General features: G+C 42.0%; 3 protein-coding genes across 3 annotated transcripts; all 3 read right to left on the bottom strand.

The window, feature by feature from the left end:
* Positions 1–15,947: 15,947 nt before the first annotated feature.
* kiss1 (KiSS-1 metastasis suppressor) lies at positions 15,948–18,339 on the bottom strand. Its single transcript, XM_067244033.1, has 3 exons — positions 18,291–18,339; positions 16,502–16,635; positions 15,948–16,378 (listed from the first exon to the last, which is right to left on the bottom strand). Exons 2-3 carry the CDS (start codon positions 16,608–16,610, stop codon positions 16,134–16,136), a joined length of 354 nt encoding a protein of 117 aa, XP_067100134.1. The 5' UTR covers positions 16,611–16,635; positions 18,291–18,339; the 3' UTR covers positions 15,948–16,133.
* Positions 18,340–22,379: 4,040 nt separating this feature from the next.
* Positions 22,380–43,165, bottom strand: golt1a (golgi transport 1A). The gene is made up of 5 exons (XM_067241625.1): positions 43,109–43,165; positions 42,253–42,344; positions 39,120–39,298; positions 23,015–23,078; positions 22,380–22,687 (listed from the first exon to the last, which is right to left on the bottom strand). The coding sequence occupies exons 1-5, from the start codon at positions 43,131–43,133 to the stop codon at positions 22,646–22,648; spliced, it is 402 nt and encodes a 133-aa protein (XP_067097726.1). The 5' UTR covers positions 43,134–43,165; the 3' UTR covers positions 22,380–22,645.
* A 24,581-nt stretch (positions 43,166–67,746) lies between these two features.
* On the bottom strand, positions 67,747–270,701 carry plekha6 (pleckstrin homology domain containing, family A member 6). Its single transcript, XM_067241637.1, has 25 exons — positions 270,467–270,701; positions 197,605–197,688; positions 195,090–195,216; positions 194,621–194,725; positions 164,305–164,377; positions 132,633–132,733; positions 101,702–101,880; positions 95,670–96,227; positions 95,027–95,531; positions 94,391–94,477; positions 93,995–94,048; positions 85,532–85,600; positions 85,282–85,362; positions 84,999–85,148; positions 84,267–84,362; positions 83,920–84,031; positions 83,441–83,580; positions 79,447–79,546; positions 78,648–78,733; positions 75,329–75,487; positions 74,996–75,148; positions 74,778–74,911; positions 74,432–74,580; positions 70,794–70,901; positions 67,747–69,318 (listed from the first exon to the last, which is right to left on the bottom strand). The coding sequence occupies exons 1-24, from the start codon at positions 270,613–270,615 to the stop codon at positions 70,804–70,806; spliced, it is 3,549 nt and encodes a 1,182-aa protein (XP_067097738.1). The 5' UTR covers positions 270,616–270,701; the 3' UTR covers positions 67,747–69,318; positions 70,794–70,803.
* Positions 270,702–288,358: the final 17,657 nt, after the last annotated feature.

Genomic DNA, 288,358 nt, shown 5'->3' with positions numbered 1-288,358 from the left:
AGCTTGCCTCTAGCAAACTTCTTTTGAATTAGCCATGTCCCCCTAAATTAATGTCAACCTTGTTTACGTTTTGGGGGGCATATTTTCAGTTAGCAGACGGTACTGTTTGAATCGCAATTCCATCTGAAGTACTGCCAGTGACAACGTTGTTACAGCAGCTTGTTTCAAATGGGGTTCGCTTGTTTCAAAGGGGGTTCGCTTGTTTCAAAGGGGGTTCGCTTGTTTCAAAGGGGGTTCGCTTGTTTCAAAGGGGGTTCGCTTGTTTCAAAGGGGGTTCGCTTGTTTCAAAGGGGGTTCGCTTGTTTCAAAGGGTGTTCTTAATGAATTATGCAATATGAGTAGGCTAAATGCTTGAAAATATCACTAGAAGGGAAAACGGACCCACCTGCAACCGACGCAAGCAAGCACACCTACAATTTCCCCAGAAATTGTACCCTCTCTAGTTTAGGTAATGATACCAAAAAGATAAACCAATTCAAGGTTGCAAAATCAATGCAGTAAATTGAACCCTAGCATGGCTAATTTCCATTAGCTGTGGATCTTTTAACAGATAGATATATACAGTAAGGTTACACATGAGGCTTGTCACAATGTTCCAATGAATGACTCTTAGAACTCATCCGAGGAATGTCTTGTTCATGGCCTTCCTTGGCATGCCAAGATCCATCCCACTGACTAGCATTCTCTAATCCAGTTATCTTGCTAAAGCAATACCCAATACACTGAGATCCTTATAAAATAGCCAGAGTCCTCTGATTCAATTATATTTTTGTTCAACAGTCTATTTGTCTGTGTTACTTAACGATGTCTTTTATCCACGTGTTCAAGATTAACCCCATCTATAAGTCAATGCTTTCCTAGAGACTAAGTAACTCAGTGAAAGGAGTAATGAGCTCCTCCTCCCGGTGTGTGTGTGTGTGTGTGTGGTGGTGGGGGGGGGGGGGGGGTCTTCTTTAGGACTTGATATGCCAGAGATCTTTAAATCTTATTGGGTGTGCTCAAGCCTTCGGCGAGAGCACAACCTTTGTTCTCTCACATATATATTATTACTATTTTTATTTATTTTTGCCCCCCTAAAACTCAGTCAATATTTGGCCTACATAGACAACGTAGGTGTCAAAAGTTTCGTCTTGGTAGCGATTGAGTTGCTTCTATTGGAATTTACGTTCCGTTGCATGGTTTAGGCTTCAGTTAAGTTTTTGTGGCGAAAAGTGAAGCTAACGGTGGCTAATTTGCTAGCCACAGTCACTTACGTTACTAACGTCACTACGTCACTAACATCACGAAAACACGCGTGACTACCTTTGGCAGAACATTCGTTTCGCATCTGTTAACTTGGGGGATAGCTAGGCTAACTATAGCTTTACTGCAAGGCAGCTGCAGAAACGCCACAAGCAAAGAGGCTAGGGTGATAACTATTTACTCATTTTACTTTGTGATATGACACACAATTGTGATGTGTAATGTACAGTATAAGCTGATATTATTAAGGAAGTACATCTACTTTCGGAAACAGTAGTCTACTATTTCACTGAAGTATTAGCATCATGACATTAGCCTGTGTTGCCCGGGCAACACATACTACAGTGGTCTATGATGTAGCGTTATCTGTTTTCAATCGTTAAAATAAACATTCCTCACATATACATTTTCGTTGTAGGATTTATTCTGACATTAGTAAACGAATTGTTGGTGAAATTAACATTACCTGTGGTTTCAAACCAGTGTAGCTCACTGCAACACTGTAGCTTACGCGAGACACACTACAAAAACATCTACAGTACACAGCTGTTAAGGAAGTCACACACTCCCTATACTTAAATCAAAAGTCTATCTAACTACTAACCTGAACTTCATTGCCACAGCCTAAATGTTGTCAATCTGTTCATGAAAATAATTAATTTCAGCCTAAACCGTACAACGGAACGTTAAATCCAATTCAACCAACGCAATTGCTACCAAGATGAACACAGCAGTAGTCTACTGTACTGTAGTAGTACAATTTACCGGGGCAGCTTCTCCACACAGGGCTATATCGCATTTTGCGTTGTTACTGACAATGATCGCTACCAGTGAGCTTTTTATGAATGAGCAATTTTCCACTAAATAAATGTCAAGCTTATTTACGTTTTGGGGGGCATATTTTCAGTTAGCAGATGGTACTGTTTGAATCGCGATTCCATCTTCTACTGCCAGGTAACGTAGAATAATCTTCAAAGGGGGTTCTTTATTAATGAATGAATGCAATGAGTAGGCTACATGCCTGAAAATATCACGAGAAGGGAAAAACTTAAAATGACGTTTAAGTCATAGAGATTAGGTAAATTTTTACACCGGTCTGACGAAATTTATTCGTTTTGATTCAACGATGAGGCTGCCTCTTGCAGGGGAAATGAGAAGACATCTATTTCATTCTACACTTCACTCGTATTTTCAGTTGTAAATGAGCAGCAAAGAAAAAATGCTTTTAAATCTATTTAATCTTTACAAATAATAAGTATGCATTTTCATATAAAATATACAGAAATCAGTTGTAAAAATGTCATTCAAAAACGGACCCCTGTGCAACCGACGCAAGCAAGCACACCCTACAATTTCCCCAGAAATTGTACCCTCTCTAGTTTCTCATTACTCTCTCATTAAACTGTGGCAGGATGGATTAACACAGCACACAGACTAGCATTTATTCTGAAGCTGAAATATATTAGACTTAAAACGTTGGCACAACATTGACTTAAAACCACTAACCATCCTCTGAGACTCCTCCAACACTTTACATTCATTGGGTGTGCTTGCCTTTGGCAAGGCTAAACCTATATTCTCTGTCATGGGCCTATATATTTATTATTGGGTGTGTTTGCACTTGTCAAGGCACAACCTATATTATATTTTCTTTTTTACCACCCTTAAAACTCAAAAAAAAATTGCATACCTACATTTTACATTTAGTCATTTAGCAGACTCTTATCCAGAGCGACTTACAGTAAGTACAGGGACATTCCCCTGAGGCAAGTAGGGTGAAGTGCAGTGTGCGAAATACGGGGGGGGTCTGACCCCCCCGATTAAGGCTCGGACCCCCCCAAAAGAGGTAAAAACCACAGGTCGGGGGGGTCGATACATTTATATATTGTTCTTACCTGTAATCGTAAATATCACAATATAGTTACCATATTCATTCAATAACAGGTTGGCGATACACAGAAATGTTGACTTTATGGCAGTGAATATCACACACTATTACACTGACTGCCATAGTCAAAATTCACTCAATGGGGGTGGCACTGAGTTGACCCCCACAATTGTCATTGTATAATTCACACACTGGTGAAGTGCCTTGCCCACACAACGTCATTTAGCACGGCCTGGAATCGAACCAACAACCTTCTGATTACTAGCCCAATTCCCTAACCGCTCAGCCACCTGACTCCCTGTCCTACCTAGACATACCTAGACAATGTCAGCGTAAAAATGTTCTCCTTGGTCCCGATTACGTTGCTTGTATCTCCGTGAACTTTCCGTTTGACGGTTTAGGCATAATTTAAGTTTTTGTAGCGAAAAGTGAAGCTAACGGTAGCTAACTAGCTAGCCACAGTCACAAACGTCACTATCCCGCGTGCGGTTACCTACAGTTGCCAGGTCCGTGGTTTTCCCGCGGAATTGGGCTACTTTTGAAGTGTTGCCGCGGGTTTAATTTTTTGTCCGCTGGTTCGGGTAGACCTATTTTGCATGCAAATTACATGAATATCTTTAAATAAAAATCCATATTTTAAATGAAATAATTTATTTATACCCAAATCCTACCAAACTGACTCCAGATCAGCACGTACACACATGGACATGGGACACGCCCACATACACACACGCCCTGTTCGTGTGCACACGTGCCTAATGCTCTCAGTCTCCTGAGAAAACCTCCTGAAAACTGCTTTTAATGCTGGCATACTAAACATTTGGTGTTACTTTGTAGATATTACAACATTTGGCAATGATAGCAATCCAGTTGGACTTTAAAAGCAGTGTATATGGTTTGGCAGGGGCATATTTTGAGTTCTGATATTGGGCTGGCTTTTGGGCTGGTTTTATTGGCCATTGGGCTGGTTTTGGGCTGGTTTTGATCACAGACCTGGCAACCCTGTAGCTAGCTACCAAAGCTGCAAGACAGCTGCAGAAATGTCACAGGCAAAGGGCCAGGGTGATAACATGTAGCTAACTATGTGATATCAACACCCTGTATTTTTGTATGACTTTCGTACTGGTTAGCTCCTGCAATCCCACACAGCGCCATAAGTCAAAGTCATAATATAAATTAGGATCATTTTTACACAGCATTGTCCAATTTCTTTGTTTTCATCCAACTGTTTCAAGTATGTGAGGCTGCCAGAAAGCCTATCACCATTACCTCTTATAACGGTGCGTGTCCACTACAGCGTCACGAATCGCTTACCATCGCTTGCCTTCCCACAGTGCACCATGCTCGGGGGAGTGTCAGACAGATGAATGCAGAGTTGTAGTTCTCTAAAGTCACTGTTGTAGTTCGTATAACGTCATGGCAAAGTGTGCAGACTTGGGTTTACGTACTCGCAATATCGATCAAAATACAACTTTTACACACATTAAGCAAAAATACGATATGCTGGCTAGATGTAGCATGATGTTATCTACTACTCACAAAACATGTGAGTAGCATGTTACTGTATGCCACCGGGCACTCAGGGTAACCAGTCGTGTACCACCGACGGGGCTAGCTAGCTAGCACAGTTACATTTTGTAATGTGACAGAATTTAAAAGTACAAAAACCCCACCAGGAGCACCAACAACATCGGCGACCCTGCGCCATGGGTATGGAGCCACTGTGAAAGCAAAAAATGTTTACCATGATCAACGGTTGCTACGTTACAAGTAACACAACAACAAGCTGATTGGCCATCGCTCGCAAAAATCGCTCTTCATCTACATAAAGTTGAGAATCTCAACTCAAATCGCTTGGATCGCGTCGTATCGCTACCCACAACGCACCACGCAAGCAATTAGCGTGGCTCCATTGAAAATTAATTGAAAGCGTTACGTCGCTCGTAGTGGACACGCACCGTAAGGGAAATGAGATGTGGAAGTGAAGTGTGGAATGTTTCATTCCACACTTCACTCAGTCACTCTTAGTATTTTGAAGTATAAATGACCAGCAACAAATGTATGCTTTTTAAGCTATGCAATCTTCATAAATAAGTATGCATACATATTTAAAATATACAGAAATATAAGTTGTAAAATGTAAGTAAAAAACTGACCCATCTGCAACCGACGCAAGCACACCTCCAGAACTTCCCCAGAAATTGTACCCTCTCTAGTTATTATTTCCCCACCCTTAGGCTACTAATCCCTAAATGTTTGTACTACATAGACAGTCCCTGTGTCAAAATGTCTTGGTCCCAAGTGTTGCTGTACCTCTGCAAAGGTTACGTTTTACGGTTTAGCCACAGTCACAAACATCACCATCGTCACAAACATGCACGTGATTACCTACAGTAGAACATCAGTTCAGTAGCTCGTTTCTGGGAGAAGCTTCGCTTCTGGGACATAGCTAGTTAGCTAAAACAGCTCCAGAAACGCTATAGGCACAGGCCAGGGTGATAACATCTTATGTACCTAGCTATGTTTCCAGGCTGTGATATCAACACCATGTATTTTCGCCCATTGTATTGGTTAGCTCTAGCAATCCCACATAGCAGCAGTAGAGCTAGAGCTAGTTAGCTCAGCTGTACAAGTTACCAGAGAATGTCTAATAATGGGAGAACTGCCACTCTCTGGAAACTTCCGGCTTCTGAACTGGTTGCAGTTCCACTCAAGGTTCCATATGAGGGCGCTCACAGGCGAGTGCAGAATGAATGGAGGTCTATGGAGCTATACCCCTCAAAATCCAGTTTTCTCAGGATATAATTTTTTGTCTAGTAATTTGAATGTTGCATTCGAAAGGGGAGGCAGAGAAAATACACACTGCTGGGTGCTTTTTTGTTCTAAAAATACTTTTAAAATATCAATGATGTCATACAATCAGCATTCATTAGCAGAATGCTAGCGTGTTATGGGCAACAATGACTCGCCCAAATCGACGTAAGTACTCGTTCATTCAACTTTTGACCTATAATCGATGTTGCAAAATACAATAAAATCTGAGATTTCTCAACGACAATCAGGCAAAAGAGACACATTTAGCCGTCTAGCTCCATAGACTCCCATTCATTTTGCACCCGCCCACAATCACCTTCAGTGGAACTCTGGTGGAACTGCAACCAAATTCAGTAAAATGGGGCTTAATAGGGAGTGGAGAGGCTCTCCGTAGACGGGCTCTGAAGTTACCTGGACTTACCGGTCCGTTGGTCAGGTCTGAAGCTAGCTAGTTCGACATCGGCTGCGGCTGGATAGACCGATCTGCAAGAGTTGCCGCTTGCAAGTCGGGAGAGGAGTTGAAAACGGAGTCGACAAGTCGGACGTTTTCTGCTTCCCGTGGTTTGCTGTGTTTACGTCAGTCATCATGGCCAATCAAGCGCACAAACTGGACGCGATAGAAGAAGAAAAAATCACTAAATCAGAATATGTAATTAAATTGCAGTGTTTGGTATGGTGGCCCTGAAGTGCAAAACACACCCACTAATACGAGTACATCCCCCAAATGAAAACACTCCCCCCAAATACTAGCACCCAAATGAATTGCTTACCCCCCCCCCGAATACAATTGACGCGTAAATATAGACAGTGCAGACACTGGGGCCCGTTTGGTCCGAGGGCCCTTCGAGAGCGGGCCCTCCAGCTGGTAGTTGGGAGAAGAGCAGCGGTCTCACCTTCGCTTGAATTGTCTGCTTTGGAAATATGCCGAGATAAACGTGATATTCGCAAAGTGCCACATGCCACTCAATCCCGTCAGAGGCTCAGAGCTAGAAGTAATGCAGCTCATGTCAAAGTGACGGCGCACTTCGGAGTCAGACTTTTCACCTGGTGATAGCAAAGCAATTAACTAGCTAACTACTGCTGTGGCTGGTAGGTAATCTTGTGTAGTCGATGACAAAATTAGACAGGAGAAAGTTTACTAAGGAATTTGTGTTTATTACAAAAGGGAGTAGTAGGGATGTACGTATTACTCTACCGTCAGTTGCCTCTCACTGGGAAGGAAAGATTAGCAGTTTTATTCATATGTTCTAGGTAGCTAACATTTTCTTAGTGCAATACTTATTTCAAATAGCATAGCAGTGTAACTTAATTAGCTGTATGACTTGTATTGGCCCAATACAAGTCATACTCCCCACCTGCTTCAAGAGGACCACCATTGTCCCTGTGCCCAAGAACACCAAGGTCACCTGCATGAACGACTATTGCCCGATAGCACTGACCTCTGTCATCATGAAGTGCTTCGAGTGGCTAGTCAAGTCATTCATCTGCTCCTCGCTGCCTCCCACCCTGGACCCTATGCAGTTTGCATACCGTCCGGCAGGTCTTCAGACGATGCCATCGCCCTGACAAAGGGAATACGTATGTGAGGATGCTGTTCATTGACAACAGCTCAGCATTCAATACCATCATCCCCTCCGGACTCGTCTCCAAGCTTGTGGACCTGGGACTAAGCACCTCCCTATGCAAGTGGTTCTTCAACTTCCTGACGGGGAGGCCACAGGTCACAGAATCGGTGACCGCACTTCATCCACACTGATCACCAACACTGGCACCCCCCAGGGTTGTGTGCTCAGCCCTCTCCTGTTCTCCTTGTTCACTCATGACTGTGGCAATGCACAGTTCCAACCTCCTTGTTAAATTTGCTGATGACACAACCATTGTGGGCCTCATCTCTGACAGTGACGAGTCAGCCTACAGAGAGGAGGTTGATACCCTGATATCATGGTGTCGGGACAATAACCTCTCTAAACGTCAGCAAGACTAAGGAGATGATTGTGGACTATAGGAGGCGGCAGGAGGAGGAGCATGCACCCCTACACATCAACAGATCCAAAGTGGAAAAGGTCAGCTGCTTCAGGTTCCTCGGGGTGAACATCAGCAATGACTTCATCTGGTCTGCTCACACGGACAAGGTGGTCAAAGCGTCCCGAAAACGCCTCTTCTTCCTGAGGAGACTGAAGAAGTTTGGCATGGACTCAGTCATCCTCACTAACTTTTGCAGATGCACTATAGAGAGCATACTCACTGGTTGGATCACAGTGTGGTATGGGAGCTGCACAGACAGGGACCGCAAGGCCCTACGTATTGTGGTCAGGTCTGCTGAGTTCATCATTGGCAGGAAGCTCCCAGCCCTACAAGACACCAACCACACACGATGCCTCAGGAAAGCTGGCAGAATTTTAAGAGACTGTTACCACCCATCCTTCAGTGTTTTTATCCCGTTGCCTTCTGGCAGGCGATACCGAAGCAATCGGTCTCGCACATGCAGACTGGACAACAGTTTCTTTCCAAGGGCTGTCAGGCTTCTGAATGGACATTTATATGTAAATTGATACACTACTCACTAGCCACTTTACACACTGTCACTTTCAGCTACTGGTTGCACTATCAGCAATATTGCACTAATGGTACCTAGGGATGGGTATCGAGAACCGGTTCTTGTTTAGAACCGGTTCCCAGTGAATCGATTCCTTGGAATCGTTAGCAAAATTCCTTAACGATTCTGTTAACGATTCTCTGTGCCGTTGTGCATGCGCGAACTTTTATAGTTTATTCAGACAGACTGCAGCAAACATGGCAACTAGGAAGAAGCGTTCTAAAGTTTGGTTGTATTTCACACGACAAAATGACAACAACGCCACTTGTAACGCGTGTAAAAAGTCTGTTTCCTTGAAGGGAGGAAATACTACAAATATAAGAAGCATTTGAACACACAGCATGGAATAAGGTTACTGGAACGTCATGTGTTCAATGCATGCAGCAGCGCAGCTAACGTTCGCGCTTCATCTCTAACTATCCAGGTAGAGCTAAACTCCTCAAAAGTGATCACAACCACTTGTCACTGTGTGAAGCAATTTGCCTTTATTGTGTATAGTCGATCAAGTTATCTTCTGTCCCGTCGTTTGAAGCATACATTTTAGCTCTGGCATTCGTCTCCCATTATTGATCACTTCACGTTAATTATCGGAGGGCGTATGTTATCAGCAAACGTTCGCGTTGTCGTGTTAACCCATTATTAAACTGAGCATATCGATTTTTAATCCATTATTAAACTTCGCATTTTAATTGTTTAACAGAATGGCCGATGTTTGACACTGTCATATTATATGATTTGACCTTGGCTGAAAATGGAAGATTCTATAGCTAAGCTAGTGTAGCTAATAGAAGTGTAGAAGAAGAGCAACGGAAACATTTGGATGTATACATACTGTATGGTGTGCAGCATTATAGAAAATTATATAAAAGAAAATTAATGTAAATAAACCCGTTTGTGAAGCAGGAATTGATAAGGAATCGGAATTGTTAAAATCTTTTCAATACTCATCCCTAGTCGTAGCTAATTTTTTCATTGGTGGCCCAAATTCTCTGTGCGGGCAAAGCAGAGAAAGGGGAGGTAAACATATTACACTTCGAAGAGGTACAGACGGTATATTTTCCTTAATTTTTCTTTGTGTGTTATGTTGCTGACTGGAGATCAGTACTGACATCTATATTTATTAATAATAAATCATATAATAATTGCATATTAAATCACAATTTCAATATTAGTTAGCCCTATAGCTAACGGTAGACTACAGAGAAAGTGTGATATTTTTATGTCTGTTTCGGAGCGACAGAGGAAAAATATTTCAGTCAACACATTAAGTGGAACCGAAATGAGGAACCAAATGTGCGTTCTAATCCGGTCCGATTCCTACCGGTTGTATAGGAACCGGTTCCATAGTGGAACCGGGTTCCGGTACCCAACCGTATCTACCACTGACAGAGAAAGCGTCAGTGTCCGATTGGTAATGACCATAACGTTACATAAACTACACTACCCAGAGGGCACTAGCACTACGTGACTTACTTCAGATCACGTAAAGGCAAGCAGTCGGCCCACCCTATCAGAAGTTCACTTCTCCACGGACGCTAGTTTGAAAAAGCTGTCTGATGCCTGCGTAAGTGTGTTAAAAGATTTTTCACTGCTGAAAACCTAGAAACTAAAAACTTAAATGTATATACGCATACCAGTCAACACTGTGGAGTCCTTCCACTTCCTGGGCACTATCCTCTCCCAGGACCTCAAGTGGGAACTGAACATCAGCTCCCTCATCAAGAAAGCACAACAGAGGATGTACTTCCTTCGGCAGCTGAAGAAGTTCAACCTGCCAAAGACAATGATGGTGCACTTCTACTGAAGTGCACCACTCAATGATGGTGCCATCATTGAGTCCATCCTCACCTCCATCACCGTCTGGTACGCTGCTCCCACTGCCAAGGACAAGAGCAGACTGCAGCGTATCATCCGCACTGCTGAGAAGGTGATTGGCTGCAATCTGCCTACCCTCGAGGACCTGCACACCTCGAGGACCCTGAGGCGAGCGAGGAAGATTGTGGCCGACTCCTCCCACCCTGGACACTCCTTGTTTCAGTCACTCCCCTCCGGCAGAAGGCTGCAGTCCATTAGGACCAATACCTCACGCCACAAAAACAGTTTCTTCCCTTCCGCTGTTGGCCTCTTCAACAAGGCCAAGGGACCACACTGACTCTAATGACTTCCTGCTTAAAACACACTGCTTTTTGCACTGCATTACAAAATTGTATCTTGTACATTTGTATTTTTTGTAATATTTGTATTTTTGTATTGTAATTTACGGCAACTTATATTTTATTTTATTGTATATTTAATTCTATTCTAATCCCACTTAGTACTGCTAGTTTATGTACCCTTAGTATAGATAGTCCACATATTAAAATTTTAGGTCCCTATATGTTTATTGTATGCACCTTCCTGCCAAAGCAAATTCCTTGTCTGTGCAAACTTTCATGGCGAATAAATCCCATTCTGATTCTGATTCTGATAATGGTGCATGTGTGTGTGTTTCATAACTAACTAACAATTTATATATATATAAATATTAATATATTAGGGCCCGTCATAATGACGTGCACTGGGGCCCATGGAAACAAGCTTACGCCTCTGACAAGCTCCCCCAAATGAGAAATTACATTAACTCAACGGAAAAGGTAGGAACAACACTTTCGTTGCTGATAGGATGCACAGTAGCTAACAGGAAATGAGAAATTGATCGACAGAAGTACGTCAATATGATATGCAATAAGCTTTCATTTAAAATTGTATTGAAAATAATTCAAACTGAATCAAGGATTGCATTGTCGTTTGCACTTTTAATTGCCATTTGAAAAATGCATTGCCATTTGAAGAAAGAGTCAAATAAACTTCCATAGTTAGTTAGCCTAATACTTCATCAGCTTTGTTTCCCCTGTATTTGCTCTGTTGAGCTAGTATTGTGGTGGGACAGATAGATTATCAAGCAAACCAGAAGAGATGTGTAGCGCCCCTCATGCCTCGCTTTTGGGCATATCTTAAATTAACTAAATACTTGTTAGGGCGCCCTGAGTTCTTTTTTTCTTAGCCTACTATTTTGTATAAAAACAGTGCCTTTGATTAAACGAAAATAAACTTTGTTTAATACAAGCATATTACACTTTAGTAAACATGATCACATTATCAATACCCCAAGGTTATTCCTTTCTGCCTACCACAGTTACTTGAAATTAAAGTAGGGAGTCAGATGGCTGAGCGGTTAGGGAATCAGGCTATTAATCAGAAGGTTGCCGGTTCGATTCCGTCTGTTCCAAATAACGTTCACCTTACTTGGCACTTCACCCTACTTGCCTTAGGGAATGTCCCTGTACTTACTGTAAGTCACTCTGGATAAGACCATCTGCTAAATGACTAAATGTAATGTAAATGTAAAGTGAAATAAAAGTCTGTCGATTGCCGCAACGTTGCTCGTGTACGTTGGACCACGCCGTGAGATGGCTAGTTCTACCTCAGTCGATTGGCAACTTGTGGCGCACCAGCCACCTCGTGGCGTGAAGATGTTAAAGTTCCTTGAGTAGTTCAGTGTCCAGAAGAAAGAAAGTTTCCTTGAATTAGACTATCCGTCAAATTCGGTTCCTTTCCAATCCGCTGAAGTCCCGTATGCACGTACAACCTGCTGCTGAGTGACAGCCCGCAGATTACATGTTCATTCAGTCAATGGTCCCCTAATTGGCAACTCATTTGCGTCCCTTCCTTCTAATATCCTACAGATGAGGAAGATATCACTGAGACATTCTATTCTACTCAATACACTCGAACTCTCGACCCGCTCTCCACCATCTTCTCTCCCTTCTCCTTCCGTTCATTGGGACAACAGTTCTATGTCTGGATAGCGGGTTATGCAAGAGCAGGAGCGCATATGTGTGTAAAACGAAAGTTGCATTTGATAGTAGGCGGTCTATCTACAACAACTACAGGACTAATCTCGGGCAGGGCCGGTCCGGCCCGGCCCAACCCAATAAACAAACTAAACATTTGTTTAGGGCCCTGTGATTGGTTGTGATTTACCACCACTGGCATGTCATCGGGCCTCAGTAGTGTTGTTTACTTTTATTTCATACGATAAAATACATTATTGTAATACTTTAATTTGGCATATGGTTGTGCTCGCAGCAGCTCCCTGCCACACCCAACCGAGACACCGTCTCCTGAGACACCGTCTCGACATCCGGGCAGAGAGCAGCGAACGCATTCCGACTGAGAAAGAAGAAAAAAAAAGAACACAGACAAATAGTGGAGGCCGGGGAGGCAGAGGCCGCAGGAGACCGAGAGCGTCTGTGTCGCACTAGCAATGCAAGTGCCTGGATCCCTGCTTTATACCCCGTCCTATTAGGAAGGTGTGCCCTGACGCGTGATGACGAGTTGCTAGTGACGCGCTAGGCCATGATAGTCTATGTGTTCATCAAACTGTACTAAACCAGAAGACAAAGAAGAATCCTTCATTTCAGACCAATTACCGGTAGTTAATTACCGAACCCCTACCTCACACACACACACACACTTCACTGCCACATTAAGAATGTGCATTAGTAACAACGTGTGATATAAGTGCTTTAGACAGCATAATCTCTGGAGACAACACAACCTAAACTGAGCTTCTTAGACAAACCAGGTTCTGACAGGTCTTAGGTTTAAACAAGCCTCAGCCTCATGTCACAAGACCATCATCAGACCATAGAGAGACCTTGGTTTGTCGATGATCATGGATGCACAGCCACTTCTCATGGTTTTAGTAATATAACATATTTTGGGGGCTAGAAAGAAGCGCCCCATGCTATATGCTATATGGAATATGTGGACCGAAAGATAATTCCTCTGCACTATATCTCCACTATATGAAGGGTATGTGAAGTATTGACGTCCTCTACTCCATTTCTCTACTCCTGTCTTTTTCAGCTGCTTTTGTCTGTTCTTATAAACATGCTTGACTATAGTTTACAGATTTTCTAGGAATTGAACATGAACACATACATGCATTTGATGTTTCTAGAAATCAGCCTTGCATCTTGCAAAGTTTACAGGTCGTTTACGGTCATTCTAGCACAGTTTACAATAATTCTAGCTCAGGACAAAAAGCCGTCATTGCGCTCTGGAATGTTTCGTGCTGGAATGAATTGCGCTATGGAATGTTCTGTCATATTTGGTATGGAATGTTTTCTAGATCAGAAAACAGGTTGATCTCCAGCTGTACATCCATCTTAATTCATTGTTTCCAGTATACTTTAAATCTCAATTAAGCTGTTTCCTATGTTCTGGCTTTAGGTGTTCTCAGAAAACAACTGTGATCAGGGCTAGCCTAGTCTGCTGTCCTCCACTCAGCACTGTGAAACACAGTCACAGAGCAGCTGTACTAGTCATGAACAGTAGACGCATATACAGTACATTACATATTTTACATATGTTATGTGGATGATACCTGCATTATCATTTTGTTGGGATGGACCAAAAAAACTCTCTTTGCTTGTAATATAAGATTCCCAACATTAATTTCTACCAAGTCTCATATATGAGAACTGTTTGAGAACACCCTAAACAAATGAATATCTATCAATCTACCAAAATTGTGAAATGTGAAAATGTGCAAAAGACAAAGAAAGACAACTAATGAATATGCCAATATACACTTAAAGTTATGTACATAGCATCCTGTGTGAATTAGTAATCTTAACACTAATGGAATAACACTTTTAGGGACATTGTGATTAATGACTGAGAAGGCCAACCAAACATGTCGTATGTCCTTACGTTTTGATTCAGGGTTAGGTTAGGTTCCATTTTCTTTTGAACTTCCCATTGAGGTGGATTTCGCTTGTGGACTGTTTATGTACATGGCTCACACGCTAACATATCCCCAGCAATATGATTCAAGAAAATAAAGCGGAAATGGCTCCCCCAAGTATGACTCATGGACACCTGATGGACAGAGTGGTGGACCAAATTCTGATCAACTGCCAAATAGCTCAGGATCAAATGGATCCTCCCATGGAAAGCCAACATGAGTTCAAAACTGTTACCAAGGAGGTGGAGGTCACTGTTAGTGTAGCCTCAGCTACACAGCATGGAACCGAATCGATCTGTTTTTGATAGTCCTAGGTCAGTCCCACGTGTTTCTGTTTTGTGTCATCATCGATGATATAACCTCAACTTGCATCAGCTGCTGAGCGTATAAGATGAGATGCTTCATCATCTTCCAGTAAGATCAAATGCCAAGTGTTAATGTGGACCCACCTGCCTGCTCTTTGCATACAGTCATCTCATCTGAATAAGGATAATCAATACCAATTGTGCCTTTAGGTTCCTAACTTTAAATTGTGCTTTTTAACCCTTGTTCTGCCTCCGAAGGTTCACAACGAACCATCGTTGTGTTGTGATAATTTTACCCAATACATAAACAAATAAAAAGCATTTTCTTTTAACCTTCGCGATGTGGGGGGTCTGAGACAGCCCGACGGTTAAAAGAAAATGCTTCACTTTGTTTTTGTATGCGGTAAAGTTGTTGCAATACGACGGTGGGTCACAATGACTGATGGGTCAGAATGACCCGAAGTTAACACAAGGGTTAAACCAGTTTTTCCATAAAGAATGACATGGAACAGATATATCATGACGGACACAAATTATGGTCTTTTTATATGACCTAAAAAATACTGTATGTATACTGTCTACTTTATACTGTATGTGTTACAGTCTCTATACCCCTAAAGGTATTTTCGTTCTGGCAACAAACTATAAATAAAGGTTGGTTTCTGAGAAGGCATTATGAAGAAAGAAACTATTCATGTATGGTTTCAAATGATTTATGTCTGAAACTGATTAACTACATTTAGTCTGTGTATCAAGTACCTCAGAACTACGGCAACAACCATGTTACTAGAGAATCTACAAACACACAACAGCCCTGACAGTCCTACCCCCAGACCTGGCCACCCTGGAACCTGGAATGCAGGGGAGGCTATTTGGTGATAAAAGCCAGCATACCAACAAGTATATTGGATTAGGCTATTTGGGTTCAAACAATAACATGAAGATGTTCCAGATTTGCAACCAGACCTTTTGTTTAAAGGCATTTTTGGAGTAACCGTAGGCACTAAATCTTTCTGTGCTACTTTATCTACAATGTATCAAGTGTCTGTACTCATCTGCATCTGTTATCAATACAATTTTCATGTCTGTCTCTCTGTCTAACTGTCATTTGTCTGTCAGTCCTTATGTTCGCCCATCTAAACCATATTCAGTTTGTGAAATTATTAAATGTTTTAAGCTTTGAGATGCTTCAACAAATATGGTAAGTTAAGTTTTTTTAATGATCATTATTATGCTATTTACATCAATGACTGCAATCAAGCAAAGCATGATTGTGGACTAGCCATAGACATTCAAATAAAGAGGTAAATCAGTTACAAGAAAAAGGTGGACAACAGTGAGTAAACACAACTAAAAACTATGTTAGTCATACATTAATAAATTATAATAGTGTGTAGTAAATCTTACTTTCATAGCTTCATGACATATAGTTGGTATCAACCTGAACAAGATCAATGCATTGTTAACATCATGGCAGTTCAACACCTGTGTAAATCACTTTCCATAGCGCAGACCAAAAGAGTTCAGGTTGTATGAGGACAGATTTTGCAGTTTCTTATTTTGTGAGTTGGTCTTATCTAAGTACCAATCCCATTTCCCCCTGGGTGGCACCACCTCTATCAGTGGACTGGACACGCCCATGTGGGAGGGGTTGAGGAGCAGGACAGGTAAGGGCTGCTCTGTTGATAAACTGGCCAAATCTCTCAGAACTTGCATCAGAGCCCGGTCTGGTCTCTCCACTGTTGAATTGAAAAGAGACAGCTCATAAATCAAAAGAGTATTTGAAAGTTAAAACTTCTAAATATTGTCTTTGGTTTACAATTGCAGTTCTTGATCTTTAGTGTTTTTATCTGTGTTTTCACCTTCAGAGAACTGGGGATTTGTGAAGTCGCTGGCAGGGAACGCCGCTGTGAAAGACCCAGCTAGCATCAGAACCTGGATCAGCAACCGCATGGTGATGGTATTGGCCATGCAAAATCTGGATTCAGCTGAGTATCTGTTCAAGGAAGGCATTAATAGTCATTTACAGACCAGCACGGTGTTCACTTAGAATTTTGTGAATTGGCAAAGCAGCCTCAGTACAAAAACCCTGCTTCCCAGTTTGACTTGACTTTTGTGCTTAAGCCTTGTTTTTAAACCACACATGATGGTCATGTTGATGATGTTCAGTTTCCTTGGGGGGAGGGGGGAAATGCTCACATTTTGTTGCTGGGCAACTTGCCAAATTGACCTGAGAGCTAACCCAGATCACATGGTCTCTGTGGATGAAAGACTGGCAGCCAGAACAGCAGGAGGCAGAGGAAAGGTGAGACCTCCAACTGTAGTAGTCACTGATGGGTGCTTCAGTACTCCAGCTGCCTACACATTCTGAACATAGTCACTTTCCCTTAACATCTACTCTCCCCTTCTGCGCACACACACATACAATGCACTTGTTCTTTGCCACTCATTCTTTACATTATTAGGAACTCTCTAACACAGACCGTCTGTCTATCTATTTACCTCTCACTATCCTTCATACAAACACAGATTTACACACATGGACACACACAAACATGCATATAGACACACAAACACACATATGCACAAACAAATACACACCCAAACACATTTACACACAAACACACGCACCCAAAAACACGTAAGTACACACAATCACACACATGGCATTCTTAATTTTTAAACAGGGGCAGCAAAGGCTATGGCTTCCACATCTGCTCATGCAGGATGATGAAGAGGACATTTTTCCTTATTTCCAGTGTACTTGATGAAGAATAATTCAAGACGTTTGACGTGTGCACAGACAACTAAGTAGAAGGCAAACATCTGTTTACAGTTTACAGTAATAGAATGAAAGTACACAGATATTACATTTGCTATCCACAGATTTCTTTTTTTTGTGTAGATATTTTGACAACTATGTTATTGAGCCTGAGAATTCTTTACCCTAAAAAAACACATTTATAAAGTCCATCTGTCACTTTATTGCACACTGCAACAGCCAAATCTTATCTTATTCTATATTTTATATTTTACATTGTACAGTCTTGTTTAGAATTATTTGGAACTTGTTGTACATTTTCTACATTTTCTATTCTTATATGTTGATTGTTTTCACCTGCTTGCCATAGTAAATGTGTTGTTTGTGTACACTTACTTGGCGAATAAAACTGATTCTGATGGTGACCCTAAAGCTTGTGATGGCCATGTTACTTTACAGAAATTAGCTTTGGAGCCTAGTAGCCACTTGTTCTGCTATCTTCGCGTTTCATTGGAGTCACAAATTCTTTAACACAGCTGGGAAAAAACTGACCACTAAATGCGCATTGGCCGGTTAAATCTCAAGTTTTGTCTGAAGGTTTTGCCAGGACGAAGTACTAAAGACTAGTGTTCTATGTACATCCATGTGCACACAGACCACATCATCTAGGTCCTAGACCTCTAGGTCTTACATCACAGCCATGTCTGTCCAAGCTAACTGATGGTAACAAGCTCGTATCCCACAAATTTACATTATACTGATGACAATTGTGACATTGTGAAATTCACTGCAGTTTAAAACAATGAAGGGTTCAAGGTAAAATATGTATAATACAGTAATCACAAGCACAGACCACTAGTGGAGTTGACAAACTGATATTGTGGACTTACCTGTCACCCTTGAAGTCACAATCAGATCCAGTTTCTCCTTCCCACACTGTTAACCTTTATAAGGGATGACACCCGTTACGTCACCACATCCTGGTGTAGTGGGGGTCATGGTTGTACCTCCAACCCCCTCTACCTGTCACACGCTCTTCTCTATAGGTCTCCAACTTGAGTCTGGTATGATTGGTCGAATTCTCTAAGCATGACTCAGCAGAATAGGCACTTGTAGTGTTCTGCCCCTGAGGATCCCAGACAATAGGTGGGTAATTGAGTTTTATTACTGGACCAGGATATGACATAGGCACAATGTAGAACATTTTGAGTGGAACAAGTGGTTTGAGGAACATGTTATTTTATACAAAGTCTGCCTCCTGATGATTTACTGTAACATCACAAAAGTGGATTTGAATGTAGGCAGTATTAAGAAGGCTTCAAATATGATAAGGTTCAAGGATGGAAATATTAACTGACTGTCTAGCTGATGACAAGCTAAAGGATGTTGTTCAGTTATTAATGACAGACTATGCTTCGAGAACAGTGTTGATGCAATTTGTAAGAAAGGTCATTGACTTCTGTAAAAAAATAATTCAGTATCTGCATTGAAACCATAACTGTGATGACACATTATTGAATAGCCTGAGCCTTTTATGGTAATCTGGTTTCTCGGTCTCAATGAAAAACAGACTGACATACAGTTTTTTGGACATGCCCATGTAGGAAGTGTCTGATGATATGTCTAGGCAACCAGCATTCATTGCGTACAGTAGGAATCAGCTGAAGTTGGTCTAATTGTTTTGATAATATTTTTTTGGGGTGAATTTTTCAAGCTGTTGGAGCAACCTGTATGAAGATTTTTGAAAATGTAACCTTAGTATTGGAAAGGAGTTTGACATTTTCAATAATGTGATTATGGTATATCATTGGCTACTTCCTATCGGAAGCAGAGAAACGATTGGTCACCAGATGTGTTCATCCCTGTCACTGGATGACAATCGAGTAACTGATTCAAGTTCAAGTCTTTTATTGTCAGATGCACAGAACAACACAAGGTCAGACTGGGCACTGAAATTCTTAGGACAAGACAACGCAAAGCAACCTGGCATATGAGTCAGGTGGCTGAGCGGTGAGGGAATTGGGCTAGTAATCCGAAGGTTGCCAGTACGATTCCCGGTCATGCCAACTGACGTTGTGTCCTTGGGCAAGGCACTTCACCCTACTTGCCTCGGGGGAATGTCCCTGTACTTACTGTAAGTCGCTCTGGATAAGAGCGTCTGCTAAATGACTAAAATGTACTTCAAAATGAGTACTCAAAACATAGACTACACCTATGATAAGCTAAACTATAATAAACCTCCAAAGTAATATAAAATATGGTATACTAAACCTCTAATACACATAACCTATACTAACCTAGGACAAGTGGGGTAAATTAGTGCAATATTGCTGATGCAACCAGTAGCTGAAAGTGCAACCAGGGGCTGAAAGTGACAGTGGGCCCGATCTTGCACCCAGCGCAATTGACTTTGTCAACGACGCAAGTATCATTCCTAGTTTTCACTCGACGCAAAGCGGACTTTTCCCTCCACAGACGCACGTCGAAATGACCTTGCGCTCCCGTGGGCGGTTCAGCGAAAAAGGAGGCGTGTTCCGGCGCAAACGTTCCCTGGTGCTATTTTGCAGTTTCCGAAAAACAATTCCGCCACTGACCAGGAAAAACGTGGTCTAAAGTCAATGGCGCATTATTCAGATGCTATTTTAAGGGCTCAAGCTTGGTCCGTGCACACTGCTGGCAGGGCCAGGGTCTTCTTTCTGCGAAGCTACGTTACATTGTTTGGATTTATGGCGTGTTACATTTCTTCAATGTTTATAAAAAGATTTTCATGAGAAATCTCTATGTATGTGAACATGATTTGTAACAATTGTGGCAATTTTCTCCCACGCCTGTTTAACCGAAGCTAATTTGGGTGGGTTTCTTCTCCCATCTCCATCAGAATCAGAATCAGAATTCGGTTTATCCGCCATGTAGCCTATGTTACACAAACACGGAATTTACTGTGGCAGGAAGGTGCAAACAATAAACATATACGGGTCTTAAATTAAGTAAAAAAGTACAATAGTTAAACTAATTCCAAGAACTAAACAATTAAAAAAATTAAATATAGGGTAGGCTATATAAAAATAAGAATAAGAATTTGAATGAGCAGCATGAGCGGGCAATTTAGTGCAATGAGAAAACTGCTCTGCCTTTCCCATACAATACTATCTGTTAAGGCCCTGACTAGAACGTCGGTCTCCTTGGCTGTGAACCGCTCCTGGCGTGCGCCTGGCAAATCCGCCGTTATAATAGCAATCCGCCATGAAACAAGCGCTGCTCTTAAAGGGAATGTGAGATGACGCTCTGATTGGTTTACTGCACGTTACGCCCAAACCACACCCATTAGTAATGTAGCTACTTCGGACCTACTCATTTTAGATTTGCGCCAGGTGCAAAGTCATTTATCCCGCCAGCAAAATAGCAACCGAGCCGGACTCCCGCCCACAAAGTTACTTGCGCTTTGCGTTTTGATACTTGCGTTTCAGATCATCAAAATAGGGGGGAGTGTGTAAAGTGGCTAGTGAGAAGTGTCGACAGTGTATCAGTGTCCATATCAATGTTCATTCAAAAGCCTGATGGCCCTTGGAAAGAAACTGTAGTCCAGTCCTCGTGTGCGAGACCAAATGCTTCGGTTTTATCTGCCAGAAGGTAACGGAGTCAAAAGACTGAAGGATGGGTAGTAACAGTCTCTTAGAATCCTGCCAGCTTTCCTGAGGCATCGGTGTGGTAAGTGTCCTGTAGGGCTGGGAGCTTCCTGCCAATGATGAACTCAGCAGACCTGACCACACGACGTAGGGCCATGCCAAACTTCTTCAGTCTTCTCAGGAAGAAGAGGCATTTCCGGGCCGCTTTGACCACCTTGTCCATGTGAGCAGACCAGGTGAGATCATCGCTGATGTTTACTCCTAGGAACCTGAAGCAGCCGACCTTTTCTACTTCGGATCCGTTGATGTATAGGGGTGCATGCTCCTCCTCCTGCCGCCTCCTATAGTCCACAATCATCTCCTTAGTCTTACTGACATTGAGAAAGAGGTTTTTGACCTGACACCATGATGTCAGGGTATCAACCTATCAGAGATGAAGCCCACAATGGTTGGTGATCAGAGTGGATGAGGTGCGGTCACCGATTCTCCCCACATCTAGCCTCCCCGTCAGGAAGTTGAAGATCCACTTGCTTAGGGAGGTGCTTAGTCCCAGGTCCACAAGCTTGGAGATGAGTCTGGAGGGGATGATGGTATTGAATGCTGAGCTGTAGTCAATGAACAGCATCCTCACATACATATTCCCTTTGTCCCGGTGGGAGAGAGCAGTGTGCATTGTCAGAGCGATGGCATCGTCTGTAGACCTATTGGACCGGTATGCAAACTGCATAGGGTCCAGGGTGGGAGGCAGCGAGGAGCAGATGAATGATTTGACTAGCCACTCGCAGCACTTTGATGACAGAGGTCAGTGTTATCGGGCGATAGTCGTTCATGAGGGAGAGGTTGAAGATGTCACTGAAGACCTGATTGGATGGTTGATGAATGAGTGTTATTGTTGATCTTCCTACCATCCCTGAAGTTACAGTGAAATCTTGTGTTTCTACCCTCCTCCCCCCCCCCCCCCCCCGACACACACACACACAACCAGAGCACAGAATTGTGATTCAAAAGTGGTGCTGTCGTCTCTCTCCGACATCAGTAGGCGTCCTGCTGCATCTAACTCAGCTGACACTTGGTTGTTTATGAAACGCTGCCTCACATCACATGACCAAATAGCATAATGTTTCTCTAGAAAGAGACCTCCATGGTGGGTTGCACGCTGCTCAGACTAGTACTACTATGTCACAAAATAGAACACAAAAAGTCAGTTGGTCGTTGGACTGGAGCAACACACATCCTTGTGAGTGAAGAGGGATATTTAACAGATTATACTGTACAGGTCTACAGCTTATTGCTTTTGTTTGATAGAGACAATCATACAAAACATGTTGCTATTTTACAGTTTTTTTACTAAGAAGTATTGTTTTTTCATAAATACAGTTGGTGATGGACAGCAATAACCCCTCTGGTAGACATTGTGTATTCATAACAATCCAGCCAAAAACAAAATGATAAAAGATCCAAGTGTCATTAATTCTTGCTGGATAGACTTTCATTCTTTCCATTTCTGTTATTCTTTGTCAAAAGGCAGTGTATTTAGAGCCAGACTGAGCGTGCACCCTCTCCTCTTCCTCCTCCTCTTCCTCCTGGTCTATCTTGTTATTTTTCTGCATCTTTTCTTGTTAGACCATTGAAGGACTGCCTCCAACAAAATTACTAAATAACTGGTGCATGAAAAAGGAGAGAGAGAACAAGTCAGCAAGACCAGAAGATTTATTTTTTATATTAAGCAGCACAGTAAAGAGCTGCATAATTAAACATTTGCAACAAAACCAACTGTTTTGTTGCAATGTTTGCAAAGTTTAAACCACGCCATTTGGAGTACTAACATTAACTGTTTATTTCATGACTTGCCAAGAAACCCCCATCATTTTATCATGTTATAACAATTACAATATCAAGCAAATTAATGGCATATTGAGGATGTTTCAATTAATTACAATCTTGAAAAGATTAATTCATACTAATCAATACCACCATAAATAACTTACCATATTTAGGAATGGAATATTCACCAGCGACAGCATAAATCCACAAGCCATGGGAAAGAAGGACCTGGCAGTAGAGAAACAGACATGACGGTGAAATGAGACAATAAAAGCAGCCACTCTCTGTTCTGATCTCTGTCTCTCGATAGAGAGACAGTTTATTTCCAGTTTGACCCATTTCTCCAGTTCCTCAGCCGCTGGGAAGTGGAGCTGCGAGACAAACATGGATTTGAGATTTTCCACAGGTATTGACTCCGACTTCAAAATATCTGCCATAAATGTCAGATCCAGAGCTATACTAAAGCCATACCCATCTTATTACTCTCAAAGCTCCTCACATCAGGTTAAAGTATTGGAAAATAGGTTGTTTCTTCCAATTCAAACTATTATTTAATGTAGTCATTTGGGTGTGGCTCAGTGGTCGAGCGTTTGACTGCAGATCAAGAGGTCACTGATTCCTCCCCTTAGAGGTCCCATGACATGAACATTTCACTTTAGGAGGTTATTTAACATTAGTATGAGTTCCCCTAGCCTGCCTTTGGTCCCCCAGTGGCTAGAAATGTTTATAGGTGTAAACCAAGCCTTGGGTATTCTTCTCCGCCTTTGAGAAAATAAAAGCTCAAACGCTCGTTTTGAAAATCCTCTCCTTATGTCGTCATAAGGAGGAAGGTTACCTCCCCTTTCTCTGGCCCACCCATGAGAATCTGAGCTACGACTATGCGAGTGCAATATCGTTTTTTCCTCGAGAGACATCATGGCTTGCAAACGAACGAAGCATAACAGTTGCTCAGTGTTTGGATGTACAAATGAAAACCAAAGTCTTTTTTTAGTTCCTTCATCTGAGCCTCTGAAGAACCAGTGTCTAAATTTTATTTTCTCTGGAAATGCACCGAAACAACTTCCCCAAGTTTTGTATGTCTGCGCCAAACATTTCAGCAACGACTGTTTCCTCAACTTGGGCCAATACAAAGCTGGCCTTGCTGACCGTCTAAAATTAAATTCTGGATCAGTACCAACTCTCCTTGGGCCGGCTACAAACCTCAGATAAGTAAGTAAACTAACGCTATATAATTGTGTTACTTTGTTACTACTTTGTTACTGTATATGGTTACCTAGCTTGCTACCCTTCATCATGTCAGAATGTCACCTTCAGAATGTGGCTGTAACATTAGCTCTGCAGCTAACAGCTCAGTTACTGTCGCCTCCTAACATCAAGTATGTCTGTGAATACACACACTGTAACGCGAGTGTTGTACACTTCTTTGTTATTTGGATAACCGTTCTGCTGTTGGTGTTATGGCGTGCGCGATTCCCCTCATTGAAATGACTATGAGAATTGATGAGAATTGGCAAATTCAAGGCATCTTACAGCAACGGGGCTACGATCCATTGCGATACATCCACTGTAAACATTAACGCATGGTGCCGCCTCTCTCCTCCTCATTAGCATTTAAAGCAACAGACACCGAAACGGCTCGTTCTGAGGAAAGCTCATTTTGGGACTGCTCGTAGTGGCTGTAATTCTGCACCAAGGCTGAATTTCAGGAAAGAGACTTCAGATACAGTATTAGGGGACCACTAAGGCCTATATAAAAGCATCCAAAAACAGCATGTCATGGGACCTTTAAACTGTGTCGTTTTGGACAATAGCACATTCTAAAGACTACATTATTATCTACACCAAAAGTTTAAGATCACCCAAATATTTGTTCTTTGATCTCACAAACTGGGCAGCATTAGATTTTTGGGAAAGTACCCCTGGAATAAAATGAATGTGTTTCATAACCATGTGCATGGGATTTAACAGGCTCTAACTTTCCTAGTAAAATGAAAAGGCTTGAACTCTTTCATCCCCAAAGAGGTGGATGTGGAATGATTTGAGACTTTAATCCACTTTTTTTTGTTACAGTAATAGTTGTGCTTGATTGTGTTACATTTTCCAGTTTTTGTGATATTGTCAGAGGCAGAAGCAAAAGTTTTAAAGTCGTATTATGACCACTTTGAAGCATACGTAATACCGAAGTCGAATGTGATTTTTGCACGTTACAAATTACATGAGAAGATACAGGGAGCTACCGAGACTTTTGAACAGTTTGTTACAGAATTGAGACTGCTTGCAAAGGACTGTGGATATGCTAACAGCGAAGAAATTATAAGGGAGGTGTTCGGAGTACATTTACATAAAGTTTGTGAGAAGCTGCTTACAGTAATGTCGGATCTGATTTGACCCTTGACAAAGCAACAGACATTGAGAGACAAGAGACTGAGCAGGCTTTTGCAGATTTGCAAGTGGGGCCAAATCGAAACACGGTCAAATTCAAGTTGGACACTGGGTCCTCAGCCAACGTCATTCCCTCACGTGTTTTCAAGGGATTAGGAATTCAAAATGCACTTCAGCCCTCTACACTCCCACTTTATGGCTGTGGCGGAGAACAGCTAGCAGTTAGAGGCAAATACCACATGACATGCCGATACAAGAGCATTCAGTCAACGCTGAAATTCCATATTGTGGACACACATGCACCGCCAGTGCTTGGATTAAAAGCATGCCTAGATTTTGGACTGATCAAGCTCGTCCTTTCTGTGTCCACTCCACAAGAAGTGTCTGTAATGGAGGAGTTTGCAGACGTTTTCAAGGGGATAGGACTGTTGGTGAGTGCACCATTCACATTGACCCCAATGCAGTGCCTGTTATTCACCCACCAAGACGTGTCCCCATTGCTTTGCGGGATCACCTGCAGGATGAGCTACAGAGCATGGAGAAACAACAGATCATTGTGAAAGTCACTGAACTAACTTAATGGGTCAAACCAATGGTGGCAGCTGAAAAACAACGCACAGGCAAGCTAAGAATATGCCTCGATCCTAAAGACTTGAACAAGGTAATCAAACGACCGCACTACCCCTTACCAACCCTCGATGACATCACATCCAGGTTAGCTGGAGCATGCTACTTTAGTGTGATGGATGCCAAGTCAGGTTACTGGGCTATAAAGCTCACAGAGGAGTCTTCCAAATTGACCACCTTCAACACAGTGTTCAGATGGTACAGATTCCTGCGCTTACCTTTCGGAGTGAAATCCGCACAGGACGAGTTCCAGCGGAAAGTGAACGAGACCTATGAAGATCTACAAGGAGCCATGGCAATTGTGGATGACATCCTCATACATGGCAAGAGTAAACAGGAGCATGATGAAAACCTCTGTGCCATGCTGCAACGCTCCAGAGAGAGAGGAGTGAAACTCAACCCAGAAAAAAGTGTCATCAGAATCAGAATCAGAATCAGAAAGGGATTTATTCGCCATGAAAGTTTGCACAGACAAGGAATTTGCTTTGGCAGGAAATTCCTTGTGCGCCACCGAGGTCAGCTACTTTGGCCACCTCATCACCAAAGACGGGATCAAGCCAGATCCAGCCAAAATTGCAGCCATCAAGGAGATGAAATCGCCAAAAGACAAAGGTGAGCTAGTAACAATCTTAGGCATGGTGAACTATGTCAAAGTTTGCCCCAGATCTTGCAAGCATCAATGCGCCTATGCGCCACCTGTTGAAAGAGACAAGTGAGTTCATATGGGATACGCAGCATGAAGATGCTTTTCAGAGGGTTAAAGAGCTCATCACACAGGAACCGGGTCCTGTCCTAGCATACAGTTAGGTCCATAAGTATTTGGACATTGACACAATTTTCATCATTTTGGCTCTGTATACCACCACAATGGATTTGAAATGAAACAATCAAGATGTGCTTTAAGTGCAGACTTTCAGCATTAATTTCAGGGTATTTACATCCAAATCAGGTGAACGGTGTAGGAATTACAATAAATTTTATATGTGCCCCCCCCCCCCCCCCTTTTTAAGGGACCAAAAGTAATTGGACAATTGGCTGCTCAGCTGTTCCATGGCCAGGTGTATGTTATTCCCTCATAAAGGGAGTTCGTTATTTCATTGACAAGGAGCAGACAAAAGGTCTAGAGTTCATTTCAAGTATGGTATTTGTGTTTGGAATCTGTTGCTGTCAACTCTCAATATGAAGTCCAAAGAGCTGTCACCATCAGTGAAGCAAGCCATCGTTAGGCTGAAAAATCAAAACAAACCTATCAGAGAGATAGCAAAAACATTAGGTGTGGCCAAATCAACTGTTTGGTACATTCTTAAAAAGAAAGAACGCACTGGTGAGCTCAGCAACACCAAAAGACCCGGAAGACCACGGAAAACAACTGTGGTGGATGACAGAAGAATTCTTTCCCTGGTGAAGAAAAACCCCTTCACAACAGTTGGCCAGATCAAGAACACTCTCCAGGAGGTAGGCGTGGCTGAGCGGTGAGGGAATCGGGCTAGTAATCTGAAGGTTGCCAGTTCGATTCCCGGTCCTGCCAACTGACGTTGTGCCCTTGGGCAAGGCACTTCACCCTACTTGCCTCGGGGGAATGTCCCTGTACTTACTGTAAGTCGCTCTGGATAAGAGCGTCTGCTAAATGACTAAATGTAATGTAATGTATCTGTGTCAAAGTCAACAATTAAGAGAAGACTTCACCAGAGTAAATACAGAGGGTTCACCACAAGATGTAAACCATTGGTGAGTCTCAAAAACAGGAAGACCAGATTAGAGTTTGCCAAAAAACATCTAAAAGAGCCAAAAAGATGTTTTTGCTATCTCTCTGATAGGTTTGTTTTGATTTTTCAGCCTAACGATGGCTTGCTTCACTGATGGTGACAACTCTTTGGACTTCATATTAAGAGTTGACAGCAACAGATTCCAAACACAAATACCATACTTGAAATGAACTCTAGACCTTTTATCTGCTCCTTGTCAATGAAATAACGAACTCCCTTTATGAGGGAATAACATACACCTGGCCATGGAACAGCTGAGCAGCCAATTGTCCAATTACTTTTGGTCCCTTAAAAAGGGGGGGGCCACATATCAAATGTGTTGTAATTCCTACACCGTTCACCTGATTTGGATATAAATACCCTGAAATTAAAGCTGAAAGTCTGCACTTAAAGCACATCTTGATTGTTTCATTTCACATCCATTGTGGTGGTATACAGAGCCAAAATGATGAAAATTGTGTCTATGTCCAAATACTTATGGACCTAACTGTATTTCGACCCCAGCAAAGACCTCACACTACAAGTCGATGCCAGTAAATATGGACTGGGTGTAGTTTTATTACAAGAGGGCAGACCAATTGGATATGCATCAAAAGCACTCACAGACTGTGAAGTCAATTATGCGCAATTGAAAAAGAGCTTTATGCCATTCTGTTCGGATGCAAACGCTTCCACCAGTATGTCTATGGACATCACGTCACAGTAGAAAGTGACCACAAACTGCTTGAGTCTATCATCCGCAAGCCTCTCGCAGCAGCACCCCCCAGGCTGCAACGCATGTTCCTTCAGCTGCAAAGGTATGACTTTACCATCATTCACAGACCAGGCAAGGACATCCCTGTGGCAGACGCTTTATCCAGGAAGTCTCTGTCTGACCAGGATAAGAGCCTCAGAGAGGGCATAGACATGCAGGTACACATGCTGTACAGTACACACAGCTACAACAACTACAAATAACAATCAAGGAAGGATGGCCTGAGGAGAGGAAACTATGCCCACAAAGCATTGCAGAGTATTGGAATTACAGTGACAAACTCTCCCAGATGAACAACATCATATTCAAGGGTGAGAGACTTGTGATCCCAACTTCACGAGATGTTGTCACGGATACACACTGGTCACATGGGCATCGAAAAGTGCAAGCAGAGAGCAAGGGACATTCTCTTTTTGCCAGGTATGAACAAGCACATTGAGGAAACAGTTGGAAAGTGCTCCACATGCCTTCAACACAGACCATGCAACAGCAAAGAACCCATGATCAGCCATAAGATCCCTGATCGAGCATGGCAGACTGTTGGTACGGATTTGTTCACCTGGAACAATGAACAATACGTACATCATCAACAGACTATTACAGCAGGTATTTTGAGCTTGACAAACTGCACAGCACGACAGCCTCCGCTGTGATTCACAAGCTTAAAGCAGCCTTCGCCAGACATGGCATACCTGAAACTGTTATATCAGATAACGGCCCTCAATACAAATGCAGAGAATTCGAAGCCTTTGCTGACAAATGGGAGTTTACCCACATAACTTCCAGTCCGCATTATCCTCAAAGCAATGGCCTCGCAGAGAAATACGTGCAGATTGCAAAATTGCTGATGGAAAAGGCCAAAATTGACAAAAGAGATCCTCACCTTAGTCTCCTTGAGTATCGTAACTGTTATGGCAGTTTTTGACATAGTTACAATATCTATGTTTCTTTAAGCGGTAAAAAGTAAGTTCCTTTGTTATAGACAGACGAATGTTAGAAACTGAGGCTCTGTGGTGTGGTTTCCCCTGTAGAATGGACACTTAGATTGTCTTAAGGTATTTATGGTGTTGTTTTATGATACCTAACTAAGAGCCAGAGGGTCTTAGTTAGGTCTGGGGGTTGGGGGAGATTGTTATCTCAGTTGAGCGAGCTGACCTAACCTTTTGGCCAAGGAGATTGTGTCCTGTGTCCTGTTTGTGTATCATTAACCATCTCCTTCTTTAGAGAGGGAGCTGGGGCATCAAAGAACTGTGGGACACTTGGTATGGAGTCAAACTGTCACTGAGCAGTGCTGACCAATCACAGAGTTTGCTACATTGATAGATTGACCATCAGAAGAACCATTTGATCTAAAGTTTATATAAGGCAGGGTTTTATGGTTGTTCTTCATCACTCTTGCGAACGACCTGTGGCTAGCACCTCCTTCGTAATGACTGATCAGCAAAGCTTTGTTTAATATTACGTAATTGTATAATCTAAATAAATTGTATTAAAACCACATCTCTTGACTACTCAGATCTACACAGTGCCACTTGGATTTCCACCATTACATAACACTCCTGTTGACAGCTTCAGATCACCTGCTCACCTGCTCATGAGTCGACGGTTGCGCTCAGTCTTACCCAATACCCACCAGCAGCTTCATCCAAAGGTCGTCAGTCAGACAGAAGTTCATGCTAGGCGAGACCACCAGCAGCAACAGCAGAGAAGATACTACAACAGGTCAGCGAGACCTCTGCCGCCACTGCAGGAAGGTCAACACATTCGTTTTCAAGAGCAAGGTCAGTGGAAGCCTGCAGTAGTCATCAGACAAGCTGAAACTGACTGTTCCTACCACATACGTTCAGCAGAAGGACCGGAATACAGGAGAAACAGACGCCACCTGCTTTCCACCAACGAGGGGCATCACACATACATTGACAAGAGTCCTGAGGACAATACACCACAGACTCCACACAACAGCACACTAACTACTTCACAGATGGCAGATGAAATTCTCCCTCATACCAACCTTTCCCTTACAAAATAGAAGTATACTTCAAGTTTATTTTGTAAGTACACTTAGTATAAAAAGTATACTATTATCATGTTACTTTAACGGCCGGTTTCGGAGACAAGGCTTAAGCCTAGTCCCAGACTAAAATGCTGTTTGAGCTGGCTTAACTGAAATTCACTTGCACAGACGTAGTTTAAAATAGTCGTGGATTAAGCCTGTTCTGGATTAAACAAAGCCGATTGCAAAATTGAGCATTAGAGCTACTCAAGGACTAAATTGGACTGAATTGAAGCTTAAACTAATCTGCCAAGGAGGCAGGTTTAACTCCCGCTTAGTAGGCTAGGCTACTGTTTGTGAAACTGAGCTTGGATTGTTTGGGAGCATGGACTATTTGGAATATCTAAATGAGGACCAACATGCACGACAAAGGCCAGCCAGACGAATACTGCTGGATAGGAGTGATCCATTGAATCAGTTTGATGAAATAACTTTTCGAGACCGCTTTCGTATGCACAAGGAAAATGCTTTGGAGATAATTACTTTGCTTGAGCCTAGACTTTCCTCTCTGTCTCAAAGAGGAAGGCCTGTGTCCAATCAATTGCAAGTTCTGATCACTTTGAGGTTCTTGGCATGTGGAATCTTTCATAGTGAAACTGGTGATTTGTGTGGTGTCAGTGAACCAACTGTATGTAGAATAGTTCACAAAGTCTGCAGTGCCATTTGTGAACTGAGGAGTCTTTACATTTTACATTTACATTTAGTCATTTAGCAGACGCTCTTATCCAGAGCGACTTACAGTAAGTACAGGGACATTCCCCCGAGGCAAGTAGGGTGAAGTGCCTTGCCCAAGGACACAACGTCATTTGACACGGCTGGGAATCGAACTGGCAACCTTCAGATTACTAGCCCGACTCCCTCACCACTCAGCCATCAAGTTCCCTGATGCTGCTGTGCAAGCCAACTATAAAGTGCAATTCTATGAATATGGGCACTTCCCAGGAGTGATTGGCTGTATAGACGGATGTCATGTTCCCATCAAGTGTCCATCAACTCCTGATGCAGAGGAATACAGGAATCGTAAGAACTGTTTTTCAATCAATGTTCAGGGTGTATGCACTCCTAAGTTGGAGTTTTCAAACATTGTTGCCCATTGGAAAGGTGCAACCCATGATTCAAGGATTTTTCTCAACTCTTCATTGTGTGCACAATTTGAGAGAGGACAACATAGTAGTAGTCCACTATGTTGTCCTCTCTCAAATTGTGCACACAATGAAGAGTTGAGAAAAATCCTTGAATCATAGCAGACTCTGACCATATCCACTATCACCAAGTAGTAACTTGGTGATAGTGGATATGGTCAGAGTAACTATTTATTCACACCACAACAGCTGAGCAGCAAAGGTACAACAGAGCTCATATCCGTACTAGAGGGATGATCGAGCGTATGTTTGGAGTATGGAAAACTCGATTCCAGTGCTTACGAAATACGCTTCGTTTCAAGCCAAGAAGATGCTGCAAAGTGATCATTGCTACAGCTGTGCTGCACAACTACCTGAAGCAGCATGGCTGTCCTGATCTGCCAATGGAAGATCAGGATGATGCAGATGTGCCCATGGTGGCAGAGGCAGCCAATGACCAGCGAGGACTTGCACACAGAGCTGCTTTCACAGTGCAGCACTTCAGCATTTAAATATGGAATGTATTCATTATGGTATAGTTTTGCTTGCATACTGTTTCTGTACAAAATTACAATAATGTAGCAAAATTAAACGAGTGAACTGGTTAAAATGTAGTTTGTGATGATTAATACTCACTCACACGCCAAATGACAATACATTTATTTTTATTTTTCACAATTCCTCATATTCACCATGGCTACTGGTATGCAGAATTCTTTTTTGGAGCATAGCCCTCTCTCCCAATTTCATATCCAGTTCAACCTCTAGAATTCTCATTTTCATTTCATGTTCTTCTGCGCATCCTCAGTGTGTGTTTAGAGTGAGACGTGACGCAGCTAGGTCACATATGATGTTACTCCCGCACCAGTACTAATAAAATACAGTTTATAGCACGTCGGTGTGCTCCTGATTTTGTACATACAGTACGAAACAAGACAGGGTGTTGGTCTTCGTCACCACCGTCGTTTGTTGCGGGTTTGCAGGTGCTTCCATTTCTGCTTCCATCATGAAATCAGTCATCGTAGAGTGGAATTCTACTCATGTAGTCGCTCGCTAGCTAACATCAACGTCGATTAAGGAAAAGCAAGACTTATTTCGCCAAGTCTCACTTACTTTAGAGAGAGTTCCGTTCCATTAAGGTGGCTTATTTTAGTTCTAGCTACGTAACCAAGGTAACTTATACTTCGGAACTAGCCTGATCCGTGTCAGGCTAAAAGTCAAGCTAAACTAAAATGTGTTGCAAATAATTTCAAACAGGCGGAAACAGAATCTCAAAAGACAGTTCCATAGAGTAAATTCCTGCGCGCAAAGCACTTTAGTCCTAGCCTGGCTCTGCCCTCCTACGTACTTCTGCTCAATTTTGATTTTGCTTCTGTACTTGGTCTGGCCATGAGGTAAGTAAGTCAGATGTCTCAGGTTAATTTTCTACCGGCCAATCAGCGAACAGAGGGAGTGGCTGAGAACGATGACGTTGATGTTGTGCGCTTTTGTGTTGTAGTTCCGTCATGGCGGCAGAGAAAGATGCGAGTGAAGCCATTTGGTCCATTGTGGCAACGCTGCCGAATATCCATAAGCTAAAGCCGGAGCAAGAACAAGTTTTGCTGAGTTTTGTTGGTGGCCATGATGTTGTGGCCCTCCTCCACATTGGGTTCGGGAACAGTTTGATTTTCCTGCTACGGCAGCTAGCTCTGTTACAGTAATGGTGAAGGAATTTCCTAAGGCGAACGCTAGCGATTGGTTAGGGCAGATCAGAGTGGCTCTAGGCAGATCCAATAGTTTTAAACTTCAACAGAGTACCCGCCTCCAAGGAAGTCAACGCTTGTCAATGGAGCGAGCCCAGACTCTCTATACAAATGCAATGTACGAGAGTCTGGTTAGGACCAGGCTACTTTAGTCCATGTTCGGAAACGTAAATTCAGACTTTTTGAAGTGCAGACATGAATGATTTATGTGTTTACTTCATCTCCAAAAAATATATTAATTTCAATAAACAAGTTAAGAAATAATGTCACTTTAACTGTTTTCAAAAGCCATTGGTTAATTGACATAAAATAAGGCCTTAGAAACTAAGCATAGCGTCTAGACAAGTTACAATCAATTATGGCGTATCCGTTCTTTGACAACCCTGTGGTGGATGAAGGTGCTCAGATTATACAAAGAGCGTTTATCCCACCAGCCCCAAGGGTCTTCAGAGACAGAAGTAATGCTTCCCTGACCAGTATCTGTGGAAGAAGTATAGGTTCAGCAGGCCCAGCATAGTTTATCTAGATAGATTTAATTGTCATTCTTAAAAAAATAAATACATAAATATATATATAAAATAACACTTTAGCAACTCTTAAGGATGGCAATGAACAGATAAGAGCAGCCTACCATCCTTTGTAGAAAGTAATAGAAAGGAGAGTAGTAGACTATAATAGTAGAAAGGAGGGTAGTAGACTGCAGTCTATGTAGGTAGGCCTAGATTATGTAGTCTGCTGGAATCACACACAAGGAAGCAAACTCACTGTAGCCAAGCCTTGACACTGTTCAGTCTGTCTGCATCTCTGTGTGTCTTTGCATGTGGGACATTCTTGAACGGGCAACTATGCCAGGAAATATGAAGGGTATACCTTGCTCCAAAGCAGTATCTGAATATTATCATCAGTTTTCAGGTCATCTTGAAACACAAAGAATCAAGGAGACTTTTTATTAAATTGTATAAAGTATTTTCATTGTTTAAAGTAGCCTATATGTTGACAAGCCTCTATATTACCTCTCCTTCTGGCTTCCCCAATATTATAGGTGCAATATACTGTCCCCATGGGTGTATCCAGGCCCACTGGAAGACTCAGGGGGTTACTGCCTGGTGCCCCCATGGTTGGAAAAGTGTTTCTAAAATGCCCTTTAGAGTGGCAAAATTAGACCAAGTGACCTACTGTCTGCCATTCACATTGTGAAATATGCTTGAGTGCACAGGATGCCCCATGCAATAAATGACAGTGTGCCCTCTATAAATGTAAAAACATGTCTTCATGAGTCCCTTTATAGTAGAGAAAATGTGATGCAGTGCCCTTACAATGGTCTAAATTGGACTGTTCCCATGCCCTTACTTCCAATGGAAAAGGGTGCTGTTATGAGGTGCCCTTTATGCTGCCCCTACATGACTGTGTCCCAAATGTTGCCCTTTCCAAAGAAGACGATTAGATGCTGTGCCCAACAGTCTCCCTTAATGTTCCCACTAGGGCATGCTTTCCCAAAGTGAGGCTGTGACAACCCTTGGCACAGCCACAGTCTGTCACTGTCCAAGCCCCCTTTGGATCTGTGGAGGCAGACTATATTAATTGGAAATATGGGGCAGCTGTCCATACACTGTCAGCCAGAATAGTAATAATTAGGGATGAGTATTGATAAGATTTTAACAATTCCGATTCCTTATCAATTCCTGCTTATCGATTCGATTCCTTATCGATTCTCTTATCGATTCTTATTGGGCAAGGGGGGGCAAGGGGGGGGGAAGAGCACAAACGGGTTTATTTACATACATTTTCTTTTATATAATTTTGTATAATGCTGCACACCATATACAGTATACATACACATTTACATTTTTCCGTTGCTCTTCTTCTACACTTCTATTAGCTACGCTAGCTTAGCTATAGAATCTTCCATTTTCAGCCAAGGTCAAATCATATAATATGACAGTGTCAAACATCGGCCATTCTGTTAAACAATTAAAATGCTCAGTTTGATAATGGATTAAAAATCGATATGCTCAGTTTAATAATGGGTTAACACGACAACGCGAACGTTTGCTGATAACACACGCCCTCCGATAATTAACGTGAAGTGACAATAATGGGAGACGAATTCCGGAGCAAAAATGTATGCTTCAAACGACGGGACATAAGATAACTTGATCGACTATACACAATAAAGGCAAATTGCTTCACACAGTGACAAGTGGTTGTAATCACTTTTGAGGAGTTTAGCTCTACCGTGGATAGTTAGAGATGAAGCGCAAACGTTAGCTGCGCTGCTGCATGCATCGAACACAACCGAACTTTAGAATGCTTCTGCCTAGTTGTCATGTTTGCTGCAGTCTGAATAAACTATAAAGTTTGTGCATGCCCAGGGGCGTCTTAATAGCACTTGAGGCCCCTGGGCTATGGACTTTTTTTAGGCCCCTCACACGCTAATCGCACGAGTTGCTTGTATTGTTATATACATTCCGTTGCACGGTTTAGGCTGAAATTCAGTTTTTGTGGCAAAAAGTGCCTTGTGTCAACGAAGGGAACTCAGTGCTAGCCTACGTCACAACGTCAGCACACGTTATCAATGACGCATGGATACAACGTGCATTGCTGTTGCACAGCAAGTATCGTATCGTGCCGTGGTGTACTAGCAGCATTATACATTTAAGCAATTCAAGACTTGCATGTACAGTAAGTAATGTCACAATAAATTATGTATTTAAACTCAAGCTTGTGTTGTGCGTCGCTGTATTCAATGCCACAGCCTAAACTTTATGTCAAAAGAAACGATTTCTGGCGCATTCAAACAATCCCCTCAGTGAAGTTTGGCTGGCAACAGCCGCTCCGCTAGCTTGCTCGTAGCACAATTCAACTTCTCCACGCAGGGCTCTAGACTGAGACCAAAAAGTCGCGTTTGAGGGCATATTTTCAGTTAGCAGATGGTACCGTTTGAATCGCGATTCCATCTGAAAAATACTGCCGGTGACAACGTTGTTAGAATAGCTTGTCTCAAAGGGGGTTCAGCTTGTTTCATATTAAATGGACCCATCTGCAACCTACGCAAGCAAGCACACCCTACAAATTGTACCCTCTCTAGTTTTTGTTACATTTTGTTTAGATAACAAACACCACCAGATGCCACTGTAGAGCAGAGTAATGACACCGCGAATACGGACGTTTATCATCATTATTATTTTGTATTATTATTAAGAGGCCCCTGATTGGTCGAGGCCCCGGGCTTAAGCCCAGGTAAGCCTGTGCATTAAGGCGCCACTGCGCATGCCCAACGACACAGAGAACCGTACGCAGAATCGTTAAAGAATTTGGCTGACGATTCCAAGGAATCGGTTCACTGGGAACCGGTTCTAAACAAGAACCGGTTCTCGATACCCATCCCTAGTAATAATTAGATTTGGATTAAATATGCACGCGTAATATAATAATGATATATTCTTAGTCATGCTGATACATTTTAAATGACTGTTCTGCCAAGCAAAGTGTGCTACAGTTTTGGTCACCTTCTGATCTGAAGTCGGTGCTGGATCTGTGCAATACTAGTTATTTCAGTGAATCCCCATTTTAGTCATGGTTATCTTTCCCTTTTATCTTAAAGCTCAGCATTTAGCCTATCAGTTAATAAATGCGTGTGGCAAAGTTATTTTGAAGTAATTTATTAATTTTGTTCAAGATGTGAAGACAAAAACATTATTAGCCCACATCAAGTGCAATTAACCATGGCCTTCTTCAGTGTTTTGAATTTTATCCTACAATTTTCAATTGCTGCCACGTTCTTTTTTGGGCTATTATTCTCAATCTCCTGTTGAGAATATCGGCCCTATATAGGCTAGCCTACTGTCAGAACGGTTTCAGACAGCTCATCAAATTACGCTAATTATCAGTTGGCATAAATGCATATATATATGTTAAGTAGATTTGGTAGGTCTACAATTTACGCATTTAAGTTGTCTCCCTTGCCATGTTAACTGCGGCAACATTGCCCTTTTTGGGGACAACTAAAAAAACCCTCAAAAAATCAATTTACTCTGCTGAAACAACACCACTCTGCTGGTTTACGCTTTGCTTTTTGCGAAATAACTCCTCTTTTCGACTATCGCCTGATCTGGGCTGCACAGTCTAAGCTTATTGAGGTCTAGCTTGAATTAGCGTTGCCTGTTAGTGGAACGTAACTTTAGTGGAACGGCTTGAGGCTTAAGTCTAAGTTGACGTTTACCCAAGTGAGACTTGAGGCCGAATTATACTTCTCCGACTCTGTTACGGACAGACGGACGGACGGAGTCGGACGGATTGGTTGAATTTATAGTTCTCCGAAGGCTGTGGGTGCTGAAAACAATTCACCGCCAGAAGAGTAGGTGGCGCAACGGTTTTTTGTAAGTCGTCGTCAAGTGTTTATTTACCTAGGTTATCGAGAAGTCGGAGCAAATGTACAAATTAGCCGTTTCATCAATAAAATACGCACATTTTCAGCAACTACACTGCCCATTTCTCGTCACATTTTAATTCAGATGCTGATTTACATGTACTGTTTAGCTGAAATATGAATTGTAAAAATTTACAGCAATGGCGGTCAAAGGATTCTGTTTGACCTGTTTGCATTTACATTTAGTCATTTAGCAGACGCTCTTATCCAGAGAGACTTACAGTAAGTAAAGGGACATTCCCCCCAAGGCAAGTAGGGTGAAGTGCCTTGCCCAAGGACACAACGTCATTTGACACGGCCGGGAATCGAACTGGCAACCTTCAGATTACTAGCCCGATTCCCTAACCGCTCAGCCACCTGACTCTGTTTATCACGGCAACCCCGCCCCTGACGCAAGCGGTTCTTAATACGGACCAATCACAGCCAAGGGGTATCCGTAAAATGACGGACGGACAGACGGATAGTCAGGAAAATCAGGAGGTACACGTAGAGCTCTCCGAGGGTCTCGGAGAGGGCACGGAGAGGGAATTCCTCGTCGGAGAGGGCGTTCCCTGTGTCCGTCTCCGTAAAAACGGAAAAGTATAAATCGGCCTTTAAGGCCGAATTATACTTCTCCGACTCCGTTACGGACAGACGGACGGACGGAGTCGGACGGATTGGTTGAATTTATAGTACTCTGAAGGCTGTGGGTGCTGAAAACACTTCACTGCCAGAAGAGTAGGTGGCGCTGCACTGTGATGCTAGCTAGGTTATCGAAAAGTCGGAGCAAATTTACAAATGAGCTGTTTCATCAATACAATAAGCACATTTTCAGCAACTACACTGCCCATTTCTCGTCACATTTTAATTCAGATGCTGATTTACATGTACTGTTTAGCTGAAATAGGAATTGTAAACTTACAGCAATGGCGGTCAAAGGATTCTGTTCCGTCTTGTTGGTCACGGCAACCCCGCCCCTGACGCAAGCGGTTCTTAATACGGACCAAGCACTGAGTTTGCAAATGCGCATTAACGTGATTAACCAATGATTCAACTTGCAAGCTAGGACCACTGATTTGCCAAACCTGCTTGCAGGTTGTGTTTTACCACAGTCCCCGACGTTGGTCTCATGATTCTTTGTTTTTCTAAAGATAGATTTGATTTTGTAGCGAGTAATGAAGGTTTCAGGGGAAATCGGATTCAAAGTATCAGTTTTCTTAGCAAAATGTAGTGAAGTAAAAGTGAAAGTAAACAGAAATATAAATAGTAAAGTACAGATATAAAAAAAAAACTACTTAAGTTCACCACTGCGTAGTATGTAGACAAATGGAGAAAAAAAATACTTTATATGAATCAAAATGTGGCCAACTACAATATGTTACAGACTACTGTTTCTTTCTTTGCCTTTAAACTTACCGGAATAGAATAACAAAACCGTAGCCCTCCACCGCCATGCCAATGACTGGCCAACGGCAAAGTACCAGAGCCACTCCCCCTAGGAAGAAGGTTGAGCCCCGGAGCTTGTGTCTCTGGAAGAAGAAGTGAGCGGTCCTCCGAAGGCCGATGATGAGCGCTAGCCCGGCTAGAAACAGGACCTGAGATGCACGGGGGAGACATGGAACATCAGTTAAGAAAGTACAAATTAATTACATATACAAACCTCAGCTGAAGATCATAATGAAACAGTTAAGTGCATTCGGAAAAATAGGTATTTTAAACAGAAGTTTGGATTACAAAGCAAAAATATCCTTGCTAACACAACCAACATCTGGTTTAAGAATGACAAACTCGACATGATGGGATATTACAGATATTTAACTAAAGATCCAGGAGAAAAGCAAACAGTCACGAGACAACTTTAGAGTATACTGTCATTCTGACACTGCCAAGGGTCTCTGGTATGGAGCTAGAGAGCTGACAAAAGTATCTGAATTTGAATATGAAAGATCTGAAATATTTGTATGTCGAATTTCATAAAACTGAAATATTTTGCTGTTGAATAGACCTATATAATATCTGAATTATTTTTATGCCTAATTTAATTAAACTGAATTATTTTGATCCAGAAATACACATTTCTAAAATTCAGATTGCGGGAATTGAGATTATTGAAATTCAGATTGCTGAAATTTAGGCTGCGGAAATTCAGATTTTGTTTGAACTAGGCCAAAGGTGAAACAGCTTGCTTTCACAGGGAAAAGTAGACGATTTCAGAACGACCGAACTTTACCTCAGAACAAACTAAGAGTTGCTCGTTGGAGGAAGACCCAGATAGCACACATACGTCGTGCCGACGTCGGCCCGATGTGTAGAAGATACGTCGGCAAGATGTAGTATGGAGACCGTTGGCATTTGATCGAAACTGACTTCCAGACGATGTGTAGACGATTTATAAAAGCTGCACCACCCGGCCGCACTACAGTGATCCCTCGCCACTTCGCGGTTCACTTATCGCGGATTCGCTATTTCGCGGATTTTCATAATGCATTTTTTTTTTTTTTTGGTGCATTGTGCTCTGCATTCTGATTCGCTAAAAACTCACTCCCGCTTCTTGTATCAAAACATGCTACGAATTGTGCTATCATTTTGTCGTCTCGTGCAGTTATGTGTACGTACATAAAACAGCTTGGCAAATTTACATTAAGTTGGCCAAATTATCTTGTAATTTCGAACATCTCCTAAACCCATAATGTCGACGAAACGCGCAGTCAGGATGCAGCGGCCCAGTCTGAAGAGCAGTGAAACGGCCTACACGTGAGTCACTGTATTTGTATACATGTAATAGTTGCTAATTGTAAAAAAAAAAAAAAATTCTATTTCGCGGATTTCACTTATCGCGGGTCATTTTCGGAACGTAACCCCCGCGATAAACGAGGGATTACTGTATATATATGATATATCCTGTTAACTACTACATTTATATTAGTGGTGGGCCGTTATCGGCGTTAACGTTCTGCGTTAACGTGAGACTCTTATCGGGCGATAAAAAAAATATCGCCGTTAATCTATTCTCAAAGTTGGGTTGGGAGCTGGGTCTATACTACGCAAGCTATGATGACTTTCACCTTGATATTTTAGCGCGGATGTATACCTAGCCGTATTGCACTGTAGGGGGCGAGAACGAGTCTTCGAACCTGTGTGTATGCCTTGTGTATGAAATTATCACATCAAACCTGACGTGCTAACATGGATGCAGCTATGAAGCCGCCTGGTTTGCTTCAGGGAAAATGTATTTTTAAGAAGCTTCCCAATGGAAACCTCGACAAGACTCGACAAGACGACAGCTCTATCAGCCAAGCTAACTAATCTAATAAACAGTTAATAAACACAAGTACATCTTATTGAACATAATTTATTTTCATCACCAATTATCATAGTAGAACAGCTTTCTCAAGCAGTTTGTGATGCATTTTGGAGATGAGCCCCTGTCCTAATGCGCCACCTGGCTTGAGAAACCCGTTCTCAAAGACTTACTTTTAGTCATTATTTGGGTAGCACACATATTCTGAATGCCTTCGGCGGAATTCAAATGAGACATTTTAATCTAGATTAATCTAGATTAACGCCAAGATTACAGTGAGATTAATCTATATAAAAAAATATAGATTATAGATGTATGTACTGTATTTAGTTCGGATCTCTCAGACAGCAATTCACTATCCATAACCGATCTGAAATGTCACTTAGCAAATTGACTTCGATAGGAATATAAGGAGTCAATGAAAAACAATATGCTTGACCACCCAAAATGGGCTATTAGCAATACCTAGCTACTTGATTCAACCTTGATTTTCTGTGTGGGTATTATAATGAAGAGACACAATTCAAGTTAATGATTTTATATCAGGCTGGATGTTGATGCCATCAAGCACTTAAAAGAACTCCCAACAAAGAAAAGAGAACAATGGAACATAAACAAATATGTAGGCTACAGCTTTGCCAGTTCTGCGTCTTCCATCGGTCTCCGCTGCCCTCTGACTCTGTCTCTACTCCCTTGGTTACAGTAACTGCTGATTTTGGCAGAGGAGAAGACACAGGTTTTTACAAGTTTCATAAGCACTTATACCTCATTAGGCTTCATCCTCTTCCTCCAACGAGAAACTCTTAGTTTTTTTCTGAGGTAAAGTTCAGTCGTTCTGAAATCGTCTACTTTTCCCTGTGAAAGCAAGATGTTTCACCTTTGGCCTAGTTCAGACAAAATCTCAATTTCCGCAGTCTGAATTTCAGCAATCTGAATTTCAATAATCTGAATTCTCGCAATCTGAATTTTAGAAATGTGTATTTCTGGATCAAAATAATTCTGTTTTGTTAAATTCGGCATACAAATAATTCAGATATTATATATTCAACAGCTAAATATTTCAGTTTTATGAAATTTGACATACAAATATTTCAGATCTTTCATATTCAAATTCAGATACTTTTGTCAGCTTTCTAGCTCCATACTCTGGGACCTATACCGGATGTCCACAGCTAAACAGGGGGAAGATGACATGAGGAGAACAGGGAGGGTTGTGGATTATCGCATGTGATCACGGTTTGTACTCACATTGCCAAACGCCAGCAAGACAGAATCGAAATACAACAGCACACCAAAGAGAAGGAAAAACAGGCCAAAGCCTGTGAGACCAATGCCAATCCCTGAAGAAACACACAACAAACCATAAGTTAGTTTTTTTCAACTGCTTACACAAAATCTGTACTTATCACACTCTGTTTCTGAAACCTGTCACTCAAATACCAGAACCACACATCAAATCTGCAAAACCATACACCCATTTTTGGCCTTTGGCCTCAGTTTTCAATTTCATAAAACACTTTTTGCAAAACACAACACACAATTCTCCACGTAACACACACAATTCTAACAGGAAGCATCTTGATTTCCTTTTTCAAACACAACCAATCAAAATGCCACACAAATTCATCAGTGCCTCACACTAACTCCTCACATGTGCAAACAGTCATTGCTTTACTCAACACCAACCAATCATGGCTTTAAATAGGCCTATCACGTTTTCAAAACTCTTCACACAGTGAGCACAACAGAAGTATATGTGGGCTAAACTGTGGATCATTTATCACTGCTTTGGCACGAAATGCATTCAATGACTACATCTTTCAAATTACATTAATTATTTTCTCACTTCGACACAACTGCCAAAACTATGTACCTACAGGCCAATTTGCACGTGTGCTGGTAAAAACTTGATTGACTTATTGACAGAGTAGCGTTCTTTCTCCACCTTAAACATAAAAAATCTACTTAGGCCTAAATAAATGATTACAGATGTTTATGTTCCCCAGCAATTACTCATGGCTGTAATATTAGCAAGAAAACACTTTAATACTCTATTGCGTAATGGGATTCAAGGATACATTTAGGTGTTGGAAAGATCGCTTACTTTGAAATTCTGTGATTGCGACCATAATGAGCTGTCCTCCCTCCAGTCCTTTCTTCTCTTGTTCTCTTATTTCCGAAAGATCTTCATGGAGATCTGTGTTTGCTACTCACCACTGTGACCTTTAAACCTTGCTGTCACCCTGGCTGATAAACATTAACCAGAGTAGCAGGATTAGATTAGGAGAACGCCCCCCACACACACAATCACACACACAATCACACACACATACATACTCATACACACGCATGTATACATATACTCACACACACTCTCTCTCACACACACACACTCACACACAGCGTCACATACACAGCCACACACTCACAAACACACACACACTTCTCTCTCACACACACACACACACATGCATACACACTCACATACAAAGAGGGCACCACTCGCTTCTTGCTGATCTCTCAACATTATGTCATCAACCCTCAAGTAATTGATGAAGCCTCCAGAGCAATCTGTATTCACACACATTACAGTTTTTTTCTGATTGGTTAGATACATTGTTCAAATCTGAAGCCAAGTTTTCAAAACGCTTCACACAGTCAGCAAAACAGAAGTGTACGTGTACCAAACTGTGAATAATTTTTCATTGCTTTCATACAAAATGCATTCAATTAACACATTTTCCAAAATCCATGAACTATTTTCTCATTCATACTCCACCACCTGCACCACACTATGTATTTGCAGCAATTTTTTTCAATACTAACACACTTTAACCAAAACTGTTAAAAACACATCCAAAACCAAATTATGTTGTGCGTTTCTGCAGAAACCAGATTTAAATACATATTCAACTTTATTGTTTTAGCAGAATATATAATCATTTCAAACAAAGCTGATTGGAATTTTGGCTATTAATTTGCATTTTTTAGTCTTGTAACCAAACAGACAAAATGATTTGGAAGTTTGGAAACATGGATCAAGGAAGACAGGTTGGTGGAGAAAGAAGAAAGGCAGGGAAAGAAATAACTCATAGAGGACAAGAGAGCGAAAGACCAAGAAGAGGTCTCTGATGAGATCAGGGCCACAATTAAGGCCAAAAGCAGGGGAGGGGGGGAACTAGAACCATCATAGTAGCCTACTGTACCGCATGAGTGATTACACTATACTTGTTGTTTTTTGTACTTACTTGCAATTGAAATATCATTGATCATTTGGGTGTGGGTTTCAACTTTGTAATTTTCATATGTATATGATGTATATGAGTAGGGGAGAGTGAGTGTGAGTTGTGCTAGTTTTTACTTAGTTTTTGCCTATTGCCTACACACGTTTTGCTAAATTTGGCTCATTGTGTCAAAACTCTACACACAAGCAAATAAGACACAACACTGGGAAATAAACCATTCGCATCTATGTCAAATTGAAACTCTGCTATCAAAACCTAACAATCCTTTGTCAAAATGTCACTCTGATGACAAAATGATACCCACTTGCATCATATTAATACACTTTCAGATCAGCAGCAACACACTAGTCTACTTTAAATAAAAAACTGCAGTCTTTTGTTTTCAATGTTTTTATTCAGTTCCATTGAGGGCATGTTTTCACAACAACCAAAAAAATGAAATACTGAATTCAAAATCATTACATTAGTATATTTTACAGTACGGGTAAATTCAGTTAAATAAAAAATAAAAAAAACAATACACTACTGTAAACACAGAAAAACACAATTGTGCGCAAGTGGGCTTATGGATCCTGCCGTCTGTTGGGGTCTGGCCACAGGATCTCATCAACATCACAAGCAATGTCTTCTCTCGCTAAGCATCGGGGAAAATATCCCCTTGTGTGCCGAATCCATCCCTGGATTGACCTCACCTCAATGTCTCCGCAGGCCTGTTCCATGCAGAAGAGGCATACGGGCATGTGGTTGGCGGTCATATACACGCCATCTCCAAGCGGAAACAAATTCCTCTATAGGATTTAGAAATGGCGAGTAAGGGGGCAAGTACAGAACTTCAAATTGATCATGGTTGGTGAACCAGTTCTGGACCAGAGCAGCCCGATGGAAACTAACATTATTCCAGACAACAACAAACCTGGGCTGGTCTGGTCCATCCTGTACAACTGCATCATGAAGTCCATCTAGAAATGTGATTATGTGTTGCGCATTATAGGGACCCAGTTTGGCATGATGGTGCAGTAGCCCTCAAAGACTTATAGCAGCACACAATGTGATATTTCCCCCGCGCTGCCCCGGGACGTGCAAAATTGCCCTTTGGCCAATTAAATTACGTCCCCGTCGTCTGTTTTTGCTAAGGTTGAATCCAGCCTCGTCAATGTAAATACATTCATGTGGCTGGGCAGCTCCATCCATGTCCAAGATCCTCTGTAACAAAAAATACATATTGTGGATGGCTTTACTCAAAGCACACACTTACACTACTACATATACAGAACCGACCCACCCCACTGTAATGGAAAAATTCGAATAGCACTGTGTAGATTTGAACAGTCAAGAGATGGCGGTTTCAATACAATTTATTTAGCTTGTACATTAGCATAACATTTAACAAAGTACTTTGTGATCAGTCATAACGAAGGACGTGCTAGTCACAGATCGTTCGCAAGAGTGATAGCGAACATCCATAAACGCTACCTTATATAAACTTTAGATCAAATGGCATTCTATAAGGTCAATCAATCAATGTAGCAAACTCTGATTGGCTAACTCAACTCAGTGACTGTTTGAAACAATACATTTCCATACCAATTGTCCCAGTTCTTTGATGTGGCATCTCTCCCCAAACCAGTAGATACTAAAGCCACAGGAGTTGACCAGTCAGATGGTCAACTGTCCTTTGTGTGGACATCTTCAAACAGGTATTTAATTAACACCACCCATGCAATAGGAAGGGTCAGAGCAGCTTGATCAGTTAATCTATCTTAAACTACTCCCTCAGATCACAATACAGTACAAAACAATACAGTTGAATCCACATTGTCTCCAGACCAACTGTCTCTTCCTCCCCAGGTGACAAGAACTCTCCCAGGTCACCCAGACTTCCCGTCTCTAGACTTCACGTCTCCTAGTTAGGTGTCATAAACTGCAAATGGCATATCTACCAAATGGAGTTGAATCAACATTCATTGTATCAAGCTTCTTAACCAACTTTAAACTTCTCTTAAAACACATTCCTTATACATACAGTCAGGTCCATAAATATTTGGACATTGACACAATTTTCATCATTTTGGCTCTGTATACCACCACAATGGATTTGAAATGAAACAATCAAGATGTGCTTTAAGTGCAGACTTTCAGCTTTAATTTCATGGTATTTACATCCAAATCAGTTGAACGGTGTAGGAATGACAACACATTTTATATGTGGCCCCCCCCCTTTTTAAGGGACCAAAAATAATTGGACAAACTAACATAATCATAAATCTAATTGTCACTTTTAATACTAGGTTGCAAATCCTTTGCAGTCAATGACAGCCTGAAGTCTGGAACCCATAGACATCACCAGACGCTGGGTTTCGTCCCTGGTGATGCTCTGCCAGGCCTCTACTGCAACTGTCTTCAGTTCCTGCTTGTTCTTGGGGCATTTTCCCTTCAGTTTTGTCTTTAGCAAGTGAAATGCATGCTCAATTGGATTTAGGTCAGGTGATTGACTTGGCCATTGCAGAACATTCCACTTCTTTGCCTTAAAAAACTCTTTGGTTGCTTTCGCAGTATGCTTCGGGTCATTGTCCATCTGCACTGTGAAGCGCCGTCCTATGAGTTCTGAAGCATTTGGCTGAATCTGAGCAGATAATATTGCCCGAAACACTTCAGAATTCATCCTACTGCTTTTGTCAGCAGTCACATCATCGATAAATACAAGGGAACCAGTTCCATTGGCAGCCATACATGCCCACGCCATAACACTACCTCCACCATGCTTCACTGATGAGGTGGTATGCTTTGGATCATGAGCAGTTCCTTCCCTTCTCCATACTCTTCTCTTCCCATCATTCTGGTACAAGTTGATCTTGGTCTCATCTGTACATAGGATGTTGTTCCAGAACTGTACAGGCTCTTTTAGATGTTTTTTGGCAAACTCTAATCTGTGGTTTACATCTTGTGGTGAACCCTCTGTATTTACTCTGGTGAAGTCTTCTCTTAATTGTTGACTTTGACACAGATACGCCTACCTCCTGGAGAGTGTTCTTGATCTGGCCAACTGTTGTGAAGGGGTTTTTCTTCACCAGGGAAAGAATTCTTCTGTCATCCACCACAGTTGTTTTCCGTGGTCTTCCGGGTCTTTTGGTGTTGCTGAGCTCACCAGTGCGTTCTTTCTTTTTAAGAATGTACCAAACAGTTGATTTGGCCACACTTAAAGTATTTTACAACATCTGAAGTGGAAGAATATGTACTACGTTTTATCAATTTCTCAACGTTTGAAATGATGTAAATACTTTTGTAAGTTCCCTTGTATTGTGAAATATACTACAGTTTTTTACAGTCGCTAGGACACATTTCTCAATACTTAAGTCACGTTTTCAAAACTCTTCACACAGTGAGCACAACAGAAGTATATGTGGGCTAAACTGTGGATCGTTTATCATTGTTTTGGCACAAAATGCATTCAATGACTACATCTTTCAAATTACATTAATTATTTTCTCACTTCGACACAACTGCCTGTACCTACAGGCCAATTTGCACATGCTTACATACTGTTTTTAAAACTTTAAAACTTCAGTTCAAAACAATAACATAATACAAAACTGAATAAGAAAGAAATTTGCTACATTTCTACAGTAATATTGTATCCATCCATCCATCCATCATCTTCCGCTTGTCCGGGGGTCGGGTCGCGGGGGCAGCAACCTAAGCAGGGAGGCCCAGACTTTCCTCTCCCCGGCCACTTCCACCAGCTCTTCCTGGGGGACCCCGAGGCGTTCCCAGGCCAGCCGAGAGACATAGTCCCTCCAGCGTGTCCTGGGTCTTCCCCGGGGCCTCTTCCCAGTGGGACGTGCCCAGAACACCTCACCAGGGAGGCGTCCAGGAGGCATCCTTATCAGATGCCCGAGCCACCTCAACTGGCCCCTCTCGACGCGGAGGAGCAGCGGTTCTACTCTGAGCCCCTCCCGGATGACCGAGCTTCTCACCCTATCTCTAAGGGAGAGCCCGGACACCCTGCGGAGAAAACTCATTTCAGCCGCTTGTATTCGCGATCTCGTTCTTTCGGTCACTACCCACAGTTCGTGACCATAGGTGAGGGTAGGAACGTAGATCGACTGGTAAATAGAGAGCTTCGCCTTTCGACTCAGCTCCTTCTTTACCACAACGGACCGATGCAGAGCCCGCATCACTGCGGACGCCGCACCGATCCGCCTGTCGATCTCGCGCTCCATCCTTCCCTCACTCGTGAACAAGACCCCGAGATACTTGAACTCCTCCGCTTGGGACAAGATCTCCTCCCCGACCCGGAGATTGCACTCCACCTTTTTCCGGTCGATAACCATGGCCTCAGATTTGGAGGTGTTGATTCCCATCCCAGCCGCTTCGCATTCGGTTGCGAACCGCTCCAGTGAGAGCTGGAGGTCACGGCCCGATGAAGCCAACAGGACCACATCATCTGCAAAAAGCAGCGACCCGATCCTGAGGTCCCCAAACCGGACCCCCTCAACGCCCTGGCTGCGCCTAGAAATTCTGTCCATATAAGTTATGAACAGAATCGGTGACAAAGGGCAGCCCTGGCGGAGTCCAACCCTCACCGGGAACAAGTTCGACTTACTACCGGCAATGCGGACCAAACTCTGGCACCGGTCGTACAGGGACCGAACAGCCCCGATCAGGGAGTCCGGTACCCCGTACTCCCGGAGCACCCCCCACATGAGCCCCCGAGGGACACGGTCGAACGCCTTTTCCAAATCCACAAAACATGTGTAGACTGGTTGGGCGAACTCCCATGCACCCTCCAGAACCCTGCCGAGGGTATAGAGCTGGTCCACAGTTCCACGGCCAGGACGAAAACCATATTGCTCCTCCTGAATCCAAGGTTCGACAATCCGACGGACCCTCCTCTCCAGCACCCCTGAATAGACTTTCCCAGGGAGGCTGAGGAGTGTGATCCCCCTAAAGTTGGAGCACATCCTCCGGTCTCCCTTTTTAAAGAGGGGAACCACCACCCTGGTCTGCCAGTCCAGAGGCACTGTCCCGGATGTCCACGCGATGTTGCAGAGTCGTGCCAACCAAGACAGCCCTACAACATCCAGAGCCTTAAGGAACTCCGGGCGGACCTCATCCACCCCAGGGGCCTTGCCACCGCGGAGCTTTTCAACCACCTCGGCGACCTCAGCCCCCCCCAATGTCCCCAGACTCTGCCTCCACGTCGGAACGCTTGTTGGTGGGATTAAGGAGGTCTTCAAAGTATTCCTTCCACCGATCCAGGACGTCCCCCATCGAGGTCAGCAGCGCACCATCCCCACCATACAGTAATATTGTAATTAAATATATTTCGAATCAAAAAATTAAATGCTATAAAATGATCTCTACGGAAGGGTTGTGCTAGGTGAGGAAAGGGATGCAGAGAGAATAAATCAGCCAACATTTGTATGGGACAATGTGGCATTTCACCACCCCCGTGCAGTCACCGAGTGGTTTGCAGCCTATCCCAGAATGATGTCACTTTTCTTCCTCAACCCCATAGAATAAATATTATTATCCTTGTAGTTTTCTATGGAAGAAGTATATACTCACAGTCTTCTCTCGCCCTCAGCCTCTAAATATCCAGATTTGCACTTTGGGCTTACAGTTTTTCTTGATTGGTTACACACATTTTCTGAATGCATACCTCATACTCTCAGAACTCTACACACAAATCAAAAAAACACACACACAATGGGCAAAACCCCTCACTTCTCCTGGAAAATTAAACTTAACATTCAAAACAATGTTATTTCATCTCAAAATTGTATTTTGTTTTCAAATGACAAACACAAACCATCATATGAATATACATTTATAAGAACCATTTGAACACTAATGTGCTCAATGTAAAACACTATGATGAATGGAAAACACTTCTTCTTCATTCATCAAAGTGAGTTAGGCCTTTTTTTGTTCAGTGTTACATTTACTACAGACAGTACATACATAAGTGTGTTGTAAAATATTTGAGAATATTGTTTTTATACTCAGAACACAGAAATACACGGTAACAAATATATTTTACATATATGTACACAGTGTACATCCCAACCAACACAAAGTTGCACATACAGTGGTTTACATACAAAACAACAGAATCATTTACTGTATAATGTATACAGTTACATTATTATTATTTTTCTTTGTATTTGCCGTAATGTTATGGCGTTATTTTCTAGGACCATGTTCATGATTTCAGTTTCCTGTTCAGGAGACAGAAGACAGAAGACGTTCCCGACCACCATGTGTTGGTAATCTTTCAGTTCTGCCAAACATATAGTAAAATACTGTAAATACATTGGGAGTCAGGTGGCTGAGCGGTGAGGGAGTCGGGCTAGTAATCCGAAGGTCGCCAGTTCGATTCCCGGTCATGCCAACTGACGTTGTGTCCTTGGGCAAGGCACTTCACCCTACTTGCCTCGGGGGAATGTCCCTGTACTTACTGTAAGTCGCTCTGGATAAGAGTGTCTGCTAAATGACTAAATGTAAAATGTATATGTAAATACTGTGTAGGAATACAAAGTAGGAATACATTTTCCAAATACTTGAAACATACTTTATTTTTACAGTCCTACAGAACAGTCCACAGGCAATACTTTACTACTGTACTCATTAAGTACTGTATTGATATGCAGTAGGCCTACTGCAATTTTGTAGTGAGAGTAGATTTCTTACCTATTCTCATTTCGGAAAGTCCCGATGATGGATGCTACAGTGTACCTGCTCAAATTTGGCTGTACTCTTTGCCCAGCCTCCCTCATTGTTAGACCATGGTTGACTACATGGTCAACCAAAGCGGCTCGGATCTCATCAGAGATTATGGTCCTTTGCCTTCCTCATCCTCGTCCTCCCTGTCCTCCTCCTCTTACTCTCACTCCTCTGCCTCTGTTTCCAATGTTGGCATCCATTGCTCAAAAACAGAAAAGGTCACCTGTTGCCCTTTTATTCTAAAGCTCTGATTGCTAATTGTAAAACTGTGTGACAGGTGTTTGTCCATGCGATGAATCAGTGTGCGTATTTGAATGGCAGTGTGTTCTTTGTGAAAACAAAAGATTTTCTTCATGAAAATTGTGCCAAATGCAGAGAATTGTGTGTAGTGTTTTAAAAAAAGTGTGTGTTAGAACTGCAATTTGAGTGTAAAGCGGGAATTGTGCTTGTAGTTTAGCACAATTGGTTCATGGGGTTGGTGCATGAGTTACATGTTGTGGTCATTGTGTCTCAAGTACCAGTATTTGTGTGTAAACAATTGAGAAAAACTGTAATATCTTCTACATATTAGTGGCAATACTACAGTTTTTCTCAGTCCTTTTGGTACATTTCTCAGATCAGAATTGAAATTCTCAAAACTACATGTTCAATCTTCACATCATTGTGTCACTTGTGCACATCAAAAAAGCAGTTTTTCATTTCTTTGAACAAGTTGCAAATGCTTTGGTACATCCATGCAAATGATTATGTACAATTCTCTGCTGTTTCCTACATTATCAATTGCTTTTGTCATGTTGATCAAAATGTATTATAATGGGTCTCTGTTGAATAGTCCCACCCCCCACCACATTTAGGCATTATTTCATAGAATAAGTCTTTAATTGCAAAATGGTTGGAACAAGTCGTCATAATATGTCAAGCATATTTCTATACATTTCCATTAGACTTTTATCTAAATCAATCGTATGATTGCCAGCCACATACGCAGATGACCCTTCTGGCTGCCATGGATGCAGCGTGTGATGACATCACAGCAGATGCCTGCAGAGAAGAGAAGAGAAGATGTACGATGTGATGTGGATGAGAATTTGTGGCCCAACAGACAGGAACGTCAGGAGGTGTAGGAAGACTGCTCTTTAATTCCTACAACACTACAGTTTTTCCGAAAGAGATTGTCCTATGTTTACATTTCTTTTCCTTTCGCTATGACATGGTCTGTCAACAGAGTACAGTACAAACAATAAAAGCGTAAATGTGAATCTTGTCCAGTCTCTTGCAATCAAACTCTTACATACACTAAGGTGTAACCTACAATTTACAATAACTGTCATCAAAACTTAAGCCATAGTTTACATCAGAACATCCCTCCAGAGTACACTGTTTTATTGACAACATGACTAAGCAATTTGAATGTCTTATCCATACACAATGACACAAGGACTTGTCCTTCTGATGGCACTGACATGTTCGTTGACACAGATATTTAGATACTTTTGAGAGATGAACTAAGGATTTTGAGCAAGAGACTGGCTTTTGCAGGTAATCCATGGTGTTTTGCTATTTGTACGAATTGTTTTGAGAAATGCGCTTACTGTTTTTAAAACTTCAATTCTGATCTGACAAATGTACCAAAGCGACTGAGAAAAACTGTAATCAGTCAACAGCTTTCCATCTGGTTTTCAGTAATATAGCATATAAAAGTAAAAAAGGTGATTAAGATGTTCATTTTCAATCATATAATCCATAATCATTCTCCATCTTCATAATTACAACAGTGTGATGTTTTTCTACACACATCAAAGGCCGATTTTCTACAAGCCTATTGCACCACATGAGCACATCAAAGGTCAATTTTCTTAAACAAGTACCATGTACCATGTACCAAAGCGACTGAGAAAAACTGTAAAGGTAATTTACATGACCACATGTTCAGAACAAAATGAAATTCAAATGAAGACCAAATTGACAGCAATTCTCTTCACAGATCTAGCACATCTTAACCCAGGCCCTTTGGCACAAATCATCCCAATCCCACGTTTTTGGAAAAAATGCATCATCCAGCAGTTTTTAGCTAAAATCATGCTAGCTATATAGACTCATTGTGTAGCTTACCAAAGCACTAAAACATGTGTGAAATGTTTTCAACTTGTCTATAACTGTTCAGACACAACAATCCTTGATCATAGAAATGTTACTTTGGAAGGCAAAAAACTGTTTTTTGAATTTATATGTGCTTACCTTTCATGCAATGAGGCTCTCTTCTTTGCAGGATGAGTAAAATGTGTGGTCACATGACCAATTTCTTCTATGGCTCCCTAGAAACAGGGGATGGCACAACTTCCCCGCTGGCACAATCACCCCACTCTCCCCTACTATATACAAAGAATGGAAAACACATGTAAGGATACTGAAGCAAATGCTCCATTTCTATTTCATTCTTGTATAGACTTTAGGAGTCAATGTGAAATCGTTTTTTTTTTTTTTATCATGACATTTTTTTCTATCATGAAATGTCGATTCATGTGTAAAATAATGTAAACTGGCAAGATAAAAGTTCAACATTTTTGTAATACTCTCTGTTGTTAGTGGTTTTTTTGGGGTCAGTGTGTTGTGAGTGACAATGTATGCTTTCTGAGAGAGAACTGTGGCCAGTGTTAAGGTCAAACAAGCTTCTTTTGAGACATGCACATTTATGAAGTGAGTTTGGAGGAGAGATTACAGTTTTTCACAATTGCTATAATACATTTCACGTCACCCATTTTCTCAAAACTGTAAACTGTACAGTCCATCTCTCTTTCTTTCTCTCTCTATCTCTCTCTCTCTATCTCTCTTGCTCTCTTTCTCTATCTATCTATCTCACTTTCTCTGTCTCTCTTTCTCTCTATATATATCAATCTACATCTTTCCATCTCTCAATCTCTTTCTCTCTCTTCATTCTATCTATCTTTCTCTCTCTCTCTTTCACTCTCTGTCTCTATCTATATCACAAAACCTTGCTGACACAACTTTTTCACATTCTCATGTGCCATGGCACTTGTTGACACTGCTCCAGTTACAGTTTTTCTCAATTGTTTACACACAAATACTGGTACTTGAGACACAATGACCACAACATGTAACTCATGCACCAACCCCATGAACCAATTCTGCTAAACTACAAGCACAATTCCTGCTTTACACTCAAATTGCAGTTCTAAAACACACTTTTTTCAAAACACTACACACAATTCTCTGCATTTGGCACAATTTTCATGAAGAAAATCTTTTGTTTTCACAAGGAACACACTGCCATTCAAATACGCACACTGACTCATCGCTTGGACAAACACCTGTCACACAGTTTTACAATTACATTTACATTTTACATTTAGTCATTTAGCAGACGCTCTTATCCAGAGCGACTTACAGTAAGTACAGGGACATTCCCCCGAGGCAAGTAGGGTGAAGTGCCTTGCCCAAGGACACAACGTCAGTTGGCATGACCGGGAATCAAACCCTCACCGCTCAGCCACCTGACTCCCTGCAATTAGCAATCAGAGCTTTAGCATAAAAGGGCAACAGGTGACCTCTTCTGTTTTTGAGCAATGGATGCCAACATTGGAAACAGAGGCAGAGGAGTGAGAGTAAGAGGAGGAGGACGGGGAGGACGAGGATGAGGAAGGCCAAGGACCATAATCTCTGAGGAGATCCGAGCCGCTTTGGTTGACCATGTAGTCAACCATGGTCTAACAATGAGGGAGGCTGGGCAAAGAGTACAGCCACATTTGAGCAGGTACACTGTAGCATCCATCATCGGGACTTTCCGAAATGAGAATAGGTAAGAAATCTACTCTCACTACAAAATTGCAGTAGGCCTACTGCATATCAATACAGTACTCAATGAGTACAGTAGTACAGTATTGCCTGTGGACTGTTCTGTAGGACTGTAAAAATAAAGTATGTTTCAAGTATTTGGAAAATGTATTCCTACTTTGTATTCCTACACAGTATTTACAGTATTTTACTATTTGTTTGGCAGAACTGAAAGATTACCAACACAAGGTGGTCGGGAACGTCTTCTGTCTCCTGAACAGGAAACTGAAATCATGAACATGGTCCTAGAAAATAATGCCATAACATTACGGCAAATACAAAGAAAAATAATAATAATAATGTAACTGTATACACTATACAGTAAATTATTCTGCTGTTTTGTATGTAGACCACTGTATGTGAAACTTTGTTTTGGTTGGGATGTACGCTGTGTACATTGTTTTTCTGGGAAAAATACGTAAAATATATTTGTTACCGTGTATTTCTGTGTTCTGAGTATAAAAACAATATTCTCAAATATTTTACAACACACTTATGTATGTACTGTCTGTAGTAAATGTAACACTGAACAAAAAAAGGCCTAACTCACTATGAGGAATGAAGAAGTGTTTTCCATTTCTCATAGTGTTTTACATTGAGTACATCAGTGTTCAAATGGTTCTTATAAATGTCTATTCATATGATGGTTTGTGTTTGTCATTTGAAAACTAAATACCATTTTGAGATTAAATAACATTGTTTTGAATGTTAAGTTTAATTTTGCAGGAGAAGTGAGGGGTTTTGCCCATTGTGTGTGTGTTTTTTTGATTTGTGTGTAGAGTTCTGAGAGTATGAGGTATGCTTTCAGAAAATGTGTGTAACCAATCGAGAAAAACTGTAAACATGGAACAAACATGTATGCAAGGGAACAAACTTATGCTAATGAACAAGGCCTGTGTTCAGCATTCCAAAAACTAGGAGCCGGTGTGGCACACAGCCTGCCTACCTGAGGGTGCTGCACTACGTGGTAGAACCTGGCATGATAGGGATGATAACTATAGTTTTTTTCAAATGCTTACACACAAATTCCTTACTTTTCACACAATTTCTGAAACCTGACACTCAAACACGAGAACCACATCTCAAATCTGCAAAATCATACGCACATTTTGGGCCTTTGACTCAGTTTTCAATTTCATAAAACACTTTTTGCAAAACACAACACACAATTCTCCACGTAACACACACAATTCTAACAGGAAGCATCTTGATTTCCTTTTTTAAACACAACCAATCAAAATGCCACACTAATTCATCAGTGCCTTACACAAACTCCTCACATGTGCAAACACTCATTGCTTTACTCAACACCAACCAATCATGGCTTTAGAATAGGCCTATAAATAGCCTAATTTGAGTTGATTTACAGTGGTGGGTATAATTTGAACCTTTACTTTAGAAAAGATAACAGGTATGTAACAATATACTGTAATATACACATGTTCTAATGTACACATAATAGCTGTTTCAGCACAACACATGGTATACAATACACAAACATATATTTAGCACCCATGCATCCATTGACTGCAGTGCACTGCATGATTGGTCACAGTCTGGTGGATTACTGTATCGTACCGTGCAACAGTACAGTGACTGTAATAAGACATTCTGACAATATTGTAGAAAATAGTATATATTACTGTATTCTACAGTTCATGGCACACACAGACACACCATTCCATAATCACCTTTTTCAAAATTAGGTTTGGTTTCTGTCCTACGACACTCTTTCTTTTGTATTGTGTAATACTGTATTCACAACCACAAATGCTTAAAGTACAGTTTTTTACGATTGGATAAACACTAAAATCAAAAGTATTACACAATTATCAAAACCTTCAGTCAAGGAGCAAAACAACGGCTCAGATTTGCACCACTATAAGCACATGTCAAAATGTTTTGTGAAACAATACACACAAGTGATTTGCAAAACACTAAACACACTTGTATGCATTAGACACAGAAGTATATCAAGATGTCACTTCCTTGCAATTCCAAAGCACTGACAGTCAAATTACCATACCTATGTGGCAATTGGTTAAATACAGCCATCAGGTGCGCAAACACATGATTGCTTAATTGTAGACACACCAATCAGGTTTAAGCACTATAAAAATGCAATAGGTGAGTTCACCTATCTTCAACGAAAATGGAAGGAATCAGAGGGAGAGGAGTGAGGGTGAGAGGGGGAATCCACGGAGGAGGAGGAGAAGCAGAAGCAGAAGGAGGAAGAGGCAGAGGCCGTGCCAGAGGTAGAGGTAGAGGCCGAGGTGGAGGTGGAGGAAGACCTGAAGCAGGAGAGGCTCAAAGAAGAGGACCAAATTTGTCGGATGAAATGCGCGCCACACTTGTTGACCATGTAGTAAACCATGGGTTGACGCTGAGGGAGGCTGGACTACAAGTTCAGCCAAATCTTAGCAGATTCACAGTGGCATCTGTCATTAGGACCTTTTGATGAGAAAACAGGTACAAAATAATCTGTTTACAGCTGCTTATTGTATGCACCATATCAGCACTTTTGATACCCCTTCCTGTGACATTTTACAGTAGGTTACATGTATTTTGTTCTACGTAGGATTGAGGGTCGAGCACGACAAAGAGGAAGGGCGCCCATATTCAACCAAGAGCAAGAAAGAGAGATCGTTAACATGGTTCTGGCCAATAATGCAATAAGTCCATTTTCCATGATGTCAATCAGGTCTCTCTTTCTACACTGGCACGCATCCTGACCAAAAATCAGGTTATGATGAAACAGATTTATAGAGTGCCTTTTGAGCGTAACTCAGAGAGGGTCAAACGGCTGCGGCATGAGTATGTGGAGGTATGTATTGTTCACTTTAGCATTCTAATGTTGCATACCTTTTTACATGTAAATGTACTGTATACTAAATCGATGCTGAACTACACAATCTTATCTTTCACTGTATTTCAGAGAGTTTTACAGATGGATGCTGAGGCAATCCCTCAGTAAGTAAGTAAGTAAGTAAGACTTTATTTATATAGCACATTTCATACAAGAATTGTAGCTCAAGGTGCTTTACATAAAATCAATAAAAACAATAATACAAGTGATAAATAATTCAAACAATAATAAAAATCCCAATAAGATCTCTGTTCAAGAGAGAAAACAACTTTAAAAAGTAGGAAAACCCTTTTGAGATAAAATTACTTAAATGCTTCGGTAAAAAGGTAGGTTTTAAGCTGTCTTTTAAAAATGTCTAGAGTGTTAGCTTCCCTAATATTTATGGGTAATTTGTTCCATAGTTTTGGGGCATAATTGACAAAGGCCGAATCACCAATCTTCTTATGACTGCTTCTGGTGACCTCTAATAGGCCTGCATTTGATGATCGCAGTGTTCTAGCTGGTGTGTAGTTTATAAAGGAGTTAGCAATGTAGCTAGGTCCTTGTCCGTGTAGAGCTTTGTATGAGAGGAAAAGGACCTTAAAGTCAATTCTGAAGGTAACAGGGAGCCAGTGTAAAGTAGCTAGGACAGGACTAATGTGTTCTCTCCTTTTAGTTTTGGTTAATAATCTAGCTGCAGAATTTTGAATGAGCTGTAGTCTTTCAGTGGTTTTCTTGGGAAGACCAGTGAAAAGTGCTTTACAGTAGTCCAGCCGGCTGGATATAAAAGCATGAATTAACTTCTCTGCATCATTTTGGTTTATGAAAGGTCGTACCTTTGCTATATTCCTCAGGTGAAAGAAAGCTGTTTTGGTCACTTTATTAATGTGAGAGTTGAAATTCAAATCTGAGTCCAGGATTACGCCGAGACTCGTCACCTCTGGTTTAAGACAGGGGGTTAAGCCTCCAAGATTCTTAATAAGCATCTCTCTTTTGGATTTGGGGCCACATAGTAGGACTTCGGTTTTGTCTTCATTTAATTTAAGAAAGTTATCATTCATCCATTTGTTTATTGCCAACAGGCAGTTTGTAATGGAATTGATGGCCGTTGCATCGTTGGGTTCAGTGGATATATATAGTTGTGTGTCATCCGCATAGCTATGGAAATCTATGTTATGTTCTCTGATTATGTCGCCGAGTGGTAACATATAAAGAGAAAAAAGTAATGGACCTAAGCAGCTTCCTTGAGCAACCCCGTAGCAGTTCTCATGTTTCTTGGACCTATGGTCACCTAAACTAACATAAAACTTCCTTCCTGTGAAATATGAGTTCAGCCAGTTCAATACACTATCTGTGAACCCAATAAGCTTTTCCAGTCTATTGATTAGGATGTCGTGATCAATTGTATCAAATGCTGCACTGAGATCTAACAGGATAAGGATAGAGACTTTATTTGCATCAGAGTTTAGTCTGAGGTCGCTAATTATTTTGGTGAGAGCAGTTTCAGTACTGTGATATTTCCTGAAACCTGACTGCGAGACTTCCAGGATGTTATTTTCTTCAAGAAAAGAATTTAATTGGACTAAAACTATCTTTTCCAGTATTTTACTAATAAATGGGAGGTTTGATATTGGTCTGTAATTTGCAAGTAGACTGTTATCCAATTTGGGTTTCTTTAATAGGGGCTTTACAACAGCTGTTTTGAAGGCATCTGGGAAGTTCTAAGGGATGTGTTTATAATCTCTAGCACCGGACCTGAGACACTATCAAACACTCGCTTAAAGAATGTTGTGGGTATAGGATCAATATCTGAGGTTGTGGAGTTAGATTCGCTGACAATTTTGGAAAGTTCACTAAGTGTGATACAGGTAAATGTGCTCATGGTTATGTTGCAGAATCTACTGATGTCAGTTTCGACCCCACTATTAATAATACTCGCTCTAATCAAAGTTATTTTGTTCTTGAAGAACAAAGCAAGCTCTTCACATCAATTCCTCAGGAATTTATATATATAGATGAGGCAGGGTTCAACCTCACAAAAGTTAGAAGGAGAGGCAGAAATATAATTGGCCAGAGGGCTATCATTAATGTCCCAGGGCAACGTGGGGGTAACATCACCCAGAATGGGGTCCTCCTCTGTCATGCCAATATGGGCCCTTATAACACAGCTCACATCCTCACATTTTTGGACCGATTGCAAAACATCATCACTGCAGTAAACCACATGCACCATATGCAATACATTGTCATCTGGGACAATGTGTCATTCCACCGCTCTGCTCTGGTCCAGAACTGGTTTCAACACCATCCACAGTTCACAAATATTTACCTTCCACCATACTCTCCGTTTCTTAACCCAATCGAAGAGTTTTTCTCGGCATGGCGGTGGAAGGTGTACGATCTCCGGCCCCAGGCTCAGGTACCCCTCATTCAGGCCATGGAGGAGGCCTGTGACCAAATTGACGCTGCGGCAGTACAAGGATGGATTCGACATTCCAGACGGTTCTTCCCACGTTGCCTTGCCAATGAGGATATTGCCTGCAAGGGCGTAAGTTTGCATAGGGTCGATAGGGACTTGGATAGTAATATGGCTGTCCCTGTAATCTCGACCAATGTCAGCAGTCAACTAAGCATGGTTAGTGTCTGTATGAAATTGATGAATTACTGTGCAGGAAAAACAGCACCCTGAAGCTAAAGATGTAAAGCAGGTTGGTGATGAATCAACATCAGGGTTCAGGTGAGAAGATGAATTGTCCATTTTGGTAAAGATTGCATTAAATTGCTGTTTTTTAAGGGATGTTTACATTTACTCATTTAGCAGACGCTCTTATCCAGAGCGACTTACAGTAAGTACAGGGACATTCCCCCGAGGCAAGTAGGGTGAAGTGCCTTGCCCAAGGACACAACATCAGTTGGCATGACCGGGAATCGAACTGGCAACCTTCGGATTACTAGTCCGACTCCCTTACCGCTCAGCCACCTGACTCCCTGATGTTTACACAATGTTATCCATGAATGTTATCATTCACACATATACTTGTAGGTAGTAAAAAGGTGCTATAAATTGGGATTCCCAAATGTATGCATCATATAATTCATTAATACATTATTTCATTGCTCAGAAGTCCAGTACAGATAATGTAGGCCTAGTACAGGTCCATAAAACCTGAACCAATTACCTACATAAAAAAAAAAAAATTCTGAACGAACACACTTTTTTCAAAACACTACACACAATTCTCTGCATTTGGCACAATTTTCATGAAGAAAATCTTTTGTTTTCACAAAGAACACACTGCCATTCAAATACGCACACTGACTCATCGCATGGACAAACACCTGTCACACAGTTTTACAATTAGCAATCAGAGCTTTAGAATAAAAGGGCAACAGGTGACCTTTTCTGTTTTTGAGCAATGGATGCCAACATTGGAAACAGAGGCAGAGGAGTGAGAGTAAGAGGAGGAGGACAGGGAGGACGAGGATGAGGAAGGCCAAGGACCATAATCTCTGATGAAATCCGAGCCGCTTTGGTTGACCATGTAGTCAACCATGGTCTAACAATGAGGGAGGCTGGGCAAAGAGTACAGCCAAATTTGAGCAGGTACACTGTAGCATCCATCATTGGGACTTTCCGAAATGAGAATAGGTAAGAAATCTACTCTCATTACAAAATTGCAGTAGGCCTACAGCATATCAATACAGTACTCAATGAGTACAGTAGTAAAGTATTGCCTGTGGACTGTTCTGTAGGACTGTAAAAATAAAGTATGTTTCAAGTATTTGGAAAATGTATTCCTACTTTGTATTCCTACACAGTATTTACAGTATTTTACTATATGTTTGGCAGAACTGAAAGATTACCAACACAAGGTGGTCGGGAACGTCTTCTGTCTCCTGAACAGGAAACTGAAATCATGAACATGGTCCTCGAAAATAACGCCATAACATTACGGCAAATACAAAGAAAAATAATAATGTAACTGTATACACTATACAGTAAATTATTCAGTTATTTTGTATGTAAACCACTGTATGTTCAACTTTGTGTTGGTTGGGATGTACACTGTGTACATATATGTACAATATATTTGTTACCGTGTATTTCTGTGTTCTGAGTATGAAAACAATATTCTCAAATATTTTACAACACACTTATGTATGTACTGTCTGTAGTAAATGTAACACTGAACAAAAAAAGGCCTAACTCACTTTGATGAATGAAGAAGAAGTGTTTTCCATTTCTCATAGTGTTTTACATTGAGCACATCAGTGTTCAAATGGTTCTTATAAATGTCTATTCATATGATGGTTTGTGTTTGTCATTTGAAAACAAAATACAATTTTGAGATGAAATAACATTGTTTTGAATGTTAAGTTTAATTTTGCAGGACAAGTGAGGGGTTTTGCCCATTGTGTTTGTGTTTTTTTGATTTGTGTGTAGAGTTCTGAGAGTATGAGGTATGCATTCAGAAAATGTGTGTAACCAATCGAGAAAAACTGTAAATTAGTGTATAGTTTTTATATTTTTTTGTTTTTTTGTGTGAGGTGTTTTGAAAAACAAAACAATCAAAATCGTGCTTAAGCAATCGAGAAAAACTGCAAAAGAATAAGTTTGGTTTCAATCTTGTATTCGTGTTTACCATGAATTTTTCATCATCTCTGCCATTTACTTTCAATCTTGAACAGAAATGTACAAAGGAGCTCATGAAAGAAGAGCTTTAGGTTTTGAATAACTGTGTATATGATATATCCAAAAATGTAATATAATGGCAAAAGTGTTTGCAACATGAGACAAATGTGTGCTTTTGAGACATGTTTGTGATATTTTGAATGCAATGCTTCATTTTGCAAGAGAAGCGAGGCATTTTGCATTTTGTGTGTGCAGTTGTTGGATTTGTGTGTTAAGTTTTGAAAAAAAGAGGACAAGTAAAAAAAATGTGTGTAAGCATTTGAAAAAAACTGTAAATCAAAGAGAGAGGGCTATCTTACTCTGTGTGTAAGTCACACAAATATTGTCTCTCTTTCACACACAAACTCAACCTCCCCCCTATCAACATAACTTGGAGCAGGCACATGGAACATAAAATATGAGCTCCCTGAACTCTGGATGCAATTCTTTCCCAATATTTACCTTTACCCAGGAAAATGAAGGACCCATGTGGACTCCTTGATTAAATGAAAGGCCTTGTTTCATATCCCAATCACTCACTCAGTGGGACTTGGAAATGTTGTAATCCAAATAGGGTTTCCTGTGTGAGATGATAGATAGAGAAAGAGAGATAGCTAAAGAGAGATAGCTAGAGAAAGAGATTGATATATATATAGAGAGAGAAAGAGCGAGAGATAGATGAGAGAGATAGAGTGAAAGAGAGAGAAAGAGAGAGAAAGAGAGAGAAAGAAAGAGATAGAGAGATTGATATATGTATATATATTGATATAGCTAAAGGGCACAGCACACTGCAAAGAAAGAACAGAAAGAACAGAACAACAGCTGGAACAAATACATGAAATGAAATGTGATCATGTTGCAGGATGAAACATCTTGGGCCACAATGGGGTGTGGTGGATTAGTGTTGTATCACAGGATGTTGTTTGGCCCCATGGAGAGTGCAGGTGTGATAATGTGAAACTAAAATCTTACAGCAGGAACATATTCTACAAACAGAAAAGGATTTAAAAGTTCCAAGAACAAAATTAAAACTAGCACAATGCCTCTATATATCACACTGTTGCCAAGTTCCAAACAAGTCGAGTAAGAACATTTATGAGCCATAAACCTTTTGAAAAACCCTGCCCCTTCCATTCCACGTAAACACAAGTTTCTTCCAGACCAACCAAAACTCAGAGCCACTGCTATGCTGTTGGACTGTCTGCTGCAATGCTTCTAAACTGACCGTGACGTTACAGTATTTTACAATCACTATGAGCATTTTTTCAATACTTTTACAAGTTTCCTAAACTCTTGACACAGTTAGCACAACATCCGTCTGTGTTAGCTATACAATTAACACATTTATTTTTGCTTTGACACAAAATGCATAGAGTAAACACAGATTTTAAATGCTTAAACTTCTTTTACACACAAGCTCAACCAAGACCAAAACAATCGATTTTAACTGTCCAATTTACCAATGCTTTCACACTGTACAGAACAGATAACATCATGTTCAAAACCTAACTTATTGTCTAAAGTCAAAGTGAACAGCTGTTCATATCGTGAATTGAAACACAAATATATCCCCTGTATTTTATTCCATTGCTACTGAGGAACAGCTGGTTGAAGTTATGCAAACAAATCACAGCTGATTCCCAACTAGGAAACACTCAGGTGTTGAGGCTCTTTCAATGCATGACCATATGGTATATAAAGAGGACCTCTTTGGGCTGATCTTGTCTGGAAAAAGAACAATATAGAGCAACACAAAGAAAATAAAAATACAGTAATGCCTGCTTGAGGGAGAGGAATACAAGTACCAGGACAAGGGAGAGGAGTGGGACAAGGGCAAGGGAGAGCAGTTAGAATGTGTGGTGGCGCTCAGAGAAGGGCCAGAGCTAGGGTAACTGATGAAATACTGTAAATGGCAGTTATATTGCATATTTCTTGCATTAATGTCTGGTTGCAAATGAAGCCTTTACTGCAGCAATTATGTTTCTGTCTTCTTTTTTTCAATACAGTAAACGTACATTCTATAAAGCTACTCTGAGATGGGTCATTCATTTTTTGTTCTGAATTTCTGCAGCAAAAGAAACTAAATGTATGCATTTACGAAACCCAACAAAACAAAAATGTAGAGGCTTGAAAAGAAACTGCATTGCAAAACACAATCTATGATGCATATACTGTGAGACCTGACACATATACAGTTTCCCATGGGAAAATGTGTCCAAACCTTTGACTGGTACTGTACAAAAGAATGCAGTTTCTGTAATTCCATCTGATGTTAGTGTTTTTTTATGACATTGTGCTATGATTGACTAAATGTTCCTGTTGAAAGAGAACATGTGTTAGTGTTTTGGTAGACATGGTGTATTATTTTGTGTATTTTTGTGTTATAAAAAATAAATAATAATAATAAATTAGTGTTTGAGTTTAGTTTATAATGTGTGATTTTGAGCATGAAATGAACTGTTTTGCCAATTGTGTGTGGTAGGTGTGTTAGTGCATTAAGAGTTTTGGAAACTTGTTAGAAGTATTGAAAAAATTGTAATAGCGATTGTAAAAAAACTGTAATGTGACCTGGTGACAGGAAGCAGTGCGTCAAGCTGGGAAGTCACTGACTCCCGGTCCATCAGCACCGGATCACCTCAGGGCTGTGTCCTTTCCCCTCTGCTCTTCTCCCTGTACACCAACAGCTGCACCTCCAGAATCCATCCGTCAAACTCAACAAAAACAAAGTTTGCGGACGACACCACCTTCATTGGGCTCGTCTCTGGAGGGGATGAGTATGATTATAGGTGGGAAGCTGACCACCTGGTGTAGCCAGAACAATCAAGCGGAGCTGGTTCATGCAGGGGGACGTGAGACATAGCGCGTCAGTAGCTAGCAGCGCGTCACTAGCAGCGCGTCACTAGCAGCGCGTCACTAGCAGCGCGTCACTAGCAGCGCGTCACTAGCAGCGCGTCACTAGCAGCGCTACTAGCAGCGCTTAGCATCAGGATATCACTGCACTCTGCATTGCTTAGTGCGACACAGGTTGCTTCTGTTTAATCTGCTACCTCCGCCTCCCCGGCCTCCACCCTTGGTTCTGTTTCCTGTCGTAGGGGGAATGCATCGCTGCTCTCTGCTCGGAGGTCGAGACGGTGTCTCCGTTGGGTGCGGCAGGGAGCCGATGCAAGCAGAACCATAATGCCAAACCAAGTCTTACAATCATGTGTTGTACCGTGTGAAATAAAGTATCAGTACATACTATACTGAGTCCTCCTGCCTGAACCTAGAGCTCAATGCTCTTAAGACAGTGGAGATGGTTGTGGACTTCAGAAAGAATACAGCCCCACTCACCCCCATCACCCTGTGCGACTCCCCAGTCAACACTGTAGTCATTCCGCTTCCTGGGCATTATCCTCTCCCAGGCCCTCAAGTGGGAACTGAACATCATCTCCCTCAACAAGAAAGCACAACAGAGGATGTACTTCCTACGGCAGCTGAAGAATTTCAACCTGCCAAAGACAATGATGTACACTTCTACACAGCCATCATTGAGTCCATCCTCACCTCCTCCATCACCATCTGGTACATTGCTGCCACTGCCAAGGACAAGAGCAGACTGCAGCGTATCATCCGCACTGCTGAGAAGGTGATTGGCTGCAATCTGCCTACCCTCGAGGGTAGTATTTCTAGAACTAACAAATAGTCGCTTAACTCTTGAAGAAAAAAAATAAACAAGACACAAAGCATTAACCAACCAATGTGTCCTAATAAAAGTGGTGCCAAATGCACCACTTCATCCCCCAAAAAATACATAATGTCTTGTTTACCAAAAGAGACACATACATTGAAGAAATATTAGGTGAGTTTTTTTTTTTTTTACTTTATTTATCCAGACATACACATGGTAGGACAAAAGTTATTCTTGTCAATGAGCATATGGAGCGAAGGTCCTCAGTAGTATAATTATTTTTGGCAGTGATACTCAATATCAATAACAAGATAAAAATAAAACTGTAACAATATGATCATTCAAGAGAGTGAGACAGTTTTTAAGATGCTTTTACAAACTCTGATGGGTAATTCTGAAACCATCTACAGTTGAGAGAAACGCATATAATGTGTTTACATTCACTTTATTGCAAGAAGGTATTCCTAAAGCAAGCATACCATTTTTTTATATATATATATTTGCATAGTTCAAGCAGTTGTGTATTTTTCCAAAGAAGCAAGATGTTAACTGTAAGATGTTGTTGAAATTAGTATATGTACATTGACCAATGTGCTAAATCTCATTATCATTAATGCTACATTAGTATCAAATATCGAACAATCCTTTTTTTGGCTGTTTTGCATTTCTTAACGCATTCAATACCAATTGTTCAAAACTACCTTTATATTGTAAATCCCCATAAACCTAGGCCTTCAAGACAATGCTCAAAAGCAATACATTAAAAAAATATCAGCGATACTTATTTTTCTCCCCTATTGTGGAGAACGCATTCCTGATGTGTTAAAAATGTATATTTTTCACTGAAAACATAATTAGTTTGACATAACATACCCATGCTACTAAAAAAATATTTACTGCATCTTTTGACCTTAGGATTCCCTAAACTAACAAAAAAAACTAAATAAAACAAAAACTTTTAAAGATATTATATACTGTATAAGCTGTATTCTTTAAACTGTATTTTATGCTTTGTTAAATCCTTTAACTGCTTTGTAAAAACAAATTCCTTCCCATTCATTCTCCATATTTTTTTAAAACTTGTTTATGAGTCAACCTTTTTTTTATACTAAAAAGCTTGTGTGCCAGTTTGGCAAATGGGAGGGAAAGACATGACTAATAAAGTGAGGAACTACAGTAGGGGGTGACAAATTTAGAGGTTTACCAGCAGAAGAGTTCACTTTTACAGACGCCAGGATGGAACATGACAGAGAAAATGATTTTCCTTACCAAGAGACAAAACATGAAAGTTCAGAGGGAGGAATCAGCTACTTTAATGTTTGGGAATGAAGTCTGGAGGAAACTGAAATTCTCCATGGCTTACTTTCTACTGAAAAAAGGGGTCATAGAATGTTGATTTAAACATTTGAGTCTTTCTGTCCAATCACCAGTCCCTCCAGATGCCTGATCCTGAGAAGACAACATACGTTTTCTTTATACCGAAGTTTACAAAGCTTAGTGGGTGTTCCCATAAAATAAATCTAACTGAATAGAAAAATACTGTTTTTACAAAGTTACTAAAAACTCCAACTTGAGCTTACACTTGACATAGTAAAAATGCATTAGGATGGAATAAACTCAGGAGATGTTTCCAGTCCAATTTATAGAATCGCAAAATAATACCCTTTGAAACGTCATGATTTTATGAATATCTTTCCAAAACATTACACCTAAAAACAACAACAATACAACAATATGAAAAGTTAACTTTATCATATGACAATGATGACAAACTTAGACCCAAATACAATTATATTGTTGATATCAGATTTTTGTGAAACATTGGTTTTGATAACGTATTTAGGGTCTCACCAATTCAATAGGATTTATATTGCAAATCTTAATGCAGGAAAGGTTAAATTACATTACCACTTGGAATTGCATGTATCTGCACTACAAAATTGAGAATACACCCAACCATGGATCAAAACATATGGCACACTATTTTAGGATAATGTAGGATATGATATGTTCGCTGATATACACTATAGGCTCTTGTCAACTGGTAAAATGCAAATTGCTAGCCCATTCAACTAAAATGTTTTTAACTAACAGACTTACAATTCTAAGGTCACTTTATTCACTGATGTATTCCCACATACTATAAAAACATTAATAAATCTAAATGTATTTTACCCACATTAAGATTTTTACGTACTGTTAGTGGTAACAGTGAGAGGATTGTAAGAAGTCCAATGGCTTTGATGTTAAATGTTAGAGGGAGCACTTATGATGTTGATGTTAAACAGTCACAACCAGGCCGGATCTGACAACACAGAAGAGAGTGGTGTGTGACTGGGGGTTGTAGGGAGGCATCACAGTGATCCAGATGTTACAAGGGTGGGTTGGGATGGGGGGAGGAGGTCTTGGACCTGGGGGACTCTGTTTCTGTCAGTTTGGAGTAAGTTCAGCAGATCAAAGTTCATGGGCTGTTTCTAAGCGTTTGTATAGATGAGGCTATTTCACCACACAGCCTCCCCTTGTGCTTGTATTTTCCTCAAACCCCTATTGGTACAGCATCTATACTGTTCTTCAGCCTATTCATCCAGCATCTGCACTGTCCTTCAGCCCTTTGCAGACAACCTCTGATTGATCTGATCACTTTCCTTATACCAATTTCTAGCTCTCTCTTTCCTTATCCCATCCTCTCTGGAGGATCAGCTTCTACATAAGTTCGTGGACTCCTTACCCAAGAACCTTGCACAACATACAGAACATTCCCTCCTGGAACATTTAGTCCAAAATAAAGTCAAATTTCAACTCAAATGGGGTTTTAATCTCTCTTCAGCAGATTCACCCACTGAGCTGGGTGACAAAGAAGAATAGTTTCACTGACCAGGGTTCTATGGAGCACTACATCGTAGCACGCAAGAGCTTCCTCAACTTTCTGGATTAGTCCTTCCTGTGTCTCGTGTACCTGAAATGTTGTTGTTGGAATTGCTGTTCTCTATTCATAGAAACTCCTTTGTGACAGGCTGAGACTGAGTAGAACAAGCATTTGAGTGCAGTGAATGACCAAATGAAAGGTGAAGCACACAGTTACAGTGGCCTCCAGAGTTGGGAGGAGTGAACTTTCAGTCTTGCCACACATTTTGGGTTGCCGTCTCCTTCTCATAGCTTCCTGGTACATCTTCTTGGTATTTTGTCATTGGACCTTTGCACTGTTACACTGGTCTGGTGATACAAAGCAGTTTCTTTGGGGTTGTCTGTTGCCTACTGATTTCTCAAAAGGATGCTCCGTCAAACTTGACTGCTGCTAGGGCTTGAGCTAGACATTTAAAAAGAAAGAAAAATATTTTCATTTATTTCAAAAACCTGAGGCTACCTGGTCTTAGACTACGTGGTTCCTATTCAGCAATGAGCATATCCCAAAAATAGCAGCATGCAATTTCACAAGCATCTGATGATGGACTGACACCACAAATGAACTATTGAACTACTCAATAAATAAAACACTCTAGAATATTATAATTGTTAGGCTTTTGTTTTTGATTGATTCATTTGCAAAAATATGTTTGAAATTGTAAGCAATTGAAAATGCAGAATAATTTTACAGAACAAAGTTCTGTAAAAGAAAGTTGACAGAACAGACGCATGTAACAGAAGCATGTATGCGACAAAATTGTTGCTGAAAAATACAGAGATTAGATAGTTAGATTTTGGAAGTACTACTCCAGGACCTCATACAAGAGGTATTGTTATCTGCATTCAATTTGGGTTGTCCGTGTTTTGGAATGGCCATGACCAGAACGGATTGAAACGGCAGTGGTTCCATGTGTGTCTCTGCCAGTGCTGGAAGTTGGGGTTGAAGGCTGGATTTGTTTTTGCCAAATACTTGTTGCAGGAAAATAAATCCTTCGGGTAGCTAGCATGTTTGTGTGCGTGCAAGACTTGTGCATGTTTACTCTTTTTTCTAGAAGCCGTAGTTAGTGAATTAGGGTCCTATTTAGTGGTGATACCTCAAACCCATATTAGACTTGACAATTAAATCATTTAGGTGGCAGTGTATTCCCAACCCACTTAAATGGTGCCCCATTCAGCTCGTAAAACTGCTAATATTCACCCTGCAAGAACATCATGAAGATTCACATCCTTGCTGGCAGCCTGTAGGGAATCAAAATCAAATAATTTTTGGTTTATTCATAAAAAGCACAATGAAGACAGCACAGTTGACTGTTGTCAGAAATGACTGCTTTGCCCAGTGCTGATGTTGTGAGCTGCAGATGGATGAAGTTTGTTTGAACTGCAGCACTCCTTTCATTTAACAAGATTGCTTCCTCCTTAAACAGTTCTGACTGCTGGACAAATCAAGTTAATGGCTAGACACTGTGGCACCGTTGTTTCATCCTGCTGTTTAAAAAAAAAAAAATAAGTAATTGCAAATCCAATATGAGATGCGTGGCACCAGATCATGTCAGCTAATATAATGCTTCCAGAAAGTATAGCGACAGGCAACTGAGCATTAAACATGGATAGTCCCAATATGAGTTTCAAATGTTACCTTAGGATAATAAAAGATTCTGTTCTTGACCTACATTGTGAGTGGGATTGAAATGTTTCTGTTCTACATAAAAAAATAAGCAAATGCATACAATATGAAAACAAACTATAATGTGACAGAGAGGGAGAAGGTGGAGGTGAGTTTCTTTACTTTACTTTCATCTTGGACTTTAAGAAGACGGAGGGGTAGAATGGGGGGTAGGTTTGGTCGATGGAAGCTGTGTGGTGGACGGGGAGACTCACCTTCACACAGTCACACCTTCATGATGTGGGCGGAGTCAGAGAAGTCAGCGGAGGAAGGGAGAGGGGCCAGGCTGGTCGGGGAGGTGGGGGGACTGGGGGCACACTGGGCTGGAATGGAATGTGGGAAGGGGGTGGGGGGAGCAGTGAATACAAAAGAGAGAAAGAAAACTAGGACCAAGCAAAGGAAAGGGGCAGCAGTGGAGGAGAGAGGGGTGGGGGGTGACTGGAGGTGGGAGTGACTGAAGACCACATCTCAAATCATAGTTTTCACGTGACATCACGTTCCAAGGGGCACGCCCTCTTGGAGGGCAAAAAAGACTTGTGTTGTGTTGCCAAAATGCCGGATAGTTGTTGTTCTATCGGATGCAGTAATCGAAGAGGAGACAAGCCTGGGCTGTGTTCCTTTAGAATTTCGTCCGATAAAGAAAACCCAGAGAGGAGGAGATTGTGGATTTGTACCATTAAACCTAACGTTACCTCCGGGGTAACGTTAGGTTTCCGGGGAGGGCAAACAATGCCAGCCATCCAAATATACACGTATTTGCAGCTAACACTTCATCAAGCTCAAGTAAAGTTAAACACAAGAATATACAGGTATATTAATTATGGTATTTTTTTCCATAAAACACATCTTTATGTAATCGGACGGTTTGACATAGTTTGCTGTGTATCGAGGCGACCAACTGCAGTGGTCATAGTGAGTTAAAGTTAGTTAGTTAGCTAAATAGTTGGGTTGTTGTGTTAGACACAACTAAACTCAAAATGCATTTGGAATTAAATGATTTGGAAATCCCTTTACACCGATATTCAACTGAATGTAAAACAAAGACAATGTGTGAGGCTTGTGTTAAGACTGATTGGTTTTTCATATTAATTTGTCCCTTTGTTTTTATTTACGTTTTTCAGAGCATGCTAACTTTTTGGGAATTGAGGTTGTAATAAGTAAAAATTTAATGAAAAGTTGACTTTCCGTTTGAATAGTTAGCAGTTGTTTAAAGATCCTGTAAAGTAAATTCCATGTTTTGCTTCTAAGTACATTATATACGTGTGAAATGAGTTCCTGAAAGCATGTGCAAAGCGCTAAAACTTTGTCACACTGAAATGTGGAGTTAAACCGAAGAACAGTTTCTCTTCCGTTTTCAGATCAGGTTTTAATGGGCGGAGCCAAAAAATGCCCTATCTACGTCATTTCGCCCTATCTACGTCAGATCACTGAATGGCTCCTCCTGCTGTACTGTTATTGTAGCCTACATCAGCTAGCTAGCTAGCTTCAGGATGTCTCCCACCACCCGCAACTGGATGCAAGAACTCCAGCTGCGCTGCAACGCCATTTAAGTTCCCTATTGATAATGAAAGGAAAAATAGGTGGATAGCTTTTGTGAAGAGCCACGCTCATGGAAAGCTTCGGATAAACTCCAACAGCCGCCTCTGCACTGACCATTTAACGGCGGACAGTTTTAACATGGACCAGAGACAGACGGGGTTCACCAACACACAGCTTTTCTTGCAGCGCTGAGCCGTACCGAACATCGCCCCTCCGGCCGTTCATCCTCCGGTCGCACCTGGACCATCTACCGCCGCCAGCAGTTCATCACTCAGTTCTGTGTGCTTGTTATAATTATACTAGATAACTTTTCCAGAGGTATCTCTGCTATGAGTGCAAACCGCTAAATTGATATTAGGCTACTCGGTGTAGAATGATGGTATTTTGGTGAAATGGTAACTAATGTGTTAGAAGTAGCCTAGTTGGAGAGCTCACTGTCTGCTGTATCTGGTGTCCATTTTTACTGTTACATGCATCTGTATGTTTCACTCATTGAACAAATAAATTCAAATTCTATACGGTTTTGTTCGGCTTGACATAGCGTCCATTATCTGGGTCGGAGGTAGGCACTAGGCAGCAGCAAGGGGCGGCGCTTCAGCTCCTTCAGGCGACATGCCCCCCCAGTCTCAAGCAGAGAAGACTGCTGATTTTTTCACAATTTCAAAGCCTAATTTAACATACTTGTCGGTGTTATTTTTTCATTCGAATTTGGATGGGTAGTTAATAACACATTATTCTGTGGTGTGGCGAACTTAAAACTCGTTTCCAGGTCCACTTTACAGGATCTTTAAGAGAGAGAGGGGTTAGCTAGTTTACAGTAGCTAATGATATCACAGTCATCACATATAAAACCTTGCGGTTTTTAGGGGCAGAAATACGTGCCCAACACTTGCAGTTTGTGTCCATATCTTTTCTTTAGCTAAGAGGCGATCCAAAGAAACGTGGGAAGGTAAATTTGCCGGCTTTTGCTGCGTCTCAACGGTGTGAGCCGCCATCGCCAGAAGCTTTCTGCCCTCCAGGTCACCGCGGATGTCACGTGACTGAAAACTATGAATAGAAGAGATGTGACCCTGAGCTTGAGGCTCAGCGCTGCATCAGCAAGCAGGACAAGAAAGGTCCCATTTTAACACACGCAATCCTACATAGGGCCTACATATATTCCCTAAATATGGATAATAAGGTTGGAAAATAGGTTCTCTAACTTTAATTGTGTGAGAACAAATGAGTGAAATATCTATGCCAACCCAGTCAAGGGATGCTTCATAAGGCTTTAAAATCTGAAAGCCATTTTAAACCATACTCACTAATAACATTTGACCTGGATATTAAATTTGTATCATAGATACACACCAACGCATGTCCATGACCAACCAAAACCTTGTTTTGTCAATACAAAACGTGCTTGTATAGTATAGTTATTAAACAGCATGGCGTGAGTCATGAAGAAACTGTAAATATATGCAAGAAAATGTTGTTAAGATATGCTACATATTTTTCATAGGTGATAATGTTTAGAGAGATTGTGGTGACAATGTTCAACTGTAGACTGCACATGTCAAACTCCTATCCATCGTCATCTCACCCTGCTCTACCCAAAACATTCTATTTATAAAGATTTTCTAAAGTTTGGATGGCCTTGCCATTATAAAATTAATTAATTTGACACAAACGGTTTAGGTTATTTGATAAAAATCTGAAAGGCCTGGAAGAATTCAAGAGCTGGAGCCATATTAGTGGGTTCATCAACTCATCTTCAAGGAGGGATTGAGCATCTTCAGAGCAAGCATGTCCTTACAAACTGAAGGTACTGTTAGTGTGAAAGATTTAGGGTAACTGCATTAGAAATAAGCACATGAGGGTCAGGTTGTTTGGAACGAGTTGACAGTGATATCGGCATTACTGGGTAGACTGAGACACATTATTCCATTTGGATTTGAGTGTTAAAGAGTTTCTATTCGATTAGGCTCAGACTTGATATTGGTAGACAGTTTTAGACAGTGAAAGAGAGCCAAATCCTCATTTGAGATTGTATGTGAATCTTGATGCAAATCTCTCCTCAACAGAATTGCAAAAAGAATCTCAAGTTAGGATTTAACCCTGAACAAGTGATGTAATTTGTGTTTGATTTAACACAATGATATGTGTATATTTTTTGTGTGGTGGAGAGGGGCTAAGGAAAAAGAAAGGGACAGTCATGCCATAATCTTTTTTTTCATTGAGGGGGCCTCACAACAGCAGGGTGTTGATGATGTTGGGGGTCTGTAACCTTGACAATGGGGTAGGGGTGGGGGGGTGTAGGAAACGGTGTCCTCACCAGAGAGGAGGCGACTGCGTCGAGAGGCCTCAGCGGCTAGGGCGCAGGAGATCTCGATGCGCTTCTCCTGCTCCTGTAGCTGCTGCTCTGGGTGGCTCTGGCTCCTCCTCTCAGCCGGACCATCCAATAAGGGCACCACGTTCTGGAGACTGGCAGAGGAAAGACAGAGAAATAAATTATAAAGAAGAGAGGTTGGGGAGAGTGAGGGATGAGGATGGGAGAGGTGTGCAGAAAGAGAGAGACCAGGAGGTTCACCCCGACCCTATTTCACATTCCAGATAAGTGGTGTTCAGGGTCTTGTTCTCTATGCGTGTGTGCATGGGGAAGACAGCAGTGGGACTCATACTTTGACTTAGCAATGAGTGTCTTGATCCTTTCCACCTTCTTCTGTTTCTCCCTCTGCTCCTCTGGGCTCAGAGGGGCATACTCCTCTACGTCCAGGTACCGTTCTGGGATCAAAACCTTGTCTGGGGCCAACAGCTGCAAACACAATCACAAAAATCAAGGTTTGGCACCAGGAGCTGAGTGACTGGGGTGCCAAGGTATTATGTTGCTCCGACTCACTTCGTTATTAATATCCAGATCGTTGTGGTCTGGTTCAATCTGCGATCGCCTCAGCCTGGCGATTTCCTCCCTGGGGGACTCCACTCCCTCACCACGCACCGCTGCCTCTAAATCCTTTATGTCCACCTCGTGGGCCGTCAGCCGCCGACGCACCTAACCAGCAACATCACAGAGACCATCAATGAGCTTCAGGTCAGGAAACCAGGCCCAAAAGCCAGCCAACTACCTGTCAGGAACTGGCACTGGCAGTCAGGAAACTCACTTGAATCAGGTCCAGAGATCAGAAGAAAAGCACACCCACCAATGGTAGGAGAGTGTCTGTCAACAACGTACCACTCTGTAGCTGGAAGTGGACTGGCCCCCTGACAGGTTCAGGCTGCGTCTCTTGTCCCTCACAGAGCCGCTCTGGTTCCTGCGGATACGCTCATTCTGCTCCTGTACGCTCATCTTGGACTTTACCTCCGCAGGAAAAACTGCACTTTTAGGACGCTCCTAAGACAATGAAGGATTAACACCAAAAGGAGTAGATGTCACAAATTATCCAAACACCCGCCCTCACATAGAAAGTGCTTTCCAGCATAGAGGATCTATCCCAAGATGACCTGAAGCTGTCCAGGCAGCATATGTTAGGCTAGACTTAACACCTTGCTAACATACTAGCAAGGTGTGTACCAATATACTAACATGTGTGTCCTGTAATTCATCACTTATCTACATACGCATGTGTATGTTATATTGCACATTTAAATGACGATGACTCTAACAAGAACACTAATGTATAGTAGTACAAAATGGAGGGTTCCCTAAAGCAAAGCCCAACTTTTCTTGCAAGGTACTTTTCGATCATTTTGCTGAGCAGCATGGTTTGTAGAAGTAGGATTTAAGTAAACTACAATGATCCCGTAAGTAGTCTTTGGGGTTATTTTAAAATTATCTTTGTGACTGTGATAGACATGCTTCTGTTGTGAAATATACATCTGTTGAAGGAAAAGTCTGGCAAGGTTCTCAGGCAATTGAACACTATAAATTAGACAGAGACGTATTAAGCCATGGTAAGGTTTAACAGTGCTGTTTGTCTCTCATTGAGCCCTGGCAGATAAAAGGTCGGGGTTGACCAGGAAATCTAATTTTCGTTTGAAGAAGACTTCTCAAAAACATCTGAGCCCATCTAATCTGGTTATTTATTAAATCTTTGTCAGGCTCCAACATTTCCTCAGCCCTCCGAGATAATCTGGTCAGGGATTTTGAAGAAGAAGTCAAGAACAAGGTTGATATTGTTGAGATTTTTAACAAGACTGTATTTTAAAAGGTTTTCAATTCCCACACTCCTAATGTAAACCCTGTTACGGCTCAGAACGTTTTTACTATTTTATCTCTGAATGTAGTCTGTATGCTTATGGCTTTAAAGCTTTAAAATAGACAAATGTATATCCTAACAAGACTTCGGATAACTGACATGTTCTAAATACAACTGCTGAGATTTGTTCTGGGTCAATAACTCACGTTCTTCATTTGAGCCTTGAGTCAAACAATATGTACTATATTATATTGTTAATATTGATTTAGCTAATATTATGATATTATTATACATGTTATGTGCATTTTTCTGAGAACCTACTAGGCCAGGGGCCTGTACTACGAATCAAGAACAACATGATCTGGATTACTTTCAGTTACCCGGCTTCACAAACCCTAACAACAGCAATCACGATAAGCGGTATCACGACGGTGGTTATCAACTGTCTAACTCAACACAGATCTTTCCAATCTAGAGACGTGTGCGTTCACATGAAAGGGGCGGTGTTTGCACCGTATGTCCAATCGCAAATATGGATAAAACAAGAGCCGCATATTTCACACAGGAGGAGCAGACAATAATCTTACAAACTTTGTCTGCTCCTCCTGTGTGAAATATTGTAATACAAACATATCAGGAATACAGACATATAATACAGGCAAAAAGCAACACAGCTGCCAAACTGGCAGAAAATAGCAGATGCTGTAAATGCATAAGCTACATGACTTATTGATATCACTGCCCCAGGCACAAGATGTGACCATAATTACACTTGTGCATTACATAACGTTAAACTTTTGTTGCTGTATTATTTTAGTTGCATCCCTGGCAGTGGCAAACGATCGTGGGAGCAAATAAAAAATGTATATAAAAACATAATTCAAACCGGTAAGTAGCAGTAGGATGGCTTACATATTTTAAGGCCAACAAGTACAAGGCTGAATTGCCTGAATCAGTCCCTTTTGTAGGAGATTGGTATACAAAGGGCCTATAGAACAATGAAATTGCTTGCAGCCAACAGGAAGAACAATTAGGCAAAGAAAACTGTAGGGGGCCCTCCTCCACAGGACTTCACTCTGCTAAATGACTAAATGTACAGGGTACGTTTTCAAGTACATTGAGTCTTTTGTGGTGGTTTTCACCATTTCTTTCTTTCAATGTCTTATTTATTGTAAAATACTATAAAAGTGAATGAAACATCCAAATTCAATGAAAGTTGTGAAATTATCATTTATTTAACTTGTGAAGAGCATTGTACGGTACCATACACATTATTCTTTTTGGTTTGAAATGTTTTGGTTGAAGGAAACCCAAATTTCTGATATGGAAGTAATTAGATGGATCAAAGCAACCCAAGGACAACAGAAGGGGTTAGGGAGACACCCCAGTGAATAGGGATAACATATCAACATGACACTACATAAAAGTACCCGTAGTGAAATAATGCAAAGCTATGCATACAGTCTGTGGGACTGTGAGCGCACGGCTTCGATGTGTCGCATTGGCAACATACGACTCAATAAGTTGGCAAAAATAAGTAATTCCCTCTGCTGAGAATCTATATCTTTCATAAAGATGGTCATCAGGGAATGCCAAAGGGTTTAGTCGGTCTCTAAATGTTCTGGCTCTTTTGAGCACACCTCTCACTATCCGCGCACCAAGCTCCACAGGATCTTCTATGAACGGTGACGCCATTATCCTCAAGAATGAGTTAGTGGGCGGGGTTTTATACCGGTTGATCTCTGATCTCCAACTTAACCTGCTCCTGACCAGGTTAGGCGTTCAGCATGTGTTACCATGGCGATCTACCCCGGTAAAAAGTGATCCACCGTCGTGATACAGAAAACCCTGGGTTGAACCTGAAGTTACCTCGTTAACGCCAAATCTTGATTTGCAGTACAGGCCCCAGGTTTTCCTTGAGACAGAGACTTCGTTTTTAACTATTTTAATTCCTTTAACATGAGATCTGTATATCAGTTGTAGCTAAAAAAATTAGCTCAATATTCAAAACCTTAAGCTTTTCCAGCTTTAAATTTGTCAATGCAAGTGTAGCATTACATGTGTTCAGGTAATTGGATTTTAACCTTTAACCTTCTATTTAAATAACTACAAAATGAATAAACAATTGCTCCAATACTAATGTGGACATGGGATTGCTCTGTGACAAGATTATGGCCTCTCTACAACATGATTAGTTGAAAAGGTAAATGGACCAGTGATTAATTACTGTGGTTGCTGTGCAGAACTTAAAGCTTCTGAAATAAGTATGCATTGAGTGTGCTCCACATTCATCTCATCTATTGCTTAATCATGAGAAAGCCATGTGGCATAGCCTGGTGGGTTCTGTAAGCCTACCCTGGAGACACCGTTTGGCACCCTGCCATTCCGTCTGGACACATCCACCTCCACTGGAGACTTGGTCCTTGGAGGGACAATCCCAACTGCAAACAGACAAAATCAGCAGGAAACATGAAGACCATTTGAACTCTGAGTAAGCAAGCCCCTCCATCAGGATTCAATCAATCTCAGTGTCTTTAACCCAAGCTACGTGTTGGGCTGTGGTAACACTTGTTAGTTTACATTATCTCAGTTGTACACAACATTCATCACTAATAATACAGCATGGAAACAGCTGTAGCATCACTAGGTGTTCCTGGAAAATACTCCTGGTAATGATGCTACTAATAAAACTACTGGTCTGAACATAAATAAGGGAAGGGGTCTACCTCTAGGGATACTGGTACTCTGAGGGGGTTAGGGCTGTAGGAAGAGAACTGGACCTCTGTAGGGTTTTGGCTAGTACCACATGTTTAAATCTCCATGTTCAGGTTACGGTTGGTACCACACTGTCTACATTTTCATTTTACTAACTCTGCTTTCATCAAAAACGACTGGAGGTAATACACAGACAGACAGTGCACCCCTGTCTTCATCATTAGTGCAACCTTGTACGAACAAGAAACATCAGTTTTCACAGTACTAGATCATGTATGTGATACATGAAGTGAGGAATAGAGATTTACCTACAGGAGAAAACTTTAAATAAATTGGATGTTTGCATGTCTGGTTGCTTAAGGCAGAAAATGCTATGTCTTTGGCTCTGAGCTCGTGACAATAAAGTTGAATCTAATCTAATATGGACATTGTACTTAACCTTTATTAATACTGGATTGCCTGTCTTGATCGACTTCGTGAACATTGCTGCTACTGGTCCGTTCCTCAGGCAACTGGTCCTGGCGGTGGCCAAACTTGTGCTGCAAAACAGAGCGGCATCGCCGTTATCAAAACAAACTCAAGATATTTACATACTAGTAAGCTCCGTCTACCCTTTCAAAGCTTTCAGCCACTTTGTTATCCAAATAATTAATGCATCAGATACGCATTAATGTGGATATTTTAGGTGAGATTATGTTTAGATCGTCCATTGCCGGATATACCTGGAAGCCAACACTTGGAGATCCAGCATAAGTTGAAGGGAAAGGTCTACACAGCACAGACACATGCAAGCAGAGACTAGCACAACCACATCACTAAACCAACTGGCACTAGAGGGAAAATGGTAAAGAGACTACTGTGATGACTTCTTCCTCCTATGCAGATCTATTTGTTCCTTAAAAATGTGAAATTGCCTCAGACTATAGCATGAACTTCCAGAAGCACCAAACTAATCAGAATCATGGTCCTTTCTAGATACATAGTAATCAGTTAGGAGTAAAACATATTTCAATGGATATTTGTGATTTATACTATTCCAACTTCCACCCCCAAAAAAGAGATCTAGTTATTGTGTGATTGAGTAGCCAAAGCTAAAAGTATTTGCAAAATCACTATTGACAAGATGCTTTAGGAAAGTGAACCCAGATTGAGTTTGAGTAAGAAAATAAATATGGAGATAAAGAGAAATAAAAAGGAGAAGTGAAAGAAAGGTATGAGTGTGAGATGAGTGTGATGGAAATTGAGTTTGTCTGTGTGTGTGTGGACTGAAGGCTATGAGTTAGTGGTGTACCTATCTGTGATGGTTGGAGGGTGGGGAATGAGCCTATGGTTTCTAAGGACAGATATTTTCCTGTTCACAGTAAGGGCAGGGAATCTTCTTTTTCCTGTGCCCCACTGTCACCAAATACCTTTCTGCTGCGGGACCTTTCATCATCAGGATAACCGTCTTCCAGGCCCAAGCTGCGTAGCCAGGTGGCGCTGTCGTAGGGCAGAGGGGGGATGGAGGGGGGGAGGGCGGAGGGAGACTCCAGGGGGTAGTAGGATTTAGGGAGGGGTGGCCTTGGGGGACCAATCTCCTAAAGAGATAGGGGAAAGAGATAAGGATAGAAAGGAGAGAGAGGAAGAGAGAGTGCTGTGCATAAGCAGAAGTGATAGAAAGCCAGGTGGAAGTGCGGAGCAGAGAGGATAATGAGACAATCGGAGGAATGGAAATCTGACCTCCCTGGTGAGGTGAGGTCAGGGAGTGATAGGTCAAAGTCGTCCAATGAGTGCACACATTTTTCAGTCCCATCAATCAGTATATATATATATATAAAAATAAAAAAAACGTCAACAAAAGCATTAGGCTCTTCCCTTTCCAAGCATAGACACTTGAATCATCAAACAATAATTATAGAACGCATATTGCAGAATGCTATGAATGGTAGCCTGAACTCTGTAATCCTATGTGAGTGTCTTGGTTCAAAGTGACATTTTCCATCAGACAAGGAAGGGACAACTTGTTTAGAGACATGGTCTCTTGATCAGCTCCAACAAGGTTTCCCAGATGCACCCGCTACAATGGTTTCAACGAGTCATACATTGACATTTCAAGACATGTTAGCAGGTATTATGGACTGACTTCTGGTTAGATCATAAGGTCTCATTACGTCTATAGGGATCTAATTAGGTTCACTTAAGACAGCCAACTAAAATAGTCCTCAGAAATAGTGTAGAAAGGTTCAAACTATCATCCCCCCATGGACCTCATCAACATTTACATTTACATTTACATTTATTCATTTAGCAGACGCTTTTATCCAAAGCGACTTCCAAGAGAGAGCTTTACAAAGTGCATAGGTCACTGATCATAACAACAAGATAGCCAAAAAACATCGCGAGTAGCCAAAACATGAAGCACACATTGTGAACAACCAAAGTAAGTGCCAAAGGGAAGAACCATAAGAGCATGTAGTTAAACAAGTCACAACCAAACAACATGAACAGCTATAAGTGCAAGTGTACCTGTGGGAAAAACCAAGCAACAGTAATAAAACAATATATCACAGCGAGAACCAAAAATTTAAATCAGTTACCACTAACCACAAGAGCAACAAGTCTCTAAGCAAGAGTCATTGTGATCCTTGAGGAAACTAACATCGGGTCAAGCGAACCGTTCCTAAGTACCGTTGTACTCCCGGAACAAGTGCGTCTTGAGCCTTATATAACCAACCCTAACCAAATCATGCCAAAGTTGATCAGCTGCAGATAAAAGAGCTACTGTTGGCTCGTGGAGACAGACAGACAAGCCTGTCTGGGGAACAACAAGCCCCTCTCCTTGGACCAGCAGCAGCAAGGGTGGCCCGCCCGAGCGCAAAAGGATCATAGCACAATTAGCATATATCAAAATAAGAATATTTCAGATGACAAGAAAGGCTTTTGGCTTTTTAAGGATTGGCGTCATGAGTTCTGATGCATGCAATTACATTTTTGGTTTATTTTTGAAATGGCGTCCATTTGAATTACTTTAAACAACCTTGCACTGTTGCTTTGAGAATACATGTTCACTAAGTACAAAAAACTTGAGTTCCCATAAATCCCGGTGCTTGAGGAATGTTGTTTTGCATCAACGTTCCACAAGAAATTACACTTATATTAATTGATTTGGAGCCAAGTAAAGGATTTCCCATGTGTTCAAGGGCATATCATTGGTGTCACTGGGTTTAAAGATGAGTTTGCCTGTTAACTTCGATGGAAGACTAATTGTGCCTAGAGATGTTTCTTTCTGGATAAGACATAGCAGTAGCGTTGAAGCTAACCTCTAAATTGTTGTTTGGGTAGGTAAGCAGACGCTTGTTGGTGGAAATGCTGGTGGATTCTCTAGTTTGAGATAAGTAGAGATAGTACTGTTAGCCACCCTGGACCTGCGGTGAGGTAGGGAGTGAGTACAATGTGGGTACCTGTAAAACTCTAGCTGGTTATTCTGGTTAGTATTGTGAGAAAGGAATAAGCATTGTGACTCAGGGACATATAGTCGTCTGCTGTGAAATGGGTACCTGTGGCACTCGTAGTTTATAAGAGAGTAGGAAACTGGGTGAGGGTCTGGAAAAACATATTTTCTGTAGCCACCTTAAAAGTTAGTGGATGGTCTACCAGTGTTTGGGGGGTCTGCTTAAGGTCTGAAGACCTATACTGATTGGTGTCTTTGGCAGAGTGGGTGGAGGTCCTTGTATCTATTTGACAGAGTCTATTCTGTACCCCAGCACTGGCTTGGTTGGGATTAACACTGTTTCTAGGGGACAGCTGATTACTTGGATTCAAGCCGTGGGTAGCGCTAAGGTCAAAGCTTGGGTTTGTATCTTTCATGTCACTAGAGCCTTGGTGGTGGGTTTCAGGGGGAGGGTGTTGCTGTGTTTCTGTATTCTCTACAGGGTCCCGCTGACTGCTTTGAACATTACCAGGTTGGAGTTTTGGGTCAGATGTGAGGTTAATGTTTTGGTCATTGCCTTGTTGGGCCAGTATGATTAGGTCTTTGACTAGACCTGAGATGGCTGTCCGGATCACCCAACTGCATCCCAGGGCTGAACCTTACATTTACATTTAGTCATTTACATTTAGTCATGGAGGCTGTGGCTGGAGCCCAGGGGAGAGTCACCCAGGTCAGTGTTTGAGTCTCTTAGGTTGGAGATGGGCTTTGCAAAGGGACTGGGACTAGATCTGTGGCGGATACTGGGACTAAACCCCAAGGATGGGATGGTATCCAGTCCCATGGGAGTGTGTGAGTCCCATGGGTTAGGGTTAGGGCTGGAAGTAGACCTCAGGTGAGGGACGGCACTAGACCTCATGTGGGAACTAGGATGACACCTTGGGTGGGTGTGGGGGCTGGACCCTGGGAAGACGGCGGGGTGGCGGCCCAGGTAGGGGCATGGGTGGGAAGGGGGGCCGGTGCTTACCTCCGGGCCCAGCTGTTTGGATGGGGATGCCTGGGAGCCAGGCACCGGGGAGAAGGGGCTGAGAGGGCTGGTGAGGCTGATGGAGCTGAGGGGACTGGCAGGACTACTGGTGCTAAAGGAGCCAGACACCCCGCTGGCCACTGTGGGGAGAGAGGGGAGGGTCAGGAGGTCAGGACACAGAGTAGAGAATAACAGAGACAGAGAGGTAAGGGAATGAGGGAGAAAGTAACAGGAAATTATAGTCAGGAGAAGCTAAATGAACGTGAGTCATACATGGTCAACATAAATAGCTATGAGGGTCAGTCAAAGAGGGCAGTGAGAGAAAAGTAAAGGGTAAAGAAAGAACGGCAGAGAGATAGAGACGATAGACAGAAAAACAGTAAAACCTCTACTTTTTAGAAAATCTACTTGTATTTTCCATTTAGTGTCAGTACCACTGCAACATGACGTGGTGTCACAGTGTGGTTGTGGTGTCTCACCTCGGTGCTTGGCAGTGTCCGTGCCTCTGGACGGGTTAGTCTTATGCAGTCCCTCCAGCACATCCTGAACCCTCCAAAACTCTTTCTGGATGTGTCTGTGAACCAACTCACTCTGGACACACAGGGAGAGAGAATGACAGATAAGTGAGGGAAGCACAGCCACCCTTTTACCTGATAAGAGCAGCCTACTGTTTTTTTTATTGCTGCACACGAATGACTAAATAACAGTAATGGAAAATGATGTGATATTTTTTACCTCATAATTGTGAAACCTACATTTCCTCTGACTGAATATATTCAGACATTTGAATGGATAGCAGATCTAGGTGGATGTGCTCTGTGTTCACCTGTCCTCCTGCATTGAGCTGCTCCCATAAGTCTCCGTGGATGGCGTTAGCTTCATCCTCCATGGCCTCAAACTCCATACGTGCGGTTGTCATAGCCTGGGAGCAACAACAACAACAACAACACACGCCTTCAGACTTCAACCCACAACCTTGTACGTTCATAGTTAACAAATACTCCATTCTACACCAAAGGTCATTGTAGACGATGCATCTAATATGATTAAAGCCTTGAGTCCCACACAAGATCACAAGTAATCTAATCTATACTTTACATAGTAACAGCATAGCTGGTATTCGTAGTTTAAAGATTAGACAACAGGGGATCCTTATATGTTATTCCAAAAGTGCCTGCTAAATCAATTGTTGTAGTTAAAGATGAATTTGTTACCACACGGAGTAGAGGCCTAGGTTTAGATAACAGATCTATATTTGAGAAAACACCATGCAAGACTTTGGTCCAAAAAGAATAAGCTGGAAGACCAAAACAAAATAAAATAAAAAACAGGATCCATTAAGGTGCCGTGTCTCCCCAGCTTTACTTAACAGCAGGGGTTATTCAGCTTGAAAAAACAAAAATAAACAAAAGATCATATTGAACAAATACTATATTACAATATAATATCTTCAAAAGTAAAACCCACAGTGGTGTTTCTCTACAAGTATTTAGTTTCTTTTCTTTTTTGGGGACTGAGAATGCATGTCAGTGTAAATAAATGGGTTTCTGTTACGTACACTGGAGGCCTGTGAGAGCTCTCCTCTGATGTTAATGAGCTGGTTCTGAAGGGATTCCTTCTTCAGCAGCAGCTTCTCCCTGGCTAGAGGCTGCGCCGGGTACATCTCCATTTCCTGATGTGTGGCCACTAGCGCCCCCTCCAGACAGTCCTGGGAACCGCAGGTCACAAACCACACGGAGAGATAGAATTTCTTTTGATCAAAGATGTAAAAAACTGGATGTATCGGTAGCTACCCAACCAAAACCCAACTATTGAATTTATCTAGTGCTATCTGTACTTACTTTGTCCATTCTCAATCTGTGGACCACAGCTTCCTGGTCCTTCAGAAGTCTGTTTTGCTCACACAGACGACCCAGAAGTTTCTGTGCAGAAAGAGAGAAATAAAGATGGAGTTTAAAAAGAAAGAGGAAGACAGAGTATGTTTGTGTGTTCTGGGGACTGTTGTGTGAACAGGAGGGACACAGTGTGGTGAGTTGTGGAGCATGTGGATGTTGGCTGAAGAGAGTGGGGCCTGGGGGGTTGTGGTCATACACTGGTTTCAATCTCGTTGAACTTCAACATTGGATGAAGGTCCCTGTAGACATTGTGGAACGGAGGCACCTGGAAACACAGAGATCACATACACTAAGAAACCACACCAATCACCATGGAAACCTGTTGCCACACATGGGATCATTCCTCCAGGATTCATATAGTCACACAACAAGAACAGCTGCCTCCCCAATCCACATGACTCCACATGACCGCCAAAATCACTTTCAGTGAACACCTGAAATAATCTAAATACCACAACCATCTTAATAATATAATATGTTTGGATAAAAGCATCACTAAATAAAAATGTTACAATTATGGTTAGGTTATCATATAAACAACAAATAACATATATATATGTTTTTTGCTATGTATATGTTTTGTTGTTAACAGACTGCTGCATCATCAGCCAATGGGGTGAGCAACTGAAGTTAAAACCCTCCCCCTGAGAAAAGGTCATATCCTTGTCATTTATGACCTTACGAGTGACATGATTTGATAGGATGTGACAGGGGGATGAGGAATCACAGTGAAGACAGAAATAGAGACGCCAAGCAACTACAGACAACAAACTCAGTACAGCACAGAAATGAACACAGACAGAAAAGTCACACTGTGGTGATGGGTAAAACAGTCCAGCACTGTAAAGGAACATAATAGCTTGAAAAAAAAGAAAATATTTATATAACAAATATAATTGTTGGAAAGCACCCAATAAAACATGCATGAGAAGAACACTGGAAAGAGGAGAGAGAGGCAGGCTTGGGTTGGTGACACTCAGGGGCGGTTTTAGGCACGGGCGGACCGGGCAGCCGCCCGGGGCGGCATTTTTTCATGCACGAGCATAAAATAAATAAATAAAATCTCTGCGCCGCGAAGCGGTTTTCTCTTTTCTATCATTTTACTGTGTGGGGAATTGGCAAATTGGCGCCCCCTTCAGGCAGCTGCAGGCACCCCTGCTTGCTGAGAAGGTGCTGTGCACAGAAGCTGTGTGAAAAAAGGGGAGGGGGACAGACAGCTCACCTGGCTGGGTCTCCCAAATGGAACGGACAAGGGGGGGGGGGGGGGGGGGGGGGGGGGGGGGGGGGGAAGGGGGGTCCACTGTATAGTGCAATACTCTAAATTAGTGGGCTAAAGTCAGTTGCACCTCGACTTTCTTCCAAATAACACACATTTCATTCATAATATTATAAATATAGGCCTAAAGTTCCTGCACATTTTTGTTTTTTTTAATTGTGTGAAATGGCTAATAAAAATATGTAACACAAAACTATTGTGGTCACCAAGGTGAATTGGTTTAGTCTTGACTTCTGGTCGTGAGTGACAGTGTAGGGGGGATGGGAAATCTGTTGACTGCCAAAGAAGATGGACAGGAAAAGGTCAAGTAAGCCATCAGGTGCCCAATTTCGAAAAAAAAGAAAAGAAGAAGAGGAGAAACGAGAAAAAGATAAAGGTATGCAAATATGTCTCTGTATGATTATTACGGTATCCATGTCATGAATGAAGGGCTAATGTTAATTGGTGGGTATAGGCTAACTCTTACGTTTGTTAGCCTTTTTGCTATGATGCTTGCTATGCAACAACAATATTTCAGTTTTAACTCAACAAACACGAGATAACATTTCACCATAATAGTGTGCTTTGCAACAAAACTGTTACAAGTTCAGTTATTATTTATTTTCATTATTTAGGTTAGGCCCTGTAATTAGCCAACTGAATTTTCAAATCTGTAGGTAGTTTCAAAGACGAACATTTGCTATTTGCTACAACTATATTTTGTGACAAAGTATAGTTTAACGTCATAACTAAAAGTGTTCCTCCCTAAAAGTTATATTAATATAGCATGTAATAACAGACATTTAGCGTGTAAGGGCATGTTTATGTGTAGCCTGTGCACCAGGCTAGGACTGGGTTCCTTTAGTCTCTCTCTTTCTCTCTCTCCTCTGTGCGCTCTTTTCCAGTGCCAATGACGTCACTAATTGGGAGTGGAGTGGGCGTCTAGTGGGCCATTTAATTGCCGTAGAGGTAGGCGTATATAAATAGACACCTGGGGTCCTTACACCGGTAGGGTGTCACTCTGCTGCTGGCACTGGTGTGATGTAAGCCATGATCTGGGTGCTGTCTTAAAGTACGAAGTGTGTGTGTGGAGGTGCAGACGCTGACCAAACCGTGGTGTACCAGTGTTTGCGTGACTTTCCGTAGACAAGCACCCGCTGGGTATTGTGGCTGCCAAACGCTACAAACGTAACGCTCCTCGCAAATTGTGACGTGGGCGGCAGACTTGTTCAACTGCAGCCGGCATTGTTGGTTGCTGTTCTCTACACGCATGATTGTGGTGTTGCTCATAGCCTAACTAGTGTATTGATTTGCTTTATTTGTTTTACCTGTTGATCAACCAAACCAACACCTCTATACTAATAAAGACTGTATTTTTATACTTTTCTAAGAACCTGTGTCTGTACAGATTATTAGTTCAGAGTTCCCCTTGCTCTGGCATGAGCACAGACAAGTTCAGCTCAAGGGGTGGGGGTGGGGGGGCGCGAAGGGCGTCTCACCCTGGGTGTAATTCAATGTAGAACCGCCACTGGTGTCACTGGCCTGGTAAGGCTTGGTAACACTGGCCCACATATATCCTTTTTTACTTATAAGAAAACATTAGCATGTAACCACTTTTCCAGTGAAGAGTGTGGATGTACAGGATGTGTGTACATGAATGAATAATTCCATAAATGATGCAACATCTAGTGGATCAGGGCTGAAAACACTACAGTATATTTACAAAATGAGAAGATCCAGATCAAGCCTTCGGTACATTGTAGATATCTTATAAATAAGACAAGTGAAAGTATCATTATGTATGTACCGTATTTTACGGAAAATAAGCCGCGGCTTATAGTCCGGTTTTAGAACAAAAAAGTGGCTTCTCTCAAGATCTCTACTGACCGTGCAGCTAATTTAATGCTCAACACTTGAACGGTGGCTTATTACTTACATTTACATTTACATTTAGTCATTTAGCAGACGCTCTTATCCAGAGCGACTTACAGTAAGTAGGGTGAAGTGCCTTGCCCAAGGACACAACGTCAGTTGGCATGACCGAGAATCGAACTGGCAACCTTCGGATTACTAGCCCGATTCCCTCACCGCTCAGCCACCTGACTCCCCTTGAAAGAGGAATTGTTTACTGTTTTCTCAGTTACACTATCATGGCTGGGAAATACAGTGACTTGCTAAAGTAGGCAAATGGCTAGTAGAACATAACATTTCATAATAATTTCAGTTAATCAAACAGCTGCAAACCCAGTGAAATGTTCTAGGCTAGGCTAGCTAGCAAAATAACGCTAGCATCGCTAACAACATTACTAATTTAACTTTGGTAGTCTAACCGAGCTCTTTTAAGTTTGTTTTAGATATAATTGTATATGATAGTGTGGACAATAAGACACGGACGCGGTCTCTTTTCATAGCTTGTATTTTACCACTGCTCTTCTTGACATCGCCATTCGAACTGATTTCACGTAATGCCAGAGCCTGTTTAAGGAGAGCCTGGCCACTCCCTTTTAAGCCCCATTGTACCGAATTTTGTTGCAGTTCCACCACTAAACGAGCTAAACGGCTAAATTTGTCTCTTTCACCTGATTGTCGTTGAGAAATCTCAGATTTGATTGTAGTTTTTGCATGTTCAACATGGATTACAGGTCGAAAGTTGAATGAACGAGTACTTATGTCCTTTCGATTTCTTACAGGGTAAGTCGTTGTTGCCCATAACACGCTAGCATTCTGCTAACGAATGCTGATTGGTTAGTGAAGGACTGACTACGACCAGAGATCCCACTTGATGGCATACGAAGCAGAACCAGAATGTCAGAGCATTAGCAACATTAGCAACAACATTTGCAAACCAAAACTCTTTCTAGCATGTGTATTGACAGGGAGAACCTGTCAGCTGTGTGAGAAAAGTGGAAGTAACCAGAGCTTGCCGTCAAGCAGTATCTCAGGCCGTACAATGTGTATGACGTCAATGACATTTTAAAAGGCTTTTTAGAACAGAAAGGCGACTTTTAAAAAATCTATCACCCAGCGGTGTGTATTTTTTCTGCCTCCCCTTTCGAATTCAGAATTAAAATTACTAGACAAAAAATTATATCCTGAGAAAAGTTATTAAAACCCGGAAGTTTCCCGAGAGTGGCAGTTCTCTGGCTGTGTCTACTACCTCGCACTTTACTAAGTACACTGCAATACAGTGCACTGCAATACAGTGCACTTACATCTATAGTGCACTCCGTCGCTGAGTAGTGCTGTCTCAACTGGAACACTTAAGTTAACCACTTGGCGGGAAGTGACGGACGCAAATCTGATTGTGACACCCGCGAATCGAAGGCGAATCTGCTCGCGAGTCATTTCGTCCGCCATTATTTTAGAAATGAAATGAAAAGCTGCCGAAAGGGCTCCTCCTCTTCCGCTACGTAGCCAATATGGTGCCCGTTTAGGGCGAGTAGTGTCCATCGTTGTACACTGCATTTTTTGACCGTTTGCAGTGCGTCTTCCGGGTACTTTCAGTGCACTGAATTCTGCTGGTTCTGTCAGTGTAAGCGCCCTAAGCACTGAAAGTCAGTGCTCGAAGTGCACAAGTGCGCGGTAGTAGACACAGCCTTTCAGTGCACTGAATTCTGCTGGTTCTGTCAGTGTAAGCGCCCTAAGCACTGAAAGTCAGTGCTCGAAGTGCACACTTGTGCCCATCTCTCAAAAAAAAGTGATTTGTTTTTGTATACAATATCTTTATTGTTCCAGATAAGGTACCTGTGTGGTGAGAAATTGTGCTTGTATATCAGAGACCATGCTAAAAGGACCTGCTTATGGAACACCGATAACTTAACAGGAAGTTTGTCCACATTGTAATTACAATTCAAAATAAAAGTCAAACCACCAAAACGAGAAAAAATATAATGGGGAATAAAATTCCAGATTGAGACAGGGTTTTTCAAAAAATTCCTAGCCCATTTAATTTTGAAAATATTATATAGCGTAGTTAAGTCCAAAAAGTTCTGCCCACCGAATTCGTAAGTATTCATAACAACACTCTTCCTGATATAGTGTGTGCGATTTTTCCAAATAAAGTTAAAAAGCATGCGATCGATGTCTTTACTAGTTTTATTGTCAACGTGTAAGGAAAGAGCTGCGTATGTAATCTGAGATAACCCTTCGGCCTTGGTAAGTAACACCCTGCCTTTGAGAGATAAATCCCTTTGCAACCATTGATTCAGCTTATTTTTATTTTTTTTAATGATTGGAGAGAAATTAAAGTCGGACATTCCAGCTTCTCGTGGTTTGCTGCGTTGACGTCAGTCATGGCCGATCAAGCGCTGTTTGCTTACTTTACTTTATTTATAATTAAACTTAGACTTTCCGTTAGTGAAGAGGCGGACTAAAACCCTTTCTTCAACACATTTTTCATTCAATTAAACAGTTTGGTCCGGATTTGAGCGTTTGTGACACTGAAGGTGTCAGAATAATTACAAGCGTCAAAGTTGTCGTGTGTGAGTCTGGCCAATCATGAAATAGCTGTGTCGTCATTAGAACCCTTGCAGTTGCTCTTGAGAAAATGCGCTCGGCTACACAGCCGGCAGTTCTCGAGTCAATCTCACGGTACTTTGATGCCTACGTCACAGTTACCTAGCCTCGGCGCCGTCTCAAGTCGGACAAAAAGTCTAACCAGAATTCACTGTTTCAAGTCAGCCGCCTGCAGCCGCCTGCAGCCGGCTGCAGCGCTGCATGAAGTCAGTTCATGTCGAACGCACCTTTTCTACATTTACATTTACATTTAGTCATTTAGCAGACGCTCTTATCCAGAGCGACTTACAGTAAGTACAGGGACATTCCCCCGAGGCAAGTAGGGTGAAGTGCCTTGCCCAAGGACACAACGTCAGTTGGCATGACCGGGAATCGAACTGGCAACCTTCGGATTACTAGTCCGACTCCCTCACCGCTCAGCCACCTGACTCCCCTTTTCTCTGGTAATGCTTTCAGCATCAAGCCTACGGCAACTCCCGAGGGACAAAACACTAGGGATGGGATGTATGGCACTGACGCATCGATGCTTGTGTCGCAAAACCAATACGCACACGTTTCGAAAAAGTGTTTTGGAGCTTGTATCAAATTACGAAACCACGTGATAGATGACGTTCAATGCTTCAAACGTCACAAGCTTTGTTTGTGACGTTTTGCCGCTCTTCTGAACCAGAGCCATAGAAGGAAAGAAGCCACCGCTTCTTGTTAAAGACAAATCTCACATTGCCAGAGAAGCAGCACCAGGCATCGCTCGAGTTTCTTCCATCAGTCATTATTATTTAGCCAAATCCGTATTGTAATAATTATAAATCCGTGCACTTGAGTGTTGTTATTTTATTGAAATGAAACGTAACATGATAGGACTAGGTAGGTCTATACAGGGCCCAGAAAACAAATGTTGATGATTCGTCAACATTGTCCACAGTAATACTTAGTAAAAATAAAGTCCCCCCAGTTCACAATAGGCCTACATATCACAAATGTTAAGAATAAGAAAAGATCAATGTAATCTAGTTTAATTGATAGAAAGACCGTATCGTATAAACTCTGTCCACCCGCATCGACAAGTCACTGCTTTTTCGGTGGTGTAGCTGGTTAAAGCGTTGTACGACAACGTATATTGTTAATGTGAGTATGGTTACCCGAGTTTGCGCCCCAGTGCAGGGAACTTCAGAAGATATTCTTTAACTTTTACTGTGAGAAAATGACATAATTCTAACGGCCTACAGATGTATCACAACAGTTTAATGTGTGAGCACTAATATCAGATCAAAATGAACACATGTAGCCTTAATTAAAATATTAAATAACGTGGGGTAGGCTACCGTTAGAGACAACCACTACGCCTCTTTCAGCCAGTTTAAACGGCTGCTAGATGACGCTGTTCATTTTCAATGCGCCGATAGTTCGGCTCTTTGGGCCGGCACATTCCGGAAGAAACCATCAAAGCTTCACAAGGCATCGTTCGCCCATCCCTACAAAACACCCTTGTCCATTGTCACATAGAAAGGTCTGCTACAGTAGGCTATCCTCAGGATTTGCAAGCTAGTTAAACTTATAATATATCTAAATAATTTTGTAGATCAGAGTAGCTTTTTAGAACAAAAAGGCGACTTTAAAAAATCTATCACCCAGCGGTGTGTATTTTTTTTGCTTCCCCTTTCGAATTCAGAATTCAAATTACTAAACAAAAAATGATATCCTGAGAAAAGTGGATTTTGAGGGGTATAGCTCCATAGACCTCTATTCATTCTGCACTCGACCGTAGTGCCCTCATATGGAACTAGAGTGGAACTGCAACCAGTTCAGAACCCGGAAGTTTCCCGAGAGTGGCAGTTCTCTCAATATTAGACATTCTCTGCCTATACTCGTGCATTGCTTTTGGTACCCAGAATGCCCTGCGGCAAGCTGAAAAGCTAATAAGTTAAGGGCATTAGCTTAGTTAAATAAGCATTGTTTGGAGTTATATTGTTGTGTTCGTTCTGTTTTGATATGTGTAATGCTATGGTCTAGTTTGGATAATTTGAGTGTTCACCCTGATTGGCATTGTTGTCTAGTTAGATCGCTATCCAAGCTGTCCGCAGCTTTAGCATGCACATTCAAACGATCATAAGTCAGCATTGGGTCACGCCACGGAAACTTTGTTTGCTTATGAAATGCGGATTGTTTAAGTGCTGCTTATACTCTGATTTACTAACATAAAGTGCTCATTCTGGGAAGATGTGACTTGTACACGATGTGGCTTATAGTGGGAGATATGAGGTGAAGGTACAGCTCAGTGTTAGAGCACTTGACTGCTGATCAAAAATGTGCAAAGGTAAAATCTGCGACTGTGCCTTTGGATAAAAGTGCCTGCTGAATGATCCAACTGTTTCTGATGATCTAGCTGAAGCCTGCCTCTCAGGGCTCACCCTCGCCTCTCTTACTTGTGAGAAGAGCTTTGCTCTAGGGGAAGAATGCTCCACCATGTGTGTGACCATGTTGATGAAGTGATCCTGGCTGTTCCCCTGAAGAACCACCACGAATGTAGAATACATCAACTTGAAAAATGCCTATCCTCAATGTGATATTGGTGATACCAAAATTGCCATCAAAATGTCTTCAGCTTTACAAATGAAATGTAACATGACAGACAGGTTGGTAGCTACTGATTGTTGGACGGTGTAAGTGGTCAGACACTGAGACAGGGCTGTGGGAGACTAGGAAGCAAGGATAGAAAAATAAGGAAGGATGGAAGGAAGGAATAAAGGAGTATGGGGGAGGGGAGGGAGGAGCGCCCTCTCTAGAGGTAAGCAGTTGGAAGACACACATCTGTGGATCTTTTTTATAGTGCTGTGTCAGAATGGAACGTGTTGCAACAAAAGGCATTTTATGCCCCCCCCAGAAGCCTACCTGTTGGTCTAGATATTCCAGCTTTCTCTGGAGTTGCAGGTCTAATATGTCCTCCTACGCCACATAGCGGTAACAGCAAGAACAAGAGCAGAAACAATGACGAAAGAGCAATTAAGTGCAAGAGGTGTGGAATAGCATGGAAGAGAGGAGAGCAGAGAAGAGGGGAGGGAAATGTACAAAGAAAGACAGATACCGACAGTGGACATAGGGTTATAGACATGCACACTGTGGCAACAGTGGAAACAGTAGCAAAGCATGTTACAAGAGCAGGTAGCTAGCTGCAGACGCCAATGACAGTTGTGTGTGGTTGCATATGTACACTGAATGTGTGTATAACTGTCACCTTAACATAATTAGTTTCATATTTTTCAACAGTTTGACACAAGTGGCACACACCATTTTGCTGTGTAGAGAGGGGGAGGCGGGGTAGTTATAGTGGTATGGTCCTTGGCTGAGAGACATCCTGTCCCCAGGGTAGTCATACTGAAAGAAAATAAATTGTCATGATGAGAAAACAAAAAATGAAAATAAAAAGCACTCTCATCATTGACAGGAAGGACACACAAAATAACAAGTTTAAATAATCACACTTACATATGCCTACATACACACACTTTTTAACAAATGTTTTGTTATCTCTAACCACTAACCCTAAGCCCTAACCTTAAACCTAACTCTCAACTTAAAAAGAGAAGGTTACCATTGGGTCAGCAAAAGAGCCCCACAAGGTAAACCTTTTGACGCTTTATACTTGTGAGGACATTGGTCCAAGGGTAGTTAAACAACACACACTCCTACACAAACCTAAACACATACGCGATTCTAGGTTTTAAAACTGGGGGTGCAAAGGGTAGTGGTTTTTAAAAATTAATACTAGATAATCATACAACAGACCATGACAGAACATACAACTCTGACATCACTTTAATGTTATGTTAACAGTAGGGGGTGCAAATGCACCCCTGGTAAAATCACCTATGCCTAAACACATACATCTACATGCACACACACACTCCTATACTCCCCCCTCACCTTGGGGGAGCTGAGAGACCTCCTCAAGCCATAGACAGAGGGGTCTGCATAGATCCCCTCCTCCCTCATCCTGCTAGGTAGCTGATCCAGCCTGGCCGAGGGGGACCTGGCGGGGGATGCAAAGCTGTGGGGGCCTGGTGAGTAGGGCCCCCCCGAGGACGAAGATGGGGACCGGGGCACCGAACGGGAACGGGGCTGGATAGACAGACGTCTCAGGGAGGTCTGTGCCGCGTCCATGGGTCCCCGGTAGTAGCCGGGCTGGGCCCAGGGTGACTGTGGTGCCAGGCCGTAGAGGGCAGGGCCGTCCCGGAGTGAGCGCTGCTTCTCTGCCTCGGCCCAGCGGGGGGGCAGGTGGTCGTAGCTCACAGCGGACACGGAGCAGATGCTGTCGGGGCGGACCCCTGGAGGGTAGAGGGGGTACTCCTCCACATAGGGAGGCCCCCCGCCGTAGACACCGTAACAGTCAGAAGGCACGCCACGGTTCACTGTGTAGTACCGTGCGGGGCTGGAGAAGGGGGAAAGTGAGAGAGTGTTCTCATAATTACTCCAATAACTGTCTGCCTGTCTGACTATCTATATATTTATCTATCTATCTCTTCATCCCACTGCATTGTCTAAAAGTAGGAGCTGATTGGAGGAGCACCTGTTCATGTCTTCGTGTGCGGCCAGGCCTCTGCGCTGGTTCACCCACTGCTGCAGCTGGGTCATGGAGCTCTTCCTCTGGGCCATCCTCTCAGGAGCGGTCCTGGGCACAAAGCCCCGTCTCAACACCACATTCTCTGGTTGCTCTCCACCCCTCAGCCCAGCACCCTCCGCCGGACACTGCGGGGGGCAGACATTGCCATGGCTACCCGGCGGAGGGGCGTTGGCATGGTTGGGGTCGGTATGTGCTCTGTAGTTGCTCCAGCCATTGGCTTGGTGATGAGGTAGAGGAAGTGGACACGACCCAGGGGAAGGTCCACCTCTTCCTCTGTCTCCAACCTTGTCTTTTTCTCCACAAATGTCTTGCTCAGAGTGGGGGGTGGAAGGGGGCGGGGTTTCCATGTCATCAATCCCGTTGATTTGTGGATGTGTAGGGGTGTGGAGGTTATCTTCTTTGCTGGTGTGTGAGTGTGTGTCGGGGTGCTGTGAGTGTGTGTCGGGTCCTCTGGTCCCCATGGTATGGCTGAGCTCTGCTGTGGGCGTGGTCTCAGAGTTTGTCCTGTCAGGAAGGAGGAGGGATCAGAAGGCAATGTACATGTGTGTTTGTCCATGTGTGTGCATGTAAGTGCGTGTGTGTGCAGATGTGTATGGGGCATATTCCGTGCCTGGGACAACTGCACACAGTGCATTCAGAGTACCTGTTATAGTGAAGTATGTGTACTTTGGCGAGTTGTAGGAAACCCCACATGAACACTACACCTTATAGTTTGGAAATATCTACGTATTAACAACTTGGTTAAGATATTAAGATGTTTTTTCAGAACAGCAATCCCTTGTTGTAAGCTAGCCTAAATAACTGACACGTCTAGGCGCAAAGGTGTGTGTAGATGTTACTGTGATGAAAAATAGTATGCAAAGCACAAATAACACCTGCCTGTACGCACGCCTTTGTGGTGTATGTCAGATGTAGTGTACACTACACACACGTGCAGGCGTCTTATAAATACGCGTGCACATCACCAGCACGATAAGTGTAATACGCATCACCGGTTAATATGCAAAGCGCACAAAAGCGCCTGCACATGTAACGGAGTTGAAAAATCTGTTTAACTGTATGATGAGTTTCGCCATAATTCTACAGTTGTTAATAATGTTGGTGTTTTGGAGCCCCCTTTGGAGCTGTGGCGTACTGACTGCAGTACGCCAAAGACTGCAGTCTATGTAGGTAGGCCTAGACTATGTAGTCTGCTGGAATCACACACAAGGAAGCAAACCCACTGTAGCCAAGCCTTGACACTGTTCAGTCTGTCTGCATCTGTCTATGTCTTTGCATGTGGGACATTCTTGAACGGGCAACTATGCCAGGAAATATGAAGGGTATACCTTGCTCCAAAGCAGTACCTGAATATTATCATCAGTTTTTCAGGTAATCTTGAAACACAAAGAATCAAGGAGGACTTTTTATTCAATTGTATAAAGTATTTTCATTGTTTAAAGTAGCCTATATGTTGACAAGCCTGTATATTACCTCTCCTCTGGCTTCCCCAATATTATAGGTGCAATATACTGTCCCCATGGGTGTATCCAGGCCCATTGGAAGACTCAGGGGGTGACTGCCTGGTGCCCCCATGGTTGAAAGCGTTTCTAAAATGCCCAGAGTGGCAAAAATTAGACCAAGTGCCCTACTGTCTGCCATTCACATTGTGAAATATGCTTGAGTGCACAGGATGCCCCATGCAATAAATGACAGTGTGCCCTCTATAAATGTAAAAAGAGTTCCTTTATAGTATAGAACATGTGATGCAGTACCCTATAAGGTGCCCTTACAATGGCCTAAATTGGACTGTTCCCATGCCCTTACTTCCAATGGAAAAAGGTGCTGTTATGAAGTGCCCTTTATGCTGCCCCTACATGACAGTGTCCCAAATGTTGCCCTTTCCAAAGAAGACAATTAGATTCTGTGCCCAACAGTCTCCCCTAATGTTCCCAGTAGGGCATGCTTTCCCAAAGTGAGGCTGTGACAACACTTGGCACAGCCACAGTCTGTCACTGTCCAAGCCCCCTCTGGATCTGTGGAGGCAGACTATGTTAATTGGAAATACTCGTAATATAATAATGATAGTCATGCTGAGCAATTTTAAATGACTGTTCTGCCAAACAAAGTGTGCAGTTTGGGTCACCTTCTGATCTAAAAAGTCAGTGCTGGATCTGTGCAATACTAGTCATTTCAGTGAATCCCCATTTAAGTCATGGTTAACTTTCCCTTTTATCTTAAAGCTCAGCATTTAGCCTATCAGTTAATAAATGTGTGTGGCAAAGTTATTTTGAAGTAATTTTTGATTTTGTTCAAGATGTGAAGACAAAAACATTAGTAGCCCACATCAAGTGCAATCAACCATGGCCTTCTTCAGTGTTTTGAATTTTATCCTACAATTTTCAATTGCTGCCATGTTCTTTTTTGGGCTATTATTCTCAATCTCCTGTTGAGAATATCGACCATAGGCTAGCCTGTCAGAACGGTTTCAGACAGCTCATCAAATTACGCTAATTATCAGTAGGCCTAAATGCATATATATATATATGTTAAGTAGATTTGGTAGGTCTACAATTTACGCATTTTAACGGTCGTAATGGTTTGACAAGTTGTCTCCCTTGCCATGTTAATTGCGGCAACATTGCCCTTTTTGGGAACAAAAAAACTCAAAAAATCAATTTACGCTGCTGAAACAACACATCTCTGCTGCTTTACGTTATACTTTTTGCGACATAACTCCTCTTTTCGACGATCGCCTGATCTGGGCTGCACAGTCTAAGCTTATTGAGGTCTAGCTTGAATTAGCGTTGCCTGTTAGTGGAACGGAACGTTAGTGGAACGGCTTGAGGCTTAAGTCTAAGTTGACGTTTACCCAAGTGAGACTTATTCGTGTTAGCGCGACTTGCGTTAGCGACGTTGATGGAACACCCCCCAGGAATTAAAGAACCAAGCAATTCGTCAAAAGTGTTTGTCAGTCCCCTGTTTGACCACCTATACACACACGCCTGCGCAATTATATAAAACCTCTGAACGCACGCAAGAACTTAACATTGATTTACAATGGACACATGCATTCACACACACGTTACGTAGGCATCACGCTGGCGTTGTGCACACTTACTGTATGTATTTTATTGACGTGTGAACAACGTGTACGTGACATGTACAGTATATGGGGGGTGACAAGTGCCCTTGCACGCTCAAAAAGCATACAATGTAGACAAGCGTTGCAAAGTTGTTGACCTGGGGGGATGGGGGCCATTAGTATGAAATTAAGACATGTCACAAATTGGTATCCAGAGTCTCAACGCAAAAAAGTAAAATATCTGGACTAGCACCTTTTCAGCAAGGTTAGCTAGCCAAAACCATAGATATATATAAAGACAAGATGTCTTACGGAGTCTAGAACGTCCGCACATGGCGGCCATCTTGCTACATTGTGTTGATGCTACATGTACTTTTTAAATGACCATAACTTGCTCAATTTTCTACCGATTTTGAAACGGTATGGTTTGTTGACAATGTCAGAGATGTCGTTATGCCACTGCATACTTCTATTCTATAAAAAAAACATAATTATTCATAAGTATGCATTGTACTGAATGTTGTTGCAGTTCCACCAAAGTGATCGCGAGTCAGTGCAAAATGAATGGGAGTCTATGGAGCTAAACAGCTAAATTGGTCTCTTTCGCCTGATCGTCGTTGAGAAATCTCAGATTTGATTGTAGTTTTTGCATGTTCAACATGGATTATAGGTCAAAATTTGAATGAACAAGTACTTATGTCCTTTCGATTTCAGACATAGCTGCCAACTCTCCCGTTTTTCCCGGGTTTCTCCCATTTTCTGATCCATCTCCCGCCGCCCTCCCGTTTTGTCATTTCTCCCGGTAATCTCCCGTATTTTACGAGGTACAAATTTATTTTTATTAATAATCAAATCAAAATGTGTGTCCAATGTTCTAAAGTTGCGACAGCACAGGCTCTACCCAATCAGATCACGTTTATGGTCACGTCTCAACAAGGCCGGATTAACCATTAGGGCAACTGGGCACTTGCCCAGGGGCACATGACATCTAAGGAGCCCTGGACAATGTCAACTAAAATGTTATATCACTTTGTGAACGCAGTCCTAACTTTCCTTAATGTGAGTACTTTATTGCAACTCGTTCGATCAAAATATTATGTTAAATCACGTCAAAAACAGTGTTTGTGTAGTCTAGTAGCCAGTGTCGCCGCTCCCATAACGCGCGCTACGCGCTGTGCGTAGGGCACCAACTCCTGAGGGGGAACCAAAAATTGGCCAACTGAAAAATCATATTATTATTTTAGTATAGAAATATTAGGCACGTATATTACAAAACAGGCAGAACAAGAGATATAGCCTATTTAGCTCCCCCCCCCCCAAGGTTTCCATTGGGAAGCTTCTTAAAAATAAATTTTCCCTGAAGCAAACCAGGCGGCTTCATAGCTGCATCCATGTTAGCACGTCACGTTTGATGTGATAATTTCATACACAAGGCATACACACAGGTTCGAAGACTCGTTCTCGTCCCCTACAGTGCAATTCGGCTAGGTATACATCCGCGCTAAAATATCAAAAGTGAAAGTCATCATAGCTTGCGTAGTATAGACCCAGCTCCCAACCCAACTTTGAGAATAGATTAACGGGGATATTTTTTTTATCGCCGATAAGAGTCGCAGCGCGTTAACGCGCATTAACGCCGATAACGGCCCACCACTAGTATTTTTTTTAAATTATATTACTCGAAGTCTCTGCTAATCTGTCGATACGACTAGGGAGTCCCAGTCGGGCTAGCTAGCTAGTTACCATAGAACGAAGTTACGTAATGTGAATTCGTACAAGACTGGATATGCAGCCACATAGGCGATTAGTTTCTCCTCCATCTTGAAACTGAAAGCTAGAAATGTTTACCATGGTTGCTACGTTATGAAAAACAAGAAAACACTCCGATTGGCCATTGCTAGCAAAAATCGCTCCTCATTTGCATAAAGTTGAGAAAATCTCAACTCGAATCGCTTGGATTGTGTCGCGGTGCTACCCACAATGTACCACGCAAGCGATTCGCCTGGCTCCATTGAAAATTAATGTGAAAATGTTGTCGCGTCGCTCACGTCGCTGCAGTGTAAACGCACCTTAAGTCTTACAGTTTCGATTGATATCTTAGCGTGCACACAGGCAGGTGACGTGTGCTTCGCATACTGAAACGCCTCCGCACACCTGTATGGAACGCTCAGTGGGCAATAAGTAAACCGCCGACTTGAGGCAAAGTCACCGTCTTTTTCGCCTCGAATTGAACAGTGTCACGTGACACGGTGCCATTTACACATGTAAATGTTGTCTCAGTTTTTGAGACGTGTCCAGCAAACAAAGGTGGTTTTGCTGGCGGTATTATTGGTTGCATTGGACGAGAAAACTTCAGTAATAAGTACAGCTTGGTTCGCAAGCTAGCAATGCTATTGTTATATGATGCAATGTGTTGTGTAGCCTAACCGGTCAGTTGGGGATAGTTTAAAGATGCAAATCTATCTGTGCCTCTGTCAATCAGTGTATTATAGCGTCAAATGTCTCCTCTCTATAACCCACGGATATCAATAAAAAAGGTGTTCTCTGAACCCCCCAATATTAGCCTAATGGTGTCCCCATGGACAGAATAGGGGTTCCTACACCCAGTTTGAGAAGTAGCTGCCGTGGATTGTAGCCTGAACTTTGCTTCCATTTTTCTTTTGGAAGGTTATGTTTTGTCCATTTTGTTGAGTGAACCTGCAACCCATATACAGCTTTTGCGTTTGTATTGTGGCTTTTGCGTTTGTGTTGTGGCTTTTGCATTTGTGTTGCGGCTTTTGTGTTTGTGTTGTGGCTCTTGCAAAGCGTTGACACATCTCGACCAACGTACTAGTGAGCCCTTTGCATATAAACCGTATTGTGCCCCATAAGTGTGTGTGAATGCGTGGGTGGGTGTATGTATGCGTGCGTGTACCTCTGTGTCGGCTGTGGCTGGACCCACGTGGCCTCGCTCATGGCCGCCACCCACTGCTCCTGCTCCTCCTGGCTCTCAGCGCTGAAGTAGTACGTACGCGTGCCTGCGTGCTCTGCCTGCACACAGAACACAATGGCACCCTTCAAGTCTCCTTCCTCCTCCTCCTCCTCGTACCACACCTGGGGAAAGGACAGACACAGAGAGGGAGGTAGATGGGTAGAGACAGAGAGGGAGATAGAAAGATATAGAAGTAGAGCGAGAGAGACAGAGATAGAGGGAGAAAAAGAAACAGAGAGGGAGAGAGAGAGACAGAGAAGGAAAGAGTGACAGAGAGGGAGAAGGAGAGAGACAGTGTGTGAGAGGTAGAGGAAAGGTGACGTAGAGACAGAGAGGGAGAGAGAAAAAATGACACACATTAGACTAGAGCATTCATCAAAATCTAGATTTCTGTCTTATGTTCTTTGTCGGGTGCCTCTGCGTTATCTTCATCATCATTGTCATCATCCCCCAAGTCATGCAGGTAGACAAAACACAAACTCATGCACGACAGCCACAAAATATAAGTCAAATTCCTCCTGTTGTGTTAGTATCTGCAGCAGTGGCTCACACCAGCCATCTCAGCGTGTTTCGATACCTGCTAGGCAGAACAATTCATGCAAAGTATCAATTAAGGTAAACATTATGAACCAAGGAAAAGAAAAGCATATCACAAACCATGTGTGTGTGATAGTGTGTGTGTCCAGCATGCAGACCACCACAACACCCATGCAGCTATCAATATCTACGAGAGGTTGAGGAAAGAGTGATTGAATGCTACCTACTTCACACACATCTCCTCTGTGGAGTTTAACAGAGGCAAAAAGAGAGGATGGCTATGTTCAGGGGTCCTCGCAAAGATGGTGGAGGGAAGGAGACGGAGAGACTGGTTATAATGAGGTTGTAATGCGAAGGGTCAAAGTTCAGAGGTCAGAATGTTGATTGGTCAACATTAGGGTTCAGAGTTTAAAAGATTACTTTTAGAAACGATCCTGAAAGATAGAAATGGGGGAAGATATCCAAATTCCAAATGACATGTCATTTATTGTTCAGGTTCCAGTTCGACATGTGTGTCAAATGCTCTGACCAACCACTGGGGGACATCAGAGACAGACCCATCTTGGAGAAAGGCATATTAGAACTAGAGAGGGTAGAGTGGGCTGTGCTCCTTTATTTTTGTACGCCCTTCGACTTGGTTAGCTGCTGCGATTCCCACACAACAGAAATGTAGTAGTTAGCTAGCTCTACCATTTACCGGGGCTAGGTCTGAATCTAGGAGCAAAACGGAGCAAAGCTCAGGTGGCTGAGTGGTGAGGGAATCGGGCTGGTAATCCGAAGGTTGCCAGTTCGATTCCCGGTCATGCCAACTGACGTTGTGTCCTTGGGCAAGGCACTTCACCCTACTTGCCTCGGGGGAATGTCCCTGTACTTACTGTAAGTCGCTCTGGATAAGAGCGTCTGCTAAATGACTAAATGAAATGAAATGAAAGCTGCCAGCTGTAAGTATATGCAGGTAGCAACGCTAGTGCTAAATAAGTAAGTAAGTAGGGCTTGTGAGACTGCTCACCAAAAAAAACGAAGGGGAACCAAGTAGCCTCAACTTTCCTAGACTTTTAGCTACGGTACTAATTCTGAGGTTTCGCTGATATCGCTGTCTGTCTTACTAGAACATCGTATCAATAGGTTCGTTCGACATGGACTGACTTCATGCAGCGCCGCAGCCGGCTGCAGGCGGCTGACTTTAAACTGTGAATTCTGGTTAGACTTTTTGTCCGACTTGAGACGGCGCCAAGGCTAGGTCACTGTGACGTAGCCATCAAAGTACCGTGAGATCGATTCGAGAACTGCCGGCTGTGTAGCCGAGCGTATTTTCTCAAGAGCAACTGCACGGGTTCTAATGACGACACAGCTATTTCATGATTGGCCGGACTCACACACAACAACTTTGATGCGTGTTTTGTAATTATTCTGTCACCTTCAGTTTCGCCAATGCTCAAATCCGGACCAAACTGTTTAATTGAATAAAAAATTTGTTGAAGAAAGGGTTTTAGTCCGCCTCTTTATTACCGAAAAGACTAAGTTTAATTATAAATAAAGTAGGCAAACAGCACTTGATCTAGCCTGGGTGCCAGCCAAACTTAGCCCCGCCCACAGAAATGTTTTGGTCGGGAAGTTGGGTCTGGGGTCGCTCGGTTGGGGAAAAACTATGTCCGAACAAGAGCTGTTCGGACCAATCAAATTGTCAGGGCGGGCTTTATGCGATGATGGACAGATGATCAACAGTAACGTAATCAACCACGTCACCAAAGAGCGCTTGGGTTGAATTCGTTTTCAACAAACATTGCTGCCGCTGGAGAGCTGAGATGTGTACATTCTGACATCGAGTCTGTTTTAGAAGACATCTGGATAAGAGCGTCTGCTAAATTACTAAAAAAACATCGACAGCGCATTAATTTTGAAAGAGAACAGAGATACGCGATCAAGGCATTTGTCGATGGAAAATATGTTTTTGCCGTCCTTCCTACGGGATTCCGTAAAAGTTAACATACTACGTTGCTCTGATTGGTTGTAGGTCTAGCCAACGGAGCGGTATCAGACTCATATTCTGACTAAAATTATGAGTATGACAGTATGTCAGGCTAGGAATGTCCGACTTCACAGAGCCATTTTTAACTCCTCCCCGACTGCAAGCTGCTACTCTCGCCGGTCGTTCCATGCAGCCGCAGTCCATTTCGAATGCACTTTTTTTTACTAGGAGCAACCTGGGATAGCCTGGCTCTGCCCTCCTACGTACTTCCGCTCAATTTTGATATTGCTTCTGTACTAGGTCTGGCCATGAGGTAAGGAAGTCAGATGTCTCCAGTTAATTTTCTACCGGCCAATCAGCGAACAGAGGGAGTGGCTGTCGTGCGCTAGTTTGTGTTGTAGTTCCGTAATGGCGGCGGAGAAAGATGCGAGCGAAGCCATTCGGTCCGTTGTGGCAACGCTGCCGAATATCCATAAGCTAAAGCCAGTTTTGCTCCGAGTTTTGTTGGTGGCCATGATGTTGTGGCCCTCCTCCCCACGGGGTTCGGGAACAGTTTGATTTTCCAGCTACGGCAGCTAGCTCTGTTACAAACTAAATGTACGAGAGTCTGGTTAGGACCAGGCTAAACCTGGGCTACCCCTGACTGAAAATTTTAGGAGCGCAAGCAGAACATTTTGGGGCACACTTTAAATCGACATGCAATGCAATTATTAATGTAACTAGAGAGGGTACAATTTCTGGGGACATTTTTTACAACTGATATACAGCGATGCACCACAAAAGCTTGAGTTTAAATAAAATATTTAATGTGACATTGCGTACTGTACATGCAAATCTTAGCTAAATGCCTTAAATGTATGATGCATCCATCAGTCCTCCTACACCACGACACGATACTTGCTGAGCAACAGCGCAAACACAGGCAGGGATACAGTAGCTAACAACGCTAGTGCTAAATAACGGTGTGTGTCCTATACAGAGGTTTTTTTTAAATATCTGTACTTTACTATTTATATTTCTGTTTACTTTCACTTTTACTTCACTACATTTTGCAAAGAAAACTGATACTTTGACTCTGATACATTTCCCCTGAAACTTGCCCCTTACTCGCTACAAAATCAAATCTATGTTTAGAAGAAAAAAAAGAATCATAAGACCAACGTCGGGGACTGTGGTGGAACACAGACTGCAAGCAAGCATGTTTGGCGAATCAGTGGTCGTAGCTTGCAAGTTAAATAATTGGTTAATCACGTTAATGCGCAATTGCAAGCAAGTGCTCTCAAAGCCGCGGTTTGCTTCTTCGTACCGGATGAAGTGCCTCTTATGCTTACCCAAAGCTACTGAAATATTGGCATTCAAAAACTCCACATCCAACCTCAGGAAACACATTGAGGTAAATTAAGATGAATCCCATGAGCCGCAACGTTAATGTTTAGTTATCATAATTAGCATAAACATAAATGTTTTCAACCCAACTCCTTATCCTTGGTCATGGTGGCCACAGCACTTAAAAGAATAAACTTCATAATTCCCAAAATTCTGACCCTTTGCTTTTTTATTAACAGCATTTCCTTATACTTTTACTTTCAATACTTAAGTACATTTAATATCAGAAAATTGGACTATAAGTCACACTTTTTTTCATAGTTTGGCTGGTCCTGCGACTTATAGTCAGGTGCGACTTATATCTCAAAATATAATTTAACATGTTTTTAAATGTTAATTCATACTGACTGACATGAACCAAAGAGTTCAACGGATTCAGTGATGTGGAATGAGATCGGGAGCTTGGTGAACTAGTTTACCCGTAACTTGCTTGTTGGACTCGCTAGCTTGTTATGTTAATTTAGCCTATTCAGCCTCCCAGGTATGTTCTTTATGCTATTGTGTAGCTGTGTAAAACACTGGACACCTATTCAGCCTGTTGTTCTGTGTGCTATTGTGTAGTTGAATAACTTGCCTTTCCAGATTAAATGTCTGTTCTTGGTCTTGGATTTTGTGAAATATATGCGATTTATGTCAGTGCGATTTATATATGTTTTTTTCCCCTTCATGACGCATTTTGTGACTGATGCGACTTATACTCCGGAGCGACTTATAGTCTGAAATACGGTACTTTAAAGGGGTGATTGACTGTTGTTTGGGGGTTATTTCAAAACCAACCGTTTTACAGCTAAATTTTTTTATTGTGAGATTTGCATAGGAATCAAGTCAAGTCAATGGACTTTGAGGTTCACTGTATGTCCATTTTACCCACTGAACTGTCGTTATTCAACTGTGACAAGGTAAATTTGTTTCTGCAATCAATGACCCCTTTAAGACTTTTACTCATGTAGTATTCTAATAGGTGACTTTTTACTTTTACTGGAGTCATTTTCCAGTAAGGTATCTTTACTTTGACTCAAGTATGGCTTTTGGGTACTTTATACACCACTGGGGCTTGATTGTTATGTGGAATAAATCAGTGTTTGTGTGTGCATGGGTGTGTGTGTGGGTGGTGTGTTTGAGTGTGTGTGCGCGCAGTTCAGCGTGACGTGATGGTTAAAATTATCCCAGATGAACAGAACACTCATCATTGACTAGTGCCAAGTGATGGACAGTGCAGATATCTTGTGGTGTGTGTTTGTGTGTGTGTGTTTTTTTTGTGCGTGTGTGTTTGTGGTCCTCCTTTCCGTCTTCACCTCTTCCTCCCTATCTCTCTCTTCTCACTCTTTCTCTCTCTCCATCTTTCTCCAGGGTTTCCCGCAGAAAATGTGTTAGTTAAGGTGGTAGGATGGGGTTTGCCGTCAGACCGGGGAGGGGGGGGGGGACTAGTTTGTGTGATAGACTAATGCGGGGGGGGGGGGGGGGGATAGTTGTGCGATAGACTAATGCGGTCTGCAGAGGAGGCTGGCGTTTTGGAATGGAAGGGAGAAAACAGGACAGAGTAACACGGCGGATATCGTTTTTTGAATTTTTACGATGTAGTTAAGGCGGCAGGCATGTGTTGCTTAGGCGGCCGCCTTAACTGAAAAGTGCTGCGGGAAACCCTGTTTCTCTCTGACTCTATCTACATCTTTTTTTTTCTGACTCTCCCTCTAAAGTTCTCTAGCACCTGCACCATATCTTTCTCTCTCTTACAAACGGACCAAATGGGACCAAATCTCTCAATTGTTTTTTTTCACTCACCCTTTCCCTATCTTACTATCACTCTCACACACTCACATCAAATTTGAATCCAACATGAAGCAATGCTTCTATTTTTTCCATTACTGGCTACTATATTGTCAATGTATGCTTTCGGAGAATCAGATTACAAATCCCTGTGCGCTTCTGTGGCCATTGTAGGAGAAATAAAAGCGTAATGCATAGAGAGGCTCGTAGAGAGAGGGCTGATGCAATTGAATGAAAAACCCCCATGGTAACAGTAGCAGTATGGGAGGGGACAGAGAGAGAGAGGGAGGAGGAGGGATAGAGAGGGAAAGGATGGATGAAAAATGTATGCTAAACCTCCTGTCCCTAGAGACCTAACAGAGGGAGAAAAGGAGGGAGACAGAGAAGGAGGGAGACAGACAGATGTATGGAGGGAGGAAGAGAGATTGAGAGGGAGAAGGGAGGGAGGGATAAGCGTGTTAGTGATGGACAATGTGAAAAGTGAGTGGGGTGAGGTGAAGGAGAGAAGAAAAGAGGGATAAGGAGTAGAAAGAGGGGTCTAGTGAGTAGATACTATAAACATGATCAAAAGCAGATCATGCTTCAGTTTTATTGATGACTGTCCCAGTGGTACAGGCAGGTGTGACTGATGCATGCCGGTATTTAGAACTAGTGACCACTGACATGGATGTGGTGAGGGGGTGTTGGACTGGGTTAGGGTTAGGTAGTACAGGTGATGTCAAGCCTTCAAAACAACAGTCCTGACTCCTCCTTCTCTCTCCATCCCCCCTCCAGGCCCCCCAGCTCTCTACAAACCACATGTGCTCTGTCCTCTCTCTCCCCCCTCTTCCTCTTTTCCTCTGCCTGGTACAGAGCTCCAGGAAATGTCAGTAAAAGTTACACCAATAACTGTCATGTGTTCCTAACAGTGCTAATAGTACTAGACTCTATGACACAGATACTGTAGCCTTTGAGCTTGTGGGCCCTATCTTGCACCCAGTGCAATTGACTTTGTACACCGACACATGTATCATTCCTATTTTGTACCCGACGCACAGCGGACTTTTCGCTCCACAGACGCACGTCGGTAAGTTAGGGAATGAACTTCCCTAATTTACCTTGTCACAGTTGAATAACAACAGTTCAGTGGGTAAAATGGACATACAGTGAACCTCAAAGTCCATTGACACCTCTTTCCTATGTAAATCTCACAATTAAAAAATGTAGCTGTAAAACAGTCGGTTTTGAAAAATCCACCTGTTTTGGCTCTGGTCTGTACCTTTGTCACGCCCCAAAATTTGCTGCGCGCTGCTCTGTGTACTTCCACAGAATTACAAAGAAGAACTTTTTTTTAGCATATTGAAAATGGACTACGGTGGTAAATGCAATGTTCCAGGCAGTGTGCAAATTATACAATGACAATCGGGGGGTCAACTCAGCCAAGGGGTATCCGTAAAATGACAGACGGACAGACGGATAGTCAGGAAAATCAGGAGGTGCAAGTAGAGCTCTCCGAAGGGCTCGGAGTGGGCGTTCCATGTCGGAGAGGGCGTTCCCTGTGTCCGTGAAAACGGAGTAGTATAAATCGGCCTTTAGCCTATTAGCAATGCTAACATCTCCTGTATCTAGCATAGGTAGAATGCTAAATACATTTCTAAACATCAACATACCTTACTTGGCAAATTACTCTAGCTAGACTAGCTGTAGTCGGCATTAGAAGGGAAGCTTCCGAAAAAATAGCCAGAAAACGAATAGCAGTCTAGCCTATTGCTAACGCCTGTCTAGATTATCTATTTGAAAGAACTGGAGAAAGGCAGGTGCTAGATACAGGATACGTTAGCATTGCTAATAACTGTTACCGACAAAATCATACTACAGCTTGCGGTTGTGGTGAACCTAAGGTCGGAACGCGCCTCTTTTCAGCAACAGCTTCATAGCAAATCCTGCTTTACATTGTCCCTGGTTTTCAAAACCGTCCTTGGTGAAATAGTTCGTGCAAATGTGTCGAAGGTCGAACTGTACTGGGATCTATTTGCTAAGCTGTAGTGCTAACGTTACCCACCTAAGGCGGTCCTTTTTGCTTCGACAACAGAAGTGGAAACAACTAACGTAATAATTTAAAATTATATCTATTCATTCTATTTTCCAAGATTAAAAAGATTTTCATGACAAATGTCTTTGTATGTGAACTTGATTTGTAACAATTGTGGCAATTTCCTCCCACGCCTGTTTAACCAAAGCTAATTTGGGTGGGTTTCTTCTCCCATCCCCATACAATGTCACTTCTCTGTCTTTTACGGCCCTGAGGAGAACGTCGGTCTCTTGTGCGTGTGTGTGTATGCATGCGTGTTTGTACATGTTTGTGTGTGTGTAACACCAGTTGATACATAGGTACAGTACACACAGTGGTGTAGTCTATTTTTTGTAGTGAGTATACTGTGATTTTCCCCTCCCAGCCTCATACTCGCCTGTCCCAGAGCGACACCCCATACACTAAGCACTGTGACGTTTCCATACACAAACTGTACATGGACAACTGACGTTTCAGTATTGATGGCATTTATTTAAAGACCTGGAAAAACAACACTTAAAGTTGAGAACAGATGAGCTGATTTAACTTTTTGAGAAACGCAACCTAACCTGAACACAACAAAACCTCACACAAATGAGCCATTTAATCGACACCCCTTCACTGACGCAGTACCCTGCAGAAAATCGGCAGATCCTCTTTTGGCTATTTTAACGTAGCCAGAGTCTCTACAGAGATGGGTGGGCAGCCTGGTAGTCTACAATGCTTTCCAAATATGTTTGTGTGCATTTCCTCCTTGGTTGTGTGGCGGAGCAATGGTTTCTTGTCCATTTTGTCACATACTTTCTTGGCCCAAAAAGTCTTACAGGGGGCCCATTGATGCTGATCATTAGGGCTGCAACTAACGATTATTTTAATAATCGATTAATCTGTCGATTCTTTTTTCCGATTAATCGATGAATCGGATAAAAAAACAAAAACAAAAAAGCATTAATTTCCAACCCTTTATTCAAAAACAGAACTGACAGTGCAAATTCACAGTGCAAAAAATCTTCAGAATGTGCACAAAAAGGCACACAATTTTGAAAAAGTCATTAATATTAGCGTGGATTTAATGCTATTTTCCAAGATGAGCAATTTATTTGAGTTTTGTTTAAAACGTTAATGAAAATTGAAAGGTTGTGGAAGTAGGCCAGACTTTATTAGAATAATCTGGTGTATATTTAAGATTTTTTGACACAATTTTGAAAACAGTTAATATTTGCGAGGATTAAGCTATTTTCAAAGATTAGTGATTTTCTATCATTTTATTTGAAACTTCATTGAAAAATTAAAGGCTGTGGAAGTATACCAGACATTGTTAAGATACTCTGTTTGAGGTTTTATATTCCAAAAAATATTATATAAGTCTACATTTTTCAAAATGGTATAGGTTGTTTTCACCCGGTCCCTAACGCGACGCGAGCGTCTTCCGAATGTGAGACGAATGTCGAATATGAAACTAACTTCACCTCGGTCAATTAACACACTGTTTCGATGTATTTAGTCTGAAATGCTCCCACACCTTGGATGACTTGGGTCGTACTGATTTCTCTGCCTCCGCCATGTGTTTCAGAACAACGTTACTCAACAACGTCTCTCCGATGGCCTTTCCTCTACCTCCGCTGCGCTCCGCGCTCAACTAAACTTTTTTTTTTAATACTCAAACATCTCCGCGACATATTGAGTGGCGTAATAATCGCGCGACACAACGAATCGATAATGAAATTCGTTGCCAACACTTTTAATAATCGATTTTAATCGATTCGTTGTTGCAGCCCTACTGATCATCATCAAATTGCTCACATTGGACAACAACAGTCTAGATATCTTGTCTGTGCAAACATTGTTCATGAGACTGAAGCCCCTTTCACACTCAGCAATGCTGCAAGGGATGGTCTGCATGCATCTTATGAGAGGTTTTAGGCTTTCAGGCTCACTGTCTGGGTGCTCAAGGAAATCTCATACCATTTACTGCTTGCTCTTCACAAAGATCGAACCGCCTGCTACCCGTCTTTTTACTTGTGCCTCCCCATGCCGTATGCCAGATGTTGATGGCCAGTTGCTTATATCCAGAATGCTGAGATTATGAAGCATTTCACCTTCAAATGAGAGGCGCTTCTCCATGTTGTTAATCAGACTTTGTAGGAACTGCTTTGCATTGATTGGCGTGAGCTTTGCATTTGACTCGAGTGGAACTGATCTAAATTGTCCCAAAGCCTGTGCCGTCAGTGCCTCCTTTGATTTCTCTCCTGGGGTGTCTTTGAATGATGCCAGCACTCTGATGGTGCGCTTCAGAAGCTTCATAGGATCTCCACACAGCCTTTACAGAACGGAAGCTGCTGGCCATCCATCGCAATTTTCAGGACTTCTACTTCTACTTAACTGTCTAGACAGTTAAGTAGAGCTTCTTCTATACCCTCTGTCCTTTGGCTCTCCAGCTCAACTAGCTCTAGGAACAGAAATTCAGGAGTAGCTCCATCTACTGAGGCTTTAACGTTTACAATCATGGCAGATTTGTGGCTGAGAGATGTAGCCTAACTATTTTGTTCTGCATCTCTTTTGCTACTGTACCTCGAGTGGAGACTAGTGCCCATGTTAACACAATTTTGTTCCTGAAGCTCAATAAGATTGTCATGGTCAGTGAAAGGTCGGTTCATCTTTGCAAGGTAGTATGCCGTTCTAAATACAGCATCTGTCTCAGCCAACACAGTCTCTGACATAGTTTTCATCAAAGTTCCAAGTACATCCTGCCTACCCCTTTCAGTGAGCTCCTGGGCTATTTCATGTGCCCTCGATGTCTCATTTCTTTTAATTTTGTTACGCAAAGAAGAAAGAGCTGTGGATCTGTTTGTACTGGATGACTGGATCTTAAAGTACACCCATTCCTCAGATATGGATATTATTTTTTCAGTAAGGATGGTGGTGATTTTGTTGAGCTGCAGAACGCACAACCTGGAAGTATACAAAACCATGACTAATATCAGCATTCACGTTTTGTATCTATTAGCAATAACATTTGCTTAACAGGGCCCAAATGTACTCAAAAGTAATCTGTATTTGTCTGTATTACTCTGAGGAAGATGATGTGGCATCAAAACTTCAGTAGTTTTTAATTAATAAACATGTCCTAGAGCTTCATTTTTGGCATTGTTTCAGTCTGTGAGTGCTCCAACTATTCCTTGATTTTTATTACCATATAGTAATTCAATTGTGTAATGTAATGCACATTTTAGATGACCATGAATTTACTCTCATTTGCATTGTAATTGACCTAATGAATTTCCATTGCTTATATCAATTTTGCATGTGTGCTGATATCTGCCTAACTTTCTGTCCCTCCACTCTAACCAAGGATGCCTGTTTTTAAACTCCCTAGCCTGACTTTCAGTCCACAATGCTGGCCAGGAGTTCTCACCATCTCTCTCATCATCTGAAACAAGTAAATATAAACGTTGTATTCTGTTTACTGCTGTACTCAGGCACACGCACAGACACACAATATCATATGTAAGTTACTGACACTTACAAGGTAACAGTAACGTTGCGGTAGAATTTTCTGGCTGGTTTTCTGTGGTAACGTTTACGATCAGGTCATCATGATCTGAGACTGTGGGAGCTGCAGTGTCACCCGACCCGACAGACTTTTGAAAACACTGAAGTAGTGTTATTTGGGTCTGTTTACGTTTCATATCTCGTTATTTTAAAACGTAGTTCAAACTTTACGCAGTTGCGAGAAATGAAAGACCGCGCAAAGAATGACAGCCAAACAACGTCTTTTTTTTTTTAAGGCAACTTGTTGCTTAGTAACTTTAAGTGACGTCACGTCAGATCCAGGGCACGGTAACGGAAGCCCCAAAGATCCAATTGTCACTGATTCACAATACGGGGAGAATTTATGAATAAAAGCGAGAACGTTCTGTCACAAAACAATGTTGTTACGTATCATCGCGCCTTTGTAAGTGGGTATACGGAAATCCTTGGCTTTTTCTAGTGGGTATACGGCGTATACCTGCGTATCACGTAGACTACACCAATGAGTACACAAGCTGGGAAAGTAGAGAAAGTGAGAGAAAGAGGGAGTAACACCGTGTCCTAACTGGATGCGATCGTACGACAGTCGCGTAGCATCGGACGCTCTCTGTCCACACTGAATCCGTCAAATTAACTTCTGTTACGTCATGTACACTAACCACGTTACTATGACTTCATGTGCTACAGAGCTTTCAACGCGAGCAACAAAAAATAAATAGAAACAGGGCGTCCGACAAAAAGTGTGTTGTTCGCGTCCAGTTAGGACATTCCAACAGAAAACAAGGCAATCTAACTGCTTTTAGTCACGCTGCTGGCGTCCCGTCGCGAGCAACGCATCCAGTTAGGACACGGTGTTAGTGTTGAACTAGGGAGTGTTAAATGTTGTATTTACATGTTGTAAGAAAGTTACGTTTCTGCAAAGTCTTTTAGTCATTTATTCAGGTACATTACAAATTTATCACATTAAGATTCAGGGTCAACAAGCGTTGCAGTTTATTTTTGTTTTGTGTGATATTTCTTCCATGTGTGATGCACTTTAATTTAGTTGTATTGTTGTGTTCTTCTGTTCTACAACTGCTACATTATACTGTACTTGTCTTCATCTCTTTCTCTTTTTCTGTTCTCTTCGTATCTACTGTAGGTCTTGCCAGAGAATGTCTAATAAGGGGAGAACTGCCACTCTCGGGAAACGCTCACAGGCGAGTGCAGAATTAATGGAGGTCTATGGAGCTATACCCCTCAAAATCCACTTTTCTCAGGATATAATTTGTCTTGTAATTTGTTGCATTCGAAATAAGAGGCAAAGAAAATACATACTGTTGGGTGTTAGATTTTTTTAAAGTCGCTTTTTTGTTCTAAAAAGCCTTTTAAAATGTAAACAACGTCATACAATCAGCATTCATTAGCAGAATGCTAGCGTGTTATGGGCAACAACGACTCACCCTGTAAGAAATCAAAAGGACATAAGTACTCGTTCATTAAACTTTCGACCTATAATCCATGTGGAACTTGCAAAAGCTACAATCAAATCTGAGATTTCTCAACGACAATCAGGCGAAAGAGACAAATTTAGCCATCCAGCTCCATAGACTCCCATTCATGTTGCCCTCACCCACGAGGGCAAAATGTTTCAGTGTTGCAACATGTGCAACAGTGTTGCAATGTTGCAGTTCCCCTCTGGTGGAACTGCAACAATGGGGCTTAATAGGGAGTGGACAGGCTCTCCGTAGACGGGCTCTGGTCTTGCTAAGACAATAGCTAAGTCTAGTTAACTCTCTCATGCCCCTGATGCAGGTCCTGCTGGCTCTGACACACACACAAACACAGAGACACACACACACACACACGTACTCTGGGGAGTGGGGACAAAGACAGTTTCAAGGAGTCGAAGAACAGGTTTAGCAAGGCGGTGAGGGAGGCTAAACGACTGTACTCAGAGAGGCTAAAACACCAATTCTCTGCAAACGACTCTGCTTCTGTCTGGAGAGGGCTCAGGCAAATTACCAACTACAAGCCCAGAGCCCCCCACTCCACTAACGACTCCCGCCTGGCCAACGACCTGAATGAGTTCTACTGCAGATTTGAAAGACAATGCAGTCTTGAACTACCCCTTCCCACCCAGGAGGCCTCCCACCTCCCCCCCTCTACAGTGACGACTCTCTCCATTCAGGAGGGTGAAGTTAACAGACTTTTCAAGAGGCAGAATCCCCGCAAAGCAGCTGGGCCGGACTCTGTCTCTCCAGCCACCCTCAAGCACTGCGCTGACCAGCTGTCTCAGGTGTTTACCTACATCTTTAACACCTCCCTTGAGACATGCCATGTGCCAGCCTGTCTCAAGTCCTCCACCATCATCCCTGTGCCCAAAAAGCCAAGGCCAACAGGACATAATGACTACAGACCCGTCGCCCTGACCTCTGTGGTAATGAAGTCTTTCGAGCGCCTGGTGCTGGCACACCTGAAATCCATCACTGACCCTCTACTGGACCCCCTGCAGTTTGCCTACAGAGCCAACAGGTCTGTGGACGATGCAGTTAACATGGCCCTCCACTTCACCCTACAGCACCTGGACTCCCCAGCATCCTATGCCAGGATCCTGTTTGTGGACTTCAGCTCTGCCTTCAATACCATCATCCCCGCCCTGCTTCAGGACAAGCTCTCCCAGCTGAACGTGCCTGATTCCACCTGCAGGTGGATCACAGACTTCCTGTCTGACAGGAAGCAGTGCGTTAAGCTGGGAACACAAGTCTCTGACTCCCGGTCCATCAGCACCGGATCACCTCAGGGCTGCGTCCTTTCTCCTCTGCTCTTCTCCCTGTACACCAACAGTTGCACCTCCAGTCATCCGTCCGTCAAACTCCTGAAGTTTGCGGACGACACCACCCTTATTGGGCTCATCTCTGGTGGAGACGAGTCTGATTATAGGTGGGAAGCGGCCAACCTGGTGACCTGGTGCAGCCAGAACAACTTAGAGCTCAATGCTCTTAAGACAGTGGAGATGGTTGTGGACTTCAGGAGGAACACAGCCCCACTCACCCCCATCACCCTGTGTGACTCCCCAGTCAACACTGTGGAGTCCTTCCGCTTCCTGGGCACTATCCTCTCCCAGGACCTCAAGTGGGAACTGAACATCAGCTCCCTCATCAAGAAAGCACAACAGAGGATGTACTTCCTTCGCAGCTGAAGAAGTTCAACCTGCCAAAGACAATGATGGTGCACTTCTACTCAGCCATCATTGAGTCCATCCTCACCTCCTCCATCACCGTCTGGTACGCTGCTGCCACTGCCAAGGACAAGAGCAGACTGCAGCGTATCATCCGTACTGCTGAGAAGGTGATTGGCTGCAATCTGCCTACCCTCGAGGACCTGCACACCTCGAGGACCCTGAGGCGAGCGAGGAAGATTGTGGCCGACTCCTCCCACCCTGGACACTCCCTGTTTCAGTCACTCCCCTCCGGCAGAAGGCTGCGGTCTATCAGGACCAATACCTCACGCCACAAAAACAGTTTCTTCCCTTCTGCTGTTGGCCTCTTCAACAAGGCCAAGGGACCACACTGACTCAAATGACTTCTTGCTTAAAACACTCTGCTTTTGCACTGCACCACAACATGGTATCTTGTACATTTGTATTTTTTGTAATATTTGTATTTTTGTATTTTTATATTGTAATTTACGGCAACTTATATTTTATTGTATATTTAATTCTATTCTAATCCCACTTAGTACCGCTAGTTTATGTACCCTTAGTATAGTTAGTCCACATATTTAAATTTTAGGTATATGTTTATTGTATGCACCTTCCTGCCAAAGCAAATTCCTTGTCTGTGCAAACTTTCATGGCGAATAAATCCCTTTCTGATTCTGATTCTAAGGGTTGGCATCAGCACCTTTAAACACAGCTTTAAGCCAAGATTTTATATTATTATCTATAAAGTAGTTTTGGGTCCTATATTCAATATCAGCTATCTGTAAATGAGTGCATGAAAAACAAAAACCACATATGGAAAAAAACCTTGGTGGTTGTCCTGACACACAAAGATACACAAACCCAAATACACACACACACACACACACAGATAACAGAGAAGGCCAAGGTAAACACAAACATAACTAGTGACCCTGAATAAGGAAGCTGGGAAAACAGAGAAAGAGTGAGAGAGGGAGTAAGTGCTGAAACATGTAGTGAGAAAGAAGGAGATAATTAGTGTTGAAACAAGGAGAGAGAGAACGTTGAAAAGGGAGCATGATATTTTAAAAAGGGAGGAAAATAACTAATGGTCTCATAACATGGTCTCAACACACACAAAGTCCAAGCAACCTAAGCTGTCCTCTCAGCCATCTTCTTCCCATCTTCATGTTGCCCATCTACAAATTCCATCTCTATGTCCTGCCTGTTCAAGAGTCCTATATCTCTATCCCGGGGATGACCCTGTCCCCAGGGGAATGTGACCCATGGAGGAGCCCTGGACAGCAGCCTGCTAAGAAGCTGCCTGTGTACGACCATACGTCTTATCAGTGAACGCCTGGCTGGGAAACCATCATCTGGGACAACTTGTGTGTTAGTGTTTGTATGTGTGTGTATGTTTGTAGCCAGTCCTGGCCATGTGAAGGTGACTTAGAGGTTATTGGAGCAGCAAAGACATATCCGCCTGGATGCGTCTGTTATGTAAGACTTCCTTCATTAATATTCAATCATCACTATTCTGAGCCAGTAGACTGCATTGGAGTCTGTGTGTGTTTGCATTCATGTTTTGGAATCTGCCTGACCCAGCCCAGCCTTGCCTGCAAGACATACAGTCAATACAACTTTTTAGAATGCAGCACCAGTCAACACAGGCTCTTGGAATGCAGGCTGGCACTCAGCTCTGCATGGCTCATAATCCATGCAGGGTAGCACTCTCACACCCAGCCTTAAACGGCTCTACGGTGTAACCATTAGCAGGTATGCTTGCAAATACAAGTATCTTAACACTGAAAGAAGCTTAATGCTAACTATAGTGGTTCTGATGTTCTGTAGGATAGAAGGATTTGAAATGTAAACAGGCTGAAACAGGATCAGACAGATCAAGTTTGATGATGAAATAAAAAAATTGATCATCATATATTTTAGCTTTGACTAAATCAAGTTGCTCACTTTTCCCGGTTTCTGTGTCCCCTTTCTCTCTCTCCTTTCACCTGTTTCCTTACAACAACGTGACCAGGCACTTCCACCACGCTACATCTTCAGCAGCCTTGGAGAACGCTCTCTTGGAAAGTTCTCACACCCCTGTAGACAGACTTGGTACAGTCCGCCAGCATTCACTAACCCCTGAGTGCATGAAAACACATCTGTCATGCAGAAACTGCTTGTTGGGAACAAGATAGAGCAGGCACTGTGTGGAACGGCACCCTTCTCCTTTATGGCTGAGCAGAGCAATGTAACTGGCAGTGACACATACACACAGGAACTCACACCTATTTTTGTTGTAAAATGCCATGAGAACACCCAGATATTCTGCATGATAGTCAAGACAAAGACACCTGTCTAGATATCTCATAGTCTTCTGTAGAAGGGATCATATAGCAGAGGAACTGGTTGAGCTTGCGCCAGTACTGGAAGACTGAATAGAGAGACGGACAGGAAGTGTCTGAAACAGCCGCAGGAAACAACAAGCCTCTTTTCAGGAGCCATTCGATACGTGACTGCGTTCAGTGTGCCGTACACCCGATCATACAATACACATCCAAGTGTGCACCTATCCCCCCCAGTGTATACGCACACTCTCAAACACACTCACATGTGTAATTCAATCACTAAGATACTGGTGAACCTTACAAATACAAAGTATACACATCATGTATGCATGTGCATACTCACACACATACACGTGTACACACACACAAACACACACAGCTGAAAACTCAATGAAGCGTCTCAAGTCTGTGAGGAATCATACACACCTCACACACATACATGGGGTCAGATGGCTGAACGGTTAGGGAGTCGGGCTATTAATCAGAAGGTTGTTGGTTCAATTCCCGGCCGTGCAAAATAACATTGTGTCCTTGGGCAAGGCACTTCACCCTACTTGCATCAGGGGGAATGTCCCTGTACTTACTGTAAGTCGCTCTGGATAAGAGCGTCTGCTAAATGACTAAATGTAAATACTCTGGCACACCTTCATCTGTAACTCAATCCTAATACACTGGTCATGCACACCTTTCACAAATTCAAAAGGCAGATATTCTGGTTTAATCATTTACTGGTTAACTGGTTGTGGGTGGGGTAAAGCACAGTTAAAAAAAATGCTGTGAGGTGCCATACACTGGTGACCCTGCCTCTTATACAAGTCTAAACAAGGCAGGGTCATAAAGCCTGGGTGCTGGACCCGGGTCATAAATAACCTATTCTCTGACCACACCCAGGACTGGGTAATCCCTAACTGAAGCCACAAGTCAACAAAAGACACTGAATCTGTCCTATCTGCAGCTCTGAGGAGAGCACCAACACACGCACGCATGCTCACACACACCAGTGAGGCCACTCTGTCAGGTCAGCCATTTTGAGTGTGTTGAAAGATTGCCTACAGATAAGCTACCTTGATTTACGTTTACATGTACTGTATACTGTATGTATGTGTAACAGACATCAGAGTTACACTCGGCCGACGTTCACCCACACCTGGGATCAAACCCGCCAACTCCAACATCCCAAGTGTAACCACTACCAACTACGCCAACGAAAAGCTGACGCTTCGCTGGAGCGTGTGGTCGGTATACATACCTGAGGAGTGAGTTTAACGCTCTACACCGGCTACATATGTACATATATTAGATAGTAATGTATTACGAGAGAGAGAGACCCAGGTACTCTCCTCAGCACATAAACAGAGACAAACATTCCCCCTCAGTTTCTTTCTCTCTACCTGGGGTAAACTAGTTCCAGAAAACAAAACATACCTGTTAGCTACCATGACACATCGTCTACACATAGCCTACAGTGTTATGACATATATTCACTGAGCTGTAAATAATTTCAAATTTAACCAAAGCAGATACAATGTTTCACTCCAAAGACTGTCAGTGTTGTTCTTGATGTGGGCTGGCAGGAATCCCAGGTATCTTAGAAAGAGGCAATGGTGCACAAAAAACATTGAGACTAACTATTGATCAGCAATCTTTAGCGAAAATAGAAACACTAGGGTGATTAGCACATACTGTAGGTGTTTCCCAACACATACACCACAAACCCTTCTTCATAGGAACGCTTATCCTTCTAAAGAAACACCTAATTTATCAGTTTGTCAGTCAGTACAAAAACTGTTCAATGTCACCAAACCACCCCTTTCACCTCCCTCCCTCCGTCCCTCAATTTCTCACTCACACACGTACACACACATATGGGGCGTATTCCGTGCCTGGAGCAGCTGCACAGTCTATACACCGCGTACCTGCTACAGGTGAAGCATGTGTACTTTGGTGAGTTGCCACATAAACACTACACTAGGGCTGAACGATTTAGGAAAATAATCGAATTGCAATTAATTTGACTAATATTGTGATTGCGATTTAATATGCGATTATTAAATGATTTATTTTTAATAAAAAATATATACTATTGAACTCCAGTCAGCAGCATAACACAAAGTTCAGAAAAATCAAGGAGAACATACCGCCTGTACCTCTTTGAAAATATTTTGGTAAATCAAAGTTAAACGTAGGCTAATAACATGTGCGTTCTACTTTCTTATTAATGAGTAGCGTCACAAATATGTTATCCTTCGAATGTGGGTCCCACAGCGCAACATGACAAATATGTGATTTCAAACATTCCAATTGAATATTTTCCGATAGACCAAAACTATGTGACAAATGCTTTTGTATGGCTTCAAAATGTACTAATGAGAAGGCTAACAAGAAACACTAGCATGGTAGTAGCATTGCTACGAGTATTATGCTAGGTAACTTAGCCCGGAAGCTAACTAAAGCTAGCTAGCTACCATTTTGGAAAAATAACTTACGCTGTGGGGACCGTTGGAAATATTTAGAACTCACGCATCTAAAGGTTACATCTTAAAGGTCCCATGACATTACATTTTCACTTTAGGAGGTTATTTAACATTAATATGAGTTCCCCTAGCCTGCCTTTGGTCCCCTAGTGGCTAGAAATTTCGATAGGTGTAAACCAAGCCCTGGGTATTCTTCTCCTCCTTTGAGAAAATGAAAGCTCAAACGCTTGGTTTTGAAAATGTTCCTATTATGACGTCATAATAGGGAAGGTTACCTCCTCTTTCTCTGCTTTGCCCGCACAGAGAATTTGGCCCACCAATAAGAAAATGAGCTACAACCGTGCAAGCGCGATATTGGTTTTTCCTCAAGAGACATCATGGCTTGCAAAAGACAGATGCATGGCAGTTAGCCCCGCCTCTTTCGTCCTCATAGCATTTAAAGCTACAGATACAGAAACGGCACGTCCTCACGAAAGCTCATTGTGGGACTGCTCGTAGTGGCTGTAATTCTGCACCAAGGCTGAATTTCTGGAAAGAGACTTCAGATACAGTACAGGGGACCACTAAAGCCTATATAAAAGCATCCAAAAACAGCATGTCATGGGATCTTTAAAAGAAAAAGAAACACTGTCTGAACATATCTAATTCTAACAGAAACAGTATGGCACTGACAGCCATAGTGATCCTACTGTATGTGTATAAAATGATGTGTGAAAATGGAGTTAGGCTTTGAAACATTTCGATTAGTGATCCTGTCGGGTGGTATTTGGCTTATCTGACACACTGGTGTTCGGCATTTTAGCCATGCAACTATCATACATGGCTTTGTGGTGTTTTTTTAAGTGCTGAATTAGGTTGTTGATGTTGCCCTGTGAGGTAGCAACATTAGCCAGGCAGGTTTTGCACAATACTTGACACTGCGCAGCATCTTCTTTTTTTAAAGCCAAAATATTCCCACACAACTGACTTACTGTGCCTCTTTGACACCAATGTATCTGTAGTGTCAGGTTCTGTCGAGCATGTCACGTGACCAAAATCGCAGCCTTTGTGGTTCAAAAATCTTGTTTTGTCACATCGCGATATTATCGCAAATGCTAATAATCGTTCAGCCCTACACTACACCTTACAGTTTGATAGATAACAAGGCGTGCATATAGGCCAGACCCCCACCTCTCGCTCCTCGGCTTGAGGCAATGGTCCCGGTGGATTTTGGTGGTATCCTGCTGTAGCCAGTTTAACATATGGTTGCACACATACAAGACGTTTGTTTATAGAGTTTATTTCTGTGATTTTAAAGCAGAGTTAACAATTTTGTAATGAACGTTATGTTCATGGCATGACAAACGTAATTATACCCTAATGTAATTAGTAATATCGTGGCATGTTAAGGCGTCATTATAGATTGTTGACATGTACTTCTGTAGCAAAGACGAAGATAAATAAATCATGTCTGATAACCACAATATTGTTATGGTTATACAACGTTGTGTCAGTTAACACCACAATGATGGCATTAACAATAACAGTAAGCTAGTTATAGTAAAGCAACACTCATCACAGGGCGTCAACTTTAAAAAAAACCTTGGAGTGAGATTTGGTGTCTAAGGGCGATGCTCGGTACGGCTCCGCGCTGCAAGAGAAGCTGTGTGTCCGTGAACCCTGTCTGTCTGTGGTCCATGTTAAAACTATCCGCCTTGAAATGGTCACTGCAGAGGCGGCTGTTGGAGTTTATCAGAAGCTTTCCATCAGCGTGGCTCTTCACAAAATCAATCCACCTATTTTTCCTTTCCTCATCAATAGGGAAATTAAATAGTGTTGCAGCGCAGCTGAAGTTCTTGCATCCAGGGAAGATGCAGTTGCGGGTGGAGGGAGACATCCTGAAGCTAGCTAGCTAGCTGATGTAGGCTACAATAACAGTACAGCAGGAGGAGCCATTCAGTGATCTGATGTAGATTGGTCAAAGAGATGTAGATCGGTCATTTTTTGGCTCAGCCCATTAAAACCTGATCTGAAAACGGAAGAGAAACTGTTTTCTACGGTCTAACTCCACATTTCAGTGCGACAAAGTTTTCGCGCTTTGCACATGCTTCCAGGAACTCATTTCACACGTATGTACTGAGAAGCAAATCATGGAATTTGCTTTACAGGATCTTTAAAGGGGTAATTGACTGCAAAACCAAGTTTACCTTGTCATAGTTGAATAACGACAGTTCGGTGGGTAAAATGGACATACAGACAGTGAACCTCAAGTCCCATTGACACTCCAGTTTTCCTGGAGCGTTTTTACGGTAAACTGTAAAACGGTCGATTTCCCAAAAAACACAGAACTGACGTCAGTTCCACCTTTTTTGGCTCTGGTCTGTACTTTTGTCACGCCCCAAAATTTTTATCTCAGACACTAGTTTATCTGCGCACTGCTCTGTGTACTTCCACGGGAATTACAAAGAAGGAAGTGTGGAAGTTTTTCTTAGGATATTGAAAATGGACCACGGTCGTAAATGCAGTGTTCCAGGCTGTACAGGGCAGGGCTCTACAGTGCGAGTATTTCACTCGCATTTGCGCCTAGAAATAGGTATGTGCGAACTTGAAAAATAATTTAAGAGCACAGTGCGCGAGTAACGGGCTTTTGTCAATACACGGAACAACAGCGCGATGAAGTGAAGCATACCATTGATTTCACATGGAAAGCAAGTCACGGAGTTGCGACTGCACGATGTGAACATAGCATAATGACGCGCGAGCGACGATTCGCAACCAATGGGCCAGAGCCATATAAAAAGAGTTACAACACTCTTTGATCTCGCCGACACGTGATCACTTGGTTCAAGTAGCTCACAAAAAAAACACTGCTGGCAACCTGTTTGAATGGTTTTCAACGGGACAGACAGTAGCAGCATCTCGATTTACTGACATTTTCGGTATATTAACACATAATATCAATTGGTTACTGGTGTGTTGTATTATGTATATGTCTGATACTTTATTAACATTTATGTATTACATTAACTTATAACACTAGGCAGCAATTGTGAAGCAGAGCTAGAAATGGCTATGCTAGCTACCATACTGTAGCTCACACCAGCTCAATTTAAGACAAGAAAGGAGTTTGGTAAATAGAACAGAATATACAAGGCAACCAAGTTTGTTTTTAGTGAGTGGACCTGAAATTCCTGCCGAGCGTCGACAGCTAGCTGGACGATTGGGGACCCTTCAATCTGCAATTCATTGTTGCTAGCTCTAATCAAATGTGCATTTAGAATCTAACAAGCTATATCTTACAATAAACTTTAAGTAAAGCTGGCTATAGAGGCTAAAATTTGGGTGACCAGACGTCCTCTTTTCGAGACCTAAAAGATGCGTCCGGCAGGGATTCCAAAATTGTCCGGGATTTTGCCTCGTCGGATATTTGTGTTTCTCTGGGTCTTTCACAAACTATTACGCCATTCATGTTCAGTGTGATGAACCAAGTTAGCTGGTAAATTGATCAAATTACTGCATTATTTTAAAACTATTTTAAAAACAGCTAACTTGATTCGTAACACTGAACATGAATGGGGTTGAACGTTGCAAAATACAATGTTTGGGACTATAGGTCGCAAATGACACGCTTTACTTCTGCCTTCTTCGATTACAATGGAAGTCTATGGAAGTGTCCCAACTCTTTATATGGCTCTGGGTCTACCTAACTTTGACTACCAAGCCTTTTAATCCGTGGCGTGCTTACATAGACTCTAATGTCCCAGTATTTTAAGAAAATATTAACTACAACTATATACATGTTTCTTAAACTATTTGTTCTAGTTCTATCAGAGTGAAAGTTGCTAGTTGTCTAGTTCAGGTTCAAGTTTGATATCAGCTTTGGCAGGGACATCTATAGTTAATGCAAGCTTTGTGTTTTCGGTTAAACTGCTTTGATTTTACATGCGTTGATTGGGATATTGCGTTTATTTTTTTTCGGGATTATCAACCTTAATTAATGCACTGACTAATAAAGTAAATTGTTAAAACTCAAACTTTAGATTTTACTGGGACACAGCAGGTGTCCCAGTAAAGGGTCTAACAACGCCCCTGTGTTAAGTTATGTTTAATAAACGAATACAATAAAAAAACACTGCTCCTGAATTTCTTTGTTTGCTCCTACATTTTTTCATTTAGGAGCACATGTACTCCTTGGTGAAAACATTAGCGTAGAGCCCTGCAGGGAATGCTGACACTTTTCATAGTCTTCCCAAGGAACCAAACACTCGACGGGCATGGCTGATGTTTGTCTACCGTAGAAGATCCCTGTGCAGTTCGACCCTCAATTACACATTTGCTCGAACCATTTCACCGAGGACAGTTTTGAAAACCTGGGACAATGTAAAGCAGGATTTGCTATGAAGCTATTGCTGAAAAGAGGTGCTGTTCTGACCTTATGTTCATCACAACTGCAAGCTGTAGTATGATGTTGTCGCTGACAGTTATTAGCAATGCTAACATATCCTGTATCTAGCATAGGTAGAATGTGTGATGATTTAGTTTATTGGCAATGGGGCTAACGCGTTATTTCATGTTCCTGACTGTGTTTCATTCTAATAAATAACCTGTGTTGTCATGTAAATCTACAATTCACGATGCATGTTTGTCCAGATCTTTGTCAGGTTATTTTTTATTTAGAAGATATCTAGCTAACTGAAGCCGAGTTGAATCACGATAGTTTGGTTGCTAAGCTGTAACTTTACCCACCTAAGTCGATCCCGTTTGCTTTGACAACAGAAGTGGAAACAACTAACGTTATAATTTCAAATGATATCTAGCCATCTGTTGAAAACAGTGTTGTGTAGACACAAGATTTATTTGCAAATTTTTATTTCAAGTCTCCATCTTCGATGTTTCCGTGAGTGCTGTTGGCTGTGTTGCATCTTTGCTCTGCAGCTTCACTCGTTGTAAACCAACTAATCAGCGTACAGCTCATCTAAATATTCATGAGCATACCATCTAAACACTCTGCTTTTGCACTGCACCACAACATGGTATCTTGTACATTTGTATTTTTTGTAATATTTGTATTTTTGTATTTTTATATTGTAATTTACGGCAACTTATATTTATCCCACTTAGTACTGCTAGTTTATGTACCCTTAGTATAGTTAGTCCACATATTTAAATTTTAGGTATATGTTTATTGTATGCACCTTCCTGCCAAAGCAAATTCCTTGTCTGTGCAAACTTTCATGGCGAATAAATCCCTTTCTGATTCTGATTCTGAAGGGAGAAAATAGCTGGTTTTATTCTAGGGCTATTTCACAGGGTGCATAGAACCGCACCCGGGCCTTTTTCAGCCCAACCAATGTTACATACCCTATTTGGAGACCTTAAGGAACAGTGTGAAATACCTTATAAAATCAGTAAATGACCACTTTAAACTTCCATTAAGTCATAAGGGTTAGGACCATTTTTACACCGGACGCCCAATTTCTTCATTTTGATGCAACTTTTCAACTATTAGGCTGCTATATAGCCGATCACCATTCCCTCTTGCAGGGGAAATGAGAAGACAACCGTTTCATTCTACACGTCACTCTTAGAATTTTGAATTGTAAATGAGCAGCAACAAATGTATGCTTTTAAATCTATGCAATCTTCATATAAAATATACAGAAATATCAGTTGTAAAATGTCAGTAAAACCATCTGCAACTGACGCAAGCACAGCCCACAATTTTCCCAGAAATTGTACCCTCTCTAGTTAGCGCATATTACATTTGATAAGGCTTGCATATAGGCAGGCATTATTAGTGCTGCGCATAGCTGACATGCCAGCGCAGCACAGAAAGCACAGCTACATCAGGGGATCATTGGTCCGAAATTTGTTTTGCGCTATTACAATTTTTGTAGTTTCCAATCGCTACGATGAACAGCCTAACGCCTGGGACACACTGCCTGCGATCTGCTGCGACGCGCCTGGAAGCGCCTCCTTTTTTCTTTTGGCGCCCATGTTATCAAATGGGACCGACCACACTGGCTGCCAAGCGCCGCGATCGCCTGCTGGTCGAATTTTTTCGCGAGACGCTTGCGAAATCGGCTGCAGGATGATGAAATACACCATATTAGTTGATATATTTGAATAAAAAAACATGTTATTAAGATTTTACTCCATTAATTGTAGACTACGGTGAACATTTGTAAAGTTGTAGACGAACGTCCTTTACATGTGTTTACCCTGATGAAAACGAATGAAAATAAACGGATTGATCCGTTGAGCTAGCATGCCCGTAGTTGTTTTGTTTGTTTGAGAGAAACGAGTTGTCACGCGATGCAGAGCCCGCATCACTGCGGACGCCGCACCGATCCGCCTGTCGATCTCACGCTCCATTCTTCCCTCACTCGTGAACAAGACCCCGAGATACTTGAACTCCTCCGCTTGGGTCAAGATCTCCTCCCCGACCCCGGAGATTGCACTCCACCCTTTTCCGGTCGATAACCATGGCCTCAGATTTGGAGGTGCTGATTCCCATCCCAGCTGCTTCGCATTCGGTTGCGAACCTCTCCAGTGAGTGCTGAAGCCACATCATCCGCAAAAAGCAGAGACCCGATCCTGAGGTCACCAAACCGGACCCCCTCAACGCCCTGGCTGCACCTAGAAATTCTGTCCATATAAGTTAGAAATCGACTTGGGGGTTCGCCCCTCCCTGAGTCACCACCTTACCGCGGTGGAGGGGTTTGCGTGTCCTAGTGATCCTGGAAGCTATGTTGTCGGGGGCTTTATGCCCCTGGTAGGGTCACCCAAGGCAAACAGGTTCCAGGCGAAGGACCAGACAAAGTGTGGCTCAAAAACCTACCATGAAGAAAACAAACAATGGTTCTCAGTTGCCTCAGTTGTAGTAGACTTTGTAGTCGTGTCGTCGGATCTGAGGCCGAATGTCTTGGACACTCGGGTGAGGAGAGGGGCGGAGCTGTCAACTGATCACCACCTGGTGGTGAGTTGGCTACGATGGTGGGGGAAGACGCCGGTCAGGCCTGGCAGGCCCAAACGTAATGTGAAGGTCTGCTGGGAACGGCTGGCAGAATCCCCTGTCAGAAGGAGCTTCAACTCCCACTTCCGGGAGAGCTTCGATCATGTCTCGGGGGGGGGGGGGGGGGGGGGGGGGGGGGGGGGGACGACGACATTGAGTCCGAATGGGCCATGTTCCGGGCCTCCATTGTTGAGGCGGCTGACCGGAGCTGCGGACGCAAGGAGGTCGGTGCATGTCGCGGTGGTAACCCTCGGACCCGGTGGTGGACGCCGGAGGTGAGGGAAGCCGTCAAGCTGAAAGGCCTATCGGACTTTATTGGCTGGTAGGACTCCAGAGGCAGCTGATGTGTACCGGCAGGCCAAGCGGAATGCGGCTTTGGCGGGCGCGGAGGCAAAAACCCGGGCGTGGGAGGAGTTCGACGAGGCCATGGAGAATGACTTCCGAATGGCTTCGAAAAGGTTCTGGACCACCATCCGGCAACTCAGGAGGGGGAAGCAGTGCACTGTCAACGCTGTATATGGTGGGGATGGTGCGCTGCTGACCTCGATGGGGGACGTCTTGGACCGGTGGAAGGAATACTTTGAAGACCTCCTTAATCCCACCAACACGCTTTCCGACGTGGAGGCAGAGTCTGGGGACATTGGGGGGGGCCCTTCTATCTCTGGGGCTGAGGTCGCCAAGGTGGTTGAAAAGCTCCACGGTGGCAGGGCCCCTGGGGTGGATGAGGTCTGCCCGGAGTTCCTTAAGGCTCTGGATGTTGTAGGGCTGTCTTGGTTGACACGACTCTGCAACATTGCGTGGACATCGTCCAATTCTGGACTGGCAGACCGGGGTGGTGGTTCCCCTCTTTAAAAAGGGGGACCGGAGGGTGTGCTCCAACTTTAGGGGGATCACACTCCTCAGCCTCCCTGGGAAAGTCTATTCAGGGGTTCTGGAGAGGAGGGTCCGTCGGATTGTCGAACCTCGGATTCAGGAGGAACAATGTGGTTTTCGTCCTGGACGTGGAACTGTGGACCAGCTCTACACCCTCGGCAGGGTCCTGGAGGGTGCATGGGAGTTCGCCCAACCAGTCTACACATGTTTTGTGGATTTGGAAAAGGCGTTCGACCAAGTCGATTTCTAAAATCAGCATCAAATGAATTCTCGAAGTTGAAAAGCACAGGGAGTTGTTGTATGACCCCCAGCAACAATTTTACAAGGACAACGTAGATAAGGATCAATGCTGGGATATAGCCAATGCCATGTTTAAAGGAAAGCTCAGAGTAGCTGAAAGGCTTGGTGACCGGCGCGGAGAAATGCGCGTCTGGTGTGAACAGCTTTTGCTCAGTCGTAGCCGATCGTGGCGCTGCACGGCGCGTCCAGGCGCTTCGCAGCCAGTGTGTCCCAGGCGTTAAACAAACAAGCCATGGCTGGACTCACATCCACCATGTTATTATTGTCTTTCAAGTTGCGGCCAACTGTGGGTAACCTAGCCTATTTATTGTAGCGACCCAAGGTAGGGGCCGTTTGTTCCATTGATGCTGTTGGCGCAAGGGTGCCTCAAATTCATGTTCTGATTGTGATTTATTAATATTGTGTTCATGTTCTGGTAAGTGTTGTAGTAATGTCAGCTAAGGTTTAACGTTTGATGACAGTGGTGGCTGTGTGTGTGTACTGTTACCATGACTGTGTGTGTTATGTGAGTTGATTACTTCCTATTGGGGTTTATTTGATGTAGGGTTGTTCACACTAATAGCCTGTAGTTGATCAGTGTATGAGACACAGGCCAAAATGGCCCTCCTCTTGGAGGTTCTTTTAATTAATACTGACTTATAGTCAGCCATACAGGTCAAGTTTAGTTTGTTAGCTACAACGTAACATTATGTTGTAAGATGAATGTGTGTTCTTTAGTTGGAAGTAGGAAGTAATTAAGAACAAATACTTCTTTACTGCACATAAGTAGATTTTTCTGGTATTGGTACGAATTATCTTTCTGACAACTTTTTACTTTCACTCCTTTTCCTGGCTATTAAGCACAACAAATGTAAGCTAGTCTACGAAGCTACCATGGAGCAAGGCAGAAGAAAACAAGAATGGCTAACGTTATGGATGAGACAGAAGGAGTTGGTAATGTCAACATGACTGAGAATAGAGACATTCCTGATCACCCATGGCCATATATGAGGAAGATGTTGGAAATTGTCTGCGTCAAAAATGAGTCCTGGCGAATGCGCTGCATGTCTATAGTGTCTTTTTGTATTAATGTATTATGTGAGGTTAGGGTTGCCAACAGTACTGTTAGCCGAACATTCCTTATATTGGGCCTAATTAATTTGTCCCCATACTGTATGTGACCTCCCATGTCCCGTTTATTGACTGCTACGTTGATCTTACCACTGACTGAGGCTACAACAGCAGCAGAAGTCAAGACACTTGAAAATGATCAGACACCAGTCATCATCCGATCACAGAACCCACTCACGTGCATCAGTATATGTTGAGTAAATGTGGCAATTTGCCAAATAGCTATCGTTATGACAAATGGCTTACAACAATACACTGTATATTCACACAAAACCATACCGTTCTGCTTCTGCAGGCCACGCTTTGTCCCTGATTTCATAGTGACAAATTTGGCAGCCCTATGTGAGGTCCAGTTACCAGCGTGACACTACACCACTACTTTTTACTTAAGTATATGTCAGAGCCCATACTTCTGTACTTTTACTTGAGTGAAAGTGTAGTCAGTACTTCAACTTTCGTATCGGAAGGCTACTTCTACTTAAGTGAAGGATGTGCACTTTTGCCATCTCTGCCAGACAAGGAAAGCGACTGAGGACTACCCAACTCACTTTCTTTTCATTTAACCTACTAGCGACTGGAAACTAATGGCACAAAAAAAATTCTAAACAGTGATCCCTTGATGTAGCCAAAAGAGCTCGCGTCTTGGCGGGCAGGTGTGCACAGGTGTTACTGTGCTGCACTGAAACATAGTATGCGAAGCACAAATAACAACTGCCTGTACATACGCCTAGATATCTATCAAAGAGTTAGATGTAGTGCTCATGTGGCGTAGGTGTGACCTACGTGACGTGTGTTACTTGTAAATGTATGTAAATTGCTTTAGTGTGCGTTCAGAGGTTTGATATCATCACACAGGCATATGCAGATGCTAGTGAGCCCTTTGTATATAAACCAGGGCACGGAATACGCCCCATACACACACACACACAGTCAGAAAGCAAATGCGGTCTTAGTCACCTACTGGGGGGCAGTAAGGAGATTCTGTCCAGTCCATCACTGACGTTGCTGCCTATGATTCCCTTCTGGGTATGTGTGATCAGCTCACCAGGGCTGATCACATAACCAGTGTGATCAGACAGTCCCCCCCGACAAAATAGCTACTCCTTAATACCAAAACAGCTTACTGAAAAAAAAAAAAACCTTTAGACAAGCTCTACAAGATTTTCAGATCATTGCACAGAATAGTTGGAGACAAAATGCTCCCAGACCCAATGACTCATATCAACAAATATAAAAACCAAAAAGTTGGATTGGAAAGCAGATTGAAACTCCATCAAGGCTCCAGGAGTTGGTCCTAGGTCTACACAGGTGTGTGTCATTGTTGATGTTGCATCATCACAGTTCTCTGGCACCTGTATTATCTGCTTCTGGCTGTGGGCACTTAAACCCACACACACTCCTCACACACACATACATGTTGGATCAACATCAGCAACACAAAGACAACATACATAGACAACTTTGTTCTCAACATAACCAATGCCATAACAACTAGCCACTATGTTCCTTCTGCCTGAGGCCCAACCTTAACACATTCGGAAGGATATCTAGCTTTAAGGGTGACAGCGCCGCTAGCCTCCCTCATTTTCACCCTATCCATTTTGTGGTAAATCTGTGTAAACCGTTGATGGTGTATGTCACATTATGTGGACGTTTTTATGTAAGAATGAAATTGGCCTAATTTCTTAGTGTGCATGGAGCTCCTGCAAGCGACACTATGAAAGGGGATAGAGGGTGACAGCTCAATCTCCCTCCCTCTCTTGTTCGCTCTCTCTCACACACACACACACACACACATTGTCTGTCTTGGTTACTCTCGCAATCCATGGTTCCTTGTCTCCTCCTCTCTATGTGCTCCACATCTCTCTCTCCCCTTCTCCATTATTTGTTTTTGTATGCATTCAGGTGCAAAGTATACCAAAAGATGCCTAGTCAAACAAACAGTTGCACACCTCATCCCCAGGTCTTCTCATCTGTGCTCTGTGTGTCTCATAGAACACGGAACAAACCTCCGTTTCCTGAAAACAAATTTCTCTGTCTCACACACACCCTTACAGCCCTCCCCAGTCATTCCGGACATCACAGATATTTCACCTCTAACCTTGTCAGTGTCCCAGGTGCAACAATTAAGTCTATCTGTCAAGTGATACTCACTCACCCAACATCTCAGACCCTCCCCCCCCCAACCCCACACACACATACACCCCTACACATACACACACCCCTACACATACACACTTTCAATCACTCTGCCACACTTAACCCCCCCACCCCCCAATATCTCAGATCCATGTCAACCTGGTAACATCAATAGTACCTCCCCCACACACACTCCTCTTCCTGGTAGGTGAGCGAGCTGCGGGGTGACTGACCTTAAAGGCGTGCTTGCGGCCGATGTTATCGGACGGCTGCAGCACCCCGATCTGGAAGCTGAGCAGTGGAAGACTTCCCAACACTACGTCCTCCTTCTCGTCTGAGAAGCAAACACAAAACAACAGAATATAAAATCAGGGCCTGGATGTCAACAGGAAAACACCTCCAGGAGAAGAAACAGTCGTTTTCAGATTCCAAAATAAAGAACAGCATTAAAATCAATCAAAACTGAATTCATATCCATTTGTCATGAGAGCAATTGTATTGAGAGTAAGTCCATCTCATTGGGAGACGTGGAGAGTCGAACCTACACCGTGTTGTAGAGCTAATGCAGGCGGCTTCTACAGTCCTCTCTCTCTTGTAACCGAGTGTATGTGTGGCGTGGTGGAGAAGAGCAGAGCTAGAGAGACACACTCCAATCCCAGAGAGGACTGACAACCCTCAGAATAGAAATCCATTTTGATCCAACAGTCCAGCGATAAGCGATGGTTAACGTCTCACACACTCTCGCATTTACACACGCACGCATGCCCTTTCTCACACATGCACGCGTGCTCTTTCTCAAACACCCGTGCGCAAACCCCACGGCAGGTGGAGAAGAAAAACAGGAGCGGTGATGATAGGGGGAATGAGAGAAGCTCTTGCTGATTCAATAATGGAGGATGTCATGAAAATTTTAGTGTCTGGAAGGGAATCCAGAGAGCTGCTCCTTCTGTCCTCAACTCTGTTCTCTTCTCTCTCTCTCTCTCTCTCTCTCTCGTTGTTCTTCGTTCTCTCGTTTCTCCTGCTCCAGCACTATCCCCCCTCTCTGTTTCTCTAGACACAGCTCCTCACTATGCGGACACAAGAGCCCTCCTCTTTTTTCTGTGTGTGTGCGCGTGTATGTGAAAGAAAGAGGGATAAGGAAAGGGGGAGGAGAGCAATGGGGGCGGTGTTTGTGCAATCACACAGTATGCTGTTCTCTGCTCCCTGTGTGCATATGTGTGTGTGTGTGAGATCAGTCCCATGTGACTAAGTGTTGCAGGAATACTGGCCCCCAGCCAATTCTACCTGCTAAACCACGATCTACCAATGAGAGGAGAGGATTTACCTCTACACACATACACACAGGAAAATGCATACACCCACGCCTCTCCCTCTCTCTCTGTTTCTCTCTCTCAATTCAATTTTAATTTCAGTTTTTTTGTTGGCATGAATGTGCTGCTTAAATAATGCTACCAAAGCAGTCCACAGTGAAGGGACAATATATAATTTGAACATGTATAAGAGAACCTTATCACCAGGGGCGGCTGGTATAAATGGGCGAACAGGGCTAAGCCCTCCCTATCTTTTACAATAAAGTTGAGAAAATGATTGTTAATAAACCTTACAACATTGTTACAAATGTTGGTGGCACCTAGAGCAGAAACAGCAAATAGTCACAAGAAAAACTAAAAAGATCTAAATGGGCTTATTTTTTCCAGCCCAAACGCTTCAGCTACCATTCATCTTCATAGTGTGTGTGACAGGTTTTGAGGCACGCCCCCTTGATTTGCTGCTAATTTGGGCTAAATTAATTCAGCCCACAGGCCACTGACCTTTGAGGTGGATTATTTACTTTCTCATCTGTTTTCTTTGGAAGAAAAATTCGAACTAAAGCGACTTGGGACACACGGTCCAATCATTCAAATGACACAAAAGGACAAACAACTAAATCGTACGTTTTGTGTAAATTGGGGTAACCCTTCCTTTTACAGTCCCTTAAGACTATCTATACTAAGGGTACATAAACTAACAGTACTAAGTGGGATTAGAATTGAATTAAATATACAATAAAATAAAATATAAGTTGCCGTAAATTACAATATAAAAATACAAAAATACAAATATTACAAAAAATACAAATGTACAAGATACAATTTTGTAATGCAGTGCAAAAAGCAGTGTGTTTCAAGCAGGAAGTCATTAGAGTCAGTGTGGTCCCTTGGCCTTGTTGAAGAGGCCAACAGCGGAAGGGAAGAAACTGTTTTTGTGGCGTGAGGTATTGGTCCTGATGGACCGCAGCCTTCTGCCGGAGGGGAGTGACTGAAACAGGGAGTGTCCAGGGTGGGAGGAGTCGGCCACAATCTTCCTCGCTCGCCTCAGGGTCCTCGAGGTGTGCAGGTCCTCGAGGGTAGGCAGATTGCAGCCAATCACCTTCTCAGCAGTGCGGATGATACGCTGCAGCCTGCTCTTGTCCTTGGCAGTGGCAGCAGCGTACCAGACGGTGATGGAGGAGGTGAGGATGGACTCAATGATGGCTGAGTAGAAGTGCACCATCATTGTCTTTGGCAGGTTGAACTTCTTCAGCTGCCGAAGGAAGTACATCCTCTGTTGTGCTTTCTTGATGAGGGAGCTGATGTTCAGTTCCCACTTGAGGTCCTGGGAGAGGATAGTGCCCAGGAAGCGGAAGGACTCCACAGTGTTGACTGGGGAGTCACACAGGGTGATGGGGGTGAGTGGGGCTGAGTTCTTCCTGAAGTCCACAACCATCTCCACTGTCTTAAGAGCATTGAGCTCTAAGTTGTTCTGGCTGCACCAGGTCACCAGGTTGGCCGCTTCCCACCTATAATCAGACTCGTCTCCACCAGAGATGAGCCCAATAAGGGTGGTGTCGTCCGCAAACTTCAGGAGTTTGACGGACGGATGACAAATTCCATGGACAAATTTCATGAATTTGACAACACATGCGCAGCATTCAGCAAACGCGCTGCAAATACACACAACACAACCAAATACATAAACGTGTTGCAAAAACGAAAGCACGCAAACCAAAAACCATAGAGTTAATATTACTAGGGGAAGCAACTTTTGTCTTTCATTTCTATGAAAAGTGCTCAGTGGCGCAGTGAGGCAAGCGAGAGTACGAAACTGGACCACGCCATCTTTCCACTTCCGACTCTTCCGGTCTAGCTTTAAACAGTGGCTTTTTTTCCCCCTAGCTCCGAGACCTCGTGCCATAGAGTTAATATAACTAGAGGAAGCAACTTTTGTCTTCCAAGATGGCGTCCCCATTCATTTCTATGAAAAGTGCAGTGGCAGAATGGGGTACAAGTCCGATAAGAATCAGAGACATGATGCAAACTTTACGGAAATGTATGCTGTCACTGTATAGTATTCCTTTCACTTGTTTTTTAGAAATAGGCTATAGGGCTAAATATAGGGCTATTCTAGATGGAACTCATCACATGTTGTTTTTTTTCTTCGTGATTTGAGTATGATTTCCAACGCATTGTATCGGATTAAATGAACTGTTAACATGAACACCTAGCTCCGTCGTTGTTCTCGCCAGGCAAAGAAAGCCTAATAGTTATTTTTGTAACAGAAATCTTCCATAATGCAGACTTACCATAGCTTACTGTCAACTTTATATTCAAACGAAATGCCACGAAAATCACACTGCCTTCAATTTAACATCAGTGTAGAAATGTGGCCTGTGTTTTATATGTTCAACCTACAAAACCAATTGGTTTTGGTAGGGTTAACCCTAACCCAAACGCCTATTAATGGATATAACGTGATCTAACAAGACTTGGTAATAATGTAATAAATTGAGAAGTGTGTCTAAAATATAATCTACTTTATTGAACGTGCCTTTGAAAGGGGCATATTAACAGAACAATATACAAGACGTTTCCATCAGATATAAGTGGGGGTGAAACATAGTCAGTGAGGACCTTCATTGTCCCACAAAAGCAGTCTGGCTTGATGACACGATCAAAAAAAGAATAATGAGTGTGTTTAACAAAAGCTTCTGAAGGCAAGACTAATATTATTTAAATATATATATCATTTCCTATTGTGGTTATCAGTTAAAGTACTATTAATCTTCGTCTTTGCTCCAGATAGACATGTCAACCATCTATGCTCACGCTTAACATAATATAATATTTGCCATCATGTCATGAACGTTTTTACGAAAAATCTAATCTATTTTAAAATAACGGGAATAAACTATATTAACAACATTTCATGTATGTGTGACAACCCTTTGCTAAACTTGCTACAACAGGGCAGGCAACTCAAGCCATTTCTTTCAGCTCCAGGTAAATCGGCTATCGGCCAATGTGAACTTTTGTGCTCGTGCCCTGTTAGTATCCGCGAGCACATTTGCAGGCAACTTTTATTGACGTAAGCAAATAAATGGGGTGCTAGTTTACCCATTTCGGATTGATTTCAAATTTAGCAAAAATCAGGAAAGATTCTTCTATTAAAAAGCTAGTAGTATGAGCCAGGTTCGAGAATCTAACAAAAATTATTGGGGGAGATAGTTTTGTAAATGTTGACTGGAGTTAATAGAATAAAAACGACCGGAAGAGTCGGAAGTCAAACACGAAATGCAATACCACCTACATCCACCGGGGCCGTTGCTTCAAGCCGAGGGGCTAGGGGTGGGGGCTTGCGTCGTGCACGCTTGCAACTAGCTGTACACATCATACTTTGCGACAAGCAGTTGCGAGCATAGATTTATATGGTTGCGAGCATAGATATATGTTTATATATATCTATGGTTGCGAGCGTGTGAGCTAAGGCATTGCAGTGGCAGAATGGGGTACAAATCCGATAAGAATCAGAGACATGATGCAAACTTTACGGAAATGTATGCTGTCACTGTATAGTATTCCTTTAACTTGGTTTTTAGAAATAGGCTATAGGGCTAAATATAGGGCTATTCTAGATGGAACTCATCACATATGTTGCTTTTTTTCTTGTGATTTGAGTATGATTTCCAACGCATTGTATCGGATTAAATAAACTGTTAACATGAACACCTAGCTCCGTCGTTGTTCTCGCTAGGCAAAGAAAGCTTAATAGTTATTTTGGTAACAGAAATCTTCCATAATGCAGACTTACCATAGCTTACTATCAACTGTATATTCAAACGAAATGCCACGAAATTCACACTGCCTTCAATTTACATATCAGCAGAGCTGCCAACTCTCACGGTTTCGCCGTGTGACACGCATTTCAACCATTTCTCACGCTCTCACGCCACACATTGTATATCTCACGCTGAAAAGGCAGCGCCAAACAAGTAGTTTTTGCAACGCGTTTATGTATTTGGTTGTGTTGTGTGTATTTGCAGCGCGTTTGTTGAATGCTGCGCATGTGTTGTCAAATTCATGAAATTGTTTTCTTAATTTGCTTGTGTTTGTCTATTAATGTGTTTTCTTAATTTGCAGCGCGTTTGCACATATTATATTCGCTTACAAAGGGTATGGTAAGAGCCTGGTAACACCATGGAAACAAACACGGCTTCCTTTTACAGTCCAGTTTCAGATTACTTACTGATTAAATAGTCCAAACATGCGCAAGAACATACCCAGTATCCAAGAAGATTTACCATGACAGTAGAGGAAAACTCTTCCCACGGAGGTAGGTATACCAGCCAAGTAAATGAGGCCATCTTAGATAAATGTATCTGAAAAGGTATTTTATTGTAAAGTACTATCTTATATTCTCATTAGACGTGGACTGTTACCGACATAAACCTTAGATAACTGCAGGGTAATAGTAGAGTTTGTTCGTAATTCTGCTGGAGCTTGGCCGTCTTTACCTACTTAGTAGCAGTGGTTTTTACCCAATAACACGTTATAATTTACCATACGTATCTCCCGTAGTTACCAATTTACTACCAGCGGTATTTAAACAGTAATAGCCTATTTATAAGTTTCCAGGTAAATACTAAGTTTTGTCTTCTGTCTTTACCTAATTAGGACCAGTGAAAATTACCCAGTAATAACCAGCACGTTAGTATTTAGTTAATGGGTAAATACTTCGAATTATCTAGGTATTAACCACCTTTGTACCAATCGGTAATACCCAATAATACAGAAAACATACCCAGCAATGACGCAAATCGTTTTAACAAATCGAGGCGACAAAGCGTTTGCTGACCTGTCGATGAGTAAACATTTGGTTTCTTATATACTACAACAATACGTGGGAAGATCCCAAATCAAACACGTCTAATCTGGACGCCATATTGTCAGAGCAATCAGCTGCACTGGTGACGTCACTACATCTCCAAGGCAACATATCAACAACATCAATTCGTCTTCTGTCTGCTTCAGATACTTCTTTAAAACGGGAAGCGATTGCGGGGTGTTTGCGGACCTGTGCAAAAACCATATTTGGTTGTTTTAGTTTTTTTTTTTTTTGCAATTTAGGCTACTTTGTTGCCGAGCAGATGCCAATTTACCTCTGCGAACTTTCAGGAGGTATATAAACGGATTTATTAACTTTTGAGAACGTCTTCTGGACCAATAGGAACAGCGTATTGGTCCAATTATTACACTAGTATATAAGAAACACGGTTGATTCACTGTCCCTCAAGTTGTGGCTCTGGAAAATGTTTCTCTCTCTTTCCGTCTTTGTCTCTCTCTTACTCCCTCTCTCTCTATCACTTGGTCTCTTTCACTCTCTCTTTACCCCTCTCTATGTGTCTCTCGCTCTCACACTTTTCCTATGAAGACATCATATTTTCTACAAACACACTGACATTTACATTTATTCATTTAGCAGACGCTTTTATCCAAAGCGACTTCCAAGAGAGAGCTTTACAAAGTGCATAGGTCACTGATCATAACTACAAGATAGCCACAAAAACATTGCGAGTAGCCAAAACATGAAGCACACATTGTGAACAACCAAAGTAAGTGCCAAAGGGAAGAACCATAAGAGCATGTAGTTAAACAAGTTACAACTAGAGAGGGTACAATTTCTGGGGAAATTGTAGGGTGTGCTTGCTTGCGTCGGTTGCACAGGGGTCCGTTTTTGAATGAAATTTTTACAACTGATTTCTGTATATTTTATATGAAAATGCATACTTATTATTTATAAAGATTAAATAGATTTAAAGGCATTTTTTTCTGCTGCTCATTTACAACTGAAAATACGAGTGAAGTGTAGAATGAAATAGATGTCTTCTCATTTCCCCTGCAAGAGGCAGCCTCATCGTTGAATCAAAACGAATAAATTTGGCAGACCGGTGTAAAAATGGACCTAATCTCTATGACTTAAACGTCATTTTAAGTTTTTCCCTTCTCGTGATATTTTCAGGCATGTAGCCTTCTCATTGCATTCATTCATTAATAAAGAACCCCCTTTGAAGATTATTCTACGAAGTTACCCGGCAGTAGAAGATGGAATCGCGATTCAGACAGTCCCATCTGCTAACTGAAAATATGCCCCCCAAAACGTAAATAAGCTTGACATTTATTTAGTGGAAAATCGCTCATTCATAAAAAGCTCACTGGTAGCGATCATTGTCAGTAACAACGCAAAATGCGATATAGCCCTGTGTGGAGAAGCTGCCCCGGTAAATTGTACTACTACGGTACAGTACTAGTAGACTACTGCTGTGTTCGTCTTGGTAGCGATTGCGTTGGTTGAATTGGATTTAACGTTCCGTTGAACGGTTTAGGCTGAAATTAATTATTTTCATGAACAGATTGGCAACGTTTAGGCTGTGGCAATGAAGTCCAGGTTAGTGGTTAGATAGACTTTTGATTAAGTAAGGGGAGTGCCGAACATGTTCTGTCGCCGTTTGACTTCCTACTGTACAGCTGTGTAGATGTTTTTGTAGTGTCTCGCGTAGGCTACAGCATTGCAGTGAGCAACACTGGTTTGAAACCACAGGTAATGATAATTTCACCCACAAATCGTTTACTTGTAATGTAATGTCATAATAAATCCTACAACGAAAATTTATTTGTGAGGAATGTTTATTTTAAAGATTGAAAACAGATGCATCATAGACCACTGTAGTATGTGTTGCCCGGGCAACAGAGGCTAATGTCATGATGCTAATGCTTCAGTGAAATAGTAGACTACCGTTTCCAAAAGTAGATGTGGGCCTACTTCCTTAATAATATCAGCTAATATTGTACATTACATTTCATAATTGTGTTTCACATCACAAAGTAAAATGAGTAAATAGTTATCACCCTGGCCTCTTTGCTTGTGGCGTTCCTGCAGCTGCCTTGCAGTAAAGCTATAGTTAGCCTAGCTATCCCCCAAGTTAACAGATGTGAAACGAATGTTCTGCTACAGGTAGTCACGCGTGTTTTCGTGACGTTAGTGACGTAGTGACGTTAGTAACGTCAGTGACTGTGGCTAGCAAATTAGCCACCGTTAGCTTCACTTTTCACCACAAAAACGCAATTTCTACTTAAACCATGCAACGGAACGTAAATAAAAATACAACCAACGCAATCGCTACCAAGACGAACCTTTTGACACCGCCGTTGTGTATGTAGTCCAAATATTGACTGATCCTTAGGGGGGCGAAAATAAATAATAATAAATAAATAAATAAATATATATGTGAGAGAACAAAGGTTGTGCTCTCGCCGAAGGCTTGAGCACACCCAATTAAACAACATGAACCGCTATAAGTGCAAGTGTACCTGTGGAAAAAAAAACAAGCAACAATAATAAAAACAATATATCACAGCGAGTACAATTTTTTTAAAACAGTTACCACTAACCACAAGAGCAACAAGTCTCTAAGCAAGAGTCATTGTGATCCTTGAGGAAACTAACATCGGGTCAAGCGAACGATTCCTAAGTACCGTTGTATTCCCCGAACAAGTGCGTCTTGAGCCTTTTCTTGAAGGTGGAGAGACAGTCAGTGTCTCTGATGGAGGTGGGGAGTTGATTCCACCACTGGGGGGCCAGACAGGAGAAGAGCTTGTGTTGGGACCGGGCGGTCTTGAGCGGTGGGACTTTCTTCTAATTGGTATGGGATGCTCATGCTTGTGGCACAGCACTGTCTAGTCACCTCAGTGGTGGCACAGAACCATATCAGCCACACCCACAATTTATAGAACCGCAGACTCTTGCCAACAAAGTGTTGACATTTCAAGATAAATGGTTTTGCGATTTCCCCCAACTTTATGATGGTTCAATTGAGATTATTTTAGATGAGACTGCACCATGCCCATTGTAATTACATAAACTGGACCCATACAGTGTACAGTACATACTGGCCTTTCTTGGTATTGCTGGTTGTAAATACTGTACACCTGCATTCATACTTGAGTGATAAGAAACACTACTATAACTACATTTGAACAAGTTGAGACAACCCTTCAGTTACTAACTATAAATGATCCAGGAGTATTAATTATGGTTCCTCAATATACATTTAACATATTACAATGTAGGCTGTGTTACAGCAGTCATTTTGGTGTCCCCCTCAGAAATTGCTCTTGAGAAAATGTCATATAATTGTTCCCCCCAAAGTTGATAGCAGATTTTCGCCACTGCCTATTTTGTTACTATGCAAGTAAGTATAAGCTTCTGTGCTTTTGTAATTACGCAATTCTTCGCCATCAACACCTTCAGAAAATAAAAGGTAATTAACAACGTCGATGTAGCTAACATCGGGCCATTGCTTCATGTTATCTAGCCACTCCGTCAGACGGGATGGATGAGGGACTGTTACGGTACTGTCGTCACGACTTGTTAAAACATCCATGGTGTGTATCCACCTCAGTTTTTTGTCCATTTGTGCTTCATCCATTGAGAAACACCGGCTTTTACAGCAAACAAGATAAAAAACTACAAGCTATCAAACGTACACAAGCTTCGAACCGGAAAAGGACAACCGGCTTCCGGTTGAAACCCGCTATGAATCATGGGTAAATTCGCTAACCAGGAAAAAGGTGGATAAACATAGAAAACCCCTAGACACAGACCTAGGCCTGACCTGGGTTCGACAACTTCAGACTTGGCTTGTTGGAGTTCCAGAAGCTAGGCCATAAATGTACGTCCCAATTTACGGCTAGGCCTCTGCATTCCTTTGAGTGGTATTTCCCCATCCTCCTTTAAAACCAATGTCCCACACTTCTATTGTTCATAATCAGTCACAACTTAGCATCAAATTTCCAACAGTACTACTGTCTAATAGCTAATGTAATATTGCACAGATTTTCGTCCTCTTTCCCCTAAAGCAATAAGGTTAGGCTACTTAAAGACACCCTTCCACTCATAAAGTATGTTCTAAATGGCATAAATGCTGCCAATTAATAACTGACGTAACAACTTATTGTAAATGGTCAGTAGCCTAGCCTATCGATTAAGGTAGGCCACTGTAAAGCACGTGTACACTGTCTGCTTAATTTGATCTTGACATATAGGCTAAGCATTCTGTAGCAAATAATAACAATAAACCCACTATTAATTAAATTTAAATGATCTTAATGCAGTGTAACTACTTCAACATAATAATGCACCTAAAATACAAACGTGAGCACAATAACAGGCTTAAATGAACTGACAATATAAGTTATACGACTTACAGTTCTCAAGGACGCACAGTGGCGCGCGTGCACGCTCGCGGTGTGAAGCGCGTGTCCGTGCTATTCCCCGACATGCACTCTAACAATCACTGCTGATAGACGGCCTTTTGTACAGCCCTATTTCTGATACCGTGGCGTGGCGAGCCGCGACAAGCAGCATGCGTCTTGGTGTGTCAAACAAGGAGACACATTTGTCAGATTAGAGATTCTACAGTTGAGCTTGGCAGGACCCTGAGGAGGACCTCAGAAACATGCTGCTGAGGACATACACAGATCTTGCCAACGCTCCTGAGAACGCCAGACTAACTTCTGACACACGCACAGACAAGGACAAACATGTACTGTAATTCCCAAAGATTACAAGTATCTACTTGAGAACATTTTGAGTCTTCTATGCCATTTTAACAACAACTGTTTGAAAAACATTCACACTGTACAATACACACATTGTACATCTTTCGTGCTACAATCTGAACACAACACCTAACTGGAAAACAACAAAGAACCTGAACACAAAAACCCCCAACATAACACAGAACCTGAACAAATCAGAGAACCCTAACACTACACGGTTGAATATCAACTGTCTGTATGTAACTGACTCAAATGCTCAAATTGTTTTGAACTGACTGTAAAGTAGGCGGACGGGTTAACATTCTTATATCTGAACTACTGATTGCACAATGAGATGTGGGGTGGAGAGATACCAGAGGGTTAAGATTAGATTTAGGAGACTTGAAGCATTGTTTAGTTTGCCTGTATTCATCATTAGTAGGTTGTGACTGGACTGAGTGACCAAAGAAGAAAAAGATGGCAACCTTGAAAATCACTTGAAGAAAGGCAACCAGGTGCTGGACAGACTAACACATGAGAAAAAAAAATCTCTCTCCCTCCAAAATGACTAGATTACTGTATATACTATATACTATTACTATATAAAACAAGGATGACAGACTGGAAGGTAGTTACAAAGAGGACAGTCAAGGTACAGGGATTGTTTTTTCATCTCCAGAGGATTCAGAACGCGGCGGCCCTTCTGGTCTTCAATCTATCCAGACGCTCCCATGTTACCCCGCTCCTCATCTCCCTCCACTGGCTTCCCATCACGGCCCGTATCAGATTCAAGACTGGTACTGACCTTCCGAGCGGTGAACGGGACTGCACCCGACTACATCAAGTCTCTCCTCCAGCCTTACACCCCCCCCCCCCCCCCGCCACCTACGGTCTTCTTTTGACAACCGTCTGGTGGTCCCACCGCTCAAGAGCGCCCGGTCCCAACACAAGCTCTTCTCCTGTCTGGCCCCCCACTGGTGGAATCAACTCCCCACCTCCATCAGGGACACTGACTGTCTCCCCACCTTCAAGAAAAGGCTCAAGACGCACTTGTTCCGGGAGTACAACGGCACTTAGGAATGCTTGGCTGGACCTGATGTTAGTTTCCTCCAGGATCACAATGACTCGTATTGAGAGACTTGTTGCTCTTGTTGGTAAGTTGTAACGGTTTCAAATTCTTGTACTCACTGTGAAATATTTTACTGTTGATTGTTTTTTCTACAGGTACACTCTTGCACTCTTGTGGGGAGTTTCATGTTGTTCAATTGTAACTTGTTTAACTTCCCTTTGGCACTTATTTGGTTTTCCACAATGTATGCTTCATGTTTTGGCTGATCACAATGTTTGGGGCTATCTCGTTGTTATGATCAGTGACCTATGCTCTTTTGTAAAGCTCTCTCTTGGAAGTCGCTTTGGATAAAAGCGTCTGCTAAATGCATAAATGTAAATGTAATCATAAAATGTTATTACTATATCATTTTTTTAAATATATGCTTCACAGAAACTAGCTGTGTATTCATGTACATGTTCTGTTTAGTGCAAGCAGCTCATTGGCTGTCTGTCTCCAGATCTCCATGATTATTGCACACCTGTTCCCTAGCTGTGTTTGGGCCCTCTGTTGTCACTAGCAATGAGATGGTGCTGGTGAACTGCCCTGTCACCTCTTCCTTTCGCTCGCTCCCTCTCCTGTTTCACAGCACAGCTGGGCCAGAGAGGGAGCAGAGGATGAAGCCAGCACAGCAGACGGACGTGTGAGGAATATAAGTGGAAGGAGGGAAGAAACAAGAATGCAAAGAAAAAAGAAGAAGAATACAAAGAATATGAAGAATACAAAGAATACAAAGAATGTGAAGAATAAAATGATGACAATGACGAAGACAACAAAGAAGAAGAAGAAATGAGCTTCTGAATGCTGCTGAACAGGAATACAGCAGGACATGACCTCAACGGACTGTGCTATAATCATGAGTAGATGAGAGGGAGAAAGAAAGAGAGGGAGGGAGCAAAACTATAAAAAATTATTATTTCCATGGTTCATTTTAATATTCAGAAATTCTTAGAAATTCTTAACCCCCAACTGACTATTGTATTCTTATCTAAATTTACATTTAGGAGACGCTCTTAACCAGAGCGACCTACAGTAAGTACAGGGACATTCCCCCGAGGCAAGTAGGGTGAAGTGCCTTTACAAGGATACAACATCATTTCGCACGGCCAGGAATTGAACCGGCAAGCTTCTGATTAATAGCCTGATTCCCTAACCGCTTAGCCATCTGACCCCAAGATCTCTCTCAGCTCTCTTTACCTAGAAAACACAGATTCAGGTCAGATTTGCATAGTGTGTGTGTTGAGTTTTAGTGGCGGGAGAAAAGAGTTTTCCAGAGTGCAGATACAGAACCGCCCTCCAGGGCTAGGGGTTTTAACTAAAGATCAAAACAAGTATATCTCTCTTCATCAGTCACAACTCTAAACTACAGCTCCCAGAAACACTCAGTACCTGTACTAGATACTAGCACATCCCTGCTGAAGTATGTGTATTGTTGCAATACGGTAAACACTTTGTTAGGAGGATATCGTTTCGATAAGAAATACTGTGTAGCCAATTACAAGATAGGAAGCAGGCATGCCACAAGTGTGTACTCACGTAACCAGACAGGTGCCATGCAGAGAAGAAGCCTACCCTGACAGAAAATCTGACAGATTGTATATGCCCTGTCCACTTCAGGAGAACTTAGGTACAGGCTGTACTCTGGGAAATGTACACACAGACAAACACACACAGTAAATAAACACACACTGTCCAGAGTTCAAGTATCAAAATGGCACAAGCAAAATACTGTAAACAGGCCGTTTACACGGAAGGTAGTTCAGCTGGGATAGGTTTACTGTGACACACACTCCTGTCTGTGATGACTGCCATTATAGTTTTGCTTTAGGGGTTGCAAACACACACACTCATACAGATGCACACACACATGTACACACATACACACATGCATAGACATACACACTCACACACACATGCAAACACATGCCACACAATGGGATGAGAGGCCTATCAGAGCTCCAAACACAGACACAACATTCCACACCCTCATGGAAGAACCCTCACACAAGTTCAAATGTGTGTGTGTGTGCACTTTTTTTCAAAGCAAAACTGCACTGCAGCCATCAAAAACAAAACAAAAATATAGCTGCAAGCAGCAATGAAGGGGCCAAGCAGCATTCAATATGGAAATTCAGTAGCTAAAGAAGCAAAGCAAAACTTTTAATAAAAAACATTCGCTTTTTTAAAAACGCATTATACTTTTCGGCAACGCGGTGGCGCTACCCCGAAACTTTCGATTACCTTCACAGCGTTGCGCAAAAGACGTACACCGAGTTTTGTAACGATAAGCGTTTGGTAAATATGTCATTTTGAGAAAGAATGCGCTGGCTAGATGTAGCAGCGTTATATCTACAAAGCACAATGAATCCGCTTCTTCTTGACTATAAATCCCCTGACAATGAAATGTTATCGTTACCATTGTGATAATACAGCTAGACAGCTACTGAGATGTACCTTGGCTTCGCTAAACAAATGATCCAGTATCAAGACTTGCTTGATGACTGTGGCTGGATTCGATCCTACAACCTTGCGTTTCAAAGGAGCCCGTCTTATCCCAGTGAGCTTTTCTCACTGCTGGGAAACACTATGTTTGGTTACTTTATAAAAAAAAGGAAGCCGTGTCTCCCGTGGCGAGCTTTGTCAGATTTGACCCAAGTATAAACAGCTGTATTTCAGTCATATTTTGACATATCAAGGTGATTGTGGTAGGAAGATGATTAAACTTTATCGTTACCATTATGATTATACTGCCAGACAGCTACTGTGGCGTACCTAGCTTTGCTAAACAGATAATCCTGTATCAGGACTTGCTTGACGACTGCGGCAGGAATCGATCCTACGACCTTGTGTTCCAAAGGAGCCTGTCTTATCCCAGTGAGCTATTCTTGCTGCTAGGAAATGCTGTGTTCGGTTACTTTATTAAAAAAAGGAAGCCGTTTCTCCCGTGGCGAGCTGTGTGAGATTTGACCCAAGTATAAACAGCTGTAATTCAGTCATATTTTGACATATCAAGGTGATTGTGGTAGGAAGATGATTAGATGACATGCTCGCGATGACATTTCCAAAGTTTCGTCTCCATACGGTAAACCGTCGCAGAGACAAGGCCTCACGTCCGCTATGGCGTGCTCTTTGTCAAAATCATTTGCGCGTAACTCGTGAACGGTTTCACTTATCGATGCCATTTTGATAACTTTTTGTCTGCATGGTCTGAAGATGATCTCTTACAATTTTCATGAAAATCGGAGCAACGGCCTAGGAGGAGTTTGAAAAAGTTACCATTTCTTAAAATGCAAATCACGGAAAAACCTTCGGGACGACAGTGACGCCATAGGGTTCAGTCGAATCGTCTGCGTCTAAGGAATCCGATGAAACCTCATGGTTCAAAAGCTTCATGGATTGACATGAAACTTGGTGATACATAGTCAGGAGACCGTTCCAAATCAGTGTGCCAAATTTCAAAACTTTTCACCAATCGCTATGCATAATAATAATAATAATAATAAAACTAACAAAAACAATAGGTGCCACAGCAGCTTCGCTGCTGCTTGGCCCCTAATAATAAATATAGCTGCAAGCAGCGATGCGGGTTCCTCCGCAAAATTGCAAAATATTATAAACATGTACACTGTTGAAGATGGAGAGTTGGACAACAAGAGAGCAAAACTACTTCATGTTTGGCCAACAACAATAGGCTGAATGGGGATTTGAACTCATGAGCATAAGGTCACAAGTCAGTCTCTCTATCCTCTTTGCTACACACCAACTGTTGAGATTGTATGAGTAGAATGGGCAGAGTATTAGCTTTGGGACAAAGGTTAATTTCAAGGTAAAAGTGCATAAAATTGCGCATGGTACATCAGAATGATGTCACCTTGAAGCCAATAAGGTTGAAAAACCATCAGTCAAAATTATATTTGATTTATTGACACAAAGATATTGAGGCAATGTGGACACTTTACACCCCTTTCAGACATTTTGTATTGCATTTCTCATTCCATTTCACCATATATAAAGACATATCTTCCCGCACACTATCCCCATCCATGCTGTTTCCCTCTCTCCCAGCGCAGGTCATGCCAAAGCAGAAATGCTGCAGCAGCCGCATGAGGTTTAGATGTAGTCCAAAAATTACCTCCCACAATCAATACATATCAACCACAACACTGTTTTCAAACTTTCTCAAAGATGGCTTGATAACCACGGATATTCACTTTGTCCTTGAGTAGATCTCAAGAATAGCCTCATAGGCAACTGGCTAGGGTACAGTCCACATCCAGCTCCATGCGAGTGTAGCCTCTGATAGATATATGGCCGACTCTCTGTTCCCATTAAACTACACGACATGCACACTCAGGGTGACCAACAAGATTATATTAACTAACAAACAATAACATTACAAACATCTAACTAAACGAACACAACAACTGAAATCCCTCGCATGGCTGTTGTAACCGAACTATTTTCCACAAGTCTGCAGTGCGTTTTTTGACATGCCGCACTGCATGCTGGGTACTCAAGAGCGCTGACAGCTGATTATGTAGCTGTGCGCCGACTGCGTGATATGATGAGATGCTAGTGACGTGCTAAGGTTGAGTCTCCTGCATTAACAAGTTCTGCTCGATTAGCAAGCAATTTTTACTAATGTTTTGTTAGCTATTGAATGGTAATGCAAGCTAGCTAAAAACAATGTTAGTTAGCTTTGCTAAACTGGTTTTCATAGCAACAGAAAACAAATCAGATCAGTCGAACTTTATTCAGAAAGGGGGGGATCTGTATTTTTTACTCTACTCTTAACGCATGACTGTGTTTAACTTAATATCTGCACCTCTCTGTCACCAACTGTCTCTGGAGTGGAGGGTGGGGGCTTCATATCCAACAAATTACACCCCTGAACTTTTAAAACAGATCTAATGGCCTACTACACTTTTGGGGACTTTCCACACCAGCACCCTTTGCCCAGTCCCTCTATTCTGCCCTACTACATGTGTTTTCCAACACCAGTTACAATCAACCCTGGGCAGGGACGGCGCCAGAGAATTTTTAATACAGGTGCTGAGGAGGTGCTAGATCATTGACAGGGGGAGCTGCGCAATTATATATACATAAATACTATTAATAAAGAAGCAGTACTTCTCTTGAGTGGTTTTTATTCAGATGAAGAATCATTGGATTGAGGTCAAAAGTCTATCACTTGAACTGGTTTCATCACTTAAGACACTCAGTCAGCAGCTTGGCATACTGGGACATGGAAATGCTGGAATGCTGGTTTGTCCTTTTTCATCAATGTCCTCAAAAAAGAGTAGCTGCAGAGCTATTGTGTCTGTGGGGTGACTGTCTCTGGAGGGCTGGCAGGCAGGGGCAAGCAGGGCCTGCAGGCAGGCAGGCAGGGCAGGCCAGCTGGATGAAGCTGTCCAGGGGTCAGGGCTGAAGAGAAGCTGTCCAGCTAGAGAGGGGTAGTCCAGCAAGGGGTCTGTGTTGATCTCAGCATCCTCTGTTGAACTCTGTTGAGCAGGCCTCTGCATGACCCTCCAGACCTGTAAAAGTGAAGAAAGGATCCATGTCAGTTCAGTTGTGAAAAACAAAACTTTTTCCATCTACACTTGACATAAACTACAGTTTTGATTGTGAAATGCAGTGGCATTACTTGAACTTGAATCCAAATGTGTTGACCTGTTGGAGACCCATGCAAAGTCACTCAAAACACAGGTTCGATTCCAGGCTCTGGCAAGAGTATTTAGCTCTAAACTGGTCAATATATACACATCTGACAAAAGACCAGCTCGACCTTTGCCTGTAAACAGTGATTCTGACTGTCAGAGACCTTTAAATAGCCTGACTTACTGAAATTGGCAAAACTAGCCTGGCTAACGTAAGTCGCTTTCTCAGGGCATATGACGACTGAAACAGGCTCGCCTTGAAAAATCAGATATACTGGCTATCTTTAGCAGGCCCTTGTCTACAAAAAGCAGTCCTCCCTGAAGTTTTTGGAGTAGAATTGAGTGAAATACAAAATTGTTTACACACTGCCAGTGGGCGAGCCGAGCCTGACTGAGGCTAACGTCGAAACAATGTACCCCCGGGACGCAGTATCACTCCAATTGCAAGTCCACAAATCACAAAAATAATCGGAGCATCTGGCTAAAAACACAATTCCCACATCTCCTAAAGGCTGCCCTCCTCGACCTTTTTCGTGTAGACCTAACTGTAAAATGGTGAACTTATGAACATGACGCGACCAAAACATGGCTGCCGCCTAAGCCTATGCGGTCTCCCTGGCGCATAGGCTTATTACAAAGCTTTTCACGCCCCAAATCAAAATTCTGAGCCGACAGGTCTGTGGGGAATTGCTTTTTCTCCTAAAGGCTGCCCTCCTCGACCTTTTTGATGAACAATTCGCCGAGATGCAAATTGACTCACTAATTAAAAACACAGAGGAAAAAAGCTAGAGCTACAGTAGCTACTTTTCGAGTTCGGTTTTCCGTCACTTCAGACTCACGATCTAAAGGTCTAAAAGTGCTAAAACCTTCACCATAATTCAAGAGTAGTGTACTTTCACGAAACCAATCATTGATTCTAGCTTAAAATGTGTAAAAATAGGACTTACCGAACGTGGCTGCCTCCAACACTATCAGGCGATTTCAGTTGAAAACAACAATGGCTGCCGAAAAATAATTTATATTCGTAACGGCGAGCTGCGATTGGAAGCAAAATGAAACAGGAGCTAAAAGCAGAGGGTGGGGGCTTGGTCAGCACACAATTTCCAGAAAGGATGTGTGTGCTTCTCGCCAAGCTCGCGCGTGTGTCAAGTAGGGTGACCACCTGTCCCGCTGTATCGCACAGCATTTTCAATATGGGACGTGCGGGACAAGGGGTGAAAATGCTGTGCGACACAACGCAAAGCGCGTCAGGTGGTCACCCTAGTGTCAAGGGGCAGGATGAGTCTGAGAATTTGGAGCACGCGCTGTGGAGCAATTCAATTGAGTTAAATCATATATTGACATATCAAGGTGACATTGCGTATGGTACTTCAGAATGATGTCATCCTGAAGGCACAAAGGTTTGAAAAACCATCAGTCAAAATTATATTTGATTTATTAACACAAAGATATTGTGGCAATGTGGACATTTACATAAATACACTTCTTTCAGCCATTTTGTATTGCATTCCTTATTCAATTTCACCCTATAGAAAGACATGTGTTCTACAAATCTGTAACAATTTTCAAGTCGATTGGATCTATGGTTCATGAGGAGAAGGGTTTTGAAGGTTGTACCAAATTTGGACAGTACAGCAAAATCTATCATGGCGGACCTTATGGGTTCTTGAGGCTTTTTTGTTCACCATGAGAAATAAGGCATGTATACCAATTTTCAGGCATTTTGGAATAATGGGGCGCTGGGGAAATCATGTAGACTTTGGGCGTGGCTTATAGCGCCACCTATGGGCGTACATGGGCCATTAGCGGTCTGGGAGTAGTGAGTGACCTGGTGCATCATTGGGCCAAATTTGAAAAAAATCGGGTCAAGGACTTTTTGAGCTATTGGGCCATTTAGCGGAGAAGAGGAAAAATAATAATAATAATAGGAATACTAACAAAAACAATAGGTTTCCTCCTACCGGAGGAACCCTAATAAAACTAACAAAAACAAGGTGGCCTATTGTCTAAAAACAATAGGTGGCCCCTAATAATAATAATAATAAAACTAACAAAAATAATAGGTGCCACAGCAGCTTCGCCCCTAAATATAGCTGCAAGCAGCAATGAGGTGGCCAAGCAGATCAGATAACCCAGACTTTAGACATCCTCAGAAGAGGGTTCCGAGTACACGCAGCAAGTTTGGTGTGAATCCATCCATCATATTTGCTGAGATATGACACAACTTTCTGTTTGGCACCTCTGCTGGCGATTTCGATTGGCTGTACCGGACAAACGGTTTTGAAAATTGTAAATAATTTTGATAGTTTGTGTGAGGATTGCTTTGACTATATACAGCTAGACTACAGGTAGCTAGCGACTGTGTTGTACCAGGCTTTCTTGGCAGTGGCCTACAGTCTCGCTAAACAGATAATCAGTAACATGACAGGCTTGTTGGCTTTGGCTGGATTCGAACGTCATGCCCAAACCTGGACTATACATCAACATCTGACAGGTGCGTTGAGCTATCCATTGCTGCTGGCACGGTGGTTACGTATGAGTACTTGAAGTTTTTGATAACCACTACAGACACCCTTTCACCATCAGAACCAGCATTAACCTTTTCAGCAATTTGAGCTACAGTAGCTCATCTGTTAGATCCGACCACGGGCCAGCCTTCGCTCCCCATGTGCATCAATGAGCCTTGGAGATGACCATGACCCTGTTGCCAGTTCACCGCTTTTCCTTCCTTGGACCACTTTGGATGGGTTCTGACCACTGCAGACCATGAACACCCCACAAGAGATGCAGTTTTGGAGATGCTCTGATCCAGTCGTCTAGCCATTACAATTTGGCCCTTGTCAAAGTTGCTCAAATTGTTACGCTTGCCCATTCTTCCTGTTTCTAGCACATCAACATTGAGGACAAAACGCTCACTTTCATGCCTAATATACACACACTGGCCACTTTATTAGGTACACCTCGCTATTACCGGGTTGGACCCCCTTTTGCCTTCAGAACTGCCTTAATTCTTTGTGTCATACTTTCAACAAGGTGTGGGAAACATTCCTCAGAGATTTATGTTCATATTGACATGATAGCATCACGCAGTTGCTGCAGATTCGTCGGCTGCACATCCATGATGCGAATCTCCCGTTCCACTACATCCCAAAGGTGCTCTATTGGATTGAGATATGGTGACTGTGGAGGCCATTGGAGTACAGTGAACTCATTGTCATGTTCAAGAAAACAGTTTGAGATGATTTGAGCTTTGTGACATGGTGCATTATCCTGCTGGAAGTAACCCATCAGAAGATGGGTACACTGTGGTCATAAAGGGATGGACATGGCCAGCAACAATACTCAGGTAGGCTGTTGCGTTTAAACAATGCTCAATTGGTACTAAGGGGCCCAAAGTGTGCCAAGAAAATATCCCCCACACCATTACACCACCACCAGCAGCCTGAACCATTGATACAAGGCAGGATGGATCCATGCTTTCATGTTGTTTACGCCAAATTCTGACCCTACCATCTGAATGTTGCAGCTGAAATCAAGACTCATCAGGCCAGGCAACGTTTTTCCAATTTTCTACAGTGTTTCCTCTATGTTAATTATGTGGCGGCCCGCCATTTCTGCCGCCACGGTATCAGAAATAGGGCTGTACAAAAGGCCGTCTATCAGCAGTGATCGTTAGAGTGCATGTCGGAGAATAGCATGGACACGCGCTTCACACCGCAGTTGAGATTGCATGTGCATCCTTGAAAACTGTAAGTCGTATAACTTATGTTGTCAGTTCATTTAAGCCTGTTATTGTATTAGTCTATAGTTCTTGCAAATTTAAATTAAGTTAATTGGTGATTTTTGTTGTTTGTATTCTTCCCCTGCTAGCTATTTTGCACATGTCTGTTGATTCGATAGCAGACCTGCCCCCACTGCTAAAATAAATCCTAGCGGAAACACTGTTCTATTGTCCATTTCTTGTGAACCTGTTGTTGTAGCCTCAGTTTCCTGTTCTTAACTGACAGGAGTGGCACCCGGTGTGGTCTTCTGCTGCTGTAGCCCATCTGCTTCAAGGTACGACGTGTTCGGCGTTCAGAGATGGTATTCTGTGTGGGGGGTTAAATATTGGCCAAACAACCAAAACTAATTCCCCTATGGTTTAAAGGAAGATGGGAAACTGAACAATGTAGTAGCATGAACCAAATAATGCCAATACAAATAGAATTATAGTTATTTGATTCTATGGGTTAAATCAGAGCAAGAATGGTCAAAGTAAGGTTAAAATGAAATATACATTTAATAACATTGCAAATGAATGAAATCAATTACAAGGCAAACATGTTACAAAATGAAGGTTAACTCTTACCTACCGCATTGAGTGGAGGGGCAGAGTGCGCGCAGGTAGGTAGACAGGGCCGTCCAATCAATAGTCAGGGTACCCCTTAATGATTGGGTAGTGTTTATTACAGTATTGCGACGCCCACGGATGTCGGAATGATTTCATATTACCGTCAAACCTTTAGATATATTGGTTGCTATCAAGACAAAGTTACTTTCGGCAAATATGACAAAAAGTGCTTCTCAACAACACTGCCTACCCTGCCTTTAAGCCTCAAGCCATTCCACTAGGGGTGGGTGATACTGCAAAATTTGGTATCGATCCGATACCAAGTAAATACAGGGCCAGTATTGCCAATACCAATACCCATACTTTTTACTTAGAAAAGCAGCTTATCTACTTTCATGTAGGGGAAAGCAATGCCTCATAATTTATGAAGTGCATGCATCATCAATATGCAAATTTGAATGATTTTGTGATTTTTCCTTTAATTAGTTGATCTTGATTATGATCATAATAAAACACAGGACAAAGAGTTTTGTGAAAAATACTGTTAGTATAGTGTGCTGTTGGGTCATGTTACTGCACGTGCACGCCGGCAACAACTCACAGCATAGCAGGGGAGGTGGGGGAGGGGAAAAGTGAGCTTGAGCAAAGTGAGAGGAGTGGCGTTTGCACAACCACTATGATGTAATGGGAGTTGTGTACTGAATGTAGAGAAGAGAAATTGAAACTAAAGTATCGATCTCATCACGCGAGTATCGATCAATACTGATACCAACATTGGTATCGATACTATCGATACTTTAGAATGATCCACCCACCCCTACATTCCACTAACAATTGATGCAATTCAAACCTTAAAGGAGTCATTGACTGCAAAACCGATTTTACCTTGTCATAGTTGAATAACGACAGTTCGGTGGGTAAAATGGACATACAGTGAACCTCAAGTCCCATTGACACCTCTTTCCTATAAAAATCTCACAATAATTTTTTTTGCTGTACATAAAGAAAACCCCCAAAAAAGGAAAATAAACTTTACAGATACAGAAATTAGAAAACTTATTTTATTTACTTATATATGTATAACCAAAATAGAAGTGTACTCACGGGAAAATTCTATAACAGCAACACAAACAAGCAAAAGAAGTCAGCGTGGAAATCAATAACCGATCAAATTAATAATGAATGTGACGGAGGACTGCGGACAGTTGAAGATGTTAGGAAGAAGTGGAAAGGGCAAAAAAGGATGCATCGGCATTTAACCCTTGTGTTATCTTCGGGTCATTCTGACCCATCAGTCATTGTGACCCACCGTCGTATTGCGGCAACTTTAACGCATACAAAAACAGTGTAAGCATTTTCTTTTAACCGTTGGGCTGTCTCAGACCCCCCACATTGCGAAGGTTAAAAGAAAAATATTTTTATTTGTTTTTGTATTGGGTAAAATTGGGTAAACACAACGATGGTTCGTTATGAACCTTTGGGTCATATGACCCGAAGGCAGCACAAGGGTTAAAAACCCGCCAACTGGGGGTGGTCCTTCACCAAAAATATCAGTTTATAGTGGTATTATTATTGATATTTTTTGAGAGGACTCCCACCTTTAACGGATTGAACGGCTTTGACAGTTTAGAACTGTCAGAACAAATGGTTGAAGACTCCGACGTTCAGTGCAGCACAGATCACGACATGACAGCTGTCAGTGTGAGTGGAAAGTCATTTAGCCTATTCCCACTACAGCTACATTTGCTTGTTTGCTAATCAATAGCCTTGTAGCGACTATTGTTAGGCCTATATATTGTTTGCATTACGATCAAGTGCTAGCCTATAGACAAATAGCTACAAATAGTCTACACTGTTGCAATTGTACAGACTCAAACGACACCCTGAGTGAAGAGGAGAGCCCCACAACACAAAGGATGACACAATCCCAGAGGTCCACGCCCACAACCCCCAAACGAAAGAGAGATTTTGCTGAGCTGCAGCGCATACTTCTTGAAAAGGAAATCATTCGTGTGGAGGTCGAGACCGCCAAACTCAAGGCAGAACATGAGAAGATAGAGCTTCAAAAAGAAAAACTCAAACTTTTTGAGACAAAATATAACGTCTCAAACGAAAACACCATGATGACATACACCATTCTTTAGTTAAGCTATTTTGATTTAACGAAAACAATTGTCAGGCCTATACAAATATTTTTTAATATGTGTGCTACCCAAATAATGACTAAAAGTAAGTCTTTGAGAACGGGTTACTCAAGCCAGGTGGCGCATTAGACCAGGAGCTCATCTCCTATTTCCAAAATGCATCACAAACTGCTTGAGAAAGCTGTTCTACTATGATAATTAGTGATGAAAATAAATTATGTTCAATAAGATGTACTTGTGTTTATTAACTGTTTATTAGATTAGTTAGCTTGGCTGATAGAGCTGTGCTGACAGGCTTGCCTCGGTTGCACTCAAACATCGTAGTTTGACAACGACTCTTCCCCTGCGCTACATCAGTGCTTGGCCCGGCATCTTCCGCATTGGCTAAGGGATGCTTTGCGTTTAGGTGGTATTTGAGACTGGAAGAACTCCTACAGTAAACTAATTCCGCATAGCACAAGGTGCAAACAACCTTAGTCTTGTCGAGGTTTCCATTGGGAAGCTTCTTAAAAATACATTATGATATGATTCCGGACTAGTCATCCACCAATATCTTCAGGGATGCCGCCAGCCACGGGGTTCTCGTCAGCCTCCAGCACCACTTCTCCTTACATCATAAGGGGGATTCTCTTTTTAACGCAGATGTTGTGCAGCACCGCAGTAGCAGCAATAACAACACAGACACATTCAGGGTGCATTCGCATTTCACTGTGGAGACAGTGAAACCTAAAAGAAACAAGAACTAAAATCACCATATAGGCTATCAGATACCTATAGGTGCAAAATATGCACCTATATTATACTTAAAAAATTGTTTTAGTGCTACTTAGGCTTTTCGTTTTTGCCCGTTAACCTGCGTTTGAGCACTCCAATGCACCGCTCAACGATGTTCCTTATTTGTGCGTGCTTATTGTTATAGGTTTGTTCTTGTGCAGTTCTCGCTGCGATCACCGGTGTCATTAACCACCGTTTCAGTGGGTATCCACTATCCCCATGGAGAATGCCATTCCCTCTCCCTGCCTCAAATTCCCGATGGAGGGCACTCAGGGCCCGAAATTGGCACCCGCCAAGCGCCAATGGCGTGTAGATTTTTGGGCTGGCGACTAAATTGTGTCCGATGCTCCGCCATTTGGCGAGTGAAATTGCAAAGTACAGCTCCCGACTTCCGCGCCCGACATGGTTAAAAAAAAGCTTGCAACGCCAACACAAACAGTTGTGCGTGCATCTAGGTGGCAGAAAACCGGGAAGATAGCCTTTATAACAGCTAGAGAATGACACGGATAATACAAATAGTTAGATTTAAAAAGACCAAAAAGGTCGAGGATGACAGCATTTAAGAGAGAAAGAATTCCCCATTGATCTGTCACATCAGAATTTTGATTTGGGTCACGAAAGTCTTGAAATTTGAGTGAGTGCGTTGCCAGATAGACCGCATAGTCTTACTAGGCGGCAGCCATGTCTCTTTCTTGGTCGCGTGTCACAAAGTTCATAATTTTACAGTTCGGTCAATTCTAAAACAAAAGTTTTACACCAAAAAAGCCATTTTGGCTTTAGGCTGGTAAGCCAAAAAGTTAATTTCGAGCCCTGAGGGCACTCTCTCGGAGGATGAGAGCATCATGTGTTGACCCAGGCCATCTTGCCACAAGGTCTATAATGGACATATCCGAGTCGCATGCTATTTGTACATTCATCAAATGGTAACCCTTTCTATTTACATATAAATAGTCATGATCGGAGGGGGCCTGAATGCGAACATGAGTACCGTAAATGCACCCGACAGCAGGTACACGAGATTTCGAATAGAAATCCTGCTTGGTTTTGGATGCTTCTTCGTAGGTGGGTAGGTGGATATGTCGCCAAAAGCAGCACTGAAGGGCCAACGACACTCTTCGAATTGCTCGACAAGAAGTCGTTCTGTGAACATTAATCATGTCTCCCATTGTATGTTGAAAGGCCCCGTTTGCAAAAAAACTCAGTGCAATCAGCACTTGCAGGGCAGGGGACAGCGCGGCGTTTCTGTCCGTTGCATATTGGAGATGAGGATATAGCTCCTAAAAATATTGTTCCTACCGAAACGAAACCTCTCAATGAGCTCATTGTCGGAATAAATATCAAGTGGATTTGTGCGATCACAGACGACTCTTTCTCGCCTTAAAGCCCTTTCCATTTGTTGTCTATAAACGAGGCGCGCCGCCATTGTTGTGAGTATATTGTCCGATCAAACTGTTGTACATTATAATTACCATGGATATTAGTCCGATTTCCCCACTTACGCCTGCTCCCCACTAGGCGTAAAATGTACACCCAGGTGCAGCACATAAAGGGCTTAAGTCTAACTGGTGCACTAGTCGTAACTTTAAGTTAGTCGTAACTTTCAGTTCTACGGCGGACGTAGCGTACGCCCAGCTGGTGCACTCGGCTCTTGGTGCCTGTAGCCTCGGGGAGGGAGCTGCTCTGAGGTCTTGGGGTGGTGCAAGGACTGGGGTCTATTTCCACCTGATCCTGTTTGCTCAGCTTTTTGAATTAGTCTGCTATTTCACCCCTTCTTTTAATGTTTGAAGTGAACCCTAAGCAGAAATAACATGTAGGCCTACACATCCAATAACCCACATTTTTGTCCAATCTTAAACATATCCCCATTATTATCTTCAATCAACTTAATAGATTGATAAGGCTGTTAGGTGCTGGTGCACCTTTGCTCCGACTTACTGGTTATAGTTATTATTGAATATTTCGTCCTGTTAGATTTCGGGGAGATCCGGTTCTTTTGAGGCTCACGGGAGCCTCTATTAAGGTCGCGGAATAGGGCGGTCGAGGCTCTCGCCCATTTCCGCTCCGAGATCAGTCTACTCCAGCGCTGATGTGAGCAGCGCTCCGACACACAAAGACGTGTTAGGCTATATGTTAGGCTGTTTGTTGTTTGTTTACCAATAGTGTTTGCGGGGTCCGACATGCCAATCTACCTGCTGTCTGCCAATCACAGGAATGCCCGGAATGTTCAGATGCCGGGCAGCCTGGTGGTTGGCGAAGGGGCATGGAGGGGGGTTGGGCAGGGGGAATGGCGCATTCAAAGTTTTGGGGTGGCACCTGGGGTGGCCAGTCTGATATCAGGGGGGTCCAGTGCCACCCCGGCCACCCCTCTGTCTTAAATGTAGCGAATTACCAAGCTTGTCTAAAGACACGTTAGCATGCTAGCGCAGCTACGGAACGAAAACGGAATTGCAACTTTCAAACGCTATTTTGCCCTGCAAGACTGCATTTCTTTCAAATAAAGGTAACAAAGGATCAAATAAACGATCGCAACGATGAACAAACATAAAATTTAGTGTTGTTGCACTGGCTATTGGCTTTATATGTGCGGCCCTATTTTAATCATGTCAAATGTTTAATGTCAAAATATTGGTTGGAGATATTATTTCCCCCCCCCCCTCTCTGAGTGGTGCCCTAGGCGAACGCCTATACCGCCTGTAGGAAAGACCGCCCCTGAGTGTTGTCATGTACATCTACAATTCTTGATGCATGTAGTCTATGTGGCGTCTTTGCTCTGCAGCTTCGCTCGTTGTAAACCAACGAATCAGCGCCCAGCTCATCTATATATTCATGAACATATGATAAAAGGGAGAAAACCTCTCGTTTTATTCCAGGGCTATTTCACAGGGTGCATCAGGGCGCATAGTGCAGCGCCATTTTCAGCCCAACCAATGTTACATACCCTATTCGGAGACCTTAAGGAACAGTGTGAAATACCCTATGAAATCAGTCAATGACCCCTTTAAAGGGAACGTTCTTTCTGGAAGAAGTCACGTGGCCGTGAACATTGCGTTTTGCCGTGGTGGATCGATATGATACATGTTCTACCTCTCGGGCTGCTTAAGAATAGGGTGTACGCGCAATTATCTTCTTGCATCTGACTTGAATTAGTCGGATTGCGTGAACTAGAATTGGCCTTTATGGAACCGCTTTAGCCCCGACTGACTTGTTAAGGTTAATTCAAGTCAGGTTTGGGATTTTAAATCCAGGGATTTTTGAGCGGCCTTTATGGAACAGGCCTTCTGTATTCCAGAAAAGCGGGTTTTACAAACTGTGAGCCTAACCCTGAACTCTGATTTACCCTGACTTTTCAGTTCTAGAACAGATAATTTGAATTAGTTCAATCAACTTGGAGTATGTCCACTCTGAGTTAAGCGTGTGAAGGAGGTCTATAAAAAGCCAACATCAATGGAATGTCAATACTAGGATCTACAATCGCACCTGGCAACAAAAAACGTCTTCCTACTTCACCACACTTCAGTTTAAAGTGTTAGTATGTAGTTATGGTGAATCTGAGCACATATTCCGGAAAAAGCAACCCGGCTGTAGCAGCGAAGGAGAGGTAATTGATAGGGGGTCAGATGGCTGAGCGGAGTCGGGCTATTGATCAGAAGGTTGTTGGTTCGATTCCCGGCCGTGCATAATGAAGTTCTGTCCTTCACCCTACTTGCCTCGGGGAGAATGTCCCTGTACATACTGTAAGTTGACTAAATGTAAATTGGCTTGGGAGACAATTGCTGGTCGAGTCAATGCATACATTTGAATGCAGTTGTTACGTCCCAGGCCTTCGCAAGGCCGGATCTTTGTTGAGTGTATTCCAAGCCCCGGCTCTCCATTCCATGTCTTCACTCCCTCCTGTTAACTCAACCCACATCAGCACCACAGCATTTAAACCCCAGACTGTCATCCACTCATTGCCAGTTTGTTGAATCACTGACCTCAGATTTCGCCGTCTGCCTGCAGATCAAATCTCCCTAACTTCTGTTCCTCCGCTACTAGTACTCAACACGCTCGACCATCAACCAGACGTCACCACTTCAACCACACTCACTCTCTCTTAGCCATAAAAGCTTTGTCACACAATCATACATGTGTGTGTTGTGCGTTTAGGTCTTCCAGTTATACATATCAGCAGTAGCCTAGTTCATACATTGAACATTTAACCACACTGTCTGTTAATATTACAGGTAAAACAGTTATGGAATGTAATTGAATAAAATATCATGTTCACGTAGGTGCATCCCACAGGTGCAAAGCGCCTACGAACAGGTAAGGCATATTTTGCTTAGGCCTATAAGCTTGTGATTAGAGGCATTTGTCACTTTGGTTAAAATTATATTTGACATGATACAAAGTAAATATCTGTGCCTATTTGAACTTGTTGTAGCAGTAACCCCCAACATAATGCTTTTCATGACAGGATGATGATTATGATGAAGAGATGTTGACTGCTGCCGCAGAGAGGGATGGAGAGGCCTACATATATGGAAGCTACTGGTAGTTCTCTGCCCATGTACTTTTATTTACAGTCTTGTGTGGAATTGTCAGTTTTAAATGTACACTGAAGTGATGAGAATAATGAATGGAAAAATGAATTGCACACTCGGATCCTGTTGAACAGAGCCTGGATGGGCATTGCCAGGAAGGGCGGTCCATCAGCCTGCATAGCTGCACACAGTGAGGGTTAATGGCAGGTGAATTCTGCATGTAGAATTGTGGAATTTAATATGATCTAATATATTCCCAATTACCAGGAGTTGTACAAACTGCATCTCATGAAGCAAGTGCAAAATACTGACCATGAGATGGTGTACTTAGGGCAGAAGATTAGGAAGGCTAATCTTGAAATTTATTTGCAGATGGGTGCATGGTCTCAAGGGGGAATAATGTTGATTGTATTTAGCCAATCACATTAACGTGTCTATGTGGACTACAACAACCTGCCATAATAATAGACATTGTCTCCTTGAGATCAGGAGCAATGTCGTCTGGTAGCATGTAGGTGAAATATTGCTTGTTAATCTTATTAAACTGATTATCATACGTGATTGAATATTCTTGAGAATCGCAGGATCCATGTTTAGTCATTTTAAGTGTTTCCTAGGCTAACGTTTAGCAAGCTAGCTGTGATTGGCTAAAATTGGAAGAGACATCCGATAGGCTGCAGAGAATATATTTTAGAAAAAATGCATTTGTGAATTTAAGCACGTCAGGAAAGTTCCAAAAATCCACACACAAATGCAGGGATTTGTAACTCGTGTCGGAGTCAGGTGGCTGAGCGGTTAGGGAATTGGGCTAGTAATCTGAAGGTTGCTGGTTCGATTCCCGGCTCTGAAAAATGATGTTGTGTCCTTGGGCAAGGCACTTCACCCTACTTGCCTCGGGGAGAATGTCCCTGTACTTACTGTAAGTCGCTCTGGATAAGAGTGTCTGCTAAATGACTAAATGTAAATGTGTTCATCCAATTTGTAACTCGTGATCGTCAGGTTGCAAACAAATGTAATGGGGTCATTTGTTTGTGAATCACGAAATACATGTGAATCGCGTTACATTTATTTGTGAATCACGAAATACATTTGTGAATCGCGTTGCATTTGTTTGTGAATCACTAAATACATTTGTGAATCGCGTTACATTTATTTGTGAATCACAAAATACATTTGTGAATCGCGTTGCATTTGTTTGTGAATCACTAAATACATTTGTGAATCGCGTTACGTTTGTTTGTGAATTATGAAACTAATCTAACTCCATAGGTAACCTTTCCTCTTTTGACGACATAAGAGGAACATTTTCAAATCGGAGAGTTTGAGCTTTCATTTTCTCAAACGCGGAGAAGAATACCCAGGGCTTGGTTTACACCTATCAAAATGTCTAGCCACTGGGGGACCAAAGGCAAGCTAGGGGAACGCATATTAATGTTAAATAACCTCCTAAAGTGAAATTTTCATGTCATGGGACCTTTAAAAAAAAGCATTTGGTCGGTTCTGAGTGCACACGTCCACAGTGTACAACATTAGCGATGTAAGGGCTGAGAATGTTGCTAAAATAAATTATGGAATGTGGAACAGTTAAGTTCACTTAGGAATTCATCAGTGGATGAAAGCACATCTAATCGCGGTATTATAATCCTCTCCTTAGGTAAGGCTAAGCAAATTCAATTTTGTTTGAGATTGGTCGGCTGAACCAGGAAAGGACACCCCATCTCTGCCAACTGCATCAGGCTCAGAAAGTGGGAGGGGATAGGTAGAAAAAAGGTAGAAATAGTTTGTTAAGGAAAATCTGCCAGCGAGCAGGTTAAGTTCAAAGTCAGTTACCATGGATACTGACCCACAGTTTGCATTACCTCTCTTTTTGGAATGGAAAACCCAGAGTTTGGCTCATCTAAGGGTTAACCAACTCAGGTTTATCACTAAACCCGGTTTCTGGAATACCCCCCTGATAGAAAGTCTGAGACTGTAACATCATTGACATTGCTAGGAACTGTAACATCAACAACATTTTCTCTCTATACAATGTCATCCTCATTATTCAATAAACACAACGCAGGATAATAATCCTCATCCCTGACACTATGGGATGAGGATGAGATGAGTGTCTGCATTCACACATCTGCATTCCAGTATCACAAAGATGAAATTGCACATGTCCTCAAACTCCCAAGAGCATTTGAATTGGGTTTCACAGGAATGTAACAACAACAATTACATAGTGTCAAGGCCAACATACGGTTGAGGAACCTGATTAGTGAGTTTGGAATGATTAGTCTGGGTTCAAAGTACTGTTTGAACCCATAGTGCTGCAAAAACAAAGTCGTAAGCAATTTCTATGAGGTTTGATCCAATGTTAAATTATGAAATCACCACAATAATTAATGGTAATAAGACAAATATTCAATGCCAAATAAATGTGACAATTGTAACAGCAGACTCTGTGTATAGAGAATACTAGATGTGGAACTGACCTTTGTAGTAGAAAAGGCATCCGTCAGTCAGGACAAACCACCTCTTGTTCCACTGTTTGACTCCACTGCTTGCCTGGAACAACAACAACATCAGCAACATAAACAATAACACAAAGTTAGTCGAAAGAGGCTTCCAGCCAGTAGACAGCACAGTTTAGAGCAGATCTGGGCATTTTACAGCCCGCGAGCCACACACCGGCCAGCGGGCTGTCCCAGTCCAGGCCCGCGGGCTGTCCCAGTCCGGCCCACGTGAGGTAAATTGAAAATGGAAAAATAAATACATGTCAGACCCTCCAGGAATTTGCAATGTTGCGATCGCACCAATTCACGCGAATTCAACGATTCCCCGCGAATTCAGCGCGACGTTGCAATTTTAACCAATCACCGCAATTTTCCCGCAACTTTGACCAATCATCGTCGTCTCCCACAACTCTCTCCAGTAGGGGTTAAATCCAGTGTTGCGCCTGAACGCGTTCATTGAACGAAAGTTCATGAACTCGTTGATAATTTTGGTGAACGTGAACAGAACGTACTGTATTACTGCCTGATGAACTATACTGTGAACACGTTCATTCTGGTGTCTGTGAACTCTTTCACTCTTTAATTTCGTTCAATAAGGTGCCAGATTTCTAGAGACTTCCAGGTGATAAACACACTGTTAACAGTCCTGTATGCAGGGTTGCCCAACCAGTCAATTGCTGCGTGTGCTTTCTTCTACTGTCTATGCCTGGCAAGCGTGAGAGCGCCGAGTTGCGTAGAGGCCGAGAGCGGTATTGCAGACAGATAGAGATTTCAATCTTTTTTTGTTAAAAAAAGGGAGATTCCTCCCTTCAATGCATGCTAATGTAAATCCTGGTTGGATAAGGATTAAAAATGGGATATGATTAAAACTGGCATGTTAGTAAGGTTATTTAGGGGACCATTTCTCAATGGTTTTATTCTTTGATGAATGTTTGTTAATTACTTAATTTTCAACCAATAACAATTAAAATTACAAAGAGGGAAATTCGCAACTTTTTATCGCAACTTTCACTTGCTACCGCAATTTCATCGCAACAAACACCTAAAAAACACCGCAACTTTCATCGCAACTTTTTGGAAAAGCTCCCGCGAAATCAGGAATTTTAGCCTACAACTATCACAAAAAAGGCCCGCGAAATCCTGGGGGGACTGACATGTGTTGAGCGGTAGGAAATATGTAGTCCTAAGGCCTGTTCCATAAAGGCAGCTCAAAAAAGCTGGACTTAAAAGTCCCAAACCTCCCTTGAATTAGTTTAATTAGTCAAGGATCTAGAGAATCCTTTCCCTTCTTAAGAATGACAGAAATGACTGATTCATTAAGAGTGTTAGGCAGTTGACCAGCTGATAATGATTCAGAGTACACTTTTGTTAAGACCGGCGCTAGAATATCAATAAACAATTAATAATACTCAACAGAAAAGCCATCTAATCCTGGAGTTTTACCTGACTGCATTGACAGAATGGCTTTTATAACCTCTTGCGACAGACCAAAAACTGTATCTGACATGTAGAGATTTTTGTAAAAATCCGCAAACACCTGATTAATTTCCTTATCTTATCTTTCCAGTACTTCCTTTAATACCAGGAATTGTACTTGCAGTCTCCCGTTTTTCAATTGTCTAGCCAACAGTTTGCCGGCCTTCTCTCCGTTTTCCTAGAAGCTGGCCTTAAGCCTGAACATGGCATACTCTGCCTTCTTGCAGTATATATAATTCAGGCTATACTCTCACACACCTGTTTCAACAAATCTTCACTATAGCTTTCCGACAACTCTCTCTTTTTGTTTTATCTTATTCTCCAGCTGACTGATTGTTACCCTATCTTGTTTCTTTCTTTTCAATGCTTCAGCAATGATTTTGCCTCTGATATATGCCTTTGAAGCCTCCCATACTGTGCCCAGTCTTGAGACAGAACCAATATTAATCTGAAAAAAGCTTGTAAGATCATCCGAGATGGACTGTTTAAATACTGTGTTTTGTAAGAGAGATACATTGAGTCTCCATCTATTACTCTTGAAGTTTTCCATGCAAATAGATACACACAGCTCTACTGGTGCATGATCAGTTAGTGCTATGACACCTATTGTACTATCAATTACTGATTCAACCAGGTCTTTAGAAATTACAAAATAATCGATTCTACTGTGTGATTTATGATTATGTGAGTAAAAGGTATATTCCCTCTTAGGATTCACCAGCCTCCAAATGTCTACCATACCAAGGTCCTCCTAGAGTTGACACAATGCTACTCAACCCTTAGATAGTGTCTGAGAATACTTAGATCTATCCAATACGGGGTCTGGCGTCTGATTAAAGTCCCCTCCAAGTATTGTACATCCATCATCCAATGTCCTAAGAAGTGCATTGGTTTTGTGGAAAAAGTCAGGGTTATCCTCATTAGGGGCATAGATATTACGTTATGTTAATTTTCATTGATTGAACTTTCATTGATTACAGATTCAGTACATACAACCCTCCCTTCGTCATCTTGTGCTCCTTAAGCAAAACAAACGTCAATTTATTGTGCACCAGTATTGCGACACCTCGTTTCTTACTATCAAATGAACAATGAAAGACCTGGCCCACCCAGTCCTTCTGGAGTTTTAATGCTTCTGAGTCTCTCATACGAGTCTCCTGTAAAAGCGCCACATCTGCCTGCCTTGATTTTAGATACAGCAGACATTTTTTCAACTTGGTAGGATTCTGTGTCCCATTTACATTCCAGGAAATTACTTTAATATGACTGTTACTATTACCCTGTGTAGTCATAGACATAATACTCCATCATGGCATATTGCCACCACCCACCAGAAAAGACAAGGGGAGAAAAACAAAAAAAACTATGGAGACAGCATCTTCAAAAACAAAAGCCCATAAACTGTCAAAGTCAAACAACAACACACAGTCAAACATAACATGAACATACCCTTGAACCTAGGGTAAATAACACTACCACCCTATCTTCGCCCACAGTCCCCCTTGAAGTCTGTCCATCCAGCTCCATAGGGGAAACCCCTCCCTTGATCTGGTCCATGAGGCGCTTATCCAGTGGCTACCTTTAAATCCTCCTAATCCAAATATTTAAGCCCTATATCAACAGAAATGGTCCACATATGTAAAGTAAAACCAGGGTCACCTCCAAAAACAATCTGTGGTCATATTCTTATTAGCTACTGAGTCATTACAAATGATAATAGCAGAAGATCTATGAAAAGTATTTTTAAGTGGCTTGCATTAGATAAAAAGGAAAAACAGAAGAGGGAAAAAAGGGTTATTTCTCAAGCCAATAGCACTGACTAACTAGTTGGAATGCTGAAAGCTGAATTTATTTATTTTTAATTGCTGAAAATACAGAAATGAGAAAATACCCGCAAGCTGAAATGAATTTCAAAAATGTGTGAGTCACACAAAAGAGGCAGTGTGGAAACCGAACTGCATCATCTAACAATGCTAAGAGCTGAAATACAATGCGGGAGAAGCTGAAAGTTAAACCGTTAAACTGTAGAAGTAGTAGAAGTAGAATATTCGTTTTAGTAGCTGAAATTATAGTGCTCTTAGTCTTTTAATGAGACGAGTTGACTGAATAGCTCTGTCTTGTGACTCCACTAATCAGCTAATACCAATCACCTGTGTAAGAGACTGAGTGGCGTGTCTGTGTGGTTGCCACGGTGATGGTGCAGCTATGATTGCTAACGCGCTGAGGGCGAGAGAATAACAGAAATTTACCTAGAATCCACACCTCAAACAAGTTAACCCAGACGCAAAACTATACGTCCATCAAAAAAATACGGATATTTTCCAAGACCCAAGACTCTGCCGAAACCAGAGATATTCTTTATATGTCTGTGCGGACAGAAATACGACTCTACCGGCAGTTTCAAAATCTTGTTCCTTCTGCTTTCTCTGACGAATTTGTCACCATATTTGCATTGGTCTCTATGGGGCGAGAGTTGGACTTTGTCTCGCTTTCGTGGGGCTCTGAATAAATGTGTAAGTCTGTTGGATTCCACAGACAACTGTCAACGACCAACTGATTTCGAAGCTCCCCTCCACTCTAAGCGTTTCAGTCAGCACTCTAGGCTCTCGACATACACACCCATGTAAATCTCAGAAACGGTTTTAAAAACTCATGAAACATAATATCAGTCATATTGAAAAAAGTTGAATAGATATGAAAAGCTGATTTAAAAAAATGTTTGTCAACATTTTAAAGTTTAAATGGTGGCCGTAGCTGAAAGATTGAGGAAGAAGAAGGATTTGAAAGTTGAAGAAGATTGAGAGGATTTGGAAAAATAACTCAATTGGAAAACCATGTAAAGAATATGTATTTATAGTAATTCAAACATAAGATGTAGAAAGCTGAAAAGTCATAGCCTGAAACTGAGGAATTTCTTGATAGCTGAACGGTTTTAATAGCTGAAGATTTGAAGGCGCTGAAAGGTGTCACGGAAGAAATAGAAGAAGAAGACGACTAGAAAAGGCTGTTCCTGCGGAACAGCAGTGATAATGCTGAAAACCTGAATGGGGATAGCTGACCATGCTAAAAAAGCTGAAAATAGTAAAAAAAAAAAAAAAAAAAGTTATAAGCTGAAGCTTCAAAGCGCCCGAAAGGTATTTTTGAAAGGGGCTGGAGCTGGACGAAGGCATAAAAACTACAGAAAAGAGAAGAAAAATGCAAAAAGAGAATTAATTCAGAAGAATTTGAAAATATAGTGGAAAGTCATTTGCTCAGGTTTCAAAAGGTCTGAAATGTATTTTCGAGAGGACCTGGAGCTAAATCTGATTAAAATGCTGCTGAAAAAAAGCTGAACTATTGTGGGTAGTAAATAAGATCATGCTACATCTAACCAGCGGATCATCTTGCAAATGTGTCAAAGTGGTATTTTTACAGACTGTATTACTATTACTATCTAGCCGGCCCATTCAAATATGGGTCGAAAAAGACCCATAAGACCCGCCTTAATATCTTTGCCGTCCAATCACCGATTTTATTTCTGAAAACTGCCAGATACTCATGACAAGTTAAGCTCAAAGTACATATCATTGGTTAAGGGGTTACTGGGAGGGGGAAATAAATGTATTGTCTGCAACGGCAGCCATTGTTTTTCGAGGCGGAGCCAGAGCGGAGACCATGGGAGATTGCCTACAGTGTTAGATTTACAGCTTCGAATTGAAATCTGAGACGATATTCTGAGTAAAGACAAGTTTATTAATATGTGTTGTCAATATTGTCAATTAAAAGTCTAAACTTTTTACATACGAAGAATTTGTTTGTGGGAGTGATGCGAGTTTTTTCCAGAAAAAAACTCGCGTTCTGCCGTGTCCGGCAGGACAGGCAGTAATGACGTTAGTAGCACTGTTTAGCCTCGATTTGAGCAGATTTCTAAAAAACTTAGAAAAACAACATTAACTAGCTAGATTATATACACTGTAAGCTAAATGTACATGCCTTGTTTGGCCAATTCGGTCGATTGTGGAAGAAACTCCAACGTTTTTTAGTTATCGAGAGGAGTATCCAGCCATAGCGCTAGCTACTTTTGGGGCAGAGAAATGTAGGTTTCCCCCATGTTTCCACGTGTTTCCATGTAGTCACTAGAATGGTCATAACTTTTAATCAAAATATGATATTTCTAATCTGTCTTCTGTTCCACATTGCCCACAGATGTGTGGATATTCCACCTGCTCAAAGTTTTCCTCCATCTTGTAATTAAAGTGGTTAAAAATGAAGTTGTCTGATGAGGTATGGTGGATGGAGAAGTTTTTGTAAAAAATGGCTGCCTGAAATCACCTTGATAAAATATGATTTGCCTTAAGTAATCATATATTTATTCACATCATAAAAATCCCCTAGTTCTGTTCTTCAATATGGTGTCAACAGTTAAGGTGTATGATTTAATATGAAAATTCATAAAATTTGCATATTAATATGAATATCATATTTCAACAGCATATGGAATGTTTGGAATGTTGGCTTAGGCAGTAAAACCGTAGGCGTGAATTATGCATGCATCGTCATTGTCGTCCATCTGTAGCCCAAGCGAAGCTAGAGAGAGGATGCAATGGGAGACTTTCTACAGTAAGCTATATCTACTGCTTCAAATTGAAAACGGAGACCATCTTTTGATTAAAGACAAGTTCCTTAACCTCTGTTGTCAATATCGCCAATAAAAAGTAAATACTCTTCAGTTACAAAGCATTTGTTTGTAGCTAGGTAACGAATATTATGTCTGGAAAAACGTAGCTAGCTATGTGACCTGGTTTCGCTGTATGATGACAGTCGTAGCGTCACTAGAATGGCCATAACTTTAAAACAAAATATCATATTTCAAATCTGTCTGCTGTTCTACATTGCCCATATATATATATATATATATCAACTCTAATATGTCCTGTATCTTGTATTGAAAGTGCTTGAAAATGAGCTTGTCTAATGTCCCTTACAAAAAAGTATATGAAAGTATACTATAAGTATACTAAAATATGGATAGTACACTTTTAGTTCACTTTTGATATACTTCAAAAGTATACTTAGAAAATAGTTCACTTTTGATATACTTTTAAGAAGTATGCTTAGGAACAGAAAATGGTATACATTTCTTCTGGATTAGGATGTACGTTTTCTATTATTATACAGCCAAAACAGTCAAAATAATTTTAAAGTACATTACAGGGTACATTTTTTAGATCCATCTCATTCTAATTATTCATGTCTATGAAAATCTATTATGCATTGCACATTCAATCTTTTTTGGTACTGAAGCTGTAACCTTAATTACTGCCAAAACATTCTGAAGCCCTATAATCTTATAGTAATAATTATCAATTTGAGTATTAATGGAAAAAAAGAAAAGGCTACTTGAGAAAGAAGCAAACAGAAGGGTTGCATTATGCATTTGAAGGTTATACTGTCAAACTGACTGAAGAACGAAATAACGACATGAAAAAATGAAGATAGCGTAGCTCATTGGCTGGTCAATTCCCATGATGCAAGGCGGTAAATAGTGTTAACATTTTTGTTTTTGTTTGTTCGAAATACAAATGTAACTTCATGAGTTTCGTTATTTAAATGTGTCTGCTTAGAATGTAGTGTTTTGTTGCGTGGTCATTGTTGTGGTGGTTTACCATTGTAACCATGAGTTAAATTACTGTTACGTTTCATAAGAAGAGCTGGATTCTTAAAACGTCAACGATTACGAAGTGAATAGCTTCTTTCAGCTAGAAACTGAAGTGTAACTTTGCAAGGGCCCCCGTTCTCGCTAAGTGATTTATAATCTGAGGTGTTTGAGGAGCTCCTAAACATTATAATATATTAGTAAGTAATAGTAAAATTTAATTTATTAAGTTTATTTCTTGAAGTACTTACATTAATTGAAAGTGCACTTAAAAGTATTTCAAGGTATACTTTGAGGCTCTTTAGGAAGTATACTTCATGAACTGAAAGTGCACTACACAGGCTACTTTAGAGTAGGGAGTCTGTTGGCTGAGCGGTGAGGGAATCGGGCTGGTAATCCGAAGGTTGCCAGTTCGATTCCCGGTCATGCCAACTGACGTTGTGTCCTTGGGCAAGGCACTTCACCCTACTTGCCTCGGGGGAATGTCCCTGTACTTACTGTAAGTCGCTCTGGATAAGAGCGTCTGCTAAAATGACTAAATGTAAATGTAAATGTATTCCAAAGTATACTTTGAAGTACTTTAGGAAGTATACTTGATGAACTGAAAGTGCACTACACAGGCTACTTTAAAGTATTCAAAAGTAAACCTTGAAATACACTATAAGTGTACTTTAAAGTGTACTAAGTGACCTAAAAAGTGGGCCAATTCAGTTTACTTAGTACAAAAATAGTATATAAATAAGTACAAAAATAGTATATAAATAAGTAGACTGCTAGTATACTTTAAAGATCCTGTAAAGTAAATTCCATGTTTTGCTTCTAAGTACATTATATACGTGTGAAATTAGTTCCTGAAAGCATGTGCAAAGCGCTAAAACTTTGTCGCACTGAAATGTGGAGTTAGACCGAAGAACAGTTTCTCTTCCGTTTTCAGATCACGTTTTAATGGGCGGAGCCAAAAAATGCCCTATCTACGTCAGATCACTGAATGGCTCCTCCTGCTGTACTCTTATTGTAGCTTACATCAGCTAGCTAGCTAGCTTCAGGATGTCTCCCACCACCCGCAACTGCATCTTCCCTGGATGCAAGAACTGCAGCTGCGCTGCAGCGCCATTTAAGTTCCCTGTTGATAATGAAAGGAAAAATAGGTGGATAGATTTTGTGAAGAGCCACGCTCATGGAAAGCTTCGGATAAACTCCAACAGCCGCCTCTGCGCCACTGACCATTTCACGGCGGACAGTTTTAACATGGACCAGAGACAGACGGGGTTCACCAACACACGGCTTCTCATGCAGCGCGGAGCCGTACTGAGCATCGCCCCCCCCCCCCCCCCCGGCCGTTCATCCTCCGGTCGCACCTGGACCATCCACCGTCGCCAGCAGTTCATCACTCAGTTCTGTGTGCTTGTTATCATTATACTAGATAACTTTTCCAGAGGTATTTCTGCTATAATTAGTGCAAACCGCTAACTTGATATTAGGCTACTCGGTGTAGAATGATGGTATTTTGGTGAAATGGTAGCTATGTGCTAGAAGTAGTTGGAGAGCTCACTGTCTGCTGTCTCAGCTGTAAATGTTTACTCCTGTGTTACAGCTCACGGGAATATTTCATTTATATGCATCTGTATGTTTCACTCATTGAACAAATACATTCAAATTCTATACCGTTTTGTTCGGCTTGACGTACATTGGCGTTCATTATCTGGGTCGTAGGTAGCTTACTTGAGAGAGGCGGCGCCTTCCAGCGAGGGGGCCGAGATTCAGCTCCTTCAGGTGACACGCCCCCCCAGTCTCGAACAGAGAAGACTGCTGATTTCAAAGCGTAATTTAACATACTTGTCGGTGTTTTTTTTTCATTCGAATTTGGATGGGTAGTTAATAATACATTATTCTGTGGTGTGGTGAAGTTGAAACTCGTTTTTAATTCCACTTTACAGGATCTTTAAGTAACATGATAATAGTATACTTTTTCTACTAGGTATACTTACAAAATAAACTTGAAGTATACTTCTTTTTTGTAAGGGGTATGGTGGACTGAGAAAACATATTTGTTAGTCAAAGCGGAGCGAGCGGATGTCGTGGGAGAATTCCTACTGTGTTAGATGTACTGCTTCAAATAAAAAAACGGAGAAGATATTTACAGTAAAGACAAGTTACTTAACATCTGTGTTCAATATCGTCAATTAAAAGTAAAAACCTTCCAGTTACGAAGCGTTTGTTCGTAGGATTAACACCAGCTGCAGCAAACACTGAACTACGCGACCCCGGTTTGGCTTTCAAAATCTTGTTCCTTCTGCTTTCTCTGACAAATTTTACCCACCTCTCCATTGAAGTTAGTGAGAGAATTTGAAAGGCTGCTCTCGCTTCAAGGCTCATAGCTGAAAATCTGTAAATGTGAGCTCTTTTGTAGTTACATTTACATTGAATTTACATTGAATTTACATTGTAGTTACATAGAATTTTTCCTACATTTTAAGGTATAACTTGTTTCTGTAAGTTAAACTATATGAACTAGGAAATAGGAATTAGTTTGACAATTTAGTGGAATATTAAGAAAAGAACAGCCAGCAGTGTGCCACTCTGCTGGCTGCTAATTCATAAAAATCAAGAAGGAGCAAAAATGTTCATGTATTTGAAACTGTCATAATTCAAAATTGGCTGAATATTTGAAAAAGCTGAATCATTTGGAATAGCTGAATGTCAAATTCAATTGTCTATCCTTATTTTCTGCATGTTGCATGGCTTTCTCCAACTCACAATGCTTTGCTCTTTTCTGTAATTCAGTGGCCAGCCTGGTATTTTCAGTTTCAAAGTCCATAATTCGACCATCTGCCTCATCAATTCTTTCATATGGCCGTGATGTCCATGCTAGTTTTAGCTTGAACACTCTTAACTTGGGAAACATCATCTTGTAGCAGGGATGGAAATTAGCACCCGCCACCAGCCAAATGCGGGTGATTTTGTGTTGTGGCGGGTAAACTCGTTTCACCTACCGGCCACCATGGCGGGTAAATACAATTATTACACGGCTGTTCTTAATGCTGTAGAATGCCCCATTCACTTGAATGGGGCTTCCCAACGTTCTGCAGTCAATTATTTTTCGATAACAGACCGTTGCTATGTATAACTGACCGCTGTCAAGAGAAGTGGCCTTTTTGCCTCGGATTCACGTCTTTCGTAGCACTCCGCAAGTAGTCCGGTATCTTTTCAACTCCAGTGTACTCCGTTGCTTAGCGACGTCAGCTGATTTGAAGCCTAAAGAATGTTCAACGTCTATGAAGTTCAACGTCTTTGGCGAACTATTTCTCTGCTGATCAACACTACGAATGGTAACATATGAATTGTAATAAGACACACTGTGTTAAGTTTTTTTTTTGGCAAGTAGCCGTGTAATAAGCGGGATAATGTATAGAACGCCGTTGTCATTATCGGGAAAATAAGCCCCTTCAGAGCGAAGCTACAACCCTCCGCTTCGCGTCGGGGTGCTGTTCGCCCTGTCTTGGAAGAAGAACGCTCAGGAAAGCACCTTTGAAACTTCAGAATCTGATTCTGATGAGCAGGAGTAAACTGTACTGGGATTGGGGAGGATGGGTGGAGGAATGTTAGTTTGTTGTTTAATCTGCCCTACTCATTTAATGAAATGTATATCAGTTCGTGGTTTGTGCATGTATAAAAGAGAAAGTGTCAGTGTTTCATTGAGACTGAGATTAAATAAACTGCTTAAGTATTGTAGATCTTGAAGTATTAATTTTCACATGCAGTTACACATTGTCGGTTAAAAACAAGAAAGTGGCTGGTAAAAACATTGAGTGGCTGGTAGATTTTGAAATCCACCAGCCACAGTGGCCAGTGGACAAAAAAATTAATTTCCATCCCTGTCTTGTAGCTAGCTCTTTAAGTATACCACTAACCTGAGCCATCTCATGCATTGATTTCTCCAAAGTAGCCCGAAGTCCGGCTATTGCATCCGTCGTCAGGCTGGGAACACTGGCTGAACAGGGCTCCAGACGAGATGGGTATGGCTGCAGCCTGCAGCCTCCCGTCTCATGCCCTCCCGTCTCATGCCCAGGCTGTCCAACGGTAAGTTCAAAGGTTAAAAAATACTAAATCGCGAATTATTTTACGGATGGAGTTAAAGGTAAATTTGTGAGCACGTTTGTTGCAATAAATTGAAAAACGTTTAAACTGTTAAATTAACAATTTTATCCATATAGTTTGCTGATTTCTGTATGTTATTGTTCTGTCCCTGATGTTAACGTATATTTGATGAAACCTGCGATGACCTTTATTCAAAACTGCATCAGCATTTTATGTTGACATTTGTTAGCGAATACTAGCTAACGTTAGAGAAATTTATGGTTGCAGACTTTGATGGTTTCTTTTTGTGATTTTCCTTAAGGTACACATCAGTGTCTTTAAAAAAAAGAACACATCGCAGGTGACAAAATGCACGGTGTGCTGTACCGACCATCATTGTCCCCCAACCGTCGTGGTTGTGCCTAACCTTAACCTCGACCTCTGCTCTTACTTGACTCTGCTTGCTGACCTTAACCTCTCTCCTCTGCTACGACTCCTGGCCTTAAACTAATCCTGACCTCAACCGTTGTTGTGACGCCTAAACTCAACCGGGCCTCCCAGGCTGCTGCCGTAGAATAGATTTTTAGTTTGTAGTCTAGCTAAAAAGAAAAAACACGTACACCAAAGTAGGAAGGAGAAATAGCAGACCAGACGCAAGCTTTTATTTTGAAAAGTAGAAGCATGAGACGGGAGGGCATGAGGTGGGAGAGCATGAGGCGGGACGGAATGAGGCGGGACGGCATGAGGCGGGAGGCTGTAGGCTGCAGCCATACACTCTTGCTCCAGACTGCAACCAAATGGTCGCATTTTGCGACCAGTTTTTGAGACAGTGCAAGCATGTTGTACAAGCACTCGCGCATGTGCGACCTACAAATTTGGAATTTATTGGGTGTGCACAACGTCAGCACACGTTAGCAGCGACGCATAGATACGACGTTCTGGTAAGACAGCGATATCAGCGAGTCCTCAGCATTAGTATCGTAGCTAGTCTTAATCTGCCAGACAAGTGGGTTCCCCTCCGTTCTTTTGGTGAGCAGTTTCACAAGACCTTCTTACCCGGCATCATGGAGCTGAGCAGCTAAATACTTATTAGCACTTGCGTTGCTACTGTATCCCTGCCTGTGTTAGCGCTGTTGCGCTGTTATACTCAGCAAGTATCGTGTCGTGGTGTCGGAGGACTGATCGAAAAGCGCATGATACATTTAAGTCATTTAGCTAAGAGTTGCAGTACGTAATGTCACATTAAATAATGTATTTAAACTCAAACTTATGTGGTGCGTCGCTGTATATCAGTTGTAAAAATGTCTGTAAAAAAACGGACCCATCTGCAACCGACACAAGCACACCCCACAATTTCCCCAGAAATTGTACCAGGGGCGATTCTAGGATCAGACCTTTACGCCTGGGACACACTGCCTACGATCGGCTGCGATCTGCTGCAATCTGCTGCGACGCGCCTGGAAGCGCATCAAATAGGACCGACCACACTGGCTGCGAAGCGCCGCGATCGCCTGCGATTGCCTGCGATCGCCTGCGATCTGCAGCGATCGTTTCGGCAGCTGGTCGAATTATTTCGTGAGACGCTTGCGAAATCGGCTGCAGGATGATGAAATACTATAAAAAAACATGTTATTAAGATTTTACTCCATTAATTGTAGACTACGGTGAACATTTGTAAAGTTGTAGACTTTAATTACACAATGTTGGTAACGAACGTCCTTTACATGTGGTTACCCTGATGAAAACGAATGAAAATAAACAGATCGATCCGTTGAGCTAGCATGCCCGTAGTTGTTTTGTTTGTTTGAGAGAAACGAGTTGTCACGCGTTGCACACAACACACACGTGTGCAGACATAGCCTACCGAGAGAGAACCCCCAAGTCGATTTCTAAAGTCAGCATCAAATGAATTCTCAAAGTTGAAAAGCACAGGGAGTTGTTGTATGACCCCCAGCAACAACGTAGATAAGGATCAATGCTGGGATATAGCCAATGCCATGTTTATGTACCATGTCAGCGTAAAGGAAAGCTCAGAGTCGCAGAAAGGCTTGGTGACCAGCGCGGAGAAATGCGCGTCTGGTGTGAACAGCTTTTGCTCAGTCGTAGCCGATCGTGGCGCTGTGCGGCGCGTCTAGGCGCTTCGCAGCCAGTGTGTCCCAGGCGTTAGGGGTATGGAAGCAAATCGTGACCAAAATTAAAATGAAAATGCATTTCCAGAAATGCTTTTTCATTTTAAGAATGTGGCTGCATTATTTGACTCATAAATGAAATTAGTAATCAATCATCCTATTTGCATTTTTATTTTCTTCTTCAAGAGTGCTCAATCTTTCACTTAATTAAAATGAAAAAGAAATAGACATTTGAGATTTAATTTTCAAAACATTATTTCAACATTATTTCCTTTTAATTGATTATCAGAGTCTGAAAGACATTTATTCTGAAAAATGACCGGATTCTCTCCTTCTCCGCGGGCCTTTTCCCCCGAGCAAAAAAGCTCTGCAAAGACGTTTGTTTACTCATTTTTTAGCAAGTTTGTGGGCTTTATTGAGCGGTATCATGCACGTCTCTTCCTCTTGACACATGACAAGTGATAGTTACCACTCAATGAAGCCTGTTTGAGACAACAACTCTATCGGTGTTTTGGATGAAGGCTATCCTGAGATCGCCACTAAAGCACTGAAAACCCTGCTTCCATTTCCAACATCAAGCGGGATTTTCTGCCGTGACAGCAATCAAACAAAATTATGGAATAGGCCTAAACTGGATATAAGGAACGCACTTCGGGTGTCACTGTCGTAGCTTATAGTCTCGTTTACACACAACAGTGGGACTGACACAATGAAAGCTAGCTAGTAACAATATAACGATGGAAAACCAGGCTAAGAAAGTTAAAGATGGGGCTGAAAAATTAAGAGACAAAAATACATCACATTCACTAGACATGGTTTTGTCAATTGAAAAAACGGCTATGTTTATTTTACATAAAACTCGAAAAACTATTTTTCGTTCAAATCAGCTAAACTATTTTTCTTGTGCGATCCGCGCGCTCGCATTAGGTGTGGAAGTCACTAACTAGGATCACAACAAACCCAGAATGTGCATGCATTAGCAGCGCAGCAGTCCAGGGCCTATCTTTCCTCCCAGTCCGTCCCTGCCAGTCCGTGAAAATATGTCTTACATGAAAGCGGTCCGTGGCGCAAAAAAGGTTGGGGACCGCTGCTTTAGAGGACGCATCACAGATCATGGAAAATTGTGCAAACACTGTTAGAATTAGCTGAGCAGGTAGAATCTAATAATATATCTGAGTCTGATGCCCGTGACCGAGTAGAACAAGTCATAGAGAGCTTGGCTGCATACTCTGCCGTCACAGATTTACACATTAATAGTAGCTCTGCCACTACTAGTCTGTGATGCGTCCTCTAAAGACCCATCAATTCAATCAATTTCCCGGCACATTTGCAATGTAATGCAATGCAGATGTGCACACCGCCCCCTACCGAACAAGATGGGTAGCTCGGTCAGCAGGGAGCTGAAGAAGTGCAGCTACTGACGTCACTCTGCTGCGCCGCTTAGAATGCATTTTCGTTTTCAAATTTGAGTCCAATAATGCAGCCACATTCTTAAAATGAAAAAGCATTTCTGGAAATGCATTTTAATTTTCCAATTTTACATTTCAAATTGAATTTTGGTATCTATTTGCTGGGGCATGTTTTGAAAATTAAATCTCAAATGTCTATTTCTTTTTCATTTTAATTAAGTGAAAGATTGAGCACTCTTGAAAAAGAAAATTAAAATGCAAATAGGATGATTGATTACTAATTTCATTTATGAGTCAAATAATGCAGCCACATTCTTAAAATGAAAAAGTATTTCTGGAAATGCATTTTCATTTTTATTTTGGTCACGATTTGCTTCCATATAGGGGTGCTCAGACCCCAATGAGAATGTGACATGAATACAGTGCCTTGCAAAAGTGCTAAACCCCTTTGCTAATATAAATCCCTAATTTCACTGGATAACAATGTATACATTTATGTATTATTATGCAAAATATTGAATGAATGAAAAAACTATGGATGTCCCTTTCTTCATGAACTACCAGCATCAAATGATAATAAACAATATATTTTTATTTTTTTGATTATTATTTTTAGGGGTGCTGAGATGAAACTTAGGGGTGCTTGGCGACCCCTAAAAAGGGTTTAAAATTGCCACTGAATTGTACCCTCTCTAGTGACATTAATAATTGCATTGCAGGTTAATATAAGGTGTGCCCCAAAATGTTATGCTTGTGCTCCTAAAATTTTCAGTCAGGGGCTACTGTGCTCCTAGTAAAAAAAGTTAGTCTGGAGCCCTGCTGAATCGGACCCCGTCTTGAATGTAGCGCCACTAGCCATGCTAGCAGTTTATTCCTTGCTTAGCGTTAACCTAGCTGTTCTCGTCTTCAACGTATTCGCCATGAGGGGAGGGAGAAGGCGCGGAATAGACACTCACACACACTTGTAATACTAAACTTTACACGTCGTTGTTGTCTTAAAATATAGGCTTTAATTGAATGTACATGAATATAGAAGTTCAATCGGAAGGAGAGTTAGGGCCCCGTCCACACTAGCCCCGGTAAATACAAATATGCGTATTCGAATTGAAAATGATCTCCGTCCACACTAGCGTTTTCATATCGTTTTCCAAATGTTCAGTGGCGTTTTTATATGTAAAAAATTGGAGCGAGGTGAAGTTAGTTTCATATTCGACATTCGTCTCACATTCGGAAAACGCTACTTTGCTGCGTCGAGTTAGGGACCGGGTGAAAATTACCCATGCAATTTTGAAAAATGAATACTTTTATAATATTTTTATGGATATTTAAACCAAACTATCACCAGATTATTCTAATAATGTCTGGCCTACTTCCACACCCTTTATTTTTTCAATAAAGTTTTGAATAAAATTCCAATTAATCCTTAATCTATGAAAATAGCATGAAATCCTCGCTAATCTCAATATCTTTTTCAAATTTGTGTCAAAAAATCTCAGATATACACCAGATTATTCTAATAATGTCTGCCCTACTTCCACACCCTTTACTTTTTCAATAATGTTTTTAAAAGAATGATAGAAAATCGCTAATCTCTGAAAATAGCATGAAATCGTTGCTAATCTCAATATCTTTTTCAAATTTGTGTCAAGAAATCTCAAATATACACCAGATTATTTTAATAATGTCTGGCCTACTTCCACACCCTTTACTTTTCCAATAACGTTTTGAATAAAATTCCAATTAATCGCTAATCTCTGAAAATAGCATGAAATTGTTGCTAATCTCCATATCTTTTTCAAATTTGTGTCAAAAAATCTCAAATACACACCATATTATTCTAATAATGTCTGGCCTACTTCCACACCCTTTACTTTTTCAATTATGTTTTTAAAAGAATGATAGAAAATCGCTCATCTCTGAAAATAGCATGAAATCCTCGCTAATCTCAATATCTTTTTCAAACTTGTTTCAAAAAATCTCAAATATACACCAGATTATTTTAATAATGTCTGGCCTACTTCCACACCCTTTACTTTTTCAATAATAAAATAATAAAATTCCAATTAATCGCTAATCTATGAAAATAGCATGAAATCCTCGCTAATTTTATAGAAGACGAGTAATCATTTCATACAAGAAGACAGGATCACATCCACCACAACGGTTCCATTGACAGTCTCAGCTGTCAAGTCTTAGGTAAAACACGTTATATGTAAGGAATATTTTGAATCCAGTCAATACTGAGAAAGAGAGAGAGAGAGAGAGAGAGAGAGAGAGAGAGAGAAAGAGAAAGGTGTATGTGTAAGATTACTCTGATGTAACCCCTCGACATACCCCATCACATGGAGTGTCTGCCTGTCAGAGAAATTGATGATGTAACTTTTTTATTCTGTATAAAATGATACTGTGTTCAGCACTCCTTGTGTGCAAAGAGAGGCCTACCCTCAAATCTGAACTCTGGGTACACACACAAGACCCTTATCTTGGGGCTGAGGACTAAGGGGGGGTTTGTTTGTTTTAAAGAGATACTGTTTGACAAGGGCTAGATGGAGACGCAAACTCTGGTGACCATTTGCTTGACACCTATATGGTTGAGTTTTTACGACACCTGAACAAGAGATTTAACTAGGGTTGATGACGCAAACACACACACGCGCGCGCCAGGTCTATGCAAGGGAGCCAATGAAAGAAGAGTGTGGAAGAAATTGTCAAGGGAGTCAAGTGGCTGAGCGGTTAGGGAATCGGGCTAGTAATCAGAATGTTGCTGGTTCGATTCCGGGCTGTGCAAAATTACGTTGTGTCCTTGGGCAAGGCACTTCACCCTACTTGCCTCGGGGGAATGTCCCTGTACTCACTGTAAGTCGCTCTGGATAAGAGCGTCTGCTAAATGACTAAATGCATGTCTCCACTGGAACTGCATGACTATCAGTTTAGTCTCGAAATGTGTAACTACAAAGCAACCAGATGATTGGAGAGTCTCTACATACTTTAAAAACAATAAAGACCAGGCTAAACATACAGTGATAATGGCAACATATCTCCCTCTGGCATGAAGGTCAGACTACAGTATTACAAATTGCATAATCCCTTGCATAGCTTGTAATGAGAAAGTATAACTAGTCTTTTGAAATTGGATGATGTTAATCCCATAGTAATGAACAGTTTTGCTATGTCTTAAACACAGTTTTTATTCAGTGAATAGTGTTTGGAATAATCCTTTGACGTCTGAATGAACAACAATTGCTACTCTCATTAATACTCTTCTACTTGACATTATATAGATTGCATGCTCTGAATGCATGAGGTGGTATCATGCAGAGTGCTTGGACATGACCCACAGAGAGTTCAACGCCGCAAGAAAAGAAACAGACTGGAAATGCCTTGCCTGCAACAGACGGAGAGTCTGAAAATGTCCTGCACTAAAAATAATGTCTTTGTTTTAATAAATGACTAATACTACAGTAATAAAGGCTTGAGTTATGATGTTTAGCGGGGATTTCATGCTATTTTCATAGATTAGCGATTAATTGGAATTTTATTCAAAACTTTATTGGAAAAGTAAAGGGTGTGGAAGTAGGCCAGACATTATTAGAATAATCTGGTGTATATTTGAGATTGTTAGACACAAGTCTGGAAAAGTTATTGACATTTGTGAAGATTTCATGCTATTTTCAGAGATTAGCGATTTTCTATCATTCTTTTAAAAACATTATTGAAAAAGTAAAGGGTGTGGAAGTAGGGCAGACATTATTAGAATAATCTGGTGTATATCTGAGATTTTTTGACACAAATTTGAAAAAGATATTGAGATTAGTGAAGATTTCATGCTATTTTCATAGATTAGCGATTAATTGGAATTTTATTCAAAACTTTATTGGAAAAGTAAAGGGTGTGGAAGTAGGCCAGACATTATTAGAATAATCTGGTGTATATTTGAGATTGTTAGACACAAGTCTGGAAAAGTTATTGAGATTAGTGAAGATTTCATGCTATTTTCAGAGATTAGCAATTTTCTATCATTCTTTTAAAAACATTATTGAAAAATTAAAGGGTGTGGAAGTAGGCCAGACATTGTTGGAATACTCTGCTGTTTGTTTGAGGTTTTATAGTCATAAAATCATTATAAAAGTCATCATTTTTCAAAATTGTATGGGTAATTTTCACCCGGTCCCTAACCCGACGCTGCAAAGTAGCGTCTTCTGAATGTCAGACGAATGTCGAATGTCGAATATGAAACTAACTTCACCTCGGTAAAAATTGGTGGGCAAAAACCATTTCAAAATATAAGATACCAGTAAAGCTAAAGTTTATCAACAAACAGCGTGGCTCCACAAAACACTTAACTTAACGACAGAGCAGCTTGCTTCTACCAGGTGTTGTAGTACACAAACTGGAGAGAGAGAGACCTTCTTGTGTAATTGCTCTCCTTCTCTCTAACACACATGTAAAATTACCACTGTCATATTTACAAACCTAAATTAGAAATGCAACCAAGTTCAGAACCAATGTGCCTACAGGGCCATATGCGAACAGCAATGAGCTCAACACCACTGAAGGCCACAACGAAGCGGAAAGACAACTTTTTAGGGATACAGATCCATTCTATGACAACAACCTTAATAGATAAGCATGGACACACTCGTCACCATCTATAGCGTTATATCTATCGATCCAGCCCAAAAATATGACCATTGCACGGACCAGCACCACAAATGCAGGATGATAAAATATGCTTTCACTCACCAAGGCTGAGAGCTCACTTAAAGAGAAACGTGCCTTCTTTTGTATGGTAGACTAACCGTTAGCCACTTTTTCTTCAAAAACCACTCCACTTTAAACCTGTGGTTACTTTTACCAGCAGTTTGAGCGATGACAATATCGTGGCTGATGGTCACCACTAAGTCAGTTTACTTCAACTTTCTCTTCCAAATTAAGGGTTTATAGGGTATATATAAGGGTATATAACCGGTGCTCAAGTATGAAATCCACTTTATTCATTTTCTCAAGTTATCTGGCGTTTGTGAAGACAAGCTAGCTAAGACAATCTACATCTCCTCATCTAGCTCTTCTTGCCAACTAATGTTGGCGACAGACAGCCAATCAGGTCTGAAATACAAAATGACGCTGTAGTTATTATTGCCCCATGTATTATTATTTTGCATAATAATACATAAATGTATAAATTGTTATCCAGTGAAATTAGGGATTTATATTAGCAAAGGGGTTTAGCACTTTTGCAAGGCACTGTATTCATGTCACATTCTCATTGGGGTCTGAGCACCCCTATATGGAAGCAAATCGTGACCAAAATTAAAATGCATTTCCAGAAATGCATTTGCATTTTAAGAATGTGACTGCATTATTTGACTCATAAATGAAATTAGTAATCAATCATCCTATTTGCATTTTAATTTTCTTCTTCAAGAGTGCTCAATCTTTCACTTAATGAAAATGAAAAAGAAATAGACATTTGAGATTTAATTTTCAAAACATGCCCCAGCAAATAGATACCAAAATTCAATTTGAAATGTAAAATTTGAAAATTAAAATGCATTTCCAGAAATGCTTTTTAATTTTAAGAATGTGGCTGCATTTTTGGACTCAAATTTGAACACAAAAATGCATTTCCAGAAATGCAAAATGAACGAAAAAGCATTCTGAGCGGCGCAGCAGAGTGATGTCAGTAGCTGCTCTTCAGCTTTTCTTCTTCAAGAGTGCTCAATCTTTCACTTAATTAAAATGAAAAATAAATAGACATTTGAGATTACATTTTCAAAACATGCCCCTAAAATGAAAATGCATTTCTGGAAATGCATTTTCATTTTCAAATTTTACATTTCAAATTGAATTTTGGTATCTATTTGCTGGAACGTGGCTGCAAAATCGTGACCACAATTCAAATTCAAATGCATTTCCAGAAATGCATTTTCATTTTCAAGAACGTGGCTGCAAAATCGTGACCACAATTCAAATTCAAATGCATTTCCAGAAATGCATTTTCATTTTAAGAACGTGGCTGCAAAATCGTGACCACAGTTCAAATTCAAATGCATTTCCAGAAATGCATTTTCATTTTAAGAACGTGGCTGTAAAATCGTGACCACAAATTCAAGTGCATTTGCAGAAATGCAAAATGAACGAAAAAGCATTCTGAGCGGCGCAGCAGAGTGACGTCAGTAGCCGCTCTTCTTCAGCTCCCTGCTGACCAAGCTATCCATCTTGTTCGGTAGGGGGCGGTGTGCACATCTGCATTGCATTACATTGCAAATGTGCCGGGAAATTGATTGAATTGCCGCGTCTTTAGAGGACGCATCACAGACTGAGCAACTTGATGTCAAACAATGAATAAAACAGTGGCAGAGCTACTATTAATGTGTAAATCTGTGACGGCAGAGTATGCAGCCAAGCTCTCTATGACTTGTTCTACTCGGTCACGGGCATCAGACTCAGATATATTATTACACGATTTGTGTCTCCATAGAAGAAAAAGATTTGTGTACTTGTAAAAAAAGGTTTTGTGTCTTTTTGGCTTTTTTATACAAGTACACAAATCTTTTTCTTCTACGGAGACACAAAACTTTTTTTTGCAAGTACACGAATCATTTTCTACAGAGACACAAATCTTTTTTGCAAGTTACAAATCGTTTTTACAGAGCTCGCTCTCCTGGCACTAATTTCACGCCATAGTGGTGGGGCTACCGGCTCTCAGTCCCACTTGGCATCAAATTTGTGTGATCCACATTACATTACATTCTGAGCATGCGTATTAATACTTTCCCACGTCCAATGTACATTGCATTGTGAGAGAGGGGCTAGCCCCACCAGAGCCCCACCTTCACGATTAGCCTATGGCCTACTACCAGAGAATGTCTAAACAACTCAAATCGGCAGAACGCAGCCTGAAGCAGCAAAGCAGGGACCAATGAACATGAAATAAAATCCTAACACAAATGAATGATATGCAATTTAGGAAGATGCTATATTCATAGATAGAAAATTATTCGAAGTAATCTTCGAGAAATAAAAAATAACATAATTTTGTTGCAGTTCTTTCTGTTGACAACAGGTGGGTCACTGCCCCACCTGCCCCTAATGACCAGTCGCCAAATGTTTGCCGTCCACACTATGGCTCTAGTCCACACTAACACGGGTACATGACAATCGTTATCATGGTTACGCTACTCCTGCCCCTCCCTCCCGCCACGCTGCTCTGTTTACATACTCCTCGGGCAATACTATTTGGTGTTGTAAAACTGTCCCACCAGCTAGCTGTTCAGCCAGGGGGGTGTTCCATCAACGTCGATTAAGGAAAAGCGAGACTTATTTCGCCAAGTCTCACTTACTTTAGCGAGAGTTCCGTTCCATTAAGGTGGCTTATTTTAGTTCTAGTTACGTAACCAAGGTAACTTATACTTCGGAACTAGCCTGATCCGTGTCAGGCTAAAAGTCGAGCTAAACTAATATGTGTTGCAAATAATTTCAAACATGCGGAAACAGAATCTCAAAAGACAGTTCCGTCGAGTAAATTCCTGCGCGCAAAGCACTTTAGTCCGTGTTCGGAAACGTAAATTCAGACTTTTTGAAGTGCAGACATGAATGATTTACATGTTTACTTCATCTCCAAAAAATATATTAATTTAAATAAACAAGTTAAGAAATAATGTCACTTTAACTGTTTTCAAACGCCATTGGTTAATTGACATAAAATAAGGCCTTAGAAACTAAGCAGAGCGTCTAGACAAGTTACAATCAATTATGGCGTATCCGTTCTTTGACTACCCTGTGGTGGATGAAGGTGCTCAGATTATACAAAGAGCATTTATCCCACCAGCCCCAAGGGTCTTCAGAGACAGAAGTAATGCTTCCCTGACCAGTATCTGTGGAAGAAGTATAGGTTCAGCAGGCCCAGCATAGTTTATCTACATAGATTTTATTGTCATTCTTTAAAAAATAAATACATACATATATATATATATATGAAATAACACTTTAGCAACTCTTAAGGATGGCAATGAACACATAAGAGCAGCCTACCATCCTTTGTAGAAAGTAATATAAAGGAGAGTAGTAGACTATAATAGTAGAAAAGAGGGTAGTAGACTGCAGTCTATGTAGGTAGGCCTAGACTATGTAGTCTGCTGGAATCACACACAAGGAAGCAAACTCACTGTAGCCAAGCCTTGACACTGTTCAGTCTGTCTGCATCTCTGTGTGTCTTTGCATGTGGGACATTCTTGAACGGGCAACTATGCCAGGAAATATGAAGGGTATACCTTGCTCCAAAGCAGTACCTGAATATTATCATCAGTTTTTCAGGTCATCTTGAAACACAAAGAATCAAGGAGACTTTTAATTAAATTGTATAAAGTATTTTCATTGTTTAAAGTAGCCCTTATGTTGACAAGCCTCTATATTCAGGGCCGGATTAACAATTTTCTGTGCCCTGGGCAACCAGGCTCAAGGCCCCCCCCCCCCCCCCCCCCCCCCCCCCTCCGACCAAACAATCGCAAAGTTGCTATCATCAAGATCATATAGCCTACACTTCTATACTATCAGGCTTCTGCATGGCTCAGTGGAGATGTATGTGTGTACAATACCCTCAGCATAAAGTGCATGCATTCAAAAAACAAAATAGATGCACAACTGTGCATAACCTTTTACAATGAATCTTTCACAGAACTTGGTGGCTTGATGAGTACTTATTGAATGTTTCAATATGTAGCCAATCAATTATCTGTTGACTGTAACAGTGAAATATATAAAAAAAATAAAGCAGACAGCTAGGGAAGCCTTAACTTAAAACCAGAGAACATTTTAAAAATGCAAAATGATCACCAGCCATGAAGCAGCCAATTAGTGTGTATTGAGTAAAAGTAAACCATTGGCTACACTGTTGCATGTAAAGTCAAGATCATGTTTATTGTATCACAATTCAACATTTGATGTTGATCACGTCACTACTATATATCCTTATTATTTTACAAACAAATGGACCTTACAACTGGCCTCCCTTAAAGACTGAACTTATGACTACACAATTATGAGGCCTAATGACCTATCTTTACTTTTAAAACATACTAATTCCTGTAACCATTCCAACCAATAACCCATTCCAGCAGTAACAATTAACACACTAGAATTCATATACACATATATATTATATCAATTCATATACACGTATGAATTATTTTCTCACATTAAAACACTGAATTCATGAAGAAACAAACAATTGAATTATTAGGCCTAATGACCTATCATAGCTTTTAAAACTTCTCACATCAACACATACAGTTAATTATGTTCTCCATAGAAGATTACTCAGTGGCCTTCCTTCTAGACTTAAAATATGCAAACCGGTGCACAATATCTTCAAAATCCATTCCCTCAACAACTTCATTTTCTATGGACAGTAAAGAAAGAGCAGAAAGTCTTGCCTGTGTCATAGTGGTTCTTAATGCATTTTTTACTCGTTTTAAAACAGAAAAAGACCTCTCACCCTCAAAATTTGAGACGGGCAGAGTTAAAAACATTTTAAGTGCAACATATATTTGGGAATGTTGTTTTAAGGCCAATTATTTCAAGAATCTGCAACATTTTAACAGGGGATGTCTCACTCCACACAAAGTGTGTGAACTGCATGAGCTCGTCTGCTAGGGACGCATCTAGGTCTGTAGGATACGTGGCTGTCAGCCTAGCAGCTCGTTCGCGCACATCGCGCTCATCATAGTCCCTGTCAAATAAAACGCCAAAGAGCTCACATACATCTGTGTAGGCACTGATCCGTTTTGATAGGCAAGAAGTGAGTTTGTCAATAATCACATAATATGTTTACACTTTGAATCTTAGACTGCCATTAGTAAAGACGACCTCCTCATCGTTGCCACTCTCGTCAGCAAAGCTCTTTCTTTTTCTCCTACGTGAAATGTCATACTGATAGTCCTGTGTAGCACTGACAGATCATGCTGATTCTTCCAGCTCTGCAAACTGGTCTCGTAACTTGCCAACGTAGGAGAGCAGTGACTGTAAAAGCCGCACAGCAGTTGCTAAATCTATGTCTTTAGTTTGAATTTTGTCACTGGTTGCTTTAAATCTGCCTAGTATTCGGTCCCACAACATGGTCATCATTAGCCTGGTCCTAACCAGACTCTCGTAAATTTCATTTGTACAGAGAGTCTGGCCTCGCTCCATTGACAAGCGTTGACTTCCTTGTAGGCGGGTACTCTGTTGAAGTTTAAAACTATTGGATCTGCCCAGAGCCACTCTGATCTGCCATAACCAATCGCTAGCGTTCGCCTTAGCCAATTCCTTCACCACTACTGTAACAGAGCTCGCTGCCGTAGCTGGAAAATCAAACTGTTCCCGAACCCTGTGGGGAGGAGGGCCACAACATCATGTCCACGAACAAAACTCAACAAAACTTGTTCTTTCTCTGGCTTTAGCTTATGGATTTTCGGCAGCGTTGCCACAACGGACCGAATGACTTCGCTCGCATCTCTCTAAGCCGCCATTACGGAACTACAACACAAACTAGCGCACGACAGCCACTCCCTCTGTTCGCTGATTGGCCGGTAGAAAATTAACCGGAGACATCTGACTTACCTCATGGCCAGACCTAGTACAAAAGCAAAAGCAAAATTGAGCGGAAGTACGTAGGAGGGGAGAGCCAGGCTAGGTCATCACAACACTTTCAAGTGTATCAAGTTTCGCAACCAACGCAGAAGCTTCACGTTTGCATCGTTTTTTTACGTCACTGTCCGAGGCTATTTTGGCTAATGAATCTCGAATTGCCCTGTAATTTCTGCATAGAGTTTTCGTTGAGTCTGCTCTACAGCTCCACCTCGTAGCACAGAGGGATTTTAATGTATGGCTAATGCTAAAGTCGCTGTTTTTGAAAACTGTATTCCAGCGATGAGTTGAAGCACTGCAAAATGTATAAAGAGACTGTAGAAGTTCAAAAAAAGAAATGACATCTGCACAACAGTCTTCAATGGCATTAACACCAACAAAGTTTGGTGGGCGGCACACGGTGTGTAGTGGATTAGAGGGTTTACTTTTTTAACTGAGCTTGGAGTCTGTTATACTTGCCAGACATGTTGCTAGAATTATCATAACTTTGACCACGACAGTTCGCCATGTCCAGGCCAAGGTTTCGCACCATGCTAATGACAGATTCCGCTAAACTAAGGCCTGTGTGGCTGTGGATGGGCTCAAATCCTATGAACCTTTTAACTACTTTCCCACTTGCATTAACAAATCGGAATACAAATGTCAGCTGATCCACATGCGAAAGATCTGGAGTGGAATCGACGATAACAGAGAAATATTTCGCCTGCTTAATTGGGTGTGCTTGCCTTCGACAAGAGCACAGCCTTTGTTCTCTATCATATACATTTCTTTCTTTATTATTATTATTTATTTTCCCACCCCTAAGCCTTTGTCAATATTTGGACTACATAGACAACCTAGGTGTCAAAAGTTTTGTCTTGGTAGCGATTGAGTTACTTGTATTTTTATTTACGTTCCGTTGCACGGTTTAAGTAGAAATTACGTTTTTGTGGCAAAAGGTAAAGCTAACGGTGGCTAACTTGCTAGCCACAGTCAATGACGCTACTTACGTCACTAACATCACGAAAACTCGCGTGACTACCTCTAGCAGAACATTAGTTTAGCAGCTCGTTAACTTCTGGGAGATAGCTAGGCTAACTGCTTTACTGCAAGGCAGCTGCAGAAACGCCACAAGCAAAGAGGCCAGGGTGATAACTACTAGTATTTACTTATTTTACTTTGTGATATGAAACACAATTGTGAAGTATAATGTACAATATAAGCTGATATTATTAAGGAAGTACATCTACTTTCGGAAACAGTAGTCTACTATTTCACTGAAGCATTAGCATCATGACATTAGCCTCTGTTGCCCGGGCAACACATACTATAGCGGTCTATGATGCATCTGTTTTCAATCGTTAAGATAGACTATTTTGTTATGACCACTGAAGTGATGAGTGAAAACGCAATTACTCTCATAATCGAGCTAGCGCGATGGCTCTCCATAACTAAAAACGGTTCGACTTTTTTTCGACGAGTGTTTACAACTGCGCCATAGAACGGCGAAATCAGGGGGGTGTTCCATCAACGTCGCTAACGCAAGTCTCGCTAACACGAATAAGTCTCACTTGGGTACACGTCAAGTTAGAAGTCTACCATTGCACACTGAGTCCCAAATTCGTGTCCGAAATGTTCGCACGTAAAAAAATAAATACGACCTCATGTTACGTCAATTGCGATTACACACTGCCTCCAAAACTTTCGTCCGTCAAAAAAAGTTTGGATCGGGTTCGATTGTCTGCGTTTCCTGCATCCATAGCCATCATTTTGATAGGTTTTTGGACAATTCAGAGCCACCGAATGTTGAGGCTGACGATTGCGAAAAAACGCATACGAAAATTTTGCACTCAGTGTGCAAGGGCCTTTAATCCTCAAGCCGTTCCACTAATTCAAGCTACACCTCAATAAGCTTAGACTGTGCAGCCCAGATCAGGCAATCGTCGAAAAGAGGAGTTATGTCGCAAAAAGCAAAGCGTAAACCAGCTGAGTGGTGTTATTTTCAGCAGCGTAAATAGATAGAGGTTTTTTTTTGTTGTCCCCAAAAAGGGCAATGTTGCTGCAATTTACATGGCAAGGGAGATTTTTGTCAAACCATTACGACCGTTAAAATGCATAAATTGTAGGCCTACTAAATCTACTTAACATAACTTTATGCAGTTAGGCCTACTGATAATTAGTGTAATTTGATGAGCTGTCTGAAACCGTTCTGACAGTAGCCTATGGCTCAATATTCTCAACAGGAGATTGAGAATAATAGCCCCAAAAAGAACGTGGCAGCAATTGAAAATTGTAGGATACAATTCAAAACACTGAAGAAGGCCATGGTTAATTGCACTTGATGTGGGCTAATAATGTTTTTGTCTTAACATCTTGACAAAATTGATAAATTACTTCAAAATAACTTTGCCACACACATTCAGTCAGGTGGTCGGTGGTGAGCGGTGAGGGAGTCGGGCTAGTAATCCGAAGGTTGCCAGTTCGATTCCCGGTCATGCCAACTGACGTTGTGTCCTTGGGCAAGGCACTTCACCCTACTTGCCTCGGGGGAATGTCCCTGTACTTACTGTAAGTCGCTCTGGATAAGAGCGTCTGCTAAATGACTAAATGACTAAATGACATTTATTAACTGATAGGCTAAATGCTGAGCTTTAAGATACTTATTTCAGTGAATCCCCATTACTAAAATGGGGATTCACTGAAATAAGTATTATTGCACAGATCCAGCACAAACGCACACTTTGCTTGGCAGAACAGTCATTTAAAATTGCTCAGCATGACTAAGAATATATAATTATTATATTACGCGTGCATATTTAATCCGAATCCAATTATTACTATTCTGGCTGACAGTGTATCCAAGCTGCCCCAGATTTCCAACTGACATAGTCTGCCTCCACAGATCCAGAGGGGGCTTGGACAGTGGCAGACTGTGGGTGTTTGAAGGGCAGGGGCGGAAAAATTTAAAGGGCTGCTACTGCACGACATGGGCTCTCACCAGTGTAACAATGGGAATGGGACGACACCCCAAGTGCCAGCCTCACTTTGGGAAAGCTAGTGGGAACATTGTAGCGGAGACTGTTGGGCACAGCATCTAATCGTCTTCTTTGGAAAGGGCACCATTTGGGACACTGTCATGTAGGGGCAACATAAAGGGCACTTCAAAACAGCACCCTTTTTCCATTGGAAGTAAGGGCGCGGGAACAGCCAAACGTAGACAATTGTAAGGGCACCTTATAGGGTACTGCATCACATTTTCTCTACTATAAAGAAACTCATTAAGACATGTTTTGAAATATATAGAGGGCACACTATCATTTATTGCGTTAAGGGGCACCCTGGGCACTCAAGCATATTTCACAATGTGAATGGCAGACAGTGCACTTGGTCTCATTTTTGCCACTCTAGAGAGCATTTTAGAAACGTTTTTTCAACCCTGGGGACACCAGGCAGTCACCCCCTGAGTCTTCCAGTGGGCCTGGATACACCCATGGGGACAGTATATTGCACCTATAATATTGGGGAAGCCAGAAGGAGAGGATGAAGTAATATAGAGGCTTGTCAACATGTAGGTTACTTTAAACAATGAAAATGCTTTATACAATTGAATAAAAAGTCTCCTTGATTCTTTGTGTTTCAAGATTACCTGAAAAACTGATGATAATATTCAGGTACTGCTTTGGAGCAAGGTATACCCTTCATATTTCCTGGCATAGTTGCCTTTGCTAAACCTTTTTAAGTCACCAACCCTGTTCAAGAATGTGCCACATGCAAAGACGCACAGAGATGCAGACAGACTGAACAGTGTCAAGGCTTGGCTACAGTGAGTTTGCTTCCTTGTGTGTGATTCCAGCAGACTACATAGTCTAGGCCTACCTACATAGACTGCAGTCTACTACTCTCCTTTCTACTATTATAGTCTACTACTCTCCTTTCTACTACTTTCTACAAAGAATGGTAGGCTGCTCTTATGTGTTCACTGCCATCCTTAAGAGTTACTAAAGTGTTTTTCTATGTACCTATATATTTTTTAAGAATGATAATAAAATCTATCAAGATAAACTATGCTGGGCCTGCTGAACCTATACCTCTTCCACATATACTGGTCAGGAAAGCATTACTTCTGTCTCTGAAGACCCTTGGGGCTGGTGGGATAAACTCTCTTTGTGTGATCTGAGCACCTTCATCCACAGGGTTGTCAAAGAACGGATACGCCATAATTGATTGTAACTTGTCTTGACGCTCTGCTTAGTTTCTAAGGCCTTATTTTATGTCAATTAACCAATGGCTTTTGAAAACAGTTAAAGTGACATTATTTCTTAACTTGTTTATTAAATGAATACATTCTTTGGAGATGAAGTAAACACGTAAATTCATTCATGTCTGCACTTATGTTTCCGAACACAGACTAAAGTGCTTTGCGCGCAGGAATTTACTTGACGGAAGTGTCTTTTGAAATTCTGTTTCTGCCTGTTTGAAATGATTTGCAACACATCTTACTTTAGCTCGACTTTTAGCCTGACACGGAGCAGGCTAGTTCAGAAGTATAAGTTACCTTGGTTACGTAGCTAGAACTAAAATAAAAGCCACCTTAATGGAACGGAACTCTCGCTGAAGTAAGCAAGACTTGTCGAAATAAGTCTTGCTTTTCCTTAATCGATGTTGACAGAACACCCCCCAGCTTTTTTGAGGCCTTTATGTAACAGGCCTTTATGGAACAGGCCTCTGGAACGCTAAGAGGTTTTAATGGTGAGTGTTTTTGTCCCACATGTGTTATGGTGAGTGTTTTGGTCCTGTGTTGTGGTGAGTGTTTTGGTCCTGTGTTGTGGCGAGTGTTTTGGTTCTGCATGTGTTGGGGTGAGTGTTTTGGTCTTGTGTTGCGGTAAGTTTTTTGTTTCTGCATGTGTTGTGGAGAGTGTTGTGGTGAGTGTTTTGGTCCTGTGTTGTGGTGAGTTGTTTGGTACCTGCTTGTACAGCCAACCCTGTTTGGACACCTCTGCTTTGGGGTTCCTGCGCATGGAGTTGGAGCGCTTGCCAAACGTAGCAGCCTTCCTGTGGGTACGAGATGCCTGGAGAAGGGATGAGGGAAGGTAGTAGAGGAGAGGAGACAAAAGGGAGTAAGATGGCTGAGCGGTTAGGGAATCGGGCTATTAATCAGAAGGCTGCCGGTTCGATTCCAGCCCGCGCAAAATTATGTTGTGTCCTTGGGCAAGGCACTTCACCCTACTTGCCTCGGGGGAATGTCCATGTACTTATTGTAAGTCGCTCTGGATAAGAGCGTCTGCTAAATGACAATGTAAATGTAAAAAAGATGAGGGAATCGAGGGATGCATAGAAGAGGAGGAGAGGAGAAATAGTGTTGCATGTGGAACAGGATGGATTTTGCAGCGTCATTAGGTCTGTGTTAAAATTATGTTTGTCTCTGGTACTGACCCGTGTGTAGGGCTGGGACTCTGGGGACTGGTCTGACACCATGTTCCTGTTAAAGTTGACGTCGCTGGCATTGGAGATTACTGATCTTCTCCCTCCTGCCCTTCCATTCATGTCCAAATCACAACTCCTGGAGCCATGAAGAGAGAGAGAGAGAGAGAGACCCAGAGAGACCCAGAGAGACCCAGAGAGACCCAGAGAGACCCAGAGAGACCCAGAGAGACACAAAGAGAGAGAGTGAACAATACAGACATGTGCGCAGATAGACAACATTCTTTCAGTGGAATAATGACATCCCATTGTGTGGGTTACTCAGGGGTTCTCAAACCTTTTGGGGCCAGGGACCCCTTACAGGGGAGAACATTTTCCAAGGACCCCTCCCCCCCCCCACCACCACCACCACCAAAACTAAAAACTTTTAACATTGCATCATTATTAGACTATTGAATGGATTACACAAAATTGACCAGAAACAGGAGTTGTTACTTATTTATTCATTTATTACTTTTTTGTATTTATTCATTCAGTTTTCAGCACATTTAGAGGCATCAAACATTTCCATGGAGGGCCCCACTGTACTGATCCGAATGAGGTCCTCGGTGGTGGATGGATTCAAACTACTCATTATGGGAAATTTAGTTTTTATGTTGTAGCTATTCCCACCGGTGTTCATGTAGGGTCGCAACTGTGCTCTTGGTTTTCAGCATGGCTTGCAGCAGGACAGAAGGGGACTCAGTTGGGGGGTTCATTTTGTTGATGGAAGCATTGTTTAAGTTTCTATTGTTGAACTCGTTTGATATGTGTAGTGTTGGATGTTAGTTTGGTTAGTTTGATTGTTCACACTGAGGGTGAAGGTTAGCTAGGTAGATCGCTAGCCAGGCTGTTACAACGCAGGACAGATTCAGTAGGTTATCACAGGACGCAGCCTATGAGGTTTATCCGAGTCGCGATTATTAGGTGTTGAAATCTCAGATTTTTTTGTTCCCGTTGCAAATAATGGTTTGAGCATTTTCGGGTTCTATCATTTCTTTTCACGTAACTGACAGCTGCAATAGGTTAAAAACATAACTCGCTCGCACCCGTGCACCCAAGTACTTTTCCATGCACACATATATTTAAATGGACACACTGTAGAGCTCTGCCTTTGTGCTCTTAAATGGACACAGTATGCTTATTTTATTGGTGCAAATGGTCACCCATCTGTAGATTATTATATATTTTTTCACTTTTTGATGATACAGCACAATTCTACAATTATATAATTTATGGCAAATTATTTCACGGACCCACTGGCTATGGCTCGCGGACCCCTAGGGGTCCGGGGACCCCACTTTGAGAACCACTGCTCCAGACTACCTCCTAACCCCTGCGAGACTTCAGGAGGACTGCTCTCCTGGGCTCTGTCCCAGCCCACTGCAGTCCAGCCCAAACCAGCCCACTACAGCCCAGCCATGCCCACTACAGCCCAGCCTAGTCCAGCCCAGCCCCAGTACAACACACTACAGTCCACTACAGCCCAGCCCACTACAGCCCAGCTCACCCCACCACAGCCCACTAAAGCCACGCCCACTAAAGCCCAGTCCACTACAGCCCACTATAACCAAGCCCAGCCCACTGCAGCCCAGCCCACTGCAGCCCAGCCCACCGCAGCCATCTATAATCCACTAAAGCCCAACCCACTACAGACTAGCCCAGAACAGCCCAGCTCACCCCACCACAGCCCACTATAGCTAAGCCCAGCCCACTACATCCCAGCCCACCACAGCACACTACAGCCAAGCCCACTACAGCCCAGCCAGCCAGGCCCATCCCAGCTCAGCAGCCCTTGAGCCCTGAACACATATACTGCTTCACTTATTGATCCTTTCCAGTCCTGCTCACGCCAGTAAACTATTCATTACACTGGGCCACAAGGGGAGATGGATTTTCAAACCCTCTTCTTTTTCTCCTCCCATCCCTCTTTCTCTCTCTTTCTGTAAGCCAATGGAGCCACAACAAATGTACTTTCTTTCCTAAAACTCAATACATACAACATGTACACCAACAAGGAGACTAAGTGTGCAAAAGTCCTAAAAGGCAACAACTCATGTAACAAAAGTTACACAATACAGTATACTGTACTGCCCAAATACTGGCAGTCCTTAGCGTGCATAGGTAGGGTAAATATGCCAAAGGGATGTTGTAGTAGAACTTTCAGGTACTGTATTGTTATGGAACTTTCAGGTACTGTATATTGAAGAAGAACTGTCAGGTACTGTAAATTGCAGTTTAACTGTCAGGTACTGTATATTGTAATATAACTTATATTAAGTTATATAAGTTATATTATACAGGAACTGAGGTACTATTGTAGTAGAACTGTCAGATACTGTTGTCAGGTACTGTGTGTGTGTGTATATGGGTGTATGTATGTACTGTGTTTGTGTATGTGTGTGTATGCGTAAGTGAGTGTGTGAATGTGTGTGTGTGTGTGTGTGTGTGTGTGTGTGTGTGTGTGAGTGAGTGTGGGATTACTTACTGCAGGTATGTCTGTATGTGTGTACTCTCTTCCAGCTGGAGCTGGATTACTGATGATCCAGCTGGTCTACTCTGGTCATTCTGACTGGAGAGGAGTGAGAGGAGAGAAAGAGGAGAGAGAGGGAGTGGTTAGAGAGGGAGTGAGTGTAGAGAGAGAGGGAGGGGGGGAGAGGGAGGGAAGAAAAGAGAAAAGTACATCAGCACTGCCAGTTGATCAGGGATTGGTCACATTGATCTCTGACATCACAGCAAAAGCATCTAGCCAACCTCAGCCATACGTTATACAATAGGGTGATTATTAAATGATTGTGTGTATATGTGTGTGAGAAAGAATGTGCTTTTGTGTAAGTGCGCCAATAGGTCTTGGGGAAAAACAATCCCAGCACCAGATGTTTATGTTAACAATAGGATGTAATCATTTTGTTTATGTTATACCTTTGAGCCTTAAAGAACATTGAATATCCTTGGTTTATGACACTGACACTTCCAGGTGTCCATATGGCAGTGCTGAAGGTTTGTAAGGTAACTCTTCCTGGTCTGAATCATCTACTTGTGTCTGCATGGGCAAGTGTTTTGTTCTCTGTATCTGTGTCACTTGACTTCATCTAATAACCTCCCAGGACCCAGCCAAGGGGCGTGTGCAGGTGTTTGTGTGTGTCTAGGAGTGTGTGAAGGAGTGTGTGGGTGTATGTTTTGGTCCTAAAATCTAAAAGTATAAATAATGTTTGCTTTACTAAGACACTACAATCTACAACCCCGTCATGCATGTCTATGCACGATTTTGCTGAGTGATGCAAAATAATGCCTTTTCTTTACACTTTTTACTTGTACTTATTCTGGTAACATTTGTGAAGATGTTTTTTATTTATCATGGCATGGGTGTACAAAGCATTATCAACCAAACATATAAAGATATATACTGTAAATCAACTATCAATTTGTCCCTTTTAAGAAGCTAATGAGACCATCTGAGAGTGGTTTAGCAACACAGACAGCTCAGCGCCAGTGGACTGTCAAATATCTGGAGCAGCACGCTATTTTCTGGCAAATACTGTATGTTGTACAGTAGGGAGTCAGGTGGCTGAGAGGTTAGAGAATTGGGCTAGTAATCAGAAGGTCGCTGGTTCGATTCCCGGCCGTGTCAAAAGACGTTGTGTCCTTGGGCAAGGCACTTCACCCTACTTGCCTTGGGGGGAATGTCCCTGTACTTACTGTAAGTCGCTCTGGATAAGAGTGTCTGCTAAATGACTAAATGTAATGTTACAGCAATCCTGTTCCAGCCAACTGCGAGGCGAGCCCTCCTCTTTGGGTTATTTTGTGGAACCACTGTCAATTGACCTCGGCTAGAGAGGAAAGGGCAGACATTCAGACAGGAATTGGGGATACTGTTTCTCGTATTTGAATTTCTTTGACAATACCAGCTAGCGCAGCTTGAAGAAGCGTCAGCCACCATGCAGGAATGTCCTGTGTTTCCTCAGGGACTCAACTCCCCTGCTCCTTACATAACAGCCACTGAGCATGGAGGCAGCGTCGAGGGACAAGAACAGGTTTGGAGAACTAAGCCAGAAGGAACGGACTCAGAACAACATTGGAGACACCCCCAGGTTCTGCTCATGAACACCTCCCTTTAACAACACAAGGTACACATGTTGGTTCATAGAAGGCTCACAAATTGAACCAGCTCCGAATCGGCTCTAGCACCAGCTCCAAACTAGCTCCCGGTTCACTTTGGTGGAAAGGGGGTATCTGTAGTACTCTGTCCAGAACCCTAACTCTCATGTAATTGTTTCAATTTTGAGGAGACATGATACTAGGAGCCAGAATGGTGTGATTCTGGGATTCTTACTGGCTGTGTTCAAGCAGAACCATCCCCCCCTCTCTCTCTCTCTCTCTCTCTCTCTCTGATAGGTAAAGAGGACAGGGGATGTGGGAGAACACAACATTCAGGCATGCAGCGGCTGACAGCAGAACACAACACACACCAGAGTCCCTCTGCCCAGTATGCATCAAACCAGAACAAACCCCTGATGACCAGCTGCCACTGTGTGTGCGTGTGTGTGTGGCTGGGTGTGTTTCCTAACTCATATGTCTTCTATAGGTTTGCTAAGTGATGTTGTCATGTGCATGCATGTCGTGAATGTCAGTCTATGGGTCTGTGTGTTTGTGATAACGCTTTAGTGTGTATATGTGTGTTTATATGTGTGTGTGTGACTTGGTCTCAGAGGGTCCTGCGCCTGAGCAAGCCTATTCATGCGTAACCTACAAACCTATTTAAAATGAGACTGCTTTGCCTGCTTACAGAACCACACTGCAAAACGTCAAAATGACCGGTGAATTACCACTTTATGACTGGAGATATCACCAAATCACCACTGACATAAATACTTCAGCAACTCTACTGTGAAGTGCCTTGAGATCTAAGCAAAGCCTGTGACAGCACTGTCAAGCTAATTAAAAAGTCAAGCCTTCCCACATACACACACACCACTACATGCATCCACACACACTATCCACTGTACTAATCTCTCAAACACACACACAAACCGATAAAAGCCATAAAACAGATCCCTGTTCTTTCTCTTTCCAACACTGCATTGCAGTCCTGTCTGACCTCCAGCTTCTGGTCCCCCCCCCCCTCCCACTGCCAGCCTACCCCAACCATGGTCAACTTACTCCCAGCCTTGGCCCGTCCCACACCCCCCTCTCCTACCTCACCCTCCGGTCCGCACGGAACTTCAGCATTGTCCCCCGGATCAGTCATAAAACAGATGAGAGACAGCAAGAGGGAGAGAGAAAAAGAAGAGAGAATGAGGGAGACGAAGAGAGGAGGGTAGAGAGAAGAAAAGAACGATAGAAGGAGAGGAAGGTTGAGAGGGACAGAGAGAGGAGAGCAGCTGGCTGGCTCTCACACTGCCAGGAGTGAGGCTTTATTGCTGTCGATGGGTTGGTGGATATAGTAACTGCTGTCCTCCTTTCTCTCCTTGAGAATGCACACTGTACCCAGCCTCTTCTCTCTCTCTCTCTCTCTCTCTCTCTCTCTCTCTCTCTCTCTCTCTCTCTCTATCTCTCTCTCCACTTCAACCCTGAAAGAACTGCAAGGCTCAGCTTATTCAGTCCCCTTGGTCTGTCTGTCGTCCCCTCCTCTCTCTTCCATTCTCTACCCCCTGCCCTCTCTCCATCCTCCATCCATCCATTCATCTCTCTCTTGCGATCATGCTGTCTCGTCCCACTAAGGATGGGAGGGCAAGTTATCAATATCAATGTCCAGAAACACTTCCCCAGAAGTGGCATTTAACCAGGTTTGGAAAATGTCACAGGGCTTCTTCTCTTCATTGTTGTTGTTCTGTCTAGGTAGCTCTATGATCAAACCTGTTTACGTAGATTGTATCATCGCTACCGCTTTTTGTTGCTGTCTAATCTCTGTTGATACTTAACCTAGCCATGACCACACCATAACCCTAACCATGACCCTAACCAAGACCACACCATGACCCTAACCAAGACCACACTATGACCCTAACCAAGACCACACAACTATGACCACACCATGACCAAGATAACACACTGAACCCAACTAAGACCACACAAGACCAATACGATCTTAGTATGAGTTGCTATGGTCACCACTGACATTATGTTCTGAGTCATCCAGAACACTGACTCAAATGACTCATGTCAAAAAGAATCATACAGCTATTAGAAACCAGATCAAAAAAGATTCTTTTCTGTAAAATTGCAAACACCAAAGACAGTGCCACGAAGCATCAGGCAGAGTCAGTGCCAGTCTCCTTTGGTCCGTACATTAGCAGGCATGTCAAGCAATAATAGTTTCCACTGACCAAAATGTATCAAAAGAGTTCCCCCTCTCTATCTTTTTTTCTGTCTGACTCTCCCTCCCTCTCTCGTTCTCTTTCTGTCTGTCTCTCTCTCCTCTCTGTTTTGTTGTCTCCCTACCCCTCTCTTACATCAGAGGGGTAGTCCAGGTAGCAGGTTTAACAAACTGTGAATCTAACCCTGAACTCTGAGTTGATCTACTTTAAAATGGGGAACTCCGACTTTTCGGTTCCAGAAAAGCTGATTTGAATTTGTTAAGTCAACTCGGAGTACGTCCACTCGAGAATGAGAACTATTGAGAACTATGAGAACTATTAAAAGCCAACATCAGTGGAGCTCCGATACTAGGATCCACCATGGCACACGGCGACAAAAAACGTTGTCCTATTTCACCAAACTTCAGATATAAGTTTTATTACGTGTTTATAGTCAATCTGAGCACATATTCCGGAAAAAGCAACACGGCTGTAGCAGTGTAGAGACAATTGGCGTGGGAGACGATTGCTGCCGAGTCAATGCATAGGCTACATTTGAATGCAGTAGCCAGTCCATACATTGAACATTTAATTCCACTGTCCGTTAATATTCCAGGTGAAAAAATGGACTTAATAAAATAGCATGTTCAATGTTATATTAAATATAAAAACATACTGCGAACAGGTAAGGCATATTTTGCTTAGGCCTATAAGCTTGTGATTGTAGCCTCTACGTCACCTTGGTTTTAATCATATTCGACATGATACAAAGTAAATATCAGATGGTGCCTATTCAACTTGTAGTAGCAGTTACCCCTAACAGAATGCTTTTCATCACAGGATGATGATGATGATTAAGATGACGAAGAGACCTTGACTGCTGCCGCAGTAATGGATGCATAAAAGCCTTTGTATGGTAGCTACTGGTAGTTCTCTCCCCATGTACTTTTATTTACAGGCTTGTGTAAATTGTCAGTCACACTGACATCATGAGAATAATGAATATATTTTTTTTTTGCACATTCTGATCCTGTTGAACAATGCATGGATGCTGTATACAGTGAGATGTTCATTTAATGGCAGGTGAATTCTGCATGTGGAACTGTGGAATTTAATGTAATCATGTATTCCCAGTTACAAGTAAATGAGTTGTACAAACTGCATCTCATGAAGAAAGTGCCAAAACTGACCAAGACATGGTGTAGGCCTACTTAGGGCAGAAGAATAAAGCCTAATCTTGAAATACATTTGCTGGAACACCAGTTACAGGAGGGTGCATGGTCACAGGTGATGTTAATTGTAGGAAAAATAGCCTATATAAATACTCATAGTTGAATTTCTATTTGCTGAATTTCTATTTTGACCAAGAGATGGTGTACTTAGGGCAGAAGAATAATGGCTGATCTTGTGTACGGCTAAGTGTCAACCTGCCCCCACCTCTCATATGGTAAAACCTAGAGTTACTGGATGGAGTCTCAACTTGATGGCTCTCACACCTCATTGTGTAACTTACTGTAGCATTGCTAGTCATATGTTGATAAGTAAGGTTCAAGATTGTGGTGTGATTGGTTGTTCTTGGGTATAAAATGAATTGTGAAGCATTGTTCTGTGGATTCTTGATCTTCTGAGACCTTCTCCTCAGCTCTGGCTTGTCCTACTTCCTCCTTCGTTACCTCTTGCTTTCTATCTCTGGTTTACAATAATCATGGTAGAGTAGGTAAGAGTTAGGCCGAATCCCAATTCTACATCTTACCCCTACCCCTAAGTTTTCCCCTAGCCCTTGGCCTTCAAAACTGAGGGGTAAGGGCTACATATCCCTAAGAAATGGGACGCCACTTGGTTACGGGTACGTCATCTAGCACGTATGGATATCTCCAAAGCAAGTAATGTTATGCACTGATATAAAACGAAATTCGCTGCTAATGGAGTTTACTTAAAACTGTAGACATGCTAGTGAGAGAAATGCGGGACTGTTGTGCACTGTAACATTAGCGTAGCAAACTAGCGATTTTTAGAAACGTTACAATTAGGAAAATAGTTGCAAATAAATATGTACAGGACTGTGTATAGCACAAAACAAGACTGTCATAATTTTTTAATCAATTATTTAAGCCGAAAATATTACATTTAGGTTACATTTAGTAGACGCTCTTATCCAGAGCGACTTACAGTAAGTACAGGGACATTCCCCCGAGGCAAGTAGGGTGAAGTGCCTTGCCCAAGGACACAACGTCAGTTGGCATGGCTGGGAATCGAACTGGCAACCTTCGGATTACTAGCCCGATTCCCTCACCGCTCAACCAACTGACTCCCTTACATTTATCGGACTCTCTGGATGATCTGTTCGCCATTGTTGCCGGTCGCGGAGTATTCACATAGTCCTAGGTTTCAAGTAAGCTTTCGTTTTCACTTGGTTTTAAGGGGTGTATACCCCTTCATCTTAGCCCTACCCCTAGCTCAAAAGGAGTATTGGGACACCACTAGCTCTCACGTGAACGCGCAAAAGTAAGGGGTAGGGGTAAGGGGTAGTATTGGGCTTCAGCCTTAACCTTCATTTGTAATTGATTTCATTAATTTGCAATATGATTAAATGATTATTTTATTTCATTAACCTTACATTGACCATTCTTGCTCTGATTTAACCCAGAGTCAAATAACTGTAATTCCATTGGTATTGGCATTATTTGGTTAATGTTAATACACTGTTCAGTTTCCCATCTTCCTTCAAACCATAGGGTAATTAGTTTCAGTTAGCCAATATTGACCCCCTACAATCTTGAAATAGATTTGCTGGAACACCTAGTACAGGACGGTACATGGTCAAAGGCGAATCATGTAAATTGTAGGAACAATAGCTGATAAAAATACTCATTGTTGGGTTTCTATTTGTAGGCAATGAAGAAGACCAAATACAATTTCAATGATTTGTCTTTATTTCAGTGCCAAAAAGCATTTGGTCGGTTCTGAGTGCATGTCCACGGTGTGTAACATTAGCAATGTAAGGGCTGAGAATGTTGCTAAAATAAATGTGTGTGATGGGAAACAGTAACGATAACTTAGGTATTCATCAGGGAATTAAAGCGAATCACAGCAGGGGCGTCGTTAGACGCTTTTTACTGGGGCACGTGCCCCAGTATAAATCTGCTGTGCCCCAGTAAAATCTCAAGTTTGAGTTAGTTTTAACAATTTACTTTATTAGTCAGTGCATTCATTTAGATTGATAATCCCGGAAAAAATAAACGCACTATCCCAATCAACGCTTGTAAAAGTGTTTAACCGAAAAACACAAACCGATGCACACAAAATTCCATGTCAGTGCGCTCTTCTGAGCTTGCCAAATACAGTTGGCAGACATGGGATGTCCTTTTCCGGTTCAGTCGACCGATCTCAAACTAAATTTAATTTGCTTAGTTATACGCCGGGAAAGGATTTTAAGACTGCGATTCAGAGGCGTTGTTAGACATAAAACTCTACTGGGGCATGGGCCCCTATTCATATCCCCTTTTTCTTTCAAGCTTGCTGCGCACAATGCACTACTACGCTATAGAAACTCCCCTTGCTTAACCCACTGTACAACAGTTCAGGGACGCAAGTTTTATATCAGCTTTGGCAGGGACATCAATTAAAAAAAATGCATTCATTTGAGTGTAAATACAGTTTTTTTGAACTTAATGTAATATTGTTTTCATGTTTTAGTCCAAATAAGATGATCGGTAGAGCTATCATTTAGAAACTATCTTTAGTTTTGTAATGTTTTCTTAGCCTACCTCAATTCTGACTTGTGTGCCGAGTCCGACACCTGGACTTCTGTGTGCGTGCTGCAGTGGCTATAGCTCAGAAAGTGGGAGGGGATAGGTAGAAACGCAGAGTTTGTCATGGAAAACCTGCTAGCGAGCAGGTTAGGTTCACAGAGTAAGTTACCATGGACACTGACCAAAAGTTTTCGTTATAAGACGAGACCAATAACCTCAAATGGTCATTGATTTTTTTTTTTTACTGGAACAGACCAATACATTCCAGTAGAAACCAGTTTTACACCAGTAGAATGTGTTCCAATTCCCCTATAAAAAACTATAAAGACCAGCTGAAATTTCTATTGGTTTTTAAATTAATTTCTACTGGTGTTCAACTGGATATCTACTGGGATTTTCTACTGGATTTGAACTGTAAATTCCACTTGGGATACCTCTCTTTCTAGAACGGAAAACCCAGAGTTTGCCTCTTTTCAGGGTTAACCAACTCAAAGTTTTCACTAAACCCGCTACCTGGAATACCCCCCTGGACTATCTAGGTGAGGACAATTATTTTCAACTGTCAACAGTTGAAAATAATTCACTTATTCACAACATCTACTTATACAATTTTTTACAATTGCCTCAAAAACCTAGGCCTAAATGGCAGCCTACAGAAAACTGTACTAATTCCATTGAGGCTGTCACAGTTCAAAGACATTTACATGAAGAGCCCAACATTGTTACCAGTGCAATTTGATGTATTTTATTATAATTATTACCATACTTCATAGTTTAGTAGTCCACCACGATTTATACCTTGACAGGGCAAACTCAGTTACAACTTCTCCCCACTTTTATACTGTCTATGTTTCCATACTTTGTTATTGTTTTTGTTTACAGTTTAATGGCACTTTCATTCTTGCCCCCCAGTGTTGGGAAAACCAGCACAAAGCAGGAAGACCTCATGCATATTAACACATTCATCTTCATCATGTCTGTGGAAATAGAGGGTTAGGTTAACTAATGAGACACACCCAGTGATCCAGGGGAGTATTCCAGGTAGCGGGTTTAGTGAAAACTTTGAGTTGTTTAACCCTGAAAAGAGGCATACTCCGAGGTTTCCGTTCCAGAAAGAGAGGTAACGAAACCTTTTTGTAAGTTTCCATAGTAACTTAGAAACATAGAAACTAATCTGCTCGCAAGCAGGTTTTCCATGCCAAACTCGTTTCAAATGCGTTTCTACCTATACCCTCCCACTTTCTGAGCTTGATAGCTTTGGCAGACATGGGATATCATTTCCTGGTTCAGCCGACCGATCTCGAACAAAATTTAATTCGCTTAGTTATACGCCGGGAGAGGATTTTAAGACTGAGATTCGATGTGCTTTAATTCCCTGATGAATACCTAGGTCAACATTACCGTTTCCCGTCACAATCTGTAATTTATTTGAGCAACATTCTCAGCCCTTAGGCCTACATCGCTAATGTTACTCGCCGTGGACGTGCACTCAGAACTGACCAAATGCTTTTTGGCACTGAAATAAAGACAAATAATTGAAATTGTATTTGGTCTTCTTCATTGCCTACAAATAGAAATCTAACAATGAGTTTGTTTATCGGCTATTGTTCTACAATTTACATGTTTCAGCATGTAGTCCTGTAACCTGTTTCAGCAAATCTATTTCAAGATTGTAGGGGGTCAATATTGGCCAAACAACCAAAACTAATTCCCCTATGGTTTGAAGGAAGATGGGAAACTGAACAGTGTATTAACATTAACTAAATAATTCCAATATCAATGAAATTACAGTTATTTTGACTATGGGTTAAATCAGAGCAAGAATGGTCAAATTAAGGTTAAATAATATAATCAATTAATCATATTGCAAATGAATGAAATCAATGAAGGTTAACTCTTACCTACTCTATCATGATTATTGTAAACCAGAGATATAAAAGCAAGAGGTGAGGAAGAAGGAGTAGGACACAGGGAGTCAGGTGGCTGAGCGGTTAGGGAAGCGGGCTCGTAATCTGAATGTTGCCAGTTCGATTCCCAGCAGTGCCAAATTACGTTGTGTCCTTGGGCAAGGCACTTCACCCTACTTGCCTCGGGGGAGAATGTCCCTGTACTTACTGTAAGTCGCTCTGGATAAGAGCGTCTGCTAAATGTAATGTAAATGTTGCTTTTTTCCGGAATATGTGCTCAGATTGACCATAAACACAAAATAAAACTTTTATCTTAAGTGTGGTGAAGTAGGACAACGTTTTTTGTCGCCGGGTGCCATGGTGGATCCTAGTATCGGAGCTCCATTGATGTTGGCTTTTTATAGTTCTCATGCCCGCGCTTAACTCAGAGTTGACGTACTCCGAATTGAGTTAACAAATTCAAATCAGCTTTTTTGGAACCGAGTTTTCAGAGTTTCCCATTTTAGAGTAACTCAACTCAGAGTTCATGGTTAGGCTCAGAGGTTGTTAAACCCGCTACCTGGAATACCACCCTGGACTTGGTCAACTGCAGTAGGATTAGACATAAGACGAAGATAATCACCTGTGGTCTAGTGTGTATGTGTGTGTGTGTGTGAGGAGTGGGCACCAAACGAGGAAAGACACGAGGCCCCAATCCTAGTATCTCTTTCTCTTGATCACCACACATCACTCACACATGCCTCCCTCCAGTCTCCTCCTCCATCCTCCTCCCGTGGACCCCTGATCCCCCTCCCCCTGATTCCCCTCACCCAAGACCCACGTCCCCCAACCCCAACCCTCCTTCCCCAAACCCCCCCAATCCACATGGTAGCTCACATAGTGCCAGCTCCTCATAGGAGCATAATTAGATTCATGTATCACACAGAGACAAGCTCAGCAGCAAAAACGCAAGCCAAGGAGACTGCTGACCTAGGGCTGGCCACATTTAAAGTTACCCTGTCACTTAATGTCAGCTATGTCCAACATGTTGTAATGGTGTACAATCCATTTGTTTTCCAGCACAGGTGTGCCCCATTCATGCAGAAATTATGGTGCTGTACGCTTTGACTCAACAACCCTGGACTGTCATGTGTGCTACTACTCATATGAATACCTCCAGTCCAACCATCAAACCATAGAAACACCCAACCAACCATCCAACCACCGAAACTCCCAATCACCCAACCACCAATGCAGCCAGCCTCCCTCGCATGACAATGTTCTGATGTATCTCAACCTGCCATTTTAGATCAGTGTGTGTGTGTGACCAGTGTTGGGAAGGATACTTTCAAAACATATTTTGTTACAGAATACAGAATGCATGCCCAAAAATTTATTTTGTAATGTATTCCGTTACATTACTCAATTTGAGTAACATATTCAGAATACTTGGATTAGGCTACTTCCACATTTAATTGCATTTTATAAGTGTAGGAATGCGGCCATCAAATCCTGCTTACTAAACTGTGTTTCCCGATAACAATGGATCTTAGTTGTTACGAGGGTTCTCTACGAGCCAAATAACGAACCATCGTTATTTCTAACGTGCGTTTCCCGAACATGCTCGTAAGGAGAACCCTCTTAAGAACTACTTGAGAGTGGATGAGAGGCATGCTTTGGCCAACCATGATACGTGAGTTTGCATCCCCCGTGCATGTGATGGCCATGCATTGGCTTAGCCAATAGCATTGCAGAAGGAAAGAACGAGAGGCAATGACATGGGAGCGATAGATTTAGTTGTGTTCGTACAGTGTATAAACCACCAGATAGAAGTTCTGGGAAATGCATGGAGTTGCCTTAATTTATTTAGAGAGTGAATAAACTTGTGAAACAGATAAGTATCGTAATCCATTGATTTCAACAATGTAACTGTATTCTAAATACCAACTATTTAAATTGTAACTGTAGCGGAATACAGTTCCTCATAATTTGTATTCTGAATACGTAACGCCGGTACATGTATTCCGACTGTAGACATTACTCGAAACAAGTAAGATACTGTAGGGATTGTAAGACTTCAGTTCACTGAAGCACGTGCCTGGAAAAAAAGTTGACCCCCCTGCCCCCTCGATTGTCATTGTATAATTCGCACCCTGGTCTCACACATTCACAGTGAGACACATGCATTTCAACCAGTTCACATATCACCAGTGGCAGCTGGGAAACCCCCGCAGCCCCCGCGAGGCAGGGGGGCCACCACGCCCTAAGGGCCCCCCCCTGCATAGCAAAAACAGACTAGGCCTATATGAAAAAAAAAAAAACAAAAAAAACAATGAAAACACTTTAAAGATCCTGTAAAGTAAATTCCATGTTTTGCTTCTAAGTACATTATATACGTGTGAAATGAGTTCCTGAAAGCATGTGCAAAGCGCTAAAACTTTGTCACACTGAAATGTGGAGTTAAACCGAAGAACAGTTTCTCTTCCGTTTTCAGATCAGGTTTTAATGGGCGGAGCCAAAAAATGCCCTATCTACGTCATTTCGCCCCATCTACGTCAGATCACTGAATGGCCTCCTGCTGTACTGTTATTGTAGCTTACATCAGCTAGCTAGCTAGCTTCAGGATGTCTCCCACCACCCGCAACTGCATCTTCCCTGGATGCAAGAACTCCAGCTGCGCTGCAACGCCATTTAAGTTCCCTGTTGATAATGAAAGGAAACATAGGTGGATAGATTTTGTGAAGAGCCACGCTCATGGAAAGCTTCGGATAAACTCCAACAGCCGCCTCTGCGCCACTGACCATTTCACGGCGGACAGTTTTAACATGGACCAGAGACAGACAGGGTTCACCAACACACGGAGCCGTACCGAGCATCGCCCCCCCGGCCGTTCATCCTCCGGTCGCACCTGGACCATCCACCGCCGCCAGCAGTTCATCAATCAGTTCTGTGTGCTTGTTATAATTATACTATATAACTTTTCCAGAGGTATCTCTGCTATAATTAGTGCAAACCGCCAACTTGATATTAGGCTACTTGGTGTAGAATGATGGTATTTTGGTGAAATGGTAGCTAATGTGCTAGAAGTAGTTGGAGAGCTCACTGTCTGCTGTCTCTGCTGTAAATGTTTACTCCTGTGTTACAGCTCAGGGGAATATTTCATTTTTATGCATCTGAATGTTTCACTCATTGAACACATACATTCTAATTCTATACTGTTTTGTTCGGCTTGATGTAGCGTCCATTATCTGGGTCGTAGGTAGCTTACTTGAGAGAGGCGGCGCCTTCCAGCAAGGGGGCCGAGCATAAGCTCCTTCAGGCGACACGCCCCCCCAGTCTCGAACAGAGAAGACTGCTGATTTTCTTACGATTTCAAAGCCTAATTGGGTGTGCTTTGCCTTCGGCAAGGGAACAACCTTTGTTCTCTCACATATATATTATTGGGTGTGCTTTGCCTTCGGCAAGGGCACAACCTTTGTTCTCTCACATATATATTATTATTTTTATTTTTATTCTTTTTATTATTCTTTTTGCCCCCCTAAAACTCAGTCAATATTTGGCCTACATAGACAATGTAGGTGTCAAAAGTTTCGTCTTGGTAGCGATTGAGTTGCTTCTATTGGAATTTACGTTCCGTTGCATGGTTTAGGCTTAAATTAAGTTTTTGTGGCGAAAAGTGAAGCTAACGGTGGCTAATTTGCTAGCCACAGTCACTGACGTTACTAACGTCACTACGTCACGAAAACCCGCGTGACTACCTTTGGCAGAACATTCGTTTCCATCTGTTAACTTGGGGGATAGCTAGGCTAACTATAGCTTTACTGCAAGGCAGCTGCAGAAACGCCACAAGAAAAGTGGCCAGGGTGATAACTATTTACTCATTTTACTTTGTGATATGACACACAATTGTGATGTGTAATGTACAATATAAGCTGATATTATTAAGGAAGTACATCTACTTTCGGAAACAGTAGTCTACTATTTCACTGAAGTATTAGCATCATGACGTTAGCCTGTGTTGCCCGGGCAACACATACTACAGTGGTCTATGATGTAGCGTTATCTGTTTTCAATCGTTAAAATAAACATTCCTCACATATACATTTTCGTTGTAGGATTTATTCTGACATTAGTAAACGATTTGTTGGTGAAATTACCATTACCTGTCGTTTCAAACCAGTGTAGCTCACTGCAACGCTGTAGCTTACGCGAGACACACTACAAAAACATCTACACTACACAGCTGTTTAGGAAGTCAAACAGCGACAGAACATGTTCGGCACTCTCCTTACTTAAATCAAAAGTCTATCTAACTACTAACCTGAACTTCATTGCCACAGCCTAAACATTGTCAATCTGTTCATGAAAATAATTAATTTCAGCCTAATTCGTACAACGGAACGTTAAATCCAATTCAACCAACGCAATCGCTACCAAGACAAACACAGCAGTACTGTAGTCTAGTACTGTACCGTAGTAGTACAATTTACCGGGGCAGCTTCTCCACACAGGGCTATATCGCATTTTGCGTTGTTACTGACAATGGTCGCTACCAGTGAGCTTTTTATGAATGAGCGATTTTCCACTAAATAAATGTCAAGCTTATTTACGTTTTGGGGGGCATATTTTCAGTTAGCAGATGGTACTGTTTGAATCGCGATTCAATCTTCTACTGCCGGTAACTTCGTAGAATAATCTTCAAAGGGGGTTCTTTATTCATGAATGAATGCAATATGAGTAGGCTAAATGCTTGAAAATATCACGAGAAGGGAAAAACTTAAAAGGACGTTTAAGTCATAGAGATTAGGTCAATTTTTACACCGGTCTGCCAAATTTATTCGTTTTGATTCAACGATGAGGCTGCCTCTTGCAGGGGAAATGAGAAGACATCTATTTCATTCTACACTTCACTCGTATTTTCAGTTGTAAATGAGCAGCAAAAAAAATATGCTTTTAAATCTATGTAATCTTTATAAATAATAAGTATGCATTTTTATATAACATATACAGAAATATCAGTTGTAAAAATGTCATTCAAAAACGGACCCCTGTGCAACTGACGCAAGCAAGCACACCCTACAATTTCCCCAGAAATTGTACCCTCTCTAGTTGTGAGAATGCTGTTAAGCATTCTCACTATTGTTTTCCTGTTTCTCTTTATTATTATTATTATTATATCAACTTCTTAGTTCTTCCGCCGTTTTTTGGCCTTTAACTAGTTCTGCATACTTTCACCGATTCCTACAAGTTTTGTATCAAAACGTTCAGCTCCTTCAGGAGATGTTGGCTATGACTTTTGGTATTTCTCACTTTTATACTTTTTAAGACATTAAGGTTTTTGTGCAAATTATTCTCCAATTAAAAGTAATGGTAAATCCTTTCAAATCATTAAAAAGCTTCCTCCTCTTTCAAACGTAACTACTTCAGTATACTTTCAGCTAGAGACACCATTCAACCTTTAAAATGTTCACAAGACATTCAGCTATTCCCAAATGATTCAGCTTTTTCAAATATTCAGCCAATTTTGAATTATGACAGTTTGAAATACATTAAAATGTTTGCTCCTTCTTGATTTTTATGAATGAGCAGCCAGCAGAGTGGCACACTGCTGGCTGCTCTTTTTCTGATATTCAACTAAATTGTCAAACAAATTCCTCTAACGTTCATATAGTTTAACGTACAGAAACAAGTTATACCTTAAAATGTAGGAAATAATTTCCTCTTTCAGCCAATGTAACTACTAAAGAGCTCACATTTACAGATTTTCAGCTATGGGCCTTGAAGCGAGAGCAGCCTTTCAAATTCTCTCACTAACTTCAATGGAGAGGTGGGTAAAATCCGTCAGAGAAAGCAGGAAGGAAGACGATTTCGAAACTGCCGGTAGAGACATATTTCTGACCACACATACATATGAAGGACATCTCTAGTTTCGGCAGAGTCTTGGGTCTCGGAAAATATCCTCATTTTATTGATTGGACGTGTAGTTTTGTGTCTAGGTCAACTTGTTTGAGGTGTGGATGCTAGGTAAATGTTCGTTTTTCTCTCTGCCTAGCTCGTTAGCGATCACAGCTGCTCCATCGCCGTGGCAACCAAACAAACACGCACCAGGAAAGCAAAAGGAACACGTTTTTGAAACTGCAGGTAGAGTCGTATTTCTGACTGCACAGACATATAAAGAATATCTCTGGTTTCGGCAGAGTCTTGGGTCTCTGAAAATATCCTTATATTTTGGATTGGACGTACAGTTTTGCGTCTAGGTTATCTTGTTTGAGGTGTGGATTCTAGCTACAGTTCTCTTATTCTCTGCCCTCAGAGCGTTAGCAATCATAGCTGCACCATCACCGTAACAACAGACACGCACCACTCAGTCTCTCACACAGGTGATTGGTACGTTTACTTGACCATGAGAAACCCGATTACTAGCAATTGTCGGTTTATACCAATAATACGATTACTCCGTTTACATGTGTAATTAGTTATGCGATTACTCAATAAACGCGTCTACATGATTCTTTTTTATTAATCGTTGTATGCTCCACGGACAAAACTTGCACCATCATCCTTCTGCAACAAAGTGTCGCCGTGTCTTCCTGTATCGGCTCTACTGCTGTATGTTTCATTCCATCAACACATTGAATCCTACTAAGAAAGCTGAGTAAACGCATAGGCTACATCTGCTACTGCTAATACTATCCCAACTATAATTTCATCTATTAAAACGATAATATTCTTGTTACGACTAGCTAGCCTACTTCTTCTTCTGTTTAACAGTTCAGCTTTCAGCTTCTCCCACATTGTAGGCTATTTTAGCTCTTAGCTTTGTTAAGATGATGCAGTTCAGATTCCACACTGCCTCTTTTGTGTGACTCACACATTTTTGAAATTCATTTCAGCTTTCAGCTTGCGGGTATTTTCTCATTTCTCACTTTTATACTTTTTAAAATATTAAGGTTTTTGTGCAAATTATTCTCCCTTTAAAAGTAATGGTAAATCCTTTCAAATCATTGTTGGAATGCTGCTCCAGCCCCTTTCAAAAATACCTTTCGGTTGCTTTGAAGCTTCAGCTTATAACTTTCTACTAAATGTTCACTATTTTCAGCTTTTTTAGCATGGTCAGCTATCCCCATTCAGGTTTTCAGCATTCTCACTGCTGTTTCGCAGGAACAGCCTTTTCTAGTTATTATTATTATTATTCTTTTTATTCTTTTTGCCCCCCTAAAACTCAGTCAATATTTGTCCTACATAGACAACGTAGGTGTCAAAACTTTCGTCTTGGTAGCGTTGAGTTGCTTCTATTGGAATTTACGTTCCGTTGCATGGTTTGGGCTTCAGTTAAGTTTTTGTGGCGAAAAGTGAAGCTAACGGTGGCTAATTTGCTAGCCACAGTCACTGACGTTACTAACGTCACTACGTCACTAATGTCACGAAAACACACGTGACTACCTTTGGCAGAACATTCGTTTCGCATCTGTTAACTTGGGGGATAGCTAGGCTAACTGTAGCTTTACTGCAAGGCAGCTGCAGAAACGCCACAAGCAAAGAGGCCAGGGTGATAAATATTTACTCATTTTACTTTGTGATATGACACACAATTGTGATGTGTAATGTACAATATAAGCTGATATTATTAAGGAAGTACATCTACTTTCGGAAACAGTAGTCTACTATTTCACTGAAATATTAGCATCATGACATTAGCCTGTGTTGCCCGGACAACACATACTACAGTGGTCTATGATGTATCTGTTTTCAATCGTTAAAATAAACATTCCTCACATATACATTTTCGTTGTAGGATTTATTCTGACATTAGTAAACGATTTGTTGGTGAAATTACCATTACCTGTGGTTTCAAACCAGTGTAGCTCACTGCAACGCTGTAGCCTACCCGAGACACTAGTGTGAGTAGCTAACAAAAACTCCTCAGCTGTTCAAGTCAAACGGCGACAGAACATGTTCGGCACTCCCCTTACTCAAAAGTCTTTCAATAGTTGAAACAATCTGACTACTAACCTGAACTTCATTGCCACAGCCTAAACTTTGTCAATCTGTTCATGAAAATAATTAATTTCAGCCTAAACCGTACAACGGAACGTTAAATCGAATTCAACCAACGCAATCGCTACCAAGACGAACACAGCAGTAGTCTAGTACTGTACTGTAGTAGTAGAATTTACCGGGGCAGCTTCTCCACACAGGGCTATATCGCATTTTGCGTTGTTACTGACAATGATCGCTACCAGTGAGCTTTTTATGAATGAGCGATATTCCACAAAATAAATGTCAATCTTATTTACGTTTTTGGGGGCATATTTTCAGTTAGCAGATGGTACTGTTTGAATCGCGATTCTATCTTCTGCCGGTAAAGTCGTAGAATAATCTTCAAAGGGGGTTCTTTATTAATGAATGAATGCAATATGAGTAGGCTAAATGCCTGAAAATATCCCGAGAAGGGACAACTTAAAAGGACGTTTAAGTCATAGAGATTAGGTCCATTTTTACACCGGTCTGCCAAATGTATTCGTTTTGATTCAGCCTGTCAGCTGCCTCTTGCAGGGGAAATGAGAAGACATCATGTTTCATTCTACACTTCACTCGTATTTTGAGTTGTAAATGAGCAGCAAAAAAAAGATGCTTTTAAATCTATGTAATCTTTATAAATAATAAGTAGGCCCGATGCATTTTTATATAAAATATACAGACGCAAGCAAGCACACCCTACAATTTCCCCAGAAATTGTATCCTCTCTAGTTTAACATACTTGTCTGTGTTTTTTTTCATTCTAATTTGGATGGGTAGTTAATAACACATTATTCTGTGGTGTGGTGAACTTGAAACTCGTTTTTAATTCCACTTCACAGGATCTTTAAGGGCGCTCATTGAGATCCCGAAGTTTCAACTGCCAGGTAAAGGAATTCCGTAATGTAGGCAACGTAACAGATCTTCATCCACTTCCATGGGCTAAATAGTCTCAAAATCCCTAAATCTGGCAACAATGACTTTTGCGTATCTTACGTGCCTTTTGCTCCATTACGCCTCTCGAACGCGCACATTTAAAAAATGCTTATCATTACGTTTTGCTAGATGACGGTAGAGACACATGAGTAAAAGAAAATATGCAAGCGGTGCTCGAAAGCGCAGCAATAAACTGTTGTCTGAACAAGCTCGAGCAAAACACCCGAAGATTACACACTTATTTAGACCAGCCAGAGAGGAAGCTATCATCAGCATCAGAGGAAACACTACAGCAGCAGCACGTCTTCACCAGCAACCAATATACTTGCTTACTTATTGTCAAGAATAAATGTTTTCCTTTCCCTCCATTGATTGTGTTATTTCAGTGGCGGTGCTGAACTATCAGAAGGCTATAGCGCTGTCTTTGGTTTTGAACAATGACAAATAGGCTGCTGTTGTGTACTTTTGTTATTATTTAACTTTTTTATTTCTCTCTCAACTTGCTGTATATATGCTATAGTTAAAGGTAGACAGCAATCAGTCTATTGACATTGGTATAAGACAGATGGAGATACATTTTGAGTGGATTTAGGGGAGGGGCCTCGAGCTCCGACTTTGCGGGGAGGCCTCTGCAAGGTCCCGGCCACTACTGCATATCACCTTGTATTTCTCACGCTGAGAAGGGATAACTTGTCCCGCTATATGTAATTAATGGACGAGGCGCAGAGATACAGAGGGAAGTTTTCTGCAGAGTTGATAGCTGTCTCAAGTTATACAGAGTTAAATGCCACCTACCCAGTGGCAGCCCAAGCTAGTGTGGCTCTCTGCCCCCCCCCCCCCCCCCCCCCTAACTATATATCTGTGAAACTATGTATTTCCAGTATTATAAATAAGTTGTGGTTTATTTGGTAGTATTTCGTAGTGTGACTGATTTTACTATATGCATTAGTACTGTACAAAGTTAGAGGTGTGCTATTTGATAGATTGACCCTGCTCCCCCCTTGGGCTTCCAGTGGGATACCTGAGTTCAAATTTCCTCTGCCCGCCTCCCCATCTCGAGTTTCTGAGTGGGAGACCTTCCCTACATTATCCTATCCTCCATCATTTCCCTATCCCCCATCACCATACACTGTAAAAATACATTGTAAAAAAACAGGAACAATCTGGCAGCTGGGACGCCAGATTAAACCCATTAAATTACAGTAAAAAAATGAATATTTATATTAAGATTAATTAACCGTAAAATAATTTTTGTTTTCCTGTACCAAATTTACAAGATATATCTGTGATATTACATTACAGGCTGTTCTTTGCCGGTAAATATGACTTTTACTTATTGAACTTCTCTGTAAAAAAACTGCATTTTTAATTTTTAATGTGTACTATTATCCTGAATAAACCAAATTTGCGGGGGAAAAAACGATTTGTAATTGTACAAACATATGTAAGTTTTGTACGTTCACATTATAAACCCATGTTTGACATGTTTTTTTCTACTTCAATGTAAAAATACAGCATTTTCAATAAATAAAAATATTCAATAAAACAAAAACAAGATATCAGGATTTAACATGTTCATTCAAAACAAGTTGCACAACATACAGCATCCAGGGGGGTGTTCCATCAACGTCGCTAACGCAAGTCGCGCTAACGCAAGTCGCGCTAACACGAATAAGTCTCACTTGGGTAAACGTCAACTTAGACTTAAGCCTCAAGCCGTTCCACTAACGTTCCCTTCCACTAACAGGCAACGCTAATTCAAGCTTGACCTCAATAAGCTTAGACTGTGCAGCCCAGATCAGGCGATCGTCGAAAAGAGGAGTTATGTCGCAAAAAGCAAAGCGTAAACCAGCAGAGTGGTGTTGTTTCAGCAGCGTGAATTGATTTTTTGATTTTTTTTTTAGTTGTCCCCAAAAAGGGCAATGTTGCCGCAATTAACATGGCAAGGGAGACAACTTGTCAAACCATTATGACTGTTAAAATGCGTAAATTGTAGACCTACCAAATCTACTTAACATATATATGCATTTAGGCTTACTGATATTTAGTGTAATTTGATGAGCTGTCTGAAACCGTTCTGATAGTAGGCTAGCCTATGGCCGATATTCTCAACAGGAGATTGAGAATAATAGCCCAAAAAAGAACAATGGTAGCAATTGAAAATTGTAGGATAAAATTCAAAACACTGAAGAAAGCCATGTTAATTGCACTTGATGTAGGCTAATAATGTTTTTGTCTTCACATCTTGAACAAAATTAATAAATTACTTCAAAATAACTTTGACACACGCATTTATTAACTGACAGGCTAAATGCTGAGCTTTAACCCTCGTGCTGCCTTCGGGTCACATGACCCAAAGGTTCATAACGAACCATCGTTGTGTTTACCCACTTTTACCCAATACAAAAACAAATAAAAATAATTTTATTTTAACCTTCGCAATGTTGGGGGTCTGAGACAGCCCAACAGTTAAAAGAAAATGCTTCACTTTGTTTTTGTATGCGGTAAAGTTGTCGCAATACGACGGTGGGTCACAATGACTGATGGGTCAGAATGACCCGAAGATAACACAAGGGTTAAGATAAAAGGGAAAGATAACCATGACTAAAATGGGGATTCACTGAAATAACTAGTATTGCACAGATCCCGCACCGACTTCAGATCAGAAGGTGACCAAAACTGTAGCACACTTTGCTTTGCAGAACAGTCATTTAAAATTGCTCAGCATGACTAAGAATATATCATTATTATATTACATGTGCATATTTAATCCAAATCCAATTATTACTATTCTGGCTGACAGTGTATGGACAGCTGCCCCATATTTCCAATTAACATAGTCTGCCTCCACAGATCCAGAGGGGGCTTGGACAGTGACAGACTGTGGCTGTGCCAAGGGTTGTCACAGCCTCACTTTGGGAAAGCATGCCCTAGTGGGAACATTAGGGGAGACTGTTGGGCACAGCATCTAATCGTCTTCTTTGGAAAGGGCAACATTTGGGACACTGTCATGTAGGGGCAGCATAAAGGGCACTTCATAACAGCATCCTTTTCCATTGGAAGTAAGGGCATGGGAACAGTCCAATTTAGACCATTGTAAGGGCACCTTATAGGGTACTGCATCACATTTTCTCTACTATAAAGGAACTCATGAAGACATGTTTTTACATTTATAGAGGGCACACTGTCATTTATTGCATGGGGCATCCTGTGCACTCAAACATATTTCACAATGTAAATGGCAGACAGTAGGGCACTTGGTCTAATTCTTGCCACTCTAGAGGGCATTTTAGAAACACTTTTTCAACCATGGGGGCACCAGGCAGTCACCCCCTGAGTCTTCCAGTGGGCCTGGATACATCCATGGGGACAGTATATTGCACCTATAATATTGGGGAAGCCAGAAGGAGAGGTAATATAGAGGCTTGTCAACATATAGGCTACTTTAAACTATGAAAATACTTTATACAATTGAATAAAAAGTCTCCTTGATTCTTTGTGTTTCAAGATGACCTGAAAAACTGATGATAATATTCAGGTACTGCTTTGGAGCAAGGTATTACCTTCATAATGTCCCACATGCAAAGACATACAGATATCCAGACAGACTGAACAGTGTCAAGGCTTGGCTACAGTGAGTTTGCTTCCTTGTGTGTGATTCCAGCAGACTACATAGTCTAGGCCTACCTACATAGACTGCAGTCTACTACCCTTCTTTTTACTATTATAGTCTACTACTCGCCTTTCTATTACTTTCTACAAAGGATGGTAGGCTGCTCTTATGTGTTCATCGGCATCCTTAGGAGTTGCTAAAGTGTTATTTCATATATATATATATGTAAATATATATTTTTTAAGAATGTCAATTAAATCTATCTAGATAAACTATGCTGGGCCTGCTGAACCTATACTTCTTCCACAGATACTGGTCAGGGAAGCATTACTTCTGTCTCTGAAGACCCTTGGGGCTGGTGGGATAAACGCTCTTTGTATAATCTGAGCACCTTCATCCACCACAAAGTTGTCAAAGAACGGATACGCCATAATTGATTGTAACAGGGAGTCAGGTGGCTGAGCGGTTAGGGAATCGGGCTAGTAATCTGAAGGTTTATCAGTTCGATTCCCAGCTGTGTCAAATGACGTTGTGTCCTTGGGCAAGGGACTTCACCCTACTTGCCTCGGGGGAATGTCCCTGTACTTACTGTAATTCGCTCTGGATAAGAGCGTCTGCTAAATGACTAAAATGTAAATGTAAACTTGTCTAGACACTCTGCTTAGTTTCTAAGGCCTTGTGTCAATAACCAATGGCTTTTGAAAACAGTTAAAGTGACATTATTTCTTAACTTGTTTATTTAAATTAATATATTTTTTGGAGATGAAGTAAACATGTAAATCATTCATGTCCACACTTCAAAAAGTCTGAATTTACGTTTCCGAAAGTAGCCTGGGTGCCAGCCAAACTTAGCCCGCCCACAAAAAAATTTGGTCGGGAAGTTGGGTCTGGGGTCGCTCGCTAACTTTCAAAACATGTTGCCATTGTAGAAAGGGTGGCGATGTAAGGCTAGCAGTTAACCAGGGCTCTCAAGTGTCACGCATTGAGCGTGACAGTCACTCATTTCGGTCTTTTGTCACGCACTAGTGACAGGAAGTTCGGATCATTTTACTGATTCGGTTCTTTGAATCTCGTTCTGTAAAATGAACTAATCTTTTTTAGAGTCATTCGTTCATTTCAACGGGGGGGGGGGGGGGGGGGGGGCTATCAGATTTCACAGTGTTGACTGGGGAGTCGCACAGGGTGATGGGGGTGAGTGGGGCTGTATTCTTCCTGAAGTCCAAAACCATCTCCACTGTCTTAAGAGCATTGAGCTCTAAGTTGTTCTGGCTGCACCAGGTCACCAGGCTGTCAGCTTCCCACCTGTAATCAGACCCGTCCCCGTCGGAGATGAGCCAAATGAGGGTAGTGTTGTCCGCAAACTTCAAGAGTTTGACGGATGGCTGACTGGAGGCAGGGGCGCCGCCAGGAATTTCGGGCCCCATGGCAAAAATTCAAAGTCCACCCCCCCCCCCCCCCCCCCCCCCCCCCACGGTTGGCACCCTCTGCTGGTAGTGCGGGAGGGTTAATTAATGGATTGCTTCTTGGAGTTCGATAGTAATGGGGAGACTGGGGTGCTGCTGACTCATCTGTTGTTAAGTCTGTTAAAAGGGGCGTCGGGACAATGATTTAATCTGAATATCTTGCTAAATGTTTCCCTGCACTGATTAAATGTTGATGAAATGTAGGCTAACACTGTACCCAGCTAACAAAATGACGTCCCCAGGACGTCCCTTGTTAGCTGGGTAGCTAAATAGCTTATATGGACATTAAACCAACAGGTTAATACCACTCACAGCTACCCACCTTTCTTGGTAAAAAACTGGGTTACTGATTGAAACCCTCTCTTTTGTCTATCCTCTCTTTCTTTTCATCTCTTTCTCTTTTCCGAAACCCTGATTTGTGTTTACAGCCTGACATTCTAGCGACTAGCGCATCTACTGACTGCAACTAAACACCGTCATCGTAAGTGCGCTAAGGCAGGATCAGGATGGTCGGTCGATATGGATGTTTACTTTTTGGTCAATAGGGATATTTAACCTTTATTGCCAAACACAAGTAAAAACAAAGAAATCATTCATTGTATTATTATATTTTAAATGTATTATATACTCGATGATGGTATGGTTTATATAATATATTTTTTGCCTATTTTTTGGGGCCCCTGTCAGTCAGGGGCCCTTAGAATCGTCCTAACTTTTCCCCCCCATACGGCGCCCCTGACTGGAGGTGCAGCTGTTAGTGTACAGGGAGAAGAGCAGAGGGGAAAGGACGCAGCCCGGAGGAGATCCGGTGCTGATGGACCGGGAGTCAGAGACGTGTGTTCCCAGCTTAACGCACTGCTTCCTGTCATACAGGAAGTCTGTGATCCACCTGCCCGTGGAGTCAGGCACGTTCAGCTGGAAGAGCTTGTCCGGAAGCAGAGCGAGGATGATGGTGTTGAAGGCAGAGCTGAAGTCCACAAACAGGATCCTGGCGTAGAATGCTAGGGAGTCCAGGTGATGTAGGGTGAAGTGGAGGGCCATGTTAACTGTGTCGTCCACACCGGTGAACACCGGAGACAGCTGGTCAGGCAGTGCTTGAGGGTGGCTGGAGAGACATAGTCCGGCCCAGCTGCTTTGCGGGGGTTCTGCCTCTTGAAAAGTCTGTTAACTTCTCTCTCCTGAATGGAGAGTCATCACTGTAGTGGGGGGGAGGCCTCATTGGTGGGGAGGTGCAGTTCAGGACAGTCCAATTGTCTTTCAAATCTGCAGTGGAACTCGTTTAAGTCATTGGCCAGACGAGAGCCGTTAACGGTGTGTGGGACTCTGGGCTCGTAGTTGGTGATCTGCCGAAGCCCTCTCCAGACAGAAGCAGAGTCGTGAGCAGAGAATTGGTGTTTTAGTCTCTTTGAGTACAGCCATACAAAATGAACAAAATAATGAATGTGCAATATGTGTGCATAGTCAATAAACACTCTGAAATAGATCTGAGGATTATAGGTCACATGACCAAAAAGCTATTGAAGTTTGACATTTTCAAAAATCCATCTGCAATAGTGTGAGGTGAAAATGAAAAAACTAAAGGCTGTGCAACATGTATACATAATCGGTGAACACTCTGAAATGGATTTGAGGATTATAGGTCACATGACCAAAAAACTATTGAAGTTTGAAATATTCAAAAATTCACTGAAAATAGTTTGAGGTGAAAATGACAAAACTGAAGACTGTGCAACATGTATGCATAGTCAGTAAACACTCTGAAATGGATTTGAGGATGATAAGTCACCTGACCAAAAAGCTATTGAAGTTTCAAATACTAAAGAATTCTTTGAAAATAGTGTAAGGTGAAAATGAAAAAACTAAAGGCTGTGCAACATGTATGCATAGTCAGTGAACACCCTGAAATGTGAAGCGACTACATGGGACAAACTAAAAGTCGCTGAGAGGCTGAGGTTGGGTTGCGTCATAGGCTGACGCGCTAGTAAAAAGAAAAGATTCCCAGAGATCCAAGAAATGCGTTGACGTGACTTTTATTGCTGAAAAGTATTTGAATGTTCAGAAATCATAATCAAAAGTAATTACAGCGATCTGGAAAAATGTTGTGATCAAAAAAGTTTGCGGTCAACAAAAAGTAAGGCGACCCATTCACCCCCTCTTCCTTCATACAAGCCCGCAAGTGCACAGGTATACAGGAGCTTTAACACTAATTGAGTGACACCGCCCATACCCACGTGACTCCATCACACCCCAACCACACAACAGTAAACATTAATACAAAGAAATAATTCCTGGCCCCTATAGTCAGTGAACACTCTGACATGGATTTGAGGATTATATGTGACATGACCAAAAAGCTACTGAAGTTTGAAATATTCAAAAATCCATCTACAATAGTGTGAGGTGAAAATGACCAAACTAAAGGCTGTGCATCATGTATATATAGTCAGTGAACACTCTGAAATAGATTTTAGGATTAAAGGTCACATGACCAAAAAGCTATTGAAGTTTGAAATACAAAAGAAATCACTGAAAATAGTGTGAGGTGAAAATGAACAAAATAAAGGCTGTGCAATATGTATGCATAGTCAGTGAACACTCTGAAATGGATTTGAGGATTATAGGTCACATGACCAAAAAGCTATTGAAGTTTGAAATACAAAAAAATCACTGAAAATAGTGTGAGGTGAAAATGAACAAAATAAAGGCTGTGAAATATGTATGCATAGTCAGTGAACACTCTGAAATGGATTTGAGGATTATAGGTCACATGACCAAAAAACTATTGAAGTTTGAAATACAAAACAAATCATTGAAAATAGTGTGAGGTGAAAATGAAAAAACTAAAGGCTGTGCAACATGTATGCATAGTCAGTGAACACCCTGGAAATGGATTTGAGGATTATAAGTCACATGACCAAAAAGCTATTGAAGTTTAAAATATTCAAAAATCCATTTACTATAGTGTGAGGTGAAAATGACCAAACTAAAGGCTGTGCAACATGTATACATAGTCGGTGAACACTCTGAAATGGATTTGAGGATTATAGGTGACATGACCAAAAAGCTATTGAAGTTTGAAATACTAAAAAATTCATAGAAAATAGTGTGAGGTGAAAATGAAAAAACTAAAGGCTGTGCAACATGTATGTATATTCAGTGCATACTATCAAATAGATTTGAGGATTATAGGTCACATGACCAAAAAGCTATTGAAGTTTGAAGATTTATTTTGAATAAAAATATTTTTTTTTACAACCTGATATGAAAATGAACAAACTAATGGCTGTGCAACATGTATACATAGTCAATGAACACTCTGAAATGGATTTGAGGATTATAGGTCACATGACCAAAAAGCTATTGACGTTTCAAACTTTCAGAAAATCATCTAAAGTTGTGTGAGGTAAAAATGAAAAAAACTAAAGGCTGTGCAGCATGAATGCATACATCTTCAACAGTTTAACATTATTTTGATGCTCCTTGTTCATGTTGTTGAAAAGCTATTAACTTTTGAAATTTGACATTTGTAATTTGTTGATGGTCCCTAAACATACACGTTGTTTCGGCAGCCAAAAGCATAAGCTAAGCGGCCGGTCGTAGCGATGCTAAACACCGGTTAAAATAACACAATCCTGGGCGTCCGAATATCTGTTGAATATCGAACTTCAAACCAACTTCACAACGGTATCGATAGGCTAGGCTACTGACCATTTACATTTATTCATTTACAATAAGTTGTTACGTCAATTATTAATTGGCAGCATTTATGTCATTTAGAACATACTTTATGAGTGTAAGGTGTCTTTAAGTAGCCTAATTTTATTGCTTTAGGGGAAGTAGGACGAAAATATGTGCAATATTACATTAGCTATTAGACTTTTAACCAGCTCTGAAATATAGGGTTCGGACAGACCTGCCCCCACTGCTAAAAAAAACACATAACACATGCACAGTGCAATCCCATTAACTGCTCTTAGTGAGGGAGAGATAGAAAAAGAAAGAGAGAAAGAAGAGAGAGGTGGAGGAGACAGAGATACAAAGAGAGAATAAGCGACAGAGACTGCAAAAGAGAGAGGATAATGTCAGACAGAAACAGATAGAGAGAATGGGAGACAGGAGAACTGTGTCTCCTGCTTCACAAACAACCTAATTAAAAAGATACTGAATGGCCAACACAAGCATTAGATCCAGACTCTTACTAGCGGGCTTTGTGGCTGCCCTCATGGGTGAGATTAAAAGGGAGATTTGTTTATAGTGAATATGGACTTCTGCTACAGGTACTTCAGAAAATAATAAATAAAAGACAGAATGAAGGTTTGAGTCTTTTTGAGAATGTCAACCATATTGTATCTACACAGAAAATGCACCTGTCTCTCGCTCTCTCCCTAAATCCATCTCTTTCATTTTCTCTCTCACTTTAATACAGTATGTTAAAAGCACACATTATTTTTAACAGTATACAGTATGTCCACACCCACACACACCCATGCATAAGTACCCACACACACACACCTGTCCATTCACACCCAGAGGGATTGGCATCAATACTAAAACCATGACGTTGTCCCTCCCAGCGCCCCTGCCAAAGGTAATAAAGCAACAACAGGCCGCGAAGTCTGGTGTCAACAGGATGTTGTGTCTGATACCAGGACACCAAGTTATTAACACAGCAGAATTATGCAGTGATGGTGGCTCAGCAACACTGTCCATAAATACACAGGCACATAACACACACACACACACACGTGTACGAACACACAAACACTAGGTAGGTGATTCTGATGAAGTGAGGTAGCTGGTGTTTGTGTTACCGTAGTTCCAACAACACCTGAGCCTCAGGAACAAAATTGAACAAAACTGTGTAGAAGTGTTGTTGAAACTGAACGCATGACTCAATGTGACCTGCAGGGTTAATGTAAGAGATACTTGTCATTAACACCAAAACTGGGAGAGGAATAATAGGATACTGGTTTGTCTATCACATGAACAATGAGGAGTGGGATAGCTTCTCTACATGAGTGATGACTAACTCCACCCAGTGGTGAAACTGTTCACTGCACTTTCCCTGTCATCCTCTCTACAGCTCAGGTAATGAGAGAGAAAGGCCATGTTTACGTTTGGTTTTAAAATGCGCTTTGGTGATCCAAACAAAAGTGGGCATCTGAGACATGTCTCTATTCACATCCGTCTACCCTGCCTCTCCAAGGTAACCAACCAGCTGACTGCTCATATTCACATTCCTTTACTGCCTACGTCACTTCCTGGGGAGTTTCCATTATTGCCCACTTTGTCGGGGACAAATCGAGTGAAAAGACAGGGAGAGAAAGAGAGAGAACTAAAAAAAAGGGTGCGAGAGACAGAGAGCAAAAGAGAGGAGGGGAGGTAGAGAGAGCCAGGTCCATTGTCTGTGGTACTATGGAGCCTGGACTGCTGATGCCTGGAGCTGGGTATCTCTTACCTCCTATTGAAGCAGTCTCCCTCTGCTGTCTGGTGCAGAAGCACCACGCAGACACAGTCTTCCAATGCTGAGAGGTTACGCTAGCCATGTCTGTGAAACCCAGAGCCGTCTGGGTCTGCAGGCAACGGGATGTACACAAGTCTGAATAGTGGCTAACACTGCCATTCATGTTCATGGTCCCCCTCACTTAGCTAAAGGCAGACTATAGCAGGGTAAGATCGCATACCTATCAGTATGAGCCAGTCTTTCTGATGTGTTTCCTTTCTGCTTCAACAACGAAACACTTCCAGAAAGAAAAATGGTTGAAACTGCATTAAATGGGAAAATGACAGTGTACAATTTTTATCAAGTTAATTGATTAAACTAATCTATTGAATATATGTGGAGGTACATTTGTAAACAAATTCATTGATGGGGTCAAGATATTTGCTCAATGTTACATTTTATGTGAATGATAACTGTGTTGATTTGTGGTTTAAAGCATATTCAGAGGGGGATTGTGAAATGCTAAATAAAATCAAAGCAACACTTTTTAATCAAATTATTCAGGCAAAAGACTGAGTATAAGATAAATAAAGTGAGATCATGAGGGTAACCAAGGAGACAGAAAAATGGTATTCAAGAGGAAGAAAGAGAAAAAAGAGAAAGATATCTCAGAGGAGAGAGAACGCCTGAATGAAAGAGGAAGCAAGGTTGTCTAATGACATGGGGATGAGTAAATCCCAGATGGCTCTGGATGAGAGATTGCCTGGGCTGCAGGCAACAGAGGAGCAAGCTGGAGAACATGCAGATAAAACCACAATCTACCATGGATTGGACTGCAGTGGAAAAACCCTTAGATGTGAAGATTAGTTTCCTGTATTTAGCCACAGGGCTATTGACCGAACCACAGTGGAATAATGAGTGTTGAGATCAAACCACTGATACGTATATTAGTAATAACATTTGTTGTAGTTGGCTGCTTGCACAAGAATGAAAGAAAGTCAACACTTACTCTCATGCTGATAAATTGATGCGACTTATACTCCGGAGCGACTTACTGAAAATACGGTAAATACGGCCAGCTGGGATTTACTCATCCCAAGTCAAAAGAATTGTCATGAAGAGGAAAAAAACATATATAAGTCGCACTGGACTATAAATCGCATTTATTTAGAAATGTATTTCACAAAATCCAAGACCAAGAACAGACATTTAATCTGGAAAGGCAAGTTATGGAACTACACAATAGCACATAGAACAACAGGCTGAATAGGTGTCCGGTATGTTAAAGGGGTGATTGTTTTGGGGGAATTTCACACTGTTCCTTAAGGTCTCCGAATAGGGTATGTAACATTGGTTGGGCTGAAAATGGCTCGGGTGCTGTTCTATGCCCCCTGATGCTTCCTGTGAATTTGTCCAGGGAAAAAACGCTAGGTTTTCTCCTTTTATGGTATGCTCATGAATATATAGATGACCTGCGCGCTGATTGGTTGGTTTACAACGAGTGAAGCTGCGGAGCAAATACACAACGCGGCCAACAGAACTCACTGAAACAAGAAGGTGGAGACTTGAAATAACAACATACAAAAAAATCTATTGTGTCTACACAACACAGATTGACTAGATATCATTTGAAATGATTACGTTAGTTGTTTCCACTTCTGTTGTCGAGGCAAAAAGGATCGACTTAGGTGGGTAACGTTAGCACAGCTTAGCAAACAACCTATCATGATTCAACTCAGCTTCAGTTAGCTCTAGCTATCTTGCTGAAAAATATATCTGGACATGCATCTTGAATTGTAGATTTACATGACAACAAGAGTTATTTATTTGAATGAAACACAGTCAGGAACATGAAATAACGTTAGCCCCATTGCCAATAAACTAAATCATCATACATTCTACCGATGCTAGATACAGGCAAGATACGTTAGCATTGCTAATAACTGTTAGCGACAACATCATACAACAGCTTGCGGTTGTGATGAACATAAGGTCGGAACAGCACCTCTTTTCAGCAACAGCTTCATAGCAAATAATGCTTTACATTGTCCCAGGTTTTCAAAACTGTCCTCGGTGAAAAGGTTTGAGCAAATGTGTAATTGAGGGTCGAACTGCACGGGGATACACAGGCACATAACACACACACACGTGTACGAACACACACAAACACTAGGTAGGTGATTCTGATGAAGTGAGGTAGCTGGTGTTTGTGTTACCGTAGTTCCAACAACACATACAGTACCAGTCAAAAGTTTTGACTGGTACTGTATACCTGAGCCTCAGGAACAAAATTGAACAAAACTGTGTAGAAGTGTTGTTGAAACTGAACGCATGAATCAATGTGGCCTGCAGGGTTAATGTAAGAGATACTTGTCATTAACACCAAAACTGGGAGAGGAATCAACGAGTTTTAACTTAAAACGAGTTTTAAGTTCGCCACACCACAGAATAATGTGTTATTAACTACCCATCCAAATTCGAATGAAAAAATAACACCGACAAGTATGTTAAATTAGGCTTTGAAATCGTTAATAAATCTGCAGTCTTCTCTGCTTGAGACTGGAGGGGCGTGTCGCCTGAAGGAGCTGAAGCTCCGTCCCTCGCTGCCTAGTGCCTACCTCCGACCCAGATAATAGACGCTATGTCAAGCCGAACAAAACCATATAGAATTAGAATGTATTTGTTCAATGAGTGAAACATACAGATGCATATAAATTAAATGTTCCCCTGAGCTGTAACAGTAAAATGGACACCAGAGACAGCAGACAGTGAGCTATCCAACTAGGCTACTTCTAACACATTAGCTACCATTTCACCAAAATACCATCATTCTACACCGAGTAGCCTAATATCAATTTAGCGGTTTGAACTAACTCATAGCAGAGATACCTCTGGAAAAGTTATCTAGTATAATTATAACAAGCACACAGAACAGAGTGATGAACTGCTGGCAGCGGTGGATTGTCCAGGTGCGACCGGAGGAGGAACGGCCGGGAGGGCGATGCTCGGTACAGCTCCGCGCTGCAAGAGAAGCCGTGTGTCCGCGAACCCCGTCTGTCTCTGGTCCATGTTAAAACTATCCGCTGTGAAATGGTCACTGCATTTAGTCATTTAGCAGACTCTCTTATCCACTGCAGAGGCGGCTGTTGGAGTTTATCCGAAGCTTTCCATCAGTGTGGCTCTTCACAAAATCTATCCACCTATTTTTCCTTTCATTATCAATAGGGAACTTAAATGGCGTTGCAGCGCAGCTGGAGTTCTTGCATCCAGGGGAGATGCAGTTGCGGTTGGTGGGAGACATCCTGAAGCTAGCTAGCTAGCTGATGTAGGCTACAATAACAGTACAGCAGGAGGAGACATTCAGTGATCTGAAGTAGATAGGGCGAAATGACATAGATAGGGCATTTTTTGGCTCCGCCCATTAAAACCTGATCTGAAAACGGAAGAAAAACTTCCGGTCTAACTTCTTCGGTCTAACTCCACATTTCAGTGCGACAAAGTTTTAGCGCTTTGCACATGCTTTCAGGAACTCATTTCACACGTAATGTACTTAGAAGCAAAACATGGAATTTACTTTACAGGATCTTTAAGGCACTGTTACAGTGCGTTCACACTGCAGTGACGCGAATCGCTTGCCATCGCTCGCCTTCCCACAGTTCACCACGCTCGGGGGCGTTTCAAACAGATTAATGTAGAATGTAGTACTCTAAAGTCACTGTTGTAGTTGTCATGGCCAAGTGTGCAGACTTGGGTTTACGTACTAAAGAATATATTGTGCTTATTAAAGTTATGCATTGTGCTTATTAAAGTTATGAAACTTAGAAGTGTGCTCAGGCTTAAACATAGGGTTTCACACTGAGTGTGGGAAGCAGGCTGTTCTTTGTGTCTCTATCTCTTCATTTTCAGAAACAACCTTGAATCTGGGTGTAGACGGCACCAGAGCAGGTGGGACACGTAGGCAAGAACAACTCCCTGACGCACGAGAGAACAAGCTCAACCCTTTTTTGATACTTGTGTTTTCAATTGCATTGTATATGCTGGGGCAGGGAAAGATAGCCAGTTGGACTTCGTGAACCAGCCCAAAACTCTGTTGCGGGTAGGGAAACTTAGACAACCCCAGAGCTCTGTACTTGTTGATTTCCAACTGCTGCATTAAAGCTGATATTATCGGACCTCTGCGACTCCAGACCACTCTTTCTAGAACACAGATTTGTGTCATTTAATACCATCATTACATATTGGAATAGACACACAGACTTTAAATCCTCGCAACATCGATAAAAATACAACTTGTATACAAAATACAAAACTGTTTAATAGACATACACGTTAACATGTGTAAAAAACGTTTACATTTACATTTATTCACATTTACATTTATTCATTTAGCAGACGCTTTTATCCAAAGCGACTTCCAAGAGAGAGCTTTACAAAGTGCATAGGTCACTGATCATAACAACAAGATAGCCAAAAAAACATCGCGAGTAGCCAAAACATGAAGCACACATTGTGAACAACTAAAGTAAGTGCCAAAGGGAAGAACCATAAGAGCATGTAGTTAAACAAGTTACAATTAAACAACATGAACCGCTATAAGTGCAAGTGTACCTGTGGAAAAAAGCAAGCAACAGTAATAAAAACAATACATCACAGCGAGAACAAAAATTTTAAACAGTTACCACTAACCACAAGAGTCATCGAGATCCTTGAGGAAACTAACATCGGGTCAAGCGAACCATTCCTAAGTACCGTTGTACTCCCGGAACAAGTGCGTCTTGAGCCTTTTCTTGAAGGTGGAGAGACAGTCAGTATCTCTGATGGAGGTGGGGAGTTAATTCCACCACTGGGGGGCCAGACAGGAAAAGAGCTTGTGTTGGGACCGGGCGGTCTTGAGCGGTGGGACCACCAGGCGGTTGTCTGAAGAAGACCGTAGGTGACGGGTGGGGGTGTAAGGCTGCAGGAGAGACTTGATGTAGACGGGTGCAGTCCCGTTCACTGCTCGGAAGGTCAATACCAGGGTCTTGAATCTGATACGGGCCATGATAGGTAGCCAGTGGAGAGAGATGAGGAGCGGGGTAACATGGGAGCGTCTGGGTAGATTGTAGACCAGGCGGGCCGCTGCGTTCTGAATCCTCTGAAGAGGGCGGGTTGCACATGCTGGGAGACCAGCGAGCAGCCAGTTGCAATAATCCAACTTGGAGAGGACAAGTGCTTGGACTAGCAGCTGGGTGGAGTGCTCAGACAAGTATCTCCTGATCTTCCGGATGTTGTAGAGGGTGAATCTACACGACCGGGAGACCGCAGCAATGTGGGCCGTGAGGGAGAGCTCGTCGTCCATGGTAACCCCAAGGTTCCTGTACTTGTTGTACTTTTATTATATTACTCAAAGTCTCTGCTAATCTGTCGATATGATAGGGAGTTCCAGCTGGGCAGTAGTTACCACAGAACGAAGTTATGTAATGTGACTAGACTGAATTTGAAAGTACAAGCACCACCAACTTCGGCAACCTTGCGCCATGCATCCTTTAAAAAAGATTTACATCTCTGTACGAATACAGCTATGTATCGTACAGGACTGGGTAAGCAGCCACACAAATGATTAGTTTCTCCTCCACCTTGAAACCTAGAGAGCTAGAAATGTTTACCATGGTTGCTATGTTACGAGAAACAAGAAAAAACTCAGGTTGGCCATCGCTAGCGAAAATCGCTCCTCATTTGAATAATGGAAAACATGTTGTCGCTCGCATCGCGTCGCTGCAGTGTGAACGCACTGTCCACTGCAGCGACGCGAATCGCTTGCCATCGCTCGCCTTCCCACAGTTCACCACGCTCGGGGGCGTTTCAAACAGATTAATGTAAAATGTAGTTCTCTAAAGTCACTGTTGTAGTTGTCATGGCCAAGTGTGCAGACTTGGGTTTACATACTCGCAACATCGATCAAAATACAACTTGTATACAAAATACAAAACAGTTTAATAGACATAAACGTTGACATGTGTAAAAAACGTTTTATTATATTACTCAAAGTCTGCTAATCTGTCGATACGATAGGGAGTTCCAGCCGGGCTAGCTAGCTACTGTAGTTAACACAGAACGAAGTTACGTAATGTGACTAGACTGAATTTGAAAGTACAAGCACCAACAACTTCGGCAACCTTGCGCCATGCATCGTTTTTTTATTAACATCTCTGTACGAATACAGAGATGTGTCGTACAACACCAGGTAAGCAGCTACACAAGCAATTATTTTCTCCTCCATTCTGAAACTGAGAGCTAGAAATGTTTACCATGGTTGCTACGTTACGAGAAACAGGAAAACAATCCGATTGGCCATCGCTAGCGAAAATCGCTCCTCATTTGCATCAAGTTGAGAAAATCTCAACTCGAATCGCTTGAATCGCGTCGCTACCCACAATGCACCACGCAAGCGATTCGCCTGGCTCCATTGAAAATGAATGGAAAACATCGCGTCGCTCGCATCGCGTCGCTGCAGTGCACAAGCACCGTAATTACACTGCAGCGACGCAAATCGCTTACCATCGTTCGCCTTCCCACAGTTCACCACGCTCGGGGGCGTTTCAAACAGATTAATGTAGAATGTAGTTCTCTGTAGTATAGAAAATGAATGGAAAACATGTTGTCGCTCGCATCGCTGCGAGCGACAACATGTTTTCCATTCATTTTCTATGGAGCCAGGCGAATCGCTTGCGTGGTGCATTGTGGGTAGCGACGCGACCGAGTTGAGATTTTCTCAACTTTATGCAAATGAGGAGCGATTTTCGCTAGCGATGTCCAATCGGAGTGTTTTCTTGTTTGTCGTAACGTAGCAACCATGGTAAACATTTCTAGCTTTCTAGGTTTCAAGGTGGAGGAGAAACTAATCGTTTGTGTGGCTGCTTACCCAGTCCTGTACGATACATAGCAGAGTTGTAGTTCTCTAAGGTCCTGTACGATACATAGCAGAGTTGTAGTTCTCTAAGGTCACTGTTGTAGTCATGACCAAGCGTGCAGACTTGGGTTCATGTACTCACAATATTGATCAAAATACGACTTTTACACAACATTTGTGTAAAAATACAGAATTGTTACTAGTGCAAGATTACAGTAGAATACATGTTACGCCACCTGTCACTCAACCAGTCGTTTGTAGGCTGGGCTAGCAAGCTAGCAGTTACACAGAACAGTCACGTAATGTGACCAGACTGAATTTAAAAGTATAAAAACACTAGGGACACTGACAACGTCGGAAACCCTGCACCATGCATTATTAGTTTAATGTAATCTTTAAATTCAGGCTCGTGACATTATGTAACTTTGTTCTGAACAGAACTGGGTGTGCAGACACATAACGATAAGTTTCTCCATCTTGAAATTGTAAAACCTAGAAATGTTTACCATGAGCAACAGTTGCTACGTTACAAGAAACAAGAAACCAATCCGATTGGCCAATGCTAGCGTTTTCACGCTCCTCATTTACATTAAGTTGAGAAAATCCAACTTGCAACGCTCCTCTCCGCTCCGCTCGCCTTCCCACAATGCCCTACGCGAGCGTCAACGCCTGGTTTCATTGAAAATGAATTGGAGCCGACGCCCCGCGCCGCCCGCTCCGCTGCAGTGTGAACGCACCGTTAGGAAGACTCTGAACAGTGTCAGCATTCCCTGTACAGCCTGGAACACTTTACCACCGTAGTCCATTTTTAATATGCTAGAAAATCGTTGTTCTTTTTAATTCTGTGGAAGTACACAGAGCAGCGCGCAGCAAATTTTGGGGCGTGACTAAGGTACAAACCAGAGCAAAAAAAGGTTCTGTGGCTTTTTCAAAACCTACCGTTTAACAGCTAAATTCTTTAATTGTGAGATTTGCATAGGAAAGAGGTGTCAATGGACTTTGGGGTTCACTGTATGTCCATTTTACCCACTGAACTGTCGTTATTCAACTGTGACGAGGTAAATTCAGTTCTGCAATCAATGACCCCTTTAACGTAACACAATAACAGTTATTCAGCTACACGATAGCATAAAGAACATACCTGGGAGGCTGAATAGGCTAAATTAAAATAATTAGCTAGTCCAACAAGCAAGTTAACGGTAAGCTAGTTCACCAAGCTCCCGATCTCATTCCACATCATTGAATCCGTTGAACTCGTTGGGTCATGTCAGTCAGTATGAATTAACATTTAAAAACATGTTAAATTATATATATTTTGATATACAAGTCGCACCTGACTATAAGTCGCAGGACCAGCCAAACTATGAAAAAAGTGTGACTTATAGTCCTGTTTTTGTCTTCTACAAGAAACCATGGGTCAGGACTTCAGTCAGTTCTGTTGCCTGAAGGCCACATCGCTCCACACAATACACTGTGTTTAGAGCACTGCAACCACAGATCACAATTCACAGTGTTTAGGGTACTACAGCTACAGAGCATGTGTCTTCTCTACAAACACGCGCACACACAGACCAGTCCAAAACCTCTAACCAGATACAGTGTGTCTGTCAACAATCCAGCAATTAGACTTGCCTGGTCCCCTTCTCTAATCCCTTTGACAGTTGGACCACAGGTCAGCAGTCCTAGACTGACAGGGTCAATCCCACATCCATCCATGAGACTTTAGGTAACAACTCACAGGCTTGTCCAACTTAACTCTTATTAGTCTTGTTGTTGTTCCATCTCCTCCCATTTAGGAGTATGGAATGAAGATTAGATGAAAGATCTGTAGATGAAAAGGGGAGTAGCGTCAAAGCTCTGGAGAGATTTACCATGATCCTGGTAAATCTCTCCAGAGCTTTGACGCTAGACCCGTTGCATATTAGGAATGGTAGGAACCCAGGATAGTTGACTTCATGATAGGGTTTGTGGGAGGGAGGCACAGTTAGGAGTGGCCCTTATCACAAGACTTAAACCTTCACTTAAATAAGAAGCAATGAACAAATTATGCAGTGCACAACCTAAAGAATTTTGGGTGGTTCAGGGTTGGACCAGAGCAGGGGCCACCGCCCATATTCAATCTTGTGACAGTCTTGTTTTGGCTAGTTCATTCACTGTTATTCAAGCATCTTACAGGGCTCAATATCCTCAAAGAAACCTCAGTGTTTTGAATTCAGCTAAGACAATGTGATAAGGATGATAAAGCTGGTCTCTTGCTATCTGGATGAGCAGTCAGGTGAAAACATACCAACGAGACAAAGCGATTAAAACTATTGATGGAGTCTTGTTGTGAAGGAGGCATTCATTCACGCCTGGCAGGCAGAGATGGATTTAGGCAGAGTGTGGGGTCAGGGCTGGGTATTTGCTCTCATATGTCTATCAGCCTCCTCCAGCAGCTGGGATTTGTCAACATGGACATGTTAACAATACTACCCAGGTAAGACTGCTAGGAGGCAGAAAATAGCACATGACGAAACTGAACAGTTAACATTTTAATGTTAATTTTTTAAGTCAATGTGTTAGTAACCCTTGCTAAATCAAGCTGTCAAAAGAGAGCTAGGGTCGCCCGGACAGTATTGACCAACCTGCTTCTTTGGTAATGACCCACACCAGTATGTGAGCATCGAAATAGATGAAGTGGTACATTCAGCAGAGGCTGTCAGTCTCATATGAAAGTAATAGATACCATAGAGCGGGGGTACTCAATAGGCGGACTCCGGTCCGGATCCGGAGCCAGACGCAATACAATTTGGACCGTAGACAAAATCAACATTCAAATTTAGTCATGATCCAAGCAAGTTTTCATTGGTGCGTGATATTGCGCTATAGCCTATACTAGATGTGGTTTCTATCTTCCGTGTCCAATCCAAAGGTCCAATCAGGATCTGTAATAACTGTGGGCCACGCAGGTTGTGTGTGTCATTCGCAACAACGCAGGCTAACGATTTGCTAACGGTACCCGTTTCTTCCTTAGCGAAAATCATGGTGTGACAAAACCCAACAAAAAGCAAAGTTGAAATTTGGTGAGTTGACCTTTTGGTTTTCTAATTGAGTACCCCTGCCATAGAGCCTCTAAAGCACTGGACAACAATTTATGCATGCATTTCATGAAAAAAACATCATATGCCTTAATAGCACAAATGATAGATCCTGCTTTATGGTAAACATTATGAAGGGATGTTAACTATGTTTTGAACTGTTTCCTGTCCTCCTTGGGGAACTCAACCGTTTGATGACAAGGCCCGTCCATCACTCCAGCTTCTAATTAAAACATGAAGATATGAGACAGGGAGCCCTGAAGAAACAGCATCTGGAGCTACAGAGGCATGCATTCATCTTCCACTGATAAGACAGACAGGGAACGACACTGGGCCTGTAGTTACTGTAAAGAGAAGCTGTTGGCCCTTGAGTCAAGCTAATTAGCTTGCCTAGTATCCCCTTAGCACTATCCACTAAAGCAAACCATATGCCTGCCTGTTCCTCAAACAGCTGACATATTACATATTGCTAGCATAGAGGGGCTGAAATATACATTAAAAAAACTATAATACGATGCTAGCTAGCCTTCAGGAGACACTAGGGTTAGGGGGCAGTGGCAGTGGTGGTAAATCACAACTTAAAACATACATGGACATTATAAAAAGATATCTTCTATTGAAATCAGTGTGAACAGATGCGTCTCTCTATCACAACTTAAGTGGTCATATCCATAGGCCAACAAAGTTTGACAGTGAGACCACCGCCAAGAGTCAGGAGGCTGAACGGTTAGGGAATGGGGCTAGTAATCTGAAGGTTGCCAGTTCGATTCCTGGCCATGCCAAATGACGTTGTGTCTTGGGCAAGGCACTTCACCCTACTTGCCTCAGGGGGAATGTCCCTGTACTTACTGTACGTCGCTCTAGATAAGAGCGTCTGCTAAATGATGAAATTAAATGAATGAAATGATGAGACCCGCCCTTCTCTGACTCTGATTGGCCGTGAACCAGAAAAAAAACGATCAAACCAACAATGGCAGCGAGTATTACCCAATCAGGGGCAGAATAGGACGAGTCTTCACAGAATTCGGGTGGGATGATTTGCATGGGATGCTGCATTGAAGACAACTCAGAAACAATACGGGACAAATGAAAACACTCCCCCCGAATACGAGTAAACTCCACCCAAATAGGATGACATGCTCACCTCTCCCTAAATACACAAAGACATGCTTCCCCAAATAGGAATTAAATTACATTAACTCAAAACGGAAAGGGTAGGTACAACACTGTCGCTGATTGGATGCACAGTATCTAACAGGAAATAAGAAATTTATCGTTTTGGAGGGAAGAAAAATTAGTGTTAACAATTCAGAGAGTCATGTAATGGCATCAATTACTCTTTATTTTAATCAGGGACATTCCTATGAAATAATCTTATATATGCTGTTAACGTTTCACAACATTAAAATAAGTATGCACACGCTAAAAACGCAGTTGAAGGAAGCAGGACTTTTAAGAAGAAAAACGTGGACCAGGACAGTTGTTTGGCTATCGATTTTTACGATTTACATGCAATTTATACTTTTGCCACATGCTTTGAGAGCCTTGAGAACAACTGTCCACTTCCTGGTTTTCTTGCAGTCACATTCCCATAAAGTGAGCATTCCAGCTTCTGAGGGGAGTTGCCAGGAAATGTTTCCAGCCCTTACAATCCCCCTGACCACCCCTCCCTCTGTCTTGATCCCAAACCCCCTCTTGCTCTCTCCCTCTCTCTTTCTCTCTATTCCCCTCCCTCTGCTGCTTGATAAGCCTGCTGTTAACACCACAGATGGGAGAAGTGATGCATGCTGCCAGAGGTAAAACCACACACCACACAAATGTGTGCCCATGTGTGTGTCAGAGAGGGCATGAAGGTGTAGACGTTATATGTGGACTGTCAAATACATTTGTTGTCAAACCCTTCAGAATTCCATCACCAAACACCACTGTCTGGTTGTCATCAGCCAGATGACAACAGCAGAGGTGGTACCCATCTAATAACTCAACAGAGGACAAGCTACAACCTGCCCCCCAACAGCTCCAACATGTTTGAGCTTGTTTGAGCAAGTCTGATGGAAACCCTCAGTACATTTTCTGTAATAGACAACTACAATGTGCCACGGGGTACATGTCATGGGACTTCTTGAACTTCCTTCATTTAACCATTATTTATTCAGAAATCGGTTTCTTGTTTTGTAAGTGATGGTAAGAATACATAACAATAACAAACAGTAGAAAGGAAACTATCAATACAATCAATGAACAATTTAGCCACAAGCAACAATTACTGGTATTTATAAATACAGAATACAATAAAGGTTTAATACTTTTTTTTTATAATTAAATTTAAAATAAATATCCACCAAATTGGTGATGTTTGGACAAACAGTTTCGAATTGTTTTGAACTGGCCAGATTTATGGCAGAATTTTGGCCAGGCCCTTGTGCGTTTGGAATTGGTGGTATCACCTATTGAGCAATTGAAAAATAGTTTTACACACGTGGTTCAATATTGTTCTGCGTGACGTGCTAACATGGATGCAGCTATGAAGCCGCCAGGCTTGCTTCAGGGAAAATTCATTTTTAAGAAGCTTCCCAATGGAAACCTCGACAAGACTAGGGTTGTTTGCACCTTGTGCTATGCGGAATTAGTTTACTGTAGGAGTTCTTCCAGTCTCAAATACCACCTAAACGCAAAGCATCCCTTAGCTAATGCGGAAGATGCCGGGCCAAGCACTGATGTAGCGCAGGGGAAGAGTCGTCGTCAAGCGGAATTCAAGTGAGCCATTTTAATCTAGATTAATGTAGATTAATGCCAAGATTACAGTGAGATAAATGTAGATAAAAAAAATTAATCTATGCCCACCACTATCTGAAACACATTCTGTATGTTTTGTAATGACTGGTAAGATTTTCTGATTTCTAATCTGATTTGTGTTAAGCCATGGCCATTTCTTTACATTTATCACGCTCCCTAGTGGTTGATTTAGATTAAACTTTCAGGGTGTGTTTCAGGTTCGTATCTGGACATATCCTGTGAGGTTTTTGATGATTGGACAAATAGTTTCTGATTTAGTCTAATTTATGTTAAAGCCATATGGCAGGTTAAACACTACTGTTGATTAATGGGTACATGAAACACTCAAGATATGTATATAATTTTAAATATCTCCAAATGGTGTCTCTAAATATGGTGTCTCCAAATAGAACCTTTTGGGTCACATGACCCAAAGGTTCACAACGAACCATCGTTGTGTTTACCCAATTTTACCCAATACAAAAACAATAAATAGCATTTTCTTTTAACCTTCGCAATGTGGGTGGTCTGAGACAGCCTGACGGTTAAAAGAAAATTCCTCACTTTGTTTTTGTATGCAGTAAAGTTGTCGCAATATGACGTGGGTCACAATGACTGATGGGTCAGAATGACCCGAAGATAACACAAGGGTTAAAGACCTGGGGCCTCATGTATAAAGGATTGCGCAGCTTTCATACCAGAAGATGGCGTACGGCCAAAACTCGAAAAGTACCTACGCACAGAAATATTCACATGTATAAAACCGGTCGTACGCCAGGTCTTGCGCACCTTTCCTTTATAAATCACAATCAACGTGAGATTGACCACACGTGAACGAGCCACTGACCCTGCCTTGCCTCCTCCCATAAATGAATATGCAGATGGACTATTAATGCGCTCCTGAAGTCATTTCTTTGTCTGAATTACCGTATGTCTTCGAATAAACGCTGCACCAAAAATGAACGTTAAACGCTGCAGTGTTTATTGTAAGAAATACGGTGACTGTGAGATCGAGGTTCTGACAACAGAGGTGGAGGCGAGAAAATTTGTCCTTTTTGGCGGCCTGTCATCAGGTATTAGCGACAAATGAAAGTCGGCGGAGTGGAAAACTGTCACTTTTTGCGCCCTTTCTTGTTTTTAACCTGTAGCACTTTCAGATTTAGCTAAATGTAAAGTGCATTACAAATAAAATCATTATTATTATTATAGGACCATGTAAGGCAGAGTTTCTGGGTACATGTACAGCGTGTGTCTCTGTAAGGTCAAGAGGTCATACAGCAAGGCTCCCTCTGAGCAGGATATAGCATGCAGTCCAGACAGTGGGGAGACAGTGAGGAAAATCATGTACAAATAAGGCTTATGTGATTAACGACCACTTCAGCTGTTGAACGTTCTAGTGTATCAGTGTACTGACCACTGAAGACCCGTTAAGGAAGCGATTCTGTGCATTCTATGTTTGAACATGTCCAGATACTGTATTTAAGCACTCTTGTAAGAGAGAGTCTTCACTCATGCTAGCCACTCTGTTGTGGATTGGTGGCATGATCCGACGTCGAGCTAATAAAACCGAGTCAACCCTTTTATAATTGTTGTGACTCCTTCCGGCCTGCCTTCTCCAGAATTTACATCTTATCAAGTGGCGTCACCGAACAGTGATCTTCAGAAAAAGGGTACCAGCAGGTGAGCAGACTTTGATTGTCATTTTTGAATGGTTATATTAACTTCTGCTTACCTGTGGTCCCATAGCTGTTAAGAGAACGAACCTGTTCAAAATATATTTATAAAAAGGGGAATGGATGAGTTCTGTATGAGGAGAAGGCAGGAGGCACGACTTTAACGTAGTCTAGTAGATTAATAGGGAATTGGCAAAATGTATCTTATTTCACTCGATGACTGTTAATTAATGGTAAATACGAGAAGGCCTAACAGTTTCTTGGGAAGCGATAATCTACGGTACAGATGCAAACAGAAACCATGAGCAAGGGCTGGTCCGCTTGACGTCTAATTGGTTAAAAAGTTTTGTATCTGCGTAGGACATATGAGATGATGTGTCATGGTAAGACGTATGGACCGTAAAAACCTCTAAAAAAACTTGGTTATAAGGTCAGTAATTTAAGGGCAGGATTCCCGGTACTGTAAAGTCTGTTAACAAGTCTCGTTGCTGGTTCGAACTATATAAAAACTTAGGTTAATGGTTGTAGATACGCACGTGATTAGTAAAACGTTGAAAGACACGTTAAATTGAAGTGTAAGACTCAAGCAATGTTTCCCAAGGACTAAAAACGTATTATGATAAATTACAGTCATTCAAGTGCTAAATTCATATGTAAAGAGATATCTTCTTAAAAGATAATCAAAACTTAAAAGATAAATACACAAATGAACGTAAAGAAATAAAAGGTTTGACTTAGGATATTAGTTACTAACGTTTTTCTTTTACTACACGTGCATGAAAAAATGGGGAGCCAATCTAGTAAACCGAATGTGCCTATGGTAATTAAATTCAGGACAGAGACCACGCAAGGAGAAAAATACCATGTCAGAGTCACTAAAAATTGATCTATATTTAAAACAAGTTCCAACTATAAATTTTATTCGCAAACCATTCGTTCCGAAGGTGTCCCTTTAGGAGGAAAGATGAGAGATATGCTCAAGGAGACACTCGCCCCTCCTCACACGACCCCTCCAAGACCAAACATGGCACCACAGGCCACACACCAGACTGACACACTTGTCGACTTGATGTGGGAAAAGTGACGCTGTATACTGCCATGGACTTGGACAATGTTAAATGTATCATTAATGTTCCACAATTTCAAGTTTCAGATATACCATATGAAATACCGCAATTAAGTTTGAGTATTGCAGGAAAAATTATTCCCTTTATGGTTGATGTAGAAACCACCATATTTCCTGTTTGAGGAAAACAGGAAATAGATTTTGATGATTACACATTACAACATTATTTTATTGGTAGCGCAACTTCTCCAATTGCATTATTGGGCTTGGTGAGTAAATTGAATGTAACCATCTTACGTTTTCAGGATGGGATAGAGATCCACATACCTCAGTTTTTTTCCAGTAGTGTAAAGGCATACCACATAGCTAAGTCTATTTTAGGGGATGTGGAATTTGTGAAAACTTTGTCTACCATTAGTGATATTAAGAAATTGGCCTCTTGTACTGTCGCTGCTTGTTTACTTGAAATAAGTTGATTTTCCTTTTTCAGAGAAGCTCATAGATCCTGAGGTCTTACAAGACGTTTCAAGGAACATATTAATCTCACCACATGGGATTCTGTTATTGGGGAAGACTATTTCTGGTAACGTTGTAACCGTTGTGTGTGCAGTCAGGAAGGATTTTTCTGATGTCCCTCATTTGATAGTTGCTTTTCATCAATATTTATTAATGCCCACAGATTAGGAGGAATCTTAACCCTTGTGCTGCCTTCGGGTCACATGACCCGAAGGTTCACAACGAACCATTGTTGTGTTTACCCAATTTTACCCAATACAAAACCAAATTTGTTTGATTTTCTTTTAACCTTCGTGATGTGGGGGGTCTGAGACAGCCCGATGGTTAAAAGAAAATGCTTCACTTTGTTTTTGTATGCAGTAAAGTTGTCGCAATACGACGGTGGGTCACAATGACTGATGGGTCAGAATGACCCGAAGAGAACACAAGGGTTAATAGTTGTATCATCTGGACGTATGGATTGGAACCTAGGCATTTCTTTATTGAACAATACAGACGACGTTGAACCACGGATTCGGTATGGTAATGTTAGAATATAATTATTACACATTATCCTTTATTCAAAGATAAAGAAGAGGGGATGAACCCTGTTATTGACAGTCTATTACAACAATAGTATATTTGGACACGCCCTCCAAAGAGCTATATTGATTCAGCAGCTGTCTATAGTGCAATAGTTAATAGGCATCTGGCACAATTATCACTCCCATGTAACTTGACCTGATTGCAAAATGTAGACTATATTCTGGTGGCGGCCAGAAATGAGACAGAATGTGTCTCAGAATCGAGAGCCCTGCTCAAACATTGGCAACAAGTGGACACTGGGCCTCACTTGCTAAACTCCAATTCTGTCAAGAATCAATGAACTATCGGGGATATGGCTGTTGATTTTGTCACAGGAAAGAGTGAACAGCATTAAGGACATTGTACGACCAAGGAACAAAACTGAGATGTTGTCTTTCCTAGGACTGGTGAACTATTGCAGAAATGGGATTTCTGAATACACGATTCACTACGCAGAATTGAGCAAGGCCACACTCAAAGACTCTCCGGAAGTCATTCAATGGAATGAGGAAATGAAACATGCCTTCCGTCATATCAAATATCTCGTGTACTGCTCCTGCACTGGGATTACCTGACTACAAACTAACTTTTCATCTGTACGTTGCAGACAATGGTGAAATAGTATCCGCAGTTCTGGGACAGGAACATGGAAATGGAGTTAGGCCAGTAGCCTATTACGGTAAAATGTTGCCACTAATCGTCAAGGGTATGGTTCCCTGTTTAAGAGCTGTTGCATCCGCTGCTTTAATGGTGGAAAAGGCACAAATAATAGTTATTGGACATCCAATGATATTACACACTTCACATACTGTGAACATTATCTTAGTACATATTACGACGCAACACATGACAAGCCAGAGACGTAGTAATTACGAACACATTTTGACAGGAACAAAAAATCTTTTTGACTACTTCCACACACACATACAAATCCAGCTGTGCACTTAAAGATTTATAAAAACTGACTCAGATGATGTCGATCCTCATGATTGCATGAATATTATTGATTCTACAGCCAGTGTAAGGACGGATTTGTAACAAACAGCTTTGGAATATAGTGATTTTGTCCTATTTTGTGATGGTTCAGCAATGCGACCAAATTATAAAACTATTCTTTCCGGATATTCCATAGTGGATAATTTAGGTAATTGTATCAAAGCCCATAGATCTGTGTATGCTACTTAGGCTACAGAGTTGATAGATTTGACCATAACTTGTATAGCTTAAATAATGTTTAATGGAACATGTTATTCCTCGCTTTGGAATACCAAATGGAATAGACTCTGACAATGGAATTCCTTATACTTCTAGAGTAACCAAACAATTAGCAGCAGCATTAGGGATTAATTGGACATTTCACATTCCTTATAATCCTCAAAGCTCAGCACAAGTGGAAAGGACAAATAGGACCATTAAGAAAAATAAACTGGTGAAAATACATCAGACAAAACAGACAACTTGGAAATACGCCCTTCTACAGGTGATTCTATCAATCAGAGCGATGGCAAATTCAGGCACAGGATTTGCTCCTCATGAAGTTTTGATGGCTAGACCTTTTCCTCTAGGAGTGCTGATGGACAAGACACCAGCAAATGATTTAACTTTGTTGCAGGAAACTCAACAACAGTATGTGAAACAGTTGGGGTCTTTTGTGTCTTACATTAATCAACAAGTAACAGATTCTCTTCCTACTCCAGGTGATCAGAGTATTCATAATTTTCAGCCGGGTGATTATGTTTTGGTACGCAGTTTAAAAACATTGGCTCAGCAGGACCAGCCAAGATTTGGACCTCTGACTCAGGTTCTTTTGGCAACCAGAACAGCTGTTAAGGTTACAGGTCAACCCTAATGGATCCATGCATCTCGACTTCGAAAAGCACCTCCTATAGCAAATGCAGTATAGGACGTATAGGATACAGTGAACAGCACATCAAAGGATGGGTAATATTTCTCGCCTCCATATTAAATATTTCATTATCATGAGTGTAGGAAGGAGAAGGAGAGGCCATACCTAAGAGAGGAATTCGAGTTCGGCTGAACCACGAATAGAAGACATTCTCTTTCTTGGAACTTGTTTGCGTGTGATGTTAATTTTAATTAAAAAAAGTTTACAGCCTTCCTAGTCGTAGGGATGTATTAAGGAATACTATTTAGGGGTGAAGTAATAATTTTGTTGAGAGTTATGTATATTTAGCATGTGAGTGTTGTGAATTAGTTTTGTCACACTAGATGACATTTGGTGATTTTATCCTTAACCGGAAAGGAGTTTTGACCAAGGGATTGACTAAGTATGAAGTGTAGAGTAGATTAGCCGCATGATCTTTTACTCACTCTTTGTCAAGTGTGGAGTGGGATTTTGGTTATGTGAGTATAGGTTACAGATGGCTGATAACTCATGCATCATTGATAATTGTGATGGGAATTTAATTTGATTCCATAGTGATTTAAAGGGTGCAGGCTTATTAGACATTTGTAGAGAGGTTTCGCAGGATGCAAATCACTTAAAATTGATTTACAAATATAGAAAGAGGAAGGAACTGTAAGGCAGAGTTTCTGGGTACATGTACAGCGTGTGTCTCTGTAAGGTCAAGAGGTCATACAGCAAGGCTCCCTCTGAGCAGAATATAGCATGCAGTCCAGACAGTGGGGAGACAGTGAGGAAAATCATGTACAAATAAGGCTTATGTGATTAACGACCACTTCACCTGTTGAACGTTCTAGTGTATCAGTGTACTGACCACTGAAGACCCGTTAAGGAAGCGATTCTGTGCATTCTATGTTTGAACATGTCCAGATACTGTATTTAAGCACTCTTGTAAGAGAGAGTCTTCACTCATGCTAACCACTCTGTTGTGGATTGGTGGCATGATCTGACGTCGAGCTAATAAAACCGAGTCAACCCTTTTATAATTGTCGTGACTCCTTCCGGCCTGCCTTCTCCAGAATTTACATCTTATCAGACCATAAATGCTGTGGGTTCAGAGAACCGGACCATGGCAGAAATTAAGAAACGAGTGGTGGCGCATCGTAACAGCATGGCAGCTATAGGGTTAGCGTGACATGCATTTCCTGAGTGATTTTGTCGTTCGTTTGACACCCTCAAGTTTAACAGAAGTTATTAAGTGGTGGCGGATTAAACAGAAGGCTATATAGCATTTCCCGTTTTGGCATTTTGATGTGATCATCCACATTAATGATCAAACTTTTATTTTTTATGTTTTTGAATAGTCCACGTCATAAATGAAGTAGTGGAAACTTTATTTTGTAATGATGGTGAGTTTCAGCACTTTTCAATTAGAATTCGCCATGTTACAGAGCCAGACAAAACTTTCCGTGACGGCCCGCACATTCTCACGTCAAGTAAATCTTTATACATCACAAAGTGTGCGTGAAAACCAGCGTACGCAAGCTTTTTGTGCGTACGCAACGTTTATACATGAGGCCCCAGTTTTTGTCATTTTTTGGTGTTAGCATTAGCATATTAGCGCAATTCGGCGATGACGTCACGTTGGGGAGTCGTGGAGGAGGGTAGCCTCAGCCTAGTACTAGAACTATGGTGACTGACTGGGATGAAGAAGAGGTTGCAAAAAACACTAATGTGTATGATGGCCCGCAGCCGTATAATTTTGAACCAAGTAGACATGAGAGGGCAAATGAGGAATTGCCGAGACCTGATGGCCGTCAAAGCCAATTAAATGGATGGTCCGAGGAGAATGAGTGGATAGGTGGTGAACTGTCCTGGTGAGTTGCTATCATTTAGCAACGAGCTCTGGAGCTAGTCTACGAACAGCAGTACACATACAATTTTTTTCTTTACTGTCAGTGAATAGCACCGAGTGAAAGTCAACGTTTTCTTTATATCTAGTGACAGTGATCATTCAGGGCCTGACATTAACTTTTTGAGGCACTTGTCCTTTGGACAAGTAGCTTACATTTACGTTTCACTTTTCCATGCACAAAAGTTACATCCGGGTAAAGATTGTGCCTGTATGCAGAATGAAACACTTTCTGTTATGTACTGTATTGCAGCTACGTCACAATATCTCTACAGACTGCAGCTAATTTAATGCTCAACACTTGAACGGGGACTTATTACTTGAAAGAGGAATTATTTATTGCTTCTTCTCAGTTACACTATCAGGGCTTGGAAATACTGTGACTTGCTAAAGTAGGCAAATGGCTTGTAGAATATAACATTTCATAATAATTTCAGTCAATCAAACAGCTGCAAGACCCAGTGAAATGTTATATACAGCTAGCAAACTAACATTAGCTAGCATCGCCAACGACATTGGCTAACTCAACTTCGGTAGGATATCATCAGTATTTGCAAGCTGCCCAGTGCAAGTAACATGGCATTTTATTTTGTTTGAGTTTAAACGTGTCCAGTGGGGCAAGTACATTTCTCTTCCACTTGCCCTACAAAAAAATCCACTTGTCCCGGACAATAATGTCATTAGCTGTAGTTCAGATAAGTTGACTAGTACTACCGGTAAACTTATCTAAACGACCGGAATAACGTTTATTCCGGTCGATTATTCCTCCCATTCGATAATACCAATTGGTATTGTATTCTATATTGTTGGAAAGCCTGATTAGTCACCTTTACAACGAGGTACAAATTGTAAGATCGTGCATTCGTGGAATGAGCAACACAGCTAACCGTGTGGGTAGCGGCCAAAAAAATTAGCCAAAATCCCCTGCAATATTCTTCTGTTGGTATTCACTCTCGTTTTGAGTTGCTTGGTGGATTGGATGATTGTACTCTCCCACAGTAGGGGAGACCGGGGCTGGTTGTCACACGGGTTGGTTGTCACAGAGCCAATTACAGCCACACTAGGGGGCGCTGTGTAATATGGTTCTCATCAAATGTTTTCCCGCTCTTTTTGAGCTCATTCCTGTTGTCAGCTTGGAAAGAGAGCAAGCAATCATGACACGAGAGATATTTCACATTTTAATAGGTAATAGTAACTATTTATTTTAATTTAAAATTTCTTCTGTAACTTAGTACTTTTGTTTAAGAATGGAAGGGAATAGCTAGAGTTTCAGTAAATGTATCAGATGCTAGGTCAAGCTATGTGGTTGCTAGCCAAACATTTACCTCAGAAGTTCAGATGGGGCTGGTTGTCACATTAGTATGGGGGTTGGTTGTCACACTGTAACAACCAACCCCATAGTATTTCAATGGAGGTTTTTGAAGGTATAGTCACACTTTACTTGATTTTTGTTGGCAGAAAAATGGTGAGGAAGTTAAAAAAAAAGACCACGAGAGGGGAGACTACCCCAGATGTTATGCTGCAGGCAGTGAGACAGGTGAAGCTGCAGGGGAGAAGTATCCGAAGTACAGCAGCAGTGTTTGATATAAATTACAGAACGCTGGCTCGATACTGAAAAACCATGAGCAGTGAAGACATAGAAAGGAGGCATGACAAACCTGTTCATGTTGGTTACCTAAAAAATAGGCTGATTTTCACAGACCACCAAGAGGAGCAAAGAGCTACATATTTAATACGGGCATGTGAAATATACTACGGTCTCTCACCAAAGGAAGTTTGAAAACTTGCATATCAATATGCAGTTGCTCAGAACATTACCACAGCCATGGAGTGAGTGCAGTATTGCAGGGGCAGATTGGTTTTCAGGCTTTTTGAAACGCCACCCAAGTCTCTCCATCCGTGCCCCACAGCCTACAAGCCTTGCACGAGCAACCAGCTTCAATAAGGTGAATGTTGAGTCTTCAATAACCTGGCAGATGTCATGAAAAGACATCAGTTTGGACCAAATTCTATTTGGAACATGGACGAGACAGGTGTGACTACTGTTCACAAGCCAGACAAGGTAGTGGCTCAAAGAGGTCACAAACAAGTGGGATCTCTCACGTCTGGAGAGAGGGGAACACTTGTGACCGTAGCTTGTGCTGTGTCAGCAATAGGAAACAGCATTCCCCCCTACTTTGTGTTTCCAAGAGTCAACTTCAGGGACCACTTCATCAACAATGGCCCACCTGGATGCAAAGGCGGTGCAAACCCATCCGGTTGGATGAAAGAAGAGAATTTTTGGGAGTTCTTGACCCACTTTGTTACACAAACAAAATGTAGCAAAGAAAAAACAGCATTATTGACCTTAGATAACCATTGCTCTCATTTATCAATCGACGGCCTAGACTACGCCAAAAGAAATGGCCTGGTGATGCTGTCCTTCCCCCCTCACTGCTCCCACAAACTGCTACCACTGGACCGGACAGTGTATGGGCCCTTCAAAAAGCATGTCAATTCAGCGAGTGATGCATGGATGGTAAGAAATCCTGGCAAGACAATGACTATTTATGATATTCCTGGCATTGTCGCCCTTGCCTATCCAGTCGCTGCATCACCTGTGAATATTCAGGCAGGTTTTAGAGTCACTGGCATCCATCCCTTTAATAGGGATGGATGCCAGTCTGAGTTTTTGCCATCATTTGTCACAGACCGTCCTGTGCCCATCCAGCCAGCTCTGCCCCCTATCAGCAGCACAAAGCCCCCAGACCATCCTGGACCTTCCACACAGCCCCCAGACCGTCTCTGGCTTTAAATCCAGAAGAAATCCGCCCTCATCCGAAAGCTGGACCAAGGAAAACAGCACAAAAGAGAAAAAGGAAAACTATGATTTTAACAGACACACCAGTTAAGGATGACCTTGAGAGGGAGAAAGCCACTGCACAGGCAAAAAAGAGAATCTTCCCACAAAAAAGGTCAAAAAAATCAAATGTTCAGCTTTCCACTAGTGTGGAGAAGGGAAAAAAGAAGGTCAAACAAATGGCAAAGCTTCTTGAATCCTCTGATGAAGAGGAATGTTTTTGTCTTGTGTGTATTGAGCCCTTTTCTAACAGCCGACCGAAAGAAACATGGCTACAGTGCGTTATGTGCAAGAATTGGGCACACAAAGAGTGTACCCCTTATATGGAGTCTCCAACTACATCTGCCAAAACTGTGATTCTGACTAAGATACACATTTACTAACCTAATTGTAAAAACATTCAAATTAGAAACCTAAAGCTGCCTACAGACATGTGATTTCATAAAGATAAAGAGCTAATTTAATCTTAAACACTTACTGAGAAGGCATTAGACTGCAACCAGGCAGTATTGTTTGTAAATGTAAATAACTGTGTTCATTCATAAAACTTGTTTTGAATAGGCTGTTTTCTTTCTTTAGGGCTGTAATATATATACAAATTCAAACATTTTGAATGAAATTAATTGGTTGCATTTTGTATTCCGTTTATTACAAAAGTTGTTCACATTTTATAATATTAAAAGCCTTAATATTTCCATGCCTGCCTCTTAGAGTCTATCTGTGGATAAACACAATGGGATTGAAACACATTTTGCAGAAACACATTATACCTTGTGTTAAGAATATTTGTAATTGTTTTGAATTGTTTTGTGTCACAAGGTTAAGAACATATTAATTTATTGTTGCAAATATCATTGTAATTGACTGTGACAACCAACCCCACCCCGTGACAACCAACCCCGTAATGGGGTTGGTTGTCACACTTTCTCAGTGTATTTTGTGGCTTACTACTTCATGTAAAAACATGTTATGCCAATAAAAGTGAAATTCACACCCAAGACCTTAAGCTTTGGACCAATAATAAAATGTGGCTTCTATAGTTTACTGGTGCTGAGAAATACTGGCAAGAGTAAAAAGTGTGACAACCAGCCCCGGTCTCCCCTAATAAGAAAAAAAACACACATATTGGCCATTTTTACACTTTATTCATTTTACACTGTCAGGGACCTCAGTAGCGTGTGGAAGATCCATACGCAGCACAACAGCTTGGCACCTCCTCCTGTCATGCTGGTCACACACTGCTGTGGGTTGGCATCCCATTCCTCAACCAGGATTTGTCGCAAGTCAGCCAACATGTTTGCGTTGGTCACTCTGGCACGTACAGCACGCCCAAGCTGATCCCACTTGAAGCTCAAAATGAGAGTGAATACCAACAGAAGAATATTGAAGGGGATTTTGGCACATTTTTTTAGGCCGCTACCCACACGGTTAGCTGTGTTGCTCATTCCACGAATGCACGATCCTTACAAGTTGTAGCCTACCTTGTTGTAAAGGTGACTAATCAGGCTTTCCAATGACATTAAATACAATAATCAATAATCAATATTCTTCAATAATACCAATCGGTATTATTGAAGGGGAGGAACAATCAACCGAAATAACGTTTCCAAACTTTATTTAGAGTTTAGATCTAGAAATAGAAGACATCATGCTAGCTAAGGGCTAGCTATGGGCTAGCTATGGGCTAACTTGCCAGTCCCACCTGTAAAATCCCCCCAAGATCATCCTATTTTCCCCTACGTTGTAAACACATTTTCGATTAGATGTCCCACGTTTTGATGGTACTAGCAGAGCCCATATTAGACATTCTCGGGTACTAGCCTAGTGTTTATTTCTAATTGATTTCAATGGTCTCAATGCGGGCTTTGGTCTGTCGTCTCCCCAACGTGACGTCATGCAATGCATTGTGGGGGAAAGAAGAATCATTGCAAAAAAGTAGCTACTTTTTCGTATAATATTCAGTTTTGTGACACCCAACAACATCAAATACAATGGATAACAGTTTAAATGTTTATTACCAACAACCAAATAGCGCAAATTCGTTGGAAAAATAAACCTGCCATATGGCCTTTAAGCCACACCCCTTCTGCCACACCCCTTCTTTGCATCTGCAGAGCATCCTATAGGTCAGTTTAAATGAAAGTTTCAGGGTATGTTCTGGGTACCACCAGAGCCATAGAAAAAGAGTTGCGACACACTTTGATCTCGCCAACACGTGATCACGTGGTTCATGTAGCTTGCTGTAGTTCCAAAAAAAAACACTGCTGTCAACCGGTTTGAATCATAGACATACTAAAGAATAGACGCTGCATCGAACGCTACTGCCTACTGGCGCTGACTAGACGTGGGGCCGCCATCTTGGAAGGGGCACTCGCTCCACTCAGTGTAATCTGTTTGGTTGGGGCAATGAGCTGTCAGCGCATTTAATTAATCATACCGCACTGAATACCGAAGTGATTTTCACACAGTTTTTTTTGCTGCAAAAGTCGTACATGTAGCTATGATACAGGCCACATGTTTCGGTGTATTTTAATATTCATAGTGGGCTTAACAGTAATATTCTGATATATGATATAAAGTTATGTCCGAGATCAAAACTGGGAACATAATCCCCGAAAAGGGGGGGGGGGGGGGGGGGGAATGGGGACATTTCCAGTTTGACTATCAATCTGATTGAAAAACCTAATGTTGTGTCTTCAAAAACAAAACGGGGACAGAGGTCGTTTTTTTCTGTATTTAGCCAGGGACAGGCAACCAAAAACGGGGACTGTCCCATGAAACTGGGGACGTCTGGTCACCTTATCCTATGATAGGTATTTGCAAATCACACATGATAGAGAAGCAGAAACAGATAGTGGCAGTTAAGTCAGATATTTTAATAAGTTGAAGAAACAATATATGATTATTATATTATTATTATAACATTATATTAGAGTCTACTTGAAGCTTTTTATATTTGTTTTTGTCTGTCACACACATGTAACAGATGTGTTCAGGGCAATGGAACAACAAATGGCTTTTTCTTTTCTTTTGCACCACAGCTTCCCTGGGCATTACAACATTTACTAGTAACCATACACATTCTTAAAATACATACAAAGTAAATTACATAATGTATTGAATGCACACTACTAGCCAAGAGCTATAACATTTAGCAAATGTTATATAAGGGAGTCAGGTGGCTGAGCGGTGAGGGAGTCGGGCTAGTAATCTGAAGGTTGCCAGTTCGATTCCCAGCCGTGCCAAATGACGTTGTGTCCTTGGGCAAGGCACTTCACCCTACTTGCTTCGGGGGGAATGTCCCTGTACTTACTGTAAGTCGCTCTGGATAAGAGCGTCTGCTAAATGATCAAATGTAAATGCATATGTCAAATGTAAATGTTTCAACACGAAAAACTATATCCAGAAGGGATAACAGTGCCACAAAATAGGGCAAAATAGAAAAGTGTACATAGGTGAGGTGCCCTTTTCCAACTAAAATGAAGAAGCGAATAATGAAGAATACAATATAAAGAGATACGTATCTTACCCTGCCATGTGATTGATAATAGAATATTTACATTTATGAACGCTAATAGCCTTATGATGATACACCTACTCTTTGGAGGTGAACCGGGAAGCTGAATACTGATGGTATAACGCCATCTCGGAGTCGGACAATCTGCCCGGTCCTATCTAAATCGCCCTGTTGAAGATTCTGACTGCATAGCACTGAAGAACCACTGGCAGTGAGTGAATCCTTGTCTCCTAATTAAGCTATTTCCCACTTCTTCCTCAAACCTGTGTCTTTGGGAAGCCTTCAAAATGAAAACGGAAGATTCTGGAGAGTACAAGTAGCGACTGCCCTGATACCTACAGTCGGTGCCACTTGTGTAAAATTCGCTGGCCAATGTTATACCAGTAATATTAGTTTTATTTCTACAATAGCATTCTTGTGTCAGTTGTGTCATCTAAGTCAGTGTTGGAATATGACTTATCAAGTCAGTTCATAGCCTGGTGTACACCGGCCGGTGCAGTAAACATAGGGCTAGGCTACTGTAGCTTGCTACCTACAATTTCAGTACAGTAATATCAAAGATTCTTGCTCCTAATTTCTCAACTCTGGTAAGATTCTATTCACAAAATGCAACAAATAGTACTGTAATGTTAAGTATTACTTGTGAAAAGTAATCCCCTGAGCCCTATTTGAGTTCGCCGATTAGAGCATGAATATGCTGCACAGTGGTGTGGAATCTTGTTTATTCTGCTGCTACGCAACTAGGAATTTGCCCTTTCCAAGGTGGCGGCCGCATTTCTCGCGCCCAGCAGCCAATGCGTATGGAAGCAAATCGTGACCAAAATTAAAATGAAAATGCATTTCCAGAAATGCTTTTTGGGTGTGCTTTGCCTTCGGCAAGGGCACAACCTTTGTTCTCTCACATATATATTATTGGGTGTGCTCAAGCCTTCGGCGAGAGCACAACCTTTGTTCTCTCACATATATATTATTGGGTGTGCTTTGCCTTCGGCAAGGGCACAACCTTTGTTCTCTCACATATATATAATATTTTTTTTTATTTCTTTTTGCCCCCCTAAAACTCAGTCAATATTTGGCCTACATAGACAATGTAGGTGTCAAAAGTTTCGTCTTGGTAGCGATTGAGTTGCTTCTATTGGAATTTGCGTTCCGTTGCATGGTTTAGGCTTAAGTTAAGTTTTTGTGGCGAAAAGTGAAGCTAACGTTGGCTAATTTGCTAGCCACAGTCACTGACGTTACTAACGTCACGAAAATACGCGTGACTACCTTTGGCAGAACATTTGTTTCGCATCTGTTAACTTGGGGGATAGCTAGGCTAACTATAGCTTTACTGCAAGGCAGCTGCAGAAACGCCACAAGAAAAGAGGCCAGGGTGATAACTATTTACTCATTTTACTTTGTGATATGACACACAATTGTGATGTGTAATGTACAATATAAGCTGATATTATTAAGGAAGTACATCTACTTTCGGAAACCGTAGACTACTATTTCACTGAAGTATTAGCATCATGACATTAGCCTGTGTTGCCCGGGCAACACATACTACAGTGGTCTATGATGTAGCGTTATCTGTTTTCAATCGTTAAAATAAACATTCCTCACATATACATTTTCGTTGTAGGATTTATTCTGACATTAGAAAACGATTTGTTGGTGAAATTACCATTACCTGTGGTTTCAAACCAGTGTAGCTCACTGCAACGCTGTAGCTTACGCGAGACACACTACAAAAACATCTACACTACACAGCTGTTTAGGAAGTCAAACGGCGACAGAACATGTTCGGCACTCCCCTTACTTAAATCAAAAGTCTATCTAACTGCTAACCTTAACTTCATTGCCACAGCCTAAACTTTGTCAATCTGTTCATGAAAATAATTAATTTCAGCCTAAACCGTACAACGGAACGTTAAATCCAATTCAACCAACGCAATCGCTACCAAGACGAACACAGCAGTAGTCAAGTACTGTACTGTAGTAGTACAATTTACCGGGGCAGCTTCTCCACACAGGGACAGCGCACTTTGCGTTGTTACTGTTGGTACTTAATGATCGCTACCAGTGAGCTTTTCATGAAAGCGATTTTCCACTAAATAAATGTCAAGATTATTTACGTTTTTGGGGGCATATTTTCAGTTAGAAGATGGTACTGTTTGAATCGCGATTCAATCTTCTACTGCCGGTAACGTCGTAGAATTATCTTCAAAGGGGGTTCTTTATTCATGAATGAATGCAATGAGTAGGCTAAATGCATGAAAATATCACGAGAAGGGAAAAACTTAAAAGGACGTTTACGTCATAGAGATTAGGTCAATTTTTACACCGGTCTGCCAAATGTATTCGTTTTGATTCAACGATGAGGATGCCTTTTGCAGGGGAAATGAGAAGATCTATTTCATTCTACACTTCACTCGTATTTTCAGTTGTAAATGAGCAGCAAAAAAATGCTTTTAAATCTATGTAATCTTTATAAATAATAAGTATGCATTTTTATATAAAATATACAGAAATATCAGTTTTAAATATATCATTCAAAAACGGACCCCTGTGCAACCGACGCAAGCAAGCACACCCTACAATTTCCCCAGAAATTGTACCCTCTCTAGTTCATTTTAAGAATGTGGCTGCATTATTTGACTCATAAATGAAATTAGTAATCAGTCATCCTATTTGCATTTGAATTTTCTTCTTCAAGAGTGCTCAATCTTTCACTAAATTAAAATGAAAAAGAAATAGACATTTGAGATTTAATTTTCAAAACATGCCCCAGCAAATAGATACCAAAATTCAATTTGAAATGTAAAATTAAAATGCATTTCCAGAAATGCTTTTTCATTTTAAGAATGTGGATGCATTATTGGACTCAAATTTGAAAATTAAAATGCATTTCCAGAAATGCAAAATGAACGAAAAAGCATTCTGAGCGGCGCAGCAGAGTGACGTCAGTAGCCGCTCGTCTTCAGCTCTGCATTGCATTACATTGCAAATGTGCTGGGAAATTTATTGAATTGCCGGGTCTTTAGAGGACGCATCACAGACTGAGCAACTTGATGTCAAACAATGACTAAAACAGTGGCAGAGCTACTATTAATGTGTAAATCTGTGACGGCAGAGTATGCAGCCAAGCTCTCTATGACTTGTTCTACTCGGTCACGGGCATCAGACTCAGATATATTATTAGATTCTACCTGCTCAGCTAATTCTAACAGTGTTTGCACAATTTGAGGGAGCGCCATGATCTGTGATGCGTCCTCTAAAGCAGCGGTCCCCAACCTTTTTTGCGCCAAGGACCGCTTTCATGTAAGACATATTCTCACGGACCGGCAGGGACGGACTGGGAGGAAAGATAGGCCCTGGACAGCTGCGCTGCTAATGCATGCACATTCTGGGTTTGATGTGATCCTAGTTAGTGACTTCCACACCTAATGCGAGCACGCGGATCGTGCGAGAAAAATGGTTTAGCTGATTTGAGCGAAAAATATTTTGGGGAGTTTTATGTAAAATAAACAGCCGTTTTTTCAATTGACAAAACCATGTCTAGTGAATGCGATGTATTTTTGTCTCTTAATTTTTCAGCCCCATCTTTAAGTTTCTTAGCCTGGTTTTCCATCGTTATATTGTTACTAGCTAGCTTTCGATGTGTCAGTCCCACTGTTGTGTGTAAACGAGACTATAAACTACGACAGTGACACCCGAAGTGCGTTCCTTATATCCAGTTTAGGCCTATTCCATAATTTTGTTTGATTGCTGTCACAGCAGAAAATCCCGCTTGATGTTGGAAATGGAAGCAGGGTTTTTTAGTGCTTTAGTGGCGATCTCTGGATGGCCTTCATCCAAAACACCGATAGAGTTGTTGTCTCAAACAGGCTTCATTGAGTGGTAACTATCACTTGTCATGTGTCAAGAGGAAGAGACGTGCATGATACCGCTCAATAAAGCCCACAAACTTGCTAATTCTTTTTTGTGCGGCCCGGTACGAAATGACCCACGGACCGGAACACTGCTCTAAAGACCCGGCAATTCAATCAATTTCCCAGAACATTTGCAATGTAATGCAATGCAGATGTGCACACCGCCCCCTACCGAACAAGATGGGTAGCTCGTGGCTACTGACGTCACTCTGCTGCGCCGCTCAGAATGCTTTTTCGTTCACTTTGCATTTCTGGAAATGCATTTTCATTTTCAAATTTGAGTCCAATAATGCATCCACATTCTTAAAATGAAAAAGCATTTCTGGAAATGCATTTTCATTTTCAAATTTTACATTTCAAATTGAATTTTGGTATCTATTTGCTGGGGCATTTTTTGAAAATTAAATCTCAAATGTTTATTTCTTTTTCATTTTAATTAAGTGAAAGATTGAGCACTCTTGAAGAAGAAAATTAAAATGCAAATAGGATGATTGATTACTAATTTCATTTATGAGTCAAATAATGCAGCCACATTCTTAAAATGAAAAAGCATTTCAGGAAATGCATTTTAATTTTGGTCACGATTTGCTTCCATAAATTAGGGGTCTATTCTTTATTATGGCTATGGGTACCACTATAGAGCTCCGGACGTCACGTGACTTTACTGTTTACGTCACCCTTTTGGCAGGAAAGTAGTGGCTAACATGAACGGCACCAGCACGGATTTCAACCTTACCGAGTTCACTGTGCACTTTAATTCAAAAGACATAGGCAGCTATAAAGCAAAACTTGATCGATGAAACATTAGTGATCCATATAATGCTCCCGGAGTTATTTTTACGACCTTTACGAGTGAAACGGAAGGCTTCCCTGACCTTCTGTATCCAGATATTTACAACTCTCTATCAACTTTCATTCGTCCTATTCTTGAGTCTTTGAAAGCCTACAAAAGCCTGGAGGGATATAAATGGACGCAATCAACTGGATTAGTGATGAATAATCAGCTTTGAAGTCTACCGGCTACAAATTGCTATGTGTAGCTAACGTTAATGCAGTCAGTTTTATAACATGTATAGCTAGCTAGCGTTAGCAACGTTCGTCAACGGTTAGCTATTATATCAGTGCACTTTTCATCTAAAAAATGCCATTACATATTTATTACAGATAAGTCATTCCAAGGGACTGAATGATCCTCAGTTGAAGCCATGGGTGGTTGTCAGTAATTATAGGGTTCTTCTCTCTGGATCTTAGGAATCCTATAAAATGCTCTCCCTTTATCTTTTCCCCGATGGTTCAGGCATCCCAGCGCACAGCAGCTATCCACCATGTTGAATCAACGTTTATTGATATAGGCAGCACATTAAACTATGTATAATATGTATGTAAGTATATATGTATGTACACTCCACTTGGCTCTCCACTTTCCTGCCAAAATGGGGATGACCGGTGCATGCTGGGATTGCGTGACGTCAACTCCTGGAGCTCTATGGACATATCCTGTAAGTTGTGTGATGATTGGCCGAACTGCTGTTGACTTTTGTCTATTTATTTTCTGGACCACATTCGTTTTGAGGTTCATTGGTCTATATGTTGAAAACTAAATAAAATACGAACAAGCCTGATACAACTTTAGATAAGCATGGTAAAATAAATATCCACAAAACCCGTGGTAGCAATCGGACCTACGATTTAGGATGAAATTTAAGAAATGTAAAAAGGAAAACTTATTGTGGCAGACTTTTATGGTCCAACAGGCTTTTTTGTAGAGCATGTGGATGTAGGCTACTATCGTTTGTCACTTTTTACAAAATAGTTTTTAGGTTATTGCGGTCTTGTTTGTTTACTCTGTGTACATGATCCATTGATGGTTCTGTAAGATGCACCAAGAAAACTGAGATGACTACCGTATTTTACGGAAAATAAGCCGCATTTTCTATAAACCGCATCACACCAGAATGGGAGCTTTGTGTTTGTAAATCTGAGTATAAACCGCACTGGAATATATGTCGCACCTGATACAGGAACAATGATACCAAGCAATGCACGAGTATAGGCAGTAGGCTACAGCATGCCATTGTGCAACACACTTTGAAAACGAAAGTAAGTGCGTAATGTATGTTTTCTATTGCCCGGGAATTAACTCATATTTACCTTTAGACGTGTAAGTTCTAAATATTTCCGACGGTCCCCAAAGTGTAAGTTATTTTTCCGAAACGGTAGCTAGCTAGATTTAGTTAGCTTCCGGGCTAAATTAGCTAGCATAATACCAGAGCCCGTCTACGGAGAGCCTGTCCACTCCCTAGCATATTAGGGTAAGCCCCATTGAACCGAATTTGTTGCAGTTCCACCAAAGTTCCACTGGGAGTGATCGCGGTCGAGTGCAAAATGAATGGGAGTCTATGGAGCTAAAGGGCTAAATTTGTCTCTTTCACCTGATTGTCATTGAGAAATCTCAGATTTGATTGTAGTTTTTGCATGTTCAACATGAATTATAGGTCGAAAGTTGAATGAACGAGTTATGTCCTTTCGATTTCTTACAGGGTGAGTCGTTGTTGCCCATAACACGCTAGCATTTTGCTAATGAATGCTGATTGGTTAGTGAAGGACTGACTACGACCAGAGATGCCGCTTGATGGCATCCGAAGCGGAACCAGAACGTCAGAGCATTAGCAACATTAGCAACAACATTAGCAAACCAAAACTCTTTCTAGCATGTGTATTGACAGGGAGAGCCTAACCTGTTAGCTGTGTTGTCAATGCCTCGAGAGAAAAAAGGAAGTGACCAGAGCTTGCCGTAATGCAGTATCTCTGGCCGTACAAAGGATTTTTAGAACAAAAGGCGACTTAAAAATAAATCTCAGACATCCCACCTATAGTGTGCTTGCAGAGACTCATTTCCTCCCGGAAATGAGTCTCTGCAAGCACACTATACTAACAGTATTTTTGACAAAACTCTTTGTCCTGTGTTTTATTATGATCATAATCATGAACAATTAATTAAAGGAAAAATCCCAAAATCATTCCATGATCATGAAAATTCAAATTTTCATTCAAATTTTCATATTGATGATGCATTCACTTAATAAATTATGAGGCATTGCTTTCCCCGACACGAAAGTAGATAAACTGCTTTTCTAAGTAAAACGTATCAGTATTGGTATTGGCAATACAGGCCCTGTAGTTACTTGGTATCGGATCGATACCACATTTTGCAGTATCGCACACCCCGATTGAGGCTGCAGAGTGAGACGATAGAGCAGGGGTCACTAATTGGCAGACCGCGGTCCGGACCCAGGCGGTTCCCTATCCGGACCCGGACCTATAACCGATATATTATTATGGAATTAATTCATTTTGACGGAACGTTTCCATTTTAACCGGCTCATCTTTTTGTTCCAACTAAATGTGGTTTCTATCTTACTTGTCCAATACAAAGGTCCAATCAGGAGCTTTAACTGTAATCACCATGACAACTCACTCACTGAAAGTTGGCCGCAACCTCTGTGGGTCAGGTTGTGTGTGTCATTCGCAACAACGCAGGCTAATCGACAGATTTATTTTGCTGCAACAAGTTACACCGTGGATAAATGAAAGTATAAATAAATAAATGTGAACACATTAAAACGTTCATCTATATATATACACACACAAATACATGTAACATTTATATATTTAGTGTCTAATTTAATTTGTAATTTATACATTTTGTATGTCAATTAGGCATTAAATTATATAATTAGTCATTTATTTAAGCTTTGTATTATATAATTAGTCATTTATTCAAGTATTTAACCATTCAATTATTTAATTATTTATTTAGTTTTGGCCCCTATAATCCTCCATACTTAACGGGTTAAATAGCATTCACGAAAAAAAGTGTTTCTACTGTTGTTTTGTTATAAAAACGTTCTATAAGCCTTTTCAAAATATAAACCGCACCACCACAAGAAAAATGTAAAATCGCGTTATAAACTGCGGTTTTATTTCCGAAAAATACGGTAGATCTGGGGTTCTGTTGTCGCTGAGTACAGTCAGATGCATGTCATCTCTTCCTGTCCTTGGACTTTACTCTGCATAAACTCTGTTTAAACTGTTTATCAATGTCAGTCTTTCTCTGTTTCGATCAGCCCCATTCTCTCTATCCCTCCCTCCCAACTCATTGCCCTTCTCTTTTACCATCTCTCCTTGCCTTTCTTAATCTCTCCATTTTCCTATCTTTTCCTGTCTATCTCTGAAATGCAGAGCAAACGGCCAATGTAGAGGGGTTCCAACTGAAGAGGTGTTAAAACTGAACTGTGTCTTATCTAGGGGTTTAAAACTGAACTGTGTCTAACCCAGAGGTGTTCAAACTGAACTGTGTTTAATTTAGCTGGGGCTGGTCTGTGTTTAACCAAGAGGGGTTCCTGCAGAGGGAACACAGTCCTGTGCCAAGAAAACCTCAGATACAGAAAAGTAAGGAGAGATGTTTGGCATCCGACGGCCAAGCCTCGGTCACCCACCCCTACTGTCGCTATTCCCCTCAACACCCCCACCCATCTCTCACTTTTCTTACCCCCACCCAACCCCTCCCTCCCCAGACCCTCCCCCTGAAGAGGTCTGTCCTTAACCACAGATCAGTTAACAATAGTTAAAGATAATGATTACTTACATACTGTTTGAAATGCTCTGGATATAATAAACAATGTTTGATCAATACCCTGCTATATTAAGCTCATGGGCACGTAACCCTTGGTTATGTCCAGGAGAGAAATATGCCTGTCTATTAATTATGTTTCTTGTATCATTGATAAACTGTCATTAATGCTGTTTTCTTATGCCTGCAAAACCATTAGTTAGTTCTTTGTAAGGTGGGACTAGGAATGGTCTGTGACACTAGTGTAGGTCAGAGGTCACAATATTACCAAAGTGTATAATGCCATGCAACTTTGAACGAAGAAAAGGCCATTTCTAGGAGCCCTATCTAAAGACCTAAACAAAAGCTATCTAGCATGCAGTGTCCTATTAGTGTGTTTGCGAAGGCTATGCTAATCGTCTCGTATCCTCCCATATTGTGATACCATTCAACTCCCTTGATTTCCTGTATTCATTGTCCAGTCTTCTGAGATACTCAACTTGAGTGCAGCGGCACCGGCAGGAATTTTGGGCCCCATAAAAAACAAAAAAGAATCATTTATATATGTTTTCCTTTTTTTTATATATTTGCTTTTCCCCCCTATACGGTGCCCCTACTTGAGTGTATCAGACACCTGCACCTTACATATGTAATAAGTATGTTGATTTTGTCCTGAACTTGTACTTTCTATTCCCTTATAACTATTCCTTCATTGACTTGGTACTTTCTCAGCAATTGGGTATTATCAAATACGTCTTCACCCCTTTCCCCCCATCAATGTTTATTAACCTAAACTCTCATTCAGCTCCCAATCGACCCTAAGTACACAAAGAGAAACGTGACCACCTGGCTCGTCTATCTTGCTCTTTGTTAATAGACTTCTTTTGTTTAAGCAGCTCGCGTAAAAATTTGACCAGCTGCCGAAACGATCGCTGCATTTCGGTGCTTCGCAGCCTGTGTGGCAGGTCCAATTTGATAACATGGGCGCCGAAAAGAAAAAGTCTGCGCTTCCAGACGCTCCACGGTCATTTGCGGCGCTTCGCAGCCAGTGTGTCCCAGGTGTGACACAGCCGCCAAAGTTGATCGCGGTCACACTAGTCAATGCTTGTGTTTCCACCAGCCGCACCGCATTTAAGAACGGCTCCCCGCTCTGAAGCGGCTCTCCACTTTGCTTCACCAAAGATAGGTAGCTTTTTTGACAAATGCCACGTCCAAGCCGCAGAGTTCACAGTGAACTATAGATACAAAAATATAGCTGCAAGCAGCAATGCAGTTTTCTCTGAAACATTGTGAACAGTGGAACAATCATAGAGAATGTCACAACGTTGACAAATGGGTGGAAATGCCATCATCTCTCTAATAATGACAGAAATCTCTCTCTGAGTATGTGTGTGTACAAATTTTAATGGGTTTAGTTTCCCACAATCACAGAAAGAAACGGGCACTCTGCAAAGTTCACATCATGTAGGTGCAGTGGCGGATATAGAAATGTTACATGGGGTGGCAAAGGGGTGGCAAGAGGTCTTGGCAGGGTGGCATGGGTACGTGCCACGGTACATGGGAATATGTGAATGGCTTTAACAAAACAAACAAAAAAAATATTTTAAACTACTGTAGTTATTGTTTAAGCATGCCCTTACACACTACAAGCGTTTTTAATTCACAACAGGAATAAGCCCAGTCCGGGCCGGATGGGGACCCATTTTCAGCCCGGGAGTGGCCAAAACCAGCCCACCCCCACCAGGGGCCGAGCCATACGTTGAACATTCGGGGCTTAACCCGAACCTAGTCAAGGTTTTGATGTGAGGTGAAATCAGAACTTCACATTAATGCGAGCGCAATATTTTTTGCATTAATTTCAGTGCAAAATCGTTTTTTGAGCTTTATGTAATATAAACATTACGTTGGACTCATATTGTTATATTTTCGGGAAATTACAACCCAAATTTTTACCTGAACAATTTGAGAAAACATATTTTTCCCACCCTTGCAGGAACCTAGATTTATGAAGTTCTTTCTTTTTTTTTACCTTGCTTTTTCAGTTCCTCCTGGCATCTTTTTCCCATCCATTTTATTCTTTTCGCATCAGCTTAATCTTGCTAACTCCCTCCACAACAATAAATGATAGTTTAGGGTTGTCTCCATGGCAACAACCTTGGTACAAAAACTTGTGTTTGAGAAAGAGATCATGCGCGACAACTGAAAACTGCACATTTTAATGCACGGTCTGATCATGCGCTTATTTAGATTAAAACCTAGTGTAGCCTATTAGCTTACTTATCAGTCACACAGTAACTTAAAACATCGTTTTATTCAGTGTGTGAAAAAACAAAGAGAAAGCAGGCGATCTGCTGGCCCAATTTATGAGCGGGCAGAGCAGCCCACCGGGAATTCTCCCGATTCTCCCGATGGCCACTCCGGGCCTGAGCCCGGTGTTCAAACAAAACAAAATGCTTCTTTTAAAAAGTAAAAGTATAAAAAGCTAAATGACATGATGAGTACAAATATAGCTGCAAGCAGCAATGGCGGATTCCTCCTTCAAAATGGCAAAATGTTGTAAAATTGACATAATAGATAGTTACACTGGGATTAACCAGAAGACTTGAAACTGTCATTTCTGTCATAATAAAAAAAAAAAATTATACTTCTGACTGGATGAGACGCAGTCTCATCCAGTCAGAAGTCCTGCAGTCCTACTAAGCCATTCACAGACTTAGTCATTTCATTGTTCAGTTTTTGTATCAGAAAATAAGACATTTATCCAATGGCAAGCATTGTCAGATTTGTTTAAAGTTCAAACAGCTGTAATTTAGTCCTATTTATATATGGGACATAAAAACCCAACTGATCCGGAGATCTGAGCTAGGATCGAGGCCTGCCTCACAGACATTTCCGCCTGGATGACCGAGCACCACCTCCAGCTGAACCTCGCCAAAACAGAACTCCTCATCATCCGGCCAAACCCTCCATCTCCCACAATCTCTCAATCACCCTGGGATCGGCGACGGTGACCCCTTCATCCTCTGCCAGGAACCTCGGGGTGACCATGGATGACGACCTCTCCCTCACAGCCCACATTGCTGCGGTCTCCCGGTCGTGTAGATTCACCCTCTACAACATCCGGAAGATCAGGAGATACCCGTCTGAGCATTCCACCCAGCTGCTAGTCCAAGCATTTGTCCTCTCAAAGTTGGACTACTGCAACTCGCTGCTCGCCGGTCTCCCAGCATGCGCAACCCGCCCTCTCCAGAGGATTCAGAACGTGGCGGCCCGTCTGGTCTTCAATCTACCCAGACGCTCCCATGTTACCCCGCTCCTCATCTCCCTCCACTGGCTTCCCATCACGGCCTGTATCAGATTCAAGACTCTGGTACTGACCTTCCGAGCGGTGAACAGGACTGCACCCACCTACATCAAGTCTCTCCTCCAGCCTTACACCCCCCCCCGCCACCTACGGTCTTCTTCTGACAACCATCTGGTGGTCCCACCGCTCAAGAGCGCCCGGTCCCAACACAAGCTCTTCTCCTGTCTGGCCCCCCAATGGTGGAATCAACTCCCCACCTCCATCAGGGACACTGACTGTCTCCCCACCTTCAAGAAAAGGCTCAAGACGCACTTGTTCCGGGAGTACAACGGCACTTAGAAATGCTTGGCTGGACCTGATGTTAGTTTCCTCCAGGATCACAATGACTAGTATTGAGAGACTTGTTGCTCTTGTTGGTTAGTTGTAACGGTTTCAAATTCTTGTACTCGCTCTGAAATATTTTACTGTTGATAGTTTTTTCTACAGGTGCACTCTTGTGGGGAGTTTCATGTTGTTCAATTGTAACTTGTTTAACTGCATGCTCTTATGGTTCTTCCCTTTGGCACTTATTTGGTTTTCCACAATGTATGATTCATGTTTTGGCTGCTCGCAATGTTTGGGGCTATGTCGTTGTTATGATCAGTGACCTATGCTCTTTTGTAAAGCTCTCTCTTGGAAGTCGCTTTGGATAAAAGCGTATGCTAAATGCATAAATGTAAATGTAAAAACGTGACAACGGGATGACTGGGTTGCTGCTGTAAAGAATAGCTTACTCGTAGTGCTTTAAAAAGGTTGTTTGGGGTGCCATAACTTTACATGGAAGGGAATTTCAAATCATGCCTAGCATCAGTGGCGATGTGTCCTGGCTTAGGTAACTGAAATGAATTTATGCAACAGGCAAGGGATCCACCTGAACAATCAATATACTTCATTGAAGCTAACTCGGTTGTGAATCTGACACTACCGTGCGTAGACTACAAGTAGCTTGCTACTGTGGTGAACCTGGCTTGTTTTGCAGTGGTTTACACAGTCTCGCTAAACAGATTGAGTTGTAATGGGCTCAAATAAATACTCATTGCTATGTTTTACAACCGGAGGATTGACCGGAAGAAACCGCTCTGTCAAAAATAAATAAATATGGCTTTGACTGGTTTTGAACCTACAACCCTTCGTTTACCATGTTTTGCCATGTTCAGTAACTAGATAATAAAATAAGATAAGTTTCTCCAATGGCAAGCATTGTCAGATTTTAACTTTGCAGGGTACTTCAGGGGGGGTGTCACCTTAAAGCCTATTAGGTTTGAAAAACCATAATTCAAATTTACATAAATATACCCCTTTTACATAAATCTACATTTATGTAAAAGGGGTATATTTACATAAATATACCCCTTTCAGCCATTTTGTATTTGATTCAGCTGTCTTAAGTAAAGTTTTTAAATACGTCAATGGTACATATCTGTAAAAAATTTCAAGTCAATTCGATCTTTGGTTCAAGAGAAGAGGAATTTTGAAGGTTTTCCCAAATTATCACTGGACAGGAAAATCCATCATGGTGGACCTTATGGGTCTGAAAAGTGGATATTTGGGCGTGGCCTGTGGCGCCCCCTATGGTCTGATGTGGCCCATATTTGGTGTGGGGGTACCCACTTGGATGTAGTATCAATGTGCCAAATTCGAAAATTTATGACAAGGGACTTTTTGAGATACTGGGGCGCAAGGAGAAGAAAAATAATAATAAGACGAATACTAACAAAAACAATAGGTTCCCTCCTACCTCCAACCCTAATAATAATAATAATAATACCAACAATTACAATAGGGGTCCTCCTGACGGAGGAATCCTAAATATAGCTGCAAGCAGCGATGCGGGTTCCTCCGCAAAATGGAAAAATATTATAAAAATGGTCAATGATCATAAACAACGAGATAGCCCCAAAAAGGCTTTTGTACTCTTTGATATTGACTGGTGCATGCTGGAATTGCATGACGTCAACTACCCAAGCTCAGTTCACAATTCAAGGTTCCTATTCCTAAACCAAAGTTATTAAGAAGTTATTTATCCGTGGGATCAGGGGCGGTCTTTCCTACAGGCGGTATAGGCGGTTGCCTAGGGCGCCACTCAGAGGGGGGCGCAAAAAAAAACTGCCCAGCAAAAAAAATATATATATATATATCTATATCTCCAACCAATATTTTGACATTAAAAAAATAAATCTAACATCAGGGTAAAATGAGCCAAAAAATGCTATCAGAACATGCTAGCACATTGAGGCTTTTGGTTAGAGTGTCTGAGCCAAAAATTGAAAACGGAAGGGGCACGTACCTCCTTGGTGTTATCAGAACATGCTAGCACAGTGAGGCGTTTGGTTAGAGTGTGTGTGTGTTCAAGAACTTTGAAGAACGAAATAATGAAGAGGTAAAAGCCATCCGGGCGGAATTTAAAAAGAAAAGAAAGGAAGAAGAAGAGAAACGTGCAAAGGCGATTGGTAAATCCTTAAATTCTGTTCTTAGCCTAGAATGAATTCCAGATAAGAAAACGTTCAGGAATGTGTGAATTGCCCCGGGCACTTTAGTGGAGTTAAGAAGAAAAGATGTACCTTATCATTGAAAGTTTTCCTACTCCCTGTCACATAGTTCTAGCTAGTTAGCTAACGCTAGCTAGCCAATGACTTGTGACGTTCCTTGTTATTGCCATTCAGTCGAAACATCAGTTCAAGTTCAACTGTACCGCAATTTGCGTCATTTTCGATGTGTCATGAAATAAAAAAAATTGTAATCATAACAACGTAAGTTTTGGTGGAGCGAGCTAGACAGTTTAATTAGACATGATTTAACTAATCAAGAGCTATGCATCTTGGAATAAAAAAAGTCAGGATTAGTCAGGCTGTCCAAATACAGCAAAATGCTTAATAACTACATAATAGCTACATTTAACAAATAATGATAATGCATACTTTTGTTATATCATTTTAGATTCACTTTTAAAATATCTGGCACCAACTGCTGCATCAATTGACGAGGAACAGCCAAGCTGTTTGTTTGTTTTTTTTTTGGGGGGGGGGGGGGGGGGGGGCCACGAGAGTCCCTGTACTTACTGTAAGTCGCTCTGGATACGAGCGTCTGCTAAATTACTAAATGAGTGAAGCTCGCCTAGAGCGCCAAATGTGCTCAGGCCGGCCCTGCGTGGGATGAAAGTAAATATCTGCAAAATATCTGTTAAAATAGCTAGTTTTGATAAAGTGAAACATTTGTGAAAATATAATTAATATTTGTAAAAAAACAACATTTTGCCATTGTCTTTCTATTTGTATTTCCTGTCATTCAGAAATACAGAAAAAAACACGTACAATTTACAGAAAAAGTACTGTAATTGAATCTTTTTTTTTTTTTTTTTTTTTTTTTTTTTACAGTGCCTGACTCTGAACCATGACTCTGAACCATGACAGGGGACCATGACAGGGGACCATGACTCTGAACCGTGACAGGGGGCCATGACTCTGAACAATGAGAAATGACCAAGGCTCTGAACCATGATTCTGAACCGTTACAGGTAACCATGACACTAAACAGCAGGCTGTTCTAATTTCTCTGTGGTTCTAAAACTCTTTCAGTAGGGCCCCCTTTGAAAGAGAAAAACATTCAAGACCGCCCTCGAAGTCTAGAATGATATCCTTGTTTTGTAGCTCCATATACGTCTGTTCTTACTGCTCAACACCCCCCCTCCCCCATCCTGGGATACCCCCCATGCAGTGGTGGCTGCTGGACTTTCAAAGAGGGGAAGCTCATTTTCGGCCTACATCCTAAAAATGTTTTATTTATTTGGCTATTCACTGGCTAGTTCACCCCTACGACACTAGCCTAGCCTAGAGAGAGTAGCATTAATGTCAGAGTTAATGTCCCATCCAGGGTAAAGGTGAAAGGAGAACAACTTGTTCGGAATAGCAGAGAGGCTGATAGGGAGGCGAGATAGAGTTGAGAGCAAACACAGACTGGAACAGAACTCCCAGGTAGGACAGGAGAGAACCAGCACCTGGTGAACAATTAACTTTCTGCTTGGTACCACTGCACTTAGCCCAGGTGACTCTAGCGCCCTCTGAGGATTGAGTCTGGAAGTGCTACGTAGATGATTTTGACGGTGTCCATATGCAGCATGCGTGTGGGCATTCACCCACAGTGGTGTATAAAGTACCCAAAAGCCATACTTGAGTAAAAGTAAAGATGCCTTACTGGAAAATGACTCCAGTAAAAGTCTTAAGGTGTCTGATATTTACTGTACTTAAGTATCAAAAGTACCCCTAACCCAGCATTTACTTGTACTTGTAAAAGTACAAGTAAATGCTGTTTAATAAAAAAGCAAAGGGTCAGAAATCAGAGAATTATGAAGTTTATTCTTTTAAGTGCTGTGGCCACCATGACCAAGGACAAGGAGTTGTGTTAAAAATATTTATGTTTATGCTAATTATGATAACTAAACATTAACGTTGCAGCTCATGGGATTAATCTTAATTTACCTCAATTTGTTTCCTGAGGTTGGATGTGGAGTTTTTGAATGCCAATATTTCAGTAGCTTTGGGTAAGCATAAGAGGCACTTCATCCGGTACGAAGAATCTTTCACTCCAACATACGAAAACATTTCTCGCAAATATGGCAACAGGTGTTGGTCTTCGTCACCACCGTCATTTGTTGCAGGAGTAGCAGGTGCATCCATTTCTGCTTCCATCATGAAATCAGTCATCGTAGAGTGGAATTCTACTCATGTAGCTAGCATCCTGGGCATCACTGGGAATCAACAAACCATGGCTTTGAGAGCACTTGATTAAACTTGCAAGCTAGGACCACTGATTCGCCAAACCTGCTTGCTTGCAGTCTGTGTTCCACCACAGTCCCCGACAATGGTCTCAGGAATCTTTTTTTTTTCTAAAGTGTATGTAGAAGATAATTACCGGAGTCAAAGTATCAGTTTTCTTTGCAAAATGTAGTGAAGTAAAAGTGAAAGTAAACAGAAATAGAAATAGTAAAGTACAGATATCTAAAAAAACAACTTAAGTATAGTAACAAAGTATTTCTACTTCATTACTATACACCACTGGTCACCCATGTGTAAACACACCAAGTATGTTGAGCACAGTAACACAAAAGCTTTCCTGGGAGCAGAAGGTAAACAGGTTCTCTGTGGGTGAGACATGCGTGGTGCTGATTGATGTAGTTTCATAACTGTCTCCAAGTGGACTGAGGTGATTACACCCATTGATACACCTCATTAGCGCCACATGATTTCCAGTTGCTCCAAGACCAGTTTAAACACTCCTATGCTGTAAATGCATGTGTGTGTGTGTGTGTGTGTGTGTGTGTATGTTTATGTGTGTGTAAAACCAGTCAGGCATGCACAGCAAAACAAGCCCCACATGGGTCCTACCTGATAGATTTTTCCTCCATAATTCCTTCTTCCTTTCCACTTATCCTTTCTGTCTTATTCTGTTCCACAATCACTTTTTTTTCCTCTCCTGTCTCTGTTTGTTCCACAATCCCTTCTTCCTTCTTTCCTTCTGTCTCTGTCTGTTCCATGACCCCCCTTTTTCTTCCCTGTTTTTGTCTCAGAATGTTGCTCTGCAGTCTGTCTCTTAAATTGCTCTCTCTCTCTGTGTCCCCCATTGCTCTCCTATTTTGCCTTCTCTTTCTCTATCACTAAGACTTATTTCTCCCTCCCTATCCCTCCCTCTCTCACTCCCCCTCTCAGACTGTGGAATGGAAGCCAGAGTCCAAGGGCCAGTATGACTGGAATTTAAACAGAAGAGAGGAAGGCAGAAACAATCGCTTCTTTGCAGTAGTAATATCTTTGGTTTTTCCTCCCTCGTGCACACATATGGATTACACTCCCAGCAGAGGCCAGCTGGACTCCGCACTGTGCTCTCTCTCCCTCCTTCCCTCTCTCTCCTTCCCTTGTTCCCCCTGCACTGTTTGCTCCCTGTCTGCTCCCTTCCTCCCCTGTCTCACTCCTCCAATCTTTCACTTTTGCCAGAGTCAGTACTTAACCCTTTCAGCTACCCTTACACACACACACACGTGGTGGCCTGCTGATGGGCTACTAACTGTTTACATAGTATGGGGGACCTCTACACTGGTGTGTGAGTGTGTGTCCCGCCCTGCCTATAAAATACACATTATGTTACCTCACACCTACAGTCCGGCAGGGATTCCAAAATTGTCCGGGATATTGCCTTGTCGGATATCTTTCACAAACTAGTTATTACGCCCTTACAAGTTTTGGAAACGGGTATCTCCCTTACGTTCCACATTCTTGCGCGAGCTCTGACTGTAGAGAGAACTGTCATTGGTCGACCGCCTTCTCAGTGTTGCCAGATGCACGATAATTATCCTCCAAATATGATCATTTTGAGCCTTTGGTACGATACTTTGCCATTTCTGGCATCTGGCATTTGTCATTTGTGACATTTTTGTCATTACATTTGTGACATTTGTATGCATTCACATGGTCATGGTGTGGCATGCAATACACTACCCCCCACACTAAATTCTTTTTTATTCTCTCCTTCTTAGCTGGGTGCTCATCTACCTGTTCCCAACTTAGCAGCATGTGCTAATACAGAAGGTGAATGTAGCATTCCGCACTTTGCTGACAAACCCTATTACTCCATCTGAACTTGGTTTCCCAAGAGCCTCTTTGGCAAAGCTACTGTTTAGATCAGAAAGTTTGGACCGTCTCCACTTCTCCTTAATTAAACAGTTTAGCTTTAGCCTCCTAACTCCACTGGTAGAGTTATGTGCTCTTGACTCCAGTCACTGGTAGAGCTGTCATTATCATGTAAGATTAGGCTGGCAGATTGCTGAGGCCTTATTAGGATTCCTCACTACAGGCACTGCCAAAGGTATATGGGATGTTCCCCATAAGTACAACATTTCTGAAAATTGGTATACATGCCCTATTTCTCATGGGGAACAAAAAAGCCTCAAGGCCCCATAAGGTCTGCCATGATGGATTTTCCTGTTCAGTGAAAATTTGGGCAAACCTACAAACATATTCTCTTGAACCGTAGGTCCAATTGACTTGAAATTTGGTGGACATGTGTAGAATTGATGTGTTTTCCATTTCTAACTTAGCAAAAATGGATACAATACAAAATGGCTGAAAGGGGTGTATTTATGCAAATGTAGTGGTCAAATCTTAATCTAAGTAGTTTAGCAGAACTGAGTTCTCTCATAAAAATGGTGGACTATGAAGCACTTGCGTTTACAAAAGATGTTTCACACGGTCAGCAGTCAAAACCAAACAAATACAATGTTGTATCACTGTAAAAAGAAAAGACAACTTCTGGATATAATTTAAATAGGACATCGTTTTATAGATTATGATAAACAATAGCTAATGTTGTTTGGTATTTAAAAAAGCACCAAAAAGCTACCAGGCACTGGCGATGGAAATTTGAATTTGAAATGCAATTCAATTCACAGTTGAGTAGTGATTTTATCCATCCTTACCACTACAGATAGCCCAGGAAAAGGGGCTGGTGGCTCCTGAGGTTATGTAGGTTATGTACAGTAGTAAGATAGACCAGCTGTGAAAATATGTTTGATTCCTCAGCTTGCTCCCCCCGCATGTAAACATTTACATTACATTTAGTCATTTACATTTGGTGACTTCAGGACATGTAGCAGCACCATCGTTCCATTGGTTGATCTAAAGCTCATTAAAACAAGATTGATTTGTCATTGGAGGGAATGAGATACTAATAGACACAGGTGCCAATAGTTATTTTTGTAGAATCCTACCAAGACAGTTCAATGATTCCATATTTATGTACTCTGCTACCCCACTTTTGTTGAAATTAGATTTGTTAGTGTTCAAACTGCCTCATTTTGGGATCCATTTATTAGTGTTCAAATTGTCCCATCTGGAATTTAGAAAATATGAGACTGTGTAGATGTCTGCGTTCTTGGGAGAGTTATGAAACATCAGTTTGACAGCATATGGCCTTATTAGGAATGCCTTAATGAGTCGCTGTCTGAGTATATCTCTCACAAATGAGTGCGGACACACACACACATTGCCTAATTTTCCCTTGTAGACTTCCAGACAACCTACTGTCATCTTATTCCATCTCTATGAAAGCATAGTCAAAGGGAGTTGAGGAAACAGGAGGTGGGGGTGGAGCGTGTATGGTGCAGTTGTCTCTGGGGCTCAGTGAGGTAATGTGGCGATGCTCTATTTTCTTAGGTTACATAACATTTACCGCAAGAACACACAGTCACTTCACTGCAGTGGTTTAGATTGTATCTATCTGACAGATCACAATTTGTCCACTATGACAGCCGCTCATCCAGGAGTTCCACTGTAAAATACGGAGTACCATAGGGTTCTGTCCTAGGCCCTCTGGTATTTTCTCTCTACATGCTGCCTTTAGGAAACATAATTAGAAGCTCCGGAGTAAATTTTCACTGCTATGCAGATGACACCCAGCTATACATGTCCCTAAAGCCTGGAGAACTACCACAAGCTCTGGAAAATGTGTTTCTGGGATAAGAACTTGGATGACAGCAAATTTCCTTCCAAAAATCCTGCAAAAAATAATCAAGTGCATCAGATGTAGTCGCTGAGTCTGCGTCTCTGCTTTCACTTGCCATTTTTATGAGACCAAGAGCTGTTGTCTTGGAATACGTTGCTTGTTTGGTCAACATGTGTGTGCGATGAATCATGGGTTACGTAGTGCGAAGTCGAGTTAGTTGGTTAAGCTACATAGCGAAAAGTTTACGGGCACTGAGCAACGACATGGTGCAAGCATTCCATTTAGACAGCATCTCTCCTCAGGAGAAGGAAAACATTCCGTAACGTTTTAGCTAGACCTCAGATAATATTGTAACACCCCTAGCCGGGATGCTAATCAAGGAGTCGGGAGTCAACCGGTGGGAGTAGTGTTTATTAGTAATGTTACGCTCCATACCGTGCTCACGAAGCGGTATCGACCTTTCGAAACAATTGGTACCGACACAAACGTGTTGAGCGTGGCTTCAAATGGGCAAAAACCACATGATCACCTGTCGAAGTGTCGACACGAGCAGCTGAGACAAACGGCGCTTTATTCAAACGCTTAAAAAGACATCAGAAATCACTAATATTCGTAGGTTATAGAGAGGAGACATAGGCCTATTTACGCACGCTATAGAATACATTCATTGACAGAGCCAGAGATACAGATAGATTGCCAGAGCTAGATAGACAGAGATAGATACAGATGTGAGATGTGAGAGAGTAGCCTAGGTGTACACAAGCACATACATCTTTTTCTAGTTTTACCAGCCTTCAAACGTGGCCATCCCTTTCCCGGTTGCAAAAGCATGTTCAAAAACCTTAACCGCTAGCCTACATTATCATATAATAATGTATTAATTTAGCATATACTTCCACAAAAACGGGATACGATCTCACTAAGTCGGACTGAGGGTCCGAGCAGCGCTCTTACCACGAGGCCATATTTCTCTTAGCTGTTCATGTAATTAATGCTATAAGAACCTAAAAATAAATGTTATGAACTTAAAGTAGCAAAGACGTTACGTTGTTTATAATACAACAAGATATATGATAACATATTTTTGACACTTACACATTCACACATTTGTCACATAACCTTTATTTATCAAGTTGTCAATGACGATTTTAAGACTGACGTCTCGAGGACTTGACGTCACTTGATTCCTTCCATCGCTCGATACAGTCGCCATACCATGAACTGACCAGTAGGTGTCCCTATGGAGAAGATGTATCGAATGCTTCGAAAAAGCGATACTTTTTCGACACAATTGTGACAAATAGCTCGTTGCTTCGGAAAGCTTAGTTTCCCCCATCACTAGTGTTTATTATCGATACACAGACAGTTGTGGGCCACTGTCTACACCTTAACTTATAACAGAACAATTCTAATACCAATGCTTAATCGCTCTTGACCTGCTGCTTACTCAACAACATGTATTGTTGCACTCGAGCATGAAGTAATACAGAGAGATTGATGCCCACCAAAACACCCCTAGGCTACAGCCAAAAGACCCACCCCAGCTATCCCACAACCCCCCCCCCCCTCCCCCCCCAGAGCCTCCAATAAGAACCTGAACATTTACAAACACACTTAAGTGAATGTCCAATAACACAGGGTCGCCACAATATGAACGTGTTCACCGTTCAAATTCATTATTTGTCATTAAGTTTTGTTCAGTTCATCGTTCTAATAAAAATGAACGTGTTCAATGAACGCTTCATGCACAACACTGCATATTAATATTACCCCAAAAAATACATGCATTTGTTACATCCCGATTGGACTACTGCAATGTATTATTCTCTGGCCTCCCAAGCACAAGATTTACAGCTGGTGCAAAATGCTGCTGCTAGACTACTGACCAGAACCAGAAAGTATGATCACATAACATCTACTCTCGTCTCTCTACACTGGCTCCCAATCCAAGCCAGAGCTGATTTCAAAGTCCTACTACTAACCTACAAATATCTGCATGGATTGGCACCACTATACCTCTCTGGTCTTTTTTGCACCCTATCACCCCGTAAGGACACTAAGATCCCAAGATGCAGGCTATCTGGTGATTCCCTAAATTAAAGGTCCTTTGTCGTCCCCTAATAATGTATCTGAAGTCTATTTCCCGAAATTCAACCTTGTTGCAGAATTACAGCCACTACGAGCAGTCCCACAATGAGCTTTCCTTAGGACGTGCCGTTTCTGTGTCTGTAGTTTTAAATGTTATAAGGAGGAGAGAGGCTTGGCTAACTGCCATGCTTCGGTCGTTTGCAAGCCATGATGTCTCTCGAGGAAAAAACAATATCGCGCTAGCACGGTAGTAGCTCATTTTATCATTGGCGGGCCAAATTCTCTGGGCGGGCAAAGCAGAGAAAGGGGAGGTAACCTTTCCTCTTATGACAACATAAGAGGAACATTTTTTAATCGGAGCGTTTGAGCTTTAATTTTCTCAAAGGCGGAGAAGAATACCCAGAGCTTGGTTTACATCTATACAAATTTATAGCCACTGGGGGACCAAAGGCAGTCTAGGGGAACTCATATTAATGTTAAATAACCTCCTAAAGTTACATTTTCATATCATGGGACCTTTAATAAAAAAACTGCTGGAGGCAGGGCATTCTCATATAGAGCACCTCTTCTCTGGAACAAATTACCTGTCTCAATTAAGGAGGCAGATACTGTTTAGACATTCAAAGTTAGGTTAAAAACATTTTTGTTTAGTCAGTTCTATGATTGCTAAAGTGTGTGTGTATACTTTTGATGTAAACCTGAACTGTGTGTTTGTCTGTATATGTATCATATATAACTTTTAAATTACAAATAAAGCTTCCATATGTCCCTGGAGGCCCGACTTGAATTTACAAATAAAATTAGAGAGGGTACAATTTCTGGGGAAATTGTAGGGTGTGCTTGCTTGCGTCGGTTGTAGAGGGGTCCGTTTTTTAATGACATTTTTACAACTGATATTTCTGTATATTTTATATAAAAATGCATACTTATTATTTATAAAAATTACATAACATAATTTTTTTAGCTGCTTATTTACAACTCAAAATACTAAGAGTGAAGTGTAGAATGAAATAGTTGTCTTTTCATTTCCCCTGCAAGAGGGAATGGTGATCAGCAGCCTCATAGTTGAATCAAAACTGGCAGTTTTGAATTGGCAGACCGGTATAAAAATTGACCTAATCTCAATGACTTAAACGCCCTTTTAAGTTTTTCCCTTCTCGTCTGCATTTAGCTTACTCATATTGCATTCATTCATTAATAAAGAACCCCCTTTGAAGATTATTCTAACAACAGCGTTACCGGCAGTACTATCTCAGATGGAATCGCGATTCAAATAGTAAGCTACCATCTTCTAACTGAAAATATGCCCCCAAAAACGTAAATAAGCTTGACATTTATTTAGTGGAAAATCGCTCATTCATAAAAAGCTCACTGGTAGCGATCATTGCCGTGTGGAGAAGCTGCCCCGGTAAATTGTACTACTACTAGACCACAGTAGGCCTACTGCTGTGTTCGTCTTGGTAGCGATTGCGTTGGTTGAATTAGATTTAACGTTCCGTTGTACGGTTAAGGCTGAAATTAATTATTTTAATGAACAGATTGACGAAGTGTAGGCTGTGGCTATTAAGTTCAGGTTAGTAGTCAGATAGTTTCACCTATTGAATGACTTTTGATTTAAGTAAGGGGATGCCGAACATTTTCTGTCGCAGTTTGACTTCCTAAACAGCTGTGGATATGTTTTTGCTAGATAGGCTACTAGTGTCTCGCGTAGGCTACAGCGTTGCAGTGAGCTACACTGGTTTGAAACCGCAGGTAATGATAATTTCACCAATAAATCGTTTACTTGTAATCTCAGACATCCCAAGTCTCCCGGAAGGTCCGGGAGTCTCCTGCGTTTCAATAGCGGCTCCCTGACGCCCGCAAATGCTGTACAATCTCCCGGAAATCGGGGATTTTGTATTTCGAGCGAGCGAGAGACTGTCTAATGGTCATTTCTGGTAGAGATAGGTGCATATCGCGCGTCCTGATTGCGTCAGGTTGAGGGGGGTACACCATGCGTCCGGATTGCGTCCCGGGGGGGGGGGGGGGGGGGGGGGGGAGCTACCTCCCGGAAATGAGTCTTTGCTAGTTGGGATGTCTGTAATCTAATGTCATAATAAATCCTACAACGAAAATGTATTTGTGAGGAATGTTTATGTTAACGATTGAAAACAGATGCATCATAGACCGCTGTAGCAGAGAATGTCTAATATAGGGAGAACCATAGATATATATAAAGGGTAGATGTCTTGTCCGCGTTGCCGGCCAACGGAGTCGAACGTCCGCACATGGCGGATCCCTTACTGAATTGCTCTTCCCAGGTTTCTTAAATTTTTTTCTCCTCTAGTGAGTTTTTCTGGGAGTTTTTCCTTGTCTTCCTTGAGGGTTTAGGTTCATTGAGGGGCAGTTCTATGGGCGTATGTAAAGCCCTCTGTGACATTGCTTGTAAAAAGGGCTATACAAATAAATTTAGATTTTGTGGGTTCTTGTGAATCCATCAAAGATTTTCTGAGATATGAACTTCCTCTTTCGCGGCTTTACTGGCGATTTTTTTTTTTTTTTTTAAACCATGTGATAACTTTTGTGAAGCTTTGTGCTTTTGTGATCTCTGCCAATTTGGGGAAGATTGGACAAACCTTGTAGCTATTTCTTTTTTTTATGAATTCAAAATGGTGGCCGCATCAATTTGGCTGGTATCACATATTAACATGTATCAGACATGGGATCTTAAAAGATATCATGAGACAAAGGAATAACTGAATTAAGGCAAACAAATCAATAGGAAAGCAAAAACACATTTTTGCTTCCTGCTTCCTCCCAGTGGTCACATCACACCAAATTGTTTGGACATCCTCAGAAGAGGGTTCTGAGTCCAGGTACCAAGTTTGGTGTTGATTTCTCAAAAACTTCAAACCGAGATATGAATAAACTTCCTGTTTGGTTGCTTTGCTACCGATTTTGATTGGCTGTACCAGACAAACGGTTACGAAAATCCAAAATCTGTTGATTATTCATGTGAGGCTTGTTCTGAAGATGATCTGTGCCAATTTTGGGGAAGATTGGACAATAATTGTAGGAGGAGTAGAAATGACACAACAACGTCTTTAGAACAGGGTCTCGAGACCATATACTAAGTTTGATGTCAATGCAGCAAAGATTTGCTGAGATATGACCTCATTTTATATTTTATGGCTTTGCCATTCTGCAAAACCGGTTCTGCAAATCAAAATTATGTCGAATAATCTTTGTGAGGCTTGGTCTGAAGATCATCTGAGCCAATTTTGGAGAAGATCTGACAAGATTTGTGGCCTGTGAAACATTTTGCACGCTTTGCTGCTTGACCCCTAATAAGAAAAGGTAGAAACACAATAGGTGTTTAATAACCATAACCATGATCTTATATACAAAAGTATGTGACCTTAAGACACAAAGAAACTTGCCATCACACACACATGCTGACAACCAAATACACACACATACAGTGTGTTTACTGTGCCACAAAGAGCAGAGTCAGCACACACAGATCTAACATCTCATTATTGTCCCAAAGGGCTGTGTGTTTTGGGCTGTGTATGTGTTGGACTGTGTGTATGTTGGACAGTGTGTGTGTTGGGCTGTGTGTGTTACTCCTGAGAAGGATTTAAAGATTAAATGTATTAATTTGCTTCTTATTATATATTATTATATCTACTTCTTATTTTTCTCTTTATTAGTATGCTTTCCATCAGCAAGGCACACTATTATCTCACATACAGATTATTTATTATTATTATTATAGACACCCTAAATTCTCCCTCGGTTTTTGCACTGCGTAAACCTGATAGGTGTCAAAATGTGTGTCTCGTTCCTGAAAGCGTTGCTATTATTTTCTGGATGGTTGGGTTGCATGGTTTAGAAAATATTAAAATGTTTGTGGCAAAAAGTGCTGCTAACACTAGCTAGCTAGCCACAGTCACAAACATCACAACATCACAAACTGGCGCATGTTAGCAACAATCCCTACAATACAAATCTGGTTCACTGGACCCAGTGACCACTTAGTGAACGATAAGCCTTAAGTCATTTGGCTACCTGCATAGCTCGCTAAAACTGACAAAAATACAGACCTGGGTGTTGTTATCGCAGGAAACATACAGTTAGGTCCATAAATATTTGGACATTGACACAATTTTCCTCATTTTGGCTCTGTATAACACCACAATGGATTTGAAATGAAACAATCAGATGTGCTTTAAGTGCAGACTTTCAGCTTTAATTTCAGGGTATTTACATCCAAATCAGGTGAACGGTGTAGGAATTACAACACATTTTATATGTGCCCCCCCCCCCTTTTTAAGGGACCAAAAATAATTGGACAAACTATCATCATAAATCTAATTGTCACTTTTAATACTTGGTTGCAAATCCTTTGCAGTCAATGACAGCCTGAAGTCTGGAACCCATAGACATCACCAGACGCTGGGTTTCGTCCCTGTTGATGCTCTGCCAGGCCTCTACTGCAACTGTCTTCAGTTCCTGCTTGTTCTTGGGGCATTTTCCCTTCAGTTTTGTCTTTAGCAAGTGAAATGCATGCTCAATTGGATTTAGGTCAGGTGATTGACTTGGCCATTGCAGAACATTCCACTTCTTTGCCTTAAAAAACTCTTTGGTTGCTTTCGCAGTATGCTTCGGGTCATTGTCCATCTGCACTGTGAAGCGCCGTCCTATGTGTTCTGAAGCATTTGGCTGAATCTGAGCAGATAATATTGCCCGAAACACTTCAGAATTCATCCTACTGCTTTTGTCAGCAGTCACATCATCGATAAATACAAGGGAACCAGTTCCATTGGCAGCCATACATGCCCACGCCATAACACTACCTCCACCATGCTTCACTGATGAGGTGGTATGCTTTGGATCATGAGCAGTTCCTTCCCTTCTCCATACTCTTCTCTTCCCATCATTCTGGTACAACTTGATCTTGGTCTCATCTGTCCATAGGATGTTGTTCCAGAACTGTACAGGCTCTTTTAGATGTTTTTTGGCAAACTCTAATCTGGTCTTCCTGTTTTTGAGACTCACCAATGGTTTACATCTTGTGGTGAACCCTCTGTATTTACTCTGGTGAAGTCTTCTCTTAATTGTTGACTTTGACACAGATACGCCTACCTCCTGGAGAGTGTTCTTGATCTGGCCAACTGTTGTGAAGGGTTTTTTCCTCACCAGGGAAAGAATTCTTCTGTCATCCACCACAGTTGTTTTCCGTGGTCTTCCGGGTCTTTTGGTGTTGCTGAGCTCACCAGTGCGTTCTTTCTTTTTAAGAATGTACCAAACAGTTGATTTTGCCACACCTAATGTTTTTGCTATCTGTCTAGGTTTGTTTTGATTTTTCAGCATAACGATGGCTTGCTTCACTGATGGTGACAGCTCTTTGGACTTCATATTGAGAGTTGACAGCAACAGATTCCAAACACAAATATCATACTTGAAATGAACTCTAAACCTTTTATCTGCTCCTTGTCAATGAAATAACGAACTCCCATGAGGGAATAACATACACCTGGCCATGGAACAGCTGAGCAGCCAATTGTCCAATTACTTTTGGTCCCTTAAAAAGGGGGGGGGCCACATATCAAATGTGTTGTAATTCCTACACCGTTCACCTGATTTGGATGTAAATACCCTGAAATTAAAGCTGAAAGTCTGCACTTAAAGCACATCTTGATTGTTTCATTTCAAATCCATTGTGGTGGTATACAGAGCCAAAATGAGGAAAATTGTGTCAATGTCCAAATATTTATGGACCTAACTGTAGCTGGCTACATCCACAATGTCACCCTGTTTGTTTTGCATCTGTTTGTCAGTTTTTCTTGCCTAGCTAGTTAACTTTTGGGAGATAGCTAAAACTCACAAAACTCACCATGAAGAAAAACAACAATGGTTCCCAGCTGCCCTTGCCCGGACGCGGGTCACCGGGGCCCCACCCTGGAGCCAGGCCCGGGGGTCGGGCTCGATGGCGAGCGCCTGGTGGCCGGGCCTTTTCCCATGGGGCCTGGCCGGGCTCAGCCCGAAGAAGCAACGTGGGACCCCCTTCCAGCGGGCTCACCACCTACAGGAGGGGTCATGGGGGTCGGGTGAAGTGTGAGACAGGCGGCGGCCGAAGGCGGGGGCCTTGGCGGTCCGATCCTCGGCTGCAGAAGCTAGCTCTAGGGACGTGGAACGTCACCTTGCTGGTGGGAAAGGAGCCTGAGCTGGTGCGCGAGGTAGAGAGATTCTGGCTAGATATAGTCGGCCTCGCCTCGACGCACAGCTTAGGCTCCAGAACCAGTCTCCTTGAGAGGGGCTGGACTCTCTTCCACTCTGGAGTTGCCCTTGGTGAAAGGCGTCGAGCTGGGGTGGAAATATTTGTTTCCCCTCGGTTCGGCGCCTGTACATTGGGGTTCACTCCGGTGGACGAGAGGGTAGCCTCCCTCCGCCTTCGGGTGGGGGGACGGGTCCTCACTGTTGTTTGTGCTTACGCACCAAAAGGCAGCTCAGAGTACCCACCCTTTTTAGAGTCTCTGGGAGGGGTGCTGGAAAGCGCTCCTCCCGGAGATTCCCTCGTCCTCCTGGGGGACTTCAATGCTCATGTGGGCAATGACAGTGAGACCTGGAGGGGCGTGATTGGGAGGAACGGCCCCCCCGATCTGAACCCGAGTGGTGTTTTGTTATTGGACTTCTGTGCTAGACACGGCTTGTCCATAATGAACACCATGTTCAAGCATAAGGGTGTCCATATGTGCACCTGGCACCAGGACACCCGAGGTCTCAGTTCGATGAGCGACTTTGTAGTCGCGTCGTCGGACTTGGGGCCGAATGTCTTGGACACTCGGGTGAGGAGAGGGGCGGAGCTGTCAATTGATCACCACCTGGTGGTGAGTTGGCTACGATGGTGGGGGAGGACGCCGTTCAGGCCTGGCAGGCCCAAATGTAATGTGAGGGTCTGCTGGGAACGGCTGGCAGAACCCCCTGTCAGAAGGAGCTTTAACTCCCACCTCCGGGAGAGCTTCGATCATGTCTCGGGGGGGGGGGGGGGGCGGGGACATTGAGTCCGAATGAGCCATGTTCCGGGCCTCCATTGTTGAAGCGGCTGACCGGAGCTGCGGTCGGTGCATGTCGCGGCGGTAACCAAAGCACCCGGTGGTGGACTCCGGAGGTGAGGGATGCCGTCAAGCTGAAGAAGGAGGCCTATCAGACTTTATTGGCTGGTAGGACTCCAGAGGCAGGTGATGTGTACCGGCAGGCCAAGCGGAACGCGGCTTTGGCGGTCACCGAGGCAAAAACCCGGGCATGGGAGGAGTTCGGCGAGGCCATGGAGAATGACTTCCGAACGGCTTCGAAAAGGTTCTGGACCACCATCCGGCGACTCAGGAGGGGGAAGCAGTGCACTGTCAACACTGTATATGGTGGGGATGGTGGGATGGTGGGGATGGTCCTGGATCGGTGGAAGGAATACTTTGAAGACCTCCTTAATTCCAACAACACGCTTTCCGACGTGGAGGCAGAGTCTGGGGACATCGGGGGGGGCCCTTCTATCTCTGGGGCTGAGGTCGCCGAGGTGGTTGAAAAGCCCCGCGGTGGCAGGGCCCCTGGGGTGGATGAGGTCCACCTGGAGTTCCTTAAGGCTCTGGATGTTGTAGGGCTGTCTTGGTTGACACGACTCTGCAACATCGCGTGGACATCGGGGACAGTGCCTCTGGACTGGCAGACTGGGGTGGTGGTTCCCCTCTTTAAAAAGGGGGACCAGGGGGTGTGCTCCAACTTTAGGGGGATCACACTCCTCAGCCTCCCTGGGAAAGTCTATTCAGGGGTCCTGGAGAGGAGGGTCCGTCGGATTGTCGAACCTCAGATTCAAGAGGGGTAATGTGGTTTTCGTCCTGGCCGTGGAACAGTGGACCAGCTCTTTACCCTCGGCAGAGTCCTGGAGGGTACATGGGAGTTCGCCCAACCAATATACACATGTTTTGTGGATTTGGAAAAGGCGTTCGACCGTGTCCCTCCGGGGCTCATGTGGGGGGTGCTCCGAGAGTACGGGGTACCGGATTCCCTGATCGGGGCTGTCCGGTCCCTGTACGACCGGTGCCAGAGTTTGGTCCGCATTGCCGGTAGTAAGTCGAACTTGTTCCTGGTGAGGGTTGGACTCCGCCAGGGATGCCCTTTGTCACCGATTCTGTTCATAACTTATATGGACAGAATTTCTAGGTGCAGCCAGGGCGTTGAGGGGGTCCGGTTTGGTGACCTCAGGATTGGGTCGCTGCTTTTTGTAGATAATGTGGTCCTGTTGGCTTCATCGGGCCGCGACCTTCAGCTCTCACTGGAGTGGTTCGCAACCGAATGCGAAGCGGCTGGTATGCGAATCAGCACCTCCAAATCTGAGGCCATGGTTGTCGACCGAAAAAGGGTGGAGTGCAATCTCCAGGTCGGGGAGGAGATCTTGACCCAAGCGGAGGAGTTCAAGTATCTCGGGGTCTTGTTCACGAGTGAGGGAAGAATGGAGCGCGAGATCGACAGGCGGATCGGTGCGGCGTCCGCAGTGATGCGGGCCCTGCATCGGTCCGTCGTGGTGAAGAAGGATCTGAGTCGAAAAGCGAAGCTCTCTATTTACCAGTCGATCTACGTTCCTACCCTCACCTATGGTCACGAACTGTGGGTAGTGACCGAAAGAACGAGATCGCGAATACAAGTGGCCGAAATGAGCTTTCTCCGCAGGGTGTCCGGGCTCTCCCTTAGAGATAGGGTGAGAAGCTCGGTCATCCGGGAGGGGCTCAGAGTAGAACCGCTGCTCCTCCGCGTCGAGAGGAGCCAGCTGAAGTGGCTCGGGCATCTGATCAGGATGCCTCCTGGACGCCTCCCTGGTGAGGTGTTCTGGGCACGTCCCACTGGGAAGAGGCCCCGGGGAAGACCCAGGACACGCTGGAGGGACTATGTCTCTCGGCTGGCCTGGGAACGCCTCGGGGTCCCCGAGGAAGAGCTGGTGGAAGTGGCCGGGGAGAGGGAAGTCTGGGCCTCCCTGCTTAGGTTGCTGCCCCCGTGACCCGACCCCCGGACAGGCGGCAGATAACGAACGAATGAACGAGATAGCTAAAACTGCTTAACGACTAGCTACAGAACATGACGCCTCAGGCACAGTCCAGGGCTGTGTTTCCCTATAACGATGGATCGTAGCAAAGATCGAGCAAAATAACGAAACCATCAATATTTCTTACGTGCATTTCCCAAACATGCTTGTAAGGAGTAGGCTAATCTATACGCTTTCAAGAGCTATGAATTTTCAAGAGACACTTTAGCTACAGTGTCTTTGGGAACGGCCCGTAAAACTACGATTCGTTGTACGATGGATTCTACGATCAACTTAGGCTTACGATGCTTTCGGGAAACGCAGCCCAGGGTGATAATATCTCAAATGTAGCTAGCTATGTTTCCTGTGACATCAACACCCGTTTTTGTTGTCAGATTAAGGGAAAAGTAACACTAGCGCTAGCACAGGTCTGTTAACGCACTTTGAGGATGCAGACATTGTTACTCATGGGTCTGGTCTGAAGTTACTGTGTGTACATGATAGCAATTTTTCTGAAATATGGTTTAATAGTTATTCCTGGTGGAAATTATGGAATTACATAACAGATTATCTCAAATTAAACCACAAATGTATTTAAAAATGTACAACAAAATGTCCCGATTTGCACTTTAATTTTAGCTCAACTTTACTTTCACTAATCAACAATTCTTTCAAACTTATCTATCCGGCCTTTAACTAAAGGCCGGATAGATACATTTCAATCCCACCCCTTCCCTTAAAGCCACTCCTCCAAAACACATAATGCGATGCCTGACTAATGAAGCTTAGCACAGTTCACACAAAGTTCAGTCAGGAAGACCAAACTCTACACGCTCGGGCCATATAAACATTCTGTCTCACTCCGACGTAAATTATTGGTCGTGTTTATTAGTCCTGCAACGCCCACAGATATCAGATTGATTAAATTTTACTGTCAAACCTTTAGATTTATTGGTTGCTATCAAGATGTGAAGTTTATTTCAGCAAATACGTGTGCTTGTCAACAACATTACCTACCCTGTCTTTAAATGACACTAGACGGACACCAGTATAACTGCAGTGATGGTAAGTGACAGCTAGAGTACACATTTCTATGGTGTAAAGGTAGCACCTCTTGTAAGACACACGACAGCTGTCAACACCTGCAAAATATAGTATTTGTAGCAATCTTTTGAGAAAGATTGATTAAATCAAAGCCATGATGAGTGACTAGAATAGATCGAGGGAGGAGATTGATTGAGATTTGGGTCAGTACAGAACCATTATTCTGCCAGACATAAAGTAGATGATAACTTTGATCAGTGCAGGCAAATGCAAGCATCTTATTGACAGTGTTCATACTTTAGCCAAGTACAAAACAAAACAATTTTATTGTATTGATTAGGTTAAAAAAGGAGGATATAGTTAAAAAACTGCCCCAGCTACAGTGAACGCAAGCACACGTCACAATTTCCCCAGAAACCCTATCTAGTTGGTTCTGATTTGTGCACAACATTCTGTTTCTTGTGTTTTATTTTATAGTTTATACATTTCATAGTATTGTAATTTGCTTTGTTGTACGCTTTAATATTTCTATCTCTCTCTCCCCATTTCCTCTAACCACCCTCACTCCCTCTTGGGGTACCAGTAAAATCACAAACTGCCTCTCTCTACTCCCCTTCCCATCCACAATTAAAGCATTCCTGAGCTCTATCCTTTGTTTGGACTGTGGACCATTAGCTCCTAATTTACTACCAATCTGTAAAGAAACATAGCTGCAAGGCAAGTGTGTCTCCCCTTACTCTCTGTGAGTGCATGTGTGTGTCAGAGAGAGAGAGAGAGTACAGGGGAAGAAGGGGTGAGAGCTTACATAACACATACACACCTGGTCTCATTGCATGTTCACCTAAGATGTATGTGTCTGCATGTGTGTGAGTGTGGTGGGGGGTGGGAGGGGTGGCGGAAGGGGGGTGGTGGTAAATGGCATCAGCCCCTGTCTGCTTGTGAATTAAAGACAGGTAGAGACAGGTAGTCGGTGCCTGGAATCCAGGTTATTTGTGGTTGTCTGTGAGTGCCCAGAGACCAACAAGACTAGTCAAACCATACACTTACTGCACACACTTACTGTGCCTTGGACAAAAAGACAGACCCTCATACACCTCCCCCCTCCCACTGTCATCTACCCTTAATTTTCCTTACACATTCCATCCCCCCATCATCTATCACACATTATCCTGTTCTCTCATCTGTTCTCCCTCCCCCACGTTTCTCGTTCACTTTCTATCTTCCAGTTTGTCTTCCTTTTCTATACACCCCCTCGGTCCATCCATCTTTACCCCACCCCAAAATCTCTCTCCTGTCTCCACCCATCCCTCCTGTACTCCATTCCTTCCTCTCTGCATTGTAGACGTTGTGTCTGCGCATAGCAAGTCTACACTAGCCCATGAGTAACCTCTAACACACCTTTAACACCATCCCTCCATCCCCCTCTCTTCCACTCCTCTGGGGTTTCCTCCCTTCTTCCCAGTCTATGTATGCCTGAGGGAAGCTAAATGGTGGCTAGCCCACTTCCAAATGAGACTAATGAGTGTGCTGCCACAAACATATAAAAATATAAAAACACACAAACACACTCACGCACTACTTAACTGTGTGTGTGCGTGTATTCTGTTTTGCTGTGGATGGAGCGGACTAATAAGCAGATGGTTTATATAGTTTGGGTGACTGGTGTCTCAAGGGCAATAAATAAGACTACAGAACACTCACAATGCTAGTTTGAGAAATTGTAGCATTGGCAATCTTTTTATAGTAATGCACCATATTTCTGAAACTTTTTGATTTATGCATACAGGGCCTATTAAACTAGTTTATCACCAACAGAATAAGCAAAGGCCTGGATACGAATTCCATTGGGAACCAGCCACAACCAATCCAAAACCAGGGTTTCCCGCAGCACTTTTCAGTTAAGGCGGCCGCTTAAGCAACACACACCTTCCGCCTTAACTACGTAGTCAGTTATTTTTATTTTTTTTGTGCGATATCCGCCGTTGTCCTGTTTTCTCCCTTCCATTCCAAACCGTGACCAACGCCAGTGTCCCTTCTCTGCAGAATGCATTAGTCTATCGCACAAACTTGATCTACATTTGGGAGAAGAGAAGTACTCACACTAGAGCTGGAGTTTATATTAAGGCCTTGGGAAATGTCCCTAACTTGACCCTATAAGCTGTCTATAAGCTGTCTCTTCTTAGCTCTTTCTGAGTTCTGGTAGACTCAATAAATGATTGGCTGGAGCTTTTTGTTGGAAAACACCCAAATAAAGCCAAGAGCTGTTTTATAGAGATGCACAAAACATGTATATATTGAGCTGTACGTGCAGTTGCTGGAGAAAATGTGTCTAAGTAGGGTGTCTGTGGCTTTTCTGGAAAATGGGGGTAAAACATGGTCTGTAAGCGGGCATTGGCACCTCTTTGTTGGGCACTCAAACACACACACACACACACACACACATCCCCCATTCACAATGGGGACAACAGCTGTATTCTCCCCCCACCCTTCTCTCCTTCATCTATCAGGGTATCCGCGGGGTCTTAAAAAGTATTAAAAGTTGATAAATCCATTTTGGGAAAATGATGAAAAAAATTAAGAAAAAGTCTTAATCCCGATT

Source organism: Osmerus mordax, chromosome 1 (assembly GCF_038355195.1).
Source record: "Osmerus mordax isolate fOsmMor3 chromosome 1, fOsmMor3.pri, whole genome shotgun sequence".
Taxonomy (NCBI): domain Eukaryota; kingdom Metazoa; phylum Chordata; class Actinopteri; order Osmeriformes; family Osmeridae; genus Osmerus; species Osmerus mordax.
This window is presented reverse-complemented; position numbering and strand designations above follow the sequence as displayed.

What these genes read in the sequence shown, in the direction of transcription:
- kiss1 (XM_067244033.1), bottom strand. Translation starts at nt 16,610, where the DNA reads ATGGCCAATACCATCACCATGCGGTTGCTGATCCAGGTTCTGATGCTA. An exon ending in AAATCCCCAGTTCTCTGAAG is followed by an intron (nt 16,379 to 16,501) that starts GTGAAAACACAG and finishes TCAATTCAACAG; the next exon opens with TGGAGAGACCAGACCGGGCT.
- golt1a (XM_067241625.1), bottom strand. Translation starts at nt 43,133, where the DNA reads ATGGTCGCAATCACAGAATTTCAAA. An exon ending in TCTTGCTGGCGTTTGGCAAT is followed by an intron (nt 39,299 to 42,252) that starts GTGAGTACAAAC and finishes CGTGCATCTCAG; the next exon opens with GTCCTGTTTCTAGCCGGGCT. An exon ending in GGTTTTGTTATTCTATTCCG is followed by an intron (nt 23,079 to 39,119) that starts GTAAGTTTAAAG and finishes CTCTACTGCCAG; the next exon opens with GTCCTTCTTTCCCATGGCTT.
- plekha6 (XM_067241637.1), bottom strand. Translation starts at nt 270,615, where the DNA reads ATGGAACAGACAGAGACAGAAGGAAAGAAGGAAGAAGGGATTGTGGAA. An exon ending in TCAACGAGATTGAAACCAGT is followed by an intron (nt 85,363 to 85,531) that starts GTATGACCACAA and finishes CTTTCTGCACAG; the next exon opens with AAACTTCTGGGTCGTCTGTG. An exon ending in ACGCAGTCGCCTCCTCTCTG is followed by an intron (nt 70,902 to 74,431) that starts GTGAGGACACCG and finishes ATTCCATTCCAG; the next exon opens with CCCAGTGTGCCCCCAGTCCC.